Raw genomic sequence first — 287,486 nt, forward strand, 5'->3', positions numbered from 1 at the left:
AAATTAATTGTCCATTTAAGTGTAGGTGTATTTCTAGGTTCCCAGTTCTGTTCCATTGGCCTGGGTGTGTTTTTGTGCCAGTATCATTCTATTTTGATACCTATAGCTTTGTAGAACAGTTTGAAACCAGGGAGTAACCAGCTTGGCTCTTCTTTGTGAAGATTGCTTTGGGTTTTGGGGCTCTCTTGTGCTTCTACAAAAATTTCAGGATTGTCTACTTCTGTGAAGTATGTTACTGGGGTTTTGAGAGGGATTGCACTGAAATCTGTAGATCACTTTGGGTAATACAGGCATTGTAACAATATTAATCTTCCAATCCATGAGCACTGAATATCTTTCCATTTATTTCTGTCTTCTTCAATTTCATTCATTAGTTTTATAGTTTCCAGTGTATGCGTTTTTTACCTCCTTGGTTATATTTATTCTTGGGCACTTTATTCTTCATGATACAGTTGTAAATGGGATTTTTTTCTGGATTTCTTTTGGATAGTTCATTATCAGTGTTTAGCAGTGCAACATATTTTTATATATATTGATTTTGTATCCTGAAACTTTACTGAATTTTTTATTCTAAGTTTTTTTGTGGGGTCTTTGGGGCTTTCTATATATATATCATATCATCTGCAAATAGTGACAGTTTTACTTCTTCCTTTCCAATCTGGGTGACTTTTATATCTTTTTCTTGCCAATTGCTTTGGTTAGGACTTTTAATACCTATGTTGAATAAGTGTTGAAAGTGGGCATCCTTGTCTCATTCCTGATCTTAGAGAAAAAGCTTGCAGTTTTTCCCTATGTTGTTAGCTGTGGGCTTGTCATATATGGCTTATTATGTTGAGGTATATTTCCTCTGTACCCACCACTTTTGAGATTTTTTTATCATAAATGAGTGTTGAATTATGTCAAAGACGTTTTCTCCATTTATGAAGATGATCATGTTTTTATCGTTATTTTTGTTAATGTAATTAATCATATTTATTTACAAATGTTGAACCATCCTTGTATCAGTGGAGTAAATCCCATTTTACCACAGGGTATAACCCTTTTCATGCATTGTTTAATTTGACTTGCTAGTATTTTGTTGAGGATTTTTGAATGTATATTCATCAGGAATATTGGCTTGTAATTTTCTAGTGTCATCCTTGTCTGGTTTTGGTATTAGGGTCATGATGGACTTGTAAAATGAGTTTGGGAATGTTCCCTCCTCTTCCATGTTTTGGGAAGAATTTGATAAGAACTGGTATTAATTCTTCCTTGAATGTCTGGGATAACTCACCAGTGAAGCTGTCTGGTCCTGGGCTTTTGTTTGTTGGGAGATTTTTGATTATTGAGTTTCCTTAGGAGCAATCAGTCTGTTCAGATTTTCTATTTCCTCTTGATTCAGCATTGGTAGGTTTTTTGTATCTAGGAATTTATCTTTCCCAGGTCACCGAATTTGTTGGTGTGTAATTGTTCATAGTAAGTCTCTTACGATTCTCCGTATTTCTGTGGTATCGGTATCATGTCTCCTCTTTCATTTCTGATTTTGAGTCCTCTTCTTTTCTTGGTGAGTCTAGCTAAAGGTTTGTTAGTTTTATCTTATCAAAGAAGCAGCTCTTAGTCATTTATCTCTCTCCTATCTTGGTAGTCTCTATTTTTTATATAAATATATTTGTTTTCTTCCTTCTACTTTTTGGGCTTCATTCCTTTTTTTTTTTTTTTTAAAAGAGCGAGCGTACACATGAGAGGAAGAGAAAAGGGAGAGAATCTTAAGCAGGCTCTACACCCAGCACAGAGCCTGACTTGGGGCTCAATCTCACAACCCTGAAACCATGCATGACCTGAGCTAAAATCTATAGAGTTCACTGCTTAACCAAATGAGTCATCCAGGGACCTGTTTCTTTTCTTCTTTTTTTTTTTTCTTTTTTAGTTATTTTAGCTATAACATTAGACTATGTGTTATTTTTATCTTTTCTTGAGGTAGGCCTGTGCAGTATCCCATAGTTTTGGTATCTCATATTTCTGTTCTCATTTGTCTCTAGGTAATTTTTTTATATCTTCTTTGATTTCTTCAATGACTTATTGACTGTTCAGTGGCATGTTGTTTCATCTCCATATTTTTGTGGTTTTTCCTGTTTTCTTATTATAACTGATTTCTAGGTTCATACCATTGTAGTTGGAGAAGATGCTTGATATGACTTCAATAGTGAATTTATTGAAACTTGTTTTGTGGCCCAGCTCATCTACGGTGGAAATTGTTCCACATGCACTTGATAAGAATATGTATTCTGCTGCTTGATTGAGTCCATCTGGTTGTGGCACGACTGTTGCAAGGAGGGGAGGGTGGACATGGAACATGCCCAGCCCAGATGCAATATACTCACTTGGCCCAGTTGTGGTATGGCTGCTTGCATAGGTTCAGCGGGACAAGAAGGATGCTTACCAGTGCTGGCAGGCTAAAGGGAGGGCCCCAAACATGGTGCCCACCAGCTCTGTTACCAGCTAGTTAGAATGAGATTGCAAAAATGGCACCAGCCAGTGCTTCCGTTCCCAGATAAAGTCACTGCAGTTGAGAAGTGTCCTACAGCCACATTAGGATTAGCAAATGGGTCTCTCCCTCAGTTGTAGTCTAGGTACTTTTCAAATTATTTTTGCAATGGATTTCAGGATGAGTGCATGGGCGTGTGAGCCCTTTACGAGCAGGTTCTTTGTTCTCTACAGTTCTATGGTTCCCCTGAACTTATGGTTCCCCTTGTTGATTTTTTTAAAAACCATGTGTTTTGGGAGCTTGTCTTTCTGGTTCCAGACACAAGGGTCTGGATGCCTGAAGTGCGGGCATATCCACTTCACTCAATAAAAAGCTCTGTATTTATGGGATCCCTTCCTGATAGTGGGTCGTCATACCTCAGGTAGGATCCAGAGGGAGACTGAGTCTCTGCCTCTCCTACCTGTCTCAATGCATCTCTTTTCTCTTTTGTTGTGGAGGTGCTGTTAATCTAGTTCCCAGGTCATCTGCAGAGAAAAATTATTCCTTATATAGCTGTAAATTTGTTTTCTGTGGAGGAGGTGAATTCAAGATCTTCTTACATAGCCATCTTGAACCCCAAAGATGTAGTTTTAATCCTAGTTCCTTCACTAACTAATTAACAGTCTTATGACCTTGGACAAATCCTTAAATGTAGCTGTTTGCCAAACTTATCCGGACCATGGTGTGTGGTATATCTATAGCTATCTCGTGCCTTCCACCCAATTTCCTTCTTGCTGTCTATCACAACATGGAGAAAAAAGGGTTGGCTATTAATATGCAGATAAGGTAGCAAAAGTAAACAATTAGTAAAAGTACTTTATTTTCCTCTTGAATTTGCTTTATATCTTGCTTTACAAAGTTATGAAGTTCACAGCTTTATACCAAAATGTAAGAAGGCTAAGCTATTTGCTTATAAACATTTTTGCAGTCAAATGTCATCTGATTTCATTCATCTAATCCATATTCAATATATAAAAAAATTCAGATACCAAGGGTACTGGAGCAGCTCTAGGGCATATATTTCTTTTAAGCAGGAGAAAAGCTCTTCAACAGCCTTTCCTCCTTGACTTCCTCCCCCACCAATTCAACTGGGCTACTACCTTCAACTGTAAAGCAAATCTAGGAAACTTTAGTTGCCCTATGACCCAGCAGTTGTAGTCTGGAGGTGAGGTTAGAGATTATTGTCTAATAAGCACTATGTCTGGTTTATACAAGGACTTCATATCCACTTACACATGGAACTCAGTATAGCCCAAATCACCTCCACCATAGCTTCTACCCTATCAGTCACTCTGAAATCCTGAAGATCATGATGATTTGGGGCAGGGATGAAACCACAGTTTTCCCAATGTGGCAGGCATGGCCTTCGTAACAGTTCTAGGAGCTCTCCTTTTGGTAGCAGAAACAAAATTTGTAAGTCAGCGTATACAAATTACAGTCGTTTGCACAAACCAGAGGGTATGTGTTGTTTAAATCCCACTTCACAATATACTGTGATCTCCCCTCCAGTGAATTCTCTTCCATAAAATATATCATGCCATTCCACTAAGTGTTGTACACCTACTCCCACCATACCATCCACATACCTAGTCACTAAAGGTGTCTACTATATTATCTACCCCAAAACCAAAACAAAAAAGCCCCTGTTAGGCAAATGATCACTTAAACAGCAATAATATTGCCTATACATTATAGGTAGGTCAGGAGCTAAACACTCAACTGCTAACTTCTGAGGCAGGAAAACAGTTTCCCCCACAAAAGCAGGAGTGTAGTAGCAATGGCATTCCCTCAAATTCAAGTAACATCAGGTGGAGATAATTCTTTGCTCTTATGTGTTTAACTGCTTTATCACTCAGCAGAGGAGTGTGTTAAAACACATTCTGAACCTGATTAAAAACTTTAGGAAAAAACTTGAAGTAACTGATAGTTTGCCGTAAACTGTCATTAAAATACTAGCATATGCACACCAAAGGACGGATACTATGGTTTTCTTGGCTTCCAGCCATTAAAAGTAGACCCAGGCAACTAAAGATAACATTCTCATAATGGCCTCCAACCCCTTATAAGAAACGAGGTGGGTTTTATCAGGTCATGGAACATTTCCCTTCCTTCATTAAGTACTAAACACCAAGTCAACACAAAAAGCTGAGCCACAGCTCTTCTCTAAGGGAAGACAGAAGGCTAGAATCAGTTAAGACATTGTAAAAGACAGAAAGCAGCCTAAGTTCTGTGTAACTTTCAAGACTCTTAAAAGCAATAACACAACCATAAGCAGCCAAGATGCTTATGGTGCCTTTATTTCTAAATAGACAGCTAGAACCGTGCATTTAGGATAACACACCAACCTGGGGTTAGAAGAATTTTACAATTTCTTGAAAGAAGGACGGTATTACCATGGCTTAAAAAAAAAAAAAAGTTTGTGAAATGAGGAAAAGTATTACAAATATAGGTACCCACACCCATACACACATACAAGGAACAGTCACAGCTGCACACACAAAGGCAGAAAGACTGTGCACAATTCTACCAAAATTAAACCCAAATCAGTTGTTACTGATTCTATCAATCTGCTCATACCTTCCCCACGATTGCCCAGCACCTCACATAACCCCTTCCTGCTGTACCAAAGCTCCACCACTCTCCTCTTTTCAGACATGTCCTCGGGCAGGACAGAAGGGCACCCATGCAACAGAGCATGGAAGACTTTCATAGCACACTGCCCAGTCACCATGGAACGCGGCTTCACTACGGACCTGAGTAAAACACCAGGATTAGTAATAAATTCCAATACGCCTTCCTGGGAAATCACCCTTCCCACACCCACACAACAGCCTGACTGCTCTGGTCATCCTTATAAGAAATGGGGAGGAGAGGTAAGAAAGCTTCTGAATCTCATAAAGAAATAGCACAGATACATTTTATGTAAGAGAATCTTCCCTCTGTTCTCTCTCAAGTATCATGCAACTATCAATAGTGTGGTCAAAAAAAAAAAAAAAAGTTTTCCTGTTCATAAGGATAGAAGTAAATAGTCTGTGGGGCCATTCATTATTTGGTAGTACCTCCTAGATTAGTTCTTGTTTATGGTTCCAGTAAGAATCGCTAGAGCCTTCCCTGGAAAAAAAGAACACATACTTAGTCTTGCATTCACTATCATACCCTCCTGAAATCCCTCATGAAGCTGGGTGAAGTCCCCAGCCCCAGAGCCCAGGTGAAGAGCTGTGAGTAGATGTGTGCACACAAACAGGGCTGGAGAAACCTGTGTGCTCGGCAATCCCAGAAAACAGTATGCATCACATCCCCAAGTCTCATATGTGGCACTGGGCTCTTTTCCCTTCTTCTAGCTCTCTGGAGACTTTTTCATGGTTTTGAGAATCCAGAAACAAAAGGCTAGAAAGCAACACTTCTACAGCTTCTCTCAAGAGTCCAGAGAAATTCCAAAAGCAGTCTCACTAGGCTGTGTTAACTTGGCTGCTCTCAGTGGAAAATTGGAGTCTTTACCTTCCTCATACTCTACTCTTCTTTGCCAGCTAGAAGGGAGGTGAAGGCAAGACTCCAGTTTCAGAAATCAGTTTCTAAAAAGTTGCTTGAGATCCTAAAGACTGTATGCAGATGCTTTATCTTAATTCCCCCATCTTGGGTGCTGCAGGTGGGGGATAAACACGCTGGGAGCCTAGAGGAAGTATGTGATGGCTGCCAAGAGTCTAGGCACAGCCAGAGAGCGGAACGGAGAGGGTTTGGCAATGGAGAAAACTAAGAGGTTTCACACCCACAACAGGCCTAGAGTCAGAAACTGGAAAGGGAAATAAAGGCTACACTCCAGTCCAAACAGCCTGACAATACCTACACCGTGTGCGTTCGGGGCCTAACAGCAACATTGCAAGGTAGATGTTAGGTCTGTGTACTTTCCTGAACTGAGCACTCCCAGCCAAATGTGCATAGATGTCTGATAGGAAATGCTGTCAGTGAGGACCTGTCATTATGTGATTTGCTGAATTCCTAAAATATAATCAGCAGAGCAGTCACTCTAGCTGTTGAAAATCTACTGTGTGTCCCTTTGGCATATAAAGCCAGCTCTGTCCATCTACAAGGCAAGAGAATAGTGAAACACACTGCACATAATTGTTAAGAAAGGCAACTAGTTGCTTCTAATTTAAATACCCAGTTATTAGAACTAAAAAAATTAAAAGTGATCCTAAAAATCTAGCATTTGCACAAACTTGTACGTAAAAGCTGGACTACGGTTTAAACCATCATAAGAACATAAACTAAAAATCACAAACTAAAAGCAATAAAAAAATAGATATGATTAGGGTCAGACCGGGCATCGAATTAAGATCTGTATCTTTAATCAACATCTGGAGAATACTAGTAGCATAGATTACTACGTTCCATGCTGTCCCAGAGAAGTATGGTTCCTTAAAATCTGTTTAAATCTGAGAAACCTCCAGTAAGAACTTACAGTGTACCTATCATCCCATAGAGCTGCCCAGACTTACACTAGTGGTAAGCCTGGCTAGTGACCATTTTCTCCCTCCCTGCTTCTCTGGGGAAGGGAAGACTGTGGCCTCTGAGAAGGGCCAAAGTTAAATTAGTTCAAACAATAACTTCCCAACATGGGAGGCAAAAAACTTCACGAATCAATTTTGCTGTCATCCTCAGCATGTCGTTCAATGTGTCCCGCAGCGTCCTAGGAATAAAGGGAAAAGGGCCTGTGAGAGAAAAGCTGGTAGTAAGACAAGAGAAAATTCAAGCCAAGGAGAGCTTCCCGGGTACATTCTAAGATCCATACATGGAAGGCGATTTATATGAAACTGTGCACTTAAAGATCAGTTCTTATCTCACACAAAAATATTGTAATAATCCTCCAGGCCCAGTTATTAGATTTGAAACATTTAAAAACATTCTCTTGGGGCGCCTGGGTGGCTCAGTGGGTTAAGCCGCTGCCTTCGGCTCAGGTCATGATCTCAGGGTCCTGGGATCGAGTCCCGCATCGGGCTCTCTGCTCGGCAGGGAGCCTGCTTCCCTTCCTCTCTCTCTGCCTTCCTCTCTGCCTACTTGTGATCTCTCTCTGTCAAATAAATAAATAAAAATCTTTAAAAAATAAAAATAAAAAAAACATTCTCTTAAGGCTCTTTCTCAAAAACTCTCAAAAGGACTACCTAATTCATCATTTGAAACCTCATTAAGCTATTCCCCAAATCTCTGAATAATAGTAAAAAGGAAAATCCCTAAACTATTTATTCCAATTCTGAACATTCTTTTTTTTTTTTTTTTTTTAAAGATTTTATTTATTTATTTGACAGCGAGAGATCACAAGTAGGCAGAGAGAGAGGAAGGGAAGGAAGCAGGCTCCCTGCCGAGCAGAGAGCCCGATGTGGGACTCGATCCCAGGACCCTGAGATCATGACCTGAGCCGAAGGCAGCGGCTTAACCCACTGAGCCACCCAGGCGCCCCTCAATTCTGAACATTCTAATAAGGCCTAAAGGTCTGCCTGCTCTGAGGAGTCCAATGACCCCAGGTCGGCCTCTGGTCCCACTCACGTACCTGTTTGGATCCTTTCCTTGCAGTGAAGAAAGCATCACAGTTCTTCCAGCGACATTTCAGAGTTTGAAAGTTTGGATTTGTATGGTCAGTGAGCAAATGTTGTTTCAAATGATCCACAACACCAAATATCAGAGAGCAGCCGTGCCACTAGGGAGAAAGGCAATGAAAGGGTTAGCAGAACGAGTACAGGAACCATGCCATCACAATTAGAGCAGTCCTCGCTCGTATCCTGTACGGACTGCAGAAGCAAAAAGCAAGCCCCTTATTCTTTAATTCTTGGCTAGAAAATATAACAAAGCTGGAGGCACCCACATCAATTACCAATATTCTGAGGTGACTGGAAAGTCTCAACACTTTGCTCTACTGAGAAGGTGAGGCACCTAGATAGCCACATTGTTAGAGGAAAAGGTTAGCAAATATTGATGGACATGTTACCATAAAATTCAGTTTAAGCCAGGTTTATTTTTTTATCTTGCCATCATAAAATGAGTTCCTTAGTCCATTTATTATAAAAGGGGGTTGCTGGGTGGCTCAATCAGTTAAGCATCTGACTCTTGATTTCAGCTCAGGTCACAATTTCAGGATCGTGAGATGGAGCCCTGAGTCAGGCTCCATGCTCAGCCGGGAGTCTGCTTGAAATTCTCTCTTTCCTCCCCACCCTCACCTCTCCCCCACTGCTTGCTTTCTACATAAATAAATAAAATCTTAAAAAAAAAAAAAGCGCAAAGAGTTCTCTATAATACTGAAGGGGCTTCAGTTTCACAATTTCTGAGAACTGCTGACTCGTGAACTTGAAAATAAATATGTCTGACAAAGAAAACTACACCCTGGAAGGCTGACTTTACAGAGAATCTTTATCACTTGAATCACAATCTTTGTTTTTTCTTTTTAAAGATTTTATTTATTTATTTATTCATTCATTTATTCATTTATTTAGCATGCAAGTGGGGAGAGGGAGAGAGGAGAGGCAGAGGGAAAGAATCTCAAGCCAACTCCCCACTGAGCATGGTGTCCAACTTGGGGCTCAATCTCACGACCCTGACATCATGACCTGAGCTGAAACCAAGAGCTGGATGCTTAATCAACAGATCCACCCAGGCGCTTCTCTCTTTTTTCTTTTTTTTTTTTTAATTCCTACTTTACTAAAAATGTGGCTCAATTCTCAATTTCACTTGTTAGTCAGAAAGCATCAAGACTCTTTGTCTTGGTTTTTTCCCCTTCAGGCTTGCTTATCTTAAACCCTACAATTCTAACAGGTTCATTTCTATAAAATAATGCAAATTTGATTTTTCCTGCAGCACTATTCCATCCCTCCACCCTTAAAACCAGATGGTATTTTCTCCATTTCTGTAGGTGAATTAACCCTCTGTATTCTAGATCCTGCTGTACTATATTTTGTGTCCTTCACTGAGAAAACCAAAAAGCAAACCAAACCATGAATACATGAGTATAGGACAGTGGGAAGGTCACAAAAATAAGCACTTCCACGTTTTATTTCACATACAGTTGGCCCTTGAACAACATGGTCTCAAAATGCACAGTCCATATACACTATGGAGTATTATGCCTCCATCAGAAAGGATGAATACCCAACTTTTGTAGCAACATGGACGGGACTGGAAGAGATTATGCTGAGTGAAATAAGTCAAGCAGAGAGAGTCAATTATCATATGGTTTCATTTATTTGTGGAGCATAACAAATAGCATGGAGGACAAGGGGTGTTAGAGAGGAGAAGGGAGTTGGGGTAAACTGGAAGGGGAGGTGAACCATGAGAGACTATGGACTCTGAAAAAGTCTGAGGGGATTGAAGTGGCGGGGGTGTGGGAGGTTGGGGTACCAGGTGATGGGTATTATAGAGGGCACGGATTGCATGGAGCACTGGGTGTGGTGAAAAAATAATGAATACTATTTTTCTGAAAATAAATAAATTGAAAAAAATTTAAAAAAAATGCACGGGTCCACTTACATGTGAACTTTTTTCAATAAATATAGTACAGTACTGTAAATGTATCTTCATTCTCTTATGATTTTATTTACTTATTTAAGTAAGCTCCAGGCCCAACATGGAACTCAAACTCAAGACCCCGCAATCAAGTCACATGTCAAGAAGCCAGGCACTGCTTCTTAAATCTTAGTAACATCTTCTTTCCTCTAGCTTACCATAATGTGAGGAAACAGTATATAGGACATATAACATACAAAATATGTGTTATTGGTAAGGCTTCTGATCAAGAGGAGGCTATTAGCAGGTAAGTTTTGGGGAGTCAAAAGTTATATGTGGATTTTCACCTGCACAGGATTTGGTACCCCTAAGCCCCTACACTGTTCAAGGGTCAACTGTACTTCTGTAACAATTGATATTTTTGTAAACATGTACTGATTTATAATAAAACAAGCAAAAATCACCAGAGAGAGGACCTCTGAAGGGATAATATATAGCCATACTTCATATCTAATCTTAGATTATTCATGAAAGAAGTATGGAAACATTTTATGTATAGCTTTAAAAAATAAGTTTCCTTGGGGAATCTGGATGGCGTAGTTGGGTAAGCATCCGACTCATGGTTTTGGCTCAGGTTGTGATCTCAGGGTGGTGAGATCAAGCCACAGGTCAAGCTACATGCTCAGTGTGGAGTCTGCTTGATTCTCTCTCCCTCTCTCTCTCCCTCTCCCATTCATGCTCGCTCTCGTGCTCTCTCTCTCTCTTCCTCCCTCTAAAATAAATAAATCATTTTTAAAAATAAAAAATAAAACAATAGGGACGCCTGGGTGGCTCAGTTGGTTAAGCAGCTGCCTTCGGCTCAGGTCATGATCCCAGCATCCTGGGATCGAGTCCCGCATCGGGCTCCTTGCTCGGCAGGGAGCCTGCTTCTCCCTCTGCCTCTGCCTGCCATTCTGTCTGCCTGTGCTCGCTCTCTCTCCCTCTCTCTCTCTGATAAATAAATAATAAAATCTTTAAAAAATAAATAAATAAATAAATAAATAAAACAATAAAAATAAGCTTCCTTGTCCTCCAGTGGGAGGCAAAAAGTAGATGCTCAAATATAAAAATGCTTAATTGATGCTAATGAAGATCTATAAATTAGCCTAGCATTAAGCAACTCCTAAGTCTTGCTAGGAGAACAATTTCACTCCTTACCCAACAACGGTAATTCTGCATCAGATTCAGCCTCACAGCTTGAATACTGCCATCGTAACAGCCAGTATAAATCTGGAAAAAGTGGTTTCTCGTATTAGACCAAAACAAAACACACAAAAAAATCAATAACTAAACATCCTCAAAATATGTGTCAAAAGCTCTTTGTGCCGGCTGTAAGAAAACACAAACCAAAACCAAGGCCAGCCCTGAGTCCTACCACGGCTAAGTATGTTCTAGCGCGGGTACTGTGAAGCTCTGCTTCTTAGAGAGCCACTGCTGAGAGCCCGGCTGAGAGCAGCAGTGCAGGGCTGGAGGCCCCAGGACCCCAGGCCCCTGAGCACGGCATGCTATACTACGCATTACACGGGAGCCAGCTGCATTCCATCGCTACAAGAGGTGCTACTGCTCAGAATCTGATAAACATCCACTCTGCTTCAACCCCATAATTTAAAAATAAAATAAATCGAGGCTTAGTAGGGTTGAGTGAATTAGCTTCTACTTTTAGGACTGCTTTCATTTCGCCATACTGGCCAGGTCTCCTGACTCCATTCTAATGTTATGTTCGGATCGTAATCGCTCTGGAAAAAGCACCACTCAATTTTTAGGGGACAGGTCTTAAACTTATTTTCTCTTTCATGGGGGTATCAGATTATTATTGTAATTATTTTCACTTATCAATATAGCAAAGAGAATATTCAACAATGTCACTGGGTTACTTCTCAGTGATACTACACCAAAAGATAAAGGATTCAATAATGAGGCATATCAGAAACAGATATCATCTTTGGGAGTGATAGAGAGGAACATTATCATCAGTTTGTAGTTTTTAGTGAACATATTCTAAAGCAATATGTGACATGGCTAATAATACTCACCATACTTTTATGGATGGTCATACACATAATCATGTCTTTGTGTCCTCCATAAACTTGCAGTCGATCATGGGACTTAGGTGGAGGAACAAAACAGAAAGATAATTAAGGTCATTCATACACTGTGTTTAATAAGCATAATCCCCGGAGCCCTCTGGCAGGATTAAAACCATACCCAAGGCACTATGTGGGGCACCGGGAGCATTTTCACAGAAACGTAATTTCTGTGTCGTGTCAAAGTCTCCAACCTGAAACTGCACACGGGGAGCACTAGGCAAGCTTTAGAGACTACCACTGCAGCCTGTAACCCTCCGGTAGGGACCTGAGCCTCACCACAAGCCTCGGAGTATTTTTCTGAAAGTATAGCCCACGGACCATCTACTTCATTATCTAGAGGTCTTCTGAAAAAATGCAGATTTCTGGGCCCACCCTCAACCTTGCTATATTAAAAAAAAAAATTTAACACCTAACCCAGGCAGATCTTCTCCCCAAATTGTTGAAGCAAAAGAGTAGATCTAAATTCTACCTGTAATTCATAGACACGAACAAATTTATCCAGGCAAGCAGTCACCATCACTTTTCCTAGGATATTCACCACAGTCACTGCGTGATTGTGACCTTTATAGATCCGCACGAGCTCACCAGTCTGCATCCAAAAAGAGACAAGTCACTAGACTGATTTTCAAGATTCCTTCCGACTTTTGAGATTTCGGGTTCCATTATTCCCTAAGTCATAATTCCGAAGCTACTTGTACATAAGGGAGCTGAACTAATTTTAACAGCTAAAGTACTCACACAAGCATTTATCACAATACAGGTATACAACATATACGAAATGTACCCTGACGGAGAGAAGCTGGTGTTACAGAAAGGAAAGGCTCACAACTCTATCTGCGTGTATTTTGTAGGTGTTGACGTATTTCGCTGCACTGTCCCCAGGTTTATAGCCAGGCACTGAACTTCACACAGCTGCCTCTAGGACCCGAGCAGAGTCTCTTGGCTGTTTTTATTTGTTCTATTTTAAACTACATAACATACACACTTTCTTGGAGCCTCAGCTGCTCAATTTATCTCAAGTTCAAATGAAACAAACTAAACCTTACATAAACTTTAAATCTGTCCCCCATTAAAAATGTTGATTGGGTCAGAATTTCCAGATTGCTCACTACCTTCCAAGAGCTCATGCAGGTACAGACTGTTATTAAGCTTTTCACTGGAAAAAGGGCTTTCATTTGAACTGCAGGAGGTCTGAGGAATCCTTCAAGCTTTCACCATCATTCCGTTAAAGATTTCTTTACATCAACACAACTTACATGAATGTTATGGGCGTGGACTGACTGATCGCTGGAGCCACTGAACACAAGGTCATTCACCACCTTAAAGAAAAAAATTCATTGAGTTAGATTTGGTATAAGGGTCTGAGCTTTCTCTGTAACCTGTAAAGCACATTGTTGAATTCTAATTTATAACCTACTTTGAAATGAGTATGAACTAGGGACAAAACAGTTCCTCAAATTTTCTAAAGTGAAACTTCTGTCCTACCACCAGGTACTGGGATGAATCGACAACGTATTATTGGGTTTGCTGCCTCCTTAGAATGATTATGAAATAGCCAAGAGGGCTTTGAAGTATATCTACATTCTATAATAAAATACACCTCTCTGTTAATACATTAAAATACAGTACAGTGACCCAAGCACTGTAATCTCTTTGCTCTTTTCAAGATGATGTGCTCTAAACAAGACATTAGACAACAAGGGAATTGCCACTCAAACCCTTCTATGGGTGACAGACAACCCACTCCTCTTCTCTTGCCCTGTACTTGCCTTCATGCAAAGAATGGTTTTGCTGTGGCCCTCCAGAGTTCTGAGGAGGAGTCCATTCCGTGCATCACGAACACTAATGGTACAGTCATAAGACCCAACAACGAGCAGCTTTCGAGCGCCTTCCTGTGCTGTAGCAAGACAGCTAACAGCCCGAGGGCCATGGCATTCGAAGATTTCAAGTCGTTTATTGTTCTGAAAAATAAGCCACCATTATATGAAGTAAAGGAAACTCAGCTGGTAAATGTCAAAATCAACTAACCCAAATCACTACCTTGATACGAACTCTCTAATTCTATTATCTGTACTTAAGTTCTCATACCCCATCCCTGTCTTTAACTTCACAACCTCTGCCATTCTCATTCCAACTCTCTTTGTGTCCAAGGCTCCCTCCTCCCCCAATCCAGTGGGGACACAGCAAACTCTTGCATTATAAACACATTTCTAACTTTAAACTACAGTATCTGATCATAATTAGTACTTGATTCTCTTTTTATGCCTTCTCTCACTTCCCTTACATTAATGATAACAAATGATCAACTTTTTTTTTCCACATTCTAACATATCTACCATGCCTTAGACCCAGAAACTCTTTCCCTGATTTTTTTCTCATCAAAAATTTTGCAATCAATTAGTCACATTTCCAAATTTCTCCACTGAGAATTACTTACTGAGGTCTAATTTTGCTAAGAGTCTCTCATTCTCTACCTTTCTGTTACTCTCAGTTTCTTCTGATTTCTCGTTCTATGTCATCTATCATCACATCATTTAGTGAACTAGAGAAGTCTTTTACATCAGTCAGAGTGGCATGGTCACATCCTAAATTCCCAAACATTCCTTAACCTCAGATCTTTTACTTCTCTCATCCCCATACCATTCTTGCTCCTAAATTCTCCCACTTCTCAAAAACTTCTAAAAAGGATCTTTGGGGGTGAGGGGTGTGCCTGGCTGGCTCAGGAGGTGGAGCATGCTACTCTTGATCTTGGGGTCATGAGTTCAAGCCCTATGTAGAGATTGGGTGGAGAATATGTTTAAAAAAAAAAGAGAGAGTCTATAAATAAATAAATAAATAAAATAAAAAGGAACTTCAGGTGCACACAAGTGGTGAAACTCCCAGAAGCTAAGCACAAAGCAGCAGCTGGGAGTGTCCAGGGCTAAGCAATGACTCCAACCACCTTAGGTGCTCGGGAGACAGGCTGGTGGGAGTTCAGGGCCAGGCACAGAGAACCAACCCTGGCTTTCTTTTGAGATCTCAGAACCACTGCATTCTAGGTGTGTGGCCAAACCAAAAAGGGCCCAGCCCTCATAAGACTTCAAAATTCCCATGTCTGCAGAGATTCTGAAATCTCTCTGTCAAGGTCTATCCTCTCTGGGGCTTATCAACCAGTTAGGGATCATTTCCATTTGAATTTTTTGTTCTCACCCTGCCTCAAACGTCCTGCTCCTAACTTCTATCCTCCTTTGATAATATTACTCTCCCCAAAAAGGAATGAGGTCATTATCAAGTTTTATCCTTTAAAAACTTTTAAATTTATTCTTTCATCTTCATTTCTATTGCCCTAACCAAATCTAATGTAGGCTTTTAACACTTCACATATAAAATGCAACAACTTTCACTAATGATCCTTCTGTGATCTATTCCTATCAAGTGAACCATATAACTTGGTATAAGCTTCTTCTTCTTTTTTTTTTTTTAAAGATTTTATTTATTTATTAGACAGAGATCACAAGTAGGCAGAGAGGCAGGCAGAGAGAGAGGAGGAAGCAGGCTCCCTGCTGAGCAGAGAGCCCGATGTGGGGCTCGATCCCAGGACTCTGGGATCATGACCTGAGCTGAAGGCAGAGGCTTTAACCCACTGAGCCACCCAGGCGTCCCTGATTTTAAGCTTCTTAAAGGCAGAGGCCATGAGATATTTTATTTTATCTCTTATAAGCAGTGGTTCCGGCTCACATGTGGAAGGAGAGTTGGTAGGTATTCCTAACATATGAATAATACTGTAATTGGACATAATACAATAAACACCATAACATGCTGTCAAAAGATGACCATGAGGCACCTGGGTTGCACAGTCGGTGAGGCACCTGACTCTTGATTTCGACTGAGGACATGATCTCAGGGTCGTGAGATAAAGTTCCACGTCCAACTCCATGCATGGAGCCTGTTTAAGATTTTCTCTCTCCCTCTCCCTCTGCCAGCCTACTGCATCAGCACACTCACGTACTCACTTTCAAAAAAAAAAAAAAAAGGAAAAAGATGACCAGATGACCTTGGGATACAGAGCTACAGCTCATTAGTAACCAAACCCATCAACTTGACCTCTTCTATCTTTTATCCATTCTCTTCTCTTCATTCTTAGACTGACCGTTCACATCATCTTCTACGACAGAGCCTCCTAAATGGTTTTCCTGCCTCTACTAGTACCAGTACTTTCCTATCATCAACTACAGGATGACTTTCTCTAAAATACAAATCGAATCCTATCTCTCTTACTTTAAAGCCCGCAAGATGGAAGTCCACCTACATTAATAAAGCACACAGGGCTATCAAGAACTTGTCCCTCCTCGCTTCCTAAGCTTTAACCTGAGGCCTAGCACGTAACAAATGTTCAGTAAAGGTTTGCTCAACAAATGAAATTACATTTGGATTAGGAAAGAATGAGGCCACATGAACAAAAGGCAAACCTATGACTGGATTCACATTACAGAATAGGTTATCCTCATGAAACCCTAAATCAGTTCCAAACCACATCAATGTCATAGTCAAAAGAATTTAAGCTTATTTTTCATGGTGTCATTCTTAAAATGAGATAGACTAGTTTAACCTATGACTCATTATTTGGCCCCAAATCATCAGGCTTGGTTTAATTTAGTAGAGCTACCTTTTGGTCCTGGCACACTTAGGCCTGAGCAGGCAGAATGAAGGATCTTGTTTCACTTACACCAGAAGATAACAGTTTTTGAGTAGCAGCTCATTCTGTTGTTTTCTCACACAATAAAACAGGAAAATGTCTGCCTTCTCCTCCTTTCCACACACACACTACTTTCTAGTGTTCTCCCGCCAGACACTGACCTTGATGTTGAAGGTGACCACGGTGCCATTTGCCAGTCCTGCATAGAGGATTCGCCATCGACTGTGGAGGCAGAGAACCCGGTCTTCCAGCTGTAAATGTTCCACACACTCTCGTGTCTGACAAAAGTAGACAACACCTAATCAGCAGAGGTTAGCAGCAAATAAAATGTGAAAGCAATCCTTACAGCAGAGTGTGAAACGATTTATGAGGAAGAAAATGTAGCACCCTCTATCTTGTAGAAGACTATTTTGGACTTGGCCAAAGACCCTCAAGCTATAAACAAATATCGACTCTAATAATGTCACTCGTGCTCCTAATTTGAAATGTAGAAATTCTAAGAACTGGGCCTTAGGGGCACCTGGGTGGCTCAGTGGGTTAAGCCTTTGCCTTTAGCTCAGGTCATGATCCCAGGGTGCGGGGATCAAGCCCCACATCGGGCTCTCTGCTCAGCAGGCAGTCTGCTTCCTCCACTCTCTGCCTGCCTCTCTGCCTACTTGTGATCTCTGTCTGTCAAAAAAATAAATAAAATTAAGAAAAAAAAAAAAAAAGAACTGGGCCTTAAACTTTTAAATGAAGTAGCCAAAAGTAAAGCTACCTTTGACATCTAAAAAGGAAAATAAAGATTACAGTTGTATATTTGACACTTTTATTAATCATGTATGTGCTTGCCTGTAATTGATTGTCTACTTCAATAGTTCCCACACACCTCCTTCAAACCAGTGCCAGGATGGCTGATCCATAATTAGCTGAGCAGCTTTAAAAATATATAGAACCCCAAGCTTCTTCCTCAATCCATGAGATTCTAATTCAGTAGGCTCTGGAATGTGCATTTAAAAAAAAAGTTTCTTGGGGTGCCTGGGTAGCTCAGGGGGTTAAGCCTCTGCCTTCAGCTCGGGTTGTGGTCTCGGAGTCCTGGGATTGAGCCCGGCGCTGGGCTCACTGCTCAGCAAAGAGTCTGCTTCTCCCTCTCTCTCTGCCTGCCTCTCTACCTACTTGTGATCTCTGTCTGTCAAAAAAATAAATAAAATCTTTTTAAAAATTTTTCTTTACTAATTCTAATGCATATCCAGGTTAAATAAGTACTGTTTGATCTCACTTTCAAGAAATGATTTCCATGAATTTCCTGATCTGGGTTATACTAGCAATTCTAGTTACCTAGGTAATCTGGCCCTGTTGCTAGTAAGATGGTGAGCACTCAAGATTTGTTACTGAATGACACTAACCAATGAAAGGCCCAAGTATAGCTTTTAGACAGGTCTGGAAACAGATGTTAAAATCATGATGGTTCGAAGAATGGACAAGCTGTGGGTAGGGTGATAAAAGCTATAGGCCGGTGATGCATAAATAATGAATCTTGGAACACTGAAAAGTAAAGTTAAAATAAAAAAGAAAAAAAAGCTATAGGCTGTCAAAGCTTTTGACCTCTTTTCCCAACCTTCTTTTATAAAGTGTCAGTCTCCGAAATTACTCAATTTTCTCCCATAAAATTACAAATATAAATGCCACGTATAAAACTGTGAAATAAGGGCGCCTGGGTGGCTCAGTGGGTTAAGCCGCTGCCTTCGGCTCAGGTCATGATCTCAGGGTCCTGGGATCGAGTCCTGTATCGGGCTCTCTGCTCAGCAGGGAGCCTGCTTCCTCCTCTCTCTCTCTCTGCCTGCGTCTCTGCCTACTTGTGATCTCTCTCTGTCAAATAAATAAATAAAATCTTTAAAAAAAAAAAACTGTGAAATAAAGGAAAAAGCCAGTAAATATGCCCAAATGTTAAAATTCATGTTGCCTCTGGTTAACTCACGTGAGATCTTTTCATAGTTTTTATAGGGCAATCAGATATATAATGTAGTAAAAAAAGAAGAGTCCTTTTGAGATATGAGTGGTTGCTGACAAGCATCTAGTCACCCACAAACTCTAACGGAAAGGTACAACAAGATTAATAACAATATTCTGTAAACTCAGTTGATAAAGCAGCGGCAGGGTTTGAGAGGATGGACTCCAATTTTGAAAGAAGTTCTCCTGGGGGCTAAACGCTATCAAACAGCACTACAAGCAATAGAGAAGTGGTTCATGAAAGGAAGAGTTGATTATGGAGGCAAACTTCACTGTGGTCTTATTTTAAGAAATTGCCGCAACCACCCCAACATCTGTCAGGGGCCACCAACACTGAGGCAGGACCTCCCACCAGCAAAAAGACTACAGGTCGCTGAAAACGCAGATGATGGCTAACATTTGTTGAGCAATAAAGTATTCTTTTTCTTCTTTTTTATTTTTCCTTCTTTTCCCCTCTCTGTGGAGGAGAGAAAAAGGTATTTCTTAATTAAGGTACATACATTGTCTTTCCAGATAAAATGCCACTGCACACCTCACAGAATATAGCATCAACGTAACTTTTATGTTCACCGGGAAACCAAAAAAATTCCTTTGACTCGTTTTATTATGATGTTCACAACTCACTGCAGTGGTCTGGAACCCAACCTGCAGTATCTTTGAGTTATGTCTGTGCCAAAATTGGCTCAAAGCATAAGAAAGTGGGCAGAATCAACCATCTGTGTCCACTCTGCCTAGTAAATAACAGCCAAAGCAGCTTAATATGATCATTTATGATTTCTCTGGACTCACTCACCTTGACATTATAGCAGCGAATGGTATGGTCACTGGAACCAGTGTAAAGAGCAGCATTCTTCCCGGAGATCTGGGTAACCAGGAGGCAGTTCACTTTGGAGACGTGCCCCTCAAAGACACCAATGCACTTCCGACTCTAAAGTCAAGCACGTATCAGATCATTACTTGTGGATACATAAGCGTTAGAGAACACGTTTCCTACACAACAGCAAAAATGCCAAAACACACAGTTTGCTGCTGTATCCTTAGTGCCTCGGTTAGTGCCTGGTATACGAAGGGTGCTCCGTAAATACCTGTTTACTAAATGCCCAGTAAACAGTCACATGAACTAAGTACCTGCAACTCTATGTTATCTGAGCCATTCCAAAAATACTTAGAGCGATCTGCTGTAAGAGAGACAGAATTTTAATGAATGCCTGGGGCAAGGTTCTCCAACTTAGGACCAAAGATCTGACAAATCCAAACTGCAGCTGATTTCCCAAATAAGTTCCTGCATTTCATCAGTAAATAATGAATCTTGGAACACTAGAAAGTTCCACAACATTCAGAGATTTGTCCCGTGCCATCACGGGCTGCAGTGGTCCAGGGATGGTTTCACAGGGGAGCATCCTAAATGTTACCTTTGTACAAAGATGGAGACCCACTTAGAATGTGCATACATACATTTATCTTGCAATTTAGAATTAGAGCCAATCCCCCAAATGTTACACTCCTATTTCCTGGTACCACTGCTTCCTTCCTTCTGTCGCCCCTGTTGCCCCTTCCCATCACTAGCTTAATGGAACCTAGACACCTGATGCCTAGAGTGAACACATTTTCATGGTCCATTATCTAACCTTTTGACTTTCAAGACTTCAGCAATTTCAAATACTTTCATGGTGTCTGTTCAGACAATGAAGTATTCCTGAGCCAAAGGCAGAGGCTTTAACCCACTGAGCCATCCAGGCGCCCCCCAATGAAGTATTCCTAAAGCTTCTTGGCTATCACCTTTGATAAACAAAATTAGTTTGACACACACCAAATTCAAAACTCATTCTATGAAAAGTTCATTCTATGAAAACTAAGAAAAACGAGCATCAGATTACACTAAGTGTTGGGTACAAGAACACTGTTGCTCTCCTTAATAACTTGGGACAATTAATCAACTGTGAAAAAAAATGCCTCCTCTAGTACTTCCCTGATACTCATTCTAACCTATTATGTAGCAGCTACATGAAGGACCTCATCGGCAACACCAGGACCAGAACCTGAATGGCCAAGCCCTACTGCTGGCCAATCAGCTGTTCATGGTCAAGCATAGGACCCATTTTTACAGCGATGGGAGAAAAAAGATACCCCAGGGCCTTCTGAAATCTGTCTGTGAGCAGGAGGAGAACTAGCTTTAGAAAGAGGTGACACCAGAGAAAGCAGAATGGACAGACAGGAAGAAGCTAAGTCCCCAGTGACCCTGCTAAGCCATGGCATCAACCTCATCTACAGCTAGTCTAAAACTCACCTCATCTTTGGACAGAAAATGGATTCCCCTACTGTCTAAGAGAGTGTGCCCTGGAGTCCTGCAAAAACATTCCAATTGATTTATCAACTCACCACCAGATTATAAGCTCGGACAGTTTTATCTGCTGAACAGGTGTACAGTAAGTTCCCAAATATCTGAATTGCATTCACTGCGGCTTGGTGCCCCTCAAAGCTCCCTTCTGTGGGCTCATCATCATCTCCTGGCTCGGAAGATATTTCTGGAAAACAAGAGTATGTTTCAGAGACGTGCCTGCTTTTGTCTGAAAAGATACTAAAAAATCAAAACCATTACAGGTTTTAGTGGTCCCTGGATTCTTCTTAAAACTTAGTTCCCCTAGCAAAACACATTTTTCATTAATGATCTTCATTATGAAGACTTTATAACAAGAGAAGGCAGAGAAGGGCTCTCACATAGGAGAAAAGATAGATACTTATTTTTTGAGTGAACCTGGAAGTACAAATCTCTCTCCATATCCTCTCTTCTGCTGCCAAGTTGTTCTGTTGAATAAGGCATTCTTCTTCTTCTTTTTTTTTTTTTTAAAGATTTTATTTATTTGACAGACAGAGATCACAAGTAGGCAGAGAGGCAGGCAGAGAGAGAGGAGGAAGCAGGCTCCCTGCCGAGCAGAGAGCCCGATTCGGGGCTTGATCCCAGGACCCTGAGATCATGACCTGAGCCGAAGGCAGAGGCTTAACCCACTGAGCCACCCAGGCGCCCCAACGCATTATTCTTTATGCAGTTCCTTCTCAAAGCAAAAACCCCAGGGAGGCAATGAAACCTTAATAGTCATTAGCTGAACAGATACAACAGATGGGAATAAGAAACTACAAAGGCCGGATTTAGGATTTACAGATACCATAATTGCTGGTCAAAGCAATCCTCTTGCTGACAATCATCCCCCCAACCCCACTCTATAGGCTTACTTAAACCCTGGCTCTAATATCTACAAGCCTCTTTTTCTGTGGCTAATTTAAATGAAGCTGAATAACCAATACCTGAAGAGTTCTTTGAGCCTTTTATGGAGGAGATCACGGTCTGAGTTTCTGCCACACTACAAAATAAAGCAAACATCTTTTTAGCATCTGTGAATAGGAGGCCGTAAAACTTAAATTTTCCTGACATAAAATGGGCAACACAGCAGTGATAGAAGCGATCAGTTTTTCCATCTGAAATTTCTATATGAAAGGAAATGTAAGTACAGTAAATATTTACAACACAAATGAGAAAGCAGAAAATCTCCACTGGCAAGGTTTGATTCTTCCATACCCAGAATCTCTATTGATTTCCTTTTCATCTAATTCATTTAAACAGTGATTCATAATCAAAAGTTCTATCTTTTAAGAAACGAATAAGGGTAAAAGCTGTTCTGACTGGACCGGCACAACATCCTCACCTTACAGGGATACCATCTTTATAACGAGTGCCAATCTCACTGGTAGAGCTAACTTCATCACAGCCAGAACGAGACGTTTCTAAGGAGTTTTGCTCTGTGGAGTTCCAAAAATCCTTTTTAGATGGGCTGTCTGGTTTCTCTTCTCCAGATTCAGAAGAATCAATGGCCACCACTTCCAACTGAGGGTTAGGAATCTCTAGGACTTCCAGAGACGAGTCACTATCTGGTTCATCCCTGACACTCTCTTGTTCTGGGCCAGTTCTGCTATCTTCCCAGGTGGAGGTTGTCACCTTCCCCCCTTTAGTTGACTTTCCAGTCTTTACTTTCCTTACAGGTTTAGCTGTAAATACATCCTGCTCAGTGTCACTGTTCTCAGGAACATGAGCAGCCCGGAGTGTTTTCTTCTTCCTAAGTTTCTTCTTTTTCTTGTTTCCCCGAGTTTCAGCCAATGTCAAGGTAGACTCTGCCTGTTGCTCAGGCTGGTCAGCTGGAGAGTGGGGCTCCCTCTCTACAGGGGTTTCAGAAACAAACGACAATCTTGGAAAAGAACTGGTACAGGCCTCAGACCCGCTGTTGCCTTTGACTGGCTCTTCATCTTCTTTATTAATGCCTGGAAGATCAGTTGGTTGGGGAGAGGGCACATTTCCTCTGTTCCTGGTATTTCCTTGCTCCGTGGAAAACTTCAGTTCTTGGCTGGGCTCATGGAAACTTTCTGTGACCTCTGACAAGGACAATGTTGCAGTGATAACTGGATAGACTGAACAACTGTCACTGTTCTCGCCTGAATTGAGAAGGAAAAAAAATTATTGCATCTTCTTTTGTGTCTGCTGTTTATCATTATAAACTGCCATTACTTATCAACGATTGAATCTCTACCAAATAATGACCTTTCAGTGATATGTGAACAAAGCTACAATTGTTAAAGCAGTTATCTCACCCCTCAGCTTCCCATAACCTACAGAAACTTCTATGAGAGCACTTACTACACTTGGCCCTGCACTGATCTCACAATTAACATGCATGTCTTATACCACATAAAAACTCTTCATGGAAAAAAAAAAAAAACAACTCTTTATGAGCACAGACTGTTTCTACCAATCTCTTTTCTTTCTTGTTTGACACATTCACATATTTAACATCATGTTTTATTCTTGGTAGACATTTAAATATCTACTCGGGGGGTGCCTGGGTGGCTCAGTGGGTTAAAGCCTCTGCCTTCAGCTCAGGTCATGATCCCGGAGTCCTGGGATCGAGCCCGGCATCAGACTCTCTGCTTGGCAGGGAGCCTGCTTCCACCTCTCTCTCTGCCTACCTCTGCCTACTTGTGATCTCTCTCTCTGTCAAATAAATAAATAAAATATTAAATAAATAAATAAATATCTATTCGGCTAGCCTTAATTTCTCAGATGTTTTCACGATGCTATTTTACCAGTACATCAGCCAGTGTGGCTACATAACAGTAGTTAAAAAGTCCGCTGACTTAAAAATGTCTATCTTCTTTGACTTAGTTATTTCATGTGGAGGAATTTAAACTGATGAAATAATCACAGACATACTCAAGGACATACACAATGTAGTGTTATAAAGAATACTAAAAAAAAAAAAGGGATAAAAAGCAAATATTCAAAGAAGATTATAAATAACTGTATCCATATTATGCAACTCCTCAAGTATTATTCAACTAACAAAATTAAAGTATTTCAGATGAATTATTTTTATGACAGGAAAATGATCATGAGAAATCAAGTAGAAAAAAGGTTATAACAGACTATGATTTTCCTTTTGTATAAAGTCTATGGATAAACACACAAACATTTATAATTTAGGACTGAAAAAATATATAACAAAATAACACCTACTTTTTACTCTTACATCTTTTGTTTTTTTTAAGAATATATTTATTTATTCATGAGAGACAAAGAAAGAGAGAGAGGTAGAGGGAGAAACAGGCTTCCTCTGGAACAGGGAGCCCAATGCGGGACTCGATCCTAGGACCTGGGACCATGACCTCAGCTGAAGGCAGATGCTTAACCATCTGAGACACCCAGGTGCCCAGTCTTCGATCTTTTTTACAGTGAACTTAAATTATTTTGCAGAGGAAGAAATCTAATAAAAGACATTTTAAAAAAATCTTGGCTTAAAAAGTCACTATAATACTTCTTTGCCAATTTTTAAAAAAAAATACTGAATACTACTCACACAACGGCAACAAAATTCCAGATGAAAGATAATATACATTCAAGATAGATACCTAGATTAGTGTTATAACAGGTAGGAAAATCTAGGGTAATTCTTCAGACTTTTTCTGTTCAGATCACACAGTGCCAGTTTATTTTTGAACTGTCAATATAGCACCATTACAATTACACAAACTTGAGGTAATGTTAAGAATAGCTTAGAAGTTGTTCTCAAATGGTGACCAGGCAGGTGCAGTTTATGAAAAGAGTAAAAACTGGCTATTTCTCAAAACCACTCAAGTTCCTGTTCATGATTCCAACTCCAGTGTCCTCTGCCTTTCATCATGAGCACCTTTCTCTCAGGCTTATATTAAACCTGCCTTGCCTTTAAATGGTAAAGATAAGTGCTAAGAAATTCAGAGGATATAGCTTATCTAGGAAGTTGACTGAATAACTTCAACTCCATTCATCTCATGAAAAAAATAATTCTGCACCAATCCTCATTATGGAACTTTTTAGGTGCTAATGCAAAGTAAGTTTAGTAATCCCAGATTAGAGATATTGAGGAAAAATTACTGATGTTTAAATAATCGTCGTAGAAACACCTGGTGGCTCAGTCAGTTGAGTGACAGACTCTTGATTTCAGCTCAGGTACTGATCTCACAGTTATGAGCTCAACCCCCGAGTCAGACTCTGCACTGGACATGGAGCCTGTTTAAGATTCTCTTTCTCTCTCCTTGGGGCACCTGGGTGGTTCAGTGGGTTAAAGCCTCTGCCTTCGGCTCAGGTCATGGTCTCAGAGTCCTGGGATCAAGCCCCGCATGGGGCTCTCTGCTCAGCAGGGAGCCTGCTTCGTCCCTCTCTCTCTGCCTGCCTTTCTGCCTACTTGTGATCTTGTGATCTCTCTGTCAAATAAATAAATAAAATCTTAAAAAAAAAAAAAAAGATTCTCTCTCTCCCTCTACGCCTCCCCCACCACAAGCGCTTTCTCTCTCTCTCTCTCTCTCTCTCTCTCTCTCTCAAAAATAAATAGGCAATCCTCCCTAAATGAAGGAAATCAAGAAAAATTAATTCTAGCAACTTCCGTTTTAATGGGGCAAATATCACTACATCACTGACCTAAAACTGCCCTAGACCCACTTCCGGGTTGCCCTTAACCCACAGAAAAGCTTACATACTATTAGCTTGTGGTAATTCCTTGGACACATTGCCAGCAGAGTCTTGTGACACAGCATTCACACCCTCGTCATGTTCAGGAGACATGGGTTCTTGCTTAATCTGAATTGAAGAGTCTGGAGCAGGAACACTGCCATGGGCTTGGAAAGGAGGAGATGTGGTTACTTGGAGAGGGACTCCGGTGGACGACGGAGACATGTGGGAAGATGGAGGCTCCAGAAAAACTGGGAAAAAGGGAGTAGGCAGCAGTGTGGCATCAGCAGATGTCTGAGATCTACTGTTCCTTTGCTCTCGTGGAAGGCTATAAGGAACCTGGTCTGGGCGCTCAGAAGGTTCAAATGTTTCTAGAACAGGAAACATACATACGTACAAATGCAAAAATGTTTTCTGAAAAATCACTCATTTCAGAGCCAATTTGTATTTCTAAACATTACAAGAGAATTCTGAAGTCCCTGATAATTCTTCGAAATATGTTGTCATAAAATCTATAGGACCAACAAGGACACAGGCAGAACAGGCATTAGTATTCCATTTTTAAATTTTAAGTGACTTACCCAAAGTCATATAGTTACTAATAGAAGAGCCAAGATCTGAACCCAGGTCTTTTGATTCCTAACCCAAGGCTCTTTCTGCGACATACTGCCCCCGCTGCTAAGCATTTTTGGGGTATACAATCACCCCAAAAGCAAGGAGACAGGAGAGAAAACATACGAGCTTTCCATGACTACTTCAATACCCCTGTAGTGACAACGAAGAAATAAGCTACAGAGGATCCAATCCATCAGATGCTCTCCAAATACCTTGTAATCCCTGCAGAATCTGTATTCTATGGGTCCTCAGCGCACTCATCTCCATAGTTATCTAAAAATAAAGTAACTGGTTAAGCATTTTGAAATCCAACTTTAGAGATGATCTGTTCTCATTAAATGTTCCATCAGCTGTTACCTGCTGCTTGAGCATCAGAAGCCTCTGAACTTCAACATATGCCGCCTGCAGGGCTGCCCGGGCTTGCAGAAGGTTGTTATCCATGCACTGCAGTGATCTGCTCAGTTCTTCCTCCCTTAAGGAAATATTCAGCAGCTGGTCAACCTGAGAACGTTCTGCCAAGAGAAACCATAAGGCTCAGTTTAATACTGGAGATTTCTTCTTAGTAAGACAGCTCCTCAGAAGGTAGAACTACAGCAATTCTCTAGGAGAAACTTTTATTTTCTCTCCAATAGGTCACTGGAGACTCATCCAATCTCACATGTCACATAGTCAAGACTGATGTCAGAGCCAACCCAAAAGTGAGAATTGGTAAGATGGAGGTAACTCATAGGTTCAAGTGTGCGGAGACATAGCACCATCTTACCTTATCACCATCTTTCGCCACTTCCCTCCCAAGTGAAATCTTTGCCCCAGGCAAAGCAACTGTTGTACCTTTCATTTCCCATTTTTCCTTTATCTACCATCCACTTCCCTATGGTTTTTGCTTAGGTTACACTCCAGATGTGAATGGCTTCCACTCTCTTTCCAATTCATATTTTTCTCGTCTCTTAGCTAACATAAAATAGTTCGCTTTATTAGAGAAAATGTCCTGAAGAAAATATAGCTTCAAAAGAGTACATTTAGGGGCGCCTGGGTGGCTCAGTGGTTTGGGCTGCTGCCTTCGGCTCGGGTCATGATCTCAGGGTCCTGGGATCGAGCCCCGCATCGGGCTCTCTGCTCCGCAGGAAGCCTGCTTCCCTCTCTCTCTCTCTCTCTGCCTGCCTCTCTGCCTACTTGTGATCTCTGTCAAATAAATAAATAAAATCTTAAAAAAAAAAAAAAAGAGTACATTTAAATTACTTTAAGTAAACTGTCCTACCACGTGTATGTATTTGTCATCTTAATGTTTGTCTTCTTCCCGTTCAAGAAATCAAGACCTCTACCCTAAACTCCAGATCCACATACCCAACTATTACCTTGATATCTTTACTGAGGTGTCTCTAAGATCCTTTCACTCAAAGAATTCAAAAGGGAACTTGTCATCTTCCTCTACCCTCAAGTTGTTCCTCTCATGGACTTTCCTAGCTTTACAAATGATACCAACATCCCCAAAGATGTCTCAGCCAGAAATTGGGGTCATGCTCGAATCTTACCTTATCCATCACATCCAACCACCCAAGGTTCATCCAATTACATTCCACACTAGCCCTTACACCAGAAAGGGTTCAGAGTTAGGAAAAGCAAGTATCATAGAAGTCTATCATGAGAAAGCGACTCTAACAACTTCCCTCAATTCAAGTAAGAGAAGAAACAAATATATCTCAGAAATGGAAATTGAGAGAAATGGCTATAAACTAACAAGCGAAGACAATATCTTTACTAAATGGCCTATTCCTCACCATCACTGAAAAAGACCAATGAGACTTTCTGACTTTATACTGAACTCAACTAGCTTATGGGTCTATGTGGCATCAAATATTTCTCCTATAGCTGTAACTAAATATGGTAGAAAATCAAACTTTTCTATGCCCTTAAGCAGGACAACAAAAATGTCAAAAAATAATAATAAATGGGGGATAAGTGTTTGATAACCACAAGCTATACTCTGTGTCAAGGTATAAAAAGGCTGAATTGCTATAAGAACAATTTCTGTCAGAATATTTCACACTATACCTTTCTTTCCTTTGATTTTCCTTCTTTTGTTTTTTCTTTCAAGACTTGGGAGTTCGGGAGAAGATCCATCCTGAGAAGAGAAAGAAAACTGAGTAATATTAAATGTGTACAGGCCATTACCCAGGAAGGGAAAAAAACAATCAATTCTAAGACCATTATACAATATTCTTCATTATTGCTACCATCTCTAACAGGACACTAGGAATCTCATGCACAAGGTCTGAACTCAAATATTAGCTGAATGTACATGATTTAAAACTAAATAAAACAGGTACCTGGGTGGCACAGTTGGTTAGGCGTCCAACTCCAAGTTTCAGCTCAGGTCATGATCTTGGTGTTGTGAGACTGAGTCCTGCATCAGGCTCTGTGCTGAGCATAGAGCCTGCCCGGGCATTCTCTCTCCCTCTCCTTCTGTCCCTCCTGCTTGTGCGCAAGCTTGAGCTCTCTCCCCCTCCCTCCTTTAAATCAATTAGAATCTTTTTTTAATCTTTTTTTAAAAAAAGATTTTATTTATTTATTTGACAGAGAGAGAGATCACAAGTAGACAGAGATGCAGGCAGAGAGAGGGAGAAGCAGGCTCCCCACTGAGCAGAGAGCCCGATGTGGGGCTCGATCCCAGGACCCTGAGACCATGACCTGAGCGGAAGGTAGAGGCTTTAACCCACTGAGCTACCCAGGTACCCCAAATCAATTAAAATTTTAAAAACAAACAAACAAATAAAAAAAACCCAGAACAGAACCTGAGGTCAAGCACTTTCCTAGCATCCTAGAGGTGGTGAAGCACTGGGGCTAAGGCAACGCATTTCACATTGGTAAAACAAGGTATAGTTAGAAGTATGGACAAAGCCAATAATACATATACCTCATTTCACTGTGGCAGTTCCTACTTTACTAGGAAATCTTCGCAACAGAATCTTTACAACAAAAAGCTACACAGTCTACATGACAAGCCCCTAGATATGAGCTTCGTTACAGTACAAACTTTCATTCAACAATATCACTACAGTGTTCAACTCAAAGGAGCAAAGCAAAGTGGGATTTGAACCCAGGTCTACAAGCCAAGCCCTTAATTACTGTGCTTTACTACCTCAGCCCCTTAATTAAGGAGGGCAGTGATGTAATGAGCACTGGGTATTATGTAAGACCAATGAATCACTGACCTCTACCTCTGAAACCAAAAATACATTACACATTAATTAACCGAAATTAAATTTAAAAATGGAAAAAAATGCAACCATAAAAAATGGAAGGTGAAAAAATACAAATAAAATTTAAAAATAAAAATAAATAAAAAATAAAGGACATAGCCCATTTTCTTCCAGGGTCACATTCCAGACTATATCACTACCAAAAACTTTCTTCTTTTCAGAAAGGGTTAGGCCGTATTAGCGACAGAGACGACAGAAGAGAAGTGGTGTCAGTTAAGGAATGGCTTCTGAAAGGGCCAAGCTGGGTATGTGAGGTACAAAACACTGAGTAACAGAGCCTAAAAATATTTCTAAGACTGTTCACATGGACACACTCTAGTAGTATGAAAACTACCTTAGCGTTGAGCCCGACAGTCCTGGGTCTAACAAGCATTCACGGCCTACGAATGCAACACTAGAGTGCCTTTCTTGAGCAGCAGTTCAGAATGCATGGTGAAAACAGAGTTACAGCTGAAGATGTGGCTTACTCCTTAGTCAGGTGATACAAAGAATCACCGGTTTGGAGACTAGTTTTAGAGATGATTTCATATTTTCCTAGTACTGTACATTCATATTTGATGACATCTCACTTAGTAGAATTACTCAGTGAAAGACACAAACAGGGTAAGAACATGAAAGTAGAAGCCTCACAAACCTATGTCAGAGTAGGAAGCAGAGGGAGCCCAGCTACCCAGAGAAAATTAAACAGTTAAATCTTTCCTATAACAGCCAAGTCACCACATGAAATGCCCTACAACCAGCATGGGCAATCATACTCACGCCAGTGGCTCTTCGCTTCTTCCGCACACTCTGGCCGTCGTTCTGTTCGGCCCCAGAGGTACAGCTACTGTCTGTGGCTGCGTCTGCCAAACTGGAAATTCCGAGGGCTGAGGATGTATTTGATGATAACGAGTTTCCTTCTCCATTACTCTCCTGGGTATTCTGGTTCTCTGAAGATGGCGTAGAACTCTCCTGGCTGTTCAGGTCTTTGGCCAAGTGCATCAAAGGTATCATCCGGTCAGAAGACAACTGCGCACTATGTCGCCTAGGACTCGCAACATTGTCAGCCCTTTCACCTGTTCTGAGCGAGGCAGCCACAGGTGTCACTTCCTGCTTAAGGCCCATGTTTGTTGTCTGACTCTGGGAATCCCTCAATGAGTTACTAGGTGAAAAAATCTGCTGGGGCTCATTTTCTTTACCTGTACCTTCCTCACTGAAGAAGCTATATACAGAAGGAGCTCTGTCCATGATCACGCTGCTCTCAGAGAGGCTTCGCTTCCTGGCCAGGCCAGGAGATGAAGAAATGGAAATGCCTTCCCACTGGAATCCTTCCAGATTGGACAGATCAGGCTCCCCATCCAAATCCAAGACCTCTTGTTCATTTTGAACTAAGGGCACCATTTCTATGCCAAACCTTCAGAAAAAAAAAACAAAGAAAAAGCCCCACAAATCACACATGGTTAGGGGAGAGGGGCACCACTTAATGAGATTACAAATATACATAAGATGGTTTCTGCCCTCAAGAAGCTCACAGTCTAGTAAGTGTTCCAGACACAAAGTAAATAACCATCCGTAAGTACTACCATGTAACCAGTACTAAATTGGAGATTTGTGCCCAGTTATGAGAATACATTTGAGGAAGTAAAAATTCGGAGTTTTATTAGTTTGGAGTTTTTCTGAACCAACAACAAAAAATTTTTAAACAGCCCATAAGTCCAAGCCAAACAAACAAAAATATTTATTGAGCATTCACGAGTGCCAGGCACGAGGCTAAAAACAAGAACTTTAAAATCTCAATATTCGAGTGATGGAAAAGGGTGCACAATAAATATGCTATTTCAACAGGGATAAAAATTGAAGCCTGAAGGGCTGTATAATTATAACACAGCGGGCCGGTTTTCACACAGCAACCCTATGTTGAATGCTGCTTTACTGTTCAGAAAAGTCTAGCTCCTCCACCTAAGAGGAACAGCCAGAATACCACACAAGTATTTAAGAGGAAGTATTTTGTGATCACATATACAACGCCCAGAGTATATACAGAAGGGTAACTGTTTATAGGTAACAAGATAGTGACACTTAAAAACACCGCTCATTAAGAGTGAGAGGTAGAGGGGCACCTGGGTGGCTCAGTGGGTTAAAGTCTCTGCCTTCGGCTCAGGTCATGATCCCAGGATCCTGGGATTGAGCCCCGCATCGGGCTCTCTGCTCCTCGGAAAGCCTGTTTCCCCCTCTTTCTCTGCCTGCTTCTCTGCCTACTTGTGATCTGTCTGTCAAATAAATAAAATCTTTTTAAAAAAAAAAAAAAAGAGAGAGAGAGAGAGAGAGAGAGGTAGCTATGGATCCACAAATACACTCTCTCATGCTGTCACTCTCTGGCCCCTGTAGCTAAAGTGATGGATTTCTGATCAGTTTTTGTACATCCCCATCTCATTCCTTAGAGGCTAATGTGCTTCTTTGCGACCTGAACTCCCTGGCAGGAAACACTCTATTGCTATTGTTACAGAGTAGCAGTTGCTCTTTGATACTCCAACCAGGCATGTACAACATGTATTTCTTACAAACATTTAATTAGTAAGTAGAATTCCCTTGACCAGGGTCAAAGGGTGAGTTTAAAAGAAAGAGAAACGGGATACTAAAAAGAGGTACACACCTGGGCAAGCCTTTGCCAAGCTCTTGCTTCTTCTTGGTTACTTGCTGGATGACCTGTTCCCAGTTGACATTTCTCCGAGATGCATTGAGAATCTGTCGAAGGGTGGGCTTGAGCCCAGATTCCTTCTCCGTCTCACCCTTTCGATGACCACTGATGTTGCGAATGCGGCGAGCACTATTGAGATTTGGCTCGGGCAGGTGTGCTCCAGTTTTGCTCTTCAAACTAATGTGCCGGGTTAGATCTCTCTGGAGAGAGGCAGGAAAGCCAAGCTTACTGAGTTCAGGCAGAAGAGGGCCTGAGGACTGACCTAGATCATTTTTCTGGAGCTCTGCATCCAAGCTAGCGCTCTCAAAACCTTCTGTTTCGTAAGATACGTGAGATTTAATGGGGTCATCCACCTGTGCATCTTCTAGAGACGTCTTCAGGTCTAGCAGTAAGCCAGAGGGTGGACTGGCTGCAGAGGCCATTTGCAACTCAGGTTCTTTCGGATGAGCTGTACATGCATTGGTGGAGAGTTTTTTGCATGTTTTCACGTTTGGGTCATCCCCCTCTTTCTCATCAGCGATGTGAGTGCTGCAGGATAACATTTCTGTAGTGGCAGAGCCCAAGGTTCCAATTTTTGATCCATGCTTTTCTGTGTCAGAGAGCTCCCCATCGCTTTCATCTTCGAGCGTGTGTACTTGAAACTCTATCTTCAAAGATCCTTTTTCAGACTCTTCAACATTCCTACTTGCTTTTGCAAAGTTCCTGGTCCTTTTAGAAGTGCCAAGAAGTGGGTTTTGCAATGACTCATGACACTGTAGCGCCTCTTCGGCTTTCTGTAACGTGTCACTGAAATTTTCGTCAGGTTCCCTCTGAGTGCCGAACGTACCTTTATTCCCTTTTAAGACATGTGGACATGAACTTCGCAGTTTGGTTATGTAAGACCCAGGACTGTCTTCCATAGTGGGTTTGTTCGAGGGATTGGAGTGTTCTCCAGGAAAAAAAGAATTTGTTTTGGTGTTTTTTGAGGGATTCTTTAAATCTGGCTTCTGAGGAACTGACTTGGTGACTGGAATTGGAAGGAGTGCGGATTTTAATGATGGCATCTTACTTAAGTGAGGTTCTTGTTCGTGCTTTTCTGTAATGGGGGAATCCCTCACCGCCTCGTAAGAAGCAGCGCAGTCAGAAGGGGCCTTGTGAGTAAGGGATCCACTCTGTGTATCTTTTTGTATTTTCAGCGCTGGGGAATTCTTTGTTTCATCAGTCTGGGGCTCTGGTGTTCCTGTGGTTGTGAAGCTGAAGTCAAAGAAAGGCTTCTCTATCACTTCTGCCTTGTTACCAGGGACTTCCTTCATTCCTGATTGTAATTCCAGAGTCTTCTGGGAAGGGTAAGGAGTCCAGCGATGGAGCTTGTCCCTCCCTATACTGCCATTCTTCCCACCCATTTTGGAAGCTATGGGATCTGTTTGTTTAGAAGTTTTGCTTTCCAGCTGCTCAAAATTGAAGTTGAGTAAGCCTTCTGAAGGAAACTTATCACTTGTAAATCCTTCCGAAGGACCTCTATATGCGGCAGCCGTACCAACTTTGTCACTTTCTTGCCGCTGCCAACTATATCTCTCTTGACTGTATTTGTTGGACTTAGATTTCTTGTTCCACAGCATAGCGAGGTCTTCCATCTGACAGTTAGGATTTCTGTTTCTGCCTGCTGGAAATTTGTCTCCGGGGCCACTGTAATTCCAACTATTTGTACTACGTACACTGGATTTCCAGTTTCCGTTGCTGCTATTCATATGCCAACTGGAAAAGCCACCTGTTCCTTCAGAATGCCAACCGGAATTCCTTCCTGTACCATTATGACTCCAATCTACCGTTCCGCTATTTGGATGCCAACCACCTCCAGAATTACTATGGTTGTGAAACCAAGCTGAGGAGGCTCCTGCAACACCCTTATGCCACCCGGAGCAGCCTCTTGGTCCACCATTATTCCTCAAAGAATGTGGAAAGTTGTTTTTCCTACTATTATTAAAGCCATCTTTCTCCCACTTCCAGTCTCGCTGAGGAGGTCCACGATGGTGCCATGCTGGCTGACTGTAGCTCTCTCTGTCTTGGTAAGGGATTCGGTCTTCTCGTCTCCATTGGGGTCGCCTGTCGTCAGAGTTTATTTCTTGACTGCTATTAGAAGGTTCATCTTGTCTGGAAGAGAAACAGTTTTCCATTAGCAATGTAAAGAAATGATCATGCTTCCTTTAGAGGCAGAGCACATCAAACTTCCCTACTACCTATCTCCTCAGTTACTTAGAATATATAATAGAGTCTATTTTTATTTCTAACAGTGGTTGCTTTCCTATCTTTAATACAGCTCAACTTTTTTTTCACCATTGATTTAGACATTAAACGTTTCTTGTTTTTGCTATCACCTCAGAAATGTTAAAAATCTAACACATTTATACTATCCACCTCTTCCTGTTCCTATTTTTCTTAGCAGCTTCTGGGACTTTTGTCCCTGTCATCCAATTACTGTTTTTACATTATGCCCCTTTTTCTGAAAAGAAGCACAATTATATGTGTGGCTTTGGCTAGTTATCAGAGTTAATACAATTTAAGTTCAGCTGCTCTTAATACTGTGGATTTTTGCAGTTGTAGGCTCTTTCTCAAAAACCCAGTTTCTTAACCTATTTTAAATGCTAAGATCTCACTTTGCATCATCACCTTCATTAATAAACACTTTACCAGGCACACATCCAATGACTGTTTGGAGCAGAAGAGAACTCTCATGTATAGTTCCCATTCCTGAAAGGCTTACAGCCTAGCTGAGAAAGTGAGATCACAAACAGGAGTAAAATAGCACACACCGAATAAGCAGCGCCCGCAATCAGTGCTATAAGGAGCTCAGTGAGCTGGAGGGCTTTATAAAGCTGCAGCTGTTTCAACTATTCGTGTTAGCCATGGAGTCCACAGACACGTGGGTAATTCTAAGTCACCATCACAGGAATAGATGTAAAACCACTTTCCTCTACAGACTGCCCGTGGTGCGCCTGGTATAGGGCTTAGCGTGTGGTGAGAGCTGGAAGCACAGAGTAATAGCAGCTAAAACGTACTGAGGACCGACCAACTGTCAGGCCTCTGAAGCACTTCATATAGAGAATCTCACTGAGTTTTCATGGCCCTGAAGCCATTCTTCTTATTCCTACCTTTTGGATGAGGAAACCGAGCACTGGAGAGGCTGAGTAGCTTACCCAGAGTAAGACAGCCAGGCAGCAGCACGGTGGAGACATGAACCTGGGCAGTCTGACTCTAGCATCTCATGCTTCTCCGCTGCGGCTCAGAGAGACTGGAAATCCCTAAACTAAGTTTTTGCTGTTAGGCTCCCTCCTCTTAATTGGACTTAAATACAGTACTAACTTGAACTAGTTCTAAAAGCTTCTAGTGTCTCTAAGATTTTGGAAATTTGAAATTTCTTCCTTTTTCACAAGATGGAACTAAATGTTAATTCACCTCAAAGTTCAAACATCTACTGACATGAATCACAACCATTTCTAGACAGGAGACCCTAAGTCCCCAAGTAACAAGCGTTATTACAGACACGTGCAGGATTTTTGTAGCACCATTGACCAAATCATTTTTCTCTTTTGTTTCTAAGCAGTATACAACTTTTGACATCCAAGGAGACTGGATGGCTGACTTGGCTGCACTTATGGGATCCAGAAATGAGAGAATCGAGCAATAAATCTGTCACAAAGTAGAATTCCTAGATGGCCCTGAATTAGCTAGATCAGGGGAACAACAGCATGCAGCCAAATCCATAGCCCAGAAAAAGCAATCTACACCAAAAACCTCAGGAAGGAAAAAAGAAAAAAAAACTTCCTACAGAAATAAGTAGATGACCATATATAAATCACCAAAGAAGGATATCAGAATATTCAAAGAATATTTACTATGATATAAATGTCTAATTTACTGAGAAGCTCTTTTACCTTCTGACTTAATTTTAGTCATCTAAACAGGTAAGCTAATAATGGCACAAGTGTGTAAGGAAAAAATAAATGTTAGTCTCTTAGAGACTTACAACAGCCTTAAAACAAGAGTTAAACTACAGCTATACTGAAAGGAGTAACAATGTCATTTGAAGGACTAAAGCAACTGAAGGGGTTTAAGAACCATGCTGTTATGACATTTTGAGACTAAGAATGTCTCCTTATTCAAAACAGTTATTCAAAAACACCTGCAGCATATATAGTGAAAAACTACTTTTTATGCTAAACCTCTAACTAAAAATGAAGTATATACCAAATAAAACTAGTATTCAAAAAGAATCTTTAAAATTAAAAAAACAAAATTTGATTTTAGAATTTATAATGTTTCTTATTATATTCTAAGACTTTAAAAAATTACCCAACCACTTAACCAGCTCTCTCCTTCACTGAAAAGAAAAAGAAATCTGAAAATTTCTGCTTCGTTAATTAAACTCTTTAGATCACAACTCAGTAATGCAAAAAGACAAAAGCCTAATACCTGAATTATAGATGTAGGTATCAAAGTATACAGTACAAGCTGGAAAACTTACACTGATCTTGACACTGTAAAATACTTAAAATACAAATTTATTCAATAAATATTTCCTGAAGCACTAAATTATAAAGGATAAATCAAATCTGGTAGAAGCACCATGCTAATTCATATTAGGCAAAACATTTTTACCTAATGAATGTAATAAGAAATACTACACTAATACATCTCCACTAGAAATTTTGGATACCAAATAAAACAGCTCACTGGTGTCCAAAAAAAAATTGGAACCAACAAAAAGCTAATTTTTATAGAGAGGCAATACTGAGTTTTTTTTTTTCCCTGAATTTGTTTTTTTAAAAACAGACAGTACAGTAGCTCAAGGAAGGAATCCACTGACCTTTTATGCATAAGACAGCAACCTCAAGCTACCCTTTGCAATGAAGGTAAGTCTGAAAGCTACAGGCTGAAAAGTAGAGAGATGGAAAATGTATTCTCTATTATATCCTATTTCTGACAGCCTTTTTAAAAATCAAAATCATTACTTACCGACTTTGTTCTTTCCTTTGTTTTATTAACTGAACGAGTTCCTTGTCAAAATAATCTTCTTCCTCTTCTTCTCCCTTTCCATCATCTTCTCTTTCCTGGGCATCCACATTATCTTTGTGCAACTGGCTAGAAATGTGCTTTGCATATGCAGAAAGACCCACTTCTGTGACCCCACACACTCGGCACTCATGATTACTGTCCCTAGGGAAAGAGGGAGATGAGGGACATTCAATTCTCCCCACTGGCATGGCACACTCAACAGATCTCTTACGGTTTCCTCTGAAAAACACCACACACTTTGGCACAGTGAAAGATTAGTGCTAATCAATTTCAATGCTCCTTTCATCACTTTTAGTAAGTTTGTTCGTAAGTTATTTTTGAAATGATTGTTAAGATTCTTTTCCAGCAATCAAGAGGCAACACACTTCAGAATACTGCAGTTTAGGAGGAGAAATCTTCTTGAATTGCTGTACTTAAAATCTTGCCAGAGGAAACATGGTGAAAGGGGAGGCAGGGCAGGGGGCTCAGAGCAAACAGAAGTTGCTCTAGAGCACACCCATGATGCCAGCTGCACTCAGGAGCCTGGTGACAGCGCTGACATTTTATCCCAGGCTCAAGAGCTTTCTCCCAGTGACAGTTAAGGGGTGGAGAGAAGGGTAGGCAGCCTAGCCAATCCCAACGTGCAGCTAAATCGGAACAACGGGCGCTCTGCCTGGAATGTGAAGATTCCGGACCCCAGGGCAAATGACAAGAGTCAGCTCAGCAGACTTTTTTGGTCTGTATGATACATGTGACCTACATTCTGCTTCAGAAGGGCTTATTTAAAAGGGAATGGAAAGCATTTCAATTGTAGGAAGTTAACAGCTGTGCTAGGCAAATGGTTTTTCTCAAGTTTCAGAAAATGCAAAAGTTCAGAGAGAAGCAAAACCAGGTTCTAAGTTCAGAAAGAAACTGAGCAGATTTTTTTTTTTCCCTTTTACTTTACACAGTTAATAGTAAATCTCATACTTGGCCAGTTTAAGAAGCCAAAATCTTGAATCAACACCCAGAGCTGAAGAATGACTTAACAGCTTTTTTAGCTTCCTGAAATCCCTTGATTGGTTCAGCCGTCTGTGCAGCCAGGGGGAAACATGTGAACACTGTGGCCATCAGTGTGATGAACAGACAGTAACAGCCATTCAATAATGGCTCAATGGGCTTAACTCTGTTTCACTTCTCTCGGGTTTACACTAGTGTTATTTTTGCATTTCCTATGTCAATATCTATTTTTCATTCATTCACTCATTTATTTATTTTACCAACAGAAGCTAACTACAATGTATATCCCATGGATACTTGAGAGACACCCAGGAAAAACAAGTAACTCTCTAGGTAACCTAAGCCACCAACTTAAATACCATTTTCAGCTAAAGGCAAATTAAAAAAAGAAGAAAAGCAGGAAGGAGGAACAGTTATTGGAGGTAACCAGGAAATGCAAGGAAAACAATGGTAAAGGTAGTTATGTAGAAGATTTAAGTTGATGCTTTCTCCACTGATAAGGTTCTCTCCCCATTACGCTAATCTTAAACACACACACACACACACACACACACACACACACACAAAAAGACATGCTGTCTTTGATAAGACAGATACACATACACACACACACATGCACTACACTGCTCCTTCTTCCCCTCACATATATCTAAAAAGATATAGTGGAATTCACATCAATTAACCAGAAGAGAACCTCAAAACTGAGCACTTAATTTACTAAAAGATAGTTTCTATTATTGACGACCTGATCATTCATTAGAAAAACAAAAACAAAAAAACTTGCTGAATACCTACTAAATTCTGGGCATCACGCTAACTACATGGTTACAGTTGTCTAGCATGACAAAGTAGAAATAATAGCCAGTAAATTAAAACAAAACGTGGATGCCTGGGTGGCTCAGTTAATGGGTTAAGCGTCTGCCTTCCGCTCAGGTCATGATGCCAGAGTCCTGGAATTGAGTCCCGTGAGTCTGCTTCTCCCCCTGCCTCTGCCTTCCTCTCTGTTTCTCATGAAAAAATAAATAAAATCTTTCCAAAAAAAATTAAAAGATTTTCACCTTGTAAGAATCATGGAAAACACCTCAGAAAAATGGAGAAAATTCCTAAGTTTTTAACTTTTTTGAACTTTGTAACCTCAAATGCTCTGGGTACAATACAGTCTCTGATATTAAGATTCATTTAACGAATTCTGATCAGGGACCCTCAAACACCTCATTACCTTATTAACCTGTATATCAATATTCTAGTTCATTCTAATCCTCCAAAAAGCTTAAATCTATTATTTCATTGAGCATTTTCCACTAAAGAATAATCATGAAATTCCTCCAGTTTGCCAAGAATACCCCTACTCTTCCCTCAGAATTATGGTAGTTCATATGAAGTGTTTACTTGTAATAGAAATCAAGCCTTTTCTCAAGGGAACACAAAAAGAAGCTAAAAATCAGTATATATCTGCCCAGCATTGGAAGAGTCTGAAAACTGCAACTAACCCAGAACAGATGGTTTACACTATCATAAAAAACCGAATCATACTTGTGGTGAGCACAGCCTAACGTGCAGGGTATTGTATCATTATGTCTCGCACCTAAAACTAATGTAACAGCGTGTCAACTACACTTCACTTAAAAAAAAAATTATTTTTAATGTAAAACATAAAGTTAAAAAGAAAATTCAAATCAACTGTGTTTTCTGGTTAGAAAATCCTTTTGGCTTTAAGGTCTCTACAACTATGGAAAATGTGTTAGTCCACTTTTCTACATAAAAACTTTGAGAACCCTAAACTATATATTGCAGTCCCAAGGACATCTTTCCTAAAGACATTCTTAAATAAAATTCCTGCTTATACCCTTACTTCTAAAATGCAGAATATTTTTCTTATGTTCAAACCACCAAAATCCCTCTCCCTTTATAGATATAACTAGAAGACCACACTGTTTAAAATATTAAGGAATGCAGTATAGACAATATTTAACTCTGTTAAAAATAAACATCCATAATCATAAACCCACACACTCTGCAATCCCCAAAGCGCAGGCATATGTTGGATATGTAACAAATACCCAAACACAGATTTTTAAAACATATGTGCTTTCCTTGTAAGAAAGGATATTAACCATAGCTCTAAAGGTATATACATACATACATATATACATATATATATATATATATATATATGTATTTTTCTAAAAGATTTTATTTACTTATTTGACAGAGAGAGATCACCAGTAGGCAGAGAGGCAGGTAGAGAGAGAGTTGGAAGCAGGCTCCCCGCCAAGCAGAGGCCCGATTGGGGGCTCAATCCCAGGACCCTGAGATCATGACCCGAGCTGTAAGCAGAGGCTTAACCCTCTGAACCACCCAGGCACCCTCTAAAGTTATATTTAATAGAAAAACACCTAAAGAGATCTGGCGCACAAGAGTAAAGGCAGTAAGTGTAACATAAATGAATTCTAGTTTAAAGAGAGAGAATCTTTACAAGAAATGTCCAAATGAGAAAAGAGAGAACTCACATTTATCCAGGGAAAGAATGGATTATGACAACCACATCTCTTAAAAATAAAATGTGTCCGTTCCTGGAGGAAAGTGTATTACCTGTTCTACATACAATAGGCATTCATGCTTCTATGTATGATGTTAGGGAAACCACATATTTAAAAAGTAAATGGCAAATTAAATAATATTTTAATGATGCTACTTTCTAATTTTCTATCAATAACCAGTTAAAATATTTACTGCTTTGTATAACTATATAAAGTAATTACTGGGGAACACGTACTGCTTTACTTCTTGACTAATAAAGGCAAAAACTGTCCTCAGGACATTTAAAGGAGGGCCCAAATTAACTTCATCCTGTTACCACATAATTTCCTCTCATGTGTGGAAGGCAAAGCCTTAAGATATTCTACCCATAAGCTTTTCTTTATTAAGCTTGCTCTAACTATACCACAACAGCTGGTCGATAAAGAAAGGTTTGTGTCCTTTTAATAGCATTTATCTGTAGAAAGAGGCCACACATCTGAATATGTACACAGGAAAAAAGAGAGAAATGTTCCAGATGTCCAAAATTATGAACCAAATAAGAAAATTTCTTACTGAAATAAAAAAAATAAATTTAATTAAAATAAAAAGGAAGTTTTTCTCAAATTTGTATTCTAAACCTTAAAAATATGCTCTTTAAATTCCTTAACCAGATCACAGCTGAAAATTAGAGTGATACAAATATAAAGAGAAACAGAAAACTTTAACATCAAAAAGCAGTAATTAAACATGAATTCCACAGAAAATAATCACAAACTGATGAGAGGAAGGAAAAATGATGACCAGTAATTATTTGTCCCTATGGTACAAACTAGTGATCACCGTCTGTCACTACAGTAAGTGCTCCAAATAAGTAAATGATTTTTGAGATCTTGTTTTTTATAGTTTTGTCAGTTGTTTTTCCTTGCTACCTGCTTTGCCTTCATGCTTATAATTTATTATAGGCCAGGAAACCACAGAAAACCTGTTCGTACCGGATCTAAACTACAAGTAAGCCAAGTGCTAAGGTGCTCCCCTCTAAATAAAATGAGTTTGGATGCTAAGGTTGACATTTTTATTGTCAGCTCGGAGGCTTCTAAATGCTTTCTCCTTGATCATTTGACTGTGCTCCAAATAACTGAAAATGATACACACAATCTCCAGGGTACAGTTAACCTGAGGGATAGAGAGAGGAAAAAAGTGACTGAACAATAAATATATGGCATGTAGCTCAGTTATGTTAATAAGACAAGACTAAATGTGTCTATATAGAAACAGAAATCTATGTATACACGTACAGAAAGAGTTTGGACCAAACTGCTGACATTCCTGTAAGAATGGAACAGGACTAGGGGTTGGGGCATATAGGACTGAGAGGACTTCTACCTTTTTTACTTTATACAATTAATTCTGTATTCATTATGAACATGAATCTTAAGTAATCAAAACATCTTCTTAACATTTTTAAATAGCTGACTAGTGGATGTATGGAGAAAATAAGGCATTAATCTTGGAATAAAAGTGGCCTGTCTCCTAACAACTAGATTTACTGACCTCATATATTTCGTTTGATTTATAATACACTCAGGTGGCAGGTAAAGAGCCCAGAAAAAGGTGAATTCCAACAGGAAGTCTGCTGGAAATGGGCTAAGTAATTAAGATAATACCCATTTAGAGAATTAAAGGTTGGCTATTTCATAGGTTTCCAATGATAATGAGTTAAAGATCAGATGTATTCAAGGTATTAGACAAGGATTCTCCAAACTAAATCTGAATGAAAGCCTCTTTTATGCTGCTGCTAAGACCTAACCTTCACATAGTAAGGTCCTGAGACCACGGAAAAATTCCACAAATATGCAAAATATTCGCTGAAAGTTTACTAACATATTAATTTGCCCACACAATCTAAAACTGTATTACTTTAAATACAAATAACTTCAAATTAGTTTGGCATCATGATTAAAGCTTGTATCTATTATTCATGCAATAAAGTAAAATTAATATTTCTGTTTCCCAATGTTTCTTTGTTCCATACTATCTCCAAATTCAAATCAAAAACAAAATAAAAAAAAAAAAGACAAGGAAAATACACATATGCTACATTTAATTTTTTTAAAGGTGCTTACTTATTAGACTTTCTTCCTTTAAACATCTCAAGTTTTGCATCACAAAATAGCATTTTTAGATATTCAAAGTCTGTACCCAGATTTTATTTACACTGAGATTCAGTGCTATTCAGCAGACTTGGGACTTCTCAGACTATTCCACAACACTACAGGTTTCTGGCATGTAATAATTTGTAACACTGCTGAGGCAATAACATAGAAATGTCTTTGTTTCAATGCTGGGGTAGAGGAATGAGAAAATGTAATAACTAGAGACCTAGCTCATCCCCAACCACCTTTGTTGCAACCTACTATTAGAGCTGCTGTGAATTCTACACACTTGAGACGCACAAAGATTTATCCTTTTGGAATACCAAACAACTACTGTCGTCGTTAATAATTCTGGAAGATAGTTCTGTGTCATATGACCATGTTCATTCATGAAAGATTACTACAAAATAAGCTAGCAGGCACCCTCAGCACTCAGATCCCCCGACAGTCACAAGTGGATGGAAGAGAGCCGTTCCCATACCTGCCCTTCAGGTTCTCAAGTTCCCTGTGATGCAACATGCTCCGCATGTGTTCGTCCATCTCCTTCAAAATTAAAGAAAGCAGATTAAACTAAGGGGCATTGCTTTGGGAAAAGAAATTCCTCTCTTTCTATTCAATCAACAATCGGGGTTCAAGTTCTTTGTCTCAGAAGTGTTTGTCCTGGTTACCCTTCTCAATTCAGTATTGAAATCAGTTCCTCGTAATTCTTTAGCTATGTTTTTGATATTGTTTCATTCTTAAATAAAGGAATTATTAAGAAAAACCTATTTAAATGGCTTTCCAAAAAGATCAGAAAGTATATTGTCTTTAGGAGGCCAAAGATATAAGAAAAACCTATGTGGGTTTATTAAATTCTATCCCAAATTAAAGAATTTACTAAAGTTATTTTAAAAAAGAACTCTGAGGGGCGCCTGGGTGGCTCAGTGGGTTTGCCTTTGGCTTGGGTCATGATCTCAGGGTCCTGGGATCGAGCCCCACATCAGGCTGTCTGCTCAGCAAGGGGCCTGCTTCCTCTTCTCTCTCTGCCTACTTGTGATCTCTCTCTCTGTGTCAAATAAATAAATAAAATCTTAAAAAAAAAAAAAAAGAACTCTGAAATCACTTAACTTCTCAACTATTTGGTTACTTTTCTCCATACTCTCCCCACTCCACTGAGAGTTTCTCAAAAATAAGCTGCAACTCTTAATCAAATCTTGGTCAGGGCTTGGCATACAGTTGTCAACATTCGCTGAATGAACACATGGATATATTAATTCCAGGTAGAAGTTATGGATATAACAGAACTTCCCTGTGGTTGATCAGCAGTTTTGCTCTGAACACAGCTCGATCATGCCCTCATCTTCACTGCCCACTCTCCCACAACTGATTTGTTTGGTTCTAATGAACTGTTTGAAAATCTGCTAGGGTCTCCTGTACCTCCATCCCATCCTTAGTGAGAGGAAAATGGAATCTGTGGGAAGAGTTTCCACTTAAAAATGTGCACATACATGCACACACAGCTCAAAAAACTAAAAAAGCTGTAAATGTCTATCCCTTTGTCACGGGGACATATATATAGGCAGCATGCCATAATTAGAGAATGGCTGTTCACATATATAATAAAGGGTTACTGTAATTGTTGAGTATTACTATTAACTGTGCCCTGTGTTTAAGTGCCTCAAACATTTCCTCAAATGAACTACAAAACACTGCTGAGGGAATATTACTAATTCCATAAGGATACAAGGATACACAGAAGCTAACTCACTTGTATTTAACATTGCTTGTTAAATACCAAGTACAGAGGTAGGCACTGAAGGGACAGGTGTGAAAATATTCAGTCTTGCCCTTTCAGAGTCATAGATAATCAACTGGTCAAACTAGGACTCAGACCCTGAAATATATGACACCAAAGCCAAGGTTTTAAATACCATGTCATACTGTAACCGTTTAGTGCACTGAGATTTTTCATTATATACAATTCATTTGTCAAAAAGGATACAACAGCCCAGTAACCTATTCTTACTTTAAATTATCTACTACAGTGTGACAAACAGCTTTGTGATTCCAAACATTTCCTTTAAATGACAATTTTACTGAGGAAAACTATCATTTCCTTTTATCTGTATAAATGCTTCACTTGGAGGGGACACCTTTGCCTGTGATGCCTCCCCACCTACAACTGACTGGCCAGTAACCAGAATGAACACATACAGAGCTGAAAGCCAAATCAAATTAGTGACATAATCAAGAATGAAAAAAATCCGTGAACAATAGACAACAGCTACTCAAATCATTATGAATCCTTTTGTTTGATCTTTAGAATCTAATCTTAGATTTACATATGCCAAATCCCCTTTTATTGAGTTAAATTTAAGCTGGTTCTGTTTCTTACAATGAAACCTTTCCGGATGAAGACAGCATTCACTGAAATAAGTTATTCTCTGATATAAAAACCAATTCTGTATCCTACTTCAGTTATAAAAATGTTACTATTCAAAATTTGTTTTAGGGTGATTTCTGATTTAGACACTTCACAAATCTTCTCCTAAATTTACATGCAAAATTCTCTTCCACCCGGCTCTAAGGAATAAATGCAAAAAAGCTCAAGAATACATGACCTGAGCTTTCAAAATAAGCTAGGAAAGATTCATAGGTAAAGAATTAAAGTAATATCTCCAAATGCTCAGTTACCAAGCTTCTATTTAGTTCTTATAATATTGATGAGTAATCCCCTTTTTTAAAGAAAGGAGAGAAAGGAAATTTTTTTTTTAAAGATCTGGCATTTGAACAAATTCATAAAACACTGAATAATACAACAGAATTTTTTTTAGTATTTTTAACTCCAGGGCTTCTCAGTCTTTCATAAATTAATGAGCACCCAGCGGGGAGCCTGCTTCTGCCTCTGCCCCTCCCTGTGTTGGTGCTCTCCCTTTCTCTCAAATAAATAAATAAACAAACTTTTTTTTTTTAAGGTTTTATTTATTTATTTGACAGAGAGAGAGCACAAGCAGGCAGAGAGGCAGGCAGAGGGAGAGGGAGAAGCAGAGAGCCCGATGCGGCGCTTGATCCAAGGACCCTGATATCATGACCTGAGCCGAAGGCAGAGGCTTAACCCACTGAGCCACCCAGGCATCCCTCAAATAAATAAATAAATAAATAAATAAATAATGTTTTAAAAAGTAAAATTGAAATAAAAAAATAAATTAGTGAGTATCAGAATACCCAGGAATGTAGTATACAGCTTCTCCCCACACCTAGAGCACTTTAGATTCTTTTTCTTCTCCACGGTATATTTGGAGAAATCAGGGTTACACTAGTTTGGGAGACTAGCAGAAAGCACTACTTCAACATCAGTTGTTGATAATCAATCTAAAACTCAGTATCAGAGTTTTCCCATTCTGCAAATTCCCCAGACCACATCAACCTTAACACTTAAATCAAGTTGGGAGACTTCCAACTCTTGATTTTTCATTATGATTCATGGAAAAATATGAAGAAATGAAAACATGTTTTAAACCAGAGTGGGGGGGGCGCCTGGGTGGCTCAGTGGATTAAGCCGCTGCCTTCGGCTCAGGTCATGATCTCAGTGTCCTGGGATCGAGCCCCGCATCGGGCTCTTTGCTCAGCGGGAGCCTGCTTCTCTCTCTCTCTCTGCCTGACTCTCCGCCTATTTGTGATTTCTCTCTCTGTCAAATAAATAAATAAAATCTTTAAAAAAATAAAAATAAAAATAAACCAGAGTAGAGGGGGAAAAAAAAAAAAAACAGAGTAGAGGGGCACCTGGGTGGCTCAGTCAGTTAAGCATCTGCCTTCAGCTCAGGTCATGATCCGAGGATCCTGCGATCAAGCCCTGCCTCTGGCTCCCTGCTCAGTGGAGAGCCTGCTTGCTTCTCCCTCTCCCCACTCCCTGTGCCTGTGTTCCCTCCCTTGCTCACACTCTTTCCCCCCAAATAAATAAAATCTTAAAAAAAAAAAAAAAAAGAAGAAGAAGAAGTAAGGATCCTGGGTGATTCTTATTAAATAAATAAACAAACACACAAACCAGAGTAGAAGAAATGCAGCAAAGACTTAAAAATGGCAAAACTATGAGATATCACTAGACAAGGCTGCTACTCCACGAAAATCTGACACCACACCTCTGAATGTCAGGCTATCCTTCTCACATCTTCTTAATTTCCCATTTCCCCCCAATCTGAAAGGAGCCATAAGGAATTTTTACTTATTATAAATCTGCATAAATCCTGGTCAAAATTTTTAAAACTAGAAGAGTATGGGATGCCTGGGTGGCTCAGTGGGTTAAGCCTCTGCCTTCAGCTCAGGTCATGATCTCAGGGTCCTGGGATCAAGCCCCACATCAGGATCTCCACTCAGCAGGGAGCTTGCTGTCCCCTCTCTCTCTGCCTGACTCTCTGCCTACTTGTAATCTTTCTCTCTCTGTCAAATAAATAAATAATTTTTTTTTTTAATATGTGAACAAATCTATTAAAAAAAAAAAAACCTAAAAGAGTTCTTTTACTTTTATAAAAGGCAGCCGGTATATGATTTTAGAATCTCAACTGATTGTTCCATCACTAACAGAAATCCTAAATTGGGGGGAAAAAATTCTCCCCAGCCTACTGGATGGATCATAACTGAACCCCTCAGTCTGACATTCAACACATTTTATGACTGTCTGCATTTAAATTACAAATTCTATTGCAGTCCCACTATCCCCATACAAAACTGTCTTAATCAGATAAGCCTTCGCATGAACTCCTAGATCTCTTAGACTCCACTCTACCTCTGCATCTCTGTACATGTTGTTATCCCACCTACGATATCTCTCTTCTCTTTCTCTGAAACCACCTTACTCCCCAACATTCTTCCAGGTTCACTCAACCCCTGCCCAACCCCCCACCCAACCTTGCTCATGATAATTTTCCCAGTTCTCCGAATTTTCAGTGACAATCCACAGCATCTTAAAAGCTTAGAAAACAATTTCTCAGTAGTAAAGATAGCAGCACTACTTTGAAAGCAAAGGACAAAGGCAAGAAAAAACAAAGTGTGTTTTTCCTAACACGCAGGTAAATTCTTAAAGCGCTTAAAAATGTGGTTTTTCTTTGAGCAACATCCCCACCTTGTGGACATCCAGGGTACTGTTAACACCACTTCTGCTCTGGGGCACTTTTCACAGGCAAAGGCAGAAAACAGAATGCAGGTACAGACAAAAAAATGCTAATATCCTTAGCTCATCAGAAAGTAGTATAATGCCAAATAAACCGAATTTTAAGGTCTTTTCTCTATAACTGGTATAACTAAAAGTAGTTACCATTATCGACTTTTGAGTACCCTCAAATTTTGGGTAGAGATTTAATAATACAGTTACTGGCTTTATGAGGCACTAAAGAGAAAGAAATTGGCAGAATGAGACTCTGACATAGGAAATAAGCATAAATAAGACACCCTTAAAAGCTTTTACCCATCTACAAATTCCACGTCTCTGGGGGGGAAAAAAAAAAAGGATCCATCATACAGCCACAGATTCTCCCTCTTCTATGTATTACCTTTTTTGAGCTGTACACAATGTGGCACAATATGCATTTTCGTTCTCGTACCATAGTGACCAGATCTGAAGCACTCAACGTCACACCTGCAATGAGGAAGTAACATTTAGTAACCTTTTTCCCCGGGGATGACTTCTTAGATTCCCCTTAACAGAGCTAAAAATCCCAGTCTTGCATCTCCCACACCTCCACCCTGTTCCTCCCAGTCTTCCCATCTTGGTGAATGAAAATTCAAGTTTTCTGGGTACCTAGAGCAAAAACTTTGGAAGTCAACCTTGATCCCTCTTTCTCACCCCATATCCACCCTCATCAGCAAATCTCGTCAGTCCCCGGTTGAAATACATCCCAAATCCAACCCCTCCTCACTATTGAGCTCACCTGTCCGCTCACAAGCCACCAGCCTACTGCCTTGCCTCCCTTGTTCCACTCTTGTCCTCTTAGTCTATTCTCAAAACAGTAGCCAAGGATTCTCACAACAGGATTCTATTAAAATTTAAGTCGGGTCATTGTACAAAATCTTCCAACAGAGTCCCATCTTGCTCATACAACATCCAGTCCTTCCTTTGCCATCGGCCTCAAAATCTGTTTCCTCTCCCACTCTCTGATTCCACGCCCCACCTCACTGCCTCTATCACTTCTTTCCTGTCACACTGCCCTCCTTGCTAGTCCTTGATCACAACACGGATTCCCCCACCTTAGGGTTTCTACATTTCCTATTCTCTCCACTTGTAACATGCTTCCTTCCCTAAGATGTCTTTATGGTCCTCACGGCTTATTCCCTCATTTCCATCAGTATCGGAAATGTGGCTTCACCAAGGAGGCCTTTCCTGACCTACACAATACTGTATTTTTTGCTCCCCACTCCTTCTATCCTCCTATTAACTGCTTAATTTTTTAATTTATTTATAAATAAACAAAATAATTTTTTTTGCTGCACAAAGCTTTATTGTTTCCATTTGGTCGTGGCTTGGGAGAGAGCTCCAGGGTGGCTAAAGAGCTGCCTGGTGGCTGCAGGAGGAGGCTCGGGCAGAAGACCTGACACCAGGGAGATACCAAGGGGTCCCTCAGAGGCCACTGGGCTCGAGAGGCTCTTAGGCATGCTTGAGGGTGAGCCTTTGGAAGAGATACTTGCCCAGCCCAGCCCAGCCCAGCCTAGGGGCCAGTCAACCTACAGAGATTAGTCAGTGGTTGGCCATCTTCTAGGTGGGTTTTATCTGCTCATCAAGGAAATGGCTAAGAAGGCACAGAGATTAGGGTCTACAGGGGCAAAACCCAAGGCATGCACATACAAAACGGCCTTGTTCAGGTTCTTCTCCAGGACCACAGTGTCTCCCACAGTGTCCAAGGTTTCACCCCACTCCTCTAGGGACAGATTCTACATGTCCTTTCAGATGGCACAGCTGCTCACGTTCTGCATCGTCAGGAGATACTGGGCACCCTCACACTTCTCAGTCAACTGCAGAAGTGACAGCGTCACAACATCAAGGTCAAAATACAAGCCCAGAGGGAAGGAGGTGTAGGAAGCCTGCAGATACAGGTGGACCGGATGGTTGGCAGCAGCCCCCACCTCAGTGGAATAATTCTGAAGAACTGGGAGCTCAGGTTTGATTGGCAATAAGGAGCTGAGCTCAAAAAACAGTGTTGGCTAGGGGCGCCTGGGTGGCTCAGTGGGTTAAAGCCTTTGCCTTCGGCTCAGGTAATGATCTCAGAGTCCTGGGATCGAGCCCCACATCGGGCTCTCTGCTCAGCAGGGAGCCTGCTTCCTCCTCTCTCTCTGCCTGCCTCTCTGCCTACTTGTAATCTCTGTCTGTCAGATAAATAAATAAAATCTTTTTAAAAATTAAAAAAAAAAAAACAGTGTTGGCTGGTCTTAGAGGCAGGGGACAGCTTAGAAGATGGTTCTGAAGGCTGCGATTGGAAAAAAGGTTGGAGAGTGGTAGGAGACTGGAAAAAGGGGTGTCCCTGGGTGTTTCATCTAAATACTGTTAAAGCAACAGACAGATCCATGGGACCACTGGGCATGCTACCTACTTTTTTTTTTTTTTTTTTAAGATTTTACTTATTTATTTGACAGACAGAGATCACAAGTAGGTAGAGAGGCAGGCAGAGATAGAGGGGTTAGCAGGCTCCCCACCGAGCAGAGAGCCCGATGTGGGGCTCGATCCCAGGACCCTGGGATCATGACCTGAGCTGAAAGCTGAAACTTTCAGCTGAAAGCTGAAACCCACTGAGCCACCCAGGCGCCCCTATTTTTTAAATGCTTTAATAACACTGCAGTAGACTGTTTCTATAAATGGCCACAACACTACTTCCCACCCCATGTGTTCTTTTGCAATATGATCTTGTCACCACCACCCACCAAACAGTGTGGTTCATTTTCCCTTCCTGTTTTGACCAACAGAATGTGGCAGGCCTGGGTGGCTCAGTCAGTTGAGCACCCAACTCTTGATTTAGGCTCAGATCACAATCTTGGGCTGGTGAGATGGGGGCCTACCTCAGGTCACACTCTGCAGGGAGTCTGCTTAAGGTTCTCCCTCTCCCTCTGCCCCTCCCCATGCTTGCTCTCTCTCAAATAAACAAATCTAAAGGGAAAAAAAATGTGATAGAAGCAACAAAGTAATTTCTGAGACTGGGCCTTAAAAACTCTGTAGCTCCTGCTTTTGCACATTTGGAACACTCCCTTTTAGAACCTAGCCACATGCTGTGAGAAGCCCAAGCCACAAGGAGAGGACGAGGGGAAAAGAACAGAGGCCCAGCTGAGCACCCCAACAACAACCAGCACCATCTGAAGCCATGTTGGGTGAGTGAGCCTTGTCAGTATTCCAAGCCCAGCTGCCAATGAGGGTCCCCAAGTGGGAAGACTTAAAAGAACCATGCAGATGAGTCATTTTCAACCCACACAGTATTAAGAAACAATAAAATATTTCTTTAAAATAACCAGTAAATTGGGGGTAGTTAAATATTAAGAGATACCCTGAAGCAAGCATCTTAGTACCTCATATAGTATAAATTTCCTCTTAATTCTTTATTCTAGTTCCAGGGACTTGGTGTATGTTGTTCACTAGTATAAATCTAGCACTTAAAACACTGTCTGACAATACAAGCACCCCATTAGCAATTTGTTGAACTGGCTCAAATGGAACTATCTTGGGTACCCAATGTGAGACAGAGCTGAGTAAATACTGGGGTTTGGACTAAGATCAGAAGGTTTTCTCCTTTACAATCCTCTAGCACTAGCTTATTTTCCTCTTGCGTCGCTGCAAAGATACCCTACATGAGAATTTAATTTCACTTCCCAGGGCGCCTGGGTGGCTCAGTGGGTTAAGCCGCTGCCTTCAGCTCAGGTCATGATCTCAGGGTCCTGGGATCGAGTCCCGCATCGGGCTCTCTGCTCCGTGGGGAGCCTGCTTCCTCCTCTCTCTCTCTCTGCCTGCCTCTCTGCCTACTTGTGATCTCTCTCTGTCAAATAAATAAATAAATTCTTTAAAAAATAATAATAATAATAATTTCACTTCCCAAGCAGCACTTTTCCCTTCTACACACACACCACCAGCCTCTAATGGAGATCTGCTTCCTCGCTGTTCATTCCTTAGGGGACTTAAAATTGTGAGGTAATGGGGGTGCCTGGGTGGCTCAGTGGGTTAAGCCTCTGCCTTTGGCTTGGGTCATGATCTCAGGGTCCTGGGATCGAGCCCCTCATTGGGCTCTCTGCTCTCTGGGGAGCCTGCTTCCCCCTCTCTCTGCCTGCCTCTCTGCCGACTTGTGATCTCTCCCTCTGTCAAATAAATAAATATAAATCTTTTAAAAAATAAAAAAGAGGGGCACCTGGGGGGCTCAGTGGGTTAAAGCCTCTGCTTTCGGCTCAGGTCATGATCCCAGGGTCCTGGGATCAAGCCCCATATCGGGCTCTCTGCTCAGCAGGGAGCCTGCTTCCTCCTCTCTCTCTGCCTGCCTCTTGGCCTGCTTGTGATCTCTGTCTGTCAAATAAATAAATAAAATATTTAAAAAAATAATAAAAATAAATAAAAATAAAAAAGAAATAAATTTTTAAAAATTGTGAGGTAATGAAGTTATTAAACTACCCTAATTTAACTTTAACTCCTAGGAAACATGATGGCAGAACCAGTGAGGAAGAGCCCTATGGTTCTCCACTTCTCCTGGTCACTCAGCAGTAACCCACTTCATATCACTCCTGAATTTCTGAAACAATTTTATTCAGTAACAAAGGACAAACACCAATATAAGATTATAGGGTAAAACTCTGGCCATTTGAGGAAGCTGAATGTCAACTGGCTAATAAAACAAAGAAACAGACCTTTAGAGATAAATACAGTATTATTCATGCTCCCAGTAGTGCTACTATCACCTAAATCTCGAAATTAATAAATCACTCTGGTGCTCAGCGTCACTAAGTAATTATTCTTTTAATTCCCCTATATCTTAATGTTTACTTCAACTTTACTGTTTACATGCAATATTTTATTTCATTTAATAAGCATTTATTGAGCACCAAGCACTGTTCTAAGAGTTGGGGAAACAGTGATAAAGAAGATATGTCCAGAAATGTGTTGTTATTTTTTTCTCTAGTTGGTTCCATGCCCAACGTGGGGCTTGAACTCATGACTGTGAGATCAAGAGCTGCATGCCCCACTGGACTGAAGAAGTCAGGCCCCCCATGTCCAGAAATGCTTGTGTTTGTTTTTTTTAAGATTTTATTTATTTATTTGACAGAGAGAGATCACAAGTAGGCAAAGAGGAAGGCAGAGAGAGAGAAAGAAAGAAGCAGGCTCCCTGCTGAGCAGAGAGCCTGATGTGGGACTCGATCCCAGGACCCTGAGATCATGACCTGAGCTGAAGGCAGTGGCTTAACCCACTGAGCCACCCAGGTGCCCCAGAAGTGTTTTTAATACCGCTTCAAGTTATTAACCACCAAAGCAAAACAGGAACAAAAAAACTTAGAAGCAATAAAGTCAATGAAAAAGTCTGACTTTCTGGTATTAGCAACAGCTACTGTGGTGTTTTCACATAGTTAGTCAACCGAGAACTGAGCTCTAAAATACAAACTGCGGGGCCCCTGGGTGGCTCAGTGGGTTAAGCCTCTGCCTTTAGCTCAGGTCATGATCTCAAGGTCCTGGGATTGAGTCCCACATCAGGCTCTCTGCTCAGCAGGGAGCCTGCTTCCCCCTGCCTCTCTGCCTACTTGGGATCTCTCTCTATCTTTCTGTCAAATAAATAAATAAAATCTTAAAAAAGAAAAATACAAACTGTGTTTCTATTTAGTAAAGCCAAACGCATCAACTCCTAATAAATAAAGTCATATAAAAAATATTCTCTATCAACCTTTGAACCAAAGACTCCCTCTTTTTTTTTTTTTTTTTAAAGATTTTATTTATTTATTTGACAGAGAGAAATCACAAGTAGGCAGAGAGGCAGGCAGAGAGAGAGAGAGGGAAGCAGGCTCCCTGCTGAGCAGAGAGCCCAATGCGGGCCTCCATCCCAGTACCCTGAGATCATGACCTGAGCCGAAGGCAGCGGCTTAACCCACTGAGCCACCCAGGCACCCAAGACTCCCTCTTTTTATTTAGTTTTCCTTTCACAAGCTGTTTTTCTAATCTTCATGAATTAAATAAATTCATTTTCACTTCTGTAAAAAATATCAAGAAATACAACTGCTAGCAGAGCATTTAATCAATAAAGAAGACCTAGTATTTAAGCACTACATTGATGGGATTCCAGCCAAAGACAAAAGAATTTTAACTTCTACATCCTTAGTCTGAGTTAATACATGATTTCCATCAAGTTTTCTGAAATACTCAAATTAGCACACAGCTTTCTAGATGGGAACCACTGCTCTCTTTAAAGGTCTTACTTAACAAGGGGACACCTGGGTGACTCAGTAGGTTAAGTAACTGACTCTTGATTTCCGCTCATATCATGATCTCAGGGTCTTCTGTCAGGTCTTGCTTGGGATTCTCTCTCTCCCCCTCCCCCTGCTCCTCCTGCACTAGCTTGCTCGCTCACATGCTCTCTCCCTCTCTCACTCGCTCTCTTAAAAATCAATAAAAATAAAAAACAAAGGTCTTGGGGCGCCTGAGTGGCTCAATGGGTTAAAGCCTCTGCCTTCGGCTTAGGTCACGATCCTGGAGTCCTGGGATCGAGCTCCATGTCCGGCTTTCTGTTCAGCAGGGAGCCTGCTTCCCCCACCCCACCACCTGCCTCTCTGCCTACTTGTGATCTCTGTTAAATAAATAAAATCTTTTTTTTTTTTTAAATAAAGGTCTTAACAATTATTAGAAGCCAAGGAAATAGAAACCACCCAACTCTGTAATCTCGAAGTGCTTGAGAGGTTACAAGTCAAGTTAGTGTAAATAAAAATTCAACTACTGCTGTCCTTACTTTAACCACCTTGCATTTTCCTCCCATACCACTTAAAAATACCCACTATGAAATCTTTCAAATTTTCTCCAAACAACTATGAGAAAAAGCTGATATTTCTAAGCTATAATAGCCTTAAAAATCCTATAATAAGTACCTTTTCTCAACTTCCTAATTACTATTCTGTCAATACAATTACCACGTTGGTGGGCAAAAACCCTATTATTAATTCTTTTCCTTCAGATTCTTGTATTTAGTCTTCAAGTCCTAACTGATTTCTATTTTTCATTTCTGCTATCTCTTCTTCAATGGGATAAGCCTTCAAGATCTTATATCTATTCTTCCTTCACCCAACTGTTCCACTCATTAAAGATTCCTGCCTTGACTCCTGCCCCCAAAATATAAAGAAGTTCTAAACCCAAGCAGTACAACAGAATCATCCACATATCTTACTAGTAAAAAGAAATACAGTTGTGAAGGCAGAATTATTGCACTGCAATCTCCATTTTTGTACTTCACTATGCTCTCCCCATCCCTATGCAAGGATAGTCACTCAAAAGTGACTTAAATAGGTCAGAAAGACAAACTTCCAAGTAATCACTATCTCATAATACTGTAGCCCATCTCAAATATCAATGTTATAATATTTTTCCAAATATTTATTATGTAACTCAAGGCTGGAAAACACTGTTTAATAGTGTCAGAGAACTTATGTGAAACATTGTCACATTATCTCATTTTACTGTTCAAACACCCAGCAATACAAGTAAGTGCAGGTTGTCTGATGGTAGGTTATATCTGAGCTTCCCGACCTTACCATAAGGAAGGGATCAGTCTTTTTACAAATCTCTTAAAATTCATTATGAAAAAACAAGTAATACTTAAGATATCTAAACCGTGACTTAGTTAAAATCAACTCAGACTCTCCAGGACAATGATATACTGTAAAACTGTGAAGAAGGAAAAAAAGCTTAGAGGTGTCTGGCTGGCTCAGTCAGAGGAGCATGCGACTTTTGATCTTGCGGTCATGGGTTCGAGCCCCATGTTGGGTGAAGAGGTTACTCAAATAAATAAAAACTTTAAAGAAAAAGCTTTAATTAAATAAAGCTTTAATAAAGCTTAATTATTGAGTTGAGGTTGGGGGAGTGGTACTCAAATTAGAATCCCTTCTCTAAATCCCACAGAGAACTTCCGGTGCCTCCACTTCCACCCTGACAAAAAAACTAACAGATTTCTGATGAGCAAAACAGGGCAAGAAAAAGACAGTACTCAGTGACAGAACAAATTTTTGCCACTTCCCCTCGGCTGCCCAGAAGGTTATGGAGCAAAGATATGTCTAGCACTTCTGGGAGGTCCTCACTTTGGTCAGTGGGCCTCCCGACAAAGTTTCAAGGCTTCCAGCTAAAGAAGGAGTAAGCTGGTAACAGAGATCAGAAAGTACTTTCTCTCAGCTTTCAAAGGCTTATTCTGGGTAGCTGTCGTATTTGCTAGTTCTAAGTTCTGGCTGCCTCCTGTTTCCCCAGGCAAGTGATTGGTGATTTCCTGCATTCAGTATCACTGATTGAGCCTAAGCTTATCAGCATTTTACTCACTGGCATTCCTACTTTTTATAGTATCTGCCCTAACACAACACTTACCAAGAGTTCATGTACCAACCACTCTTTTTTAATAAGCACAGGGCTAACACAAAGAGCAGAAGTTAAGGCTGTGACCAGAAAAACACATTAAAAGTTGTGCCCCTCAAAATGAAGCTGTTCACACAGTCCACCACCAGGCAAGGAAATGGACAGGGTGGCCCACTGATCCCTTAACTCAGAACCAGAACTACTACCAGGTTCCAATTCTTTATTGAATTCTGGAACTTAGCAAGCAATGTATCTTACAAGGAGAAGTGACAGAAAGAAACTAGGATAACACCAACCCTAATAAGACAGTAAAATACTAGCAAATGTCGTCATCATATAACTAAGTTTTAAGCCCAAAGATAGCTTGTATAAACACTTTTTAAAAAGTATAACTTGGTAGCTTGTTGCATTTATTTAATAATTTAAAAAGTTTTTATTCCTGTACTCAATATATCTTTCATTGATGTTAAAATTTAAAATTTAAAAAAAAAAACTTAAATTGCATGACATGAAATTTAAAATTCTGTGGCATAGAGATACGTTCATTACTGCTTTCTGCCCATGGACCCTGCCAAGTCTCTCCTCCCACTACTGTCATGTCTAAGTCAGAGTCTCCCAAAAAGCCTGACCAGCTGCAGAAGCTCTTAATCAGAGGGCTGAGCTTTGAAACAACTGATGAGAGTCTGAGCGGACATTCTGAGCAATGGGGAAAGCTTATAGTCTGTGTGGTTAATGAAAGATCCAAACACCAAGCTCTCCAGAGGCTTTGGGTTTGCCAGGTATGCCACTGTGGAGGAAGTGGATGCAGCCATGAACGCAAGCCCACACAAGGTGGATGGAAGAGTTGTGGAACCAAAGAAGGCTGTTCCAAGAGAAGAGTCTCAAAGACCCAGTGCCCACTTTACTGTGAGAAAGATTTTTGCTGGTGGCATTAAAGAAGACACTGAAGAACACCATCTAAGGGATTATTTTAGACAGTATCAGAAAACTGAAGTGACTGAAATCATGACTCACCAAGGCACTGGCAAAAAGAAGGGCTTTGCTTCTGTAACATTTGATGACCATGATTCTGTAGACAAGACTGTCATTCAAAAATTCCATACTGTGAATGGCCCCAACTGTGAACTAAGGAGAGCCCTATCTCAGCAAATGATGGTTAGTGCTTCATTCCAAGAGGCTGAAGTGGTTCTGGAAACTGTGGAGGTGGTTTTGATGGGAATGACAACTTTAGTCGTGGAGGACACTTCAGTGGACAAGGTGGCTTTGGTGGTCGTAGAGGTGGTGGTGGATACGGTTGCAGTGGGGGATGGCTGTGACAGATTTGGTAATGAAAGCAGCAGCTTCAGAGGTGGTGGAAGGTATAATGATTCTGGCAGTTACAACAATCAATCCTCAAATTCTGGAGACAGAAGCTCTGGCCCCCATGGTGGTAGAGGTCAGTACTTTGTGAAACCACAAAACCAAGGTGACTATGGTGGTTTCAGCAGCAGCAGTAGCTACAGCAGTGGCAGGAGGTTTTAATCACTGCCAAGAAACAGAGTTTAGCAGGAGAAAAGAGCCAGAGAAGTGACAGGGAAGCTACAGGTTACAACAGATTTGTGAACTCAGCCAAGCACAGTGGTGGCAGGGCCTACCTGCTGCAAAGAAGCCATGTTTCAGACAATACTCATGTGTACAGGCAAAAAAACCGAGGACTCTAATTGTCACTAATTGTATAACAGGTTATTTTTGTTTCTGTCCTATAGAAAGTGTAAAGCAGTCCACAATGGGTTTTAATGTAGTTTTTTTGTTTTTTGTTTGTTTGTTTGTTTTAATGTAGTTTTTGGTGGTTTGACTGCTAAGTGTAATAGTCTGATCATGATGCTTAATAAATGTGTCTTTAAAAAAAAATTCTAGGGGTGCCTGGGTGGCTCAGTCAGTTGGGTGTCCGGCTCTTGGTTTCAGCTCTGGTCATGATCTTAGGGTTGTGGGATGGAGCCCCATGTAGAACTCCATGCTCAGCAGGGAATGTGCTTGGGATTCTCTCTCTCCCTCTCCCTCTGCCTCTCCTCCCCCAGGTCTGCTCACATGTGCTCTCTCTAAAACAAATAAATCAATCTTAAAAAATAATAAAAAAAAAATTCTGTGAATGAATCATTGCAAGCTAATGAGTGAGTCTAGCTAACTGCTCAACACCTCCTCAAAAAGCTTAGCTGTTTTCCATGCATCTTGTTGGTAACAACACATTCAATAATCTTCAACTACTTTATATAAATAGGACTATAATAGCAATCATCTTCATTATTTCTTCCTTTTATAAAATCGTTAATCATTGACTACAGTCTTGGTGTAATACAGTAAAGCATTTACTTCAGCATTTTGATATGGAGAGCTTCCTAAATGCCTCTGTCATATACTTTAAAAACGTATACTTAAGACAAACCATAAGTGACTCTTAATCTCACAAAACAAACTGAGGGTTGCTGGGGGGAGGGGGTTTGGGAGAAGGGGGTGGGATTATGGACATTGGGGAGGGTATGTGCTTTGGTGAGTGCTGTGAAGTGTGTAAACCTGGTGATTCACAGACCTGTACCCCTGGGGATAAAAATATATGTTTATAAAAAATAAAAAATTAATTTAAAAAAAAAAAAAAACAACGTATACTTAAGTCTCTGAGGGCAACCCCTTTTGGTCCCTTCCCTCCTTGGGAGCTTTATACTAACACTTTGCTGTCACTCAGTAAATCTTGCTTTGCTGCCCACCACCCCGTCTGGTCTACCTTCTCATTCTTCGAAGTGGCGTAACCAAGAACCGTGGGCACCAGAGAAAAAATCCTGCAGCACTAATGGGGGCTCACCCAGGATATCCACCATCGTTAAGGACAACTAACCAATAAAGGACATCAAACTCCAGATGGTAGTGGTTCAGATGGAGCCTCACGTGGAAGTCAAACCAAACATCTACAGGGGACCCCCTGATCTGGACAAGAGGAACCCTGACTGCCACCCCATCCAACGTCACTGTGACCAGCAGGAAGGAGCTAAGATCAGTCGTTGCCCTTCTTCCCTAATGGCAGTTAGGGTTACCTTTCAGCAGGGAGAATGATGACAGGTAACTGGAAGGCAGGCAGGCAGGGACAAGGGTGCCCCTGCCCTAAGAGGAAACCACCCTTGAAAGGATCTTATACCACCCTTTCCCATATGATAGAGAGATAACAAAAACCTGTCTGGATGACAGGCACAGGGAGGGTTAATCAGACAGATTAAAACAGCCGACCACCAAGCCCATAAAAACCCCTAGACTTAGAAACTTGGGTGGCAACCCCTTCAAGTCCCCTCCCTCCTTGGGAGCTTTGTACCATCACTTTGCTATCACTCAATAAATTTTGCTTTGCTGCCCACCAAAACAAGGTTTTAAAACGTCTCTGAAAATGTCACCATATATTTTATCCAATTTTAGAGAGCAATTTATGTGCTGCAAAAGTAGCAGTACTGCAAATTTTGGAATTTGCAAAAAATGCTTATCATCACTCTATAAAATGTCAAAAGTCTAATGTTCATTAAAAGCTCACATGGGGGGGCGCCTGGGTGGCTCAGTGGGTTAAGCCGCTGCCTTCGGCTCAGGTCATGATCTCGGGGTCCTGGGATCGAGTCCCGCATCGGGCTCTCTGCTCAGCGGGGAGCCTGCTTCCCTCTCTCTCTCTCTCTCTGCCTGCCTCTCCGACTACTTGTGATTTCTCTCTGTCAAATAAATAAATAAAATCTTTAAAAAAAAAAAAAAAAAAAAAAGCTCACATGGGGGCAACTGGGGTGGCTCAGTCGCTTAAGTGTCTGACTCCTGCCCTGATCCCATGGGTTGTGGGATGGAGATATGGAGCCATCAAGCCATGGAGTGCAGGCACTCTCTCTCAAATAAACAAAAAAATTTTTTTCTTAAGATTTTGTTTATTTGACAGAGAGAGAGTGAGAGAGCACAAGCAGGGGGAGTGGGAGAGGTGGATGGAGAAGAGGACTCACTGCAGGGACCCTGGTGCAGGGCTCCATACTGGGACCTTGAGATCATGACCTGAGTTGAAGGCAGGCGCCTCACTGACTGAGCCACCCAGATGCCCCGGAAATAAATAAATCTTTTTAAAAAATTTAATGAAAAGAATTAAAACTCTCATGCATACTGTGCATGAGGCAGTGATACAGCCAAACATCTCAGCAGGTAGGTAGTAAAAAAAATTAAGGCTTAGACAAAATTTGGTACTATTCAAAAGTTCAGCATTCCAACAGCTTGGAAATTTTCCCAGGGCACAAATTTACCTTGAAACTGCCAATGTAAAAAGAACAGTCACATAATACACTCCTAAATGGTGCCAGCATCCTCTCTCAAACTATTCTCAGGTAATCCTGTATATTTCTAATCCTTACACTGTAGCAGGAGAAATCTCTTTAAAATACAAATCTGCTCATAATATTCCCTTTTGTTCCTATACCGTAGTTTGGAAAATTTCAAGCACAAAAATGCTGACAGAATCTCATAGTGAATATCCCACACCCAGTTTCCCATATATCCCTGTATCGACCACCTAGATGCTACCATTAGCAATTGACTATATTTGTTTCATCAGACAGATACCTATCCATCCATCCTTAATCACTTCGTCATAATGTACTATGGTTTGTTAATAGTTTGCCCAGAATTATATGGGGTCTCTGTTCATAGGGCACACTTCTGCAATTTTCTTTTAAATCTGTAATGTCTTTATCAGGTTTTAGTTATTGGAGTTATGCTGACCTAGTGAAATGAGTTTTGAGGTGACTCCCCTTTTCTGTAATTTTATGTAAGATTGATGTTATTTTTCCTTTAAATACTTAATAGAATTCATCAATCAAATCATTATGGCCCTGAGTTTTCATTATGAGAAGTTTCTTTTAAATCATTATTCCTTTAATATAAGCTTCTTCAGATCTTGTTTCAACTTGTGACAGCTTTAGTATACAGCTATTTTCAAGAAACTGTCCAGTTATGTTGCCACATTTTTTTGGTATAAGGTTGCCTACAATATCCTCTTATCGTTCCGGTAAATCCCTTTCATTCCTGATACTAGTAATTTGTGTTCTGACCAGCGTATCTATGGATTTAGCAACATTATTGATTTTTTCAAAGCACCAACTTCTGACTTTGTAATTTTGTGTATTGCTTGTCTTTCTCTATCTTACTGATTACTTCTGTTGTCTTCTTTCTTTCCTTCTATATACTTTTGGAGTATCTTGCTCTCTACTAGCATCATAAGGTAGAACTTCAGGCCACTGTCTTTAAACCTTTCTTTTCTAACATAGGTGTTTAAAATTATAAACTTCCCTCTACACATTCCATTAACTACATCCTACAAATTTTTAAAGCACTTTTTAAAAAGGAGAAAGAGAGAGCGCGCGCAGGAACACAAGCAGGGGGAGTGCGAGAGGGAAAGCAGGCTTCCTGCCAAGCAGGGAGCCTGACATGGGGCTCCATCCCAGGACCCTGGGATAATGACCTGAACCAAAGGCAGATGTTTAAAGATTGAGCACCTAAAGCACCCCTTTAAAGCACTAATTAATAAAACTATTTATTCTAGGATAGTTTGACTCATAGAAATTGCAGAAATAGTAAAGCACCCTATACCCCACTCCCAGTTTCCCATATTATTTACATCTTGCATTAGTAAAATGGCCTGTCATAATTAAAAAATGGATATTGATACATTATTATTAATTGAAGTCCTTATTTTATTTCCTCATTTTTTACCAAGTATCCTTTTTCTCTTCCAGGATCTCAACCAGGATATCACATTACATTTGGTTGTGATGTATCCTCAGCCAGGATCCTCTTAGCTGTGACCGTTATCTCACAAATTCTGATTCTATTTTCATCTTCCAGTTCAAATTACTTTCTTTCTTGTCATTTCTTCATTCATACATAGGTTTAGAAGTTTCAGGACTTTTCAAGTCTGTGTGGGTTATTTTAGACATCTTGATTTCTACTTTAATCCCATCTTGACCAAAGAACATATTCTGCATTTTTTCAATCCTTTCAAATTTATTAGGACTTGATTCATGGCCCAGCATTTGGTCTGTAAGTATACTTGGGAAAAGAAGTATATTCTGTGGTAGTCAGGTGGAGATCTATACTTACTTTTTTGTTTGTTTAGTTGTCTATCAGTTGTTGAGAAGAGTGCCAAAATCTCTGATTGTTGTCTATTTCTTTTTTTAATTTTATCCATTTTTGTCTGATGTATTTGAACCTCTGTATTACACACACATTTATGATTATGTCATGAATTGACCTTTTCATCATTACAAATGACTCCCTTAACTCTAGCAACACACTTTCCCTTGAACTCTACTTTATCTGATATGAATATAGCCACTCCAGCCTTCTTATGTTACTGATGAAAACATATATCTTTTTCCATGCATTTACTTTTTAAGATTTTATTTATTTATTTGACAGAGATCACAGAGAAGCAGGCAGAGAGAGAGGAGGAAGCAGGCTCCCTGATGAGCAGAAAGCCCGATGTGGGGCTCAATCCCAGGACCCTGGGATCATGACCTGAGCCGAAGGCAGAGGCTTTAACCCACTGAGTGACCCAGGCGCCCCTCCATGCATTTACTTTTATCCAATCTGTCTGTATGTAGACATTACTGGATAATAATATCTCTGATTCAGAGTATCTATTCCAGATAACTTAATCAGATAATCTGAATCAGATTACCTATTCCATTAAACTAAATGAAATTGATGGTTGGATTAGGCCTACCATTATTTCTGTTCAGCTGTACCTCTATCCTCTTTTGGATTATTTACTTTTTCTGCTAGCTTTTTAGCAACACTTCATCACATTTTTTCCTTAGTGAGTGCTCTAAGAATTAGAAACTACATCCTTCTCATTTTACACTTAATAATTTACCTCTTCACATAATATATAAATCTTGCTCCCATATAGGTTCATTTACCCCCATCTCCCATTCCATGCTTTACCATATAGGTTTTCTTTATTTTTTTAAAGTTTATTTAAAACTTTAAATATACAGAGAGGTCACAAGCAGACAGAGAGGCAGGCAGAGAGGGGGGGGGGGGGAAGCAGGCTCCCTGCTGAGCAGAGAGCCCAATTCTGGGCTCGATCCCAGAACCCTGAGATCATGATCTGAGCAAAGGCAGAGGCTTAACCCACTGAGTCACCCAGGTGCCCCTACCGTATAGATTTTATATCTACATTATGTGATAATCTCCGCAAGATGCTTCTTTAAAATTATTTGAATAGTTGTATATGTTGTTTTAAGAAAAAAGGGAAAGATTAATATCTAGCCACATATTTACCATTTCTGATGTTCTTCATTTCCTTATGATTCAAGTTTCCACCAGGTATCATTTCCCTTCAGACTGAAGAACTTCAGCATTTCTTGTAGTGCAAGCCTGCTAGCTATGAATTCTCTTGGTTTTCTTTTATCTGTTATTTCACTTTCATTCTTGAAGGCTATACTACTGAATCTGGAATTCTGGACTGTCAAATTTTTCTTTCGGCATTTTAATGATTTTCTATTCTCTATGGCCTTTATGATTACCCTGCTGTATGCAACATGGCTTCTTCTGGATTTTTCCTTTGATTTTTGGCTTCCAACAGTTTGATTATGAAGTACCCAGTCATGAGTTTCTTCAGTTTTAAACCTGTGGTTTGTATAGTTTTGTCTTAATCTTTACTGGGATTTGCTGAGGTTATTGATTCTGTCAATTTATGCCTTTCACTAAATTTGGGAAATTTTCAGCCATTATATTTACAAGTATTCTTTCTTTCCCATTATTTCACCTCTCCTTCTGGGACTTTAATTACTTTATGTTGAATTTTTTGATACTGCCCCCAGGTCCTTGAGAATATGCTACTCCTTTTCCCCCTTTTATACTTCTTCTGCTCTTCATACTGAATAATTTTTACTGATCTTTAATTTCATGGATCCTTTCCTCAGTCATCTCTATTCTGCTTTTAGCCCATCCACTTTATTTCCAGTATCATATTTTTCAACTTTAGAATATCCACCTGATTATTTAATATTCACTCTCTGTGAACATATTTTCCTATGCATCACTTTCCTTTTCTTTATTAGTAATAATTACAAAAGTTTCAAATACTTTCCTACTAATTCCAACATTTGAGTATCTTCAGGTCAGTCTCTGTAGACTGTCTTTTAACTCAAAGTTACATTTCCCTGATCCTTTGTATATAAGTAATTTTGGAATATATGCTGCATGTTGTAAATATGTTGTGGAGGCTCTGGATTTCTTTATATTCCTCTGAAGAGTGTTTTTACTTTATTTTTGTTTTAGTAGGTATTTAAATTGGTTGACTCAAACTGCAAACTCTGTGTCTTAAGTAGATGAAATCACAATTTAATTCTTTTATCCTTAGCTGATCTTCTTGGAATCTGCTCTGTACATGCACAGTTCAACAGTCTGCCAAGATTTGGGTAGAGTTCATTCACAGAGTTTGATGCTTCTCTATGTTCCAGGATTCTCCTCTCACTTCCCAACAGCTATCTCTGCCTTGAGCCTTAACTTTTGCTAAGGCCAAAAACACTGCAAGTTTATTTCAGAATTTTAACCGTGGCACAGACTGGGGCCATGAAAACAGGAAATCATGCCTATGTTCTCTTCCTCAAGTGTTAATTCCCTTCCAGAATCTGCTTGCTCTGGGTAACCCCATGATCTTAGTTGTATTACGTACTTCTGATCTAATAACTGTTATCTGCAGGAGGGTCTACCAGAAGGAGCTTACTATGTCATAACCAGAACTGGACTCCTATGCTTGCACTTTGGAAAGCCTTCAGCCTGACTAAATGGCTCCAGGCAATATTCAAGCAGGTGGGGCTGATCAAAAAAGACTTACGTCTCGATCCTGTGATGGAGTAGGAGGCCCTAGGTTTAGTAACAAAGTTGGCTAGGGTCTAGGGTGATTCTTAAATTGCAGTTATCTTTCATTAAATGACTCAACATTCAAGTCTACTTCAATTTCACCTCCACCTAAACATACACTTCTATGATTCCCTCAACCATACTCTGAAAAAAACAAGCCCACACACTCATGTTTTATGCCTCATCCCCTGACTTTTAAAAACCCTTCAATTATTTACATTCAATTATTTAAGATAAAAATCAAAATACTTTTAAAAGCCCCCTTGATAGCATCCTTGCTAATAAGTACTAGGTTTGAGCTACCTTCCCCCAGATCTCCATACACCAGACGAAATGGTATTTCCAGTTCTTTCCATCTACCATGTTCCCTCCCTTTTCATATGTTTGCCCCTCTCCCTGGAATGTTTTTATTCCTTTCCATCTTATTAACTACTCATACTTCAAATCTCAGTCTAAATGTTAATTGCCTGGGGAAGCACTCTCTGATCTCTCAGATTAGGCCATATTCCCTTGTATAGACTTCTTTCCTAAAATCCTGTACTTTCTTCATACCACTTATCACAAGTGTGACTATTTCTGAGGCAGGGAGTAGAGCAGCAGTTCTCAACCATATCAGACCCAATACCCTTCTTTTTTCTAAAACATTATGGGAATTTTCATTCTTTCATAAATATGAGGAATTAATATAATACTCCCCACTGTGCTCATCAACCAGCCTCCTCAATTGTCACTACACAATTTTTCTTTCAAGATATATATATATACCTTCTTTTATCATAAATATTTTGTAGTACCTCCCATTCTTAAGGAAATGAAATTCAGGGCGCCTGGGCAGCTCAGTTGGTCAAGTGTCTGCCTTCACTCAGGCCATGATCCCAGGATCTTGAGACTGAGTCACACATTTGGCTCCCTATTAGGGGGGAAGTCTGCTTCTCCCTCTCTCCCTCCCCCCAACCAGAGTGTGCACTCTCTCACACAAGTGCATGCTCTCAAATAAAAATCTTTAAAAACAGGAAATGAAATTTAGAGCTACTGTAATTTACTTACACAAGTAAAATTTAAAATATCCATATAATGTGCTAACTATTACAAAAAAGTAGTTTATCATAAAATAATTTCAACATGTAAATGCCTGGACATGACTAGATTAGATGATGTAAGACTATGAATGTGACAACTACAAATACAGACTGATGTAGACATGTTCTATTGTTGATGCAAATACCAGGAATAGCAATGCTGTGATATGATTTTTGAAAATAGGGGCCAACTCTTTGTAAACTTTCTAAAATAAAGAAAGCACAATCACTTGATTTACACAGTAACTATGATTTAGGCACACACAAAAAAATGGAGTTTATGTGTAAAACAAATTGGATCTAGGTCATACGATCATAACCAGATTTTTCACCTACATGAACATCTTCTGAAACATTTGAAAGTGATGCAAAATGTGTAATAATTTTTATCATATAGGTTAGGGATGTCCTTTACATTGCAGCTGTCCAACATCCCTGATCTCCATCCACTAAAGTCAGTGTCTTCCTCTCAATGATTCTGAAACCAAAAAAAAACACCCCCCAAAATTTCCAAACCTCCTCAGCAGATGATCTCAAACTCATTAAAAAACACTGCATTAGGATAAAGGAAGACAGTAAGATCTCTACAGCCAGACTGCTTGTGCTTGAAACCTGGCTCTATCACTTACTAGTTCTGTGTGATCTTGACCAAGTAATTTAATCTTTCTGTGCATTCATGAAATAAAAATATTAGTAGTATTAATGTCATAGAGTTGTTATGAGAAATAAATTTAAAAATCCACATAAAGTGTCTGGCACTAAATCTTTGCTAGAGTCATAAATATAATGATTTGCTTAATGACTGCCTCTCCCAATAGAGGATAAGCTCCTTGACAGCTAGCAGAAATGCCTGTTTTGTTCATCATTTTATTGCTATGACTTGCCACACCATCTAGTATAGAATAAGTACTCAATACTGTTGAATGAATGAACACAAGTTAGCAAAGACATTTGGAATATAAACAATAAAAACTGGAGTATAACTCTCAGTAGTATTATTTTAGGTTATGCTACTAAGATACTTCTATATAAGAAGGTCAAAATTCATCCTAGTGGCATATACATAAACATACAGAGTATCTATAATGGAATACCCAAAGAACTGTAAGTTATTGCCTCTGGGAAAAAAGGGAGGGTGTGCAGACTTTCATTAGAGACTCTTTTGTACTTTTCAAAAAATTAAACAATAATACACATATAGTTTTAATTTTTTTTTAATTTTCTTTTACTCATAATATTTTTTTAAACATCAAAGACTTTAGGCACAAGAACCAAGACTGCATAACGCTTCCACATATAGAACTTTTTTTGGAACTCCAGAAAACATCAAGAGTTTTGACTTGTACACATACTTTGAACTTTCAAAATGGCTCATTATAGACTATCACATTACAGAGATCTAAATCATTTACTGATATTCCTAAATGTCTAATATCATTAGATACTGATTACCTGCTGAAAAAGAGAGAAGGGACCAGTAACATAACTAGTGGGAGTAATAACAATTTTACATTTATATACCAGTTTACAAAAGATGGTGGAAAAGTATGACCTTGGAAGTAGATTATACCACTTGGAAGTAGTATAAAATGAGATACTACCACCTACATATCAGGGATTCAGTTTAAATAAGCAGCAGCCTGGGGCACCTGGGTGGCTCAATGAGTTAAGGGTCTGCCTTCAGTTCAGGTCCTGGGATCTAGACCCATGACGGGCCCCCTGCTCAGCAGGGAGCCTGCTTTTCTCTCTCCCTCTGCTGCTCCCCCTGCTTGGGCTCTCTTGCTCACTTTCTCTCTCTCTCAAATAAATAAAATCTTAAAAAAACAAACAAACAAACACTCGAGACAAAAAGAATACTTTTTAAAAAAAAATGCAGCAGCATGGGGCACCTGAGTGGTCCAGTCTATTATGTGTTTGTTATGCATTCAGGGTTCTGAGATCAAGCCCCATGTAGGGGTCTGCACTGAGCACAGAGGGTGCTTAACATCCTCTCACTCCCTCTTCCTCTGCCTCTTCCTCCCCAACCCCATGCTCTCTCTCTCTCTCTCTCTTTAAAAAAAAAAAAAAAGGTACAGCATGAACAGCCTGGGTAGCTCAGTTGGTTAAGCAACTGACTCTTGATTTCAGCTCAGGTCATGATATCAGGGTTGTGGGATGGAGCCCCACCTTGCACTCAGCACAGAGTCTGCTGTAGATTCTCTCTCTCTCTGCCCCTCCCTTGCTCATGCTCTAAATAAATAAATAAATAAAATCTTTATTTTTTTTTTTTTAAAGATTTTATTTATTTGTCAGAGAGAGAGAGAGCAAGAGGAAGAAAAAGCAGGGGGAGGAGCAGGCAGAGGGAGAAACATGCTCCCTACTTAGCAAGGAACCTGATGCGGGACTTGATCCCAGGACCCTAGGATCAAGACCTAAGCCAAAGGCAGTCGCCTAACCAAATGAGCCACCCAGGCATCCCTAGACAAAATCTTTAAAAATAAAATAATAAAAAATGAGCAGCAGCGATTTCTTCCAGTAAGCTCTTTTTTTTTTTTTTTTAAAGATTTTATCTATTAGAGAGAAAGAGAGCACAAGCAGGGGAAGAGACAGAAGGAGAGGGAGAAGCAGACTCCCTGCTGAGCCAGGAGCCCAACTTGGGGCTCAATCCCAGGAGTTAGAGATCATTATCTGAGCCAAAGGCAGATGCTTAACCATCTGAGGCACCCAGGCACCCCAAGCTTTGTCTTTTTAAAGGTAATTATTTATATTTTGAATAGGTAACATATTCAAAACATTAAAAATAGTTTTAAATCTTAAATATACAAAAGACTTACAGCTGGTTTCCAAGGGGTGAAATAATACAATTTTATAATGGAGAACTCAGATTTACCATCTGAACCCACTAATCAATCTCAGCACCATTAACAGAAAAACTACACAGCATAGTGTATGATATCATCCCCAAAATGTTTAATCTGAATCCAATCAAGCATTTACCTGTACCTTCCAGTTTGCAGTAACCAGCTAAGTAAACCACTAGGAATCAGTCAGATAAATCCAGATAATTGACCAAGTCTCTTCAACAAGTCATGACAAAAAAAGAGAAAGGGAGAAAGAAAAAAGGCAACCGTTCTAGATTTAAAAATATTTCAAGAGATGTAATAGCCAAATGCAATGCACAGACTTTGATTGGAAACAGGATCAAAAACAGTGGGGAGAAAAAAGGACAATTTGGGGACATTTTTTAAGTGTGTTTTTTTGTAATCTCTATACCCAACATGGGGCTCCAACTTACAATCCCCAAGATCAAGAATTGCACATTCCGGGGCGCCTGGGTGGCTCAGTGGGTTAAGCCTCTGCCTTCGGCTCAGGTCATGGTCTCAGGGTCCTGGGATCGAGCCCCATATCGGGCTCCATATCGGGCTCTCTGCTCAGTGGGGAGCCTGCTTCCCCCTCTCTCTGCCTGTTCTCTGCCTACTTGTGATCTCTGTCAAATAAATAAATAAAATCTTTAAAAAAAAAAAAAAAAGAATTGCATGTTCCTCTGAGTCAACCAAGTGCCTCCAATTTGGGGAAATTTTAATAAAGATTGGGCATTACATAATATACAAAAATTAGTTGTTCAGTATGATTGTGCTACTGGGTTATGCAGGAAAATGTTCTTTTTCTTAGAGACATGTATTAAAGTGTTTAGAGATTTCAGGAATAAAAGCAAATACAGCAATGTAACAACAGATTTTAAAATGATCAATTTGCACAGATTCATTATAGTATTTTCTCTACTTTTCTGGATATTTTTAAATTTCATTAAAAATTTCTTAAAAACATGATGTGGGAAACAAAGGCATAAGAAAAAATTATTAAATTTCCTTACCATCTACAGCCCATGACTACTATCCTTGAAACAGGCAGAGTGACCTTCCTCTAGGAACTCAGCTGCGTCAATGTTTACACTTTGTTAAGGGCAAAAGGCAATTTTAGCCCACCCTGTAAGTCTACTTTAACATATAATAATTCCTCTGGAAACTTCATTTTTCTACCCCCCACATACAAGCTGGCAATCATCCCCCACACATATACACCTAAAGGGTCTCATAACTGAGTTTTTACTAAAGAGTAACATAAGACTTTTCCTAACAATAGCTAGCCCCCTCAGGATCCTGGAAACCTTGTTTCCAAAATAGCTAGGAGGCTTACACTGTCCCTAACACCCTCCCACCTTGAAAGTATATGATGGGCCTGATGACCCTAGGGCAACTCTTTCTACCCACAGGTCCTGTCCTTGTGCTTTAATAAAACCACCTTTTTTGTGCTGGTGTGCAGACACACACACACACACACACACATCTTAAATACAGAAAATTATTCCCTTCCCATTCCTGTTTCCCAGCCACGTGCACCTCTAATCACTGTTAACAGTTTCTTAAATATACTTGCAGTTATATTCTATAAATACATATGCAAATACATAAACTTTATAAAAAACACACACACAAATGGTTGCGGAATATAAAACCTCTTTTGCACTTTTTTTTCACTTGATATATCCTGGTTATTGCTCAGTATTAGCACACAGAGGACTGGTTCGTTCTAACAAATGCAAAATTGATTTAACCAGTCATCCACTGATCAACACCTAGGAACTCTCATTTCTCCATAGTCTCTTTCAGATAAGATTCTAAGAGGAAAGAAAAACCCCACCGACTGTAAAGTTTCAATTAGAGATTTAGCATGGTTAATGTACAATTGGAGTATTTCTATGCAACTTGTCTGCCTACATGTTCTTATTCAATGGATACACGTTATCAATCCTAAACTTCCCACTAAAATATTCAAATTACATATTACACAATATGCATATTTCTCACAGAGCCATTCCTGGTCCCAGAACGAAATCAGCTAGCATCTACCATTATTCCTTGCTTTCTTTGTACAGAAGCCTCTTCTATAGTACATTACATGTGCTGTGCTCCAACCCAGATTAAAATATTACCATTTGCAGTTCTTCCTTTTTAAATATCATCCTTTTAATCAAAGTAATTGGTTCTGAAATAACTTGATCAGATTCCATCACACCCTCTTACCACCTTCCAAGCCACGCTGAAGTTCTCTTCTGAAGTTCTAGTATCTTTAAAGGTGCCTACCATTTTCTAGACTCAGGAGTTAACTCTAGAAACTAAAACTGTAATGTAGTTGCTTCTCAAAAATGCTTAGATACTTAACTTGGTGTAACGGGAAAATGATGAGCCTTGGCATATGTGAATTTCACCACTTACTTTAGCTAGGTTAGCTTGAGCAAATTACCATCAAACTTTTAATGACCTAATCTGAAATATGCTTCAAAAAGCCACTTTCCATTACAGTATCTCATCAATTTTTGTGACAAACCTGAGTGTATCTGGCACTTATGCAGTAGGTGCTAAATACATCCTAACTGAAGCTAAGTATTATCTTCCATTGTTTCATTCACAACCGAACTGGAGAACAGGGATTTAGACAAATTTTAAGATTTCCCATGGGGTTTAGAATAGTATTGGGCTCTTACTGTTTTAAAAAAAAGTTATTTCGGCTTGAGTAAATTCGATATAAACCATTGTGGTGGATAAAGCATCTATATGTCAGGTAAGAGAACTTCCCTGAACTAGAATGGCATGGAAATCTCAAACTTCCCAATAAAATGGTTTACTCTAACTCTCAAGGATGATTAAATTGAGCAGACTCAACGGGGAGTGGGGTGCAAAGCATTTCCTCCCCCATAATTATGCACCGAGATTCGGACTCAATATTAAACTGACACGTAGTGAACGCTCCATAATTAGTAGCTATTATTAAGACGCATCCCACCGGGAGAGGAGACGGAAGGAGGCAAAAGAACGGAGCCTGTCAGTCACAAGAGGTCGAAAGGTGCCCCTGGCCTGTGACCGTAGGCCTTTAAGCACCTGGGTCTACGAGATCCCTGCGGAATCGGGGGCCGAAAGAGGTCAGCGGCCTCCCCTAAAGGTCAAGGTTCTTGCAGGCGCGTTTCCTGCTGGGGCTAGAAGCCGAGCCGGAACGCCCCCGCGAGAATCTGTACCCCGAAGCCAGAAGCACCGCCTGCCTGTAAACCGCGCGGGCTCTGGGAGAGGAGAGTACCGGGATGCCGCTGCGCCGCAGCCTGCAGGAGCAGAAACCCGGCCGCGTCCTGCAGCCCAAAACCTTAGGAGCAGACCACCAGGACCCCGCCGTTCCGGCATGCCTCAACGCAGCCCGGCCACGCGATACTCACACTCACAGCCGACCCCTCTTACTCCATCAGGCCACCAAGGTCCCAGGGAGGGGGCTCCCCGAGGTCCCCTTCAGTTTTGGGTCCGGCGGCCCACTCCGGACCCCCTCCCCGCCGGGCACCGCCGCCGCCGCCGCCAGCGCGCAGGCGCACACCGCCGCCGTCACGCTCCTTTTTTTTTTTTTCCCTCAGCTGTCCGCCTTTCTCAATAATCTAGCTTTATTTGAACACACGAGAGTGAACAACGGACACAGGGAAAAGAAAGAAAGATCAAAGGCCTGCCGGCTTGCAGAAGTTACTTTGCTACACTGAACGCACCAGTAACCAGCCTCCCTAGTTCCTTTTTCATTCTTTTTGCTCTTTCTGGGCCTCCCTGTTGCTTCTGCTCTCTTCCTAAATCCCCACCATTCCCTTTATGCAGTGCGATTGTTTATGCTGAATTTCCAACCATTCCTGCCTTGTAAAACTTACTGAAGTTTAATGGAAGGTGCAAGAGTTTGAGGACAGACAGACCTGAGTTCAAATATTGACTTAGCTACTACTAGTAATTTATGACTTTGGGCAAATTACAAGTTTTCTTGGAAACTCCCAGTTTCTGCACAGTTAAATTTAGGATAATGGTATCTCGGGGGGGGGGGGGGTGTTGCTGTCTGATTAAATGACATAACACGGGTCAAGTGCCTATCCATGAATGGATGCCCGTCATAGCACAAAAAAACCATGAATACCAATGATAGTATTTTAATACTTAATGTATTTATTAAATGTAGTCCATACTTATTCCCCAGGATCCTACTTTTAGTGACTACAGTTAATCAGATAAACCAAGTTACATTAAGATTAATAATGGTGGGGTGCCTGGGTGGCTCAGTGGGTTAAAGCCTCTGCCTCCGGCTCAGGTCATGATCTCAGGGTCCTGGGATCCAGCCCCGCATTGGGCTCTCTGCTCGTCGGGGAGCCTGCTTCCCCCCCTTTCTCTGCCTGCCTCTCTGCTTACTTGTGATCTCAGTCTGTCAAATAAATAAATAAAATCTTTTTTAAAAAAAGATTAATAATGGTGTGAAGTGTTACTCCTCTTACATTATTGAAGTTCTAATAATGTCTATGTTTAACAAGATCTTCAATTCCTAAAATCAAAGTGAGTACCTCCCTTCATCTATATATAAGTCCAGATTTTCATCTAAAGGACTGAGGAACTATTCCAATTCTGTATTTGTGACATCACAATTTCTTGAAACACTCAAGGTCTGAGCTACACTGCTCATTCCACTCTCCTTCAAAAATGCAATGGAAGGACAACTTTGCCCTATAAGCTCAGGGCCATAGTCCAAGGAAAAGCTTGTAGAAGACCAAGGTCAACCATTGGTGAGCATCAAGGTACTCCTAGATCAGGGTTTCTTTTTTTTTTTTTCTTTTAAGACTTATTTATTCATTTGAGAGACAGAGAGCAGGGAAGGGGGAGCAGCAGAGGGAGAGGGAGAGAAGCAGACTCCCAGATGAGTGCAGAGCCCAGTCTGATACTTGACACCACCACCCTGAGATCATGACCTGGGTGGAAACCAAGAGTAGGATACCCAACCAACTGAGCCACCTAGGCATCTCTAGGTCAGGGTTTCTTAACCTTGGTACTATTGATACTTTGGACATACATTTTTTTTTTTATATAGAGGTGGGGAAGGGCAGAGGGAGAGAGAGAGAATCTCAAGCAGGCTCCACGCCCAGTACAGAGCCCACTGTGGGGCTCCATCTCACAACCCTGAGATCAAGACCTGAGCCGAAATCAAGAGCTAGATGCTTAATGGACTGAGACACCCAGATGCCTCAATTTTGGAGATAATTCTCATGCTCTCTTGTGCATTGTAGGATGTTGCTAAGCATCCTCGGACGCTAGATGTCTGTAGTATCCCCCACATTTACATCCATTACATGCCTTTACATTACATCCTTTATGTTACACCTACATGCCTTTACATCCCCCACCCCAATCCCCATCAACTTGACAATGAAAATGACTCCAGACATTGCCAAATGTTCCTCAAAGGCAAAAATGTCCTTGATTGAGAACTATGGCATTTTACCATGGCAGTAACCCATCCATAAATAAACTCAACAACTTCTGCCCACACAAAGTAATTGCTGCTTGAGAAAGTCACACAGAAGGGTAGAAGCTGAGGAGTTCATTTTTACCAATTTTATACAGGACCTTCACACTGCTTAACAGTCCTACTACTTGTCTGGGGTCAACTTGTTTCACTTTCTGTAACAATTAAAAAACTTTTCCACCTTCCTTAAAACTCCCAACTCCTTTTCTATTAGCAGATGACTTCATCTCCTACTTCACAGAGAAAACTGAGGTCATCAGAAGAGAACTCAACTTCCTGTTACTAAACATAAAACTTACAGGCACATACTTCCTCTTATATTTGAAATATCTTCTCTCTCTTCCAAAACCATTCCCTCTTCTCCTTTGAAATACTATTTATTTATTTATCTAAATTTCCAGAATTGTGATGTATTCTTAGAGGTGCCTGGAAGAGGTCCTGGACCTGTTTAAAGCCCTTCAACGGCTCTCTGTGTTCATAGCACAAAGCGCAGGCTCACTAGTCCACCCTTCCAAGATTTGGCCCATTGCTGACTATTTAAAGCTTATTCCCCACTTCACCCAGAGATAGACGATGAGCTATAAGCCTCTAACCAGGATGAAGTACAAGGAATCTACCAAAGGTGCTATGTTCTTAATGGCATACGCCGTTCCCGCAGGCTGGAAAATTATTTCTCTCCAACTCAGGCTTCTGGCAGAACTCCTACTTAGCCTTCCTGATTGAAAAGTCACTTCCTTTGGGAACCCTTCCAGACATCCCGAAGAATAAGGCGCTGTTTTCATTGTGCGCCAACTCGGCCTCGGACTTTCCAACACTACGCACTGTATTCCACCCACTATAATTTGTTTACATATCGTTTTCCAATCTAGACAGATGGAAAGACCCTAGAGGGCAGGGAAGGCATTCTTTTCTCCTTCTTTTCTTCATCGATCATCTACCAAACGGCTTGCCCTTGACAAATGTTTGTTGCATAAATACTTCCCACCTTTGGGAGACATTCGAATTTTCCGGTTAACGGGTAGTCCCCAGACTCTCCGCCTGCGTGGCAGGGAGATTTAAACCCCTCAGACCGTGATTGGCTCCAGCTCCAGGGGTGTGTCCGCGCTCGCGCTGCGGGGGAAGTGCGCAGGCGCGCGGGTCCGGCGCGCGCAGGCGCTGGGAGGACTCAGCTCCAGGTCCAGTGTGGGGGGTGTCCGAGCGGCTGGGGATCGAGAGGAGTGGCCGGAACTGCTTGGTGAGCCTTCAGGAGTGGGGTTGAGAGAGGTAGCCTGGTTGAAGATTGGGATCAGGTCCCAAGAAGAAAGAGTATTATCATGACGGTTTAAAACTTGGTGGGGTCGGGATTAAGGGGAGGAGTGGCGGTGCTCTGGCCCGGACTGGGCAGGCCGGGCCCAGAGCAAGGACGCTAGCCGCCGAGAAACTACAGTGGGGCCGGCGGAGGAAGGGTGGCGGGATGGTGTGGTTCGTTGAACTCCTCCTCACAACCAAGAAGAGGAAGGGTGGCGGGATCATGGTTCGTTGGACCACTCCTCAAAACCTTCCCCACCCCTACCGTGTTGCTATGATCGGAATTAATTGACTGTATGGTGACCACAGCGATCAGATAACTCTGAACTAGGTGTTTGAAGGTGTCTGAGGTTCGTGTCATTGGAGAGTACATGCTCTCTAGGAAAGTCCATCCTTAATGCCGTGGCTTTACTGTAGGCGCACAAAGGATCCGTGAAACACCGACTTTTACAATTCAGGGCTGCAGTTGGTTGCGGGAGACGGCTTGGGGGCGGGGGGCGGTGGAGAGTAAGTACTGTAAAGTGCTGTTTCATCTCATCCTTTTTTTTCCATCATTAGTCACCACAATGTTAGGAAAGGTAGATGAGGTTAGAGGAAACCGAAAGACATCAGAGTTGGGAAAAGGAGATGAAAAGGGAGTATTATTTTGCCTTTTGCTAGTCATCTTTAGGAAGTAGGGAGACTATTGGAGAGGGGGTGTTTGGATACTGGCAGCTTCTGACAGCGTTCCCTCGGTCATGTGAAAATAACGTAGCTTCACAGTAGCAGATATTTCAAGAACTGAGAGGAATACTACTCCCTCTGCCTCTATGCCCTTAAGACTGGCATTCAGATATGCTAGTAGAAAATACGGCAGATAAGACCAAATAGAAATGATTCTCTAGCGTTCTTGCTTAGCTTGGAAAACCACACTTGAAATTCATAGCACATCATTACCTAGAATACATTGAGATCTAAATTTGAACATTTTCATAGTAAGATTTTTAAAAAATTAATGTTTCTTCCACAGTTGGTTTAAGGCAGTTGATGTTTAAGGTATTCTAATGGTCAGTTGTCATTCATTCCTTTGGCAAGAGGTAATGAGAAAGAACACATTCATATAAATATTAGGAAATATTAGGAGAAACATCTCTGCTCACATTACCATGCTCCTTTGACAGTAAATGTGAAAATAAATAGAATGATCATGTAACAGCTTACAGCTCAGATATTTATCGCATTCTTCGCCTTTTGGGGTTTTTTGTTTGTTTGTTTTGGTTGTTTTTTTTTTTTAGGTGCTTGTGGTATGTGAATATGTACTAGAAAATTCCTGTTATTCCAGTTCCAAGATAGCAAAGTCTTATTGTGCTATTATATTCTTCAGAGTATGGTACTCTTTCCTGTAAAACAGTAGCGTTTCTGTATGCATCTTGGTATTTGCTTCTTTTACTCTAAATGAGCTTAAGCATAGTAATAGGATCACTTAACTAAAGGTCACATCATTTCTAATCATTCAGAACACAACCTTGAACCAAGAAGGAAGCAAAAAACAAAACAAAAACAGACCTTGTTGTTCATGGGACATTTCACTCCTCATGAACCATACCACCATCATAAATTTTGCCTTTTGGAAGATCACCTGTGTTATTTTATTTCATGTTTTTAATAGACTTGTTTTCAACACTACTCTTTTCCAAAGTAATAATTTGTGAAATCATGGTTTTTATGTATACCTTTTTCTAGTACACATTATAATAAATATATAACTTCAGTACATAACTGTTGCTTACATAACAGCTGAAATCGTCTTGTGTTCATGTTCTGCACTCTGGAAAATACTTCCTTGAAACTAACCTCATTTTTAAAATAAAGTGACGTGTCCAGTGGACTTCAAAATTCTGTTAACTCAGTGATGGCATTCATTGTTGTGACACAATTCTAGCACACTTATCTGGTTTCACCAGATGAAAGTAGATTAGAGTAGCAAAAGGGAAAAAGAGGATGTTTGCTCTTTGACATTTTTGTGAAATCAGCTGCCTTTTATTTTCTTCTGAGTTTAGGTGCCATGTCTTAAAACATTCTGAAAGATTGTTTTTTAGTTGTGTTTGTACTCAGTGTTACCCATATTCTAGCATTTATAGTACATGATGTTGCTTGCATTCAAGAGTGCTGAACTTTTTGATTCTAGTGCTATATTTTGTTTCTAGGGTTGTAGATTGAGCTAGGACTAGATGACAAGGAACTGATCTTTTTCTTTGTTGTGGTGAATGGAGACTTGAAACAGATGGATCCAGTGCCTCCAGCAACTAGAGGAAGTGGATTGTAGAGCCAGGAAACAGCATGTACTGTTCATTTTGTAATATTGGTGGTGGAGGTGGTGTTTCATTTGCAGTCATTTAAATGCACAGACATTTTGGTTTTGATTTCAGTTTGGGTTGTACTGCTAATAAAATATTTAAATCACTGATAAGTATTTTTTTCTGGAATCCCCCCATCTGTCTTGATTTTTGTGAGATCCGTAACTTGGATTTAAATTTATTTGAACAATGCTTTGACGATTGAAATTACCTTTAGATGGCATTTTGAGACTTCTAAAATAAAGTTCAAGCTTCTTGGTTAAAATATACAAAGCCCTTTAAAACCTGTTTACTCTTTCTACCTTTTAAAACCACCCTACCCATCCTGTATACACATATAGTATATTCTGACATGACTACTGAGGCCTAACATTGTGACACTTCTTTGATAGTTTGACATCCTAATTTTTTTAGGGTTGATCATGCTTGGATTTCAATTCTCAAATCAAAATCACAAGAGATGTTTAATAATTATGAAAAATTATGATAGCTTTACTGAGCACTGCATACCAGCCAAGGTTTAAATGCTTAGCATGAATTAACTCAATCCTTATAATGCTCAAGATAGCCATTATATTCTCATTTAATGAAAAACACTGAAGCACAGAGAAATAAATTAAGCAATAGTCAGGATTCAAAAACATGCCTCCAGGTATTGGGCACTTAACCACTGTGCTGTTTTGCCCTTTGTATAAATAAGAATGTCACTCTTCTTCTTTTTTAAGATTTTATTTATTTATTTATTTATTTATTTGAGAAAGAGACCAAGAGCGTGAGCAGGGGGAGGGTCAGAGTGGAGGGACTAGCAGACTCCTTGCTGAGGACTGAGCCTCATCTCGGGCTTGATCCCAGGACCCAGAGATCATGATCTTTGGTGAAGTCAGAAGCTTAACCTACTGAGCCACCCAGGTGCCCCAAGAATGCCACTCTTTTAACCTGGTGTGGGAGATACTCTTTTCCAGGGACGTGAGTGCTTAATGTTCTCTATCTCTGGCATCTAATTCCTTGAATCAGAGTATTTGAGAAGCTAACCAGAAAGCTTCTAGGTGAACTTGGAGTCAGAGCCAAAATACTTGGATGACTTGGGTAAATACTTCATACAGGCAAGGTGAAGCCTTGCTAATTGTCCCTACCTCAAACTTGGTGTCTTCCTCTGCAGATACCATAGTTAAGTCTGCCAGATTGTATGTCTCCTACTTGGAGAATGGATGCTGCATTCTTGAGCCTCTTTCTTAACTCTTACAGAGCATCCCTTTTCTGTTTTCCATAGCCTTTCTTTTACACAGTGTTGATACAATTGATTATAATCATATATAGATGTACCTTCCTAGGATTATATTCTGGTCAGTTAGAGTAGAATTGTGGAAGTTCCAGGGTGGAGCAGGACTTGAAACCTAGATGTTGGACTTCAGCAATTAAGTCATAAACAGTACTTCTGTAAAGCTGAAGTGTAATCTTGATCTTTTTGGCTCCTGATTTTTAGTGTTATTTTCTCAGCAGTATGCTTTCTGTCTTGAATCATGTGCTTCAGTGCTCTTTGAAACCAAGATGTTTAATAGATACGATTCAGTGGTATACTTCTTATATTTGCATAGTTTTGAGCTTTATAAGAATGGTTAAAATTGTTCCTGTAGAAGAAAGTAGAAAGGAAACAAGAGAGGAAGTAAAAGGAGGAAACTAACCTTAATATGAATAAAGGTCTCATCTGAATGCCTTTAGAAAGAATTAAATTTCCTAACCAGAGCAGGGGCTCTTTTTGGCGTAACCCGTAGTATTTTGAGTATTTTAGAACACTGTGCACCTGGATTTAGTGTGTGAACATCCTTCCTTCCTTCCTTCTCAGGCAGAACTGAGCCACACAGGCATCCTTAGATCCCATTTTTTATAAGAAACATTAAAAATATTCACACATGGGGCGCCTGGGTGGCTCAGATGGTTAAGCATCTGCCTTCTGTTCAGGTCACGATCCTGGGGTCCTGGGATCAAACCCCCACGGGCTCCCTGCTCAGCGGGGAGTCTGCTTCTCCCACTCATACTCCCTCTGCTTATGTTCTCTCTCTGTCAAATAAATAAGTAAATCTTTTTTAAAATCTTTTTAAAAATGTTTTATTTATTTATTTGACAGACAGAGATCACAAGTAGGTGGAGGGGCAGGCAGAGAGAGAGGAGGAAGCAGGCTCCCTGCTGAGCAGAGAGCCTCATGCAGGGCTCAATCCCAGGACCCTGAGATCATGACCTGAGCTGAAGGCAGAGGCTTTAACCCACTGAGCCATCCAGGTGCTCCAGTAAATCTTTTTTAAAAATGGGACCTAAGAGCAAAACATACATTCCTAAAGAAAAACTAGGTTCTTTTACCCCATAAGTGATGGTCCATGTCTGAATTTCTACTTTGTTCTCTGTAATCCTTTCTTCTATTCTTTCTGTTTATTCTCCATTATTCATCTTTGTATCATCTATTTAGAGTCTTTAAGAAAGAGGTACGTAGATACAGCATGACATGATATACAAGTGTGAGGTGGGGATGGCTGGCAAGGCTCACCCTGCTTGAATAAAATATCCATCCCAACCATCCAGAGTATTTTGGCTCTGATTCTAAGTTCACCTAGTAACTTCTTGATTAGCCTCTCGAATACCACAGATAGAGAACATAAGTAACATGAGCACTGTGCTAAACACTTCACATACATTAATTCATTTCTGAAACAGCATTGGGAAGTAGAACTGTTACCCTTTTTATTTTTTTTTAAGATTTTATTTATTTGACAGACAGAGATCACAAGTAGGCAGAGAGGCAGGCAGAGAGAGGAGGAAGCAGGCTCCCTGCTGAGCAGAGAGCCCAATGTGGGGCTCGATCCCAGGACCCCAGGATCATGACCTGAGCTGAAGGCAGAGGCTTTAACCCACTGAACCACCCAGACGCCCCTAGAACTGTTATCCTAATGAACAAGGAAACTGAGACTTGAATAAGCTAAGTAAATTGCCTGGGTATCAGATCTAGGATGAACTCGGGGTCTGTCTGAGCTCAGACAGACATTACATTATGTACTATATACTACATACTCATAAAAACTACATTATGTTCATTCAGCACAATTTATTAAATTATCTCACCTAATCTAGAAGTAGCAAGTTTAGTCACAGGAGAATTAATAGTAACTGCAGTCATTTTCAGCCCAATTCAGCCTTGACATTTGTTGGGGTAGTCTTAGTCTTAAGCTAAGAAGACTTTAGTCTTGTAGACAGGCAGGATTTGTATACACAAAACAACTAGAAAACTAAAAAAGCTGGAAACTATATATTTAGAGGCAGTGGAGAGGAGTGCTTTATTTTCCATATTCTGACTACAGCGTATCATAAAATACGCATTTAAAAAGAAAGGAGGGTGATTTTCTTGACATCACAGTATGTTGCCTTACCTGATAGCAGATCTTTGAAAAATGTTTGTGGAATGAATTAAGAGGGGTGTATTCTGGGACTAGGATCTCTTTCTGCTAAGCTTTCAGGCTAGCCAGACTGCTGACTCACCATCCATCAGCATAAGGGAACTCTCAACTCTTTGGGGGCAGTCACCATAGCTAGATGTTACCACATTCTCTTCTGACAACCTTCTAGTTTTCCTCTTCAGTTGGGTTTTGGTCTGGGACCTTCTGAGGTCCCAGGCCTCTGCAAACAACTGCCTTCTCCTCCGTTACCATCAGGTCTGTTCCAGGAAGGACCACCCTCCCTCCTCCCTCAGAAGAGATTATGTATTATGCAAAGAGCCTGAGAGCCAGAAGTACTGCTTTTTATTCCCTTAGCATAAAGAAGTTGGACTAGATGGTCTCTGAGGTTTATTTTCAGAGACTGTTCTCTGAGAGAAGAATTGAGCAGAAACTCTGCTCCCAGATAACTGATTAATCAGGCAGAGATTACTGTAGGCTAGTAGTTTCCAAGTCATGCTCCATGGAACCTTGGTTCCCTGGGATTAATAAAAGTATTCTTGGAAGGAAGGATTTTATGGTCATCTGTATTTGACTGGGATAGCCACAGTTAAACAGATTTCTTCACTGCTTGTGATTTCCAGCCAAGAATTTAATTAGCCAGCCAGTCTATAATACAAGGATAAATAAGAAAAATAGAAGATGGAAAGGTTTAAGACCTAAATGTCTTCATTGTAGGTAGGTCATGAATGATATCCAAAATTGGAAAATATCAAGGGGCTCCTGGGTGGCACAGGGGTTAAAGCCTCTGCCTTTGGCTGTGGTCATGATCCTGCCAGGGGAGCCTGCTTCCCCTTCTCTCTCTCTGCCTGCCTCTCTGCCTACTTGTGATCTTTGTCTGTCAAATAAATAAAATCTTAAAAAAAAAAAAAAAAGAAAATATCAAGAAATAACACTATCAGTGTATGATTTAGGAATTTGAGGTTAAACACTGGAACAACTAATACTGTTGAAAATTTTCCCTCTGGGCTCCCGGAAGTAGGAATTGGTTCAGGGCACAAGAGAAGGTAGGGGAATTGCTGTTTATTACTGTTATAGAACTATTTGACATCTCAAACTATATATATTCATATATATATATACGATTAAAATTAAATATGGGGGTGCCTGGGTGGCACAGTCAGTTAAGCAGCTGCCTTTGACTCAGGTCATGATCCCAGGGTCCTGGGATCAAGCCCCAAATCGGGCTCCCTGCTCAGTGGAGAGCGTGCTTCTCCTTTTCCCTCTGCCTGCTGCTCTGCCTACTTATATTCTCTATCTCTGTGTTAAATAAGTAAAACAACAACAACAACAACAACAACAAAACCTTTGAAAAAATTAAATTAAATTAAATATGGAAGAATATAAAATCTTGGGGCGCCTGGGTGGCTCAGTGGGTTAAAGCCTCTGCCTTCGGCTCAGGTCATGATCTTAGGGTCCTGGGATCGAGCCCCGCATCAGGCTCTCTGCTCAGTGGGGAGCTTGCTTCCTCCTCTCTCTCTGCCTGCCTCACTGCCTACTTGTGATCTCTCTCTCTGTCAAATAAATAAATAAAATATTAAAATAAAAAAGAATATAAAACCTCAAAATAATTTTGAATGACTGAATAACATTGCATCATGTAGTTGTACCATAATTATTCAGTCAAATTCCCTGTCATTGGGGATTTAGATTGCTTCATTTTTTAAAATATTTAGATTGCTTCATTTTTTTAATATTATAAATAATACTGAGACCGATATGTGTGTGTATATATATATATTTTTTTAAGATTTTATTTATTTATTTGACACAGAGAGAGAGCACAAGTAGGCAGAGAGAGGGGAGGGAAGCAGGCTCCCCGCTGAGCAGAGAGCCCAATGTGGGGCTTGATTCCAGGACTTAAGGCAGAGGCTTAACCCTCTGAGCCACCCAGGCGCCCCTGAGACCAATATATTTTTGTCTGTATCTGTGATTTTCTTCTAGATTTCTGAAAGAAAGCTGGAGTTGGGGCACCTGGGTGCCTCAGTCCTTAAGCATCTGCCTTCAGCTCAGGTCACGATCCCAGGATCCCGGGATCGAGCTTCCTGCTCCTCCCTCTCCCACTTCCCCTGCTTGTGTTCCCCCTCTCACTGTGTCTCTCTCTCTGTCAAATGAATAAATAAAATCTTTAAAAATAAATGAATAAAGAAAAGAAAAAGAAAAAAGCCAGAGCAAGAAATAACTTAAAATTTTCTTGTCTATATTACATCATCTCTTGAGAGTTTTGGGGTTTTTTTGTTTTGTTTTTAAAGTTTTTTTTATTTGTTTGACAGAGAGCAGGAGAGCACAGGCAAGGGGTGTAGCAGGCAGAGGGAGAGGGAGAAGCAGGCACCCTGCTGAGCCAGGAGTCAGTGGGTGAAAGACAGTTGCTTAACCCACTGAGCCACCAAGGGGCTCCAGAGTTTTGGTTTTTTAAAAATCAGCATTTTACTTTCCTAAACAGTGGTTAAGAAAGCTTTAATTTTATAGGAATGGGAATTGAAATAACCACAGATGTCCTGGGTGCACTATTTCTTGTGTCATTTGGAGCTCATTTTTTGGAGTCATTTTTTATCTGTTAGAGTTTTTCATTATCAAAGGCTTATAGTTATTGCATAGATTTGCTGTTAATGAAGTTATAGAGTATTCTGAAACCTATCTATAAAACCAGTGATTGGGTTTTCTTTTCTTTTCTTTTTAAAGATTTTAAAAAATTTATTTGACAGAGATCACAAGTAGGCAGAGAGGCAGGCAGAGAGAGGGGAGGAGGAGAAGCAGGCTCCCTGCCAAGCAGAGAGCCCGATGCGGGGCTCGATCCCAGGACCCTGGGATCATGACCTGAGCCAAAGGCAGAGGCTTTAACCCACTGAACCACCCAGGCACCCAGGTTTTCTTTTTTATAAGATTTATTTCTTTAAAAATTTGAAAGTCCTGATCTTTGAATTCTTTTTTTTTTTTTTTAAAGATTTTATTTATTAATTTGACAGAGAGAAATCACAAGTAGACGGAGAGGCAGCCAGAGAGAGAGAGAGAGGGAAGCAGGCTCTCTGCTGAGCAGAGAGCCCGATGTGGGACTCGATCCCAGGACTCTGAGATCATGACCCGAGCCGAAGGCAGCGGCTTAACTCACTGAGCCACCCAGGCGCCCCTGATCTTTGAATTCTTTTCTTCCCCGCAAAATTGATTTGTGAGAGAGAGCCAGCATGTGAGTGACAGGAGGGGCAGAGGGAGAGCATTTTCAAGCAGATCTCCCAATGAGCCTGGAGCTGCAGGCAGGGTGGATCACACCCCCAATGAGATCGTGACCTGAGCTGAAACCAAGAGCTGGATGCTCAACCGACAGCGCCACCCAGGCGTCCCAACCAATGTATGTTTATAACATTTCGGGAGTGGGGTGAGGAGTTGGGTTAAATAGGTAATGGGGATTAAGGAGTGCATTTGCTGTGATGAGCACGTGGTGAGGTATTGAATCACTGTGTTGTACACCTGAAACTACTATAACACTGTATGTTAGCTAACTGGAATTAAAATCTTTAAAAAATAAAAAAGTCCTTTTAAAGAAAATTTAGAAAATACATTATTGTATAAGACAAAAATCATCTGTAAATTTTTAAAAAATATTTTCAGTCCATCTCATTTAAGCTGGGTAGACATTTACATTTTTGGAATTTAGTTTTTAAACCGTACATATTTTTTAATGTGGCATTAAGATTTATTGATAGAAAATAGTAGTGTATAACCTGTATAATGACCATTTTAAGTCTCCAAAAACAGCTCAGCATTTTCAGATACATGTTAGTGTATCTGACCTTGATGTTCCCTTATTTAGGTTTCAGTTTCTCTTGCATTAGTTATTAATAATAGCCAGAAGTGCCAGTTAAAAACATTTTTTTTCTCTCATTGCAAGAAAGAAAATTGGACTCTTTCATTTTTAAAGATATGGAATGGCATGTTTTTAGAATTCCAAACACAGACTATGCTTGAATCTTTTTTTTTTTAAGATTTTATTTATTTATTTGACAGAGATCACAAGTAGGCAGAGAGGCAGACAGAGAGGAGGAAACAGGCTCCCCAGAGAGTACAGGGCCCAACGAGGGGCTCGATCCCAGGACCCTAGGATCACAAACCAAGTTGAAGGCAGAGGCTTTAACCCACTGAGCCACCCAGGCACCCCTGTACTTGAATCTTAATAAAAAAGTACATCACGTGTATTTTTTTTCTTTCCTTTTTTTCTTTCTTTCTTTTACTAACATACAATGTATTATTTGTTTCAGGAGTACAGGTCTGTGATTCATCAGTCTTACACAATTCACAGCACTCGCCATAGCACATACCCTCCCCAGTGTCCATCACCCAGCCACCCCGTCCTCCCACCCACCTCCCCTCCAGCAACCCTCAGTTTGTTTCCTAAGATTAAGAGTCTCTTACAGTTTGTTTCCCTCTCTAGTTTCATACTGTTTCATTTTTTCCCTCCCTTCCCCTATGATCTTCTGTCTAGTTTCTCAAATTCCTCATATCAGTAGATCATATGATAATTGTCTTTCGCTGATTGGCTTATTTTGCTTAACAAAATAGCATCTATTTCAATCTGCATCATTGCAAATGGCAAGATGATGTGTTTTTTTGTTTTGATTTGTTTTGTTTTGTTTTGTTTTATTTTTAATATTTTATTTATTTGACACAGAGAGAGAAATCACAAGTAGGCAGAGAGGCAGGCAGAGAGAGGGGAGAAAGCAGGTTCCCTGTGGAGCAGAGAGCCCAACGTGGGGCTCGATCCCAGGACCCTGGGATCATGACCTGAGCTGAAGGCAGAGGCTTTAACCCACTGAGCCACCCAGGTATCCCAAGATGATGTGTTTTTAATGGCTGCATAGTATTCCATTGTGCGTATGTGCGTGTGTGTGTGTGTACACACCACATCTTCTTTATCCATTCATCTGTTGATGGTCATCTAGGCTCTTTCCATAGTTTGGCTATTGTGGACATTGCTGCTATGAACATTCGGGTGCATGTGCCCCTTTGGATCACACATCAGGTGTATTAATATGGTTGTTCTGTCCTGTTTTCCAACCACCATTTTTCTTTTTCTTTTTTTTTTTTTTAAGATTTTATTTATTTCACAGAGAGAGAGAGATCACAAGTAGGCAGAGAGACAGGCAGAGAGAGAGAGGAGGAAGCAGTCTCCCTGCTGAGCAGAGAGCCCGATGCAGGGCTCGATCCCAGGACCCTGGGATCATGACCTGAGCCGAAGGCAGAGGCTTTAACCCACTGAGCCACCCAGGCGCCCTCCATTTTTCTTTTTCAAGAAGAAGGGACATTTCAGTGGTGCGTACTCTATAGCTACTATCATTTATTTTAACTAAATGGGATTTTGTTGCAGAAAATTGTTGGGCATGAGAAAACCTACAAAATTAATGTTTTCCTTTTATCTTCCTTTTCATTCTTACTCATACTGTTTTCTTTTCCTTAACTGTTCTCTCTTTTCAAATATTCTTTCTCCATCCTTAAGTCATTTTTTCCATTTTTAGAAATTGAGACATAATTCGCATAATGTAAAGTTTGCCATTACAGTATACAACTTAGTGGCTCTTGGTATATTCATAATGCTCTGCAACCATGACTACTGATTCCAGAACATTTCCATCACCTCCAAAACAAACCCTATATCTGTTGGTCAGCAGTCCTGTTCTGCCTTTCCCCCATCCTCTGGCAATCACTAATCTACTTTTAAATAGGGTTTACCTATTCTGGACATTTCCAATAAATGACATACAGTATGAGGTCTTTTGTATCCAGTTTAATTAGATTAATGCTTTCTAGCCTCATACATGTTGTAGCATGTAACATTCCCTTTTATGGCTGAATGATAATCCATTGTATGGACATTTGGGCATTTGGGCGTTTGGGTGTTTTCTGCTTTTTGGTTGTTAGCAATAATGCTGCTTTAAACATTTGTGTACAGGTTTTTATGTGGACATGTGTTTTCATTTGTCTCTAATGTACATAGGAATGTAATTGCTGGGTGACATGTAATTCAATGCTTAATCTGTTGAAGCCTAAGTTCTTGTCCTGCATTGTTAAATGGTATGTTTTTCCTCCATTAGGTACCAGAATTATAACAGGGATAGGATATCATCCGTTAGTACCTGGCTATACATTAAAAAAACAAAACAAAACAACTTTCACCTAAAACAGTGGTTTTCGACATTGGCTGCTCATTGGAGTCATCTGGGAATGTTTAAAATCAACTGGCACTAACCCCCATAGTTTTTTATTTAATTAGTCTGGGGTGCAGCTTGGGCCTCCAGGTGATTATGTGTAGCCAAGACTGGGAACCACTGTTCTAACTCTAACTGGAGTTAGACTTGCTACTTGAAAAGGGGAAGGCAAGGACTTCATATATATACTTTTCTTGGCAAAACTGCTACGCATTTGAATGACTTGATATTGTGTCTCTCTGTTCTTCTCTTTTTAATGTGTGTAATAGTGATTGAAAGCACATACTCTGTATCGGTCTACCTACACTGGAACCTGGCTCTACTATATGACCTTGCAAAAGTTGCTTAACCTCACTGTTCCTTAGTTCCTACATCTGTAAAATGTGGAATTAAATAGTATTTGCTATGGTCTGAATGTTTCTTGAAATCCTAATTCCTGGTGTGATGGTATTAAGTGGAACCTTTGGAAGGTGCTTAAACCCTGAAGGTGGAGTCCTCATGGATGGAGTTAGGGCCTTATAAAACAGGCTCCAGGGGCCCCTGGGTGTCTCAGTCAGGTAAGGGTCTGCATTTGGCTCAGGTCATGATCCCACCCCACATCGGGCTTATTGCTCAGTGGGGAGCCTGCTTCTCCCTCTCCCACCCCCCTGGTGCTTATGCTCCCTCTCTCACTCACTGTCTGTCCAATAAATAAATAAAATTTTAAAAGGGGGGTGAGAACTCCCTAGTCCCTTCCACCATATAAGGCATCAGTTTTGTACCAGAAAGAGGGCCATGATGACAACGTGACCAATGCAGGCACCAGACTTCTGCCTCCAGAACTGTAACAAATACATTTCTGTTGTTAATAAACTACCAACTCTATATTTTTTTGTTATAGCAGCTGTATAGACTAAGAGTGTTTTAAGGTTTAAATGAATGTGTGTGTGTGTGTGTGTGTGTGTGTGTGCATGTGTATTTTTTAATTTCTTAGAAAAGTGTCTTGCATGGGGGTGCCTGGGTGACTCAGTTGCTTAAGTGTCCAACTCTTGATTTTAGTTCAGGTCATTATCTCAGGGTTGTGAGATCGAGCCCTGCTTTGGACTCTGTGTGGGTGTGAAGCCTGCTTAAGATTCTCTCCATCTCCATCTGCTCCCCACCCCATCCCCATCCCTGTGCTCACACACTCTCTCTCTCAAAGAAATAAACAAAATCTTAAAAAAAAAAAAAAAAAGTGCTTTGTGCATGTATAGTGTTTCGTAAGTGTTAACTTGTAATTGTTACTGTGATTCTTCTCAGACCTTTACTCACTATCTAGACTTACAAAATGGTGAGTAATGACTATTAAAAAGTTACATGACTTTTTAAAAAAGATTTTTATTTATTTATTTGACAGAGAGAGCGCAAGAGCACAAGCAGAGGGAGTAGTAGCAGAGGGAGAGGGAGAAGCAGGCTCCCAGCTGATCAGGGAGCCTGATGTGGGACTCGATCCCAGGACTCTGGGATCATGACCTGAGCCTAAGGCCACCACTTAACTGACTGAGCCACTCAGGTGTCCCTAAAATGTTACTTGCCCTTTTATTTATTTGCTTGTTTGTTCGTTTATTTAAAAGATTTTATTTATTTATTGGACAAAGAGAGAGAGAGAGATCACAAGTAGGCAGAGCAGCAGGCAGAGGGAGGGGAGAAGCAGGCTCCCTGCTGAACAGATAGCCCGACGCAGGGCTCAATCCCAGGACCCTGAGATCATGACCAAAGCAGGCAGAGGCTTAACCCACTGAGCCACCTCGGCACCCCAGTTACTTGCCATTTTAAAGAACTGTCCTATATGTTGAATTCTTGCATAAGAAAAAAGTTGAGAAAGTAGCATGATGACACTTTCCTGTATTATTCACCAGCTTCATCAGTCGTGGCCAATCTTGTTTCCTCTGTACTCCCACCCATTTACCCACCTTTGAATTATTTTAAAGCACGTCCTACAGGTTACCTTTTATTTTTTTTATTTTTTTTTTTAAGATTTTATTTATTTATTTGACAGAGAGAAATCACAAGTAGATGGAGAGGCAGGCAGAGAGAGAGAGAGGGAAGCAGGCTCCCTGCTGAGCAGAGAGCCCGATGCGGGCCTTGATCCCAGGACCCTGAGATCATGACCCGAGCCGAAGGCAGCGGCTTAACCCACTGAGCCACCCAGGCGCCCCAGGTTACCTTTTAAATAGCTTCTAATTTCATGTGTCTTCTTTGAATCCCTGAGGAGGGCGATGATTGGTAGGAGGCTTGAGAAAGAGAATACACTGAAGGTGAGGGGCCGTGACAGGAGATTGCTTATATTCCAGGATGAAGTTGTAAAGTCTTTATTCCAGCTAAGTTCTCTGCTTCTGTGTGGGGCCCTCTTTTATCTACCTCTTAGTATTTTGCCGTGGAAGTACTAAAGACTTATTCAGAACTCATTAGAACCCATTTCTGTCACCTGATGTGAATGAAATATGGTTCCCAGCAAGGGCCTTTGCTCTAGCCATCTGTTAGCAGAACATGTAGGACAAATTGTTCTGTATTATTTCCATACCTTTGTGCTTTGGAATGGTGATCATCTGTTAATGAATAAATGTGTTTCTGCAAACTTACATTTACTTTGAATATATGCCAACAGAAGATTTCTCTCAAGAGAGGCTAAGAATTCATAATTGTGCTTATGAAATGGGGTCGAAAATTAATTCCTTGTCTTTGTTTTCTCCAGTCTTATAAATCTGCTTTCTTTTTGTCATAAGCTATCATGTTATTTATATTTAATTAATTAATTTATATATAATATATATTTATTTATAAATATATTTATTTATATATTATTATATATTAATATATATTTGTTTTATTATTTATATTTAATTTATATATATTTAAAAGATTTTATTTATTTATTTGACAGGCAGAGAGAGGACACAAGTAGGCAGAGAGGCAGGCAGAGAGAGAGGGGGAAGCAGGCTCCCTGCCAAGCAGAGAGTCTGATGCAGACCTCGATCCCAGGACCCCAAGACCATGACCCAAGCCGAAAGCAGAGGCCCAACCCACTGAGCTACCCAGGCACTCACTATCATATATTTTTAAAGATTTTATTTATTTATTTGAGAGGAAGTGAGAGCAAGGGAGCTAGAGGGAGCATGAGCAGAGGTGGGGGCTGGGCAGGGAGAGAGAGAGAAGCAGACTCCCCACTGAACAAGGAGCCATACCCAGAGCTCAGATTCCAGGATCTGGGATCATGACCTGAGCTGAAGGCAGACATGTGACCAACTGAGCCACCTGGGTGCCCTTAAGCTGTTATATTTTATGATGAAAATAAATGTATGAATTTTATTTTTTTTTATTTTTTTTTTTAAAGATTTTATTTATTTATTTGAGAGAGAGAGACAGTGAGAGAGAGCATGAGTGAGGAGAAGGTCAGAGGGAGAAGCAGACTCCCCATGGAGCTCGGAGCCCGATGCGGGACTCGATCCTGGGACTCCAGGATCGTGACCTGAGCCAAAGGCAGTCGTCCAACCAACTGAGCCACCCAGGCGTCCCAATGTATGAATTTTAAAAGTAGTATAACTACATTGCAAACTATTTCATAAACTGGGAAAAGAAGAAAAATCACTCTTAATTCTACTACCATAGCTATTGGTTATATTTTAATGATTCCCTCCTAGACTTTTTTCTACCTATATTTTTTATAGCAAGTATTTGATTATTTTTAAGTCTTACTTTGTTTACTTCATATACTGACCGTCATCATTTTGTGTGGTTTTGTGTTTGCTAAGCCTTAGCCAGGAAAAAAAACAAACAACATTTTAGGCAGTCTTTAACTTTTTAGACATGCAAAGCTATATATATATTTGTCTAGATAAGTACCAATCAACCGGAAACTTGGTTTAATTGAAAACTGTTTAGTATCTGTCTTGACGTGTACAGACTCATGGCTGGCATGAAAATAGTTCAGGTGTATAGCTCATACAGTATTATCAACTTTAATATTAAAATTTAGCCTTACAGATAGAGGAATTAATATTTAGTAGCATTTACGTTAATGTCACTTACACTTAACATTGTTGTTTTGCTTTTCTTTTGCCTGTTTTTTTCTGCTTCCCTAATAATAAAGTAATGGCTGACTCGAGTATTAGCCATGTATCAGGCACTAATAATAAACGCTTTGTATGGATCATCTTTTTTTAATCCTCACAAAAAGGGCCTATTATCTCTATTTTACAAATGTAGAAACTAAATCTTAGTGGGTTTAGCTAACTTGCCTGAGGTCATACAGCTGATACAGAATGGGTCAGAATTTGAATGCTGGAGTTCCTGCTACTCACCACTATGCTAGCCTGCTGTGAACAGAAATTTGCACTTGCTGTCAATACATTGATTACCATGAAAGTCTAACCAAAATATACCAAAGAGAATCACAAATGTTTATCCTACAGTAAACTACATGGTGTAAGTTGTAGAGCAACTTACATTAGGATTAATTTTAAGAAAAGGAGTAAGTCATGAACTTAGAATATTTTAATGCAAAATCTTTGCTTTCCAGTATAAATTTTTTTTTTTTTTTGACAGAGAGAGATCACAAGTAGGCAGAGAGGCAGGCAGAGAGAGAGAGAGGAGGAAGCAGGCTCCCTGCTGAGCAGAGAGCCCGATGCGGCACTCGATCCCAGGACCCTGAGATCATGACCCGAGCCGAAGGCAGCGGCTTAACCCACTGAGCCACCCAGGCGCCCCTCCAGTATAAAATGTTTTATAAAATCATTCCTATATTGGTCTAGGCAGGACACTGGAATTGAGGGTGATTTAAAGTGCTGTTTCTTTTATTACTTCCTAACATATCCCCATTTTTATCAGTGAAGACATGGATCTCCTGTTGACTTAGTTCTAAGACTTTTTTCTTTGTATTCCTTCTTCCCAGTAGTATTAGTTTCATTTTCTAAATTTAAATAATTTCAGGTTCTACAAGATACTTTTTTTTTTTTGCTTAGTTGCCAAGGAAAGCAATTTCTTTGTTGATTTAAGTAATCACTACACCCAGTGTGGGACTTGAACTCACAACCCTGAGATCTAGAGTCCATTGCTCTACTAACTAAGCCAGCCAGGTGCTCCAGTTCTTCCTTTAATTTAACTAACTGTGACTCTTTTGAAGAGTTCTTATGGTTTTATTATAGAAGACATCTTAGGGGTGCCTGGGTGGCTCAGTCACTTAAGTGTCTGACTCTTGGTTTCAGTTCTGGTCATGATCTCAGGGTTGTGAGATTGAGTCCCACATTGGGATCCACACTCAGCAGAGAGTCTACTTGAGATTCTCTCTCCCTCTCCCTTTGCCCCTACCCTCCAAAATAAATAAATAAATCTTAAAAAAAAAAAAAAAAGAAGGCATCTTAAATTTTGAAATGAACTGTCAGGTAGGGTAGTTAGTATGTTTTCTGATATTCAGCACATCTCATGCTGTTTGTTAAGGGAAGATGCACCCAACAGTTATGGGCCCACCATGCTTACTTTTTTTTTTTTTTTTAAGATTTTATTTATTTATTTGACAGAGATCACTAGCAGGCAGAGAGGCAGGCAAAGGGGGAGGGGCAGGCTCCCTGCTAAGCAGAGAGTCCAATGCGGGGCTCGAAGCCAGGACCCTGAGATCATGACCTGAGCTGAAGACAGAGGCTTAACCCACTGAGCCACCCAGGCACCCCATGCATCCAACAGTTGAGACTAGTTCCTAAACCATGAGCTATCTTTGGTTTCAGAATATCCAAACTTGAGTAATGAATCTGCCCTTTACTGATTCAGTCACCTTGGGCAAATTACTTACTTGAGCCTTAGTTTCCCCATCTGTAAACTGGTATAATAAAGATAATGATGGGGGTGCCTGGGTGGCTCAGTAGGTTAAAGCCTCTGCCTTTGGCTCAGGTCATGGTCCCAGGGTCCTGGGATCGAGACCCGCCTCCAGCTCTCTGCTCAGCAGGGAGCCTGCTTCCCTCTCTCTCTCTCTGCCTGCCTCTCTGCCTACTTGTGATTTCTGTCTGTCAGATAAATAAATAAAATCTTTAAAAAAGTTTTTTAAATAAAAAATAAAAAGATAAAGATAATGATGTATATAGGTACTTAGGTATATGACACATAGTAGGTACTCATTGACTATTTCTTCTTCCCCACCCCCCCAGAGTTTATAAAAAGAAATTAAGTTAAACGGGGAGTCTTCTAGAAAGCCCAAATGAACCATAGTAAGAAAGATATGTTATAAAAGCATTGGGGAAAATCTTGCAGTTTCCTCTCAAAGGGAGCATATACTATTCTCAAATTAACATAGTATATTAGGTTCTGGGAGCATTGAAAAACTGACACAGATATTTAATTATTAGGTTATATCTAAGAACAGTAAGTTTAATGGGATATTTGTGTCAAACGACATTTTGTTTTCCTTCCCCTCTCCCACCTCTAATTGTCTTTACTACAATATCCTGGATAGCCTTTTCCTGACTTCATAAGAAAAACTTCTGAAGATAATCATAAATATCAGTAAAGCTATACAGCTAATTCTAGGTTGCACCCTGCCTGACTCTTCTGAGCAATTTAGTAAAGGCTAAGAAGAGCCTGGGGAATATTGTTGCTTTGTCCTTCCCCCTTACGATTCTGCTTTGTCTCTTACTCCCATTTACTGTAACCATGTGTTCAACACCCTCAAGAATCCAGAGTAGAGGTCTTAGGCAGCTGTGTCCCAATGTCAGCCTGTCAGACATGTGAGAAGTTTACATAAGTCTGTTTCTTGTCTTATGTGCCATCTGCTGAGGAGAAAAAAAAGGAAGTACTAGGCAGCACTTTGAGTTCACCAGTGGGTGTGTCCTTAAAAATGAACCCATAGCCATGCCAGAATTGATTCTTAATATCTATCTCCCAGCTGTATGTATGTATCTTTCTTTCTCTTTCTTGCTCTCTTTCTCTCTCTTTCTTTCTTCCTCTCTCTTTATCATTAGAAGGTAGGACTCTTGGTATCTGCTCATTTGACAGAGGTCAGTTTTATATTCAAGCCTCTCTTTGAACCTATAAGGAGTTTTTGCTCATTTTCACTAGAATGGGAAGATATACTGACCTGTACTTGGCAGGAATCAGGTCCAGGAGTAGAATTATAAAATTATACAATTTGAGAGATCTGAGCATCCTTATGCCCCAAATGTCTTCCTATCCACAGGATACCATATTGGAAAACCTGACTAAGGGTGTCACTTCCAGGCATTGCTTGATTAGCCTGTATTACTTTTCTCACCACTTTCTCCTCTGTTGGGCATTGAAGAGGTATAGACAACTGGAGCATGCTGGGAAGGGCAGGCTTTGATTAGTGTGTTATTAGGGCTCTGAAAGTAATGGAGAAGCATAAAATTACATGGGGTATTACAGAAAGAAAATGTTTACAGAAATCTGTACTCTGTAACTATGAAAGATTAACAAGAGAAACTAGCATGAACAGATCTGTGATAAATCTTATGCCTCAAATTATTAGCAAAGTAATCAAGCATGTGGTTCTATTAATGCTTCTGTCTAATGAATGATCAGTTCTTAATTCAAGAAGGACCTTTATATCTTTATTTTATATCTTAGTATATGAACCTTCTGCTAGAATTAGAGCTCTACACTGGCAAGCAAGATATGAAATTAAATTTGCAATTTTCGTAATAATGCTTTTATTATTAATAATGTTAATTAATAATTTTCTACATGAGCATTAATAACTTTAGTCAATGTTCAAAATCTTAATTAAACCTAAAACAGTTAGCTGTGACTGTAGGGTTAATAAATAGACCTCCAAATGCAATGCCTTTTTGCCTTTTTTTTTTTTTTAAGATTTTATTTATTTAGTTATTTGTCAGAGAGAAGCAGGCTCCCTGCCGAGCCAGGAGCCTGATGTGGGACTCAATCCCAGGACCCAGAGACATTAGCCGAAGGCAGCAGCTTAACCGATTGAGCCACCCAGGCATTCCTGCAATGCCTTTTTGTACTGAGAATCTAATGTTGTTATCAGTGATGATTCTACTAAAAGTGATGGTTAACTATGGATGCGACTAAAAAGATTTGTGGGTGAATAGCAGGCCATTCCAGATTATACATATGTAATGGCAATTTTTGGTTTGTGTTTCTAGTGGATATTTGCAGGCTTTCTGCTAACAGTACCTATAGCTTTGTTTCCAGGATCCACTTAAGTATTTTGAGAGTACATCTTCTTTTTCTGCTATTTGTTCATTCAGCATATATTTGCTGCAGTACCAACTGTCAGATCCTATTAGATGTTAGAGATAAAAAGATAAAACAAAATCTCTGCATTCCAAGGATTTAGTCTAGTATATTACTGGTTAACTAGGTTCTTGCTGGTCAGTGAATTTACTACATGGCAGGGTTTCTCAACCTCAGCACTTTGACGTTTGGGGCCAGGTAAGCATTTGTAGTGAAGGGCTGTCCCAAGGAGAATTATAGTATATTTAGCAGCATCTCTGGCCCCTATCTACTAGATGCCAGTAACACTACCCCTCCCCCTCAAACTCATGACTGTCATTGCCAGACCTTCCCTGAAGGCAAGTTTAGAATGTAAACCAGACTTTATCTGTGTCATTGACAAAGAACTTCGGTAAAATTAGTTTTTAAAATGTAATACAAGAAAAAAAAAAGTAATACAGAGCTAGCAAATGTAATGAAAGAAAGCAACCTAGAGTATTACACAGTACTTACTACTCCCTGTGTCTTTTTCAAAGAGGAGTACACAACAGTAGTACTGAATAACACCTTCTAAATGTGTTGTGTTTTAGTTTGAATGTCTGTGAATCTTCTCTGAGTTAGGAGTTACTATGTATAAGAGTATAATTACTTAGTTTCTTAGGGACTTCACTAAAACAGCAAACAGTATTATAATTGGAAAGAGAAAATCCTCTATGAAATATTTCATGATTTTGGGGATGCCTGGGTGGCGCAGTGGGTTAAGGTCTCAGCCTTCGGCTCAGGTCGTGATCCCAGGTTCCTGGGGTTCTGCTTCCTCCTCTCTCTCTGCCTGCCTCTCTGGCTACTTGTGATCTCTGTCAAATAAATAAAATCTTTTTTAAAAAATTCATGTTTTTTTCTGAGTTCATTGTCAACATTACTCTTTTCTTGTTTAGAATGAAAATACTTCATTTTCTCCAGCTAGCACATGTCTGGAATGTTTCCGGTATTCTTCAGGCACACCACTTTGACTTTTGTTACTTTATTAATGGAATACTACGTAACTTAGACGTCTTCACCTTACTGCTTTTGTGTGTTCAAATAATGTATAAATACATAAAGGCAAATTATTTTTATTAAAAAATAATTTAGGTGATGGGACTTCAGGAAGCAATGTGACGAAAGAATAGAAATGTATCACAAAAAACGATAATGTATGAATAGCATTGTACAACCAAGAATTCACTTTATTAATCTCTTAAGGGAGTGCCTGGGTGGCTCAGTGGGTTAAGCCTCTGCCTTTGGCTCAGGTCATGATCTCAGAGTCCTGGGATCGAGCCCTTCATAGGGCTCTCTGCTCAGCGGGGAGCCTGCTTCCCCTCTCTCTCTGCCTGCCGCTCTACCTACTTGTGATCTCTCTATCAAATAAATAAGTAAAATCTTTAAAAAGTTTTTTAAGGGGCGCCTGGGTGGCTCAGTGGGTAAAAGCCTCTGCCTTCGGCTCTGGTCATGATCCCAGGGTCCTGGGATCGAGCCCCGCATCGGGCTCTCTGCTCAGCGGGGAGCCTGCTTCTCTCTCTCTCTCTCTCTCTCTCTGCCTGCCACTCTGCTTACTTGTGATTTCTGTCAAATAAATAAAATCTTTTAAAAAATTTAAAAATAAAAAGTTTTTAAAAAAATTTAATAATCTCTTAAAGCTTGTCTTCTAGTTTGTGCTCCTCAAAGTAGAGAGACCTCTCTTTGAAACAGGACTTCACAAAAAAAAAAAGAGAGAGAGAGAGAGAAAAGAAAGAAACAGAAGAAACAAAATGATGGGGCGCCTGGGTGGCTCAGTGGGTTAAGCCGCTGCCTTCGGCTCAGGTCATGATCTCAGGGTCCTGGGATTGAGTCCCGCATCGGGCTCTCTGCTCAGCAGGGAGCCTGCTTCCTCCTCTCTCTCTGCCTGCCTCTCTGCCTACTTGTGATCTCTCTCTGTCAAATAAATAAATAAAATCTTTAAAAAAAAAAAAAAAATGAAACAGCACTTCACTAGAGGTCCTGAAACCTGAGTTGAGTTTCAGGTTTACTTCTGGTACTAACTAGCATTTTAACCATCCATTTATCCTTTCCTGGCCTTAATTTCTTCACCTGTGATAGCTAGCTAAAGATATAGATAGGCTTCTTTATTCTGTTTCCCAGATAAGTATCCTGAATTCCATAAATCCACACTCTTTGTTTAAACAAACCCTTTTTGTATCTTTATTCTTACAGAATATCCACATTTCACTTTCCGTGCTTATCAAAAGTTTTAATTCATCATGGATAATCTGTCATCAGAAGAAATTCAGCTGAGAGCCCACCAGGTTACTGATGAGGTAAATGTTATACTTGGAATAAGTAATTCACTTTTCTCAGTGGAAGGTTGAGAGGACCTTCTTAGAAATATCCATGTTGGCCTCCTCCCTGTCCCTTTATGTCCAAGAATCCATTTTCTTCAGAGTGTCATTGCTGGCCCCTTAGTTTTTCAGCTTACCAAAAATTAAACAAGCGAAAGCAGCTTGCATGATTTTCCTTTTTTGTCATTGTTTAACAGTTACTTACAACAAAGATACTCTCAATTTGAGGAATTGGAAACATCTGTGTAATATACCTAGATTTCTGCTTACATTAAACTTTTATGAATGCTGCTAACTTTACCTTCCAAATTTTTTCTTAAGGAGCAACTGGTAGGAAGAAAATAAGTAAAATTACAGTGATCAACTTTCTTATTTGTTTTATTTTGTTTTAAAGGGGGGAGATATGGCTGAACGGGCAGTATTTAAAAATGGAGCAGCATCATGACTATGTGATCAGATTTTTATTTTTATTTATTTATTTATTTTTGCTACATATTTTAGAATACTAAAAGCCTGTGTTTTTCCCTAGTCTCTGGAAAGTACAAGGAGAATCCTGGGTTTAGCCCTTGAGGTAAGTCATTGTTTAATCATTAAGCAGAAAAATTGTATAAGTGGGATCTTGATAGCACAAGCTGGAATTTTTGTTAGGAGTCAGAAGTATATGGTATCAGTAAGCTTTTATTATTTGAAACCAGCAATTGCTGAACTTGTCAAACAATGAAGTGATGGGCCATTTTTGTTTTTCCCATTGACACTATAGACTATGACAGAGAAGATCAAGTCACCATGAATTTTGACTTAATTATATTGGGGGGGGGTTAATATGTTAAAGTTTGTTGCTGTGGGGTATTAGCTTTTTCTCTAGCTCTGATTCTCTGAGAACTTGGGTTTCTAAATGATTCTGTCTTGCTATTAGGCCTTATAGGTTTTGTTTCTGTTGCTTTTATGTTGTGTTGTATTGCTCTAGCTTTTTTCTCTTCTTTTAGTCTCAGGATGCAGGAATTAAGACTATCACTATGCTGGATGAACAAGGGGGTGAGTTGCAGTCATGGCAGAAACTCTTGATTTTACTTATGACACCAGAAAGCCCTTCCAAATCAGCCATGTCTAAAATTAAGCCTTGGGAGTGCCTTCCCTATGTAAGATAAGAGTGATTCATTTACTTCCTTTTTCTGATTTGAATTGTATCCTGTTTGTTGCCTGTTTGAGGTGGGAGCAACAATACCCAATTATATACCAAGTATTTGTCAGGTGGCCGGACTAACTGTGTGTATTTGTCATTCGTACATTAGATACTGTGATATTCTAGCATCATTTTCAGAAGTCAAGTTAAGTACTTAAACAGGTTTAGATTCAGGTAAGTTTGGAATCATTCCGTTTGAGTTGGCCCTGAGCAATCTGGCCTAGATTTGATTAGACTTATGATAGCCTTCAGGTTTTGAACTTACTGAGAGAGAGAAATGCTGGGGATCCAGTCTGGTCAGAGTACACCTAAATCAGTTGCAAGGGTGATCTTGAAATATAAGCCTTCACATGCTCCTATTATACAAATTTCTTTAGAGCATATCTTCCCACAATAAGAAGCCATATGCCTCAGGATCAGTTTGTGAAAGATTGTTCTCATGTTGCATAGTGTGTAGTACCTTCTGGCACTGATAAAGTCACTGGGATGGATTACTGGTGGATTCAAAGTTGAAGTTTGCTGTTCCATATTAATAGTGTCTTCTCATTGTAACTGTGAATATAACACAAAATGTCACTTCTACCACTTATTCTTAGAACAACTAAACCGCATAGAGGAAGGCATGGACCAAATAAATAAAGACATGAGAGAGGCTGAGAAGACTTTAACGGAACTCAACAAGTGCTGTGGCCTTTGCGTCTGCCCATGTAATAGGTGAGTTGAGAAATCAAGACCTTTTTAAAATGAAAGTGAGAACATGCCACCCTCCAGGAAGGTCAGAAGTGTGCCTGGGCCTAAATAAGGAACTTTGTTAGATAAATTTGAGCCATTTTTCCTTCAGGCAGAACAAACTTTTCATGTAAATGGGCACATTCACTGAAAACCGTGGCTTGAATTTAGTCAGTCCTTGAATCAAGTCCCAATTTTGTTTTTTAATAGTACATGAAACATAATATAGGAAATAAACATCTGGCTAATACAGAGGAGGATGGAATTAGTGTCTTTTCCTTTCAAACACAGAATATTAACAAAATACGTACTCTGTGGTAGGCACATGAGGAATGGCCAAGGGAGTAAAGGACTTGGATCCTATCTTCAGAAGACCTACCATGTGATGGGATATATGAAGGAGAATAGCAAAAAAGTAGAAAATATATACATCTAGTGCAAAATCATGTGTCAACTGAGGACACAGAACTAATAAAATTTGGTTTGGAAAAATACTACAAGAGAGTGAGGACTGGCATTGGACTCAGTGATTAGAAGGATCTAATCAGATCCACGTTCTAAGGAACGTGGAAGAACTAGGGAAGGCATTTCCTAATATAAACAGAAATTACAGAGGAGTCTGACTTAACTGAGCTGCATGATTCATATAGATGAGAAGTGAAAATTAAGACGTACGTAGGTGGACTAAGGGGTAGATAGATTGGAGTGGCGTATATAACTGCCCTAGTTAGGAACCTTTTGTAATCTGGGCCTGTGAGGTGAGGCCTTATTAGTGAGATTAGAGAAAAAAGTATAAGTCAAGGGAATATATTTATTTTAAAGCTACTGATTGTATGTCAAACACAAGAAGGGAAAATCAAAGAGGCCTCTAAAAATTTGAAGTTTCTAGTAAAGTAGGAGATGAAAAGTCTTCAAATTTTTTGTGTATAAGTGTTTAAGATTATGATTGACAGAAAGAAATTCATTCTTTTTGGTGACTCCATTTTGAATATTGAAATTCCCTACTTACTCTTTAGTAAACCAAACTCCATATAGTTGACAAATACTCGACCAGGAGGAAGTTTGGGCTGAGGCAGTTAACCATTATCTTCCCTTCTGTCTGTTATTAACAAAACAACAATTTTGAACTTTCCCCTTAGTTGAAATGACAACGTCTGGAAATTGAATGACCATCCTTACTGCTGAGAGCATTCATTTGAGAAGAGCTTCATAAACATTAGTACTTGGTCTAGTTGTCTCAGCTGGTATGGTAAACCACAAGTGGGATACAAAGGTTTACATACTCTCAGCATTTTTACTTCTCAAGGAGTTGGGAAAGGAGGAACTTTTGTTATATTGTCATACTTTTAGATAGGTGTTTTCATGTGACAGCATTCTCTGCCATCTCTTCAAGAGAAAATAGAATTAAGTTGCTTATTGGTCAACTTTAGTGTTTGTTTTGAGCATAAAAAATTAAAATTTGACAGTATTCTTCCTACTGTTGTCCATTGGCCTTCTATTCTAAGACAGATCTGCTGGCCTGTTTAGACCTTGGTTGACTCTCTAAAAATGCATGTTTAAATAATGACTTTAAATTTAAAAATGAACCTGTCCATCAGGGCGTAGCAGATTACCTTAAGCAAACCAGTTAGAAATGCACAAGTTTTTTTCTTTTTTTACCTAAACTCTTACCTATATTTTGCAAACTTGTGCTTTTCTCGTGTGTTCTGTGTACCCTTTCAAAAGTGCAGAGGAGAAAAATCAAATGAATTTCCCTGAGATTACATATTAGGAGAAGAGAAAGGCAGAAATCATCCTCCTGAGAACATAGAGCAAAATCACCTCTGAGTCAGGGGTTGAAAAACAGGAAAAGCAGTGAATCCTAAGATGGTCTTAGAAAGTGGGAAATAGAACTACAGAAGTATTAACTATTAGTATTACTGTTTCACTTTGAATATCCTAGCCAAGCATAGGCAGGATTTTCTGAGACACTGGTGAGAAAGAAGGTGGAATATGGTCCTGAGGCAGTTTGCAGGCTCTCACCTGAGCACAGAACCCTTTCTCAGTAGGTCCAGAGAATGCACTTCTTAGCAGATGGAATGAAGGGGCTCCTATAAGAGAATAGTTGTTCCCTGAAGAGAAGAGAGTGATATTCCAGCTTAAAGATGTCAGATTTTAATTGCCTTCCTTGTGTCTCTCTCTTCTTTATAATATTGACTTTTTGGCCTCTATGATATCCTCGTCCTTAGCTCTGTCTACTATTATTCCTGCCAGTGTCTTATCTTTCTAATTTTATCTGCTAATCCGGGCTTTAGTTAGCCTTATTGTATAAATAGTCATAACATGAGCTTCTTAAAGGTAGATCATATAAGACTAGTATTGATTCTGGTAGTAATAAAATCCCAGGTCCACAATCTCTTATCTGCCACTTAGAAATCTGAAAATCTCTGAAAACCAAGGAGTTAGGCTTAGGTTTTTTTTCCCTATAATGTGCCTCAACTCATTAATTAGGCCATAAAACAACATGAGTTGAAGCTATTTTTAATCTTTATCCCACTTAGTGTAAATGCTAATTTGTTTCACTACAGAAATACTCATATATTTATTGATTATGTGGTACTGTTCAAATGTCTCACATCCAAGGGTTTGGATGAGATTTGTGGGCCTGTATGTTAATTTAGGCTTTTATTATTTTGAGCGCTTTCAGTTTAATCCTAACAATAACCTTAATATGAAATAGACTGTTCTTATCACCATTTTACATATGCAGAAACAGAGGCACAAAGAGGTTACACCAGAAATGGAAGAGTTGAGATCCAAAACCAGGCAGAGTCTCAGCTTTTAACTATATAGCTACATTGCTTGACTTTGGCAGGAAAAGAATGGACCTTTTTGCTGTTGCTGTTAGATGTATTGCTATATAGAAAATGTCTTGAGTAGATTGGTTCTTTGAGATGTTTTTCTATTTGGTAGTTTTCATTGAAGCCAGCTCAGCAAGTGAAACAGACATGGACATAGCTTTGAAAGAGAATTTTAACTTTAGCTAATTCTTTTTAAAGGACTACCAGAATTTAAACAGACTACCAGGATTAAACTTTACAATTGTGAGTTGGTGTCATCATCTTTGATGGTAACTTTGATAAGTTGTCATTCTAATTGTTAAACCAATTAACAAGAATTTAAAAGGAAGCACACTTTAAATGGGAAGTCTCAGGATAGTAAACTTGCTGGTGTCCCGGTTTAACTATTCTCAGGCAAGGTATTCTTCTGTCTGAAGATGCCTCTCTTCACTGTGTACTTACAATGTCAAACACATAGTTTGAAGACAAATTGGTATTTCTGGACCACTTATTAGAGAAATTCACAATTGGTACTACAGATTTTCTACTATTCAAGTCTTATTGATATGTAAAAATTCAGGTCTGATTATTAAAATAAATGTTGAATTATATTTTAGTCAACATTTGAATTTTCTCCTTCCATCCTCCTCACTACAGATACAAAGATGAGTAAAGTATAGCTCTGGCACTGTTTCATTTGTCATTACTCTTTATTTTGGGGAAGCTTGACATGGTACCTGATATATAGTAGGTGTTCAATAAATACTTGTTGATTGAATGTCCTTAAGAAACTTGTTGGCTGATGGGAGAGTTAGACATGTGAAAAGATTTTTTTTTTAAGTTAAATGCACATGAATATATAACAGAAATAATAAGGAGAGATCTGTAATCACCAAGAAAGAATGAAGAAGTCTTAGAACCTCTCCATTAGTTTTCACCTTCTCTTCATAATGATTCTCATAATTTTAGGAAAGAATATCATCATCCAGACATTCTTAAGAAAAATTAAGTGTGCTCTGGTTTAAATTATTTTCCTGTTTTTCTTTTTATCTAGATTCTCAGATGTTCGTTGTTTCTATGAAACCAGGCAGGAATTTAAATGCATTATGTTTTACAATTCTAAACTTGCTTCTGTTCTGTTTGACTGGCATTCACTCTTTTTCTGCGTTTCATTCTCTCACTTGATTAATCTCTTCCTTTCTAATCTGCTTACTAAAAATGAAGACTTAACATCAGGAGCCGAGCTCAGTAACTGGTCAAAGGGAACTTTAAGATGCAGTAAGATGCAGTCTTGTGGCGCAGTTTGGGCTGTTAATCTGCTTTCTAAAGGTGATGCTTCAAATGGTTTTTCTGTGCATGTGCATGGATTTTGTGAATGGTGGAGACTGTCTTTAAAATTGTGCTGTGGTGTGTAAAGTGAATTTGTTCTGGGTGTTGTATGCCAAAAGATGAACTTGACAAAATGTTCTTAATTTCTAATGCCCCCCTTTGATTAATGGTTCTGATAATTAAGTTTTTGCTAAATAACATTTAAGATTATAAAAATAAAAACATCCCTGAAGTTTCTAACAAAGTTTTAATTAAGGTGATGTTTGTAGTGAATTGCTTAATCCTAGTTTTGATCAAAGGTAAGGGAATTCAGGCAGAATCCACCAATGTCCATAGGACTTTGATTTCAGAATCCTATCTTCTTTTACTTCCCTGTGCCTTTCTGGTTCCAGAATCAAGATTTTTCCTATTTAAGAGTTGCTTCTAAATGATTTGGATTCTCCATAACTTAGTCCACTTACCAAATTGGAATTAATTGCCAATCTAGTCATCTTGAATATCATTTGGAACATGGTGGGATATAAACTTAAAATGTCAGTTTGTCTGGTATTTTCTTTCTTTTAAATAAAGATTTTCCCTCTTAATCTGCTCTGTAATTCCTATAATGTCCCTTGTTAGCTTGCTCTGGTTTCTTGCTGAATTAATACAGAGCTAACTAATCTTATTTTTTTTAATTTTTATTTATTTATTTTTAAAGATTTTATTTATTTATTTGACAGAGAGAGACCACAAGTAGACAGAGAGAGAGAGGAGGAAGCAGGCTCCCCGCTGAGCAGAGAGCTCGATGTGGGACTCGATCCCAGGACCCTGAGATCATGACCCGAGCCAAAGGCAGTGGCTTAACTCACTGAGCCACCCAGGCGCCCCCTTATTTTTTTTTAAATGAAAGTTAAACCTAGTCTACCTATTGTTAAGTATAATGTTCGAATCCTTAATTTTGGATCTTATTAGGAGCTGTGAAGACTATGGTTAAATGTTAGAAAATTAGAGCATTTGATCTTTACCCTTTGTTTCTTGCCCTCCTTTTTTTTCCTTCCTGTAGCCTGATCACCCAACACACACACACACACACATACACACACACACACACACGCTCATTACATTTGGTATTTATTTAGTCCCTTTTCTTCCTGATATGAAAGAATTATAGCTAATATTGGGCTTTCTTTTTGCTCTCTTTATTCAGTTAATTTAATGTTGATAACCAAAACTAAATAAATTGTTAATATTACTGTGATCATATCTTTTTTAACTTTTTAAAATTTATTTTTTTAAGATTTTATTTATTTATTTGACAGGCAGAGACCACAAGTAGGCAGAGCAGCAGGCAGAGAGAGGGGAGGAAGCAGGCTTCCTGCTGAGCAGAAAGCCCAATTCGGGGCTCGATCCGAGGACTCTGGGATCATGACCTGAGCTGAAGGCAGAGGCTTTAACCCACTGAGCCACCCAGGCGCCCCTGTTTATTTATTTTTTAAGTAAGCTGGGCATGGAGCTCAACACAGAGCTAGAACTCAAGACCCAGAGATACAGACCTGAGCTGAGATAAGAGTCGGATACTTAACCAACTGAGCCACCCAGATGCCCTGTGATCATATCTTAATACTTGCTTTCTGCTTTTACAACAGCTTCTTGAATTGATTAAGGGCTATTTCAAATTTGCCATCTTGTTTTTTTGTTTCTTTGTTTTTTTAAAGATTTTATTTATCTGAGAGAAAGAGTGCACAAGCATGGGGAGGGGCAGAGGGCTCAACGGGGAGTCCGATGTGGGGCTCCATCCCAGACCCCGGACCCTGGGATCATGACCTGAGCTGAAGGCAGACACTTAACTGACAGAGCCATCCAGATACCCTCAAACTTGCCATTTTTGAATGAGATATTTATATGGGAAAAAATGGTAATGGTTATTAGATTCCTCAGAACTGACAGGGTAAATCGAACTTTCCAGATGGCATTCTTAATAGTTCTATCACAAATTTGCTTAAACATTTTATCATAAAGTCTAATTTTCTTCTCAGGAGGGCTGTAAATTTTATTAAGCAAAATAATTCAGTCGCAGATCAGAATCATTTCTTACTGTAGGCCAAAACGACTTGGGCCTAGTTGTATTTTTTTGTAGCCATATTCTGACTGTATTCAGCTCCTATAGATCTCAAAGCTAGGGAGTATTTATAGGCCAGAATAGTAAACATACCACTTAGTAATCTGTGCACTTAAAGTCATGAACTATTAAGTAAGGATCATGTTGAGATCCAAGCCAAATAATAGAAATATTTGACTAATACTTTTCAAAGCAATTTATATCCATTATCAACAGAATCTTTTCATGGTCCTATGAAGTATTCATATTGGTACAGCATCGTTGTTTTATTGTAGTTTTACATATAAGGATGTATATGGATCCTTCGATCTGAGCCAAAGGCAGATGCTTAACTGACTGAGCTACCCAGGCATCCCCAAAGGGTCTTAAATGCTTTAAAGGTAATATTTCCGAAACCTGACTAGCTTTTTTTTTTTAAGATTTTATTTATTTATTTGACAGAGATCACAAGTAGGCAGAGAGGCAGGCAGGAGGAAGCAGGCTTCCTACTGAGCAGAGAGCCTGAAGCGGGGTTAATCCAAGAACCCCAAGATCATGACCTGAGCCAAAGGCAGAGACTTTAACCCGCTGAGCCACCCAGGCGCCCCAAATAATGGAAGTTTGCTTAAGGTTCTACAGCAGTAGAATGACAGGTCTAGGATTGGAATTCATGTCAGTATATTACAAATCTTGTGGCCTTTTAAAAAAAGAAAAAAATCTTGGTGTTTACTTTTGCTTTGTCCAGATTAATTTCTCAGTGTCTCAATATATAGAAATACTAAGGTAGACTGCTGGAGTAACTAAAATACTCTTTCTACAAGAGAGTGGAAGTCCCTTAGACAGTGTTTCTTTTCCCTGTCTGGGAAGCTAAATGAGCTTTTGAATTTAAATAAAACAATAATAACAATAAAAGATTCTTGGGCTCTACCCCATATGTACAAGAACAAAACTTTTAGCGTGTAACTTACAGACCTGTGTGTTCAAAGGCCTCCATATTGCCCTGTGCTCATTCAGGTTTGGGAAATACTACCTTTCAAGCGTTCAGGATCCTTTGGGGATGCCTGGGTGGCTCAGTCGGTTAAGCATCTGCCTTCAACTCATGTCTTGATCTCAAGGTCCTGGGATGGAGTTCTGCATTGGGATCCTTGCTCAGTGGAGAGCCTTCTTCTCCTTCTGCCTGCCGCTCCCCCTGCTTGTGCTCTCTCGCTCTCCCTTTCTCTCTGTTTTATGATTTTATTTATTTATTTGACAGAGAGATCACAGGTAGGCAGAGAGGCAGACAGAGAGAGAGGGGGAAGCAGTCTCCCTGCTGAGCAGAGAGCCTGATTCAGGGCTCTATCCCAGGACCCTGAGATCATGACCTGCCAAAGGCAGATGCTTAACCCAGGCGCCTCTCCCTTTCTCTCTGACGAATAAGTAAAATATTAAAAAAATAAAAATAATAATGCATTTAAGACCCTTTGAAGGAAGACAAACAAGATTGAAACCATGATCATCATTGCTATTAGATGAGTAGCTGCTTGACAATTCCTTAAGAACAGATAACTTTCAAGGGTATTTCACCTTGGTGGGACAAACTCCAAGGTGATGGCAAGTGGCAGGGTAAAGTGGAAGGCATTATCTAGAGTGCACATGCTAAAAGAGACATGGAGCAGCCATGTGGATGAAGATAGAAAATGAGCACCATTGAAAAATCACCTCTTCACAAACATGCAGAACATGTCATAACTGCATGAGAAAAGAGTTTTTCCCCAACTCATTTGAAACTCATTTGAAAAGCGGACTGGAAAAAAAAAAAAAAAAAAAAGGGCAGACTGAACCCAGGGGCACCTGGGTGGCTCAGTTGGTTAGACAACTGCCTTCGGCTCAGGTCATGATTCTGGAGTCCTGGGATCGAGTACCAAGTAGGGCTTCCTGCTCAGTGGGGAGTCTGCTGCTTCCTCTGACTTTTCCCCTCTCAAGCTCGCTGTCTCTCAAATAAATTAATTAATTAAATTAAATCTTTTTTAAAAAATGACAACCCAGTGCAAAGCTATTAAAAGAAAAATTCAGAGCCACCTTTTTATACCTTTTCCGCTTAATATTGGAACATCTTTTAGGGTCCAGTTCTCTTAAAGCGAGAAGGAATGATAACCATTCAGATTCTTTGTTTAGAACACAAAAGATGCTTTCATTGGAATTCTTCATAATATCATGTTGAAACAATTCATTTGCATCCTGAGCCCCTTGTATCTAATTATGGAAAGAAGAATTCTCAAAAACTTAAAGGAATTTCAAGCTTTGCGCAGTGGCAGTATCCTAGCCAATGAGGTTTATCTGAGGCGCGATTATTACTAATTGAAAAACTTAAAGGAATTTCAAATTCTTTAAGATCCAGAAGGAAGTTGGAGCATGTATGTATTTCTTGATAGACCAGGAGCTGGCAGGCCCTGTCCCAGTCTACTCTTTTTATGTACTGTGACTCTCAGAAACATGATGAATTCCAGCCCTCACTCTTTCACTTCTACAGTCTGACATCCCGATAAAAGCTGCACTTATCTTCTGTTACTTTTTATTGATACATCTGGTTATTAACTTTCTGATAGGGGCGCCTGGGTGGCTCAGTGGGTTAAGCCGCTGCCTTCGGCTCAGGTCATGATCTCAGGGTCCTGGGATCAAGCCCCGCATGGGGCTCTCTGCTCAGCAGGGAGCCTGCTTCCTCCTCTCTCTCTGTCTGCCTCTCTGCCTACTTGTGATCTCTGTCAAATAAATAAATAAATAAAATCTTTTTTTTTTTTTTATTTAAAGCCAATAAATTTTTATTTAAGGAGTTTTTATATGTGATTACTTCCACTGCCAGTCACTGCTCATCACCATAGTTCCTCCAAAGTTAGAATCATAATCTTCAAAACAGCCCTTTTAAAAAGAACTTGATCAATCCACAGTTGTCACTGTCACTCCAGAGTTCTTTCAGCTGGGTTTCTTGCATCTCCATTTGAATACGGACATAATTTAAGAACTCCCCACCTATAATCTTTGGGATCCAATGTCTTTACTTCAGGGCCCTGTTTAGGGTCTGAGTGTGGATCTGTCTGGTTCTCAATTTCAAACACCCTAGAAAAGGAGAAGCATTACTTCCTCTTGAAAATTATCTCAAGCTGAGCAGTATAAAAAACCGTTAAGAACTGTTTCAGTAAAAATACCAGGTTTAACATGCACGAAGCCAAGAAAACCAACGATGCCAGATACTGAGTTTCTATTGCACTGTCCTTTGAACAAATGAATAAAATCTTTAAAAAAAAAAAAAACTTTCTGATAAACTTCCGTGCTGTTTGTTTACTAGGTATTCCTCTGCTTTAGCATTTTGTCTGAAAACTTACCTTATTAACAAAGAATATATGTAAATGGGTTTCACCAAACTAACAGATAATTATTTCTAAATAATCATTTAGAAAAGGTATATCCCACCTTGTTCCAGGACAGATTTAACATGGCTGGTTAATAAATTGATAAATTAATTAAACATAGTAGCACAAGTAGGAAATTGTGAGAACTTAAAGTGGAACCAAGAAAGGCACTTCAATTAGTTCTTCAGTGTTCATAGATATATTTACCTTTTTAGTACCTCTTATAAAATAGGTGATAGTACCCTTTCTATAGCATTAATGACTTAAGGTTTAGATCCGATTCTAGGTTTGCCAAAACTTGGAATGTCTATTATGTCTATTAAGGAAGGAGCTACAAGGGACGCCTGGGTGGCTCAGTTGGTTAAGGAAGGAGCTACAATTTTCATAAAGATTTCTGTTTTTGCAGTTTTGTAACTTCCTTGTTAACATTATGTGGGATAAATCAGAGACCAATATTACAGCTTTATACTACTTTTTGTTTATAGAAAAGTAAAAATTAAAATTAAGAATGAAAAATGTACCTAGCCAAATAATCAGTAAAAAAACTTTTTTTTTAAAGATTTTATTTATTTTTAAAGATTTATTTATTTATTTATGTGACAGAGATCATAAGTAGGCAGAGAGGCAGGCAGAGAGAGAGAGGAAAGGAAGCAGGCTCCCCACTGAGCAGAGAGCCCGATGCGTGGGGCTCAATCCCAAGACCCTGAGACCATAACCTGAGCCGAAAGCAGAGGCTTAACCCACTGAGCCACCCAGGCGCCCCAGTAAAAAAAAACTTTTGTTATTTTTTGTAACATTAAAAGTCACTTTACAAGGCTCTTTTCCTTGTCATTATTACCAGTTCGAGTAGTAAATCCCTAGATAAAGTGCTGGCTTTGACTGTATCAGTTACATCTAAAGTATATTATATACTTTTATTTTTAAGAGACTTGGATTTAGGATTTTTTTTGGTGGGGGGGGGCGGGGAGTAAAATCTTAAATGAAAAAGCCCTAAGTCCGCCTGGGTGGCTTAGTGGGTTAAGCCACTGCCTTCAGCTCAGGTCATGATCTCAGGGTCCTGGGATCAAGTCCCGCATCGGGCTCTCTGCTCGGCAGGGAGCCTGCTTCCCTCTCTCTCTCTGCCTGCCTCTCTGCCTACTTGTGATCTCTGTCTATCAAATAAATAAATAAAATCTTTAAAGAAAAAAAAAAAAAGAAAAAGCCCTATGTCAAAGGATTTGCAACTGGCACCAGTGTGGTCAAGATTGTTATCATTGGCTATTCAATTTGGAAATAATTCATGCCTTTCTTTCATGATGTTTGGTTTTTGTTTTTGTTTTTAATTTAATGCAAAGTTCTAGCTTTAAAAAACAGCTGGATCTACTCTGGTTCAAATAAGTGGGCAGCTGGGGTCTGAGTATTGCCCACTCAGCCACCTTTCTTTTCTCTTCCATCCCTCATCAACGTGGGAGATCCCTCCAAGGAACCTCATAAGGCATTCCAGAACATCTTTCCTACGGAATTTTTTTTCCCTAATATCCATTGTTTTCTTTTCTGAAGACTGTTACAGGCCAGGGAAGCCTGAAAAGCCAAATATTTTGCTACTTGCTAACTTTTTAGTGAACATTTTATGTAAATATTTGAACCTTTAAAAAAATGTTTAATGCCAGTGGCCTTCACAATTCATCTTTTTCATATACCATATTATAATGGAGCATAGCATAGCTAACTTAGATCTAGCTGTAGGTAGCTTTCATGTTAAGGATGCGAGGGTCATCCTGAAAGTAAAAAACACTAATAATTAGAATTCTTCCTCTCCTGCTTTTCCGTATCTCTCTACAATCCTGACTCTTACACAGGACAAAGAACTTTGAGTCTGGTAAGGCCTACAAGGCAACATGGGGAGATGGTGGAGACAACTCTCCTAGCAATGTAGTATCTAAGCAGCCAGGCCGAGTGACAAATGGTCAGCCTCAACAAACAACCACTGGAGCAGCTAGCGGTGGATACATTAAACGGTATGCCAGCTCCTTCTAATTTTTTTTTAACCCCTTTCCTAAATGAATGGCTCACTCAGGGGAATGGGTGTTGTTATACATGAACCCTAACTCATCAATTAGAAATAGTGCTTATTCCATTTGAAAAATGCACTTTAAAATCTGCCTTCTGACAAAATGTTGACTGGTTATTGACTTTCATTGATAGATTGACTTTTCTTTATGTTTTTCAGTATTTTGAAAATTACCCAAGTAAGCATATTTTACTTCTGTAAATGGGAGAATGCGTTTTAAAATGTATCATGCAGGGGCGCGTGGGTGGCTCAGTCAGTTAGGCAACCGACTCTTGATCTCAGCTTAGGTTTTGATCTCAGGGTCATGAGTTCAAGCCCCATGATGGGCTCCATGCTGGGGCGTGGAGCCTGCTTAAAAAAGAAAGAATATATCATCAAGAGTTAGAGGTTGACCAGATCCCTATAAAGATAACTGTAAAGGATCAGATAGTAAATATTTCAGACTTTGCAGCCACTCAGTTCTGTTATTGTAGGGTGAAAGCAGCCATAAACAATATGTAAGCAAGTGAGCGTGGCTATATTTGAACAAAACTTTATTTACACTATCAGGTGGTGTCGTTGTGCACTGAAGTAAAGTTCTCAGACACCAATCTGAGTGGCCGTGTGGGGCTGCCTCTGCAAGGGAGAGCAGTAGCCTCTGAATCCTGCACATAGTTTTTATTTTTTTAATCAGAAGAGCAAGGACACATGCCTCCAAGTGTGGGAAAGGAATATAAAGTGATGGCAAATATCTTGAAGCAGGCTGGCATTTTCCCGTATTTGTAGGCACCCAGGATGTTTGGGCTAGCAGTCGCCAGGTGCAGAAAGGAGACACTGAGGGTTACATTATTTCATAGCTCCCAACTTATACCCTGCCCTTAGGGATCATGGGATGCTGCTCCTGCCAGGCCATTGCATTCAACAATTCCAAGAACAGGAATGCTGCTGATATTTCAGCTGCTTCTGTGCTCACTCCTTAGGGTTTACAATATAGTCTCTTAACCTTGCCCCAGAAGATCATGGGATCCTGCTTCTCCAGAGCCATTGCATTCAGTAGCCTGAGAACAGGAGTGCTGCTGCTTCAGTTGCTTCCACAGTCACTCCTTGGGGTTTATAATATATTTTCTAAGAAATACTTCATAAGATGGCAAGCCAGTTTTGACCTTTGGGCCAGAGTTTTGCAACCTGTTTTACAGCAGTGTTTCTTTAGACTTAATCTGCATGAGTTACCTGGGGGTTTATTAAAACCTAGAATGCTGTGATTCACTTCCAGTTTGATTCAGTGGATCTGTAGTAGAGTGTGAGAATTAGCATGTTTTCATATTTAATAAGTTCCCAGGTGATGCTGTGATCACTCTTTGAGAACCATTGTTCTAGAATTGTTTCTTCTCCTCCATGGCCTTAAGATATTTGTGCTCTCTTTGGTCAGTCTTTCAGTTTTTACTATAGAATGTGTTCTGAGAATGGTAACCTACATTCCCAGGGGTCTAACACTTGCTGAAGTCATTTTGGTTACTTATTTTTATGAAGACTAAACCCAGATTTAGTCCATTTTATAATTCACCAAAAAGCTGAATTAACTGTCTTTTTGGGATAGTATAACTAATGATGCCAGAGAAGATGAGATGGAAGAGAACCTGACTCAAGTGGGCAGTATCCTAGGAAACCTAAAGAACATGGCCCTGGACATGGGCAATGAGATTGAGGCTCAAAACCGACAAATAGACCGGATCACAGAAAAGGTAAATGGTCCTTCAAAATTCCTTCAGGAATTTGAGACACTCAGAGTGTTTTAGTACTGGACATCTGTGCTTGATACTTTGGGGGGAACAATAAGAGAAGATCTTGTCCTCACAGGATATGAGGTGGCAGTTAGAACGTACTGAAAAATTATAGCCAGGTCCTACTATCTCTTGTTCATGGGAGTTGGTTCATTTTGAAACCAAGACCTTAAAATGAGTGGTTTTATTTAAAATTTCACACATGAACCTTAGAGTCTACTCTAACCTTTGGAAGGGCTATATTTTTTCCCCCTGAATGAACGTGTTAGCTTTTGGAGTTTTACTTTGATACTAAAAAATTAGTAAGTTCCTAAATCTTCATCTCATGAGTCAGTAAGTGAAAATCAGTTCTGCAGAATGGTTCTTGTGGAGTGGACACACAAAACGGGGTCCTGTAAGTAAAGAAAAGATGGAATTGCTTTTTTTTTTTTTTTTTAACTTCACGTGATATAAAAGATACTGAAAATGCAGTTGAGTTCAATGTTTGGATGTGCCATGTCTAAAAGCCATTCTTGTTATTGTTATTTCATTAAAAATCTCAGGGTCCCTTAAAGAATGGGGTAAGTTTTGGGGCACCTGGGTGGCTCAGTGGGTTAAGGCCTCTGCCTTCGGCTCAGGTCATGATCTCAGGGTCCTGGGATCAAGCCCTGTATCAGGCTCTCTGCTCGGCAGGGAACCTGCTTCCCCTCCCAACCCCCGTCTCTGCCTGCCTCTCTGCCTATTTGTGATCTCTGTCAAATAAATAAAAGCTTAAAAAAAAAAAAGAATGGGGTGAGTTTTTAAGCTTGGCTTTGTTGAAATCACCTAACTGGATTTCATGGAAGTAAACTGTCGTTCATAAGATGCTTTTAGAGCATCCTGTGGGTTTAACATATTACCCATCTTTTTAATTCAGATGTTGATGTGGATGGTAATAAATCTGTTAAAAATTCTTGGGGAGAGTTCTTTCATTCTTTCTGGGTTAAACCTAGAGTAGTCTCAGATAAGATTCTATGATTCAGTTTAGGGAACTCCCATAATGTCCACATATATAGCAGAAAGCATTTTTAATTTCACTGTATCAAAAAAGCCATTGATTATAAGATGCATCCCAGTTAAACTATGAAAACATACTACAGAATTCATGAAATACTGGCAGGTTCTTCTGTTACACCTTTGTCATGTTTATACTCCGTTTCCCCAAATGAATTTCATGTTCTCTCTTTTCTTGCCGAAAATGAGTTGTTTAAGATTTTATTTATTTATTTGAGAGAGAGAGAGTGAATGAGAGAGAGCAGAAGAGAGGGGAGGATCAGAGGGAGAAGCAGGCTCCCTCCACACTGCAGGGAGCCTGATGCGGGACTCTATGCCAGAATGTCAGGTCTGTGACCCGAGCCAAAGGCAGTCACTTAACCAACTGAACCACCCAGGCACCCCTGAAAATGAGTTTTGTAATGTAACTTCATGCTTCCTGAATTTTCTCAGTGTGTCATTTACTCCAGATTATGAAATTCAACTTTTATTAGAGTAACTTACCTTGTAACATAATGCTGATACCTTTTTTTATTCCCCCTAGGCTGACACCAACAAAGATCGTATTGATGTTGCCAATGCCAGAGCAAAGAAACTCATTGACAGCTAACACTGCTGCTGTACTTCTTTATCGTGTATTCACGTCTCTAGCTCTTCCTTCAAAGTCAATACCTTCCCAGAGTTTAACATTTTGGTTCCATGCTCTTCTCAATCAGGAGATAACGTGCAAGAAGGGCCAGGAGTACAGACCCCCTGTTCTTTTATGATCTCTTTCCCTTGAGGGAATACTACTGCTCAGACTTCCTTCTAGTATTTTTTGTCCCTTGGTTCATAGTCTTAGATTGGTTTTTATACATTATATATAGTATTACTTTTCATCCTTCTCGTGTACTTTAGCAGGTTCTTTTGCTTTCAAGATTTGGAAGCATTGCCAAAGACAGCCATGGAGAAGGAAGCTAGAGGCAGGGGGGTTGAGCACAAGGAGGAGAGGCAAGAGATATGAGGTTGTTACCTCAGCAAAACCTGCAGGCCACAAAGAAAAAGTTGCATAGCCACAGTGAAGATCTAGTTGGGTTTAATTTTTCAGCTTAAGTTGCAGTTATTGCCAGTTTAGGCTACTACTTGGTTTCGGAGCTTTTATACACAATATTTTTGTTACACATTACAACTTGGCAACCTCTGCTCCAAAAAAATAGAATGACTTTTTCAAAGTGGGCTTAGTTTCTGAACGTTTGCTGATTTATGTATATACATAGACAGTGATCCCATTTCACACTGCACCATACAGGAACACTTTGTATAAATGAATGACTTTTTATTTTCACATTAGTAGTATCATGGTCCCATTACATGCCTATTAACCTCATAAATTTGTTATTAGTCTTGGGAGAAAAAAATATATAAATATGTATTGTAACATGAGAATTTCTCTCTAAAGCAGGACTTAAAATTTTTTTGGAAAAGTTTGACAAAATATATTACGTGAATTCAGATTTACCTCAATGTCAAGAATTATGTTTAGATAGGAAAAAAGAAACTTGTTTTGATCTCAGGTAGAAAAATAGTTAGATCGCCTTGAGTTTTTTTATAGCTTTAGACTTTAAAAAAGCTAGACTTTATTCTGTTTAACTAAAAGTGATTTGGAAAATTATGCCTTTGGTTTAATTATTGATGATTGCACTATCATTCAGTTAGCCTTGTAGATTGAATTATGTCTAGAATCACATTTATTTAGATCCTGAACAGTGTTATAAGAATCTGATTGATATTTGTCACCTTTATTTAAGAAGTAGTATCTGCACACTTTGAAGCTATTAATGTGGATCGGTTTGACCAATACCACTGCTTGATCTTTACAATTAAATTTTATAACTAACTGGTGGAATTGTTCTTTCAAATAGGTAATATGTTTCTGTGACTATTTGGTGGGGGCTGGGGGGCAAAAATTTCATCAGCTCTTAACTGAATAAAGCAAAGGTCCTTAAATCAAGAAGCACTCTGATGGAAAGCTGCCTTTATAGCACCTTTCCCATTTTTTAATTGGAAATACTGACAGGACTTTTCTTCCTACGATTTGTCATGAGGGTCATTTTAATTATTATTAGTCTCTTACTTATTTGAGCTTTAATACACTAATGGTTGAAAGGATGTTTATGCACTAGAACTACAACCCACTTAGTGAAGGTACTGTTAACACGAGGACTTCCATAGGCTGAAGAGGAAAATATTTAGAGTGAGATTCAGTCAGGCTCTCTGGAATAGAAATGCTCCATATCAAAAGGAGTAGTTTGGCAGGTGGTGGTAAATGTGTAAAGAGAGAAAGTATAAAACATTAGGGATTGTGATATACCGAAATTAAAAAATGTTTTTCATGTTATGGCTAAAGGCAGTAGTTCTGAGGATACCAAAATGCTGCCCCCACAATATAATTGGTTAGAAATGTAAGATAAGGCACTCAACTATCTGAGTTTATACTCTGCCACTTGCTGAGACTGTAAGCACATTTCTATGCCTCAGTTTCCTTGTCTGTAAATGAGGATTAATAATTCCTTCTCCATAGAGTTGTCATGAAAAGTCAGTGTGGTGATGCCATGTCAAGAACTGAGAGCAGCACCCAATAAATGCAAGAGCTTAATAAATTATAGTTGCTATCCTCTCTTGGGTGGAGCTCTTTTGGGGTCAAGAGTCCATTTGTGAATTTGATGAAAGACAACTTAGCCTGTCTCCTAAGAGAAATAAACATAAACATGAATCACGCATAAGTAAAAATCACTCATCAGTGGGTCTTAAAAGCCTATCTGTGGATCCCAGGTTACAAATGTCTCCAAGAGAAAGAAAGAAAGGGAAAAAGAAGAGGGATGAGGTCATAGAAGTTAGGTCCATAATGCACAAGAAATACAAGCTGTTGACTTAAAGCCTTCTCTGATTTTCTCTTGTAACATTGTGTGGAAACTTGTTTCCAGTACTTTTGAAAGGTAGTAACTGGGGCGCCTGGGTGGCTCAGTGGTTTAAGCCGCTGCCTTCGGCTCAGGTCATGATCTCAGGGTCCTGGGATCGGGTCCCGCATCGGGCTCTCTGCTCGGCAGAGAGCCTGCTTCCCTCTCTCTCTCTCTGCCTGTCTCTCCATCTACTTGTGATTTCTCTCTGTCAAATAAATAAAATCTTTAAAAAAAAAAAAAAAAAAAAAAAAAAAAAAGGTAGTAACTGAAAGTAGTTAACACAAGCTCTAGAGTTTGACTACCTGTTTCAAATTTTGCTTTAGTCATTTACTTGTGTAGTCTTGAGCATAACACTAACCTATAATAAAGGAGTTCAAAATAGTATCACCCAGGGCACCTGGGTGGCTCAGTGGGTTAAGCCTCTGCCTTTGGCTCAGGTCATAATTCCCAGGGTCCTGGGATTGAGCGCTGCATCTGGCTCTCTGCTTAGCAGGGAGTCTGCTTCTCATCCCCCTCCTCTGCCTACTGTGATCTCTGTCAAATAAATAAAAAAAATCTTTTAAAAAAATTGTATTGCCCTCAATTTAATTTTTTAACACTAAGCTCCTTCTTCAAGTTTCCAGTCTTATAATAACAGTGGTATTTATCCCCGATAGTTATGCTTGTTTCTTTCCTCCTTACTTTTTTTTTAAAATATTATTTATTTGTCAGAAGAGAGATAAAGCGCAAGCATGGGGAGCCAGCAGGCAGAATGAGAAGCAGGCTCCCAATGTGGGACTTGATTCCACAACCCTGGGGTCACGACCTGAGCTGAAGGCAGAGGCTTAACCCACTGAGCCACCCAAGTGTCCCTTCCTTTATCCTTGTTACCACACTTCAACTTAGATCTTTTCATGTCATGTGTGAATTATGAATCTCCTCTTAACCCAGACATTCTGTATTCAATTGCACTTAGAATTAGTTTCTTGGGACGCCTGGGGGGCTCAGTTGGTTGGGCGGCTGCCTTCGGCTCAGGTCACGATCCCGGCGTCCTGGGATCGAGTCCCACATCGGGCTCCTTGCTTGGCAGGGAGCCTGCTTCTCCCTCTGCCTCTGCCTGCCACTCTGTCTGCCTGTGCTTGCTCTCGCTTCTCTCTCTATGACAAATAAATAAAATAAAATCTTTAAAAAAAAAAAAAAAGAATTAGTTTCTTTAAATATTATTTTCTCTATTAGGTCACTATCTTATCAAAATTCCAGGTTATCCCAGTTACTTTCCTAATCACATTTGTTTTTTTTTTTTCAGATTTGTATTTCTCAGATTGATAGTCAAGTTCTTTATTCTCTAGTCATTTCTTTTCATCCTTTTTAATGTATTTGCTCTAAGCCTCCTGTTTTTATATGACTCGCTAACTTCTATTTTAATGCCGTACAGGTGAAATAAATGGCACCGTTTATTGATTGCTTACTCTATCATGGGCACTCTTCTAAAATGCCTTTATGTATCTTTTTACTACATCCTTTTAACCTGAATGGTTGGAGGTATTCTCCATATTACAGATGAGCATAAATTGCTCAAATTCACAAAGCTAGTAAATGAGACTGTGTAATCAAACCAGGATCTTTCTGACTCCAAGGCCCATGATCTTAATATACTACACTGACTTCTAACCAGGCTCTAAAAGAATGTGGGTGACTTCAGGTTGGTGGCCAAACAAATATGGGTCTCCAGACCACACACGGGTTAACCAACTTCATTATGTTGGCTCATAGGTGAGTAAATACTTGTGCTTTATAAATCTGGGCATGTTACTTCACATAGTTCAGGCCCACAAGTAGCTCATTCTAGCAAGAGACAGATGAATATAGTGCTATCATAACAGATGGGGGAGCAATTAATTTGGCTTAGACTTAAAATGAGTTTTAGATAGAAGGAGCACATTTAGTGAGACAAGGCATTCCTGACTGAGCAAACAATGTAAAGGCAATTACAGGGGAGGCGCACACTGTGGGTTTAAGGAGCAGAATAATCTGGTATGACTGGGCAGGTAAAATGAGAGTGAAGAAAGGGTATCTGGAAATAAGGCTGGGTTCAAGTTGTGAAAGCTAGCGGTCACTGATTCTCAGAGATGGGAGATATTTTTAACTCCAAATAATAATTAAATGTCTGGGGACATTTAAGTTATTTAGTTTAGAAGTTCTGATTTATTAGATGTTAAGCACTGATTAAAAAAAAAAAAACAAACCTAGAGAAACATTGTTTAGTAGACCAAAAGATTAAGCATTGAAGTTTACAAAAAGCAAAACTCAGTTGCTAAGGATAAACTGGCAGCCCATCCCTCCCCATGGTGAGAAACAGAAAATAACATGGGAAATATGGAATACCCGGATCAGATTTCAAGTCAGAGAGATTTATGCATATAAGCACGAAGCTGTTGTGATCTATTGACTTAATGGTTAAACTAGGTTTATAAAACAAGAACTGACAATACATGCTAAATTGCCCTGGCAAATACAAAATCTCTGAACATTAGAGTGGTAGTTTCCAAAATGTTCATGTCAGTAACAACCAGAAGTCATCTACCTTTGTACTTTTAGTTTCTCTTAATAAGCATGGTTCCAGTACTTGCAAGGTATTTATCAGTCACATGAAGGCATTTCAGTACTCCTGCACTTTAACAAGAACATGAAACATTTCTTTCCAATCAGTTTACTTTCAAAGGGCCACATACAAGTTAAAGTTCTGCCTTCTTCCTTTGAAGGATTAACCCTTTTTCCAGCCGAAGTTCATTAAAAATTCTTTATTTAGTGTATTCTTGCATCCAGAGAATAAACTTTATAAACATAGGTTATTTTAAAATATTGTAGCAGTAGTTTTGATAGGTAATTTGATTAGAATTATAAATACAAAAAGGGAAAAGGATTATCAGAAATAAGATTATTTCTAACAAAGCTTCAGGAAAATCTTGATTATGACAACCCTTTGTATCTTACAAGTTTTGCATATATGATTTTAGCTCTTCAGAGCCCCCTACCAATAAGGCACATGCAATAGTAAAAAATTTGCTACTGCAGCCTTGGGGAACATCTCTTAGTGTTGTGTTGGTGCTTTCTCTGACACAGTACACTTTTAATCGAGACAGTCACATATTTATGTACATTCTAACTTCCAAGTATAAACACTGCATTTGAACTGATGGACTGAAATAAAATCATAAGCCCTTAGATTAACCATGGTAGCCTCTCACAAATTATTTAAATTTCATAAAAATATGAAATGTTAACACAGGTGGAATGGCAACTGACTTTATGAAAGCGCTCATACACCAAAACTAAACATGAAATTTCAAGCTGTGATATGGAGTGGTTCTGTTACCAAGCAGCATCCTTCATTGTGTAAATAGTAATGAGCTACTGATTTTCTTAAAGCCAGACTAATGATGATCAACACTGTCCTTTATCCTACCCATGACTCAAAATGGAGGACTCTCACTGTCCCTTGATTTTTTAGCTTGCTTAAGACGAGCCCTGAAAGGAAAAAGATCACAGAAATATTATCTGCAGGAGCATCATCTCCATACTGCAGATAATCCTTGACAACAGGAGCCTCTGATTCAGCCAGATTGCAAGAGATTCTATGTCAGTGTCCTGAAAGTTTCCCGCGCTCCTGGAGAACATCATGCAAATTTCTTCTTAGTGGCTGTGAATCTCTCCATGTACTAAAAAATTATAAAAGAAGAATATGGTATTTTGGTATATGAAAATATTAGCCTTTTTTTGAAATTGGGATTTTGTGATTTTTTCCATTTAGGATTTTATTGGCTATGGTCTTTTTCATTTCCTACAAAATCGACCTATTCTAAATGCAGATTTAAAGCACACAGCTTTGGGTTTTTCCCTTATATTTTAAGAGGACACCCATCAAAAGACAAAAATGCTTTACAATAAGCTACTTGGAAGAAAAGTTATCTTGGCACAATACCATTTCGCTAATTTTTAGAATCCACCTCCAAAATGGGGAACAAATCCTGCTGACATAAACAGGATTATACATACACCCTGTAGCTATAAACGTTCATGTAGTTTCACCATTGTCCTCTCTGGAACAGTGATGAAGTACACTGATACATACCTTATCATATCCTTCCAGTTCTCGAAGTTTCTTTATTTCAAAAAGGTTGCCTTCCACAGCAAGCAGACAGATCTGGGAATCACTGAGAATGCTCTGTGGAAGCATGCTGAGCTCAAGACAGTTCTCTTCCAGGCGAAGAACTTTAAGGCGAGGACAGCAAGAGATCTTTACTGAGATCTGTGATATCTATTGAACAATAAAAGACTCCTATGAAAAAGCAAAAGCACTACTATATACATATATTTTTTTACTAAATTAAAACAAAAACTTGACCATTTGTCCTAGTTCTTTTACCACCTCCATTTTCTCACCACCTACTCATTCCCAAAGCCTGTGCTATCTAGCTTCTGTTACTCCTCCTCCACTTTTTGGAAAAAAAGATGCTGTTTGAAGGTTACCAGTGGCTTTTTAGAAACAAAAATGTTCTAATAAAAGTACTGTTGATTACAGAAAATTTGAGAGTCAAATAAGTTTAAAGAAAAAAGTTACCTCTAATCTGCCACCATAAACGTTTTGGTGCATTTACATTCACTGCCAGTCTTTTATGTGTACATAGTTGCGGTGCTGCTATACTGCCAAAGTCAAGGATTCACTGTACTCACTCCCTATTGGACTTGACTACCATCTACCACTTCTTTGAAACTCCTTCTTGTACCTAAATAGTGGACTTCTCTTTTGAATTACTCCTGATTTTTGGCTCCCCCACCCCTTGTTCCTATGGACATTTTTTTTTAAAGATGTGAGAGAGAGATCACAAGTAGGCAGAGAGTCAGGCAGAGAGAGGGGAAGCAGGCTTCCCACTGAGCAGAGAGCCCAATGAGGGGCTGAATCCCAGGACCCTGAGATCATGACCTGAGCCGAAGGCAGAGGCTCAACCCACTGAGCCACCCAGGCGCCCCCCCATGGACATTTTCAAGCAGCAGTCTAATACTTAATATTGGATGTTTTTCCTAAACTTCCTCCTTAAAAGCTCATCCTTTCTTAAAGCTATCACTTCTGTTAAGACCTGAAAATCTTTATCTACATTCATATTTGCTCATGTCTATTTTTTCCTGTGTGTCTAATTTTTAGTAAAACATTTCGGTTGGGATGAGTCACCATTATGATCAACTCAGTTGATATCCATTTATCCACTCAGTAGCACCACTCTTCTTTTAGGGCCTTGAACAATTAATCTTTGATTCATTCACCTCTTTTGCTCTTTAAATTCTCCAAGTCATCACATTATATTTACTCTGCCTGGTATCTTAGACCATCACCTGGGAACTTTTTACAAATAAAAATTGTCAGAGGCGCCTGAGTGGCTCAGTCAGTTCAGCATCCAACTTTTGATTCTGGCTCAAGTCATGATCTTAGGGTTGATATGGAGCCCCATGTTGGACTCCACATTCATCTGGGAGTCTTCTAGAGATTCTCTCCCTCGGCCCCTCCCCCTTGCTTGTGTGTACACATGCACGTGTGTTCTCTAAAATAATAAAAATAATAATTGTTTTAAAGATTTTGTCAGAGTGCACATGTGCACAGGAGAACGGTCAGGCTGAGGGAGAAGCAGGCTCCCTGCTGAGCAAAGAGCCTAATTTGGGACTCAGTCCCAGGATGCGGGGATCATGACCTGAGCCAAAGGCCCACACTTAACAAACTGAGCCACCCAAGATTCCCAATAAAAATCTTTTTTAAAAATGTAAATTCTCAGACCCTACTCCAGACCTAATGAATCACAAATGTGGAGGGTGGGGACCCAGTGATGTCTTCACAAGCTCTTCTGGTTAATGTGGTGCACACTAAAATCAGAACCAGTGATAATAGGGCAGCAGCGTAGGTGAATGGGGTGATTGAAATGTTTATCTTTGTGGTTCAATATGGTTGCCATATACAGCTTTTGAGCACTTGAAATATAGCTAGTGGCAAAAACGGATCTTAATTTTTAAATCTAATTTTTTTTAATTTTTTATTTTTTTTATAAACATATGTATTTTTAGCCCCAGGGGTCTGTGAATCACCAGGTTTACACACTTCACAGCTCTCACCATAGCACATTTAAATCTAAATTTGAACACCCATGTGTGGTTGTTGTATTGGACTATGCAAATCTAGAATTGTATGCAGTAAAAAGGCCACTTAGTCTCACTATGTTTAATGTTTCTTCATTTAAGCCTTATGTCTTGACCAAGGATTATTTCTCCAGATACTTATTGACCAAAGAGCTTCCAAAGTAATGGAAACCAATTTCAAATATTTCAATTAAAGCTATCCAACAATGAAATGGGCCAGAAAGCCTGTCAGTTATGAATTTTCAGTAAAATCAGGACATGCTTGAGAAAGAGGTCAATAAAGGGACAATGAATTATCTGTCTTGTCCAACTCCAAGAACTTATGAGTTAAAGCCTCTTTTCCAGGGGCGCCTGGGTGGCTCAGTGGGTTAAAGCCTCTGCCTTCAACTTGGGTCATGATCCCAGGGTCCAGGGATGGAGCCCAGCATTGGGCTCTCTGCTCAGCAGGGAGCCTGTCTCCCCTCCTCTCTCTCTGCCTGCCTCTCTGCCTACTTGTGATCTCAGTCAAATAAATAAAATCTTAAAAAAAAAAAAAAAAAAGCCTCTTTTCCACTCTACCTGACATAGCTCCCTGCAAGATGATTAGGGGCATATTTGAAGAGGCTCTGAATTCTTCAAGATTTGTGATATAGTTTAACTTTTGAAATTATCCTACCCCATTACCCATCCCACTCTCCTGAAAACACCTATGCAACACACACACAGTGTCTCAACTAATTCTATAGCACTTTGAGCTTTGAACTAGTCCAGCCCATAGACTTTACTGCTCATCTAGCCTCTGATACCCAGCTCCATGACTACAGTTTAGAGAAGAACCGATTACAGAAGACTGTAAACCCACATGATGTAAGAAAAAACCCTTAAGCTCTAGACCTGGTTCTGGTTGAGATTGAGTTCGATGACCTGAAGCTCCCCTACTATGTCAGGTATGCTCCGAATCTGATTCTTGGAGAGATCCACCACATCCAAGTGCCGGAGGCTACAGAGTTGTGGTGGTAGTGCTCGAAGCTGGTTCCCAGAGAGGCTCAGGGTCTTGAGGGCTGCCAGTTGCCCAAAGGTAGATGGTAGCTCTCTCAAGTGGTTGTTGTTCAGGCTTAGCATCTCTAATTTTTTCAGATTGCATAACTCCTCAGGAAGAACAGCTGGCAAAGAAAAAAAATTAAAAACCTAAATGATACAGCTGAGACACACTTTAGACAAAGTCTAGAAAAACTACATGGCCACCTTATATGCCTCCTATCAATAAAAATCAATTAAATTCCAACATTTTGTGCCATTTTTAAGTATTGCATTTTACCAACATAGTCTTCAGAAAGTGAGGGTGCCATCAAAATACAGGAAAGCATTTATGTATATATTGGGCTCCTTTTATAAAAGGACCTCTGCAGAATCCGACAGCAATTTTGTGGGATTTGTTAGGCTCCCCCTTCCCACTCCATCCCCTTTTTTAAATTTGCAAAATTAGCTCTGTTTACATTACATCCCAAAGATGGTCTTCCCTTTCAAGTCCAAATTAAGCCAGTACCAATCATTACACACCAGAGGAGGCGTGTAGATGTAATTACGAGATCGCTTCAAGCACTCTGTGTCTTGAGCTCTCAGAGCGGTTTCATAACAACAAAAATCAGCTTGTAAGAGAAAACCACCCTTCTTAACAGCTGATCACTAGCAAATGCTTCCCAGGCGCAAAAGCCGTACTCAGTTTGTTGTTGTTCAAGGAGAGGCTCTTCAGCACAGTGAACTTCCCTATAATCATAGGCGGTAGGCTCTCGATCTTGTTGTTGGACAAGTCGATGGTCCTTAGATTGCTGGTCAGCTTCTGCAGCTCTGAGGGGAACTGGAGAAAGGGGTTCACAGCGCGAAGAATCCCTCACCGATTAACTTCGCCACCCCCGCAGTCCCTCTCCCTTTAATTTCCCTGGTCCGTCCCCTCCCAGTCTCACCTCGGTCAGTCCACGGTCCTTAAGCTGAAAGACACCAGTTTTCTGCGCGGTTTCCACATGAGCGCGGAGGGCACTGTTTCCCATCCTAGGACCGCGGCTCAGGTGCCTGCAGGAAGAAAGCGCAGCTGTCACCGCTCAGTCCAGGCACCCAGCCACCCCATACGCCTCTCGGCTGGGTCTTTTGGCCAAGCTGTCACCTCCTGCCGACTCCTAGATCTTGGGGACCAACTAAAAGTGGCAAGGAAGAAAGGGAAGAACAGCCCGACCACCACGCCCAACAAGTTTTACAGCTGTTCTGAGGCCTGATGCCGCTAGAGCCTACAAATGATCAGGGAGCGCGGGACTCGTCTCCTACCCCTCAGCTCACAGCCGGCTCAGCAAGGGAAGACCCGCGGCCCGCGCTCGCCCGGGATGAGCTCCCCGGGCTTCCACCCGGGCGGAAACGCCCAGTGACGTCATCGATCCGCGCCGCGCGGTCGCTCTGCGTTCCACTCACTCATCGCGGGAGCCGGGGAGGTCGGTCCCAGCCATGGCTGCTGCGAACCCTTGGGATCCCGCGTCCGCTCCGAGTGCTGCCGGGCTACTGCTGGGCCATTTAGTTGCTTCGGGGGTGGTCACTCAGGTGCGTGGACGGCGATGGCGTCATTAAGGGGGTGCCGGCGGTGGAGACAGAAGATGGCTGTGAGGTGGTGGTGCTGGGCGGCGGGCCTATGTGTGAGGGTGCTGGGTGGGGGCTGTGGTGGAGTAGAAGCCAATGGAGGCCCTTCCAGGCAACAGTAGTGACGGTTCTGTAGTGGTTGTGCGAAAGCGGGGCTCCGAGCAGAGGATGTTTCAGGTGTCCGCGGGCGAGATATCCTCGGTCAGTTCTTGAGGGATAATAAAGATCAGTCTTCTCCTGCTTTTTCTCACCCAGTGATAGCGCCTCTGTATAGTAATGGGTGCCGGGGTTAGGAAATACGATTAAGTGTTAAACGCTCCCAAACGCTTGTTTGAGGTATTGAAACATATTTGGGGCGGGAGATGCTGGGTACAGGAGAGCTTCAGGGAAAGCACACAACTTTAAAGGCAAAAAAAGAAAGAAAGAAAGAAACATTTTAAAAATGTTGAGAAGTACCAGGAAGACCTTGGAAGGTGAATGCAGGAGGGGAGTAATTATCAGAGAAGAGGCACATTAGTCCCAGCTTTTTAGTTGTAGTTTTAGGTTCCGCAAGAAGAACATGTTAATATGCCAAAGTGAAAGGAGCCAATAGAGGGAATAATGGAATCCAAGTGGCAGAAGTGACAAGGGAATGGGGAAAGTGAGATTGAGGGAAAGAAATTTTGAGATAACGAGCAAGTTGAGGGTTTTCACTAAAAAGGAAATGGAAAAGTAGAAAGGTAAAATCATCCGCAGACATTAGCTGTATGAACATGATGGAAGATATTTAGAAGAGTCATTAGAGAATTGTACCTTACTCTTGTTCTTTAAAAGATAGATAGATTGATAAAAGAGAGAAAGAGGGTGGGGAGGGGCAGAGGGAAAGAATCTCAAGCCGACTCCTTGCTCAGCTGAGCAAGAGGTTGGGGCTGCATACCACGACCTTGACATTAAGACCTGATCCGAAATCAGGAGTGGGAGGCTTAACGGACGGAGCCACTCAAATGCCCCTACTGTACACTAATTTTTTTTTAAAGATTTTATTTATTTATTTGACAGAGAGATCACAAGTAGGCAGAGACGGAGGCAGAGAGGAGGAAGCAGGCCCCCTGCCGAGCAGAGAGCCCGATGTGGGGCTCGATCCCAGTACCCTGAGATCATGACCTGAGCCGAAGGCAGAGGATTAACCCACTGAGCCACCCAGGCGCCCCTACTGTACACTAATTTTTAAGATGAAGAATGTAAAGCGGCGCCTGGGTGGCTCCATTGGTTAAGCCTCAGACTCTTGACTCTTGATTTTGGCCGAGGGCCTGGGGATGGAGTCCCATGTGGGGCTCCGCGCTCAGCAGGAAGTCTACTTCATTATTTTCTCCTTCTGGCCGTCCTCGCTTGCGCATGCGCGTTCTCCCCCCACCCCCCTCCGCAATAAAGGTTTTTTTGTTTCGTTTTGTTTTGTTAATGAAGAAACTAAGGGGTAAGAAGAGCAAGAAATTTACCCAAGGTCACTCAACCAGTGAAACAGATCACAGTGCTCTCCCTTTTCTGACACATTGTATCATCTCTGGGATGAACTGTGATAGGTGATACTATGACACTATCTTGAAAAAGTTTAAACTTCTGATGAAGAATTCCTGTAGATTAACGGAGGTTCTAGTAACCAGATCTTAAGGATTGGGGGTGGGAGGGGGTACAAATGAATGCATTGGAAAGTAGGCAGAACATAACTACAGAACTCACCAGTTCTCACCTTCTCTTACCTCCTGTTTTCTTCCTACCAAATCGCCTGGTAGTCTCACATTGTTTAGTTCTGTAACAAAGTAATTTGGCAAACATACTGTAAGACATTTGGGACTTACCCTCTAGAGTGTATTGGTAGAAGAAATAAATACCTAAGAGAATTTTGACATTGATAAGTCAGGTATTTGTTGGGGTAGAAGTTGTTGTGAAGAGCATTGTCTAGTGTCCTTTAAGTAGCACTAGCTGGACAGTTACCTGTTTTGCCTACAGGTAAAAATCTCTTTAAGACCATTTTACAATCTTACTACACAACTAGTCCCAATGAGGAAACCTTACAGATTTGTAGTATGATTTTACTTTAAGCAAACTTTACATATGAAGACCTATTTTTATTAGGAGGATTTAGCGTTGGTTCTTTCAAAATGATGTTATATGATCTCTTTAGCCTATCCCTTAAGTGCACATCATCCCATGTACATTAAAAAAATGAAGTGATGCTTGAAATTGTGATAGCGATGCAACTCTTCCAGAAAACATAACATGTTTGTGTTTTGTTTTGGTCTATCCATTGGGGAATGATTTAGTGGAAGAAAGTATAGCTAACTCTCTGTGGGATAAATGGGGTATTTGTTTTTGTTTATGCCCTCGGACTACTTTAGTTGCCTTACATCCTAGCTATTTTTCTGGCAAGCTTTAGTGAGTTATGGTAGGTCGATCGAATACATACACATACACTATATAGAGATCTATGTAGACCTTATTTATATGTATGTTTATACATTTATATGTATAAATTTTCTATATAAATTCTGTATAAATATATACATTTATATATATATTTTTTCTCAGTGTGTCCTGCCCACCTCTGTATCCCCTCCCCCACTTTAAAGCCTCTGCTTTTAATTTCTCTGCTATACTGCCTCCCTTTTAATGTCCCTCAGCTGGAATTCAGTATGAAGTAGAAAGGACAAAAAAGAAGAAAGGATGCCCCCAAACACAAGTTTATACCTATATGTACTTTGTACACAGTGTAATCAGGATTTTTATATTATACATAAAAGTCTTAGATTTCATCTTCTTGTGCCTAGCAACAGAATGAACAGAAATACCTTAAACAGACTCCCTTTATCAGGATCCTTTCATTTTCACTGTCCCTTTACCCTACTGGCATATAAAGTGTATAATATATATTGGCAGTAGTCAACAGTAAAAACTTTTCTGTAGTCCCCAATCCTTGCCTTCTTTTTCCTTTTTTTAAGATACAAGGTTAAGTCACAATCCTCAAATGTTAGAATTAGAGAAATTTGGCTACTCTTTCTTTCCTCTCCTTTTGTCTCTCCCTTGAATGTTCTCACTTTTCCATTGGTTTCTCTTACATGTTCTTGGCTAAGCTCCATTACCATGCTGTTGAACCTAACAGTTTACTCGTTTGCATGTGTTCAGTTAAGATTAGCATATACGCAGGGAGGGATGAAGAGATACCAGACTACAAGTAAGTTACGGTGAGGAATGGGAGATGTTTTACTTTTCGTTGATCTTCTACCTAAGAGCAGAAAGAAGAGTAAAAGAGTTATGCTGATATGATGGGAATTCAGTAGATTAGATTCATCCTCATTTCAGCCATGATACATATTTATAGAATGAAGTTAAACTCGTGCTTTGTTCTCCCAAACCTCGATTTGGCCATCAGTAAAATAACTTGTGTTATCTTCGTCATTTAATGGAATATCTATTGACTTGACTTTATCCCTGGTACCCCATATCAGCCAGGATTTGCCGTTTTTAAAATAGATTTTATTATTTATTTGAGAGAGAGACAGAGTGGGAGAGAGAGAGAGAGCATGAGCAGGGTGAGGAGCAGAGGAAGAAGCAGACTCCCTGTTGAGCAGGGACCCTGATGGGAGGTTCAGTCCAATGTAGGGCTGGATCCCAAGGTAGATGCTTAACTGACTGAGCCACCCAGGTGCCCCAGTCGTGGGTTTTTGCTGGTGAAATACTCATAAAACTTACCATGTTAACCATTCTTAAAGTGTACAATTCAGTGGCATGAAGTACAGTCACAGTGTTGTGCAACTATTTTCATAACATTTTTTTTTAATCAACCCCAGTGAAAACCCCCATATTCATTAGTCACTCCCCATTCCTTACTGCCCCCCAGCCTAATTACTTTTATTTTCCATACCATCCCCATTTAAATTTCTAAGATATATATTATATATCATCATGTTACTTCTTTATTCTTGAATTACTTGAATTTCCTGCATTATAATTGCTTGTCATAGCCATCAAGATCTTCTACACTTATGTAGGAAACTACATATTCAGATTCTTCTTCCCCTTCTTTCCACATATATGTTAGTACTAGAAAGCTTTTCCTTCCCATCCATCCTTCAGTCTTCTACAGCCTAACTCAATGAATGCCTATAAAATCTGTTGTCATTGGTTAGCAAATTTTTGCTATTAAGGACCAGAGGGTAAGTATCTGAGGCTTTTAGGTCAATATGGTTGTATCTTGTCTATTGTAGTGTGAAAGAAGCCAGAGGTAATAAGTAAATGAATGGGTGCAATTGAGTTTATTCTGGATCCTGAAATTTCAATTTCATGTTGGATGTGTGTCACAAAATACTGTTTTTATTTTTTTCTCCCAGCTTTAAAAAATTAAAAAACCATTCTTAGCTTATGGGCTGTACAAAAATCGGCAGTGGGCTGCATTTAGTTCATAGACTATCCTCTCCCACCCTTTTTCCTATAAGATCTCTAAAGATCTCTAAATGTGCTAATATTCTTGAAAAGAAGAAGAGGATACGGAAACTCATGGCTGAAGCCAGGGGATGAACAATATTCTTATTCTGAAGTAACCTGCAATTTAAGGAGGCAATATATGCAAGCAGTATTTTGCATAGAATTAAAGGATAAAAGGAGGGAGTAAGCTTTTCAGAAGAATAATTCCACCTGGACAAAACATTCCTTTAAGAGAGTGAGTATGTGAAAAGAGACAGTATGAATGAATTATAGCCAATAGAGGTCATTTAATGAATCAGATAAATGATTCCATGGTGGGAAAGTATTTGACTTTAGCCCCAGGAAGGTCAGAGGCTAGGTTTTGTTGATTTGTGTATAGGCAATTCTCCATCAACCTCAAGCTCATCCTTCTTAACCTTATCAGTTGTTACTAATGCAGTTGTATTGTGCATAGTACTTGAGGAAATAGGACAAAGGTGATTGAGTCTTGTTTGTTTTCTTATTTTTTAAATATTTGGTCAAAAATTTGTGATAGTGAATATTTAGTGCCTTTTTTTTTTTAAAGATTTTATTTATTTATTTGTCAGAGAGAGAGGAGCAAGAGCGAGCACAGGCAGACAGAGTGACAGGTAGAGGCAGAGGGAGAAGCAGGCTCCCTGCCAAGCAAGGAGCCCAATGTGGGACTCGATCCCAGGACGCTGAGATCATGACTTGGGCTGAAGGCAGCTGCTTAACCAACTGAGCCACCCAGGCGTCCATATTTAGTGCCTTTTGTTTTAAAGAACATAATTCTTTCTTTCTTTTACTCTTTTTTTTTTTAAGATTTATTTAGGGGCACCTGGGTGGCTCATTCAGTTAAGCATCTGCCTTCAGCTGGGGTCATGATCCCAGTGTCCTGGGATCAAGCCCCCTGTTGGGCTCCCTGCTCTCTATTGACAGAGAGACAGATCACAAGTAGGCAGAGAGGCAGGCAGAGAGAGAGAGGGAAGACAGAGAGGGAAGCTCTCTGGCTGCTGAGCAGAGAGCCCGATGCGGGGCTCGATCCCAGGATCCTGAGATCAATGACCTAAGCCGAAGGCAGAGGCTTTAACCCACTGAGCCACCCAGGCGCCCCTAAATAAATAAAATCTTAAAAAAAAAAAAGTATATTTATTTATTTGAGAATGAGAGAGCAGGCACAGACTGAGGTGCAGAGAGGAGGGAGAGGAAGAGGGAAAGAATCCCAGGCAGACTGTACACTGAGCACAGAACATAATGTGGGGCTCAGTCTTAGAACCCCAAGATCACTACCTGAGGCAAAACCTAGAGTCTGCCTGACGCTTAACCCACTTAGCTACTTGGGTGCGCAGATAATGAGTATTTTAAAAAGAGGAATATACATTGCTACTGTTACTCTCTGTACTTCATTTTTCAAGGGCTGTGTTGGACGTAATAAATCCTCATGTTTGGGGCACCTGGGTGGCTCAGTCCTTAAATGTCTGCCTTTGGCTCAGGTCTTGAACCCAGGGTTGTGGGATCGAGCCCCATGCTGGACACCCTGCTCTGCAGGAAGCCTCCTTCTTCTTCTCCACTCTCCCTGCTTATATTTCCTTTCTCGCTGTCTCTGTCTGTGTGTCAAATAAATAAGATCTTAAAAATAAGTAAGTAGGTAAATAAATAAATAAATCCTCATGTTTTAAGCCTATGGGGGTGCTGTTCCAATGCACACAGAAACTTTGTGACACACTGCTACTTTCTGTTCATTTACCAATAGGAGATGTTAAATATATCCAAGAAATCAGCTTCCTACTTTGCAAACTTCTCCAGACTACAGCAGATCACAGATATTCAAGCTGAAATCTACCAGGTATATTATATTGGACTTTGTACTTTCTTTTTTTTTTTTTTTTAAGATTTTATTTATTTATTCGACAGAGAGAGATCACAAGTAGGCAGAGAGGCAGGTGGAGAGAGAGAGGAGGAAGCAGGCTCCCCACCAAGGAGAGAGCCCGATGTGGGGCTCAATCCCAGAACCCTGGGATCATGACCCGAGCCTAAGGCAGAGGCTTTAACCCTCTGAGCCACTCAGGTGCCCCTGGACTTTGTACTTTCTGTTTCTAGTACAGGAAAAAAAAATTAATTGATTCCAGCAGTAGTTCTCTTACACTTGGAACATTGTCGAGCACATAACTGAGTAAGTGTTTACTTCTTTGTAGTAATAGTCATAGTAATAGTTAGTAGTAGTAGCAGTAGCAGCAGTACAGCTTCAACACCAAAATGAAAATCTTCAGTAAATTCCCTGGGCTCATAACAAATCCTCCTCTCCCTGCGCACCCCCCCATATTCATGGGTTAAAGACTATGCCTTTTTTACTAAAGTTTAAGCCTTCAGGCAACATTCTACATGAACTCAATATTGTTTTTCTTCTCAATGTAGAAAAACTTGGAAATTGAACTTTTAAGACTAGAAAAAGATACAGCAGATGTTGTTCATCCTTCCTTTTTGGGTAAGTAATTTGATGAAATGGGTAGTCATTGGAATTTCAGTTTTTTCTTGAATTACCTTGGATATGCACCAGGCAATAAAATTACAATATACCATATTTTTTTTAGGTATTAGCCCAAAGCTAATAAAATCTTATATTCTGTGCTCAAATAGAAGTTCTGTTGGTTCTACTGCAAATAGCATTAAAAGTGACCCAGGTCAGAGCTCTTCAAATTCAGGAAAGCTTGAAAGACAAAGAAAGGCTGAAGAACTTTCCAGATTACGGGAAACTAGAGGGACTCCACAGCCAAAGTACAATGTGGTCATGGATTGAATACTTGATTACGAATTCATTTTGCTATAAGGGACATTATTGAGTTACTTGGTGATATGTCAATATGAACTGTATTAAATACTGGTAGTATTGTTCCAATGTTAAATTTTCTGAATTTGATACTTGAATTTACGTAAGATTATGTTCCTATTTGGGGAAATACATGCTGAAGTTTTAGAGGTGAAAGTTCTTGGTATTGACAACTTACTCTCAAATGAGTCAGCAAAAATACATGTATTGAGTCTGTGAAGAAAGAAAGATGTAGGTAAATGTTAACGGTGGGTGAAGAAAGAAAGATGTAGATAAATGTTAACGGTGGGTCTAGGTGAAATGTATGTGGGAGTTCAATAAAACTTCTCTAAGTTTGAAATTTTTCAAAATAAAAAGAATGATTCAAAAAAAAGAATCAGTTGGAAGCATTAATTGAATTGTGGTCAAAATATTGAAATAATCAGAAATAGCTTGAAGACATGTTCATTTTTTTAATTTCATGTAGAATGTTAGAGGCAGAGATGAGAAAAGATTTTATGTGAAGAATATGGCTCTGGGGGGTGCCTGGGTGGCTCAGTGGGTTAAGCCACTGCCTTCGGCTCAGGTCATGATCTCAGAGTCCTGGGATCGAGCCCCGCATCGGGCTCTCTGCTCGGCAGGGAGCCTGCTTCCTCCTCTCTCTGTGCCTGCCTCTCTGCCTGTTTGTCATCTCTCTCTGTCAAATAAATAAATAAAATCTTAAAAAAAAAAAAAAAAAGAATATGGCTCTGGCTATAAAAACCTGAATAGATACAGAGTTGAATAATGAAGACAAAGAATTTAGCGCTGGATTTGGTTGTCAGCAAGCAAAATAAGAGAAAATCATTGCGGGGCCCCTGGGTGGCTAGTGGGTTAAGCCTCTGCCTTTGGCTCAGGTCGTGATTTCAGGGTCCTGGGATCGAGTCCTACATCGAGCTGTCTGCTCTGGCAGGGAGCCTGCTTCCTCATCTCTCTCTCTCTCTCTCTGCCTGTCTGTCTGCCTACTTGTGATCTCTTGTCAAATAAATAAATAAAATCTTTAAAAAAAAAAAGAAAAATCATTGAAAGTAAACTGGTTTTGATATTAAAGATAGCAAAGGGGAGATACTCAGGGGGAAATGGATTAATTTTTGACATTGGTAGTGTCAAACCAAAGCAAAAAAAATTATTAGTGATTTTAAAACTTGTCATATTGCTAACTGTAATTATGGTTTCTGGTTTGTATAGCTCAGAAGTGTCATACTCTGCAAAGCATGAATAATCATTTGGAAGCGGTGCTAAAAGAGAAGAGGTCCCTCAGGCAAAGACTGTTGAAACCCACGTGCCAGGAAAATTTGCCTATTGAAGCTGTTTATCACAGGTTAAACTAAAGAGTTGAAATTAGTGGTTACACATATTTCTTGAGGGTTTAGTTTTTTGTTGTTGTTGTTGTTTAGTAGTTATTTCATAGCATAATTTATTAATATATAGTGATTATATCTATTATCATTATTTTTAATGCTGAGACATACAATCAGAAAGAAAATCTTCTGCTTTTAAAGAGTTAAGCTGTGGTGAAGAGAAAGGCATTCTTTTTGCCCACTGTATTTTGGGAATGATATAATGAATTCAATGAAAGAAATTAGATCAATAACATCTAGTAAGATGGATAAAAATTATTTTTATCATGTATAGACCATTTTCTATGAAGTAAGCTTATTGTTGTGTTAATCGTACCTATATGTAAAAATTCTCTTAGGGAGTGTAGGCAGAGAGAGATGAAAACCATGTCAGCTAAAAGAAAAAAAACATGAGTTCTGCTCTTATTTCTGCTGTTTGTATGCCTCAAAACCTTGGGCAAATGATTTGTTTTAGCCTCAGTTTCCCAGTCCATAGAGTGGGGATGCTTTCTGTTCCTCTTTTCCTTATACAAGTATCACAAGTATAATAAAAACAACAGTAAAGAAGCAAACATTTGGGAATCTGATTGCTAACTTTCTCCATCAGTGCCTCACTAGCTGACCCTTAGCAAATCAGTACCTCTCTGTTAAATGTCAGATTTGTTATCTTGTAGTAAAAGAATAAATGTAAAAATCCCATTCTTGTGGATATATTCAGTTATCTATTCAGTATAGTAAAATACCATTAATGTATATATTATACATTATATATATCAGAAGAACTGAGTAATGATTTTAAAGCATTTTGCAAATGTGAAGATTCAAAGTGGTTTTAGGTGTAGACACTTTTAGTCAAGTACATTTATCTTTATTATCTTCACCCTTCATGGAGAATGAGTAGATTGAAATGGAATGAGATTTAATCTAGGAAAATTATATGAGAAAATTGCTAACATTAAGTTTTGTCTCATATTAGGTGGGTATCAAATTAGCATTGTCTCTGTTTTTCTGTATGGATGACGAGTTAATTTCTGCTTAAAGTGAAAGAAAATGATATTTTTATCATTGGTATTTCCATGAATGCAGAAAGGTTATTACTGGCTCACTGTGTTGATTGTAGTTCTCTTATATTAAAAGTCCCGATTGAAAAGAAAAAAAAGGAACACAAACTAAAAAAAAATAGTTGACTTTTTTCTCTGTCTTTTAGCTGTATGGTACATTTGCTGGAATTGGCAGTAACTTTCATTGAAAGATTAGAAAACCATCTTGAAACAATTAAAAATATCCCTCATTTAGATGAAAATCTAAAGAAAATGGTGAGTATTATCTCAGCTACTTCACATTACATTTGGCTGTCTTTAGTTCTTTTATACTAGAATCTCAAATATGTGATTGCTTTAACCTTTTTTTTTTTTTTTTTGAGAGGGAGAAGGTGGGGAGGGGCAGAGAGAGAATCTTAAGCAGGCTCCACACCCAGTGCAGAGCCTGATGGCAGGATTTGATCTCACAAACCTGTAATCCTGACCTGAGCCAAAATCAAGAGTTGGACACTTAACCAACTGAGCCACCCAGGCACCCCTTTGTTTAACTCTTTGATAGCTAATATTCTAAATGACTTATTTTTTAAAATTAAAGTGTCTTTTTAGAGCTTTTTTAGAAGTCATTTTACATTGTTTTATTCTAATATTTAATAAATATGTGTTATATTTATTGTTCAAGGGGTTATGCCATAGTTATCAGGAGAGAGAAATAGATATGACAAGTCCCTGCCCTCAAATTCTCAAGGTTTAGTGAGCTCTAAGACGCTATCCGTTTTATAATATTATTTTTGTGCAGTGGATATAGTAGAGAATTACAAAGAAGGTCCTGTATATTAAACAAAGAAAGTGGAGGGATTATTTCTACTTTAGGGAGATAGGGAGTAGAATGGGGGTAAGAATGCTTCAGTAAAGTTTTTATTTTATTTTTTTAAAAGATTTTATTTATTTATTAGAGAGAGAACACAAGCAAGAGGGAGAGGGAGAAGCAGACTCCCCACTGAGCAGGGAGCCCAGTCTGGGGCTCGATCCCAGAACCCTGGGATCATAACCTGAGCTGAAGGCATATGCTATCCAGCTGCCCCTTCAGTAAAGTTTTACATAGTAGTTAGTAGTTAGTAGTGAGCTGAAGCTTGAAAAATCAATGAAATTTGTATCAAAAAGAATAGTTTGGTCCAAAGCAGCAATGTGAGGAAAGACATGAAAATTAGCATTGGCAGTTTGGGGGAAGAGTGGTACTCCACTTTGGCTGATCCTTAAAGGTATTGAAAGGGAGATTAGGGGCGCCTGGGTGGCTCAGTGGGTTAAGCCGCTGCCTTCGGCTCAGGTCATGATCTCAGGGGCCTGGGATCGAGTCCCACATCGGGCTCTCTGCTCAGCAGGGAGCCTGCTTCCCTCTCTCTCTCTGCCTGCCTCTCCATCTACTTGTGATTTCTCTCTGTCAAATAAATAAATAAAATCTTTAAAAAAAAAAAAAAAAAAGAAAAAGAAAGGGAGATTAAATCATGGTTAATTTATGGAATGCCTTGAAAACCAGACTAAGAAGTTGAGACTTTTGAATACTGGGGAACATTCAACAGTTTAAATGGTTGTTTGGTTTGTTTTGTTTTTAGAGAAGGGCACAGACGAGTGATGACTTGATCAGAATTACACTTTAATGGAGACAATATTGGGTAGAAGACACTGAGTCACTCAGAGTATGGGCAGAGAGCTCAGCAGCACCTGGAAGCTTGTTAGAAATGCAGAATTGCAGACTTCATTCACCTTAGACATTCAGATTCTGAATCTATAATTTATTAAGTTCCTCAGGTGATTCCTACACCCATTAAAGTTTGATAAACTGTAGGTTAGAGGACTAGGCAAATGAACCAAAGGCAAAGAAATTTGGAGAATAAATACAAGCATTCAGATAAAAGATTTAAAGCATAGGAAAACAAAAGATTATATAGACTTTGAGATTTGGGACATCAAATTTCTAGAATGTGTCTACTCTTTGAACAAGAGACACATCCAAAGTAATGAAGTAACTAGCCTTGGTGACTTGAGGGTGAGTAGGATCAAGAAATCAAAAAAGTTGGACGCCTGGGTGGCTCAGTTGGTTGGACGACTGCCTTCGGCTCAGGTCATGATCCTGGAGTTCCGGGATCGAGTCCCACATCGGGCTCCCAGCTCCATGGAGAGTCTGCTTCGCTCTCTGACCTTCTCCTCGCTCAGGCTCTCTCTCACTGTCTCTCTCTTAAATAAATAAATAAAATCTTTAAAAAAAAGAAAAAGAAAAGAAAAAGAAATCAAAAAAGCTAATGACCTTGTTTTCTCACACGCCTTCCACAGAAAGTAAATCTTCAATCATTGTTGAATTGCAATAAAATCAAGTTTGTGATACTGAATGTACACTCAGAGATACTCAGTAGACAAATATGGGACTGAATTTTAGGAACGGGGTAGGTTTTACAATACAGATTATGGGTCATCTGCTTTGAGGTGATAATTGAAGACAAGAAGAGGTGAATTTATAAAGAAAAAGCATGTTCTGTAATAAGTGGGGAGGATACAATTTTTTAGGTGAATTTATAAAGAAAAAGCATGTTCTGTAATAAGTAGGGAGGATACAATTTTTTTTTTTAAGATTTTATTTATTTATTTAACAGAAAGAGATCACAAGTAGGCAGAGAGGCAGGCAGAGAGAAGGGAGGGGGAAAAGCAGGCTCCCCACTGAGCAGAGAGCCTGATGTGGGGCTCAATCCCAGGACCCTGGGATCATGACCCGAGCCAAAGGCAGAGGCTTTAACCCACTGAGCCACCAGGCGCCCCGGGAGGACACAATTTTAAGAAGCCTTTGTATTAAGGGGGTAGAAAAGGTCAGGTGTGAACTTTTGGTATCATAACCATTTATGATATAATAATGATATATTGATGACAAATGTAATTTCTCCTCTTTTCCCCTTCTTTCAAACACTACAGAGTATGGCTTTAGCAAAAATGGATATGTTGGTGACTGAGACAGAAGAACTGGCAGAGAATATACTCAAGTGGCGAGAACAACAAAAGGAAGTTTCCTCTTCTATCCCCAAAATACTAGCAGAAGAAAATTATCTGCATAAGCATGATGTTGTAATTCCTTCTTTACCTTTTACTTCTAAAGTTCATGTCCAAACTGTTAATGCCAAGTGACTTGTCAACTTTATTTTTGCCTAATTGTATGTATTATGTGAAGTCTATTTATTTTTTTTTTTTTTTTTTTTTTTTTTTTTTTTTTGTCAGAGAGAGAGAGCGTGAACACAGGCAGACAGAATGGCAGGCAGAGGCAGAGGGAGAAGCAGACTCCCTGCCGAGCAAGGAGCCCGATGTGGGACTCGATCCCAGGACGCTGGGATCATGACCTGAGCCGAAGGCAGCTGCTTAACCAACTGAGCCACCCAGGCGTCCCGTGAAGTCTATTTCTAACCAGTTGTAATATGGGCATGTATAAGCTCTGCTACTAGCAGTACTGAAAGAGCCCTCTTTATATTGAAGCAGTAAGAGTCCAAGTTCATTGAAACCAAATTGAGTTTTCCTTTGTTTTTCATATATTTTCATTATACTTTACAGTAAAACTCTTGAAAATCAAATATAACTATGAGTTTATTAACATGAGTGCATTAGCCATTTCTCAGACAGCAACTCTATTTATGTCTTCTTTTTAAATGCTTGTTTCTGAATTTTGAAGAGTCTTCTTGCAAGTGAAAGTATGTCAGTTTTCCTGTGGGATAGTTACTGAATGTATAGAAAAGAGCAAACATAACAGGCCTAACTGCTGTCCTTTGAAAGGCTTGCTTACAAAGTTGGTCCTTGCCTGGCTTCTGGGAATTTAGATTTCACTAGCGTTCCTTCCACTATCACTGATAAGAGCACTTACCATGACTGAAGTGTTTGTACAGTGTGGCTTGTGCTGAGCACCTTTCCTTCTGGGAGTCTAGAATTTTGGTCCGTGGTAGAAGATAGCTATGTGGCTAGTCCGTGATAATAACCCTCAGTGCTGCATTTCTTTCTTTCTTTTTTTTTTTTTTTAAGAGTTTATTTATTTATTTGACAGACAGAGATTACAAGTAGGCAGAGAGGCAGACAGAGAGCGAGCAAGGGAAGCAGGCTCCCTGCTGAGCAGAGAGCTCATCCCAGGATGCTGGGATCATGACCTGAGCAGAAGGCGGAGGCTTTAATCCCCTGAGCCACCCAGGCACCCCTTGGCACTGCATTTCTTTCTTTCTTTCTTTCTTTTTTTTTAAAGATTCTATTCATCTATCTGACAGACAGAGATCACAAATGGGCAGAGAGGCAGGCAGAGAGAGAGGGGGAAGCAGGCTCCCCGCTGAGCAGGGAGCCCGACCTGGGGCTCGATCCCAGGATGCTGAGACCATGACCTGAATCGAAGGCAGAGGCCTTAACCCACTGAGCCACCCAGATGCCCTGCATTTCTTTCTTTCTTTTTTTTTAAAGTTTTATTTATTTATTTGACAGAGATCACAAGTAGGCAGAGAGGCAGGCAGAGAGAGAGAGGAGGAAGCAGGCTCCCTGCTGAGCAGAGAGCCTGATGCAGGGCTCGATCCCAGGTTTCTGGGATCGTGACCCGAGCTCAAGGCAGAGGCTTTAACCCACTGAGCCACCCAGGCGCCCCTGCCCTGCATTTCTAATGAGATTTCATGAAAGCCATTTCACACATTACACCTTAGTTGCTGTGGGAATTAAGCATATCCTGTGTGACTCCACCAGCAGAGGACTCTGGAAGCTTGTGCTTGGATTCCTCTGGACTTTGTCCCTTGCACCCTTTCCCTTTGCTGTTTTACTTTGCTTTTGTTGTAATAAGTCATAATCATGGATACAGTGATATGCTGAATCCTGTGAATCCTCAAAACATCCGACCTTGGGGGGTGGGGTGGGGGGTGGTCTTCAAAACCCTGAGACATGAAGAAATTCCTGAGGGTGTTCACTGACAGCCTTACAGATAGGCAAAGAAGAAAGGTAGAATGAAGAACAGAAAAAGGCACATTATAGTAAAACTTTTAGATGTTTACCTTACAAATGCTCAGATATTTTACCTGAGATTATTGTATACATAAAAGAGAGCAGTACCTTGGGGCGCCTGGGTGGCTCAGTCACTTAAACTTACAATCTCAGGGTCCTGGGATTGAGCCCTGCATTGGGCTCTGTACTCAGTAAGGAGTCTGCTTGAGATTCTCTCTCCCTCTCTTTCTGCCTCTCCCTTCTGTGCTCTCTTGCACTCTCTCAAATAAATAAATCTTTCTTTTAGAAAAAGTGTTATATTAACAGTATCTAAGACTAAGCCTCAGGATGTATTAATTTGTATCAGTACTGTAACTACCTCTAGTTATTTTCAGACTTGGTGTTTTCTTTTGCTTTAAAAAATGGAAGCATCAGTATTATTATGCTGTTGCATTCTCTGTCACCAGGGTTCACTGATCCTTTTATTCATCACACTCCTTAACACGAGAAGACCTCAACAGAGTGACTAAAGTAGTTATTCACAAGGAAGCAAGATCATTACCAAAAAACCACTAGAACAACTAGAGATCATGTTTTGAAGCCTCCTTTGCTGACTTTTGTAAATTGGGTATAGAAGAGTGGTCAGAATATCTTGAACATTAACTAATATTGTCTAGTCATTTAAACAGTTTAAGTTGTGTTTCATCAGAAATTTTTTCAAACCCAGTCTTGGTTTCAAACATCGTACTGTGTTTTTTCTTCATGTGATTTCCTATATTTGTGTATGTGTGTGTATTTATATTTATATATATATATCATGCCACAAAAATTGATAATCCCTGGTGGTTTTTTGGTCTGGTTATATCTTTGACAATATAAAATGAATAAACCTGTAATTTCTAAATAAAATTGTGTGGCCTTGGTCTGAATCCTATTTGATAGATTCTCTGTGTAGTGTCTGCTGTTCAAGTATAGGTGTGTAGTCCTATAGGCTGTCTGACTCAAAAGCTTAATGTAAGTTAAGACAGGTCTGCTTCGGGGCACTGGGGTGGCCCAGTCGGTTGAGCATCTGATTTGTGATTTCATCTCGGGTCATGATCTCACTGTCATGGGGTTGAGCCCTATGTGGGGCTCCACACTCAGCGGGGAGTCTGCTTCTCTTCCTCCCTCTGCCCTTCTCCCAATCCTCTCTCTCAAATAAATAAATCTTTAAAATTAAAAAAAAAAAAGTCTACTTCAGAGAGAAAAGCTAATTTAGTACTACATTAGTGTGAAAAAGTGCTGATCAACTTTTTTTTTTTTTTTTTTTTTTTAGTTATTACCCAGCTTTTAGATGCAGATACTAAAAGCTCTGGAATGTCTAGATGGGGGAGGTCATTGAGAAGATTTGACTACCAGTTGATCTGTGAGCTGGACCCCAGCAGTTAGAAGTTCCTCACCCCCTTCCCTATCCTTGAAATTTGGGTTCTACTTTCCCTACTCCCCAAAACTGACCAAAGGATATATGCTTGAGATATGTATAAGTAAGTCCTTGCTGTTATTGGGTAAGATAGTGATGTGCTGAGACTATCTGGATGGTATACATGACTGAATCCAGCTAAGGCCTCCGCATATAAACTTCTAAGATTTGCTAGATGGATTTGGAGGTCTAGTCATCTTGTAGCTTCTAAAAGCAACCCTCATAATGTAAGTTCCCTTTTTTATTAAATCTGCCACCTACTAACCTGGAGGAGTTGGCCTCTTTCTTCAGTCTCATCATGCCCAATAAATACAGGGGCCAATTTTAGGTTGCACCTGGAAAACTCCTGAGGAGCGAGATGTGTAAATTCATTTCCAGCATAATAATGATACCACTCAGGCACCTGGGTGACTTCTTCGGTGAAGCTTTCAACTTGATTTTGGCATAGGTCATGATCACGGGGTTGTGAGATGGAGCCCAACATCAGGCTCCGGACTGGGCATGGAAACTGCTTAAGATTCTCTCTCTCCCACTCTCTCTGCCCTTACCCCTACCGTCTTTCAAAAAAAAAAAAAAAAGTCACTGTGAAGAATAGTCCAGAGAAATTGAGATGCTGCCTGGTTTTTCTAGCATTTTTCTTATTTTACTCCTTCCTCTGATCTATGACTATTCTTTCTAATTTTTCCAATATGAGTCTCAATTTCCTTTTCTCTAAATGGAATTAACAGTGCCTACTTTATGGATTCTTGGAAAGATTAAGATAATACACAAAAAACAGTTCTAGTACATAATAATAAGTGAAAGTCCTTTCAGTTATTGATTTTAGCCACAGTAGAGTAGATGACCTTGGTAACTCCCATTTCCCTTTCCAGGCTATTCTTTTTATTATCAGACACTGAATTAAACAAGCAAGAATTGGGTATGGAACTTAGCTAAAGAGGCCTTTCTGGATTCCTTGAAATTTCATTCTTCTTATTCAGTCTCATTTGGATGTGGCTGCCCAGTTTTCCCAACACCATTTATTGAAGATACTATCCTTTTCTCCTTGTAAATTCTTGGCTTCATGTAGTAATAGACTATATATGCATGAATTTATTTCCGGGCTCTTGATACTCATGTGTCTTTTTATGCCAATACCATACTGTTTTGATTAACTTTGTATACAGTTTGAAATTAGGGATTGTGATGCCTCTCCAGCTTTGTTTTTCTTTCTCAAGATTGCTTTGGCTGTTCAGTGCCTTTTGTGGTCCCGTATACATTTTAGAATTGTTTCTTCTTTATCTGTGAAAAATACCATTGGAATTTTAATAGGGATAGCATTGAATCTGTAGATTACTTTGGGCAGTATGGACATTTTGACAATATTAATTCTTCCAATCCATGAACACAATATATTTCCATTTATTTGTGTTTTCTTCAATCTCTTTTATTAATGTCTTATGGTTTGTTTGTTGTATTTGTGTCTTGTAGTTTTCAATGTAGTTTCTAATTTCAGGTCTTTCATTGCTTAAATTTATTCCTAGGCACTTTATTCTTTCTGATGTAATTGTAAATGGGATTGCTTTCTTAATTTCTCTGATAGTTCATTTTTAATGTATAGAAATGCAGGAGCACCTGGGTGGCTCAGTGGGTTAAAGGCTCTGCCTTCGGCTCAGGTCATGATCCCAGGGTCCTGGGATTGAGCCCCACATTGGGCTCTCTGCTTGGCAGGGAGCCTGCTTCCCTTCCCCTCTCTCTGCCTGCCTCTCTGCCTGCCTCTCTGCCTACTCGTGATCTCTGTCTGTCAAATAAATAAATAAAAATCTTTTTAAAAAATGCAACAGATTTTTGTAAATTGATTTTATATCCTGCAACAGTACTGAATTCTTTTATTCTAATAGTTTTGGGGGGGAATCTTTAGGGTTTTCTTTTTCTTCTTTTTTCCTATTCTTTTTTAATTTTGTTCCTTCATTTGACAGGAAGAGAGAGAAAGCACAGGAAGGGCAAGCACCAGCAGGAGAGGGAAAAGCAGTCTCGCCACTGAGCAGAGAGCCCAATGTGGGGCTCGATCATAAGATTCCGGGATCATGACCTGAGCCGAAGGCAGACACTTAATTGAGCCACACAGGCACCCCTCTGTATGGTTTTCTATATATGTCATGTCCAAGTAGTGACAGATTTACTTCTTCCTTTCCAGTTTGGATGCCTTTTACTTCTTTTTCTTTCCTAATTGCCATGGCTAGGACTTCCAAAACTATGTTGAGGGAAAGTGGCAAGAGGGGGCATCCTTGTTCCCTATCTTAGAGGAAAAGTTTTTAGCTTTTTATTATTGAATATGATGTTGTCTGTGGGCTTGTCATTTATGCCCTTAATTATGTTGAGGTGCATTCCTTCTGTAACCAGTCTGTTGAAAGTTTTTATCATAAATGGGTATTGATTTCGTCAAATGTTTTTCCTACATCGGTTGAGATGATCATATGATTTTAATCATTCACTGATTTTAAGATGTTGAACCATCTTTGCATCCCTGGAATAAATCCCATTTGATCATGGGGTATGATCCTTTTAATATATTGTTAAATTTGGTTTGCTAATATTTTGTTGAGGTTTTTTTTTTTTTGAAAGATTTTTTTTTTATTTGTTTGACAGACAGAGATCACAAGTAGGCAGAAGGGCAGGCAGAGAGAGACGGAGAAGCAGGCCCCCTGCTGAGCAGAGACACCCCCCACCCCTTGCGGGACTCGATCCCAGGACCCTGGGATCATGACCTGTGCCGGAGGCAGAGGCTTTAACCCACTGAGCCACCCAGGCACCCTTGTTGAGGGTTTTTGAATGTATATTCATCAGGGACATTGGCTTGTAATTTGGCATTCTTGTCTGGTTTTGGTATTACGATAATGCTGGCTTAGTAAAATGAGTTTGGGATTGTTCCCTTTTCTATTTTTTGGAAGAGTTTGAGAAGTTTTGGTATTAATTCTTTGAATGTTTGGTAGAATTTGCCAGTGAACCTGTTGGGTCCTGAACTTTTGTTTGTTGGAAGGTTTGTTTGTTTGTTTTTAAGTTTTATTTATTTAGGTAATCTCTACACCCCATGTGGGGCTCAAACTCACCACCCCAAGATCAAGAGTCACATCCTCCTCCAACTGAGTCAGCCAGGCATCCCTGGAAGGTTTTTGTTTTTGTTTTTTGTTTTTTAAAGATTTTATTTATTTATATGACAGACAGAGATCACAAGTAGGCAGAGAGTCAGGCAAAGAGAGACAGAGAAGCAGGCTCCCTGCTGAGCAGAGAGGCCGGTGTCGGACTTGATCCCAGGACCCTGGGATCATGACCTGAGCTGAAGGCAGAGGCTTTAACCCACTGAGCCACCCAGGTGCCCTGGAAGATTTTTTATTTACACATTCAATCTCCTTACTATTAATTATTCTGTTCAGATTTTCTATTTCTTCATGATTCAGGCTTAGTAGTTTGTATGTTTCTAGGAATTTATCTTATTTTCAAGGTCATCAAGTTTGTTGGCATGTAATTGTTCATAGTAGTCTCTTTTTTAAAGATTTTATTTATTTATTTGAGAGAGAGGGACAAAGAGTGTGAGCAAAAGCATGAGAGGTGGGGAAGGGTGAGGGAGAAGCAGGCTCCCCACTGAGCAGCGAGCCCAATATAGGGCTTGATCCCAGGACCCTGAGGTCATGACCTGCACTGAAGGCAGACGCTTAACAAGCTGAGTCACCCAGGTGCCCTGTTCATAGTAGTCTATTATGATCCTTTGTATTTTTATGTTATCAGTTGTAATGTCTCTTCTTTCATTTCTGGTTTTGTTTGACTCCTCTCTTTATCTTGGTGGGTCTGGCTAAAGATTTGTCAGTTTTTCATTTTTTTAAAAGTTTTTATTTTTAAGTAATCTCTGTATTCAACATGGGACTTGCACTCACAACCCCAAGATCAAGAGTTGCGTGTTCCACCTATTGAGCCAGCCAGGCACCCTAAGGTTTATCAGTCTTGTTATCTTTTCAAAGAACCAGTTCTTAGTTTTACTGATCTTTACTATTGTCTTTTTAGTCTCTATCTTATTTATTTCTGTTCTGATCTTTGTTACTGCCTTCCTTTTACTAACTTTGGGCTTTGTCCTTTTTTTCTCAGTTCTTTGAGGTAGGAGGTTACATTATTTATTTGAGATTTCTTATGATAGACATTTATTTCTATGAACTTCCCTTTTATGACTGCTTTGCTGCATCCCATAAATTTTGGTATGTTGTGTTTCCATTTTCATTTGTCTCATGGTATTTTTTTCTCCATTGATTTGTTTCTTTGACCTCTGGTCAATGGCATGTCATTTAATCTCCACACACTTGTGAGTTTTCCAGTTTTCTTCTTGTTTGAATTTTAGTTTCAGAATGTTGTGGTTGGAAACATTGCTTGATATCCTCTTAAATTTATTAAGACTTGTTTTGTGGCCTAAGATAAACTAATATATTTTTTAAATTTTTAAATAAAAAATAATAAATAACAGAGACATAAAAGGAACTAGAAATCCTTGAAGAAATGGCTGATATCACATTTGGAATGGGAAATGTTCAAAATGAACCTGGAACTTCTTGTCATATCAGAAATAAATGAAGCTATCAAAGACTACTGGAGCTGAGTCAGAATTCAGTGAGTGGATTCCCACTGGCCAAAGTTGGTATGATTGGGGTATCAATAATAGTAAGTACAATAGGCTGAAGCAAATCAAATACACTTAAATCCATGAATTTATAATAGTATTAAAGACAACAATCATTAACCACCTTTGGGAAGTGCTAGGGAACAAACTTATTTTAAAAACTGGTAATTGAGGGGCGCCTGGGTGGCTCAGAGGGTTAAGCCTCTGCCTTCGGCTCAGGTCATGATCTCAGGGTCCTGGGATCGAGTCCCGCATCGGGCTCTCTGCTCGGCAGGGAGCCTGCTTCCTTCTCTCTCTCTCTGCCTACCTCTCCATCTACTTGTGATTTCTCTCTGTCAAATAAATAAATAAAATCTTTAAAAAAAAAACTGGTAATTGAAATAATCAAGCATTTGTTCTGCCTTTGCAATGTAAACTGTACCTCGGAGTAACCAAATAGTTGATGAGGAAAAGTTTCTCTGTAAAGAAGTATTTCAACTCATAAATGAAAAATGATAGGAGCACCTGGCTGGCTTAGTCAGTAGAGCATGTGAATCTTGACCTCAGGGTTGTGAGTTTGAGCCCCATGTTAGGTGTAGAGATTACTTAAAAATAAAATCTTTAAAAAAAAAAATGAAGAATGATAAAATTAGAGTATCATCACTGCAATCCTATGACATTGTGACTTACAAAAAGGAATATGTATAATGGTCTTCTCCCCATTTCTGGCATAGAACTCCTAAAACCCTTGGAATTTTCTAAGTGATGAGACTGTTAAAGGTGTCACTTGTTTTGGTAATGAGGTGACTTTTTGATCCCACCTACGAATGAGGGCTGGTTGCCAGGAGAAGCAACCATGTGAACTGAGAGTTGGAACTTCCTCACCTCCCTAAACTCTGGGAAGGAAGAAGTCTTGTTAAATTCATTGCCAATAGTCAGTTACTTAATCAGTCATGCCCTTGTAATGAAACCTTCATAAAACCCCAAAAGGATGGTGCTCCAGTAGCTTCCAGAATGGGAAACCAGAACACTTCCATGTGCCACCATTCTGGGTTCTGAACTTAATGAGGAAGAAGTTCCTTTGGGACCTCACCCTGTGTATGTCTTCATCTGGCTGTTGATTTGTATCCTTTAATATTCTCTGTAAAAAAGTAATTATCTAGTAAGTAAATGGGTTTTCTGAATTTTGTGAGCTTCTCTAGCAAATCAGTTGAACCCAACAAGGGGCTCATAGGAATTTCTGGTTTATGCCCAGTTATGTCAGAAATACAGGTAACAACCTAAACATTTTGACTGACATCTGAAGACCACTCTAGGAAATTAATTAAATACAGGACAGGTTTGTCTGTAGCCAGTGTGTCTGAGGCACAGGTAACAACCTGGGTTAGTGACTGGCATTGGAAGTGGAGGGCAATCCAATGGTACTGAACCCTTAACTTTTGGAATCTGATGCTATCTCTGGGTAGATAGTATCAGAATTGAATTGAATTGTAGGACACCCAGCTAGGGTTGGAGAATTGCTTGGTGGTGTGGGGAGCCACCCCCATCCCTTCACACACCTTCAGACACCTAATTAATTGATGACCCACAATGAGTTCAGAGGATAATTATTAGTGGTTGCAAATAGCACAAAAAGAAAGACAAGTGCTGATTGATTTGATCAAGGTTCTGGATTGAACTACCAAATACAGAAAATACAGAGGATGGAAAAATACTTGGAAATCACCACAGAGATTAATTTGCAAAATATAGTCTGTGGGGAATCTACAGGAAAATGGCCTTTGTTTGTTTGTTTGTTTGTTTTCTTAATAAATTAATGCCAGGGAGAGAAAGAAAGAAACAAGGAAGTTACTGAATAAAAGATTAAAAGACATACCAACCCAATTTATTTGGATCCTGATTTAAACAGATTGTAAAAAACAAACGAACAAAAACCAACAGCAGCAGTTTTATGAGACAATAAGGGAAATTTGAACTTTGAATATTTGTGGTATTAAGGAGCTAATATTCTTGGTTGTGATAATGGTATTTAAAAGATAAGGACTTACCCTTTAAAAACCCATACTGAGGGACATCTAGGTGGCTCAGTCAGTTAGGCATCTGCCTCCTGCTTTGGTCATGATCCCAGGTCCCTGACAAGCAGGGAGCCTGCTTCTCCTTCTGCCTGCTACCGCCATTCCCCCTGCTTGTATGCTCTCTCTCTAACAACAATAACAACAACAACAACAAAACCCCCCAAAAACCCATACTGAAATATTTATGAGTACATACAGTTTGAAAATATAGAATATTGTTGTGCCAACCTCTGCAACCTGAAAATAGAAATATATTAACACAGTAATGCTTTTCCCAGCTTTATTGAGATACAGTTCATATTTAACTGTTTAACTTTAAGGTATACAACATGGTTATTTCTTCTTTTTTTTTTTTTTTTTAAAGATTTTATTTATTTGTCAGAGAGTAAGGGGGAGCACAAGCAAGGAAGCTGCAGACAGAAGTAGAGGAAGAAGTAGGCTCTCCACTGAGCAAGGGGCTTGATGTGGGTCTTCATCCCAGGACCCTGGGATTATGACCTAAGCTGAAGGCAGCCACTTAACTGACTGAGCCACTCAGCCATCCCTGATTATATATTGTGAGGTGATTACCACAATAAGATTGGTTAATATATCCATCACCTCATATAATTACTTTTTTTGTATTCCTGGTGGTAAGAACACTTAAGATTTATTCTTCTGGTATTTTTCTTCCTCCCACTCTTTTTCTTTCTTTCTTTCTTAGTAATCTCCACACCCAGCATGGGGCTGGAACTCACAACCCTGAGTTCAAGAGTCACATGCTCTACTGATTGAGCCAGCCAGGGCCCCTCTTAGCAACTTTCAAGTATACAATATGGTATTGTTAACTATACTCACTATTTTGTACATTAGATCCCTAGAACTTACATCTGGAAGTTTGTAGTTCTTGACCAACATATTTAAGGACTGGAACCACAAAATCTAGTCTCTATTTTTAGGAGTTTTATGTTTTTTAAGATTCCACATATAAGTGAGATCATACAGGTTTTATCTTTCTCTGTCTGGAACTTCTTTCACTTAATATATTGCCATCCATGTTGTCACAAATGGCAGGATTTCCTTTCTTTTAATGTCTGACTAATATTCCGTTACACACACACAGACACACATACACACACCACATTTTCTTTATCCATATTTTGATGGACAGATTTTTTTTCCATGTCTTGGCTAATTGTGAATAATGCTGCAATGAATATGGGAATAAAGATATATTTTCTTTTTTTTTTTTTAAGATTTTATTTATTTATTTGACAGAGAGAGACACAGTGAGAGAAGGAACACAAGCAGGAGGAGTGGGATAGGGGAGAAGCCAGCCTCCCGATAAGCAGGGAGCCCTATGCAGAGCTCAATCCCAGGATGCTGGGATCATGACCTGAGCCAAAGGCAGATACCCAACGACTGAGCCACTCAGACACCCCCATTTTCAAGATAGTGATCTCATTTCCTTTGGATACATACCTAGAAGTGGGATTGCTGGATCATAAGGCAATTCTATATTTAATTTTTTGAAGAACCTTCATACTTTTTTCCCTAGTAGTGATTCTTTTCACTGTAAGGCACAGTGAGTAGAGAAGCCATTTGTAAGACTAGGGTTCTAGGTAAATCTGGATAGTAAACCAGCTGTCCTAATACTCCAGATGCACATTAAAGGCACCACCATAAATCTAGCACTGTCACTGGAGTACTAAAATAAGGTCCTGACTGGTCTCTCTTGGGCTTTCATCCTTCCCCATTCCTCAACTTAGCCTCTAAATGGCAGCCAAAGAAATCCTTTAAAGTTATATATCACATAATTTGCTTTCTTCTTAAAACTTTCCAATAGTTTGGGGGCACCTGGGAGGCTCAGTTTTTGGGCATCTGCCTTCTGCTCAGGTCATGATCCCAGGATCCTGGGATCAAGCCCCATATAGGGCTCCCTTGCTTAGCGGGGAGCTAGCTTCTCCTTCTCCAGCTCCCCTGGGCTTGTGTTCCCTCTCTTGCTAATTCCCTCTACCATAAACAAATAAAATCTTAAAAAAAAAAAAAAAGATGTATTCTTTTTTTTTTTTTTTTAAAGATTTTATTTATTTATTTGACAGAGAGAAATCACAAGTAGATGGAGAGGCAGGCAGAGAGAGAGAGAGAGGGAAGCAGGCTCCCTGCCGAGCAGAGAGCCCGATGCGGAACTCGATCCCAGGACCCTGAGATCATGACCCGAGCCGAAGGCAGAGGCTTAACCCTCTGAGCCACCCAGGCGCCCCAAAAGATGTATTCTTAAAAAAAAAAAAAAAAAGCTTACCAGTAGTTTTTCAAGTCACCTAGAATAAAATCCAAAGACTTTATGGTGGCTTCATGTTACCTCCATGACTCCCTCCTCCTCTGTGTTTTCATTCTGTCACTCCTGAATTTATTCTTCTTTTTATTTTCCAGACTCCCTCCCAGTTCAGGGCCCTCACATTGGCCATTCCCTGTGTCTGGAGTTGTCCTTCCAGATTACTGCAGGAATCTTTCTTTCACATCCTTCAGATTTTTCTTGTGTCACTTTCTCAGCAAAGACTAACCTGGCCATATTTAAAATTTCAACACCCTCTCCACTCACTCTCTATCCCCTCTCCTGCTTTATCTTTTTTCTCCTTAGCTTATCTGATATACATATTACTCAAATTGTTTTGCTTATTCTGAATTTCTCTCGCCAAGCTTCACGAGGTCAGAGGTTTGCCTGTTTTCTTCGCTGCTTACGTCCCTCCTGCTTAGAACAAAGCCTGTCATAATAGGTGCTTACTTAGAAAATATTTATTAAATAACTGAATACCTACACAGCTTCCTCCCTCACTTTCTTCAAATCTAGTCAAGCATAACCTTCTCAGTGAGACCTTTCCTAAAGATCCTATATAAAATAAGCACCTTTCCCTTTACACACCCCAAACCATTACTATATGTTATCCTGCTTAAAAAAAAAAAATTGCATTTAGCATCACTTGACAAATTATATATATATATATTTAAAGGTCTTATTTATTTATTTGCCAGAGAGAAAGAAAGCACGAGTGGGGGGAGCCGCAGGCAGAGGCTCCCCGCTGACCAAGGAGCCCAATGCAAGACTGGATCACAGGACCCCAGAATCATGACCTGAGCTGAAGGCAGCCACCCAATCGAGCCACCCAGGCATCCCGACAAATTATATTTATTGCCTCTTTCACTTCCATGTAGATTCTAATTTCCATGAAGACTTGGGCTGTGTAAAACAGCACTTGAGTCTCGGTAGGTACTCAAGTTATTTCTTGGATGAACTAATGAATTATTTCTGACTGACAGCATTCTCTTCACGATCACAAACACTGCTAGAGTGGCCCTGAAGTTCCATCACAATCAAGAGAAGCTTGGAGCACTCTAAACTTCTGCACACTCCAAGTGCCTCTTCAAAGAGACACTTGCTCTTTTCCGGTAACTGCAAAAACACTGGTGTTCCCCGTCTCATTTCTGCCCCTAAAATTTAAGCACAGAATTGACAACTCAGGCCAATGCAGCGAATACAAGTATTTAGCAAATTCCGTTGTAAATTTCGCCTTAACCGAAACTTAAACGTGTTTACTTGACCCTGTTTAGTGTTGTCCGAGAACAAAAGCTAGCTCTTGGTAGGTGGGACTCGGCCGCACCCAGCGGGGACTGGCGCCCTCTCGGCCATAGGGCTCAGGATTGGCTGAGGGACCTCGGGCACCGCCCCCATGGAACGAGGAGCGCATGGGCGGGGCCGACCGGGAGGTGCGTGGGCGGGGCGGGGCGGGGCGGGGCGGGGCGGGGCGGAGAGAGGCGGGCCCGGCTGGCGGGGCCGGGCCGCGGGACTTCCCGCCCATCGGGCTCAGGATTGGCCGAGACACGGCAGGCACCACCCACGCTGGCCCTCGGCGCGCGCATGGGCGGGGCCGTCCCGTGAGGCGCGTGGGGCGGGCGGGGTAGGGTTGGGGTTGGGCTTGGGCTTGGGCTTGGGACCGGGGGTGCTGCCACTGGGCGGACTTGTTGCTTGGGTGGTGGCCGAGGGATGGCGAATGTGCGGGTGGCCGTGAGGGTCCGGCCCCTCAGCAAGAGGTGAGTTGGGGAGGGAGAGGGAGCCTGAGGCGCCAAATGAGCTGAGAGGAGGGCGAGGTCTCCGCCTCCCCCTCAAGTGATTCTGGCGCGGGGAAGTCAGACACAAAGTGGCCCACGGGGCCAGGGTCCGGAAACCTTAAAGGACTACCGGCACAAAGCCTCTGTTGGAGCTTTCAGGTCGTGTCCTGGGGTATAGCGGTTCCTGGATTGCGTCAGGGGTGGGGTGCGCCGTGTCCGTGTTCCTGGAGTCCTGTGAGCAGGGGTTTTGGGGTACAGAGGCTCAAGTCTGGATGCACGAGTTGGGCCTTTCTCAGTGAGTTCCCTGAGTAGGGCTGGGAAAGTACTCGGGGAGAGGGTGATCAGTCTCCTTTCCTTGGTGGCTCTAGAGTACCTGTAGAGACTGAGGCAGAATTCCGGGTGTTCCTGGGCGCGCACGGGTTTCTCTGCAGAGATGTGGAGAGAGCCAGGTTGTAAGGTGTGAGGGGGAAATTGAGGCCCGGGGAGATCGTGGTTTCATCCTACGCTCGACAGCAATACTGTGAAATAGAAGGAAGTTTCCTCAGCGTGGCCAGTGCGCATTTCCTTATGGGTGAATCCCATGCAGCACCTCTCAGGTCTTGAGGCATCCACTGTCCAGCTACATAATTTCTTACCCTTTTCACTGATTTTCCACTCATGTTTGGAAAGTCAGGGAAGAGCTGATGTCTGTATATCCAATGTGGGGCTTGAACTCACCACCCAAGTTCAAGAGTGGAATGCTCTACAACTGAGCCAGCCAGGTGCTCCAGAACAGCTTTTTTTTTTTTTTTTTTTTAAGATTTTATTTATTTATTTGACCGAGAGAGATCACAAGTAGATGGAGAGGCAGGCAGAGAGAAAAGAGAGAGAGAGAGAGAAACAGGCTCCCCGCTGAGCAGAGAGCCCGCCGCCTGACTCAATCCCAGGACCTTGAGATCATGACCCGAGTTGAAGGCAGCGGCTCAACACACTGAGCCACCCAGGCGTCCATCCAGAACAGCTTTTTAAAGAGCTATTATAGTTTGCTGATAGGTGAAGAAGGTGTAGAGAGCACTCTGTAGAAAAGACACTGAAAATAAAGGACTTAAGCTGTTAGAAAAGTTTTGGTGGTTTGGTGAGAAGGTGTATAGGGGGAGGTGAGAGGACACAAAGCTGGCATTGTGTAGCCTGGGATCAGAAGACATACCGTGGAATTATTTGGGAGGTTTAAAAATTTCCAGGACATAAGGTGGCTGGAAAATTGGACAGAAGGATCAAAAAATGCATTGTCTTCCATAACAAAATTTGGTACTAGTAGGGATTATATTTGTCCCTGATATGGTGGTGATTCACTTTGAAAAGTTATGCAACTGACAGTAATGAGGAGAACAATGGGATGAGGAAAGAAACAGAAGAACAGAAAAGAAAGTAGAAAAAAGATGAAAGAGATACATGGAGGAAGAAGGAAAGCAGCACATGCCCGAACTACTGTGTTTAGATTGACAGGTGGCTTATGACATCTGGCTTCTACATTACTGGATGTGGTTACTTGGGGTTGAAAAGTTTTCATAGGAGTATGCTACCTTGGAGGTAGCCACTAAGCAGGTCTTCTTTTTGCAAACCTGTTCTTTTGGGGTTCTCAGGATAATTACCTTGGCCTCTCCTGACAGTAACTTCCCAATTCCTTGAGAGCTAGGAATTTATAATAGTGTGGATTAGGTTAAGAAAATGCTGTTGAAACTGAGTTACTTGGAGTCATAGTAGAGAGTAATTTATCTCATCAAACAAAAGTGAGTGGAAAAGAAGGGCACAAAAGCTTATTTATTTTCAGTCAGGTTAAGAGACTTAAGCATCAAGAGGTAGGATGCCAATGCTGCAGATACCCAGGTGTGAGTAGGTAATATTACCAGGCTGAAGATTCAGGACCAAATATGGATAAACACAGTGTGACCACCAACATCCTCCCTCCCCCAGTTAAGAAGTAGAGACCACTCCTCTCTCCTCAAAGAATCCTGCAGAGATGCAGCTGTACTCCAGGATTTATTAACTTCCACCATCTTTGCTGAAGCTTATCCAAATGTAGGCACTCTGCTAATTACATGGTTTGTTCAACCTTCAAGTAAGTTATTGGCACAGATTCAGTTAATCATTGGATCTGATGTTGTGCTTGGGAAGAAATCTTAGAGATCATCTGGTATAAACTTACATTTTTTGTTTTTCCAGATGAGGAAAATGATGTTGTTTAAGGGTTAAAGTCAGTAAAGCCAAGTTTCTATTCAGTAGACCAAGCTGCTCCTTCCTGAGATTACAGAAAAGTTGTACTGCTTGATCAAATGCCTATTTGCCTAGAAGAACTAGAACTGACCATCAGTAAAATGATAATGTGGGGCATGGTTTTGATTCCCTTCCTACTCCTCATAGTTTCCCATGATTAGAAAGTCGGTAGCTCATTATATGATGCTGTCCCTTGTCTATCCAAAATCATTAATCATTAACAGAACATGTTCTCTTCTTCCAGTATTGTAGACTTTGGAACACTCCCCACTGCCCTGTCAAAATTTACTGTTCAAATTCTATATTCTCTTTATGTGGAGCGTGTATGTGTTGTCTGTGTGTGTGTGTGTTTTGAATCAAATATAGGATAGCTAAATATAGGATAGCTACTTCAGTGGTTTTTTATGAAGATTAAAAGAAATAATACATTAAAAATACTTAGGACTTGGCTCATTTTAAGTGTACAATAAAATGTTAACTGTACAATTTTTAACTTTTTATTACTGCTTATACTTAGCTTTCTAGTGGTCATGTCTTATTTTCCCTTCTAGAACAGTGATTCTCAAATTATAGTATGTGTACAATCCACCTAGAGAGTTTGTTATAATGCAACTTGGTTTTGTTTTGGTTTTTTACACCCCCCCCATAATGCAACCTGTTAACAGGAATTTGAATTAATAAACCCCACCATCTCATGTAATTCTGATAAAGGTAGCCTGTGGACCATGCTTTGAGAAACATTGTTCTAGGAGTAAGTGTATAACTGAGGATTTATCCCTGTGCAAAGGGAAATTCATCTTAAGGAATGAATGCCTGTTCGTAGAATTTAGGACCCAGGGGCAAGTAGTAGTAGTGCCACTCTGCCATGTGTAAGGCTCCATCTCCACAGACTTTCATTGAACTCTCTGTGGCCAGCTCCACAGTTGAGGTTGGTGCCCTTTCTTTCTGTTCTGCTCAATTTTAATTCTCCCTCACTTTGTTTTAGAATAGCTTGGAATCACTAGGTTACCAATGGCAGTGGTCCAGGCCAGGAAGGAGAAACATCTTACCCTTATAGTTTGTATCTTTCTCCCAAGAAGTAAAATTCAGGGGGTGCCTTGGGTGGCTAAGTCATCAAGCGTCTGTCTTCGGCTCAGGTCATGATCCCAGGGTCCTGGGATCGAGCCCTGCGTTGGGCCTTACACTGGGCTCCCTGCTCGGAGGGAAGCTCCCTCTCCCTCTGCTTGTGTTCCCTCTCTCACTGTATCTCTGTCAAATAAATAAATAAAATCTTAAAAAAAAAAAAAAGTCAAATTCAGGACACTTCTTTCTAGGCTGCTTTATGTGAAAGAACCTTAGATGAATCCTCAAGTATCCTTGGGCATACTTTAAAAAAATATTTGATGATAGATTTGGAAAAATTATTGCATCATTTTTTTTAAAAGATTTTATTTATTTATTTGACAGACAGAGATCACAAGTAGGCAGAGAGGCAGGCAGAGAGAGAGGAGGAAGCAGGCTCCCTGCTGAGCAGAGAGCCTGATGTGGAGCTGGATCCCAGGACCCTGGGATCATGACCTGAGCTGAAGGCAGAGGCTTTAACCGACTGAACCACCCAGGTGCCCCAGCATCATTTTTTCTTATTTATTGTCCAAATTTACAACAATCTGTGTATTACTTTTATAAGGGGAGGAGGGTTAAGAAAGTCTACCTTACAATGGAGAAAGGAAAAAAAATGTTACCTTGTAAAATAATAACAGCAAAAATGAAAGATTTTCCTTAGAATTGTGGAGGTTTGTGTGGGGGTGGGGGTGTGGTTTATGATCCTGAAAGCCTAAGAATATCTCTGCTGCCTTAAATACTATGTAGCATGAAATGTGAAATAAAGAGCATTAGGGCCTTGAGGAAGTTTAAGTAACAAATGTTATTACATGGGAGAGGGAAATTTCCTATCCTGGGCTTTATCCCAGACTCACTTAGTGGTGTCTTCCCTTCCCCAGATTCTCAAGATTACATTCTGGGAACCATGAGGAAGGATAAAAATGAGACAGAACATATTTTCTTAACTTTAAGTTCCCAGACTAGGAATAATGTAATTGATTACTTTCACTGTAGTGGAGGAAATGCTGTTGACTTAATTCTTGTCTCAACATCCTGGCTTGAGCATCTTAGCTAAAGGTTTTTATGTATGAGAAAAGATTTCATCTATAGAATGGAGTAATTCTGCTCATTTTGGGCTTCAGGTTTATGGGTCACTTGGATTAAGCCCCTTAAAGTAAATTTAGGGGTTGGTTAGTTGTTAACAGTGTTACTGCATAACTGCAGCATAGGAAAATTCTTGAGAATCTTGGCTCTCATTCCAATTTAGGAAGATGAAAGGATTTGGGAAAAATGTTCTCAGTATGTCAACAGAGAGGACTCCAAAACCTTTTTCATTACTCTCCATGCTCAAAATCCCAGAGCAAGTGAGGGGGATGCCTTGTGCATTGGGCAAAAGATACTCTCCAGAATTTCAAGCCTGATTTCTAAGGATATGGTTAAGAGCCCAGGCTTTGTGGTCAGACAGATCTGGGTTTAAATCTCAGTTCTGCCACTGCTTGATGTGTGACCTTGGACAAGTCATATAATTTCTCTCAGGTTCAGTCTTCCATCTGAAAAAATGAAGATATGGTAGGAAACCATGTCAGGAGAGTGTGTTAGTGGGAAGATTGCATAAGATGAAGTATAATATGTACTGTACTAATACAATGCCTAGCACATGAAGGGTGCTCAGTAGTGGTCATTTGTAGCTGTTTTAGGGCCAAATTCAAATGATCCAGAGAAACATGTCAGCTAGGGACAGCTACTTACCGAGATAGCAGTAGGGAAACATTTTCTCCCAGTAGCACTGATCTCAGCTTCCCTTTTCTCATTTTTTTTTTTTTTTTTAAGAAATGTTTCTTCTTAAATGGGCTTGGGTCTTGTTTCTAGGGAGACCAAAGAAGGAGGAAGAATTATTGTGGAAGTTGATGGAAAAGTGGCAAAAATCAGAAATTTAAAGGTAAGCCTGAAATTGTCTTCCTTTCTCTTTTCATTGAGGAGTTTGTATTATTACAGGGGCTTCTGGGATGAAGATGTGTGTGTGTGAATGGGTTTAAGGTGGGGGTTTGGGAGAAGGGAGAGTTTTATACAAAGCAAGTATAAAAATAAAGCAGGAAAGAATTATAGGGACTGTGGCCACTACAGGCCAAGTTCTGTCAAACAGGGTGCAGCTGTTTGGAAACTGGTCGCTTACTGCTTATGAGCGTCATGGCTAGTGTAAGTCACTTCCATGGGTATATTTAACTCACCAGACCACCAGTTAGACTTTGTCCCAAGCCTCTCATTTGATACCACTTAATCCAGAAGCATTACTAGATTTTAGTATGCATTAGCTCCCCGAAGGGAGTCAGTTGCTGTCCTGAATCGTGCTGTAGATCTTCTTTCACAGATCTAACCTTTGAGTCACAAGTGGACAAACACTGGGAACTTCCTCCTCCACCCATCACCCCCCAGGGCTAATTTCCTCCATCCGTTCCTCCATTTACCAGAGCAGCGGAAGTGGAAGGGGTTCTTTCTGTATGGACTTTGGGGGATGGAGTGAGACAGGGAAACTGACCTCGTACCTGCTGCTGTAGACAGCTTGCAGGTGGTACTCAGCATTCCCAGAGCTAAGGAAGCTGACTTGTAGGAGCAAGGGTTATCTGGACCCCAGGTCTACAAGCCATGCCCACCCCTATGATGTGATATTTCCTTTTGTCAGCAGCTCTCTGCTAAAAGAGAATGGGACCTTCCAAACTTTCAATAGGTGCTCCCCAGGGACAAAAGACCTTTTATTCTCTACTGTCTCCTATTTATATCTCTGTTGCTTACATACTTCAAGGGCTTTGTTCTGAGAGTTGAGAGTTTTGTTTTTTTAAGAATAAATCCTGGCCAAGATCGAACTCTAATCTGTCACCTGCACACCTACTTAGCTGCTTACTTCCTTGAGTTCAGTTATCCCCTAAGAATTTCTTAGTCATTCTGACAGCCTCTTATTTTTTTATAAACATATAATGTATTTTTAGCCCCAGGGGTACAGGTCTGTGAATCGCCCTGTTTACTCACCGTAGCACATACCCTCCCCAATGTCCTAACCCCACCACCCTCTTCTTATCCACCCCACCCCCCTGCAACCCTCAGTTTGTTTTGTGAGATTAAGAGTCTCTTACTGTTTGTCTCCCTCCCGATCCCATCTTGTTTCATTTATTCTTTTCCTACCCCCCAAACTCCCTACATTGCATTTCCACTTCCTCATATCAGGGAGATCATATGATAGTTGACAGCCTCTTTCTACAGTAGTTTATGGCAGCTAGTGCTAGGGTTTGTCTATCCCTGTCTAGAGTCTAAATATTAAAGAATAAGATAAAACATTTGTGGCAGTAATACCATTCTCCCCACTACCTGGATGTCAGTGTGGTTCCAAGCTCTGAATCTATCCTCATCTACCCTGGGCAGTTGGGTTGGTCCTCGTTCTTCTATCCAGTGTGCTTTCTAATGCACTGGGGGTGAGTACCCAGGGACCTCTTTGAAAGCCCTAGATTGCTGGGTCAGAACAACTCATGTACAACTGGTATCCTTTAAGGAAATACTTGGAGAAAGAAATGATAGTGTTAAGAAGATGCTCAGAGAGGGAAAGGCTTTCCCTCCTAAGTTGTTCTATGCTTGGTTCATATGTAGGCAGATAGGTGACAATATGAGAGACAAATTTAATTCTCTGGAGCTTTTATTTGATGATGCAAGGACAGAGTTTACTTTTTTTCTTTTTCAGGTAGATAACATAAAGATTCTCAAGACCGTTCAGGGTCTCCCTAGGTATAGCAGGGAGGAATCAAGTGGCACTGGCTAGATTCTGACATTATGATAGAGAGGACTGTATTCTATGTTTGATTTTAGGTGGACAATCGACCAGATGGCTTTGGAGACTCCCGGGAGAAGGTTGTGGCATTTGGCTTTGATTACTGTTACTGGTCGGTCAACCCAGAGGATCCTCAGTATGCATCTCAGGATGTGGTAATGTCATTTTCCTTCATTCTCCTTAGTGCCCTATAACTGGATAATTATTAGGAATTTGACTTGGAATTGGGGCCTGGCAATTTCTTATTTTAATAGTTTGGTCAGAAATTAATGATGTTTTGGGATACCTGGGCGGCTCAGTGGGTTAAAGCCTCTGCCTTCAGCTCAGATCATGATCCCAGGGTCCTGGGATCCGGCCCCCCATGCATCAGGCTCGCTGCTCAGCGGGGAGCCTGCTTCCCCCTCCTTCTCTGCCTGCCACTCTGCCTACTTGTGATCTCTTTCTGTCAAATAAATAAATAAAATCTTTTAAATTGTGTTTTGATCTGATAAATAATAGTGAGAGGCCATCAATTGCAGAAAGAACAAAGGGGATGAGAAAAGAGTGCTTCTCTAGGGCATAGAAGTTGGCTAGTGTCCATTTAGTCTTGGGCCTCAGCATGATTCAGGAGGGTACAAGTTAGTTCAGTTAGTGATCTTCTCCAATGGCAGGTAAATGGGTTCACCTCAAAGTTGGCCTGTGTTATATACAGCAAAAGGGCCCAGGAATCCTAGAGGCTAGTATCTTTGAGCCTTAGGCTTGTGCTTATGGTCCTAGGCTGAGCATAAAAGGTTTAGTTGGCTAGTCTGGCAGTAGAGGTGAACTCTGTTGATGTGCTGAGGATTGAGAGGACAAGACAAGGCCTTCCTAGCATAGTTGTTATATGTGTCATAGAAGATAGCAGTCTTTATTCGTAGAAAGTGTGAGCAGTCTGATGGCTATTTCAGTCCTCTCTGGCCACAGCATACCTAGGGCTAGTATCTTTTTCTTTTTTAAGATTTCTTTATTTGTTTTAGGGAGAGGGAGGGAGAGAGAGCAGGTATGTGCATGCATGGTGGGAGGGGCAGAGAGAGAATCCTGGAGCAGACACCCTGCTGAGTGGGGAGTCTGATGTGGGGCTCAGTCGCAGGGCCCTGAGATGAGGACCTGAGCTGAAATCACGAGTCTACCGTTTGGGATGCCTGGGTGGCTCAGTTGGTTAAGCATCTGCCTTCTGCTTAGGTCATGATCCCAGGGTCCTGGGATTGAGTCCCATAGGGAGCCTGCTGCTCCCCCACTTGTGTACTCTCTCTCTCCAGAAAATAAATAAATACATTTTTTTAAAAATTCCACCACTTAACCGACTATGAGCTACATAGGCACACTAGGGCTATTCTGGATACAAGAAAAGTTAAAACTCTTTTGTGTAACATTTGATAGATCAATAATCTGGGTCAATAATGTTTGTAAACAAAACTACATATCTATATATATCTCAAAAAATTTGGTATAATTTTGATGTGAGGCTCACATTTTACATTTATATAGCTTAAGTGTATAAAAAATAATGTAGTGGAAAGACCAAAAGTCCATGTGGAGGGGAGTTCATAAATATGATTCTTATGTTGTTGCCTGATTTGGAGTTTAGTGGAAAGATCAAATGGGATTTAAACAGGAAGCCTGTGCAGAGAGATAAAACCACTGTCCCCTGAGGTTTATTCTCACTTGTTTATTAATTGTCTAAGGCCTTCATCAGTCACAAGGGGGTTTAAGATAGGAGACAGCAGGAAAGAAGCCTCTGTCACAAGCTTAAGTAGGGCCAGAGATCCCTGAATGATGGCAGGAGTCATTGCTTTAACACCGAAATTGGAGCCCAGACTTAAACCTGAGGTCACCAGGAACGGAGAGGCAGACTGTAATAAAACCACAGGACGTGGGGTGGAAAGAATTTTTATGTCATCCAGTTCAACCTCTCCTAACAATCTTCTCTGTAGTATTTGTGGTCATATTTGGGGGATGTGGGTAAGAGGGGTCAGTTTTTAAAAAAATTTTATTTATTCATTTAACAGAGAGCATAAGCAGGCAGAGTGCAGACAGAGGGGGAGAGAGAAGCAGGCTCCCCACTGAGCTGAGAGCCTGATGTGGGACCCTAGGATCACAACCCAAGTCAAAAGCAGACACTTTGGGCACCTGGGTGGCTCAGTGGGTTAAAGCCTCTGCTTTTGGCTCAGGTCGTGATCCCAGGGTCCTGGGATCGAGCCCCGCATCGGGCTCTCTGTTCAGCAGGGAGCCTGCTTCCTCCTTTCTCTCTGCCTGCTTCTCTGCCTGCTTGTGATCTCTGTCTATCAAATAAATAAATAAAATCTTTAAAAAAAAAAAAAAAGCAGACACTTTAACAACTGAACCAACCAGGGGCCCCGGGGGCAGTTTTATTGAAGTATAATTTAGATATAGTAGAATTCACATTTTTAGTGTACAGTGTACAGTTTCATGAATTTTGACAGTTTTGTAGCTATAATCAGTATATAAAACAGTGCATCATTCTCCAAATTCTTTCATGTCCCTTTGCAGTCAAATTGTTATCCTTACCCCCAGCACCTGGCGACTGCTAATCTGTTTTCTGTCCCTACAGTTTTGTCTAATTGCAAATATCATGTAAACGTAATAAAATAGCATGTAGCCTTTTGAATCTGGCTTATTTCAGTAAGCATGATGTATTTGAGATTCACATATGCTGTTGTGTGTATTATCTTATTCTGACCTTGATTCAGAGCTACTTAAATCAGCTTCTTGGCCAGAAGGAACTTATGGCTTTGGAAGCATGGATTCTAACTGCAAAGAACAAGGGACAAAGTCCCTGGAGGATTGTGCCCCCTTCATCACTGGGTTTCTTCCTTTTTTAATCAAAATTTTTTTAGAAGATTTTTAAAATTATTTGTTAGAGAGAGAGAGAGCGTGCACAATCAAGAACAGCAGGTGGAAGGAGAAGCAGACCCCCCGCTGAGCAGGGAGCCCAATGCAGGACTCAGTCCCAAGACCCTGGGATCATGGCCTGAGGCTAAGGCAGCTGCTTAGCTGACTGAGCCACCCAGCCATCCAAGAAACCTCTGGGTTTCTTCCGTTGTGGGGAAAGACTGTCCTCACTCTCAAATATATGGCACTGATTTCAGAATAATCACATATTGGAGGGAAAGTTTTCCTCCACTGGCTGTAGGGGGATTTTGAGCAACGTCATAAGCCATTGTTGCTTGATAGATATTAGCAGGAATGTCATTTGTTTGGTGTTGGTTCTGCCTCAGAGTCTCTTAGAATGTTAGAGCTCAAAGGGAACTTAGAGTCACATCCAGGCCAGGGCTTCTCAGCCTATTGATATTTTGATACTGTTATTCATATTTTGACAGGTAATTCTTTGCTGTGGACATCTGTCCTGTGCACTGTAGTGTATTTACCAGCATCTCTGGCCTCTTCCCACTAAATGGCAGTGGCAGTCTGAATCAGGAACATAAAAAAATTTTTCCATCACCCTCAGGTTCCAGGTACCAGATATATAAGCTGTTTGACTTATATGGCATTATATAGGCAGTTAATGCCCAAGCGAGCCTGGACCCATGCTCCCTGTGGTGGTCTTTTCATTGCACTGTACCATTCTACCTCCTTCTTTTTATATTTATTTTACAGCCTCAGAAGATAGGTTCAAGATTAGCATTTCTTAGTGCTTTAACATTTGCCAGTCCTTAGTGGTGACACACTCGATTCATAAATTAGGCATCCACAAACATGGACCTCTGGAGAACAAGTCAGCTACTCTTAGTTCTACTGAGAGGCAGGTTTCTTTGTTAATATATGGTTAAATATATATAGATTCTAAATATTTATTGTTTCATTTGATCATCTCCCAAACCTTTAAGTCCTTACTATTTATTTCATTTTATAGATAAGGAAACTGAGGTACATAAAGGTTGCAAGACTTCCAGATCACTTAGCCAGTAAGTGGTGGAGCAGGGATTCAAATCCAAGACTGTCCAATTCTAAATTGTATGCCAGCAAGCCTCACAGACCCTCAAAGTTAAAAGAAATCTCAGTCTACTAGGAGACCAGGTCATCTCTTCATACATACTGTCTGATTTAATCCCTTCAATAGCCTAAAAGGTAGGAGATTTTACCCTTTTATAGTCAAGAAAATTTAGACTTAGAGAAGCTATGTGATCTGCCCAAAGTCACACAATAAGAAATGAGTTTTAGATTTGAACACAGGTTATCTGAATGTGAAGTTCATATGCTTTGCTTCATTACAGTGTAAAAAGGAAAAAAAAAAAAGGATATAGGAAAAGGAAGAGATGGTAAATTAGGAAAGAGGAGAGAGGATGAAGAGGAAAGACAGAAAAGAATTTAGTGAACAGGGGCTGGTACGGGGTATCCTATCACTTGTCTTGTCCATTACCCTATGACCCTCGTGTTGTTAGCTTCCCATTCTTAAGGCAGCTTGTTCTTCATCTTAATTGTGTTTTTAGTCTTTGTTAATGTTTAGACTTGCACTCAAGCCTTTTCTTGGTATATATAAGCCAAAATTGGCCTATATTTTATCTGGTTATAATCTGTATTAATGTTAATCTACTTCTCCTCTGAGGTTAGGCATGGGTTTCAATTCAGGCATAGCCACTTATTAGCTGACTTACTTAACACAAGTTACTTAGATTCTCTGAGTCCTCATTTCTTGAGCTTGAGTTCCTATGAGGAGGAATTGAAATAATTAAGTTCCCAGCCTAGGATTTGGCAACCAGAGTTGATAAGGGAGATCCAGAATACTGTGGCTTGGTTCCATGTTGTGATTACCCTATCACAGTATGAGAGAAACGAGGCCCATGCTCCTAAGAGCTGAACTAGATTTGAAAATCTCTTCTTGAATCTGGTTGTGATCTCTTCTGGATCATCATGCTCCACTTGGAAAAGTAACTTCCCTCCTTTCCTCCTGATCAGGAATATCTCTTGGAGCTGGAGTTCTTTGCTTAAGTGTATTTATTGTGTTTGGGTAATTTTGTGTTTGTTAAACTTTCCATGAAGAGCATTAGCTCAGCTTTACCTAAGAAGGGCTGTAATTGGCTGTCAAAACAAGTGCAGACTGAGTCAACAGAAAGCACGTCCAGAACAAAAAGCTACCCAGCCCTGTGTGGAAAGCAATTGCTTCTATTCTCCTGGGAATCTTTATTTTTAAATGGCCAGTTATTTGGCTGAAACACAACACCTAAAATACTTGTATTTTTTCCAGATAAAAAGTCAGGTGAGTGTACAAGAGATTTCCTTCTCATAACCACTGAATCCAAAACTGAAATTATAGCAGCAGTGTGGTTGTGCTTTTGTTTTTATAATATTTATTTAGTCTCTACCATGCACTGAACACCGAACACACAGTATATCCATTGTCTACTCTCAAAGAGCCCTGAAGAGGGGTGGGGTGTGTGTGTGTGTGTGTGTTAACACATTCTTTGGTAAATATTCTCTTCAGTTCTAGACTTTAGTTCGAGCATGTTAGGAAACTCCAAGAGTCTTCAGAAAATAATCCCACATAACACTAAAAATGATTGAAGGGCTGACTACAGGAACCAAGAAGAAAGCCACTATCAGAATAGTGTACATCGTGTGCATCTGCATGTGATTCTTTAATAAAGAAATGTTGGTTCAGGGGTGCCTGGGTGGGTCAGTCAGTTTAGCATCTGCCTTCTGCTCAGGTCATGATCTCAGGATCCTGGGATTGAGTCCTGCTTCAGGCTCCCTGCTCAAGAGGGAGTCTGCTTCTCCCTCTGCCTTCCCTCCTGCTCGTGCTCTTTCTCTCTCAAATAAATAAATAAATAAAATTTTTTTTTAAAAGATTTTATTTATTTATTTGACAGAGAGAAATCACAAGTAGATGAAGAGGCAGGCAGAGAGAGAGAGAGAGGGAAGCAGGCTCCCTGCTGAGCAGAGAGCCCGATGCGGGACTCGATCCCAGGACCCTGAGATCATGACCTGAGCCGAAGGCAGCGGCTTAACCCACTGAGCCACCCAGGTGCCCCAATAAATAAAATCTTTTAAAAAGAAGTGTTGGTTCAGAGACAAGAAGACAGGTGATAATAATGCTCAAGTGCAGAACATGATGATTTTAACAGTTTTTGGAGCATTAGAACCGGTTAGACTTTAGTTCCATTGGGATAAAATGGAGGAAATTGCAGATGACTGTATGTAATTAGGACATGAAGAGTAGGTTGTGCAGAATATTTGAATCCTAATATGCGACCAGGCTGTGATTAGATATTGCTGCCAAAGAAGGAGTGTTTCTCTCTGGGGACCCCAACCCATTATAAGATGAAGACAAATGATCTATTACTTCCTCAGTAAGCAGAGTGAAGTAGAGAAACAGACTGAGACCCTCATTTCTTTTTTGTGTTCTGAGCTTAGAGTGTGAATGAAGGCTTTGGGGAAAGAGTAGAGAAGGTGGAAGAGTTACTGCAACTGAGGGAGTGACCTTAGAGGGGTAAGAGGAGGGGGAGCACGAAGAGGAAACTAAGACGAGAAGAAATTTGAGAGTTTACAGAGGGGGAGATGCTGTTAGGGTTATGGCACATTTTACAGTCACCATTATTATCTCCATCTTCAGGATGGAAGCAGGCTCAGGCAGTGTGAGTAGCTTGCTTTAAGGTCAAACAGCCAAGTCAGAGACCCAATATTTAAACCCTTGACCATGTGACTCCAGAGTCTCAGCTTTCAAATGCCGCACCACACACAGCTCTGTTTATTTCTGTATTTCCAGTGTTGCACATTTTATGTTTTTTTTTTTTAAAGATTTTATTTATTTATTTGACAGAGATCACAAGTAGGCAGAGAGGCAGGCGGGGTGGGGGGGGACCAGGCTCTTGCTGAGCAGAGAGCCAGATATGGGCTCGATCCCAGGACCCTGGGATCATGACCTGAGCTGAAGGCAGAGGCCTGACCCACTGAACCACCCAGTGGCGCCACATTTTATGTTTTTTTAAATTTTTTTTTTTTTTTAAGTAATCTCTACACCCAGCGTGGGGCTCAAACTCACAATCCAGAGATCAAGAGTCACAGGCTCCACTGACTGAGCCAGCTAGGCACCCCCAGTGCCATATATTTTAAACAACCAATTAATGGTTATTGGATCAGTTATTCAATTTATAGTTCAATAGATAAAAGATAAGTTAGGACTCTGCCCTCTTGAATCTTGCTGCCTCTTTTCAGAAAGCCTCTCAGTTTACTTCAGTTAGAGAATCACAGTGCCCTATCAGTTTCTCTGTGCATCCCTTTTCCCTAATGCATGAGTGTGTTAAGGGAGCTAGGGAGTGTGTAGGCGACAAAGCATTTTCTCATGAATATTTGCAGAGTTGTGTACATTCCATCACTAGTGCTGTTTCTTCCCAAGCAAGATGGAGACAGACGTAGAAGGGAGAAAAGTTTATAAGAAAAAGCCTTTTTGTGCAATAACTGGATGGGGCTCTTCAGGCACGAGTGGGGGAAGGGAGATTATCATGAGTGTTTCATTTCAGTATGTTCCTTCCCCCTGCCAGCAGCACAGCTGCTCAGCTACATAAGCATGGCCATGGGCTGGATTTTAAGGGAATAAGGTCATTCTTTTGGCTTCATCTAACACATTTTTCCCCTCTTTAGAAACTTGATTATGAATCTTTAAAGAGTAGCTTTCAGACTCATAAAAGTCTAAAGAATTGAGGTCCTTGAAACTTAGTATGCTGCTGGTGCTGGATGCCTATACAAAAATGAACAGCAGAAACTAGAGAACACTTTTAAAATGCAAAAGTTGGTTGAAGGGGTCTTTTGGATTTTTTTTCTCCTTCCCTGTGAGCCAAGGACTAACAGAAATTTCTGTTACGGAGCTGGGTCCTTGAGATCTAGGCCAGTGAGGGAGGTTATCTGTAGAAGAGGCATACCTGAAGCTGCATAGTCAGTTGCAGATGTGGGGCAGCCTAAGTATAAATATAAATAGGGTTCCCAAGACAGTTGTCCTTGACATTGCCCAGAAGTTCTCTTGCTTGCATGTGCAATGCTGACAAGTTGCTTTATACATGCACTCCCTTTATATTTGAATTTGTCCTGGGTTTAAAAGGTTTAAAAGGATTGCCAATTAATTGCTTTAAAAAGAGCAGTATGATGATGGTGATGCTTACTTCAAGAGTCTGGAAAAAGTGATTCAAAAATCATCTAAACAAAGGGATATAAATTGAAGAGCAGCCCTTTGAATAAAAGGTCTATGTGTCTACCGCAGTAGATGTGTGCACAGGCAGACTGATAATGGTAGGCCTCTCCACAGGAGGCCACCTGGTCTGCCTCGCCAGGTGCTAAATTCTCTCCCGCATAGTTGCACAGTAAGTCTGTGTCCAAGCACACTCTCAACACCATGTCAATGGTCCTCTGTCTAGGGGAGCCAGTCCAGCTGACCAACAAAAGGCCCCTTCTATGAACTGTGTTCTAAAAAAGATTCAGAAAGTGTGGAGAAAGAAATGGTACTGGTTTCTCTCTAGTTCTGCACTCAGTGGAAAGCAGATGACTCCATAAAAAATTTCAGCAAATGAATTGGTTTATCAAAATATTTTGCTATAAAGGAAATGCAAGCTAATTATAACATATGCAAATAGTACAGAAGAGTGTAATGTAAAAAGTGGGAAAAAACCTTCTCCTTCCTTACCTCCCCCCAGTCTCATTCTCTAGAGGTAACCACTGTCTACAGTTTCTTTGGTATCCTTTCAGATATTCTCTAAACATAAAAATCATATATTACATATCCTTTAAAAAATCTGGAGGGGTTTACACTGTACATACTATTTTTCAATGTGCTTTTTACTCAGTTTATCCTGGCTCTAATTTATTTGCTATACATATGGTTCTATCTCATTGTTTTAATGCTACATAGAATTCTGGTGTATAAAGGTATTAGAGTTTTACTAGTTTTCTAGTAAAGGACGGCTGGGATATTTCCATGTTTCTGCTATAATACGGAATACTGGAATAAACATCTTTGCATTTTTGCAAGTATAACTGTAGGACAAATTTCTGGAAGTGCTGTTGCATGTTCAGAGAGTTTGTGCATTTTATTTATTTTTAACTTTTTCTTCTAAAATTTTATTCATTTATTCGTGAGAGGGAAAGAGAGAGAGAGGGAGAGAGAGGCAGAGGGAGAAGCAGGCTCCCTGAAGAGCCGGAGGTGGGACTTGATCCCAGGGACCACGACCCAAGGTGAGGGTAGAGGCTTTAACCCACTGAGCCACCCAGGTGCCCCCCGAGTTTGTGCATTTTAAATTTCAATAGAATTGAAAATTTTCAATAGATTTGAAATGTTTGAAATCTATTTTCAAATAGATTTTCAATAAATTTCAAATAGATTTTTGTCTAAAGGCCTTCCAAAAACATTGTACCACTTTATACCCTTAACAGTAATTTATCAGAATACCTTACTGTATCCCTTGTCAATACTAAGTATTACCAAGCTTTTTAATCTTTGCCCATACTATGTAAAAATAGTATCTTACCAGCTTTGATTTTCTTTCATTTATAATTGAAATTGAGCATCTTTTCATGTTTTCTTAGCCATTTGTATCTCTTCTGTGAATTATGTGTTCATATATTTTCCCTATTTTTCTACTGTATTGTACATCTTTTTCTGATTTTTAAGAGCACTTAGTGTATTAAGGAAATTGATCCCCCATTTCATATGTTGAAAACATTTCACATTTTTACTTTTGTTTTGGCTCTGTTTATGGTCATTTTTTTTGTGTGAGTATATCTTTAAATATAGGCAAAATTGGGGTGCCTGGGTGGCTCAGTCAGTTGAGCGTCTGATTCTTGATTTTGGCTCAGGTCATGATCTCAGTGTTGTGAAATCAATCTCCACGTTGGCCTCTGTAGTGGGTGTGGAGTCTATTTAAGATTCTCTCTCTCCCTCTGCTCTTCCCCACCTCTAAAAATCATCATTTTTTTCATGGTATACTAATAGATTTATCTTTTCAATATTTAATATTCTATCATTTGAAATTTTTTAGTGTAAGAAATGAGGTAGAGCTTCAACTTTATTTTTTCCCTCAGCTTAGCCATCTGTCCCATTATCATTTATTGAACACCCAGCCTTTCTTCACTTTCATCATTCTTCACTTTCATCACTAAATTCTTGTCTGTACTTGGGTCTCTTTTAAAACTATTTTGTTTAATTGATCTATTCATATTTTTGTGATAGACTCATATTGTTTGAGAAATTTCAGATATATATAAAATATACACCACAGTTTTTCACTACCTTTTCTAAGGATTTTACTCTTTTCTTTTTTTTTAAGATTTTATTTATTTATATGACAGAGATCACAAGTAGGCAGAGAGGCAGGCGGGGTAGGGGGAAGCAGGCTTCCTGCTGAGCAGAAAGCCTGATGCAGGGCTCGATCCCAGGACCCTGAGACCATGACCTGAGCCAAAGGCAGAGGCTTAACTCATTGAGCCACCTAGTCACCCCAGGACTTTACTTGTTTTTAAGTAATCTACACCCAATGTGGGGCTGAACTCACAACCCTGAGCTCAAGAGTCTTGTGCTCTACCAGCTTCCTCTCACTATTTTTTTAATATTGGACAGGGCTAGTCCTTTCCCCTTTCCTTCTCAGACTATCCTGGTTATTTTGGTTATTGCTCTTCCCCAGAATGTCATGTATTTTCTTGCTTTTGCTCGTGTTGGCTCTTCTTTCTAGAATATATTAAAATATCTCACCTCTCCAGTTCCTGCCATTCAAAATGTTGCTTGTTTTTCAAGACTTGGTTAAAATGGTACTCAGTCCTTGAAGTTGCATTGCTTAGTTCTCATAGTATTTGTTACTCTTTTCTGACACTTCCTGTGTATTACTGTTAATGTTCTTTGGGTAGATGACTTACATATTTTATTTTTTAATTTTTAAGATTTTATTTATTTATTTGACAGAGAGAGAGAGAGAGCAATCATAAGCAGGCAGAGAGGCAGGCAGAGAGAGAAAGAGGGAAATGACTTACATATTTTAATAGACTATGGTCTTTGAAGGCAGACGGGGCCTCTTCCATCTTTTAATACCTTACATTCCCTAGCACACTGACATTTCTTTCATTCATTCAGTGAGCATTTAGGAAGCAACTACCATTTGTAGCATAATGGGGTTGAGTGCTATGCAGAATATGGAATATGGACTTATATGTGATCCCTGCCCTCAGAAAGTTTACAGTCCTATTGGGAATACCAGGCTTTAAATATATAAAAATAACCAACAATACTGAGCTTTCAAGTGTTAAATGGGTGGTACTTAATGATAACTACTTCAGGAATCCAGAGGAATAGCAATAATAATAGATTGCTCTGAGTAAGTTCAAGGGAGGTCATTTCAGTTAGAGGGAAAGGCAAAGATTATAAGGCAAGAATAAGAATATATAAGATGTGTTTGAGTGGATTATGTGGTAGCAGTCCAGGGTGAAGCTAAGAGGATCTCAGAGTGCCCATCTTTCCAAGTGTTCTGGGAGGCCAGACTCCCATATTCCACCTGTTTAGCTACTCCAGATTCCAAGGGATATGGAGACTAATTACATTTTCTTTGGTATAGTGGCAAAGTGGCCTCAAGGATGTCCTGGCTACTCAGCTGAGTCCAGCAGATACAGGCCATGTCATCATTCCCATTACAGAAGCAAAAAAGGGGAGGATAGGTACTTTCACTTCAGATAATTTGGGCACCATGAAGATTTTCAACCTGAGGGAAGGAGGCCAACTATCCTAGGTTCCAGGATGGCAGAAACAGCATTTGCTTACTCAACAAACGTTTATCTACTCTATGTCAGGCATATACTAGGTGCTGGGTAATCAGATTGTGAGTGTGTGTATTTAAGACAGAGTTTTGCTCAGTTTTTTGTTGTTGTTGTTCTTGTTTTTATTCTTTTTAATTTTTAATTTTTATTTATTTATTTATTTTTACCTTACTTTGATACTGCTCCTTTTCTCTAGATTAGATTTTGTGCAAATCTAATGTCTCATTCAAAGCTGCTTTTCCAGAGTTCTAATAGGCTATAGTTCCTGTATCATCTTTCTGTCCACCCCACTGTTACTTGGGAATCACTTCCTTTTTTTTCCCAGATCCTGAGCTTGGAGCCATCATAGCTCCATCTCTACTGATTTTTCAGCATCATACAGATCTGTTCTTGTTCTAAAACAGTAGAAGTGTTCAGATTTTAATTTAAGCTACTTTCTTGTAGAAAAATAGCCTCCCAGGAACACATTGCTGGTTTTTCCTTCTGGATAAGCTTATTAAGCTTTACTGAAGACCATGCATATCCAGATACCTCCTTGCCATGGGAGGAAGAAAACTTGTTTCCTACCCTGGGAACACAGATGTAGAGAGCCTGTGATTATTCTTGCTACTCAAAGTATGGACCTTGGTATTGCCTAGAGCCTATCAGAAATTTATATTTTTGGGGTGCCTGGGTGGCTCGGTTAGTTGAGCATTCCAACTCTTGGTTTCAGCCCAGGTCGTGATCTCAGGGTGGTGAGATTGAGCTCCACATCAGGCTCCTTGTTCAGTGGGGAATCTGCTGGAGATTCTTTCTATCCCTCTCCCTATCCACCCCCCACTTGAGTGCACACACACTTCTCTCTCAAGTATATTTTTATTTATTAAAGACTTTATTTATTTATTTGTCAGAAAGCACAAGGAGGGGGAGCAGCAGGCAGAGGGAGAAGCAGGCTCCCTGCTGAGTACGGAGTGCAATGCGGGACTTAATCCCAGGACCCTGGGATCATGACCTGACTGAGCCACCCAGACATCCCAATAAATAAATCTTAACAAAAAAAAAAAAAAAAAAGAAAAAAAGAAAAAAAAGAAAAAAAAGAAAAAATAGGTATTTTCAGACCCAACCCAAGGGTACTGAATTAAAATCTGCATTTTAGGGGCACCTGGGTGGCTCAGTGGGTTAAAGCCTCTGCCTTCAGCTCAGGTCATGATCCCAGGGTCCTGGGATCGAGCCCCACATTGGGCTCTCTGCTCAGCGGGGAGCCTGCTTCTTCCTCTCTCTCTGTCTGCCTCTCTGCCTACTTGTGGTCTCTGTCTGTCAAATAAATAAATAAAATATTAAAAAAAAAATCTGCATTTTAGAGATCACCAGGTGATACATACGCACCTGAAAGTAATTCAAGTTAGAGAAACAGATTTGGAACCAAGAGGTCTGAGGTGGAGTTAAGATGCTGCGCGCCTGAGGACTACACTTTGAGTAACAAGAGTGTAGAGTATGTGATGCATTCCACGGCAATTTATACAAATCTGAATTGATGACTCCTTTTTTTTTGGCTACAAAATGTGGATTATTTTTAACCCACTGAGCCACCCAGGTGCCCCAAAATGTGGATTATTTTTATTTTATTTTTAAAGATTTTATTTATTAATTTATTTGACAGAGATCACAAGTAGGCAGAGAGGCAGGCAGAGAGAGGAGGGAAGCAGGCTCCCTCTTGAGCAGAGAGCCTGATGTGGGGCTCGATCCCAGCACCCTGAGATCATGACCTGAGCCGAAGGCAGAGGCTTAACCCACTGAGCCAACCAGGTGCCCCTGCTTTTAGTTCTTTAATAAAAATATTTTTCTTCTAAAAATACTGTCTTAATTTTTTAAATAGGTAATATGTGCATATGGCAAAAAAAAAAAAGGTACAACAGGATATATAGTGAAAATTAAGTGTCTCTTTTATCTCCAGCCACCTCCTTCCACTATGCTGAGGCAACCATTGTTAGCAATTTCTCATATATATATTCTCAGAGAATTCTATGCAAATATAAAAACATAACTGTATATTTCTTCTCTTTAAAAATTGGAACACACATATTCTGTGTCTTGCCTGTTCAGTAACAGATCTTGGAGACATTTTCATATCCATTTATATCATTACTTCAATTTTTTTTGATGGCCCCATAGTAACCTTCTGTGTGGGTTAACCATAATGTATTTGTTACTATGAACTTTTTTTTAAAACGATTTAGGTCTTTATATTTACAGTGAATTTCTTATAGGCAGCATATATGTTTTCCTAATCAGATCATCTCTGCATTCTATTTGGGGCTATTTCAGCCATTTACATTTAGTATAATTACCAGTACAGTCATGACAATCATTTTGCTTATTTGTTTCCTATTTGTCATATCTGTTGTTTTTTGTTTTGTATTTTTTAACCTTTTTTGGATGGTATATTTTTGAAAAAAATTTTTTAAAGATTATTTATTTATTTATTTGACAGACCGAGATCACAAGTAGGCAGAGAGGCAGGCAGAGAGAGAGAGAGAGAGAGGAAGAAACAGGCTCCCTGCTAAGCAGAGAGCCTGATACGGGGCTAGATCCCAGGACCCTGGGGTCATGACCTTAGCTGAAGGCAGAGGCTTTAAACCACTGAGCCACTGAGGTACCCCTGGATTGTATATTTTTTATGATTCCATTTTATCCTTGTTGGTTTTTTAGCTATAACTCTTTGTTTGCTTTAAGGTTAATGCTTGCTTTAAGGTTTATAGTATACATTTCTAACTTAATATAGTCTACCTTCAAATGATAAGATACTACTGCCCCCCCTTAGAATACTTCTGTTTCTCCTCTCTCAGGCTTTATCCTATCAAGTCATATACTTTATGTCTACATGTGTTATTAACTCTATTATAAATTAATATTTTTGCTTAGACAGTAAATTATCTTTTAAAGCATTTAAAATCTTTAGATATAAATATAAAAAATCTTATATATTTACCTGTGTAGTTACTAGTTCAGGTACTCTTCTTTTCTTTTTTAGATCCATATTTCCATCTGGTGTCATTTTCCTTATGTCTCTTAGTATATTCTTCAGCTTTATTTCAGCTATCATATTTTGGATACTGCAAAGATGGAGACTGTGTTTGATTTATATCCCCAAAACTAAATAGCATTATGGCTGGTGTCAGCACATGATCCACATTGGTTCGTGATTTGCTGTATGGACTCTAGTAGAGCACATTTTAACTTAGCATTTGTCTCCTAAATCAAAGGCAGCCAGAGCCTTTGTCAGGCACAGTGATAACTATGCTGTGGCTTCTAGAGCATGGACATTTGATAATTTTCTCTGTAACATTTTGGAGCATTTCCAGTTGTAGATCTTGGCTGCCCAACATCCTTGTTGCTACTTGCTTTTCTTTCTGAACTGCATTTTTTGGGATAGTAGTTGGCCTCATATTTCTTTTTCAGGATCCAAAGTTAGGGGTGATCACTACAATATACTGGCTCTAATCTGTTATTTACATACATTTACATAAACTCAGCTTCCAGTAAAAATGGCCTTTTTGGAGTTCTGAGCTGGTGTGAGGATGAAGAGGGAACAATCTGTTTTTATCTTTGTTCTATCATTTCTTCTTGGTTGTCTGCCTTTTCTGTTACCTGTCCCTTAAACCAACATTCAATTTGATGTTTCTTTTATTTGTAAAAGCTCATTAAGGTCATATAATATGCAATTATTTTAACTTGTTCCATGATTTATTCAATGTGTATCTACTAAAAAATATTCCAAGAGTTGTGCAAAGCACTGGAAATAACCAAAAGAATTGGACACTGGAGGGACACCTGGGTGGCTCAGTCAGCTGAGTGTCAGATTCTTGATTTCAGTTTGGGTCATGTTTCAGGGTTGTGAGATGGAGCCCCTTGCTGGTCTCTGCACTGGGAACCTGTTTAAGATTCTCTCTCTTTTTCCTCTGACCCTCTTCCTCTCTAAAAAAAATCATTAGTTAATTTTACTGGAGCTCCCTCCTGGGTTTCTTTCTAGATACCATTTACTCTTATAATAAAATAAGTGTATGAATTAGTTGATTGAAGCTGGCTACTTAGCATACTAACATTATGTATGATCATTATGGAGGGAACTGGATTCAGGAACTGGATTCCTTCTCTGTAGGAAAGGCAGTTGATGGTTTCTCATTTTTCAAGTGTAAGGCATAGCAGCATGAGCTATTTATATAGACTTACTTCCCCCCACAGACTGTACACAATAGAAGCTTGAAATCAAATGATGACCAGATGTGTCCAGGCATCCCTCAGTTTGAATTTAGAAGTTGGAAAAGGCAGAGCCCTTGGGGAGTTGGTCTCCGGGCAGAAGCAGATGGACTCACTCATAAGATCATTTTCTATATACAAAAGCCCCTTACATCTGGTCCCCAGGAGTGAAAGAGGTAAACAAAAGAGTGTGTTAAACTCTTTTTTTCTTGCTTTTCTTCCTAGAAATGGGGGATAGTTCTTTGTCAGTCATTTCATTGCTTGACTGCTATCTCAGTAGTTACACAGTTAGGTAAAGTACAAATGTTTTATGGGGATATGTGCTGAATTGATGTAGGAGGAAGAATTATCACAGCTTCCATACAGCTGGCAGAGATAGTGGTTCTACTCAGGTGAGAAGAGATCTGACAGGAATGGGAACCCCTAATTACTTTTTCCCCCCTTTACTATTCCTCCCCTATTAAACTAATCCCATCTTGTTTGTGGTGGTGGTATGGTTTAAAGCACAAACATGTCATTTCTGGTTGGTATTGCTTTTCCTTTTCTCCCACATCAGAGATTTTAAGAAAATAGAAGCAACTTCCTCCTTCAATAAGCATCTGGAAATATTCTTAGTTAGTTTAGAGATTTGATTTCAGGGTTTGGAAAAGTTGCATTTAATTTTGGAAAACGTTCTCATGACCAACTTGCTTAAGTGGGAAGTGAGAAAAGAAAATACCATTTCTTTTTTTTAATTTTTTAATTTTTTTTAGACTTTTTATTTATTTTTTATTTTTTTAAAGATTTTATTTATTTATTTGACAGAGATCACAAGTAGGCAGAGAGGAGGAAGCAGGCTCCCTACCAAGCAGAGAGCCCGATGTGGGGCTCAATCCCAGGACCCTGAGATCATGACCTGAGCTGAAGGCAGAGGCTTAACCCACTGAGCCACCCAGGCGCCCCCCATTTCTTTTTTTTTAAAGATTTTATTTATTTATTACAGACAGAGATCCAGAGTGTGAACACGAGTGGGGGTAGGGGCAGAGGCAGAGGAGAAGTAGACTCCCCACTGAGTGGGGAGCCTGACGTGGGGCTTGATCCCAGGACCCCAGGATCATGACCTGAGCCAAAGGCAGACTTTTAACAGACTGAGTCACCCAGGTGCCCCAAGAATATAAACATTTCTTGAGAACCTACTCTGTTCTAGGTACTGAACTGAGTTGCCTGACTTATTTTCTCATTTACTATTTGCAAAACCCCTATAAAGTGGGTTGTTAATATCTCTGTGGCAGAGACATGAAAACTGAGGTTCTGAGAGGTTAGGTCACTTGACCGTGGCCACACTACTAAGAGGTGGAGCTCAGATTGAAACCCAGATCACTCCAAATCCCTTGTTCTTTCCACTCCATCCAGCTGCCCACTATGTGAGATAGCTCCTCCTGTGTGCCTGCCTCTCCTATTTGAAATACACTACGAATTAGCTGACAAGTAGAAAAATTTGGGCTGTTAACCTTTGCATTTATTGTAGGAAAGGACCCCAAAGTTATGAATAACGAACTTGTGTCGTCAAGTCTTCCTAATGGTGCCTCTCTCTCAGATACGGAGAACCCCACCTATTTTTAATTTTGTTTCTGAAGCAAGTGCTTGCCTATAGATGCAGTCAGGCTGTTGTGTTCTAAATCCTCTGAGTAGCCATAAATGACCCAACCATGAGACAAAAGAAATAGTTCACACTTCATAACAAAGAGAAGCTTCAGTTCACCTCTTCTAACCAGGGGCCAGTTTTTTAAGTGGATTTTAAAATGGTGAAGTGTAACTGGAAGTGCCCATGAAGGGGACTGGAATCTGTGCACTAACCCTTTCAGCCATTGTGCTCCTTTTCCTTCCTGGTACAACTCAGCGTTTCCTGGTACTTGCTTTTTTTTTTTTTTAAGTAGGTTTCTTTTCTTTTTTTTTTTTTTTAAAGATTTTATTTATTTATTTGACAGACAGATCACAAGTAGGCAGAGAGAGAGAGAGGGAAGCAGGCTCCCTGCTGAGCAGAGAGCCCGATGCGGGACTTGATCCCAGGACCCTGAGATCATGACCTGAGCCGAAGGCAGCGGCTTAACCCACTGAGCCACCCAGGCGCCCCATTTTAAGTAGGTTTCTTATTTGTAAAGATACCCTATGGCATCTACTTTCATATTGGGGAGGGAGGGAAAGAATGAATGCAGGACCTCCAGATTGAATCCAGAAGAAAAAAATCTTAATATGTATATATATTTGAATTAAATGAAATCCTACATTGTTGTCTAGATTTATCCTAAATTCCACCAGCTTTAATTTCCAAGTATTTATTTTTTAGCAGAGATGAATCTCACCTCAGTATTTTTCATATAGAAACATCTATGCAACAGAGAAAATGAATCTCTTAGACATTTTTCAGCTCTGTTAGGATTTTTAAAATCTTATTAACCATGGTTCATTGAAAATCAGTCCCAAGTTCCTGATTGGCCAGGTTTATGTCAGTTCTTCTCTTTGTTGTTACCAGCAGGTAATTGTTGCCTGAGCACTCAAGTTGTCTTCCATCATCTTTTTTGTCTTTTGCCTGTACTTTTATAAGTGGCAGTGATAACCCTGAGATAGTCCCAGGCTGTTGGCTGAGGTTGGAGTCCTGCTTTGTTTATTATTGAGGGACAGCAAATGTCCCATACCAATGGTTGGAGATGGAGATCTTTTGATTTTTTTTGTTTGTTTGTTTTTAAGATTTTATTTATTCATTTGACAGAGAGAGAAAGCGCAAACACAAACAGGGGGAGTGACAGGCAGAGTTAGAAGCAGGCTTCCCACTGAGCAGGGATCCAGATGTGGGACTCAATCCTAGCACCCTGAGATCATGACCTGAGCCCAAAGCTGATGCTTAACAACTGAGCCACCCAGGTGCCCCTGAAATATTGTGATTCTAACATGCAGTTCTCCTCTTTGCAAACTGGTGTTGCAGGAGGGAAGTGTGGCTCCAGGGAGAATGGCCCATGTCAGTGGGATGCATGAGACAGATGCTGTGCAGATCAACACAAATCTAATCTCTTTAACTAGGCCTTGGATTCCTGGGAATGAAATGGGCTTCAGCAGGGCTGGCTGCACCCGACTATGAAACTGGAACTGTCTTAGGGGCCCAGTTCATTTGCTTCCTCAGCATTAAGATTGGTCTCTAGAGACCTATTCAGACTAAACAATACTAAAAACAGGAAATTTGTTCCTAGCAGCATGGTTGCAGGAAAACTTTTTCCACTTAGGCAGGAATGAGAGTTAAAAACAGAAACTCCATCCTCCAGGCTTACTTACTTCTCAGTACTAACAACTCAAACAAGCTGTTTGAAACAGCTTCATCCTACTTGACTGCCTTCAGTGTGCTGGCTGATGGGACCTGTTATGAAAGGTGGTGAAGAGCCTTGTGAACACATTAAAAAGTATGAAAACAGGGGCACCTGGGTGGCTTAGTGTTAAAGCCTCTGCCTTTGGCTCAGGTAATGATCTCAGGGTCCTGGGATAGAGCCCTACATTAGGCTCTCTGCTCAGCAAGGAGCCTGCATCCCCCTCTCTCTACTAGCCTCTCTGCCTACTTGTGATCCCTTCAAATAAATAAATAAAATCCTTTTTTTTTTTAAAGATTTTATTTATTTGTCAGAGAGAGAGAGAGGGAGAGAGCGAGCACAGGCAGATGGAATGGCAGGCAGAGGCAGAGGGAGAAGCAGGCTCCCTGCTGAGCAAGGAGCCCGATGTGGGACTCGATCCCAGGACGCTGGGATCATGACCTGAGCCAAAGGCAGCTGCTCAACCAACTGAGCCAGCCAGGCGTCCCAATAAATAAAATCTTTTAAAAAAATATGAAAACCGGGCGCCTGGGTGGCTCAGTGGTTAAAGCCTCTGCCTTCGGCTTGGGTTATGGTCCCAGGGTCCTGGGATTGAGACCCACACTGGGCTCTCTACTCAGTGGGGAGCCTACCCACCCTCCCCCTGCTCCGCCTCTCTGCCTACTTGTGATCTCTCCCTCTCAATCTGTCAAATAAATAAAATCTTTAAAAAAAAATATGAAAACAGTGCTGTGTGGAAGATAATAACCTGGTGATGTTCATCTTGATTAAAGATCAAATATGCAGAATTAATCAGGCAGGATTTAGAGGAGACCTAGAGAACGGCCATCATTTAATTTTATTCAGCACACATTTTTTTGCGCACATTTTGGATTCAGTCCATAGATAATGTATTCATTTATTCAGCCAGTGTTAACTGAATGTATACTGCGTGTTGTGCATGGGTGCCATGTCCCAGCTGCAGCCTTAAGAAGTGTGATGTTCTCTTCCCTCTTTAGGACCATAGGGCCCACTCAGGTCTCTTTGTCACAGTCAGCTCAGGGCATCCCTAGATCTAGGGATTCAACTTCTGTGACTGCTTCTCTTTTGCATAATTTTCTGTTGGGGTTAGTGGGGGTGGACAAGGGACATTTAAGAAGAGAGTGGAGACAAAGAGGAAGCTAAAAGCTAGGGAGGAAGTGCTCTTTTCTTCCTCCCCTGCTGTGATGCCATTCTTCCTAAATAATCCAGTGTTGAGGAAGGCTTCTGAAGCCCTCTGTGAACACAACCTGAGCTCATTCTGTCACTCCAGCCTCTGTTTGCAGTCCTTACTCTGGCTCAGTAGATGTGTTGTGAACAAGCTTCTTCAGTAGAAGAGATTATGTAGTCAAAAGATTCCTTAGCACATGTATGTCATCACTTTCTGTTGGTGAGAAAACAGAATTACTTTTTTAAACTTTTAATTGAAATATACATAGAGAAGGATGCATGTATTGTAAGTGTACAGCTCAAATTTTCTATCCACTTGAATTTTCATAAGCTGAACATATCTGTATAACCAGCATCCAGATTAAGAAATAGAACCTAACTAGCCCCTTAGAAGTCCCACTTGTGCTCTGTTAAAATACATTTTAAAGCTCTTTCCTGGGGCCTTTTCCAATAAATGCTCTGAAATGTTGAGAGGTGAGCTGTTTGAGGAGAGGTCTTTCATCTTGGTTCAAGTATGACATTCATCGTGCTGCTTCCTAGTAGACTTGTCAGAGGGTCTTATAAATATTAGAACAGTCGCTGCCTTTTTTCAGTCCCTATAAATACTCCAGTGTCACAATGATAGAGTTTGGTTGCAGGGGTTACTCTTACATAGTCTTAGAATTTGCCTGGCAAAAAGAGGATGAAATACCAGCAAGTGGAGACCCTGTGCAAAACAGACCTAGGAGAAATCAGGATGGACTCATAAAGGTGCCTAGGAATACAAGTGGATAGAGAGTTTGGACATAGGTGTAAGCCCTCCTTCTACCATCAGCTTGCTACGTGACCCTGAGCCAAAAATTACTTCTCTCTGTGTATCAGTAAAGTCACTACCTAACCTGCTAATCTGTGAATCTAAAAGATGGCAGTCCAAACACAGCCCTGCCGCCTTCTCAGCCTTCCCTTCTTTCTCTGACTTTCAGGACTGTATGTGGGCTCCTTGAACAAACTTCTGTTGAGACCTAAGGTCCAAGACAATATGCTTTCCCCCAACCTTTCTGTTCTATTTCTCTTTATATTGTGCTTTCTTTATGCGGGGTTTTTATGGAATTAGTCTGAGAGCTGTCAGTATCCTACCAACCTCCTTACATTTAACCTGGGGCTGGTTTCTAGCTATAGAGATGGATTTTACTTTGTTCTTATTTTGTGTTATGTTTATAAAATATACTGAAAACCATAAAGTGCATTTCTTTACCAAATATGTATGTCATGTAGCATGTCTTTAAATAGAGTAGATCCAGGGTGCCTGAGGGAGTCAGTCAGTTAAGTTTCTGACTCTCTATCTTGGCTCAGGTCTTGATCTTAGGGTCATGAATTCAAGCCCTTCATTTGGCTCCCTGCTGGGGCTGGAGCCTACTTTAAAAAATAAAATAAAATTGAGTAGATCAGTGAGGTTTTAGCATATTTGGTGTTCATCATCCCTCCTCATTTTGGTACTGGTCGAGATGAGTACATGTCCTATTTAGTAGCTGCATTATAGCCCAGCATTGTGAGTTATCATGCACATGCTGGCAGTGCAACTGGCAAGCTTCGTGGGAACCAGGCCCATGCTTTGAGGTAGCTCCATGCTTTGTCAAATGGCGACATAGCAATGGAAGGTATACATATATATATATATATATATATATATATATATATATATGAAGGGGAGCCAGTAAGAAGAAAGATCATAGAGTTAGAAGTCTGTAAACAGGGCAGACTTTTAAAAGACCACCCATCATGCAATATTGTTTATAGTTAAGACTGTGGACGCTAGATCCAAACTGCCCAGTTTGATTTTCATCTCTGACATTTACTAGCTGTGTGATTTTGGGCAACTTTCTTGACCTTCAGCTGCCTCATCTATAAAATGAAGATGATAATAGTATCTATTTCATGGGTTATTGTGAGGAGTAAATTACTAATGCATGTAAAGTACTTCAAAACTTCCTGGTACATTTCAATAGTGAATTAACTGTTATTTTTCTTGTTACCTTAACATTGATCATGACACTAGATTGTCAACTATCTGAATCTCTCTCTCTTTTTTTTTTAACTAAATGCAAATCCTTATGGGATTGAGATAGAACATAGAGTTTCCTCTTCAGAAGTATTTATAGGCAACTTTGCTTGCACACGTTTATTTCATAAGATGAGGACATTCATAGCATTGGAAAGAAAATCTCACGAGTTTTTTTTTTTCTTTCAAAGTTTTTTTTTTTTTTTTTAACTGTCTTTCTCTCCTAAAAATTTTCTCGGTAGTAAGGCAGATCCATTGTAAGCTTCTATCAATTCCACTTTGCAGAGAGTGGCTGAAGTTTTTCCTATAACAGTGATTCTTAAAGTGAGGTCTCCAGATCAGCAGCATTAGTATTACCAGGGAATTTGTTAGAAATGCAGCTTCTTGGGGTCTGCCCCATACCTACTGAATCAAAAATCCTAGGGGTGGGGCCTATCAAACTCTTTTTAGCAGTCCTCCTGGTGATTCTCATGCTTGCTAAAATCTGAAAACCACTGCTCTATAAATTTTCTATTAGTAGACAAGTGGGAATATAATCAAAATTACAGGTTGTGGGGGAGGGACTCGAAGTTGGGAAGCAGCTGTCTTAAATGAGTTAACTTCATAAGTGTATTTGCTGGTTTACAAAGTACTTTCACATGTGTTGTCATAGACACATCTATTTGATTATCTCAAAATTGTTTTGGTAGGTGTCATTATTTCTACATTTTGGAAGGGCTGGTAGAGACTTCCATTATCTAATAAGTGGTAGAGCTGGAACTTTGTCATTTGGAGTCTTCTGAGTCCAAATTCTGGCCTCTGTCTATAGCACCAATTAGCCTTTTTTTTTTTAAAGATTTTTATTTATTTATTTTGAGAGAGAGAGAGAGAGACAAAGTGAGAGAGAGAGCATGAGAGGGGAGGTCAGAGGGTGAAGCAGACTCCCCATGGAGCTGGGAGCCCAATGTGGGACTTGATCCCAGGACTCTGGGACCATGACCTGAGCTGAAGGCAGTTGCTTAACCAACTGAGCCACCCAGGTGCCTCCCAATTAGCCTTTTTTTTTTTTTTTTTTTTTTTTTTTATATATATATTTGACAGAGAGAGATCACAAGTAGGCAGAGAGGCAGGCAGAGAGAGAGAGAGGAGGAAGCAGGCTCCCCGCTGAGCAGAGAGCCCGATGCGGGACTCGATCCCAGGACCCTGAGATCATGACCTGAGCCGAAGGCAGCGGCTTAACCCACTGAGCCACCCAGGCGCCCCCCAATTAGCCTTTTTATCCTTAAGCTGTGGGTGGGCTGTTTCCAGGCTGGCTTACTCAGTAACTGACTCTAAGATGGGGAGTTGTATGAAGGTAATTTATTAGGAAGTATTGTCAGGAAAGAAATCATAGGTGGGGTGGGGGAGTGAGACCAATAAGAAACTGAGCAAGTTCATGGGCGGTGCTTTATTTATTTTTTGTAAACATATAATGTATTTTCATCCCCAGGGGTACAGGTCTATGAATCGCCAGGTTTACACACTTCACAGCACTCACCATAGCACATACCCTCCCCAATGTCCATGACCCCACCCCCCTCTTCCAAACCCCCTCCCCCAGCAACCCTCAGTTTGTTTTGTGAGATTAAGAGTCACTTATGGTTTGTCCCCCTCCCAATCCCATCTTGTTTCATTTATTCTTCTCTTACCCCTCTTAACCCCCCATGTTGCATCTCCACTTCCTCATATCAGGGAGATCATATGATAGTTGTCTTTCTCCGATTGACTTATTTCGCTAAGCATGATACCCTCTAGTTCCATCCACGTCATCACAAATGGCAAGATTTCATTTCTTTTGATGGCTGCATAGTATTCCATTGTGTATATATACCACATCTACTTTATCCATTCATCTGTTGATGGACAGCTAGGTTCTTTCCATAGTTTGGCTATTGTAGACATTGCTGCTATAAACATTCGGGTGCACATGCCCCTTCAGATCACTACGTTTGTATCTTTAGGGTAAATACCCAGTAGTGCAATTGCTGAGTCATAGGGTAGTTCTATTTTCAACATTTTGAGGAACCTCCAAGCTGTTTTCCAGAGTGGTTGCACCAGCTTGCATTCCCACCAACAGTGTAGGAGGGTTCCATGGTGGGTGCTTTAAAGACACTGTAGAGTCTTCCTGATCAAGAAATTCCCAATCAAAAAAAAAAAAAAAAAAGAAAGAAAGAAATTCCTAATCAGTTTTCTTGTACCTGTCAGCTGTTGGTTAAGGCTGACTCTTAGGACATCTGGCTTTCAAAAGGAGTTCCAGTAACCTGAGGGCAGTGCTCCAAAAGGAGAGAGAGACACCAGTATTGGTTTTTGGGAATTAAAGCATACAGCTGCCCAACGTGCAGCTTGGAAGGAATCCAAGTGTATATAAATGGAACATTAACAGCATTAACAGCATAACAGCATTAACATTAACAGCACCTGCTATTCCATCAAAATTGATCTAGAAAACTACAGTAGGGAACCAAGGAATTGTGAAATACTGCTTGATCCCAGAGTGGAATATGGCAGCACCCCTTTGTGAATCCTGTCCCCACTATCTCCTGGAGAACTCCGCTTCCCATGCAGTTTCTGGTTGTAGCCCATGGTCGGTGATAACCGCAGAGTCCAGACTTCAAAATTCTTAGACAGGGACGCGTGGGTGGCTCAGTTGGTTGAGCAGCTGCCTTCGGCTCAGGTCATGATCTCGGCATCCTGGGATCGAGTCCCACATCGGGCTCCTTGCTCCGCGGGGAGCCTGCTTCTCCCTCTGACTCTGCCTGCCACTCTGTCTGCCTCTTCTCACTCTCTCTCTCTCTGACAAAATAAATAAAATCTTTAAAAAAAAAATTCTTAGACAGTAAGGAAAAAGATACCAAACAATTAAAAACTTTAATTTAAGTGAAATTGACTGTGGTTTCTGGCTAACCAATTAACCAGAAATATCTTCCATTAAGAATCTCATTTTGTGATCAATTAGGTAAAGTGGTTTAGCTATTGCTATGTGATAGTCAGTCATGCTGCTTACTGAGTATTCATGGTTCTTCATCTCCTTTGTGATAGAATTTTACCTTCTGGAGCACCTGGGTGGCTCAGTGGGTTAAGCCTCTGCCTTCAGCTCGGGTCATGTTCTCAGGGTTCTGGGATCACGTCCCTAATTGGGCTGTCTGTTCAGCAGGGAACTTGCTTCCCCTTCTCTCTCTGCCTGCCTCTCTGCGTACTTGTGATTTCTCTGTGTACATCAAATAAATAAATAAAATCTTAAAAAAAAAAAGAATTTTACCTTCTGGTCCTGTTGTGTGAGATGGGGCCATGTGATTAATTTTGTACAGTGTGTTATGAGCAGAAATTATGTCTGAACATTCAGTTGCTAGAGTATGACCTTTCAAGCTCTCTTTTCTTCTGACACCATGAAACAACATTGGAAATACGTTGTTCTGTAAACTGGGTCTTGGAGAAGCTACAACCCCAAGAGTCCTCTGTTGACCCACATGTAGCATGAGCCAGAAATAATAAAATAAAAATAGTTGTTCTAAGCTCCCATACTTTGGTAGTTTGCTGCAATAATGTTACTTAACCTGTCATGACTGATAAACTATTCAGTGTGGAGTTTATTGAATAATCACTTTAACTTAGCTACAGTATCAGTCATTATAAGAAAATGGACAAGGTGATCTGTACATGTACTTTCTTTTTATGTTTAGTGATAAATAATTTTAACATATTTATAAGGATTAGAAGAACTTTCACATAGGCAGGATTTGCTTTAGTCTTGCTTTGTTCCCTTTTTTCTCTTTAAACCCACAAACCAACTTGTATTTTTTAAGAAGTTGGCTCTAAAAAGGACTTTAGCCCTTTAGTAGGGATTGGCAAACTATGGCCTGTGGACCAAATCTGGCCATCATCTGTTTCAGTCAAGTTTTACTGGAACATGGCCATGCCTATTTATTTATGTAGTATCAGGGGATGCTTTTGTACTATGAAGGCAGTTAAGTAGTTATGACAGAGACCATATGGCCCACTAAGTCTAATTAATATATTTGCTCTCTGGTCCTTAATAGAAAGAGTTTTCTGACCCCTACCCTGTAGGATTTTTAATTGATTTCCAGTTGATTTGCCTCAATTGTTGCAGACATCTTAGTTTTTGGAGTTTTTACCTGTTAGAATAAAGGCTTTCTCCTGGATCTCTACTTTGTATGCTATCCTTAAGTCAGTGATACAGCTTACTATTCTTAGATTTTGCCTATAACTTAGCAAAGACTCCCTCAGCTTTGATAATCAAACTGCTTTCTGTATTGCTACCGGCATTGTTTTTGTCCAGGCCAACTGTCGGACAAACTGCTAATAGGTCCACCTATGTGACTGCTGCTCAGTATTTCTGCTTTGTACTTATTGCTGTTGACGTTGAACTTGCCATTGTGATAGGGCTTTTTCAGGCTGCATGGAAGGAGGTGATCAGATTATCTCAGAGTGGCACTCAGACTCAGAGTGGATCGTGAATGTAAAATTATGTGGGGGAATAGGAAACTGGAAACTGTCTGCAGTTACACAACCAGCCACATGACCCTGGAAGATTATTTGTTATGGCTCAGAATTCAGCTGTAACTGTTAGAGGCTGATGGCAGCTCTGTCTCCCTAACAGAGTTGATAAAGCCAGTTAATCTTTATCCAATTTGGCACACCATATTAGCATTCTTATGTAGGTCACCTAATGTAGTCTCTCTTAGGCCCATGCTGAATGTGCTTGCTTTTGCTTGGGATCCAGTTAGCTGGGGCCTGGAAATGACAGAAAACATGGCAAAATGTGGTCAAGGAGCCACTTGTGGTTGTCCTTTTAGAAGAGGTTGTGGGAATGGAAAGAACTTTGGACTCATTTCCAGTAAAACCATCTTTCATCTTTTCTAACAAGATCCTGTCTAATGAATCTATCTTTTTGCAAGGAAAAGGAAAGCAGTAGAGCTAGCTATCCATCTTTTTATTCCAGGAATTCCTTTTTTATGGAGGGTAGGACAACTGCATATGGGACCTACCAGATCTCACATGCCATTCAGACAGTTGTCCCTGTGAACAGTCTTTAACAAAACAATATTGTTAGAAAATAGCAAAATCTTACATAAACAAAGACGTGTTTGGGTGATCTCAAAGCTCAGTTTTCTTGGTTCCTTCAGGAACCAGGGCTTAGACTGGGAAATATAAATTTGCGTTTCTCCATGTTTCTTTTAAGCTGTTGAGAAACTAGGTGAAATTAAGAAACTTGGGATGCCTGGATGGCTCAATGGGTTAAGTCTCTGCCTTCAGCTCAGGTCATGATCTCAGGGTCCTGGCATTGAGCCCCCCATTGGACTCTGCTCAGCAGGGAGTCTGCTTTCCTCTCTCTCTCTGCCTGCCTCTCTGTCAACTTGTGATCTCTATCAAATAAATAAATAAATAAATTTCAAAAAAAATTAAGAAACTAGTATAATGATTGAATAATGTGGGGCTTTAGACAAAATAGAAGGTCTACAAAACTATGAAAATTAGTCTGTGTATAAAGCTTCATTATACTTCACTGAGAATTATTTCCCTGGAGAGGAAGAATATCAAAATGTGCCAGAAACTACCCTACCAAGTTAAGGATGGCACTTCTGAGGCCTTTAACTTTTAGTTGTACTTCTTTCTGAGGTGTAAAGTCTATGTTTGGTATAAGTTTGTCTTACTGGGTTTTTTTCCTTCAGATTTTAATTTTTTTTTTGAGAGAGAGATCACCAATGGGTGACGGGACAAAGGGAAAGGGAGAGGGAGAAGCAGGTTCACCACTGATCAGGAACCCTGATGTGGGGCTTGTTCCCAGGACCCTGAGATCATGACCTGACCCAAAGTCAGATGCTTAACTGACTAAGCCCCAGTCTTACTGTTTTTCTACTAAGAACCTTTAAAATTTTTGTTTGTGGGGCACCTGAGTGCCTCAGTCAGTTAAGCATCTGCCTTCGGCTCAGGTCATGATCCCAGGGTTCGAGGATTGAGCCCTGTGTCAGGCTCCCTGATCAGCAGGGAACCTGCTTCTCTCTCTCTTTCTCTCTCTTGTGCTTGCTTTCCTTCTTTCTCTCTCAAATAAATAATAAAATATTTAAAATTTTTGTTTGTTATTGTAGCACTTTTTATGACAAAACTATACTTGAATAGTTCCAAACTATTATATTTATATCTTGTATGAAACCTCTCCTATCAATGGGTTTCTTCTTTCTTTTCTTTTCTTTTCTTTTCTTTCTTTCTTTCTTTTTTTAAGATTTTATTTATTTTCTTGAGAGACAGAGAGATAGCATGAGCTGGAGGAGGGGCAGAGGGATGAGAGGTAGAAACAGATTTCCCATTGAGTGCAGAGCCCACATGGGGCTCAATCCCAGGACCCTGAGATCACGACCTGCGCTGAAGGCAAAGGCTTCACAACTGAGCTACCTGGGCACCCCTGGATTTCTTCTATGTGGAATTTTGTGTCTTGCAGTGTCCTATAAATAACAATTAAATTCCACCCTTTTCTTTACCTTAACAAAGGCAGCAGTAGCTATGGGATCAGCTGACATTCAGGGCCTAGAGAGTTCAGAGAAGGCCTCACTCAGGCTTTCTTGCAGTTCTAATACAGAAAGCTGGTACAGGACTTCATATGGAGGTGGGGACAGTTTTGGAATGGAACCCAGAGGTAAAGATTGAAATGCACAGATTCTTGGAGATCATGGTGCAAGATGAGCGGAAAGTTGACTTTGGTTAGTCATGCTGCTTGGTATTTACCCAAAGGATTTGAAAACTTTTGTGCACACAAAAACCTGTGCTTGGAATGTTTCAGCTGCTTTAGTTGTCAAAACTTGAAAGCAACCAGAATTGTCCATCAATATGTAAATGGATTAACTGTGGAATATCCAGACAATGGAATATTCTTCAGTGTTAAAAAAGAAATGAGTTGGGCTGCCTGGATGGCTCAGTGGGTTCAAGCCTCTGCCTTTGGCTCAGGTCATGATCCCAAGGTCCTGGGATTCAGCCCCACATCTGGCTCTCTGCTCAGCAGGGAGCCTGCTTTCTCCTCTCTCTCCCAGCTTGCCTCTCTGCCTACTTGTGATCTCTGTCAAATAAATAAATAAAATCTTTTTTAAAAAATGAGTTATTAAATCATGAAAAGACAGGGAAGAACCCTAAATACATATTACTAAGTGAAAGAAGCTAATCTAAAAAGCTGCATATTATGATTCCAAATTGTATGACACTTTGGGGAGAGGGAGGAAGGAATGACTAGGCAGAATACAGGGCATTTTAAGGCAGTGAAATTGCTCTGTATGATACTGTAATGATGGATACATGTGATTACACATTATACATATGTCTAAATTCATAGAACTCTTCAACACAAAGAAGGAACCCTAATTTGAACTATGGGACTCTAGTTAATATATCATTATTGTCTCATCTATTGTTACAAATGTAGCACAGTAATACAAGACATTATTGGGGGAAACTGAGAAGTGGAGAGAGAGCTGAAGAGATGCATGGGGACTCTACTTTCTGCTAAGTTTTTCTGTAAACCTATAATTAAAAAAATAAGGTCTTTTTGGGCGCCTGGGTGGCTCAGTGGATTAAAGCCTCTGCTTTTGGCTCAGGTCATGATCCCAGGGTCCTGGGATCGAGCCCTGCATCGGGCTCTCTGCTCAGCAGGAAGCCTGCTTTCCTTCCTCTCTCTCTGCGTGCCTCTCTGCCTACCTGTGATCTCTGTCTGTCAAATAAATTTAAAAAATTTTTTTTAAAATATAAGGTCTTTTAACTTAAAAGTCAATAGATTTTGAGGAAAAAAATATTTGCAGTGCATGTGACAGATATAGCACTGCTGTATATAGTATACTAGGAAGTCTTTTATATTGACAAGAAAAAGAAAAACAATCCTGTAGAAAAGTGGGCAAAAGGTATAAATAGGCCCTTTCTAGGAGAGCAAACCCAAATGGGCAAAAAATAAATGATAATTTCAAATTCACTGTTACCGCAATAATGATGAGATATGAGATATGAGTTTACATCGTTCAAACTAAGAGCAGTAAAAAAAAAAAAGGCAGTAGTACTGATTGCTGGTAGTAATAGAAAGAAAAGGGTACTCATACATTGTCAGTGGAAATTTTTGGAAAACAAAATAAGAAATCTATTTGAAAATAAGAAATCTTTGACCCTTTTACCTGGTAGCCCCACTTCTGAAACTTATCCTATAAAAATAAAAACATCAGTACATAAGGATATATGGCCAAGGATATTCATTGAAACACTGTTAGGGAGAAAATACTAGAAACAAAGTGATTTACCCATTCCTACGGGGAATGGTTGAATGACTTTTGGTGCATTTATACTATGGAATATATTGCAGGTGACTTAGAAGAATTTTCATGAGATGATGTTGACGGAGAAAAACAAAGTATATAATAATAACATCCCTTTTTAAAAAATTTTTTATTTTACAGAAAAAAATTTTTTTGAGAGAGACCACACACCTGCGGGGTTGAGGAGGGTTGGGGGAGAGGGAGAGAGAGAATCTTGAGCAGGTTTCATGCCCAGTGCAGAGCCCAATTGCGGGAGGATAGGGCTCCATCTCATGACCCTGAGGTCATGACCTGAGCCAAAATAAGGAGTCCAATGCTTGGGATGCCTGGGTGGCTCAGTCAGTTAAGCATCTGTCGGCTCAGGTCACGATACCAGAGTCCTGGGATTGAGTCTGGCATTGAGCTCCTTTGCTCAGTGGGAAACCTGCTTCTCCCTCAGCCTGCTGCTCCCCCTGCTCATGCTCTCTCTCTCTCTCTCTCACTTTGACAAATAAGTAAAATCTTAAAAAAGAAAAAAGAAAGATGCTTAGCTGACTGAGCCACCCAGGAGCCCCAAAGACATCCCATTTTAAAAATAAGCAACCAAGGACACCTGTGTGACTCAGTTGGTTAAGCGTCTGCCTTCGGCTCTGGTCATGATCTCAGGGTCCTGGGATTGAGTCCTGTATCCAGCTCCCTGCTCAGTATGCAGTTTGCTGTCCCTCTGCTTTTCACCCCTGCTTGTGCTCTCTCTCTCATTCTCTTTCTCTCTCAAATAATTTTTTTAAAAAGGAAAAAAATTTAAAAAAACCAAAACACACAAATATGCAAGTGTGTGTGTGTGTGTGTGTGTGTGTGTGTGTGTGTTAGTGTGTTATGACTGTTGGAAGAACAAGAAATGATGCCAGTTGTTAACATGTTACTCGAAGGTGTGGGGTTAATGTAGAAGGAAAGAAAGAGGAGGGGAGAAAAGGAAAGTCAATAAAAAGGAAATAAAGCATTTCCCCCACAACATGAGTGATATCCCAATTATTTTAAATTGTATTTGGGTAACTATGGCTGTGGCGTGTATGCATGAAAAAAGGAAAAGTTATATATGTGGCAAATAACCTGAATGTTCATGGTATAATATGTGATAAAAAGCAAGTTTGAAGTTGGTGTATATTGTATGTATCTATTTCAGTGAAAACAGACAAAAACAAAGAACTATCTATCCTTCTATATATGGAGAAAGGTGTGGAGGGACATACTTGTTAGATATAGCCTTTTCTGCCTAAGTACCTGAAGGCTACCTGTCAGACACCTGAATGAGTAGGGTGAGGAAAGCAAGGTTAGCATTATTGGATTTTTTTTTTTGATACAAAAAGTGAACATTCTTTATAATTTGAAAAATCACAAAGAAAAAAATATATTTGTGTGTATCTCTAATAAGGCTTTAGATTCTGGTCATTTAATAATGGCAGTGTGGGTGAAATTTGGGGATTAGATTATAATTCTCTTTACACACACTGAAAAGGTTAATGGAGCAGAAAACTCCAAAAGTGATTAACTGCGTTGGTGGTATAGTGGTGAGCATAGCTGCCTTCCAAAAGTGATTAACTAATGGCAGTAGGATCAGAGTTCATTGTTTTTGGCCAAAATATAACAAAATATTACTGAAAATTCTAATCAGAAATACTAAAAATGAGACTTGGTAAAGTTTCTCCCAGTGTAGAGCAAAAACAACAGAAAACAAGGAAGCCATGAAGACAGTTGTAAATTGTAGGGTAATAGCTTAGTGTTCAGCAGGTGAGTTGAAAAGTTACTTGTAACCGGTTGAACCCTTACTGGTAACTCCGAACAGTTACTTTGTTAGCTACAGGTATCACAGTGGTTAAGAGCAACAGCTTTGTTTAGAAATACTTAGTACACGGGGCACCTGGGTGGCTCAGTACTGGGGCGCCTGGGCGGCTCAGTGGATTAAGCCTCTGCCTTCGGTTTAGGTCATGATCTCAGGGTCCTGGGATTGAGTCCTGTATCGGGCTCTCTGCTCAGCAGGGAGCCTGCTTTCCCCACCCACTGCCTGGTGCTTTGCCTACTTGTGATCTCTATCAAACAAATAAATAAAATTTCAAAAAAAAAAAAAGGTTTTAGGAATACTTAGTACCTGTGGGACTTCAGTTTTCTTCTGTGAAATTTAGAGAATGATAATAATAGTAACTACCCCCATAAATGTGTTCTGAGGAGTAATAAACGCTTTAAATGTGCTAAGAAGAGAGCCTAACAAAATAATTGCTTAGTAAATGTTACTGGCTATATGGATCTAAAACCCTGGCTTTGAGTGAAATACTTCTATTTTTTTTTTCAAGATTGTATTTATTTATTTGTCAGAGAGCACAAGCAGGGGAAGCAGCAAGCAGAGTGAGAAATAGGCTTTTTACTGAGCAGGGAGCCCGGTGTAGGGTTCTACCCTAGGACCCCAAGATCATGACCTCAGCTGAAGGCAGACACTTAACTGACTGAGCCATCCAGGTGCCCCTGAATAAAACAGTTCTAATGAAGAAGTTATTGTGCAAAGTAAGGTTAACAGTTATCTTTAAGCAGTGGGAGTGGTGCCTAGCACAGTATTTTGCCTTAGTAGGCACTCTACAAATATTTTTTGAATAAATAATTTTAACTTCTTTCACTTGATATTATTAGAGTCTCTGATTATTTTAACATTATTTCACATATTTCTGTTTTCTGAAAATTAAAAGGAAAAGTATATCTGTAGGGTGATAATTTGGGTGAATCACAGTTAATGGATTCAAGAATGAGAGAGATTCCTTTGTACTTAAATAGATACAGTTTTCAATAGGGAAATATGATACTAATTTGTATTTTCAAGAATCATTATGGAGGGGATAAAAAAAGAATCATTATGGAGGAGAGGAGTTCTGGGTAGTTGGCAGAGTAAGGAAACATCCAGAATCTGTTTCCCCATCTAGACAGGGATTTCACTGGCCAGATCTGTCTGATATAATGATTTTTGGAATTCTGGAGATTACTGAGGGTTTGCAGCTTCCAGAGGAAGATTTGGAGGATAAACTGCAGTTTATTTCCATTAATTTCAGCTCTTAGCACAGTAGCAGCTATCCATTCTTTATCCCTAGCCACATGGCAGGCAGCTGTGCACTGGTCCTAGAGCATCTTGCACAGAGCCTGCAAGAGTCGGGTAGACAAAAAGTACCCTGTCTTCCAAATATCAAGAATCTGTGTTGATTGCTAATTCCTGCTTGGGAGCACAGTGTTGCAGACAGAGTTGGGCAGCCATTGTTGTTGAGGCATTCCTATTGTTTCAAGTCCCTTCCCATCCAGCCAAAGTGGCTTCAGGGGATTTAAAGTGACAGCTGTCCACCACCCCACTCCCACTTCATTTTTCTCTTTTTCCCCATTTGGCAATCATACATTGAAGACCAGGGCATTGAAAAACAACTACATACATGGGGAAGTTTGGGAAGTGAGAATGCGTGCCCAGGGAAAGAGGCTCAGAAAAGACTGTTAAACCTTCGGTTTACATGGCAGGCTGATCCTCAGCACAGGGACAGCCTACAATAATAAAAAGCAAAAACAATAAACAAAAAGAATAACAAGAAATAGCATACCCTGGGGAAAGGAGAGAATCTGATTTCCAGAGTTACTATACTGTTAGATTCAAATGTTCAGTTTTTACTTGCTCTTAGCCAAAAGGCTGAGAAGTGGTGACATGTGTTCAGTTTTCAACATAAAAAGTCATAAGGCATACAAAGAAACAGGAAATTGTGACCCATTCAATGGAAAAAAAAAATCATCAGGGTGCTTGGCTGGCTCGGTGGAGCATGTGTCTTTTGATATTGGGTTGTGAGTTCAAAGCCCCACACATTAGGCATGGAGCCTACTTTAAAAAAAAAAATTTTTTTTTTTTTAAAAATCCATCAATAGGGTGCCTGGGTGGCTTAGTCTTAGGCATTTGCCTTTGGCTCGGGTCATGATGGCTCCTGGGATCGAGTCCCACATGGGGCTCCTCTCTCTGTGGGAAGCCTGCTTCTCCTTCTCTCACTCCCCCTGCTTGTGTTCCCTCTTGCTGTGTCTCTCTCTGTCAAAATAAATAAAATCTTTTAAAAAAAATATTCATCAATAGACACTGTTCCTGAAAAAGACCTAAAGGCAGATATACTAATTAAAAACTATAGACCAGGGGCGCCTGGGTGGCTCAGTGGTTTGGGCTGCTGCCTTTGGCTCGGGTCATGATCTCAGGGTCCTGGGATCGAGCCCCGCATCGGGCTCCCTGCTCCGCAGGAAGCCTGCTTCCCTCTCTCTCTCTCTCTCTCTCTGCCTGCCTCTCTGCCTACTTGTGATCTCTGTCTGTCAAATAAATAAATAAAATCTTAAAAAAAAATAAAAACTATAGACCAATGGTCTTAAAGATGCTCAAAGAACTAAAGGAAGATGTGGAGAAAGTAAAGAAAACAATATATGAACAAAAAGTTATTCTTTATAACTTATAACTTTATAACAGTCATGGATTTTAATGTATTTGATTTATGATATGTTCTTTTCATTGCTTTGTGACTAGTTTATAACATCAGTTTTGATTTCCTCTGATTTGAGGTTTATCTGTGTTTCTTAACTTCTTTCCTATTTGCTTGTCCTTGTGCTGCTGATTTTTCATGGTATAACAATGGCTTATCTGTGATGTTCTTTGAGACTCTGCCATAAATACTGCGGTACATGTTAAGATGAGAGAAAATAAAACCTGATCCTTAGCTTGACCCCAGTACTTTATTTTTTATCTCCCAGCATATCTGATTTTCAAATTCCACCTGAACAGCCATGGATTTTTGTTACTCATAGCTTTGCATGTGTTCTTCATGCCACCTAAAACATCATCTCCATCATGAAAATCCTTGTTTGAGACTTAGTTCAGATGTGTTCTGTTTCATAAAGTCTGGTCAGGTTCTTCTGCCAGGATTCCCTTCCTCTTTTAGGTCCTGTTGAATATCTTCCTTTTGCCCTTCAAGATTAACTCTTAAACCTTTTCCACCTTACTCTCTGCCCCCAAGGATGACCTGTTGGACTAAATAATGGGCTCTCTTGGCCTCTGGCTTGAGGAAAAATGGAAAGCCCTAGCAGGAGAGCTGAGGGATATCCCGTAGGGTTGTCTTGGTCTGGCCTCATGCATTTGTGTTTATGAAGCCTGCCGCCTTCCCCACTGGCCAAAGTCTTTCATATTTTGGAAGTAGAGTTCCATACAATATTTTGTTAGTATCAGATATACAACATAGTGATTTGACAATTATATACATTATGAAATGATGATAATGTATATAATTACTGTAAGTGTAATTACCATTTGTCACCATACAAAGTTGTTGCAATATTACTGACTATATTCCCTGTGCTGTACTTTTCATCCCTGTAAATTATTTTATAACTGGAAGTTTGTGTCTCTTATGCTTCTACACCTATTTTACCCATCTGCTAAACCTCCTTCCTTCTGACAACCACCAGTTTGTTCTCTATTGAGTTTGTTTCTGTTTTTTGTTTGTTTCTTGTTTTATTTCTTAGATTCCACATATGAGTGAAAGCATATGGTTATTGGTCTTTTTCTGTCTGACTTACGTCACTTAGCATAATAACCTCTAGGTTTACTCAAAATGTTGCAAATGTCAAAATTTCATTTCTTAAGGCTGAGTAATATTCCACTGAATAATATATATATATTGATGGACACAGGTTGCTTCCATATCTTGGCTACTGTAAATAATGCTGCAGTGAACTTGGGAGTTCATATATCTTTTCAAATTTGGCATTTTCACTTTCTAATGGAGTTAGAATTTGGAATTTCATTTTCTAATTCCACAGAAGTAGAATTACAGGGTCATATGGTATTTCTATATTTAATTTTTTGAGGAACCTCCGTACCTTTTTCTACAGGGGCTCCACGTACTTATATTCCCACCAGCAGGACACTACATATCCTTTCCTCCATATCCTCACTAAAACTTGTTATTTCTTGTCTTTTTGATACTCGCCATTCTGACAGGTGTGAGGTGATAACTCATTGTGGTTTGATTTGCATTTCCCTGGTGACTTGTGATGTTTTGGCCATCTTTATATTTCCTTTAGAGCAATGTCTGTTTAGGTCCTTGGCCCATTTTTGACTGGGTTCTTTGCCTTTTTGGTGTTGAGTTGTACAAGTTCTTTATGGTTTTTTGGATAACTTCTTACTGGAGATATCATTTGGAAATATCTTCTTCCATTCAGTAGATTGTCTTTTCATTTTGTTGATTTTTTTTTTTCTGTGCGGAAGCCAATTAGTTTGAAGTAGTTGCAATTGTTTATTTACTTTTTTTTTTTTAGAGATTTTATTTATTTGTTTGCCAGAGAGAGAGAGAGAGAGGAAGAGAGAGAGCGCGCGCAAGCGAGCACAGGCAGACAGAGTGGCAGCAGAGGCAGAGGGAGAAGCAGGCTCCCGGCCGAGCAAGGAGCCCGACGTGGGACTCGATCCCAGGACGCCGGGATCATGACCTGAGCCGAAGTTATTTTTGCTTTTGTTTCCTGAATTTGAGAAAACAGATACAGAAAAATATTGCTAAGGCCGATGTCCAAGAGATTACTGCCTATGATTTCTTTTTATCTATTTACTTTTTTTTTCATTTTATTTTATTTTTTTCAGTGTTCCAGAATTCATTGTTTATGTACCACACCCAGTGTTCCATGCAATACGTGCCCTCCATAATACCCACCACTAGGCTCTACTGCCTATGTTTTCTTTTAGAATTTTAATGGTTTCAGGTCTTACAGTTAGGTGTTTAATCCATTTTGAGGTTTTTTTTTGTGTATGGTGTCAGAAAGTGGTCCAGTTTCATTCTTTTGCATGTAGCTGTCCATCTGGTCTAATATGTCATGCAAGGCCATTGTTTTCTTACTGATTTTCTCTCTGTGTGATCTATCTATTCATATAGATGGGGTATTATAGTCCCCTACTATTAGCGTGTTACTCTCAGTATCTCCCTTTATGTCTGTTAATATTTGCATTATGTATTTAGGTGCTCCAGTGCTTAGCTGTTTACATGTGTTATATCCTTTTGTTGGATTGATCCCTTTATCATTATGTAATGGTGTTCTTTGTGTCTCATTACTGTCTTTTGTTTTAAAAGTCTATTTTGAAAAAAAAAAAAGTCTATTTTGTCTGATAAAAGTATTGCTCCCCCAGCTTTTTTTTTTTTCACTTTCCTTTCCATGGAATATCTTTTTCCATTCTGTAACTTCAAGTCTGTGTATGTCTTTAGATCTGAAGTGAGTCTCCTATAGGCAGCATAAAGATGGCTCTTGTTTTTTATTTAGTCACCCTATGTCAGTTGATTGGAGCACTTAGACCATTTACATTTAAAGTGATTATTAATAGATATTTACATATTACTGTTTTGTTAATTCATTTTTTGGTTGTTTTTGTAGTCTACCATTGTTCCTTTCTTCTCTGGTTCTTCCCTTATGATTGATGACTTCATTCATCATTATGCTTTGATTGCTTTCTCTTCATTTTTTGTGTATCTATTAGAAGTTTTGGTTTATGGTTACCATGAGGTTCATATGTAACATAATAAATATATAGCACTCTATATTAAGTTGATGGTTGCATAATTTCTAACACATTCTAAAAGTTCTACATCTTTACTCTTCTATCCCTGTGTTTATGTATATGAAGTCATATTTTACATCTTTTTATAAACTTAAAATTTTTTTGCAATGAGGAAACAGAGAAGATGGAAGTACATTTGAAGATTTTATTTATTTATTTGACAGAGATCACAAGTAGGCTGAGAGGCAGGCAGAGAGAGAGAGAGGAGAAGCAGGCTCCTTGCTGAGCAGAGAGTCCAACGCAGGGCTGGATCCCAGGACCCTGGGATCATGACCTGAGCTGAAGGCAGAGGCGTTAACCCACTGAGCCATCCAGGCACCCCTGTGGAAATACATTTAAAACTTTATTCCTAAACCATCTGAAAGTTGTCATCCTGATGTCCAATTACCCTAAGTAGTTGAGTGTGTATTGTCTTATAGAAAATGACATTCTCTAATACAACCACAATACAACCTTCAGAATTGGGAAGTTAAAGTGTTACATTACTACCATCTCATCTTTAGATCCATTCATGTTTTGTTGATTGTCTTAATAATGTCCTTCATACCAAAAGGATGTGTTTGAGAATCACTTGTTGCAGTTAGTTGTCTTATGTTTAGTTTAATTCAGTCTGGAACAGTTCCTCAGTTTTTCCTTATATTCATAATCTTGACACTTTGGAAGATTACAGGCCAGTTATTTTGTAGAATGTTTCTTAATTTGGTTGTCCAGTGTCTCTTCATGGGTAGATTCTGATTATACTTTTTAATAGGAATATCAGAGTTCACTTTGATTACTTGATTAAGGTGTCATCTGCCGGGCTTCTCCACTCTGAACTTAATTCTTTCCCCCTCTTTGTAATTAATATTTTGTTGAGGGGTACTTACTATGTAAATATCCCACTCCTTGTCAGAGTTTCAAATTATTTATATGTATATTAATTCATGGGTTCCCATTTTATTCAGTGAATTACAATCTGTTATTATCATTGCTTATTATGATGCTAAAATTGTTCCTATTAGTAGAAAATGATATTTAGAAGCTGAGATCTAGGTGGTAGCTACAGTCATTGCTGTTTGGGTATCATTGCTCCCAGATCCTCTTAGTAGAGTTAGACAAAGTGAGAGATGATATATTTACTTACACACACACACACACAGAGAATTACATCATCATATCTATTTTGTATCTTTTTCTGTTGAAACCCATGAGTTCTCACTGATTCTGATCTGATACTGTAAGGCTCAAAGATTAGAGTGGAAGGAGAGAACTTGAGTGCTGGATGGAGTTAAATAAAAATAACCCAACCAATGCAACAAGAGCAGTTCTAAGAGGAAAATCTGTGGTGATATAGGCCTACCTTAAGAAACAAGAAAAAGCTCAAATAAACAATCTCACCCTAAAACCTAAAGGATTTAGAGAAAGAAGAGCCAAGATCCAAGTTGAGTAAAAGGAAGGAAATACTGAAGATCAGAACAGGAATAAAAGAAAAAGATAAACAAAATTGATAAAACCCTTAGCCAGACCCATCAAGAAAAAAAGAACCCGAATAAAATCAGAAAGAGAGAAATGACACCATAGAAATACAAAGGATAGGGGCACCTGGGTGGCTCAGTGAGTTAAGCCGCTGCCTTCGGCTCAGGTCATGATCTCAGGGTCCTGGGATCGAGTCCCGCATCGGGCTCTCTGCTCAGCAGGGAGCCTGCTTCCCTCTATCTCTCTGCCTGCCTCTCCATCTACTTGTGATCTCTCTCTGTCAAATAAATAAATAAAATCTTTAAAAAAAAAAAAAGAAATACAAAGGATTATAAGAGAATAGTATGAAATCTTATATGCCAACAAATTGGACAACCTAGAAGAAATGGATAAATTCCTAGAAACATAGAATCTTCCAAACTTGAATCATGAAGAAATAGAAAATTTGAACAGATTACTAGCAATGAAATTGAATTAGTAATGAAAAAACTACCAAAAAACAGAAGTACAGGACCAGATGGCTTCATAGGTGAATTCTATCAAACATTTAAGGGAGTTAATGCCTATTCTTTTCAAACTGTTTCATAAAAATAGGAGAGAAAGGAAAACTTCCAAATATATTCTATGGGGCCAACATTACCCTAATAGCAAACCAGATAAAAACACTACACACGGGGCGCCTGGGTGGCTCAGTGGGTTAAGCCGCTGCCTTCGGCTCAGGTCATGATCTCAGGGTCCTGGGATCGAGTCCCGCATCGGGCTCTCTGCTGAGTGGAGAGCCTGCTTTCCTCTCTCTCTCTCTCTCTCTGCCTGTCTCTCTGTCTACTTGTGCTCTCTCTCTCTGTCAAATAAATAAATAAATAAATCTTTAAAAAAAAAAAAAAAAAAAAAACACTACACACACACATGCACACATACACACGCACGGACATGCTATAGGCCAGTATCCTGATGAATGCTGATGCAAAAATCCTCAAAAAATATTAGAATCACTCACCATCATCAAGTGGGATTTATTTCAGGGATGCAAGGATAGTTAGTATTTTGCAAATCAGCTTAATATAGCACATCAACAAAATGAAAAATAAAACTCATATGACCATCTCAGTAGATAGGAAAGAAAGCATTTCATAAAATTCAGTATCCATTCATGATAAAAGCTCTCAACAAAGTGGGTTTAGAGGAAACATACTTCAACATAATAAAGGCCACGTATGAAAAGCTGACAATGAGTATCATACTCAGTAGTGAAATACTCAGTAGTGAAAGCTGAAAGCATTTCCTCTAAGATCAGGAATAATAAGACAAGGATATCTACTCTTACCACTTCTACTCAAAAATACTAGAAGTCCTAACCACAGCATTGAGACAAGAAAAGAAATAAGAGGCATTCATATTGGTAAAGAAGTTAAATTGTCATTATATGCAGATGACATGATACTATACATAGAAAATCCTAAAGATGCCACCAAAAAACTACTGGAACTGATAAATGAATTCAGTAGAGTTGCAGGATACAAAATTAATATCCAAAACTGGTAGTATTTCTATACACTAATAACAAAGTAGCAGAAAGGGAAATAAAGGAAACAATTCCATTTACAATTATACCAGAAAGAATAAAATACCTAGGAATAAACCTAACAAAGGAAATGAAAGACCTGTACTCTGATAACTATAAAACACTGATGAAAGAAATTGAAGATGACACAAATGGAAAGATAGTCCATGCTCATGAATGGAATAATTAATATTGTTAAAATGTCTATACTACCAAAAGCAATCTATGGATTCAGTGCAATCCCTATCAAAATACCAATAGCATTTTTCACAAAACTATAACAAACAGTACTAAAATTTGTATGTAACCCACAAAAGACCCCAAATAGCCAAAACAATCTTGAGAAAGAACAATAAAGCCGGAGGAGAGGTATCCTAATGCCATATTTCAAGATACACTGCAAAGCTCTAGTAATCAAAACAGTATGGTACTGGCACAAAAATAGACACATAGATCAATGGAACAGAATAGAGAGCCCAGATGTAAACCCACACTTCCACAGCCCATTACTCTATGACAAAGGATGCAAGAATATACAGTGAGGAAAAGGCATTCTCCTCAATAAATGGTATTGGGAAAACTGGACAGCTACATGTGACATAATGGAAAACTGGGCCACTTTCTAATACCGTACACAAAAATAAATTCAAAATGGATTAAAGATCTAAGTGTGAGATCTGAAACCATAAAAATCTTAGAACACAGTAATTTATATGACGTAAGCTGTAGCAACATTTTTCTAGGTATGTCTCCTCAGATAAGGGAAACAAAAGCAAAAAATAAGCTATTGGAACTACATCAAAATAAAAAGCTTCTGCATGGCAAAGGAAACTAGCAACAAGATGAAAAGGCAACCTATGGAATGGGAGAAGATATTCACAAGTGCTATATCCAGTAAGGGGTTAATATCCAAAATATATGAGGAACTTATACAACTCAACACCAAAAAGCCAAATAACCCAATTTTAAAAAGGGGCAGAAGACCTGTCTGGACATTTTCTCAAAGAAGTCATACAGATGGCCAAGAAAAAAATGAAAGGGTGCTCAATATCACTAATCATCAGGGAAATGCAAATCAAAACCACAATGAGATATTACCTCATACCTGCCAGGATAGCTAAGATAAAAAACACAAGAAACAAGTGTTAGCAAGAATGTGGAGAAAAAGGAACCATCATGTACTCTTAGAATGTAAATTGGTATAGTCACTGTGGAAAACAGTATGGAGGATCCTCAGAAAATTAAAAATAGAGCTACCATGTGATCCAGTTATTCCACTACTGGATATTTACCCAAAAAAAACAAGAACACTAATTCAAAAATATATATGCATCCCTATGAGTTTATTTTTAAACTTTTTAAAAAAATTTCCAGTATAGTTAGCATTCATCTATTGATGGACACTTGGGCTGCTTCCATAATTTGGCTATTGTAAATAATGCTGCAATAAACGTGGGGGGCTGTGTATGTGTGTTGAGTGGAATATTATGCAGCCATTAAAAAAGATGAAGTTGTGCCACTTGCAGTAACATGGATGGACCTAGAAGGGATTATGCTACTTGAAATATGTTGACTGAGAAAGACAAATACCATATAATTTCACTTATATGTGGAACTGAAAAAAAAAAAAACAAATGAAAAACAGCACAATCATATGTGGAAATACAGAGAACTAAATGATGGTTCCCAAAGGGGAAAGGACTGGGGAGATGGGTAAAATAGGTGAGGAGAGGTAGGGGATACAGGCTTCCAGTTACGGAATAAACAAATCACAGGAGTAAGTGAGTAAAAAGTACAGCATAAATAATACAGTCAATGATATTGTAAAACATTGTATGATGACAGATGGTAGCTACACTTGTGTGCATAACTTAATGTATAGATTTGTCTAATTGTATTTTACACTTGAAAGTAATGTAATGTTGTCACCTCTATTCAAATAAAGTAACCACCCAATTCAGCAAATTTATTTCAGGGTAATGGGTACTTGACTAAGGTGAGTTGATATCAAAGAATTTTGAAAATTGAGGGCTTAAAAATTGTGAAATCTGCATTTTTTTCTGTGTTTTCTTACAACTGGGAGTAAGTGATCTTGAATTGCAGTTATAAACTGGTAGCACTAGTTGCTACTAATATTGCTTTTAACAAAATTTTATTTTAAAAAATTATTTTTAAGTAATCTCTACACACAGCATGGGGCTTGAACTCACAAACCCAAGATCAACAACTGCATGCTCTACTGACTGAGCCAAACAGGCACCCCACTACTAGTATTTCTTAATGGGAGTTTAGGGTTTCATTCATCTCATGTTGGAATGAGAATCAGAAAGCAGTCAATTGTTAACTCTTGAGGATAGTTGTGTAAATTATGAATCTATAAAATTATAATTGTGAAAATGAATAACAGAAATGTTTAAAATCCTTAAGTGTTTTAGGAATATAGGAATGAGAAGCAATACACAAGAGCTTATATATTCTGAGTAGCAACCATATAAAACTTACGTATTTGTAGAAAAATGGAGAACTACAGTGAAAATGTATTGTGCACAGCAGTAACATTTGGGTAGGTCTTCCAGTTTTCTTTTGGGATGTTGACTAATCCTGATTTGGAAGTGCTCATATATTGTGATATCAAATTACAGTGTGTACATTATAGAAAATACAGAAGAAAATGAGATAGAAATGCATGTATATTTCACCTTTTATTCTTCCTTCCTTTCTGCTGACTGAAGCAATATACTGAATCCAGTTAGGAAAAGGCTGAATGCTTTGGTCTTTTCCAAATGCCCCCTAGTTCTGTAATGATGACAGTAGCTATAGGGTCTGAGAAATTTTAAGAGGGGCCACTCTGGTCTTTAGTCCTGTGTCATGGTTGAGAAAATTGCAGCCCTTCTGTCTCCTCCTTTTCCTTCTTTAGGAGGGATCTCCTGGATTAGGTACCTTATAGGGCATTGTGAGAAGAATAGTTTACAAAAACCAAGCAGAAACTCCAGAAAGATGCTGTTTTATCTCACCACAAAGTAGTATTCATTTTAGGAAGTGATAGTTACATACCATTAAAGGGTTCCTTAATGTAAATGGGCCACTGCCACTACCAGTGGGACCTTTCCATTGAGGCTAAGAATATGTCGCTCCTGATGTCTATCCTTTTTGTACCGATACCTCCGTGTTCAAATAAAGTAATTTTAATGAAGGAATGGGGTGAGATTTATTTGGCCATTTCTGGGATTACTTTCCTGGATATTTGTTCTTCCTGTGGTGGGAGATCTTGGGTCATAGGCATGAACTTTCCAAGGTTGACAGCCAGGTATTTAGAGATGGCAAATGGTGGTCTAAGGTTTTTCAGAGTAAAGCGACCTTATTGTTTCAGCCAGAACTCTGACTTTCTGAAGGATTAAAATGACAAGGATACATTTTAGATCTTGTCTTGGGGTCCTGGGGACACTGTTGATTCAGAGGAGAGGCCTTTATCTGGGGATATAATTTAAAGAAGGACATCTCTGAAAACATGCCTAAGAAGCAGAAAAAGTGACATCTCTGCTATGAAGATTTCTCTAACTCTCCCAGCCCACAATCATTTTCCCTTCTCAGATATGTTTATATCTACCCTTCTTTCATATTTTGCTATGTACTAGTATTGAACTTTTTACTAACTGCATTGTCTGTCTCTTCAACCATATGGTAAGCTCATTTTGAACCAAGACATTGTTTTAAATGTCTTTCAAGTCTCTCACAGTGCCTCCTGCAATGGTAGGGCCCTTTTGGCATTTTATTTTTTTATTTTTTATTTTTATTTTTTTTTAAGATTTTATTTATTCATTTGACAGACAGAGATCACAAGTAGGCAGAGAGGCAGGCAGAGAGAGAGGAGGAAGCAGGCTCCCTGCTGATCATTTCCCTGGGATCATGACCCGAGCCGAAAGCAGAGGCTTTAACCCACTGAGCCACCCCGATGCCCCCCCTTTTGGCATTTTAATAAATATTTGCTTCCCAAGGTGAAGAGAAATCTGGTTCTGAGACCTGTCCTTGTCAAGACTAGTTTCTTTTAGAATATTGATTCTTCTTTCTCTCATTGGGTATGGCATAGGTTTTAGTTGGCCTCGTTTGTGTTTACTTGCATTTCAGAAATTCTGTGGGCTTTCACTTCGGGTTCCTTGGAGACTGTTTGAAGAACAATTTCCATGGGTATTTAGTGTATGTGTATATTTGCAATATGAATGAATATGGGAAATAAATTTCTCTGTATTTCACCTTATAATATGGAGAAGCCAAGTAAGAAATCTAGTTCCATCTGTCAAAGTTAAATACAGTCTGTTGCCTGTTTCCTTTGGATAAAGCTGCTACAAAAGACAAGGGATAGTATCTGGTCCTTACTTGAACTAGGATCCAAATGATGATCAACTTCTGGCCAGGCTTGAAAGGGAAATGGACCATCTGTAAAAATTTATGCTGGCTAGTGACCCAAGGATGAATGACCTACAGTGGGATTGAGGGACTAGCCCAGAATTTACCTGACATTTATGGAAAGTGGACAGTGTTTCCTGACATTTTGTGGAGTTGTTTTGGCAAATGTGACACAGATGAGGCTTTTTCCCTCCCCTCCTAAATACCTTGTTTGCACTTTGGGTAGCACCTGCCAAGTGGACAGCAGAGTCTGGGCTGTGGCTTAGATATATTTGCATACCTGGTGGGTGGGACTGTAGCATGCCTTCCCACTTGGAAAATTAAAGAGAAATTTTAAAATAAAAAATACTAAATTGTCTAGCCATAAACATAAGGAAAACTATGAGTATCGTAATAATTATAACAAGATAAAAAAAAACACCTAGGTTTAGTTTAGATTCTCATTATATTCAAGTATTCTTAATTACTATATTTGTGTCAGAATTTAAGACCTAGATTGGGACATTCAATATTATCTTGGAATAGAACAAAAGTCGGAAAGAGTAAGCTATATGCCAAAATATTAACAGTGGTTATCTCTAGGTGGTGGAATTATTTTTTATCAGCATTTTTCCCCTATTTTCAATTCCTGACTTTTATCATAAAATTCTCATAGTTGATACTCAGATGTTGTTTCTGTGAGTAAAGATGGTATCTGTTACTGAATTAGATACCAGTTTTACATAATGATGTATTGTATGGTGACTAACGTAACACACACACACACACACACACACACAAAATAGACAGCAGTTTTACTAAAAGGAAAAAAGTTTTCTAGTTGAATCCTTTTATTTTAACAATGAATTTATAGATCAAGAGAAATAAGTAATATTTAATATTAATTTAAACAAAATATATCATAGAATTTAAAGCCATTTTCTCATAAATATTCCTTTTGATAAATTAAAAACTGGTAAGTATTTCTTTATAATAGCAACTTCATTTTATAATAGAACTGTGTGGGTCAAAGCTACACATTTCCAGTTATAAAGCGAATAAGTAATGGTGATGTAATTGACAGCATAGTGACTATAGTTAATAATACTGTATTGCATATTTTTCAAATGATTTTTTAAATTTATTTGTCAGAGAGCAAAAGCAGGGGGAGTAGCTGGCAGAGCAGGCAGAGGGAGAAGCAGGCTTTCCACTGAGCAAGAAGCCCATAGTGAGACTCAATCCCAGGACCCTGGGATCATGACCTGGGCTGAAGGCAGATGCTTAACTGACTGAGCCACCCAGGTGTCCCTGTATTGCATATTTGAAAGCAGCTAGGAGAGTGGTCTTCAAAGTTCTTATCATAATTTTAAAAAAGTTGGTAGGTTTGTATGCTGATCTATGTTAATGACTTGTGATCATTGTGGAATACATATAAATATCAGATTAAATAATATATTGTATACCTGAAACTAATACAGTGTTATGTCAAATATACCTCAATAGAAAACAAAAGAGAAACCAGAAGAAAAAATACATGAAGACTTTCTGTGGAAAAGTATTAAGGGCCAAGAACTTAATATATTTTGTTGGATAGGTAACCTCCAATAAATGACATGATTTTCACACTATAGGTAGGAAATAATAATCCCTAGGCTCTAGCAAAAACCTTCAAGATATGAAGAGTTTTAATGATTAATTACTTTAATGGTTTATGAAAGTGTTTTTTATAATACATTTTTTTAAAGATTTATTTATTTATTTATTTGACAGAGAGATCACAAGTAGAGAGGCAGGCAGAGAGAGAGAGAAGCAGGCTCCCTGCTGAGCAGAGAGCCCGACATGGGACTCGATCCCAGGACCCCGAGATCATGACCTGAGCCGAAGGCAGCGGCTTAACCCACTGAGCCATCCAGGCGCCCCTGTAATACATTTTTAGTAGGATAGAAAATAGAAGTTTTTCAAAAGTTATCTGTGAAGTTGGGAAGTATTAACTATGGTATCTGTATTTAGGTGTCTATTTTTCAAAATAAGTACATAGCTTTTTTAAAAATAGATGAGAGTATCAGAAAGAAAGATGACTGAGTAGTTCTTATACAGAAAAGTGGGAAAAAAGTGTAATAACAAGAAAAAGTTTAATTCGTGCTCACTTTGTTCCAAACATTGTTCTAAATGCTTTCCATATATTAGAACAATTAATCCTCTCAAAAACCCAGTGAGTTTTAGGTGCTTTTTAAAAAACTCCATTTTTTTTTTAACTCTTTTGTTATGTTAGTCACCATATAAGGCATCATTAGTTTTTGAAGTAGTGTCTTCTAGGTGAGGAAACTGAGGTAAGTTTACCTCCCTAAGGAGCCAGGCTTGGAACCTAGAAAGTTCCAAAACATGTTCTTAGTGATTAAACTATAGGTAGCTGTTTAGAGGAAGAGAAATAATCTTAAGCACTTTCCCCAACTCCAGGCACCATTAAGTTATATATTTTATACGAATGCTCTCTTTTTAAATAACAAGCTCCAGCCCTACTTTTCTCATTTCTTTTTAATTTTAGCAAATAATTTTATTTAACAGTGTACTAATGTAACACATTATCAGATAGTTCTCCATTTTTTGTCTATAATGAACATTTTAAATGTTCAAACAGAAAAAAAAATCTCTTTGGATTTCTACATGTTAATGCAGTGCAAAAAACATTTAAGAAATGGTTAATATAGTTAATATAACAAACTATATAAATATATACCTTCTCTGAAAGATTTTAAATGATATAAAAATAATTATAGCAATGTGTTGTTAGATTTTTTAATTAACATATAATGTATTATTTGTTTCAGGGGTGCAGGTCTGTGATTCATCAGTCTTACACAATTCACAGCACTCACCATAGCACATACCCACCCCATCCCTTCCACCCTCCTCTCCTCCAGCAAGATTAAGATTAAGAGTCTCTTATGGTTTGTCTCCCTCTCTGGTTCTCTATACAGATTACCACAGTTTGGAGAGAGGATGGGTCAACAGATCCATAAATGGTATTAACCTTATGTCAACATTGGGAGACAAACCATGAGACTTCTTTTTCTCTCTCTCTTTTTAAAAGATTTTATTTATTTGTTTGAGAGAGAGAGAAGAGAGCATGAGAGCTGAGAGGGTCAGAGAGAGAAGTGGACTCCCCGTGGAGCTGGGAGCCCAATGTGGGACTCGATCCTGGGACTCTGGGATCATGACCTGAGCTGAAGGCAGTCCCTCAACCAACTAGCCATCCAGGTGCCCTGAGACGTCTTTTTTTAAAAAGATTTTATTTATTTGTTTGACAGAGATAGCATGTATGCAAGCAGGGGGAGTGGCAGAAATAGGGAAAGGGAGAAGCAGCCTCCCCACTGAGCTGAGAACCTGACATCGGGCTCAATTCCAGGACTCTGGGATCATGTCCTGAGCTGAAGGCAGATGCTTAACTGACTGAGCCCCCATAAGAGACTCTTGATTATAGGACACAAACTGAGGGTTGCCAGAAGGAAGGCAGGTGGGGGGATGGATTAGCTGGGTGATGGGCATTAAGGATGACATGTGATGTAATGAGCACTGGGTGTTATATGCAACGATGAATCACTGAACTCTACCTCTAAAACTAGTAATACACTATATGTTAATTAATTGAATTTCAATTTAAAATAAAGTGTCAGTACAACTCTGGATTTTTTTTTAAAGTTTTTAATTCCAGTTAGTTGACATACAGTGCTTTATTAGTTTCAGGTGTACAGTATAGTGATTCTTCAATTCCATACATCACTACTCAGGGTTATTTGTTCATTTTTTTAAGTTTTTAAAAATTTTCTTTATTTTAGTTATCTCTATACCCAATGTGGGGCTTGAACTCATGACCCCCAGATCTAGTGTCACATGCTCTTCCAACTAATCCTTGGGTTATTTTTAATCTAAAAATAAAGTGTTTCAAACACAGGTGACTGTAAATTCCCTATAATATTTCAAGAATCAATTCAGTTTTAGAAAAAAGATTGCTAAGGAAAATGTATTCATTCAAATATATTTTAAAATTCTTACTGTATGCTGGGCACAATGCTAGACATTATAAATTTTAAAATGATATGGTTTGTTAATCTGGTATGGGAAGAACTACATTGATATGCTTTCTACTTTTGTTGTGACAGGTTTTCCAGGATTTGGGGACTGAAGTATTGTCTGGAGCTGCTAAAGGCTACAACATCTGCCTTTTTGCCTATGGGCAGACAGGCTCTGGGAAGACATACACCATGCTGGGGACCCCAGTGAGTATTGGTATTGGAATATGATCCCTTCTGTTGCCACAGCAAGCCTGAATCTCACACTGTCTTTGTTACTGAGAGAAAGAGGGCAAATTTAGTAATTATTGAACTTCAGTAAGATTTAATGGGCTTTCTTTTGTATTAAGATTGGGTTTCTAGTCCTTTAATTGAAAGATGAACTTTGAATAATTAGCCCCTCTTTATTAAACTTTGAAGAACCTTAGAATTACATAACTCCCTTTGATGAAGCTGACCTTGTCAGTTGTTTTGCATTTCTCATATCATTTCCAAGTTCATCACTTAAAGCTTTTTAACACAAGCCTCAGACTGAATCTGAAGTGTTGCTTAGGACTATGCAGAAATGGGGCTATGTATGTTAGATCTGAGCATTGGAAAAAAGCATGAGAACTACCTAATGGGTTGGAGACTTAAAAAGTGTGAAGGACTTATGAGAGCCTTACTTTGTCATGGAGAATTGAGAAGGTAGAGGTCCTTAAGCATACCTCTTTGTTTTATGTTTAGAAGTATCTTGGTGATTTGAACTGGTGTGGCAGGTGACAAATAACACTACCCAGGGACATTCTCTGTGATACTTTTCTCCCAAAAGATTATCTGTATTTTGTGCTCAGCTCGTTGCTTACTATGTCCATGTTTAGTGTGCTTTTATATATTTGAAGAAAGAAGAAAATGTCCATTAAACTAGGGGTGTAAAACCTTTAACCTACGTACAAGTTAGCAGTGGACCCAAGATGAAAAAAAAAGCTGCTTTTCCCTAAATGTGTATTTTAAACACCCATGTACTCTAGTTCTCCTGTATATATAGGGATAGAAAGTTTCTGGAAGGGACCACGGTGGTAAATTGGTTTATCCAAGAAGGATGTAACCTTTATTGTGTGAAAGCAGGTACCTGGATTTGTTAGCTTCTCCTCTCTTCCTTCTTACGGTAATAATCTGCCTCTCAGCTGGTACTTGCCTCCCTCCTGAGTATCTCCTGAGAGCCAGACAAATAGTCTTCTACATACCACCAGTGAAACTCCCTCAAGTGAAGAGGCTAGCACAGGAAGCCCATGTGCCCATCGCCTGCCAACCTTGGTTTCTGGGTGTTGGGGGAGAGTTTTTCTGTGAGTGAACAGTAATGCTTTCCTTTCTTCTGTTCGCCAGGCTTCTGTTGGGCTGACGCCACGGATATGTGAGGTATAGACTCTATTTTAACTAGATCCTCTCAAAGTAGACCTTTTTATACACTCACTTCACTCCAATCCTCTGGTTTGTGCAGGGTCTCTTCATCAGGGAGAAGGACTATGCCCCACTGCCTTCCTCTTGTAGGATAAAAATAAGGTAAGAATCTTTCAGGCTCTGGGCCCTAAAATATTTCCATTTCCACTCCAAATTCAAAACCCTTTGCATCAAGAGTCATCCAGAGGAATGGAGAAAAGTCACAGAAGAAATATTTTGTAGTATAGGGAGATGAGAAACATACTTAGATCTTTGGGTTGTAGGAAACTTAATTCCTATCCCTACACTTAACAAACCGGTGTTTCATGTGGATCAGCTTGCCCTGGCTGTTTTCCTTTTCTTTACTTTCCTTACAGTTTACTACTAGCTTTTGGAATTTCTCTTCCAACTCCTGCTGCGTTGTTCTTTGGGTCAGTTGTTCCTAAGCTCTAGTTCCGAGACAGTGCTGGTTACTCCAATGTGAAGTTTTAACCAGTCTATAGTGAAAATGTTAGTGCAAGGTTACCAGCTGCCCAATTACCCTTAATTTTTTCTGTTTTATTTTTTGGGGGATTCAGTGTCCTTTTTAAAAAACATGAAATGTATTGGGTACCTGGGTGGCTCAGTGGGTTAAGCCTCTGCCTTCAGCTCAGGTCATGATCGCAGGGTCCTGGGATCGAGCCCCGCATCGGGCTCTCTGCTCGGCGGGGAGCCTGCTTACCACTCTCTCTCTGCCAGCCTCTCTGCCTACTTGTGATCTCTATCAAATAAATAAATAAACTCTTAAAAAAAAGACATGAAATGTAATTCACATACCATATACTTCATGCTTTTGAAGTGTATATTTTTCAGTGTTTTTCTTTGTATTTACAAGGTTGTTCAATCACCTTACTAATTCCAGAACATTTTCATAATACCAAAATGAATAAATCCCCTTTAAGAAATTAAATGATAGTAAACAGTACCTATACATTTTTTTTAAGTTTGTGAAGTGAAAATTTGTAGGCCTTTGGCCTTTGTGTGTGTGTGTGTGTGTGTGCGCGCGTGCGTGTGTCTGTGTGTGTAAACATGTACCTGTATATTAAATGTTTTATTGTCCCTGAAATCTGGGAATCACTGTTCTGAGAGACATCTGGGCTTCCTGTGTCCAATTCTGAGGAAGAAGGAGAAACAATTTAAAAGCAGAGTGCAAGGCGGCCTGGGTGGTTCAGTGGGTTAAAGCCTCTGCCTTTGGTTCAGGTTGTGATCTTGGGGTCCTGGGACTGAGTCCCGCGTCAGTCTCTCTGCTCAGTGGGGAGCCTCTTTCCTTCTCTCTCTCTCTGCCTGCCTCTCTGTCTACTTATGATCTCTCTCTCTCTGTCAAATAAATAAATAAAATCTTAAAAAAGATTTAATAAAAAAATAAAAAATAAAAGAAGAGTGCATAGAGTTCATCTGAGGTGGAGCCTTTTATTATGTCCGCTGGCTTCACAGGCAAACATCTGTGTTCTGATGAGGAAGACCTTTCTGTGAGAAGTTTGTTTTCTTAACAAAATTTTTGCTGATTGTAATCAAGAATTGTAACTATGTTATTATTTTAAAAAGGAATTAAATACCAGCAGGTACCTATAAGATAGAGCATATCTTAGAATACCATTGTATGAAACAGGTAAAATGAGATCTCTCCTACTTAAATTAAGGGTGGGGACCCAGAATCTTTCTCATTTAGCTTTCCTCATTGCTTAGCAGTGGCTCTCGAGATGCCTTCACAGAGCACTGAGAGGTCATAGATGATGTTTGAAAATCACTTAAGAAATAAGCCTGAAACTCTGTGGTCTGATCAGGGTATAGGCTGGTGGCAGTATACCCCATAACTATGCTGAAATAGCCTCTTGAAGGCTTAATTTGAATCAAGGCTGACTTTGTAAACCTACAACTCTGAAGTGATGACAGCTAATGTGGCAACACACTTGTGCACGCATAGAAAGAGACTCAAGAGCGAACCCTGGCATGGTCAAGGTCTTAGAGTGTCAGAGGTAGAACTAGGTTAAGAATTAGGGCCTTATGATTCTTGGCTTAGTGTTTTGCCCACTTTCTTCCAAATCTAACTATGTTGCCTTCTTTAAAATGTAATTTTGAAAAGATGTCATCATTTTCCAAAATCTGATTTTGTGCCTTGTTCCATGTGTCTCTAGTTTCCTGGAAATCTATAATGAACGAGTACGGGATCTGCTGAAGCAATCTGATCAGAAGAAGTCCTACACTCTGCGGGTCAGAGAGCATCCAGAGATGGGGCCTTATGTACAAGGTGAGCCATTGTGGTTCTGGAGGTCTGAGACCAAATGGAATTCTGGGAAGCTTTCCTAATGGTCATGGATTCATTCAACAAATATATAATGAAACTTGCTATGTGCCACCTATTGTACTAGATGTTGGATAAATAACCATAAATAGAAAAGACAGTCCTGCCCTCATAGGCAGGCTTATAGTCTTGTGGGGATGAGGCAGAAAATAAACACTTAATTTCAAGTTGTGATAAAGACTAATAAAAAAATAGATGTCGTGGTGGAAAAGAACAGTGGGCAGTAGAGTTAGTCCGTCTGCATGGCAGGGTCATGAAATGCTTCTTTGAGAAGATTCAAGAGCCAGTCATGTAAAGAATGGTATTCTGAGGGGAAGGATGATTCTGATTCTGACAGAAGGAGCAGCATGAGCAAGAGTCCTAAGAGAAGGGCTGGGTGGTTTCAAAGAGGCCAGGGGATTAAGGGCATGGAATAAGGTGGAGTCTTTCGTGGCAGGTCCAGAGGGCCTGGACTGATTTTCAGATCAGCTAATCTCCTTTTCAGGGTGGTTTTCTCACTGGTGGAGTTAAGGAGATGAGGAGCTGTCACACATGGCACTGGTCTGAGCTGCTTCCTTATTAAGTACTGATATTTGGTGTATGGTACTATCTATCTTATCCTACTAGACTGGGTCTTACTATGAGGTGGGAACAGTTGTGTTCTTTTGTACAGGAAGTTTTTACCCTTTCGGCCCACTTTACAAAGAGCAAAACATGAATTTTATGCTACTGTTCCTTCAGAAATATACTAATTTAATTCCCAGCAAAGAGATGGACACAAAAGATCAAGAGCTGGTCTCTTTATCAGGGCATGGCTAATGGAGTGTGCCAGTTACAGATTCTGCTACCTGTGTCTTTTCCCAAAGGTTTCATCATGAACAGCAGGCTGGAAACAAACAAAAAATACCATTTACTTTGCTGGGAGCCAGTAGTTTACTTCATAAAACTCTGTGCATATAAATTTTTGTGTAAAGCAGTACTTTGAGGGCAGACCAGAAGTTGATGCAGTGCTGTCAAAGTTTCTTACTTTTGTATTTTATTTTAATATATATGTGTGTGGTAGAGGGAGTAACTAGAGGAGACCCAAAATGTAGTCCAAGTGTCCCCCTTCCACAGAAGCTAAAATGAAGCCGCAAGAAGCTACAGGGTGTTCCCAAAGTCACACAGCTAGTTGGAACAGGGTTGGAACTGGGAACCTTGCCTAGGATAGGGAGAGATCAGTGGGATGGAATCCTGTACATCAAGGAGACCTGTGACTATAGATTCTTTGATCGGCATTGTACTTGAAACCCAGAGAAGGTAGGAACTTATGCAAGGTCATTCAGTTTGGGCGATACACCCAAGGCCAGTGATAGGAACCAGACTGAAGTCTCAGGACTCTTTTGGACCTTCATGGAGCAAACCCTTGTGGGGGTGGGGGATTGTTGGTAGGAAATAATTCTACCCAACAAAAGGTCTTTTGGGTCCTTTGGGTTACATGTTTTTGAAAGTTGGTCTGGACTTTCTTAAATCATGATAAATATAGGTCAGCAGTCCTTGCATTTCTTAGTGAAGGAGCCTTGAGCTCAAGTACCATCCTGGGATGCTAAGACCCTGAATAGGCACATTGAACTATTACTTCCATTACCATCTTCTAATGGCATTGCCGTGAACTTCTTCTTTTAAGATTTTATTTATTTATTTGAAAAAGAGAGCATGCATGCATGCAAGTGGGGGGAGGAACCAGAGGGAGAGGGAAAGAATCTCAAGCAGATTGCCTGCTGATCATGGAGCTTGACATGGGGCTCGATCTCATAACCCTGAGATGATGTCCTGAGCTGAAATCAAGAGTTGGACACTTAACTGACTGAGCCACCCAGCACCCCTACAGCAAACTTTTAGTTCTTTAAATGTTTGCCTTCTCTTTCATTTATTTGTGTTATCTGCCTGCCTCTATCTGTGTCTATGTAGCTCTATCTTCAGGCGCATATATTCTGTGAATATGATTACTAAATGGAAAGTGGTTTCTGCTTTGAAACCAATTCTATGGGAATTTATTAGGTACATGCTAGATACCTATACTATGCAGGGTGTTCCAGGAAATAAATATGAGAACTTACAGTTCTAGTTCAGAATTGTGAGCGAGAGCTTGATAGTTGCCTAAAGCAAAGGAAAGGAAGGGGGTAGCCTATTACTTTCCGTTAGAAAGTTTATTAATTAGATGACTGGTTAAGTTGAAATCTGAAATGTACACAGCCCTACCCAAAGCACATGAGAGGCCAGTGGTTGTAGGGTCTTGGTGTCATTTAAGTGAAGAAAAGATAATATCATGTTTTTTGCCTTGATCTTAATCTTAACATAAAGGGATAGGTACAGAGCAGGTGATGTTGGTGGTAGGTAATTGCTTTGCCCCCAGTTTTTTGTTGTTGTGTGGGTTTTTTGTATTTTCTGTGTGTTCAATCTGCACAAAAGTTTTTTTCTTTTTAATTCTTTTTTTTTTTTTTTTAACTTCTTAAACCTTTTTTCCCCTTGCCTTTCTACACTTACTAAGACCTCTGGTACCATATTAAATAGAAGTGCTAGCAGTATTTAGTCTTGTTTCCAGGGGAAAGCTTCAGTGTTATACCATTAAGTATGATGTTTGCAATAGTGTTTGTTTTTAATAAATACCTTTTTAAAAAAAGATTTTATTTATTTATTTGACAGAGAGAGATCACAAGTAGACAGAGAGGCAGGCAGAGAGAGAGGGGGAAGCAGCTCCCCACTGAGCAGAGAGCCTGGTGCTGGGCTCGATCCCAGGATCCCATGATCATGACCTGAGCCAAAGGCAGAGGCTCAACCCATTGAACCACCCAGGTGCCCCTTTAGTAAATATTCTTTATCACACACTTGTAAAAATGTCTGTAGCAAAGGATCAGGTTTGTTTGTTTGTTTTTTAAAGATGTATTTATTTGAGAGAGAGTGTGTACATGTGTGCAAGTGGGGAACGGGGTAGAGGGAGAGAGAGAATCCTCAAGTACACTCCCTGCTGTGCGTGGAGCCTAATGTGGGGCTTGATCCCAGGACCCTGAGATCATGACCTGAGTGAAATGAAGAGTCAGCCACTTAACTGACTGCCACTTAGGTGCCCTGCAAGGACCAGGTTTCTTTGTTTTGCTTTTTAATTCCAAGCTATGGAAAACTAACACTTTAGCAAAATAAAGATGAGTTACTAGAAAAATGAAAATGACATCTTAATTACAAGCCCCCAATTTTTTTACAGTTTAAAAGATGTAAAATCACTCTCTCACATTGTTATAAAAATTGCTAAATTTCTTTATCTATCTCATTATGTAATAATAATAGTTTGAGAACCGGCCTTAGTCTTTGCATTAGCTTTGAGAAACATTGCCATAGCAGATCAAGGGAATTCTCTTTTTTCCCCCTAGTTTTCTTTTTTAAAAGATTGTATTTATTTATTTGAGAGAGTGAGAGAGAACATAAGCAGAGGGAGATGCAGAGGGAGAGGGAGAAGCAGACTCCCTGCTAAGCAGGGAGCCCAGTGCAGGGCTTTATCCTAGGACCCTGGAATAGAGTTTCCCTGAGTTGAAGGCAGATGCTTAGCTGACTGAGCCACCCATAGGCCCCTTTCCCTAGTTTTCTAAGAGTTTTTGTTTTTTAACATTGAAACAAATTAAACTTCTTAAAAAGCTGCAAGTGCAGTATAAAGAACATTTTTCTTGAGCCATTTGAGAGTGAGTTGTCAATCTAATGGCCCATCTCACCTGATTATTTTAGGGTGTTTTCTCTCCATTCCTTCAAACAAGAATGTTCTCCTGTATCATTACAACACAACCACCCAAATCAGAAAATAAACTTTGGCATGTTACCACCATCTAATCCTTAGAGCCCATTTAAATTTCTCTAATTGTCCCAATAATTGCTCATTTGAGATTCACATGTTGCATGTTGTTAGGGTGTTTCTTTGGTTTGGAAATTTTCCTTGATCTCTCTTTAACTTTCATGAACTTGACAACCATCAAGTGGTATACAATTTTGATATGTCCCATTACTCATGATTTTCAAGATGATATCTTCCAGCCTTCTTCACTCTAGAATTGCTGTTCTCCTTTTGTAATCAACAAGTGTTTGTGGGGCAGTACTATGAAATCATGTATCTATCCCATCTTCATCTTATTTTCAATTTATATATGTCAATATAGATTCATGCTTGTCTATTTTATTCAATGAATTATCTTCTGCTACTGTGATTTTTTATTCTGATGCTCAAATTATTCCAAATTTAGTCAATAGAATCCCTTTCAAGTGTATTTCTGTGACATTTTAACATGTCACTGTTATTCTTTGAGCGCCTCCTTGTTTTCTGGCATAGAGCTATTCCAGACTTACCTTCTACTTTCTTTGCCTCAGTCTTGGTATCAGCCATTTCTTTTTACTTTTATTTATCTTACCTGTTCCTTTTTGCTGGAGAGTAGTATTTGGAAACTAAAGCTAAGATATAGGTACTATGTATGCCTATTACTATTGATGTTGCAACATGTGGTCCTTCTGAGGGGACAGATCTAGGTAGTCTGTGTTCATACCAGTACCTCTAATTGCTGTCCAACACAACAGAGTTCATTCTCAATTTCTCCCTTTTCATATTTGTAATTCCTTAATTTTATTTTTTTAATTTATTTTTCTTAATTTTATTTTTTATTTATTTTTTTAAAAGACATATTTATTTAAGAGAGAACACAAGCAAAGGGAAGGTCAGAGGAAAAGAGAGAATCTCAAGCAGATTCCTCTCTGAGCGCAGAGCCCAGTGTGGATCCCATAAGTGCATCTGAGTGGAAACCAAGAGTAGGACATCCAACTGACTGAGTCACTCAGGCACCTTTGTAATTCCTTTATTTAACAGGGGAAGTACTTCTTTGAACTGCCTTCCTACATGTAATCAGTCTCCTTGCCATTACTCTTCTCTCTCTCACGTGGGTACCCTCCTTGCCTGGCTGTGCTTAGATACCCTCTGCTGGGTCCTGTCTCCACAGTTCCAGCACTCCGTGTGGGGCTGCCTGCCCCTTAGCTCCCACTGTGTAGGTGCATTCTATACCCATCTTGGTCTTTGTATCCCTTTGCTGGTCCACCTCCTCACTCTGACATGGAAGCCCCGCCTCTGACATGGATGCTCCCTTCAGCCCCCTCAGGCTCTGACTTTCTGGGCCAGGCTGCAACATGTGCCGTCACCCTCCTCACCCCACTGTCATGCCAGGCTTTCCCTTTGTGTGGACCCAAACAAACAAGGTTGTGGACAACCCTGCTCAGGCTTGTCTTGGCCATCCGTACCAGGCAACCCTATGTGGACACACTCCACTTCCTTTCAGGCTCTTCACCCTGCTTTGCGTCACTGTAGCCATCACTGCAGCACCTCACCTTCATAGTAGCCTACCCTGCTCTGTTCAGCTTAATAACTTTAGGATTAAATTTGCAGGGAAGGGAAATAGAAGGGGTGCTAAAAATGTTTTAATAAGATTACTGTGTTTTGGGGTGCTTGGGTGGCTCAGATGGTTAAGCCTCTGCCATTGGCTTAGGTCATGAACTCAGGTCCTAGGATCAAGCCCTGCATCAGGCTCTGGTGAGTGGAAGTCTGCTTCTCCTTCTGTGTTCTCTCTCTCAAATAAATAAATAAAATCTTTTTAAAAATTACTGTGTTTTTACAAATGCTTTTCCATAGCATATGACTTTTGTCTTATCCTGCTAATGTGGTTAATTACACTGATTATTATTATTATTATTATTATTATTATTATTATTATTATTTGTTTTTAGTGTTTTTTTTCCTAAAGATCAGGAAATAATTTAAAAATTTTTAAAAATTTAAATTCAATTTAGTTATCATATTGTGTATTAAGGGACACCTGGGTGCTCAGTGGGTTAAAGCCTCTGCCTTCAGCTCAGGTCATGATCCCAGGGTCCTGGGATCGAGCCCCGCATTGGGCTCTCTGCTTAGCGGGTAGCCTGCTTCCCCTTCTCTCTCTGCCTGCCTCTCTGCCTACCTCTCTGTCTACTTGTGATCTCTCTCTGTCAAATAAATAAATAAAATCTTTTTTAAAATTAAAAAAGTTTCAGGGGTAGAATTTAGTCATTTATCAGTTCCATGTAACACCCAGTGCTCATTACATCAAGTGCCCTCTTTAATGCCCATCACCCAATTACCCCATTACTCCACCTACTTCCGCTCCAGCAACCCTCAGTTTGTTTCCTATAGTTAAGAGTCATTTATGATTTGTCTCCCTCTGTTTTTATCTTATTTTATTTTTCCTCCCCTTCCCCATGTTCGTTTGTTCTGTTTCTTAAACTCCATATGTGATTGAAATCACATAGTATTTGTCTTTCTCTGACTGACTTCACTTAACATAATATCCTCTAGTTCCATCCATGTCACTGCAAATGGCAAGATTTCGTTCTTTTTGATGGCTGAATAACATTCAATTGTATATATATCCCACACTTTCTTTATCTTATCATCTATTGATGGGCACTGGGCTGCTTCCATATTTTGGCTATTGTGAATAATGCTGCTATAAACATAAGGGTGCATATATCTTTTCAAATTAGAGTTTTCCTATTCTTTGGGTAAATAGTGGAAATACTGGACCATATGGTAGTTCTGTTTTCTAATTTTTATTTATTTATTTATTTATTTATTTATTTTTAATTTTATTTATTTATTTGACAGAGAGAGATCACAAGCAGGCAGAGAGGCAGGCAGAGAGAGAGAAGGAAGCAGGCTCCCCGCTGAGCAGAGAGCCCGATGCGGGGCTCGATCCCAGGACCCTGAGATCATGACCTGAGCCGAAGGCAGAGGCTTTAACCCACTGAGCCACCCAGGCGCTCCTGTTTTCTAATTTTTAAAGGAATCTCCATACTGTTTTCCACAGTGTCTGCACCAGTTTCCGTTCCCACCAATAGTGCATAAGGGCTTCCTTTTCCCTGCATTCTCACCAACATTTGTTGTTTCTTGTGTTTTTTATTTTAGCTATTCTGACAGGTATGAGGTGATACCTCATTGTGGTTTTAACAATAATTTCTTAATATAAAGAAATCTAGTCAATGTTGAAATTGCTTTGTTAATTTCTAGCATTATTATATTTACCAGTCGAGCCACCAAAGTTAGTCTGTCCTTATATCTCTGATTCAGTTGTGAAGGCACTTTTTGACCTGGTCAGTAACTACCCATAAAGACTTACTTTCATGTCCTTAAGCTCCTTTTCACCTATCTGAAGCTGACCCATTCTTCAGTGACTGAATTCAAGTCTCACTCCCTCCATGAAGCCTGCCCTGGCCACTCCTCTGATCTCCTTACCATTTATTATCTCTTTTACTCCTGTGGCATTTGGCCATATTATGTTGTGTAGTATAAGCTCTCATGATTGTAAACTGCATTTGGGTAGAGACATGTATACTGTATGTTTTGTATGTCAAATTGAGTCTGCCATCTTGTGGGACACATAGTATCTGTTTACCTTAGCAATTTGGTGAGGGCCAAGTGAGATAATATAAGAACTTTTCTTATACCCTATACAGCTCAATTGTAAGGAATTACCTTTTTTTTGTTGTTATTAGCATAACCACTATATGAATTCTGGACTACATTTTCTATGAGAGCAGAGACTTGTGTTTCCAGAGCCTATCATAATGCTTGACAGTAGGCTTCCCATTAAAAAATAAGTAAATAAAAAGATAATTTACCATCTTAAAGAATTTAGTCAAGTTCTCTCATCCTTGTCTATCATATGATTATAAATTAGGATAAAGTTAATGGCCAACAAGAAGTTAAACTTTACCAAAAATTTTATTTTCTTTTTTCCTCCCTCACAAATCTGATAGGTTTATCTCAACATGTAGTTACCAACTATAAGCAAGTAATTCAACTCTTGGAGGAGGGAATAGCAAACAGGTAACAGGTTTATTTGTTGCTGTCCTTCTTTCAGTCTTACTCTTCTTTCCTGTGTGCTCATCCCCCTTTGGAGTATATGATTATACTTCTCCTTGCAGCTTCCCCACATTCACAATCAGGAGGCCTTTCTCAGAACAGTAATGTACTCAGGATAAGGGGCAGTGGCTGAGATTTTGTGCATTTCTCACTAGGTGGAGTTTGTTCTGGATATAATAATATTGGGCAGTAAGCCCAGAGTTACTCTGTGCTTTGTCTTATAATACATAACTTTGACTGAAGAAAATATTCTTGCCTGCATTGTCCTCTCTGAAGGCTTGATAGAAATAAGATCCAATATAGTTTAAAGTGTTTCAGAGAATTGTTTTTCTTCTAGTTTTGCATACTTGTAAATGCTACCCCCGAAAGACTGTTTTGAATCTGCAATGAATAAGCACTGTAAACTTTCCTATAAACTATTGTTAATTGTGATAATATTGCATATTTTTATTACTAGGAAATACCCAGACTGCTATTAGTATATGCCTGAAAGAATAGCCTTTTTTACCTGGAAAAAACGTTGGGATTTAGTCTTCTTTTTACCCTATTAGTAGCAAGTCCAAGTTAATTGACTGTAAAGAAAGACCTTTAAATTTAACATTCCACTCCTTGGGTTTCATAGAACTATCCTGGAGGCACTTGCCTCTGGTCTTCAGGATACCCTGGGTTCCTTGATCTTGAAGTGTCAGGCTTCACCTTCTCTATCCTTGAGACCTGACTTTGGAGTTTGACTCTTCTTAAATTCTCCAGCTCCTCTGAGGACAGAAGTCCATGACATGATCTTAAGCTGAAATATGATTGACTTAGATTTAGATGAAGGGAAGGCTCTTCTGACTTTAAGGATTAATATGATTAGTATTGCAATGAATTTCTGAAGAAGACTTTGAATTTCACCTGGCTTAAGTATGACATTGACATAATTGAAGATCTCATTTCAAATTCCTTTCTGACACTGTAAGACTAATATTTAGTGTTTACTCACATTTTACTTTCTCTTTGATGCTTCTCCAGCAAGCTTTCTACCTCCATTTGTCTGTCCTACTTAACTGGGTCTGTTTTAGGGGTGTTCTTCCATGTTGATGACACTCTAGTATTCCCCTTTTTCAACACTGATTTTTGCTTCTATTGCTTAAAATGTGTTCTAACGTGGTTTAATATGAAGCTACACTGCATTTTATTCTCAGATATCAGTACCTAGAATGATGCTTCTGCCATCTTTGGATCACTCTCCTAACTAAACTGGACTAAATATGGGTGTTTTATGATTCTCACCTGTGAACCTTGGCACTAACATTTCTTTTTTTCCCCATTAAAGATCCGCTGTGGATAAACAATACTTATCCTAATTGTTTTCCTTTATGTACATAGAATCACAGCAGCTACTCATGTTCACGAGGCCAGCAGCAGATCCCATGCCATCTTCACTATCTACTACACACAGGTTGGTTACTCCTTTATTTGCTTAGATTTCTTCCTTTCCTTGTCCCTTTTGACTGCTTTCTTGTGTTCTTATTTCTTTTCCTTTCTTCCTAACTTTCCATTTACAGACCCTCTACTTTGACCTAATGTTATAAGGAGGACCTACATATAATCTACTAAGCTCTAAACCAGAAGGGGTAGAGGCAGTTTCATAAAGATTAATCAAAATATCTTCAACTTATATTTTACTTATAACATTTTAATGTACTTTTATATCTATGTGATCAGTATGAGCATTATAACAAGAAGTAAGATTGAAATGAAAATAAGCATTAAAATAAAAATATAGTAGATTTACTTCTGTTATGACAATTTACTTCTCTTAAAAAGTAGATTTACTTTTACTAGGAATAAGTAGATCAACAAGTCCTTTCCCCCCCACAAACTGTAAACCTGGACAAAATGTCAAAGTAACTACTTCTCTGCTCTAAAAATAGATAAGAGTCATATAATAAACCAAGACATTTATTCAAGAAAACTACTGAATTACAGGTAAGAATAGTGCAAATCTGTGGTGTATTGCCTTGGGCTGTTCCCATCCCTACCTGTCTCTGTAAGTGAGGTAGTTCAATCAGAGAATGGAAGGCAGTGAAAACCAGCAACTTTGTTGCTACCACTGCTAGAGGAGTTCACTTGATTTGGACCATTGTTAGAATGGTGGTCTTGGTGGCAAGCTAACAAGGAAGTCAGTGACTCCATTAGCCTGAGATTGTTAGTCTGTTTCAGGCAAGAAATGAACTGGCAGATTAACTGGGGATTTAATAGGGAGTTCTGGAAAATGATGCAGCCATAGTGGGCTTGATAAGATCTTCACATATCCTATACTGAGCAGAACTTAAACCTAGAACTGAATTTTTGATGCATTCCCCAGCCTGCCCATAGATCCACCAAAAAAGAATAGAGATCTTATTGGCTCAAGGTGTTTGATTATAACTTCTGACCAGTCTTTTGCTGGTCATACACTCACCTATGCAGACAGAGGGTGGCCCCCCAAAGCCCAAGCTTAGAATTAAAAACAAAGGAAAAAACCTAAACAGAGACCTCTTTGGCTACATATTGCTCGAGAAGCAGAATTTAGAAATTTTTAGCCCAGAGAAGTTACCAGAGAAACCAAACAACAACCACTATGACCCTCAAGATGGAAGAATTCAGAATTCAGAGTTGTTACAATATGTTATCTAAAATGTCTAGTTTTCAACCAAAAATTATTAGACGTGCAAAAGGAAATAAGAAAATGCAACCAGTGTCATAAAGGGAGGGGAAACAGTCAGTAGAAACTGATTCTAAGTGCTCCAGATATTTGATTTAGCATACAAAGTCTTCAAAGCAACTGATATAAATATGTTCAAGGAGCTGAAGGAAACCATATTTAATGAATTAAAGGAAAAAGCAATGCCAGTGACTCAACAGAATTTCAATAAAATCATAGAAATTGTTAGATAAAATAGGGTTGGGGTCCTGGAGTTGAAGTGTACAATAACTGAAACAAAAAAGTAGTGGAACTTGAGCAGATAGGAGAATGGCAGAAGAACTACCTAACTTGAATATAGACAAATAGAAATCATCCAATTTGGGGACACCTTGGTGGCTCAGTTGGTTAAACGAATGCCTAGGATGAAGTCTTGTATCGGGCTTCTTGCTCAGCGGGGAGTGTGCTTTTCCCTCAGCCTGCTCTACCTGCCACTCCCCCTGCTTCTGCTCTCTCTCTCCTAAGATAGATAGATAGATAGATAGATAGATCAATCTTTAAAAATAAATAAATAAATCATTCAGTTTGAAGAAGAGAGAGTAAAAAGACTAAAGAAAAATGTAGAGTTGGGTGCCTGGGTGGCTCAGTTGTTAAACATCTGCCTTCGGCTCAGGTCATGATCCCAGAGTTCTGGGATCGAGTCCCACATCTGGCTCCTTGCTTGGCAGGGAGTCTGCTTGTCTCTCTCCCTCTCTCACTCTCCCTGCTTGTGTTCCCTTTCTCTCTGTCTCTTGTCAAGTGAATAAAAATCTTAAAAAAAAATTTTTTACAGAGCCTTACAGACCTGTTAACATACAGCATTTGTGTTAACATAAATGTAATGGGGATCCCAGAAAGAGAAGAGAAAATAGACATAAGAAAAATTCGAAAAATAGTGGCCAAAAAAATTCCAGAGTTGTTGAAAATCATTAGTATACAGATACAAGTATTTTAAGAACTCCAAGTAAAATAAACATAAAAAGATCCATATCTAGATATATCACAGTCAGTTGTTGAAAGACAAAAAGAAAATCTTGAATATAGCTAGAGAAAAATGACTTATGATATATAAGAAAACAGTTACATGATTAATGGTCGTTGAACCCCAGAAGACAGAGTGCTGAAAGGAAATAAAACTGTCAACCAAGGATTGTATATGCAGCAAAACTAACTTTACCAAATGAAGATGAAATAAGAACATTCCTAGATTTAAAAAAATAAGAAGAAGAAAAAAATTCATTGCTTGCAAGTGTAACTTGTGAGAAAATCAAATGAAATCTTTCAGGTTGAGAGAAAGCAGTATCAGTAACTTAAGTCTACAGGAAGGAATGAAAAGTGCTAAGAATAGGAAATATGTGGGTTAATATAAAAAGCTACATAAATATATTCTTCCTTATTTTTCTTCCAATGTTATTAAAAAATAAGATTGTATAAAAGAATAATTATAGGGTGCCTGGGTGGCTCAGTTGGTTGGGCAACTACCTTTGGCTTGGGTCATGATCACAGAGTCCTGGGATCAAGTCCCACATCGGGCTCCCAGCTCCATGGAGAGTCTGTTTCTCCCTCCGACCTTCTCCCCTCTCATGCTCTCTCTCACTGTCTCTCAAGTAAATAAATAAAATCTTTAAAAAAAAGAATAATTATAATGCTGTGTTACATATATCACATATATATACATTGTCATACATAATACACTAAGCACAAAGGAGTGAAGATGAAAAGAAGATATATTGCAGTAAACTTTCTATATTTATAGGAATTAAGTTATTATTATTATTATTTAAGATTTATTTACTTATTTATTTGACAGAGAGAGAGAGAGAGAGAGAGCGAGATCACAAGTAGGCAGAGAGGCAGACAAACGGATGGGTGGAAACAGGTTCCCTGCTGAACAGAGAGCCCGATGCAGGGCTCGATCCCAGGACCCTGAGACCATGACCTGAGCCAAAGGCAGAGGCTTAACCCACTGAGCCACCCAGGTGCTCCTAATATAATGATTTTTAAGGCAAAAATAAAAGGCTAATCAAAATAGTGTGACATTAATGTTAAGATAGGCAAATAGATCCACGGAACTGAAGAGAGTCCAAAATAAACCTATATGTATACAGGCAAGTATTTTTCACAAACTTGCAAAGGCAATTCAGTGCAAAATGTAATCTTTTCAACAAATGCTGGTAGGATAAGTGGATATCCATATATTAAAAGTAAAAACAAACCCCTCCCCCAAATAGAACAACTTTGATCCATACCTTGACTTTATCTAAAAATTAACTCCCAACTAGATCATAGACATAAATGTAAGGCCTGAAACTATTAAACTTGAAGATAACTTGGGAGAATCTTTGTGATACTGGATTAGGCAAAGGTTTTTCTGATGTGGCACTAAAAATACAAATTGAACAAAAGAACAAATTGAAATTTACCATTGATCCAAATTTAAAACGTTTATTTGAAAGACGTTATCAAGAGAACAAAAAGAAAAATCACAGATAGGGAAAATGTATATGTAAAACATCTGATAAAGGAATTGTATCCACAGTATATATAGAACTATATCAATAGTAAGAAAGCAACTCAAAACAGTGGACAAAAGTTTTAAATCAACACTTAAGTAAAGAAAATATACAGATGGCAATTAAGCACTTGAAAAGATGCATAAATCACTAAACATTAAGGGAGTGCAAATTAAATGAGATACCACTATCTGCTTTTTAAAACAGCTAGAATTGAAAAGGGGATTATACTAATTCGTGACCTGACATGTAGGAGCTGGAGTTCTCATCCACTATATTACCAGTTGGAATGTAAAGTGATACAACTTTGGAAGAGAATTTAACAATTTAAACATATATCTACCTTATAATCTAAAACCACACCTAGCTATTTTTCCCCAAGAGAAAAGAAATGGTATGTCCATATAGAGACTTGTACTCAAATATTCATGGCAGCTTTATTTGTAATTGGTCAAAGCTGGAAACAACCCAAATGTCCATGAAGAGGTGAATGGATAAATAAACCTGGTATATTCATACAGTGGAATACAATTCAGTGTTAAAAAAGGAGTGAATTCTTGATACACGCGACACTGTAGATGAATCTCAAAATAATTAAGTAGTGAAAGAAGCTAGACCTTGTGTAATTCCATTTGTATGAGATATCTTGAGAAGACACATTTTATATAGAAAGTTGATGAGTGGTTGCCTAGGCATAGGGATGGGAGTGGAGCTTGATTGCAAACTGACTTGAGGGAATTTAGGGGATTGTTGGAAATGTTTTAAAACTGGATTTTGGTGATGGATGCACAATAAAATGAAACAACAAAACCCCACACTTAATTTCTTTTAAAAAAAGGAAAAATAGTTTTGCTCTTGAGGGCTGGATGCCCATGAGTAGAGAGCATAGGTAGAGTGCTTGCCCTGGTGAGTTAACATGCTGTGACTCCAGTTAAGGAGAGGCAAACCCTGAGAGGGGCCCCACACCTACTGTGGATCTCTACTGATGAGAGTCAGCCCCCAAGAGGGGAGTTGAGCATTTGCCTGCTAAATCGCATTAAAATTTCTGGTACCTCTGAAAATTGTGCTCATAAGACTTTGTGGGGATTTACTGTGTGGAAGTCCTGCTCATATTTTTAATGAAATAAGAACTCATGGCTTACTCATTGAGTTATCAGACTTTGAGAGCTCATCTGGCAGGGCACATTCAAATACAGATTTCTTGAGTGATTTGGCTAAAAGTCCAGAATATCACCTTGTTTAGGAGGGCTTCTAAGGGGGAAAAAAAACCCAAAACACTGTCTTCCAAATGACAAACTTTAAATGTGTTTTCTCCCTTAGGTAATCCTGGAGAACAACCTCCCCTCTGAAATTGCTAGCAAGATCAACCTTGTGGACCTAGCAGGCAGGTAATTAGGATTTCAAAGCCAAGGGGAATTAATCCCTTGGCAATGACCTTGTTCTTGCCCGTTTTACAAGGAATAAACTTGTTCCATCCTTTTTCACATTTCAATCATCCTGAGAAAATGACAAAAGAAAAAATTTTTAATGCTATTTTAAGAAATTATAGTTTTCCAGGGACTAAAAAAAAAAATCTATATCAAGGGTTCTAAATCTTAGCTGCCTATTAAAATCACCTGGGCCTTTAAAAATTCTCTGCCTTAGTTTCACCTCTGATCAAATAACTTGTGTTATTAGTGAGGTCAGAGGCAGTGCAGAGATCAGTAATTTTTGAAGCTCCCCAGGTGATTCCAGTGTATAGCCAAGATCAAAAAACACTGCTCTAAATGGAAGTAACTGAGTTAATACACTTTTTTTCTCTGTCTTAATATTGATTGTGTGCCAGTATGTTACTGGAAAAAAAAAAAAAAAAAGAAAGCTTTTAAAATACTGTTTCATTGAGGAGAAGATATGATCTTCTAAGTATTAGAAGAAAGCATAAATTGTAGTCACATGTATATCCAGAAAGAAGAAAGTCTTGGAGATGTCACAAAAAAAGTGTGAGATGAGATAGAGCAAATTTTCTTATTTTAAAACTACTAAATTATTAATACGGTACATCATTCCCTTAAAAATGAAGTATTGTCTCTGTCAGCTGCAACTCTGGCATTTTGGGGGGGAAAAATGAAGGGCTGTCTGGAAGAAACTGTGTCAGATTCCTGGAAGTATGACTTTTTAATATTTCTCATTGACTTAAAAAAGGAATTTAAGACAGTTGACAGATAATGACACAGATACCATAAGGCTATTAATAGGTGAAATTAAAACAAAGGTTGGGTATATTGATGCTAATATCATTACTGTAAATGAGCATTACAGTTAGCTAAAAGTGCTCTGGCAGCCAAAATTGAAAAAAAATAATGAACTATTTGATTTCCATTGCCCAAGAAGTGGAGGAAATGCCAGTTTATTACAAGATGGTAATACTTTTCCTGGTAGTGAATTCTAAAAAGTATTTATCATGTGGGCTTTTATTTTTTTTATTTTTTTTTTTAAAGATTTTATTTATTTATTTGTCAGAGAGAGAGAGAGAGAGAGCAAGTGAGAGCAAGCACAGGCAGACAGAGTGGAAGGCAGAGGCAGAGGGAGAAGCAGGCTCCCTGCGGAGCAAGGAGCCCGATGTGGGACTCGATCCCAGGACGCTGGGATCATGACCTGAGCCGAAGGCAGCTGCTTAACCAACTGAGCCACCCAGGCGTCCCTCATGTGGGCTTTTAATATAATGTACAGCATAATGGATAGTGTCTTTCAACAGCATTTCAAGGACAGTGTCTTCTTTGCTTTTATTTTTTTTTCATTGACCGTTTCAGTGAAAGAGCAGATCCCAGTTACTGTAAGGACCGCATTACTGAAGGAGCCAATATCAACAAGTCTCTTGTGACTCTGGGAATTGTCATCTCCACCTTAGGTATTTTGCTGATAGATGATTATCAGAGTGGGAGGGAGACTCTGGAAAATAGCTCACATATTTTCATTTTATGAAAATGGGGTAGACATTTACAAGGTTCTTTTTATAAAGTTACCTCCTGACCGAGGCCATAAAAATGGATATTCTTTTGTCTGCACTTGAGACCCCTGTGTGGTCATCATCCCAACCCTCTCATTTCAAGAAGAAGGAAGACTGAAAAATCATGTGGGTCACAGTCTGTGTTCTGAGTCCAAAGGCTAATTCAGGATTGAAATTTGTTCTATTCTGTCATGCAGAGAGGGATTACAAAGTGTGATACTTAAATTTGTGTTCTTCGGCCATTGTTTTAATGCACATGTTTCACAATTCCTTTCTTCTTCCACTTTTATTATTTTGTTGTCTTTAAAGCCCAGAATTCTCAAGCATTCAGCAGCTGCCAGAGCCTCAACAGTGCAGCCAGTGATGGTGGTGACAGTGGGATCCCTAGCTCTCTGTCTGGGACCAGCAGTGGAGTGGGGTCCTCCCGGAGGCAGTCTTATATCCCATACCGGGACTCCGTGTTGACCTGGCTGCTGAAGGACAGTCTTGGGGGCAACTCCAAAACTATCATGGTTGCTAGTGAGTGGGATGCTAGAGCTTGTTGGGACTAGTACTCTGCCTCAGAGAAAGGGCTGTGACCACCCCTTTCATTAAGGGTCTCATGATATAGCATGGACGGTAGCAGTAAGGCATGTGGTTACAGGCTGGGTTGGAAGGGCTTGGCGTGGTTTCTAACTTTCTCCTTCTACCTCAGCTGTGTCTCCTGCACACACTTGCTACAGTGAGACCATGAGCACCCTGAGATATGCATCCAATGCCAAACACATCATCAACAAGCCACGGGTAAATGAGGTGAGACCTTCATTTGAAGTCTTGGTCTGGTACCATTTACACTAACTTCTTTTAGTCTCCCATTTTTAAAATTAATTTCTTCCTTCCTTCCTCTCTCTCTCTTTCTCTCTTTTCTTTCCTTCCTCCCTTCCTTCCCTCCTCTTGTCTTCCTTCTTTCTTTCTTTTTTTTTCTCTCCCTTCACCCTCACCCCAACTTGCCTGACCTTGCCAAATGAAGACAGAGTGGAATTCTTTCTTTCGGTGTCATACCCTTCTCTCATATCTCTACTGACTTCATTCAGTTACCTTTTAAAATTATTTTAGATATTTCTTTGAGACCATTCCTTTTAAGATCTCTGGTGTACCACTGCCACCCTAAGGGAGATCACTTAAAATTTTTTGTGTTTTCTGCTTTTATTTTGAGTTTACGTGGATGCATGGTTGTATTTTATTTATTTCTGTGCAAATTGCAGTGAGTTCTCTGTTTCAGTCTAAAAGGGGCATATAAGGAACTTACTCATTTTGAAAAGTTGAGTAATAGTGAGAAACTTTAAAAAATTCCTTATGTGCTTTGCAATTTCAGCAAAGAGTTTCAGGGAAGGGATCACAAACTGGTGGCCAAGCCTATATAGCCTGTCTGTGGACTGTTTTAAAGGGCCATGTGATTAGGTAGGTACTAATGTGGTTGCACTGCAGGAAGATGAACATCTACTACCCACACGTGCGCTGGCACTGGTGTTACCTGTCACCCTCCTGCTCAAGCGCAGCAGTTCTCATACTTGAGTGTGTATCAGAATCACCTCCTGGAGGGTTGGTTACACCACAGGTGGGCCCGAGCCCTCAAGATTTTCTGGTTAAGTACATTGCGGGTGCAGAATTTGCATTTCTAACAAGTTTGTAGGTGGAGGTGATGTGGTTCTGGGACCATACTTTGAGAAGACTGCCTCAGAAGTTACTCCAAAGTAATAAACCACTTTTTCCAAACTATTTCTGTGTAGCATCTTAGAGCTTTTGGGGGCCTGATATCAGTCTTTGTGAAACCAAGTTCTTTGTGTTTCAGGATGCAAATATAAAACTGATCAGAGAACTCAGGGAGGAGATTGGAAGACTCAAAGCCATGCTGCTGAGCTTCGAACTGGTATTCTGGCACTTAGAACTTTTCTGTTCCCCCAAACCTGCTTTTCTTCTGCATAAAATCTGAGCCCTGCTGCATTCCATGTTTTCAATTAAGGTACACTTGTAGAACAGAGGCAGGAACAAAGACAAGACATGGATGACTCTGATTACCTGAGTAGTTTCAGATGGGGTGGGCATCCCCACTATATCATCTTTGTTTTCCAAAGGGCATTTGCCTAAATGGCCCTCCTTCTGTGTGTAGGTGGATTCAGGGAATGGGGCCCTCCAGAAAAATTTCTTTGAATTTTTTTTCTTTGTACTAATATGATCCCCAGTATTTTAGTTTCTGATTTGTTTCTGATTTTAATGATAAAGTCTTTATCTACCCCTATCTTCCTTCATAAGAATAAGGATGAGACCCACATCGCACATCTCTCTCTTTATGCAGAGAAACTACTGTCCATTGAATGAGGAAAAGGATGAGAATCTGAAGGAGTTGGTTCTCCAGAATGAATTGAAGGTGGGTGAATTGGATGGACTGAATTATGCTTTGCATCACCTTGGTAGTAGATCTCCTCTCCCTCCATTATTCCTGAGTCATGGCTGCTCCCTTGTGAGGACAGAGAGGTTCTATCTAATTTAGAGACAGTTTTGGTATTCACTGAGCTTTGAGTGGAGAATGAGTTTACCTTAGGGGCTGGTAACTGGCTTTCTTTGTTTTGTTCTCTTAGGGGTTCATGATAACTTCCTTTGGATAGGGACAGTAGCCTAGGAAAAAAATTATTTTCCAGTCAGTAAATGAACTGACTGACATGTGTTCACTGAGCACCAAATAGGTGTTCAGCATGATGCTTCAAGAGAGAAAAAGAAGTTCCTTCCTACAGGTGGCTTGCACTCTATTTGGAAACACATTTAGAGAATGGTTAAATGTAATGAACTACATGTGTTATATAAAAAGAGCTTAAGGAAGGAAGAAATCATTATGGCTTGGAATTTTCAGGGCCAGCATCACAGTGATGTGGCTGAAGGCTAGAGAACTTGAACTAGATCTTGAAAGATTGGTAGAGTGTGTTAGATAGGAAGAAAGGGTTAGGCATTTGGGATGAAGGTGGGATAATCTTAGCAAGACCATGGAACTGAAAGAATGAACTGATGTGGGCAGCCATGTGGAAGCCCACAGTGTGAGGAAGACTGAGTGGATGAGAATATATATTCATGGCAGAGAGTGATAGAGGTGAGGTTAGGGCCAGTTTAGGAGGTTTGAACTTGACATTCACAGTATTAATCATGGCTTCTTGAACCAGGTTAGTGACATAATAAAGGTATATCTTGGGAAATTAATATGACAGTTGTGTGTAGGATGAATTGGAAGCACAGAGATCAACTAGGAAAGCGACTAATTTTGTGACTCCATGAAGGTGAGGACAAGACATCTAGGAAGGTCAGATTAAATGGTGATTTCTGGAGGCACTTACAAGGAAGAAGTGGCAGGCATTATTTGGTGACAGGTTACATTTAGATACCACAACCCAAATGTCCCAATTCCCAGTATTCTATTGCACCATCATTATACATTATAAAGTATCCTGGCTATGTCAGTATTTTGTTACCCAAACTAAATGTTAGGACTATATCACATATCCAGACATTTCTCAAAAATTCTATGCTTAAATATACATTCTGATTTTTGGTTCAGAAAAAACAAACAGGGTTTTGGAAGGGAGGGGGTTGGGGGGAATGGATGAACCCGGTGATGGGCATTAAGGAGGGCATGTATTGCATGGAGCACTGAGTGTGGTACATAAACAATGAATCTTGGAACACTGAAAAAATAAATTAAAAAAAAAAGAAAGAAAAAGGAAAATATCACTCCTGTATACATAAAAGATGAAGTACAGAGTCAAAATCATTCCAAGCTCATTAGCAGTTTTACATTATACATTCTGGCAGATCTGGGTTTGAATCTGCCACTTGCTGGCATTTGACCTTAGGCAGTAAGGGAGGTAGGTGATGAAAGCCAGCCAGAAGGGGAGCTGTGTTCAGTGGTACCTCCAGGTAGCTGAGCAGGCAGGCTAAACTGTAAGCCAGAGTGTGTTGCTGCTCACCTCTGCCAGGTCTTCATCCAACTCAGCCCTTCATGGGTACCCTGTAGTCTCATTCTTTGCAAACTTCAACTCAGTGAGTATAACATTAAAAATAACATTTCTGAGGTATGTAAAACACTTGTACCTAAACTTGACATACTTTGTTTTTTCTCAAGTATCCCTTTTACGAGAGAAGTACTTAGTCTTTCAGGTCCTTTTCTTGCTTCCTCAGTTCTTCCATTCCCAGGATAACTCTCCTGCCTGGGCATCCATTTTCACCATTTCCACCAAAAGAAGAGAAAAGCACCTTATGTTCAACATTGTTCATTCATGTTCCCCAGGTGGCCTTATCTTAAGGCCTGTAACTTGCTGTATATATCTACCTATCTATCTGTCTATCTATCTCTATCATCTATTTTTTTAAGGGAGTGGATAGAAGCAGAGGGAGAGAGAGACTCTTAAGCAGGCTCCACACCCACTATGGAGCCTGATGTAGAACTTGATCTCACAGTATGAATCACACAGAAGAGGAATAGGGAAAGGGAAATTATAAACATATAACTAACATCTCAATTAATAAAAAAATTTATGGCATTTTTTTCAAGTTATAGAAACAATACATGCTTGTTGCAGAAAACTTTAAAAATAACATTTACTGAGGGAGTTTCTATTTATAAAAGTAACACTTGCATATTGGAGAAATGTTAGAAAACAGCTCACAGAGGAGGTGCAATGGCCTCTGTGGAGCTTTGAATTGTAACAGTGAGGAAAAGTGAGGAAGGAATGCCACGAGGAATCAAGCGAGGATGGTTTCTGACCTTAAGTCTGCTCCACGGGCGGGGGGGTGGTGCCTAAAACCACCTCCTCCATCTCTGCAGATAGACCAGCTGACTAAAGACTGGACCCAGAAGTGGAACGAGTGGAAGGCCCTCATGGAACATTACAGAGTGGACATCAACAGGAGGAGGGCTGGTGTGGTCATTGACTCCAGCCTGCCCCATCTAATGGCCTTGGAAGACGACGTACTCAGCACAGGTGTCGTGCTCTATCACCTCAAGGTGAGCAGGCTAGTGCATTCCCTCTTTTCCTGAGCCACTGGTCCCAGAGGTCAAAAAGGGAGAAGTCAAGGGCAGCAGCTACACATCTGTTAATTGAGCCAGTTGCCACAAAGCTGCCTTCAGGTTTGCCCTCAGGAAACTGGGCTAGCCAACCAATTATGATTCATTTGCTTTGGTATAATTAGAGCAGAAGACTGGAAATCAGAATAATTATTTGTTTTTCTGTGGCTGCCACTGCTGCTCTTATATAACTTACTTTCATTCTCTGTGATTTAATCTCCTCATTTTTTTAAAGTAAGAAAGATGCTGCTTATATTCCTTTTCTGGCTTCCCGAAGCACAAGAGTGCAGGAATGGAAGTGAAATCCTAACCTCGAAATCCCATCCATGGGCACTCCAGAGCTCTGCACATCCAGGCTGCTCACAGACAGCTTTCAGAGGCTACAGGGGGAATCAAGATCTAAAACAGTTTCCTTCTAACACCTCCCCACTTCTCAACTCTCAAGTCAACAAAAAGTGTACCTCCTGCTTCTCTGTTACTAGGTTTACCAGGAAAAGAAGAGAGGAGAATGAAAGTAGATGCAGAAAGCTTAAAGAAAGCATGAGGGAGAGCCCAAAGAGCTGGTGGGCCACCACGGTGGGGGAGGGCACACCACCAGCCATTTGGAACAAGGGGAGGAAGCTCCTGCCTTCCAAGGCCTGGATCACCTGGTTCTTTGTCACAGAGAGGCAGGTCACCATTTCTAAATGAAGCATTTTGAGAGTCAGTCCCCAGTGGTAGGTACATCATATCCTGTCCTTATCAAAATGTTTGTGTCTCCGTAGAAGGACAATCCCTGTGGTTGGCAGAACATACTTTATGTGGCCAAAATCCCTATGCTCACAGCAAATCGAATCTTCATTCTCCGAATTGCTCCCAGCTGCCAATTGAAAGGAACAGAGTTTATGGGAGATACATAATGCTGCTCTTACCCGTGGAGAACTCAGGCTCCTAACCCTGTAGTATATCTGGTAGTGAGATGTTAAGAGAGCTCATTTTAGGATGAGCCCTCAGGGTCCATATCAGGGACCAAGCCTCTCAAAAAGTTAAAGTAGCTCATTTTCAACACGGTGAATGTAAATTAGCTCAATGAAAATACCTCAGGCAGAAGTGGCTGTTACCTAAAAAACAGATCTAAATACCAAAGGCTATCAATTCTTCTATTAAGCAGAATCAAGGGGATAAATTGGAGGTTAGGAAAAGACCAGGTAGATTAAAATGGTTACTATTTGAGTAGAACTGATCTGTATTGGTTGGATGTGGAGCCAGCAGATGAAACTAGAATTCAAGTGGTAGAGCTCAGGGTGGCATCAGAGGGTTAAAGGACAGGACTGAGATTGAATCAGGCGAGAGATGGGTGCAGGCCTCCTCCGAATGTAGGAGTGCTGGTTTTCATTGCAGAGTCTGTGTGCGCTGGTGGTGGTGACCCCTCCTTGATGCATTTCCAGTGAACCTGAAGGGTGAGGGTTCAGTCTAGTTCTAATCCTGGCATTTCGGCATTTTATGTACCCAGTTTCTCTCTTTTTGTTTGTTTAGATCCTGGTTTGGGCAATGGTATAGCAGTAATTGCTCAAGATTCTCTGTGTGTTTGCATTGCTGTCTTGGTTAAAGACATGGAACTAATCCCTAGCAATGCTCAGGAAGCTCTTTTCCCTTTGGTTACCTTGGGTACTTCCCAAGTACCTTGGGTGGGAAGAGGACAGAGGGAAGGGTGGGTAGAGCACAGGTTAGTGGAATCCTGGACTTCGTTCTCATAACTGCCCTGTGCCATTATTCTTCCTACATAAATAAGCAGAGGGGGCAGCAAGCACAGACATCAACTAAGTCCTTGTAAAATGAGAATGCCGTTGGGATTTGTGATGGTTTCTGCCCTGTAGATGTAGGAGTTGTGATAGGCTGTGACCTTATCTTTTTGTAAGGAATGCATTTCATCATCAGGGCTGACCAGGAACTGGTAGGAGGGGTCTTAACCCCTTTTCCTCAGTTTGGTTTCGTAGTGTTTGTAGAGGCCAATGTCCATTTGATTGTGTGGTCCTCAGTGGCTGAGCAGAAAAGGTGGGGCTCTGATTGTCTGCGTGTGCAAGCCCAGTAAGGTCAGAGTCTTGTTCATTTCTTCGAGGAAACTGCCTTTACACCAGCTATTTTGGGGGAGCTGCAGGGACCGCCCACTTCTGACTACTAATGGTGAAACCTAGTGGGGAACTCTCTGGTTACTTCAAAAACATCAGCTAACAGGGAGGTGGTGGTGCGGTGAGGATAGGCAAACATGGGCTCAGGCCCAGAGAAACATCAATTCTAGCCATGGCTCTCCTATTTAGTATATGGGTTCCATAGGCAACTTTCCCCATCAGCTTCAGATTCTTCATATATAAAAAGGGGGATAATAACTATTTTTGGTTGTTTCAGGATTAAATAAGAGATGTCTATAAAGCATTCAGCGTAATGCCTGGGACATAGTGACTGGTTATTCAGTACATGATAAACATGTATCTAAACTCAGCATTTGTCATGTTGTTGCCTTCCACAAATAGAGGCATGTATTCTTAAAAGAATTGCCATAATCTACGCGCCAGAAGGCCTGTTTTCTACTAACCCAGTGATTCCTTTATGCTAACTCCAGTTTCCCTTCCTCTCGTATACTCTTCCAGTCCTTTTTGATTCTAGATACGCTTTTCTCCTATTTGTGTTTTACCCTTCTTAGAATCTGGTGTCTGTCGAACTTCATCTGTCGACCAAGAAGGTAAAGATCCTGTGCTTCCATACATCTTCATAGAACATGTGCCTCTTTGAGATTAAATGGACTAAACTTAAACCACACCAACCTTAGTCCCTGGAGGAGAGTTCTGCCTGTGTGCCCACTTCCTCAGACTAGAGAATCTCTGACCAACGGTCATGGCTATTCCCTAAGGCTATGGGACAGAAGGGAGTTTGCCAATACTTGTTGACTTTGCAAAGAACTGGTGCTGCTTTTTTATACCACCCCCCCACCACTGCCTTCTCAGAGGCTTCCTGGGCTGCAGTGAGTGGGCAGAGCAGTCAGAACAGCCTGGACCAAAGTTGAGAACTGGTGTGGAAAATGCCAGAGTGGTATGGGAAGACAGTGATAACACTCCAACAAGTGGACTCTGCTTTGGGGGCAGGCTGTGTCCCTTTTGATTCTTGTTTAAAAAGATCTGTTTTTTCCTTTAGGAGGGGACAACAAAAATAGGAAGGATTGACTCAGACCAGGAACAGGACATTGGTAAGTGATAGAACATTTGGGTCTGACTCTGTGGCAGGTACTCATGACTCATGCCTGAACTGTCTCTTTAGAGGAACCTGAGAGGAGGAATCTTTGAAGATCAAGGGGCTGTTCCTGTTTTGCTTCAGTGTTGTGGTTGTGGGTCAGGGACATGATAGAAGGAGACCCACATGGTGGGAGGATCCAGGTCTGGGTGGTTTCAGGTGGTGGCTCTTCCTCTCTTACCATAATGTAAGATCTTCCAGGTGTTGATTCTGATTTCATAGAAGGGGTGTTTCCCTGGGTTTTCTCCCACCCCATTGAACCCCATCTCTTGTATAGTCCTACAGGGGCAATGGATTGAGAGAGACCACTGCACTATCACCAGTGCCTGTGGGGTAGTCATTCTGCGACCTGCCCGGGGGGCCCGCTGCACAGTCAATGGCCGGGAGGTCACTGCCTCCTGTCGTTTGACCCAAGGTAAAACTGCTTATAACTCTATTTATGCCAGGATGAGGGATGGACTCCCACCTTTTTCATGGGCCAAACCAAGAGAGCCCAGGGAAGCAGACTTTAAAGACGGGACACCCAGCCTCTGCACTCAGAGATGTGAAGGTTTCCTAATACCATCTTCTTCCCATAAACAAAGAAGCCTGAATTCCAGGCTGTCAGGGAGGAGAAGGACTGTCTGAAATTTGTAACTGTGTCCTTGGGAAAGTTTTGGAACCTCAGTTTGCTCATCTGTAAAACAGCTGTAAGAGGATTATTGTGAGGATGGAATGAGCTAGTTCATGTGATGTTCTTCACAGTGTTCTTGGCACCCAGTGAATTCTCATTATCATTATTACTATTACTACTATTGTTACTCTATTACTATTGCTACTGTTGTTAATCTAATGTTAAGCATTCCCTCACTATTCCACCAGGAACTCATTTTGCTTTCCGTTGGAGTAGCAGAACTCTTCCTCTTCATTTTGTTAATTCAGTACGTATGCTGTGCAATATCCAGTGACTCTAACTGACTCAGACCTAAGTTATCCACTTGTTGAGGGCAGGATTTTGTCTTCCCAAAGGGCGCCCTACTTGTAATACACACTCAGAATGTGAGCTGTTGGTTAATTCTTACCTGTCTCTGTCACAGGAGCAGTCATAACCCTGGGGAAAGCACAGAAGTTCCGATTCAACCACCCTGCAGAAGCCGCTGTCCTGCGGCAGAGAAGGCAGGTGAGTGTGCTGCGATTTCAAGTTGGCTGCCAGCCTCCCTGCTTCTCCTTTTTGAGGGACAAGGTTGAGCTTTGTCTCATTCTCTTGAGTTGGGGGTGGTGACAGCAGCCTCACTGCTTTCTTCCTTGTTCCCAGGTCGGAGAGGCTCTCGGTGGCAGTGGCTCTTTGGAATGGTTGGACTTGGATGGAGATGTCACCACCTCCCGGTTGGGTCTCTGCCCTTTGCTTTGGAAGAAAAGGTGAGAAACATGTGCTCCTTCCACTGTGGAACCTACTGTTCTTACTTCTTAGTCTCTTACAACATGGAGCTGGATAAGGGAGGTGAGTGTAGTAGCCAAGCTCTGAGTGAGGCCTGCACAAGTGACTGAGGGGAACCGAGCTAGCTGCTCAGCTTGTTTTTGGCAAGGAAGCAGTCTTGGCCCTCATTCATTTCCTGTTCAGTATTGTAACTTTCTTCATCACTGGAAGGAGTATATCATTTGATATTTACTATGGCTGCTTTCTTCTGTCAGGATTTGAATGTGACTTGTTCACACGTATCTTTGAAACTGCTTCTGAACTTACCTCCCTGTGTTCCCCTTTAAATTCTGGACTGCCTGTGAGCTCATAGCGTGTGTCAACTTCCAGGACTATGGCTTCCTCTAGGTGTTTAAAGAGAGTGTGGGACTCAGAATCCTTTTTTTCCCTCAATACCAAGGGTCCCGAACTACACATAAGAGGGTCAGAAACCCCTGGAACAATGTGCAAATATCTCAGGACTCTACCCTCTCAAACCCACTTCGCCTGCATTGTGACCATGGAAGCTTGGAGTCAGAATTTTCTATGTGATTGGTGGCAACCACTTTTCTTCTTCATAGTCATTGATCCATTCTACATAGAATGCCCTTCCCAGATCTACATGTCTCATAAGTCAGATACTGGGAAAAGGGTATCTTTCCTGTAAGTCAAAGTAGTCTCTGACCTGGGGACGTTCTATAGAAAATGCCAGCAGGAGACTCAGTGTCTGTGAGACCACTGTTATCGGGAGGCTGCCCAGCATCATGAACATGGAGCTCTGGGGGGTTCTGATGGCCCTTTCCCCTGGTGCCTTCGAGAGATATAGCTGCTCTGTTCTCAGGCCAGGAGTATTTTCTGGCAGCTAACGACAGTCTTGGGTCTGACGTTGGTGGTGAGGGACATTAGACATAGGAGCAGAAGTGCTGTGATGCAGAGAGCATAAACAGCAGGCAAGTCCTCACATGTGGGCTGCTAAGGACCAAAGGATGAGGCAGAGTTGAAGGCAAGATTGCCCCAGTATTGCATGACAGAGGACTCTGTGGGGTGACAGGGAAGCTGGGAGAGGTGACACAACTGGAGTGTATTAAGGCCAAGGTGGATTAAGGGGCAGCTGGAGCTTTTGTTTTGTCAGAGTACAGTCATGAAAGGAGGCCTTGTCTTAGGTCAGGTTTCTGCTGGGAAGATACACTGGAGCTCTGTCTTTCCCAGAGTTCACAGGTATATAGGGAACAGCTCTGCAAGTTAACGAGCTGTGGTATTGAAAAGTCGTATTGGAGTTGGATAAAGCTGCATCACATCCTGAATTTCTTTCTTTCTTTCTTTCTTTCTTTCTTTTTTTTTTGAAGAAATTTTACTTATTTATATGACAGACAGAGAACACAAACAGGCAGAGTGGCAGGCAGAGGGAGAGGGAGAAGCAGGCTCCCCGCTGAGCATGGAGCCTGACATGGGGTTTGATCCCAGGACCCCGGGATCATGACCTGAGCTGAAGGCAGTCACCCAGCTGACTGAGCCACCCAGGCAGCCTGATGTCCTGATTTTCTGAAATAAAAGCTCTGTGGCTCTGGGCAAGTTACTGAGTCTCCAAGTCTGTTGGCTCACCCTAAGTAAGGATACCACCATCTGTCTCCAAGAGATCTGTGTGATAGGTTTTCAAAGAGCAAGTACACACAGAGTGCTTAGCCTGCTACCTGGTGCTGCCAGCCCTATGGCTAGAGGCCCCTGTGTAGAGCTGCCCAGGTACACAGCCTCCCTTTCATTTTCATGCCTCCCACCTTGTCCCAACTGACCCATCCACTCTAGAGAACACTGCCTTTTTAAAGTCTTTTCAGCTCTATAGCCCATGGGCACTGACATGACCTTTCAGCAATACCAAGAATGCACCCTTTCATTTGGAGAGGACAGAGAGAGATTGGAGAATTCAGGCCTCTCCCACTCGCTGCCTCCAGTCTTTAGCATCAGCTCCAGGAGCCTGCGGTCCTACGCAGCTCCAGTAGCTAGCATCTGTGTGTCAAGCCCTGGTGGAAGTGAGGTGGAATGGGACCTGGTGGAGAGAACCCAGGAGAGAGGAGAAAACTGTATGTTGTCAGCTGGGCTCCCAGACTCGGTTCGTGACTGTGTCTTCATGAGAGTCTCATCTGTTCCGGTGGGGTGGGCTCTAAAGCCTCTCTTTGTCCTAGAATTTTCTTCCCTTGTTTTTCTCTCTGGAGGAGCACTCATGGAGAGCCTGCAAAGCTGGAGCCAACTCCAGAGCCAGAGGAGATTGGCCAGCCTGCCTCTTTTTTCCCTTTGCAGTAGTGATGTAGACCAGAGAGGAGTTTGTCCTTGAAAACTGTTGCATTTTCCCCTTTGGAATTTGGGGGGCTTGACGATAAGTGCTTAGAGCCTGGGAGACCCTGTTGCTACTGCCACTGCCACCTCAGTGAGTACACACTGCTGCAGAAGCTGTCAGGCCTTGAAGCAGCTGGGAGGGCTGGGAGAGAAGGTTCGGGAGGATGTGGTGGAGTCCAGCAAGCAGCAGGGAGATGCTGGAGACACCCAAGATGAAGGGCAGTCATCTGATAGAGGTCCTTGGCTGGCAGGTAACTAAAGACTCGCCAGTAATAATCTACCCAGATGTGTAACATGAGGTTGGTATTTTTTTTTTTCCACCTGTTTTCTGGGTGGAAAAGCACATCTGACTGATGTGCTTAGCTGAGGAGCCATTTTTCAGTCTATTGGCGTGTGGCATCTCGGGTGAATGTGCTGTGTCTCTGGTGCTCATTCCAAACAGCTTCCCCTTGCAGGTCTTGTTGGTGCTGGGAAGCAAGCTGCACTGGGCCTGCAGAAGGTGACTGGCTAGCTGCTGGGGGAGGGGTAGAGGGAGTTGTCTACTCTGGAGAAGCAAATTGTGAATATGAGGATTTGGGAGACAGGGAGAGGAGGAAGTTGTGAATACCATCTGGGAATTAAAAATAAAGATGCCCTTCCTGCTCTTTGCATCTGATGTTCTGAGCTTTAGCTGGGTTCTTTTTTTTTTTTTTTTTTTTTTTTAGCTGGGTTCTTCTAAGAGTCTTTAATGGTCATGTTTGTAATTCAACCATATCTGTGGTCAGACAAAATTTGGAGCAGTAATGCATGTACAAAATGTTTCCCATCAGCAGCTTTTTCTAACTGTTTGGTGTTAACTGGTTTTCGTCCTAATTGCTGTCCCTAGTCTTTTGCCTCACATGTGACAAAGGGTGCCTTTCCTCTTTTCTGTACATTCCAGTGTGTGTATTTGGCCTTTTGGCCACAGCAGTCAGCACCAGTTTTCCCCAGAGCATACTCAATATCTGGGCCTGTCCCACGTCCTTGGACCCATTGTAGATTGAGTCACCTCATAGCCTCCTTCCCAGGGAAGAGATTGCTACGTTCTACCCATACTCTGCCCCTCCCCCATTCATCCTTCACTCTCCTCTGAAGGCTGTATTAAAAAATCACAATCTCTTCTACGACAGAGGCAGCAAACTTTCTGTAAAGGGCTAGATAGTATTTTAGTATTTGTGGGCCATAAATTTGTGTGCAGCTACTCAAGCAGCCTAGATAGCACATAAGTGAATGAATTTTCCAGTAACAGTTTATTTACAAAAACAGGCAGTGGACCACATTTGGCTCACAGGCTATTGTTTATGGACCTCTGCTTTGATACACCTCTGTGATTTCATTCTGTTCTACAAAGTAGTAAGTGTAAGCCAGGTAAACGAACCCCCTAGAGTACTACTGCTCAGACTATCTAGTGTCAAGTCATTAAGTGGGCCTTGAAGAGGCTTGGCATCCTGGGACTGGAATGAAGGCTAAGGGCTGGTGAAAGGAGAGCAGATTGGGGCTTTTTTGTTAGCCCACGACACACCCTACTCCTACAACCCAATCCCTCCCAGTCACACCCTATTTCTACAACCCAGAAGGCCCATGCAGTTGACTCCTTTAGAAACCCAAATGACAGAGATGGAGAGACCCTGCTGTGAGGTCCTTGCAAAAGAGGCCATGTGTGACCAAGGGAAAAGCCATACAGGTAGAAGCTGTCAGTCTTCAGAGGAAGACTGTATCTCATCCATGGCCACACAGGAACCTGCAGTATAAAGCATGACTGCAATCTAGAATTCTTTCCAAACTTTGTATTCTGGACAATTCCAAATACACAACCAGTCATCAAAGCATGGCTAATCTTGTTTCATTTATATCCTCACTCACTCCCTTTCCACTCTCCCCTGTTCTCCCCCAGCTGGGTCTAAATAAATCCCAGACTGTTTCACCAGTAAGTGTTTCAGTGTGTATCTCTGAAAGTCATGATAGAAGTCTAAAACACTTGAAGCCTATTCTTGGGCTCATTCACTGAGAACTGCCCTCGCGTGAAGACCAGCTCTCCTCCAGGTCTCCAGCCACACACACAGGTGTGGTGTACATATAAATTCTCTCTTCTCTGTATTGGCTGTCTCCTACTCCCAGCTCACAGAGGGTTTCTGTTTCATAAAATGGAGATAGAGTCACAATCTCTGAACATGTAGGAGACTTTGTGTTCCCACAGTGTTTGTTGGAGCTTCTGTTCTACTCTGTTTCCAGCAGGTTTTAAGTTTTTAATTCTTTTATTAAAGGACAAAGATTCTTGATTTAATTAAAATGTTTGTGTTTTTTAAAGCTGCTTTACTTTCCTGGTCATTTTCCTTAACCAGAATGAACCTGTGTTTCTGGTCAACTCACAGTCTAAGAATATGCTAGTCTAAGGACCATTCTCACCTCCTGCACTGTGACATCATGAACTGCCTGTGACAGCATGCCTGTGTGTCCCAAGTTGCCAGAAGTTCAAAGCCCTCTCTGCTCTGTTGAATTCAGGGCTCTCAGGAAGGCTTAGACTGCCAATGGTTTGTCCTGAACTGGGTTTGCATTTCACTTGGGTAACCCCGGCCCCTCTGTGATAGGAGAGTGCTGGAAGAGCAGAGTGACGAGGACCACCAGCCACTGAGGGCTGGAGAGGCGCCCCGCAGGGCCCAGATTCAGCAGCAGCACTACGTGGGGGATTTGAGGCAGCGAATCCTAGCAGGACAGATTAGAGCCAAGCAGGATCTGGAGTTGGACCAGGCGCACATCAGCCGGCAAATTAAAGACAGTAGGTGCCCACTGCTCACCATGTCTGCTTCACCTTCTCATCTCTTCATTTTCATGCTTCCACATCCTTCTGTATTCTCTCCTTTGTTTTCTTTGTGATATGATGGAATCTTTGGTATTAGGTGTTCTCTCCCCTCTTTTAGAAACCAGAGGCTCTTATGAGGGGCTAGAAGCAAGAATAAGGAAGCTAGCTTCCTTACTGCCCCTCAGAGTGATGGGCCCCCTGCTGTCTCCTCACATGCACATTTATCTATGCTTTGCTGCCTGCGCCAGCATGTGCTAAGGCCTGGGGGCTTCCGTCCCTAGCCCTGTGGTAAGGGGGCTGGGTAGCTCTCAAGTGCTGGGTGCCTGGCCAGCATTTTGCCTCCATTAATGTCCAGCCACAGCCAGAGTTGTCTGAGTCTAGGCTGCACAGGCAGGGAGGGAGGTGCTGACTTTCTCTCACAGGTGTCTTTGGTTCCCAGAGCAGGAGTGGCTCTTCAGAGAAGAAACTTGGCTAGCTGGCTTGCAGCAGCAGCAAGACCACGTGGCAGAGAAAGAACTCGAGGCCTGTGTGCCACCTGGTGCTTGGCTTCAGGCAGATCCTGAGACTCCACTATCCCCACTGGTCCGAAGCCGGAAGAGGGAGGTGCGACTGCAATTTGGGTGCCGGAAAGTACTTCGGGCAGCACGGCGGGACATCCGGCGAAGAAAGGCCTTCTTCCAGCTAGAGAGAATCATCAGCAAGCAGAGGCTGCTGGAGGCCCGGAAGGGACTGGAGCGGCCCACGGCATTGTGCTGGATCCAGGATGACTGCACCCAAAAGCCCCCACACCGGGTACCCAGCACTGATGCCATGGTACCAGGGCCTCAATGTGGAAGCAGACGGAGAGGTTGCAGTTCTTTGAGCCTCCGAAGGCTCTGCAGCCTGTACTTTCCCCACCTACACAGGTACAGCCAACAGTGGTCTCCTGAGATCACTGACCGAGGTTTACAGCCTTGTTGCTCAGGAGGTGTTCTCTACTTCCCAGGGCCTCAGTTTCTCAGTCTGAAATGGAAAGATTTGCCTACTCCTCTCTTCCCCACCACTTTTCCCACCTCTTTTTTTTTTTTTTTTCCCTACCTTTTCCCTCTTTTGACTACTCTTCTTTCTCTTAGGTGAGATCTAAGACTCAGGCTTTTACCTTCTCCTAATCTGAGTGGCAACTCTTGCTGCTTTGGTGATATCTTCCAAGTAAGAATCTCAGCCTCGTTTTTCACCTGCTCTTTAGACCCTGGCTATCCACGTACATCTCTTTGTGTTTGTTCTGCCACACCCTTCATCTCATGTCTCCTCACACCAGACTCGGTTCCTACACGCTTCCTCCTTCTCCCTCCCACCCGTCCTGCCACCCAAAGTGAGCTTCCTGACCCTACCTTCCAACTGGTAAGCAAGTGGAAGGCTATCTTGCTGACTCTTGGGTCCAATTTGGGATCTTCCTTTTTTTTCTCGTTTACTCCTTGCATTCGGTCAAGGTGACGATGGAGCAGGGGACTGTGTCTACTTCTTTATATCCTCCAGGCCCAGCTGGGGTCTTGCCCATAGTATGTTTATAGTTCATGTCTGTTGGTTCTGTTTGCTCACCTTTCTGGTCTTCAGAGTACTAGGCAAGTACTAGGCAGGTTTTATGGGTTTTTTTCCTGCCTTTTTATTAAAATTTTTCAAACATAAACTAAGTTGAGAGGATAGTATGCCTGTCTCCCACATTCAGCAATTAGCAAGATTTACCATGCTTGCATTAATTTCCTTTCCTTTCTTTTTCTGATGAAGTATTTTTTCTAAAGATTTTATTTATTTGACACACATAGAGAGAGAGAACACAAGTAGGCAGAGAGGCAAGGAGAGAGGGAGGGAAGCAGGCTCCTTGCTGAACAGAGAGCCTGATACAGGGCTCGATCCCAGGACCCTGAGATCATGACCCGAGCTGAGACTTAACCCAATGAGCCACCCAGGTGCCCCTGATGAAGTATTTTTAAAGCAACTTGTAGACATCGTGTGATTTCTAAAAAACAAGGACTTTTCTTATAATCACATTGTCATTGTTCACCTAACAAATTAAGATCAGTTATTCAATATAATCTAAAACCTGGGCCATATCCAATTTCTCTGATTTCCTCAAAAATATTTACAGTTGTTCAAATTAAGATACAAGTAGGGTTCGTATACTGCATGTGACCTTTTAAGTTCCTTATAATTCTTTTGGTTTCATTTTTATTTCTTCATATCATTGCTTTGTTAAAAGTGGATCAGTTCTGTAGAATATGCCACTTCATAGATTTGCCTGTTTGATTCCTTGCAGTATCATTTAGATTGTTCCTCTGTTCCTCATATTGCCTATTAATGGAAGTTTTCCCTAAAGGCATGATTAGATTCAGATTTGGTTCAGTCCTTTTATAAGATAAAGAATTTGAGTGACAGAGTATAGCTGGGCCTCTTTGAAGCCAAGACTGTAGTCCACAGGTGCTTTTTGTACCTGTAGAGCTTTTCTCTGACCTCAAAGGCTAGAGGGGACAGTGACATTGGCCTAGTCGTTAACTCTTGTAGAGCAAACTAAATGGGACTTTATATTCCCTCTGTGAGCAGGAAATAGGGACCTTTTATTTTCTGAACTGGCTTTCCTTTCTCCACAGTATTTTCCTGAATCGGGATCCCTCCACCGTGTTACCTCCTATGCCTGATCCTACTGACCAAATATCAGAAAAAATTCCATCAGAAGAGTATTTGCCCCAGGCTGCTTCTTACCCTCCAAGGACAGGATACTTCAGTAAGAATGCCCTCTATTCCTCAGGCAAGGGGCATCTCTGCATTGCTAAAGGGGCCTTGGCAAGGAAAGGAACCTCAGCGTCAGGCACCGCCCTCACTGTGAGTTCTGAATCTACCAGCATCCAGGAAATGGAAAGAGTGGGTAAGCAGCCCTGTTGGATGGTGTCCCAGAGCCTAACATCTCTGGATCATTCAGCCTACAAGCTAAAGCCAAGGGATGAGCCAGATGCACTCACCCATTACACCTGTACCAGGAGGGGTAGGGAACCAGCAGACCCTGACCACACACAAGCAGGGTGGCGAAAAGAAGGGAACCTTGGGACCCACAAGACTTATAAGGGAGCCTGTTGCATTTCCTCATGTCCCCGTGGACCCAAACAGGCATCTGGGCATGGAAAGGCAGCCAAGACTTTCTGGGTGGAATCCAAACCACCACCTCCAACCAGGGCATCCAAAAAGCAGCAGAGGGTTATGGTCAAAGACATTGCCAAAAAGTCCTCCTTTTTGCTTCCTGGCAGCCCTTTGAGGGGGCAACACATTGTGGGAGATCCAGACTCCACATCCTCACTCACAGATTTCAGCCCAAGCGTGGACCACATAAGAGAGAAAGATGGTGATTTATCTGATGCAGATAGCAGTTACTCTGTGGATTCTCTCTCTTGTGTCTACACCAAAGCCCTAATGAAACCGCTAAAGCCAGAGGACCCCCAGGAGAAAGAACAGGATCTCCCAGAGCCAGAGAACTCCGAAAGTGAGGATGGCCAAATATCTGAGGACTCACTGGCTGAGAAGGGGTATGAGAGCCCACCAGACAGCCCAAGGAGTAGTTATCTTCCCAATGGCCATGGCCACCGTAGGGTCAGAGTGAGAGCCTCTGTGAGGGGCTTCACCGCATCCTCAAACAGTGGACTATTCACCCAAACTCAAAGGAGCTTTTCCCTGGATAGCCTGCTTGATGCCCAGGAGGAACTGAGGGAAGATCAGCAAGAGGAGCCTTTCTTCAGTTCAGCGGATGAGATGCCCACAGAGACTTTTTGGCACCTACAGACCTCCAGTGTGCCCACAGCAGACCAGGAGGCAATGTACAACCTTGGTCCCATCCACCATGGAACAGAAGCCAGGCTGGATGCCATCCTGCCAGCGAGCAGTTCATTTTACCTTGGGCCCCCGCCCCAGCCCCGCTGTGAGCAACCTGAGTCAGAGATGGAGGCAAGCTCCCCTGAACAGGCAAATGTACTCCAAGGCCTGCAGCTTTCAAGAGGGAGCCCTCTGTTGTCCATGGATTCCTGGTTTTCCTGTGACTCTAAGATCAATTCCAGCAGCCCCTCAGGAATAGTGGGTTCTTTATGTCCAAGTCCTGAGGTCCAGGAATCTCAGCCCTGTGGATGGGAGAAGCCTGGACATTGGCAAAATATGGAAGAACTAAAGCCACCAGGGGCAGAAACACTCCTGCCCTACAGCTCCAAACTGCCCCGAGGTGGTGCTGAGCTGCCCGGCCATGTAAGCAGCATGTACGCAATCCCTGCTTCTGATACTTCTAGGCTGTCACTCTGGGGGTCTTACAGGATTCTTCAGCCACGAGTTGCTGGCATCTTTCGGACCAAAGGTATCTCTGACACAGCCCAGGAGGCCAACCCTGAAGTATCCAACAAGTCCAGTGTGCCAAGCGTTTTGGCTGCCTCTGTGGCCTCATTCACTCATGTAGGCAGCGCCCAGGAGAGGGACTGGGCTGCCCTTCAGCAAAAGTACCTCCTTGAACTGTCCCATCCTGTGTTGGAGGCTGTTAGAGAATCCAGGACAGCTTTCTCCTCCCTCGAAGAAGACTCTGTCTCCTTGACCCAAGCTTCTGGCAAAGAAACAGATACTCTATTGCCAGTTGGTTCTGGGGTATCAAGTAGTCTGGATTTCAACAACCTTCCTATCCATTTATCCAAAATTAGATGTTTGAGAGCAGAGAAAGAACAGGACAGTTTGAGTGCTGAGTTAAAAGGGACTTCAGATTCCTTTATAACTAGAGAGAAAGAGGTGAGTCATAGTGGAACTTACTCAGCCGATATAGAATCATTGACTTCTGGAACTACAAATGCACCAGTCTTTGCAGCAAACAAGATAGCAAACTCTATGACTGACGCATGTGAAGCCAAGCAGAACAGCTTGGAAGAGTCTTCTCACAGTAGTGGGAAACCTCAACTGATCACTTCCTCTGATGAATACTTTTTCCAGAGGAGCCCTTGTCATGGTCATGTCTCCATAGCCACTAAAAACCACTCGCCCCAGGGCTGGGGTTCTCTTAGGGAGAATAGTGCAGGCCAGGAGGGGCAGTTCAGTCCCAGTGGCTACCCATGCCTTCAGGAAGAGAAGGTAGACTATCAGGAGAGCTCCAGGGAAGTGGTTGGAAGACACCCAAGCATTTCATTTGCGTCAGGTCCAAAGCGGTACCCTCACTCTGCCACCTGGAATCCATTCCTGTCTTCCTTAAAGCCACCTCCCTTGGAGACATTCTATGTGACCAAAAGCCGGGATGCCCTGACGGAAACTGCCTTAGAGATCCCGGCTTGCAGAGAATCAAGAGTGCCTTCCCCACCCCCAAGAGAAGCCTGGGGCTTTGGTCATGACCATCAGGTTCTCCAAAATATTTATTTGAAGAATAATTGGCCAGTGCTATTACAAAACCAGAATTCCAAGATTGCCTCATCTCAGCAGGTTACAACAGGGAGGCCATTTGATCTGAACACCAAGGAAGTTAGCAGAGAAAGAGGGCAGGGCCCTGGAAATATTGAAGAAGAAAGCCATAATTCAGTTTATTTTTTTGTTGCTCAGAACAGACATTTTCTTTCATCTACTAGCACAGGAGTATGTGAATTTGAAAATCAAGTTGAAATTTTAAATGAGCACAGCCTTTCAGAGCACAAGGAGGGAGAAAAGGCCACTGTACAGTCCTACTGCAATGTTTGCTCAAGCCGTTCTAGGTCTAGGAAGCCTCTCCTTATTTGTGAGTCTGAGGCAGATGAGGAAGAAGAGCAGGATCACGATGTAGTCCTAAGGCAGACTCAGGCCTTTGATATGAACAGACAGTTTCCTTCTGGGGCCAGGTCCGATTTCATCTATGAAACCATCAATTTAGCCCTTGACAAGGACATGCTGGGGGAAACTGCTATTTCTTTGCAGTCCAGATCAGTACATCATAGAGTAAGTAGCCCAAACATGATGGCCCCGGATGAGAGTCTAGCTCACAAGGCTGAGAGGAAGAATGAATCTGGGCTTCTTGGGAAAGCTCTCTATTCCAAAGGCCACTCAAAAGAGTTTAAGCTTCCACAGACAGAGTCTACATATGAAAGATTCCAGTCAGTTACATGCTCTCAGGAAAAAAACCTGAGTGAATGTAAGGGCCCTGGAAGGTCACAAGTAATGTTAAGCCCTAAAGAAGAACCATCTGGAAAGAAACAAAATAAAAGAGTCAACAATGCTGATGAAATGGCCAGGCTAATCAGGAGTGTAATGCAGCTGGAAAGTGGCATCTTGGAAATTGAATCCAAGCAGAATAACAAGCCAAATGCTTCTCACTCACCGGGAGTCAAAAAAGAGTTTGTGTTCCAGGACCGGAGGGACCAGGAGATGGCTGACTATGTCCTGAGGCCAGGCAGCTTTGGAAACCACATGTTTTTGAAGGATCAACCATCTCCAAAACAGAGAGATGATGTTACCTTTAGGAATAACACAGCTGGAGAAATGGAGGTTAACAGTAGCATTGGGAAAGGTCCCTGGGTCGAGAAAACCACCTTGTACCCCTTCAAGTCAAGAGAATGTGTAGAAGACAAGTTTGCGAAAGAGCACACTCTCCTAACTGTATTAGACACACCCTCCCAGGACACATTTGGTGATGTAGGGACATGTACAGCTGGTAGAGTGTTCGCAGGCATTTGTGCTGATCCAAGAACCAAGGCATTGGCTGGTGCTCTGCCATTGCAGCTGAGCCCCAAGATGTCTTCTAAGAAGGAGGCCAAAGCAGGGGATGCATCTGCAAGCTCCAGAGGACAGCCCTGTGGCTTGGGAAGTCTTGAGGAACTGGAAGCTGTGGAAAGTTTTTGGGAAAGCCAAGTTGCCAAATGTATAAGTAGTTGTAAGCAAGAGGAACCCAAAGTTCAAGGCAGAGTTGAGGAGATGGCTGTGCGAAGTGGAGGGAGCCTACAGGAGGAAAACACAGTGATCTTGTCAACTCAGAAACTTTGTAGCCCAAGCTGGCATTGTATGGGTATATCTTCCAGCCAGGAGATTGGCCCATTGCTGAGTCGGCAAGACTCCTCTGCAGTTCCTCATGGAGACCTGAGCAGTACCTTGTCCTTGAATTGTCCAAGGCTGCCAAGAGACTGTCTTCATGCACGTGATACTGTAGGCATCTCTTCAGTTGACTATGTGCTGGATCCCACAATGTTGAAAATGCCTGACAGTGCCTTGGTAACTGGAGCAGGGTGTCAGAATCTGAGTGGAGAGCTCCAAAGCCACAGTCCCCAGGGAGATGTTAGAGGGGGCTCCTCCTTGGCACACTCTGCTTGGTGTGGGTCTGTGACATCCACAGCCATGGAATCTCATGGTCAATCCCATGTATCAGAGAGCATTCCCCTGCTGGCAGAGGGCCACAGATCAGCAATTACCCAAGACCAAGGAGAGGACCTCAGAAGCATCTCAATGGGCTTGAGTCCCAGAGAGGGTTTTGTTTCTGAAGCTGAGGCAGCTGTACAAAGAGGAACAGAAAGAACCAGTTCCCTGAATAGGGTCTCTAGCCCACTTGAACAGAAGGCCCACTGCGTCTTAGAAGAGGGTAACAGGCAAGGCCAGCAGGTGAGGCAGAAGGCAGAGAAGGAGGCTGAAGACCTCAGTTCTCCTAGTGGCCCTTTCTCAGCACCTGTGTCCCTGCCAAGGGTGCCTCACCCACAGCACTGTGCTCATACTTCCACGGGCCATGCTATGTTGGAGATCAGACAAGCAAAGGCCCAGGGAAAGCAGCTTCATGACTTTGGGGCTGAGGACAAAATTCTTTCTTACTATCAGACTTCATTAGGACCTGAATGTTCTTCAGGGCCCCCAGGTGGGTCTCAGTGTCCACAAAGGGACCAGTTAGTGTCAGACAGGACCGGGAATGAGGCTGAAGCACAAGGATTTCATGTGGCATCTCTCTCTGCTACATCAGGACATCTGTTGACTAATGAGAGGGAAGTTCCTCAGGCCACACCCCTCCCTGCAGACAGCTTTCAACATCCACCCAACATGGAGACTAAAACAGGGCCCTGGCGTCCCTCACAGACTTCTTCCCATGCAGCCCCAACTCTAGGCAAAAGCCATTGTGCTGGAGAACTGAGACATTTTCTGGGAACTGGTGAACGGTTTCTGTGTCACTCTTGTTCTGAAATCACAGAGAAAAAGAAGAAAGCACCCCGAACACCTTCCTCTTCTGATCCTGTGGGCTCAGGCAGCTTTCCGTCAACAGTTATGGAGGACAGGAGGGAAATATCAGAGGAAGTAGTGGCTCCCTTTTCTTGGGCCCCTAATGACGACCCTGGCATGATTTCGCACGGGGGAAACCAGTTAGCTCCGTGGGAGACTGCAGGGGCCGTGCGCCCTGGTGGTCAGGAGTGCAGCTCAGTGCATCAAGATCCTAGAATTCTAGATACCACTTGTGGAGGAGGTTCAGGTAATTTTTTAGTGGCTGCACAGGGAGGAAAAACAACCTATTTTGAAAGTCAGCTTGTGACCTGTGATGTTCAGAATTCTGTCAGCCTCTCAGTGCATACCCTGGACCACTCCCAATGCCTTGAGGCTTCCACTGACTTAGAAGAAGGGGGGTCAAATCCCAGACAGGCTACCATCCTGTCTAGAGTCCTGAGGAGTGTTGCACCAGAAGCTGCCTCGCAGCAGTGTGTGAAGTGGAAGGAGAATGTTGGTTGTGGGCTGCCAGAAGCCCACAGTGCTGGCAGCGAGCATCCCAGACTGACTCCATTGCCAGATCAAAGACCTAGTTTGGGTCCTGGGGGAGTTCAGGAGCAGGCCCAGTGCAGGTGCCCACAGCAGACTTCCTTTTGTGTTGTCTTCTTAGGGAACACTGAAAGCAGCAGGACTCTTAGTGCATCTGGGGGACAGGAAGACAGCAGAACAACTCCTTGCAATCCTCAACCTGTCACTTCTCTTGCCTGTTTCTCACTACCCTCCACTTTACCATGTCATAGGGATGGTGACCTGGGAAAGGAGAGTTCCAAGGCTGCCCCACAAACTCTCCAGCCACCCTGCATAGTGCCTTCCAGAGCCTGTGGAATGGATGAGAGAGGAGAGAGCTATGCTGGGGAACTTGAAGTGCTCTTGGCACCTGGTCTTGAGCCCAAAGGCATTCATAGAGAAATAGGGCCAACAGACAGCAGCACTCTGGAGCCTTCTACTTCTGCTGCTGTCCTATCTATGGCTCAAGGGGACAGCTCCCCTTCTGTATCTCATGTTGGGGCAAATTCACTGAGCCACTCAGTGGCTGATGGAAGCTCAAGGTTGGTAGAGTATCCTGAGAAAAAGGATGCCGAGAAGAAAGCCAGCACAGAGCTTGAGGCTACCTTTTCCTCTGCAGGCACATGGTCTGAGCCCCTGAGGATGTTTCTGGACAGCTCTGGAGGTGACCAGAGTAAACAAGAGTCTCAAACCAAACCAGAACCACCTTTAACGACTGAGAGACCACACACCCTGGATTTAAGTGAAGGGTCTGTTGAGAGTGAGCTTCTGGGGGAACCACAGCATGGATATTTAGGAAATGCAATCCAATGCCTTCCAGAAAAGCCACAACTTTCCACTAAGTCCAGAGATCACAGTGGCTTGGATCCCCAAGCCACGTTTGTAGCAAAGTTAAAACACATCTGCAGGCAGCAAGCTGATGGGCCCTGGGAGGAGGAAGAGCAGCAGAGAGATCAGGCTTCAGGTTGTGGTAAAGAGCCTGTCCAGGGCAGGAATTCTCAGCCTTCTCATGAAGTTGGCTTAGACAGCTGTCAGATTAGAGATGCAGGCAGAGAGGAGGCATGTGTAGCCAAGGCCTCTGTGTCTAAGCTCTCATCGGGCTTCAATGACTCAACTAGCATGCCTTTGGAGCAAAGTGAAGCCCCACAGCCCACACCCCCGAGCCCTGGCCTGCCTGCCTCTGGCACAGAGCAGCCGGCTCCCCCCAGCAGGGGCTCACTTCCTGTGATTGCAGTCGTCTCTGGCCCCAAACACTCTAGGTCCTCCCTCAGACCACAGTTCTCTGTGGTCAGCTCTTCCCGGTCTCTTCTGGAGCTGAACATGAGTGTGGAGCCTCCTTCCCCCACAGATGAATATACACAGGAGCCTAACAGATTGTGGTTTCCACATACCAGGGACTATTTCTCAGGTAATTCAGCAGTGAGAACATCTCTGAAAGCTGAGGGCTGTGGTCAGAGAGCCCCATCTAACTTGGACAATAGCACTGCTGACCACGGGCCCCCCAAACCTGCCACCCCTCCTTACCCAAGGTCATCAGCTCTCTCTTGCATGCCAACCCCTGATTTCATGACCAGTTGGACATCTAGTACCCTGGAAGAGACCTGGCAGGAAAGTCCAGAGAGACTGGGTAGCCAGGCCAGGCCAGAAAAGTGGCACTCTAAGGCAGACAAAGGAATGTTACACTTTGACTCCAGTGACATCCATCCCTACATCCTATCCTATCCAGAGGGGCCTGTGCAGATCGGCTGGAAGCAGTATGTATTTGGCAATGCAGTGGATGTCTCCTCTGGCCAGACACCCCAGAGCCTGATACCATCAAACATGGCCCATTGTTCAAGCATGGACAATGGTCTAGAACACCAGAACTCTCCACTCTCCTCCCACCTCAGCACCTCTGCCAATGCCCGGGACCTGTCGAGCCCACACAGTGTGGGAAATGCCCAGGGTTCACGTGAGGCCTGGGAAGTATGGGGCTCCTCATTTGCTTTGGGGAACCTCCACATTCTGAAGAGCCCTGAGGAAGCAACCGCCAGTAAGGGTCCTGACAAGAGAGCGCAGTTCCTGGGAACCCCTGATGAAGCAGGCTGGCTGAGGAGGGAGCCTCTCTTGGCTGAAGGGAGTGCTGCAGGTTCAGTAGATGAGATTACGCTGCTGTGTCCATCAGAGGCAGGTGGTCCTGTGGGACCGTCCAGGATGGGCACCTTGGAGCAGGGCACACAGACCATGGGGTGCAGTCTCCGCTGGAGCTCCACCGACCTCTCTGCTCAGCCAGAAGCCAATGCAGTGCCAGGCTCTGGTCTGGTCTCCTGGACCAGCATGCATAATCTGTCTCTCCACCTCTCACAACTGCTGCACAGCACCTCAGAGCTGTTGGGAAGTCTTTCCCAGCCAGGTGTGGCTGAAAAGGAACAGAACATCAAGAGGGAGATCCCAGATGAGGTGACACAGGCCCTTATGATAGACGGCTGTACTCAGACCACCATGGACAAGGGCATCCAAACTGACCTGGCCTTACCACCTCTGCACCTTCAGGCCCCAGAGGCCAACCCTCAGGAGGTCAACGTGGTCCTCGAAGTGCTGGGCTCAGATATTCCCACCATGTCTCAAGAGCAGGGCTGTGTCACAGGGATACTTCAGAAGACAAAGGCAGAGGAAACGACATGGAAAATGGCAGCGCCTTCAGAACTTCAGGAAGAAAGCACTCACTGCAGGCCCCAGAGCCTTCCGGCACCCCCGTTATCCCACTTGAGGTTTCAGAAAGCTCACTTTGGGCAGAACCTCCCTTCTGTGAGCCCTCAGGCTTCTCCTGATGACTCCCTACCTCCCAGTTCCCAGCCAGAGGATCCCTCCTGCCTGGCTATTGGTAGCCTGAGCCTCAGTGGCTCCCAATCCCCAGAGCCCTGCCCCAGTGCTGTGGAGTCTGTCAGGGATCCTAAGGTCAAGAAGGAGCTGGGCACCATGGGAATGTTGTTGGTGGACAGGGCCTCCTCCCCAATCCTCACGCTTAGTGCCAGCACCCAGGGGTTAGGGCTCCCCGCAGACTCTTTGTCACTCACAGCCCCCTCAGCATGTCCTTTTGAAGGCCACCAGGAGCTTGTCTCCAGCCCAGACCTCCTTGACACCTCCAGGCCTCTAGTGGATAATCATTCTCAAAGCACTGATGAGGCAGGTGGCTCCCAGCAAGTGGGGATTCCATGTGGGGAAGGCAAGAATCCCTTAGAAAGGAGCGATGGCAGGTCATTCCTTGAGATGAGCCCCCCAGGCAGCCCACCGCAGAGCCCAAAACTCCCAGTGTGTTTCTTAGGGCAACTGCCTCAGCAGCTTCAGCCCAGGACCACCACCTTGGTCCAAAGAGAACTGCCAACACCCTCACTGAGGAGCACAAGTCAGAGGCTGGCTGATGGCTTTGTGCCAGAGGACCTGGCTTCCTTAGAGGACAGCCTAGTGAGCAGTAGGGGGCCAAGTCAATGGGAGAGCAAGACAGAAAATGGAGGTGAGGGTCCAGCATTACCAGTGGAGCCACAGCCCAGTCTGGACTTTCCATCTTCAAGGGGAGGCCTCCAGCCCCTCAGCCCCTGCCCTGTCTCCGAGTTTACTGATAGAACAGGGCTCCAGGCTTCCACTTTGGGCCCAACTGAGGTCTGCCAATCTGAGGTGCTGCTGTGCCCTACTTCCCAGGTGTGCAGGGCCCCTGACCCCCAGCATCATGGCCCGAAGGACTTCCCAGTGCATAACAAATTTCCTCGTTGGTGTGGGGTTCAGAATGGCTCTCCTGGGGAGCTAGGTGTGATGGAGTCACTGGAGATCAGATGTGATCTGAGCTCTGGAGAGCAGGGACAGAAGCCCCTACAGCCTCCTGATGACCAGAGCCGGGATCCTCAGTTGTCCCAGCGGGATCGGATCCCCCTGCAATCTGGGGCCCAGAACCTCTCACTCAGCATGGAACTCACAGAAGCAAAACTGCACCGCGGCTTTGGGGAGGCAGATGCCCTGCTGCAGGTGCTGCAGAGTGGGACAGGGGAGGCGCTCACTGCTGAAGAGCCTGTGCGGTCCACCTGGGAGGAGCTCTATGCCCGGTAAGGGCCCCCAGCCTGGCGGGCAATGGCGAGAGGTGGGCTGGAGGAGAATCAGAAAAGGCTAATAGCTGGCTATACCGTTTTCCCCCGCTAAGCTCTGGGATCTTCTGGGGATCAGAGGTAGATCTTAAGATGGAGAAGGGCATTCAGGGCCAGCTTCAGTGAATCAGTCACATTTCGTCTCAGGCAAAAACAAACGATTGAGACCCTCCGGAGAGAAAGGGCTGAACGACTTCAGAACTTCCACTGGACACGGAGCCTCCAGCCCAACAGGGATCTCCCCACCCGGGACCCCGACCTACCCAGCAGGCGCCGAGAATACCTGCAGCAACTGAGGAAGGATGTTGTGGAGACCACCAGGTGAGGGTGGACCCAGAACCCCACAGAGAGCAGGTTGTGTGTAGGGTGAGAGGGCTGTGGGGAGCAGGGCTTGGAGAGAGGAGGATACAGCTTTCTTGGACGGGAGTGATTCCAGGAGTGGGTGGAGGTGACTGTGGGAGAATGGGACAAGGGAAAGAGGAGGATGTGGGAGGGCATAGGGTGAGGACAGGGGACAGGTCATGGGAGAGGGTGGGCAGAGTGGCTGTAACCTACCATGTAAGACAGTAGGCCTGAGCCTCAAAATGCGTTGTAAAACCAAACTGTAGGCAAAGAGAGGATGGTGTTGAATAGGTCTGGGATGAGCAGGCCAAGGCTGTCACCCACCTGCCCATAATGTTAGAGGGCATCTCTCCACCCTATGGTTTTCCTCAGGAGCCCAGGGTCGGCATCACGGTCTGCTCACCCCGCCTCTGACATAGCACTGATGCTGCAAGAATACCAGCGTGCTCGCGAGGAGGCCAAGGTGGAGATTGCCCGGGCCCGGGCCCGGCTACGGGAACGGACTGAGCAGGAGAAGCTGAGAATCCGCCAGCAGATCATCTCCCAGCTGCTGAGGGTGGGAAGTGGGACAGGCCGGTGATGTTGGGGTAGTCCTAGAGCAGATGTCAGACTGGGTCAGCCTTCACTGGAGCTGCCTCTGAGTCAGGATGTGGTACATGGAGGAAGGTGTCAGACTCCTAGTACCAGCTCAAAGCTGTGCTCACTCTTTTTCCATGTCATCCTGCTCTGACCAGCTCCTGTCCCAAGGCCAGAAGCTGGGAGGAAGCAGCTTTGGTTTTTAGTTGGGGTAAGCTTGTGGGGAGGCCTGAGGGTTTCAGGTTGAGGTGGGAGGTGCTGGGTGCTGGGGAGGTTTCGGGTGGAGTGGGGGTAGTGGGTAGGTTACACCAGAAGCTGGTTGACATCCCCCTGTCCTCAGGAAGAAGAAAAGCTGCATACCCTGGCCACGTCCAACTCCCTGTGTACCAGCTCCAATGGAAGCCTCTCCTCTGGTGTTACTTCTGGCTACAATAGCAGCACAGCCTTGCCAGACCAGCTCCAGTCCCCAGACAGTGTGGTGAGTAGGCAGATGCTAACAGTGAGCCAGGGGCCAGAACGGAGGCAAGAGTTGGGGCAGGAAATTCTTCCTCCTGGAGGCCGCTGCTGACATGAGCCCTTCTTGTGGATGAGAGGTAGCCTTTGGTTTTAGTTTTGTCTCTTACTTCCTGTTTGTTCATCCAACAAGTGTTTATTTTGTAGGTAGTATTTTAGGCCCTAGGGATATAGCAGTGAGGAAAACCATGTACAGCTTATTTAGTGACTATTTAATCACCATCGCAGTAAGTTATATGAAGAAGGGGTACTAAGCCAATATAAAACGGGATCTGATCTAGTCTGGTAGGTCAACAAAGGTAGTCTGAAGAGGGTGCCTTTTAAACTGAGATCAGGAGGGGTGAAAGGCAGTTAACAGAAGAGGTTAGTGCTGGGGGGTCAGGTGTCAGGAGAGATGGGGGTGGGAGCGCAGTCTTCCAGGCAGAGGGCTTGGCAAGTGAGGCCATGAGGGAGGAAGAGTTGGAGGAACTAATAGAAGGCTGGTGTGGCTGGAGAATAGTGAGACAGGAAAGGGAAGATCACATAGACTGTTATGAATTCTGGCCCTTTTTGGATCCATGTGATCATGTTACTTCCCAGAAGCTGCTGTAAAGCTTTGAAGCAGGGGAGCAGGATGATGAGATTATAGGAGAAGGGGGCAGAGCAGCTGTGGGTAGAGCCCAGTGAGAGTTGCCCATCGCCTTGTCAGGAGCCCTGGCAGTGAAGCCGAGCACAGAGAGTGCTGTGGACAGAGAGCATCCCCAGGATACAGAAGCCGGTTGCCTGTGAGAGGAGGGGACATGGTGGAGCTGGGAACAACACACACTTCTGGCTGGAGCAGCTGAGGGGACCGTGATGGCGACAGTACCTTGGAGCATTGGAGGAGGACAGGTTTTGTGGGAAGGATCATCAATCTGGTTTTCCTGGGTTTAGAGTGCCTGTGAGAAAGGCGAGGAGAGCAGTTGGGAATATAGATATGGAGCTTAGGGGTAAGATCTGGTTGGGATATAAAATTTGAAATTTGTTTTATATTAAACTTCACACAGTAAAAATAGTATTCAGACGGTAGCAAAGGACATATGATATCAAGTTCATCTTTCAGTCTCCTGTTTTCCCTCCCCCGAGCAGTCACACACCAGTGTGGGGTATATTTCCAGAGGCATTCTGGACGACATTCTATGTTTTAATATCTGTAAGAGTATGCATATCTTTTTCTGTAAATTTTCTTGTTTTTTAGATATATTTTTCTTTCTCTTTAAAATTTTGTTATTTTTTGTTATATATTTTATTTATTTTTGAGAATGTGTGTATATTTCTAAAGTACATGAATGACAGCATACTGTATATACCTGCTTTGTCCCTTTTCATCCTGAGGAATGTCTTTCAGATAGCACTGCACACTGGCAAATCTGCTGCTGACTCATCCTTCTTAACGGCTGATACAGTGTTTCCTTTTCCTCTTTGCATGTTAATAAATGTCATGTTTTTGCATAGATAATCTATCATATGGTATTTCTACCATTCATGTGGTAGAAAAGACAAAAAATATGGACATCTGTAAAGATATATAGGGCAGTACCTGTTCCCGTTGCCTGAGAACCTGGTCCTCCTCCTTCACTGACACCTATGTCCCCTGGCCCCGAGGCAACAGTGCTGTTGCACAAGGGGGCTTGAATTCAGTCTTCTGCTGTTATGAACAGTGCTGCCATCCATAACTTTGTGCGTGTGTCATCCTGTACATGTGCCAATATACCTAGAAGTGGACTCAAAGAGTATATGTATTTGAGATCTTAATATTGACAAGTTTTCCCTCACACAGATGTACCAATTTATACTCCCACCAGCAACAGAAGAGAGACATGTTACCCCCATGCTCTCACCAAGTTGTTATCAAATGTTTGATTTTTGCTGAGCTATCTGTTCATATCTGTAACTCATTTCTCTATTTTTTTCTTACCAATCTCTGGAGTTCTTTTGGCAAGCTAGCCCTTTGTCTGATAGGAGTTACATTTGTCTCTGTTCTTGGTTCTCTTCTGACTTTGCTTATTGTGTTTGGAGCCATTCAGAAGTTTTTGTCAGTTTTTCTCTTAATTGTCTATGTTCTGATCATAATTAGAAACACATTCTTCATTTGAAAGTTCCAAAGAATTGCTCCTGTGATTTCTTCTGGAAATTACATGGCTTTATTTTTCATGTTTAAATCTTTGATTAAAAAAAATAAAATAAATCTTTGTTCATTTTGAATGAATATATATATATATATATATATCTAGATATCTAGATATCTAGATATATCTAGATATATAGATATCAAGTTGTCCCTTTAACATTTGATAGTTCCTCTGGGCAGCTCATCTCTACTTTACCAGCTTAGGATGCCAACTTTTCTTATATAAGGTTTAAAATGTGTTTTACTCCCTGTTCTTCTTTTTCTGAGCTTTTTCCCCTTAAATTTGTGTACTTGAAAGAGAGCAGAGCGAGTGAGAGAGAACTCGAGTGAGGGGAGCAGGCAGAGAGAGAGGGAGAAGTGACTCCCCACTGAGCAGGGAGCCCGATGCGGGGCTTTGTCCCCGGACTCTGGGACCATGACCTGGACTGAAGGTAGACACTTAACTGGCTGAGCCACACAGGTGCCCTTTTCTAGAGTATTTTTTCTTGTTTACTTTTTATATGAGATTTAGAATTAGCTTAACTAGTTCATTTATAAAAACTCGTTCATATTTTTAATGGGACTTTGTTAAATTTATAAACTGATTTATATTTATATTTATAAACTGAGATTTAGGGAGAAATCTCATCTTATGCAATAGAATTTCCTAACCAAGGACATAGTAAGTTCCAGCCACCTTTGTGTGTTTAAAATTTCCTTGACATTTCTCACAATTTCTTGTCAGATTTATTCCTAAGTGTTTTATTTTTTGTTGTTACTGTTGTAACTGTACGTGTTTTATGTTATTTTTGTTACTGTTGTTTTGCCTTTGTATCTTTTGTATGGTTGTTCATTTGTATGTATGAAAGGCATTGATGTTTATTTTGTGTGTCCATATTGTTTTTTGGTCTGTTCTCTAGATCTGTCTGTACTAATACAGTAGCCACCATCATAGGTAAGCTATCTTATTTTAAATTTAATTAAAATCGAATCATAGCTTTTGCTCTTAAGTCACACAAGCCACATTTCACATGCTCAATAACCACATGTGGCTAGTGGCTACCATACTGTAGAGCCCTGCTTTCGATTTTTTTTTTTAGGCATGAAACCACATAATCTGCAAGTAGAGATGGCTTCCCCATTTCCTTTCTAATTTTTGTACCAGTATTTTCTTTTTCTTTTCTAAGTGCATTACCTAGTATTTCCAGCATAAATAAAATCGTAGTGATGACAGTGACCATCCTTGTCTTCTTCCAGGCTTTAGTAGGAATGCTTCTAGTGTTTCCCTATGTAAGCTGGGTGCTAGTTTTTGAGCTGAGCTAGATCTCTTTGGCAGTACTAAGTAAGTGTCCATCTATTCCTATTTTACAGAGCATTCTTACATGGAATGGTTATTTCAGTCTTTGGAGATGATCATCTGATGGGATAATATTGAGCCATTCTTGCAGTCTGGAATCAATCCTCTAATACATTGTGTACTTGTGCATATGCTCTATTATTTTAATGTGGTGTCAGAGTCTATTTGCCATGTCTTCAGGATTTTGCATCAGTATTTATGACTTTTTCCCCTGTAGTTTATGTTTTTGTAATAAGTTTCAGGTTTTGTTACCAGTGTTATATTTCTTTTTAGGAATAAAATGTTCCGGAATAGTTAAAAAGTAATGAAACTTTATACCTATTAAATTGTCAAAAATTAGAAAGTCAGATGTTGGCAGGACTTTTGGGAAATAGGAGTCTTATAAGACTTATAAATTTCTTATGATCCAGCAATGCTTGCATAGTTTATGAGGGTACATGTATGAAATTATTTATTAAAGCATTGTTTGAAGTGATAAAGAGTTGGAAACCATTTGAGAATCCATCATTGGGCGAATGGATAGATAAAATGTGGTTGATATGGGGCGCTGGTGTCTCAGTTCGTTAACCATCCAACTCTTAATTTGACCTTCATTCATGATTGCAGGGTTATGAGATCCACTCCACACTGGGCTTGGAACTTGCTTGAGATTCTCTCTCTCTCCCTCTGCTTTTCCCCGCCCCTGCCCCAGTATACGCATGCTCTCTCTCTGAAAAAAAGAAAGTGGTCTGATGAGATCAGGAGTTGATAAACAAGGCTCTTTGGCCAGACCAGGCCCTCTGCCTGATCTGATTTTGGTAAATGAAGTTTTACTGGAATATAGCCTTGCCTATTTATTTATATGTTGTCTGTGGTTATGTTTATGTTCTAATAGCAGAACTCTGAGTGGATGAAACCTACTCAAATGGTCCACAAAGCCTCAAATACTATCTAGACCTTTGCAGAAAAAGTGTGCCAATCCCTGGTTGAGATTTTTTTTTTATTTCTTTTGGAGTTTTTATCCTAATTTGTTAATTTCTGCTTTAAAAAAATTAATTCATTTTTCTTGTGATAATTTCTAAGTCTTGTCTTGTGGTCAGTAGTTTTGTGGAATGTGTTTGCTATTTTCTCATGATTAGATTGAAGTTATGCATTTTGGCAAGAATACCACAGTAACGATGTGCCCTTCTCATTTGGGGTTGCTAGATAAAGCAAAGAAAAACACAGGACATCCCTTAGAGTTTTAGACCAATGACAGATGATACTGTTGTGTAAGACTGTCTCCTGCAAATGCCTTATCCTTAGTACATTATAGCAGAGGGTGCTTGATGTCAATATGTCCTGTTGGTGGTGTTAACCTTGAGGTTACAGTGATGTCTAGGAGCTGTCCACTCAAAGTTACTATTTTTCTCTTTATAATTAGTAAACATTTGGCAGAGATACTTTTTTTTAAAATTTAAATTTATTTATTTATAAGATAAACATATAATGTATTTTTATCCCCAGGGGTACAGGTCTGTGAATCTCCAGGTTTACACACTTCATAGCACTCACCATAGCACATACCCTCCCCAATGTCCATAACCCCAGCCCCCTCACCCAACCCTCCTCTCCCCAGCAACCCTCAGTTTGTTTTGTGTGATTAAGAGTCACTTATGGTTGGTCTCCCTCCCAATCCCATCTTGGCAGAGATACTTTTAAACTATGCAAGTATCCTGCTTTTCCTCAAGCTTTTGCCTACTAATTTGAGCATCCATCAGGGTATTTTGTTTGAAAAAAATTATTACTGTGGTTTTCTTTTAAGATTTAATTTTTTATTTGACAGAGAGAGATCATAAGGAGGCAGAGAGGCAGGCAGAGAGAGGAGAAAGCAGGCCCCCACTGAGCAGAGAGCCCAATGTAGGGCTCGATTTCAGGAACCCGATATCATGACCTGTGCTGAAGGCAGAGGCTTAACCAACTGAGCCACCCAGGTGTTTTAATGGCAATTAAAATGGTAATTGTTTTAATGGCAATTTTGTATTTCCCTCATTTCTTCTACATTTATTTATTTATTTTTTAAAAGATTTTATTTATTTAACAGAGAGAGAGATCACAAGTAGGCAGAGAGGCAGGCAGAGAGAGAGGGGGAAGCAGGCTCCCCGCTGAGCAGAGAGCCCGATGTGGGGCTCGATCCCAGAACCCTGAGATCATGACCCAAGCCGAAGGCCGAGGCTCAACCCACTGAGCCACCCAGGTGCCCCTCTTCTTCATTTGTTAATTAGAATTTTTCTGTAAGGAAGTATTCTTCTCTCCTATTTATTCAGTTATTTAAGTTGTTCAGTTTTTTTTTTTTTTTTTTTTTTTTTTTTTTTTTTAGTTGTTCAGTTTTTGACTCATATATATTTTATTCTGTGGGTTATAATCTAATAGTAGCATTTTTTAAAAAGGTTTTATTTATCTGACAGAGCGAGCAAGCACAAGCAGGGGGAGGGTCAGAGGGAGAAGGAGGCTCTCTGCTGAGCAGGGAGACCGACGTGGGGTTTGATCCTAGGACCATGGGATCGTGACCGGGCTGAAGGTAGATGCTTAACAGCTGAGCCACCCAGGCGCCCCTCTAATATTATTATTTATTTCATTTCTCAGGTTGTTCCAGCTTTCCTTATTTGTAGTTCTTTCACATTGAGTCTTGTGCCCTTATCTCTCTCCTTTTTTTGAGCACTTTAATTCATTTATTTTTTGTTGTTGTTATAATTCATTGTCTTTTAGTACATTCACAGAGTTATGTATCCATCACTACAATCAGTTTCAGAATATTCTCATTACCTTAGAAAGAATCCCCGTGGCCATTAGTCATCACTCCCCAAACTCATCATCCCTAGCCCTAGGTAAGCACTGCTTTCCATCTCTACGGGTTTGCTTGTTCTGGACATTTTGGTCCCTTGTGACTGGCTTCTTTCACTTCGCACAATGTTTTCAGGGTTGTGTTAATTTCCTACAGTTTCTGTAACAAATTACCATAAACATGGTGGCTTAAAACAACAGAAATTTATTTTCTTGGAGTTCTTAAGGCTAGGAGTCTGAAATGATGGCATCGACATGGCCATGCTTCCTTTGAAAGCTGTGGGGAAAATTCTGTTTTATGCTTTTCTCTGGGGTTCTGGCCGCTGCAGGCAATCCTTGCCTTACAACTGTACACTCCTACCTCTGCCCCTGCCCTTAAATGGCATTCTCTCTGTATGTCTCAGTTGTCTTCACTGCTTTTCTTAGAGGACACGAGTCATTGGATTTGGGGCCCACTCTAATCCTGTATGACCTCATTATAACTTGATTACATCCAGTGTAATCCAAACAGGGTCACACTCACAAAGAGTGGTTAGGACTTTTGGAAGAGAGTAACTCAACCCACCAGGGTTCTTATGCATTGTAGCATGTATCAGACTATCATTCCAGTATAATCAATAGTAACACATTGTGTGAATAGGTCACATTTTACTCATTCATCAGTTGATGGACATTTAGATTGTTTTTACTTTTTGCCTATTCTGAATAATGCTGAATAATGCTATTCTAATAATGAACATTCACATTAAGTTTTGGTGTGGTAGCTGTGTGTTAGGTCTGTGGGAAAGAACTGCAAGACGTCTCTCTGCTGTAAAACTATGTGAAAGACCTAATAGATTTTTAAAATCTTGGGTATGGGTGTATCCCAATAATCTGTGCAATTCTAGGGTGTGATAGTTTAGGAGTGAATAGGGTTTGAACTCATTCATGTTTAGAGGGTGTCTGAAATTGAGAACCACGCAGATCCATCTACACTGACCCTGAACATGGCTGTAGAGAAATTGGATCTCGAAGTACAGGTGGGGGATTTTTGAAGTATGTCCATATTCAAGTGGAGGTCAAAGAAGCCCAACTGAAGGAACTCCGGACTCACAGCAACAACTGTGGATTGAACAAAAGTTTTTTTTAAAGGGGCTGTTTTGAAGATTATGATTCTGACTTTGGAGGAGCTATGGTGATTGGCACTAGGAGGAATCACATGTAAAATTCCTTAAATAAAGACTTATTGACTTAAAAAAAAAGTTTTGGGGGGTGCATGGGTGGCTCAGTCAGTTAAGCATCTACCTTCTGCTCAGGTCATGATCCCAGCCAGGGTCCTGGGATCGAGCTGTCAGGCTTCCTGCTCAGCAGCGAGCCTGCTTCTCCCACTGCCTGCTCCCTCCCCTGCTCATGCACCTGCATGCACCCACACGATCTCTCTCTCTCTGACCAATATCTTGAAAAGGAAAAAGGTTTGTATGGACATAGTTTTTCATGATTTGGGGGTATATGCCTAGGAGTTAATGGGTCATAGAGTAACTGCGTGTTTCAACATTTTTAACAACTACCAAACTATTTTTCACAGAGGCTACACTATTCTAAAGTCCCACCAGCAGTCTTATGAGCATTGCATTTCTCCACATCCCAGCCAACACCTTTCTCTTTATTTAGAGTAATCCTAGTGGATGTGATAGGGCACCTCATTGTGGTTTTGATTTGCATTATCCTGATGTTTAAAGGCTTTGAGCATCTTTTCATGTGCTTACTAGCCAATTGTATGTTTTCTTTGGATAAATGTCTATTAAGATCTTTTGTCCATTTTATAACTGGGTTGTCTTTTTGTTAAGTTTAAGAATTCTTTATATATTCTAGTACCAGTCCCTTATCAATTACATGATTTGTAAAAATTATATCCCATTCTGTGTATTGTCTTTGCACTTTCTGGTAATGTCCTTTGAAGCACAAATATTTTGATGATGCTCATTTTATCTACTTATTCTTTTATTTCCTATGCTTTTGGTTTCATATCTAAGTAATTGTTGCCCAGTCCAAGGTTACAAAGATTATGCCTATATAGGCATACATGCCTCATTTTATTGTGCTTCACAGATAATGTGTTTTTTACAAATTGAAAGCTTGTGGCAGTCCTGCATTAAGCAAGTCTCTCAGTGCTATTTTTCTAACTGCATTTGTTCACTTCATTTTGGTGATTCTTGAAATATTGCCAACTTTTTCATTATTATTATATTTTTTATGGTGACCTGTAGTCAGTGATTATGACTCACTGAAAGCTCCAATGATGGTTAGCATTTTTAAGCAGTAAAGTGTTTTTTAATTAAGGTTTACGTATATATTTTTAGACATAATGATAATGCACACTTAGTAGACTACAGTATAGTGTAAACATCACTTTTTTATGCACTGGGAAACAAGCTAAAATCATTTGATTCACTTTATTCCGGTGGTCTGGAACCAGACCTGCAATATTTCCACAGTATGCCTGTATTTTCTTTTAATAGTTGTATAGTTTTAGTTTCTACATTTAGGTTTTGGATCCATTTCCAATTAAGATTTGTATATAGTGAGCCAAAATTAGGGGTCAGATTTCATTCTTTTGCATGTGAATATCTAGCTGTCCCAGAACCATTTGTTCAAACAACTATTGTTTCCACTCATTGAATTGTCTTGGCACCCTTGTTGAAGATGAACTGACCATCAGTGTAGGGATTTATTTCTGGACTCTGAATTTTATCCCATTGATTTATATGTCTGTTCTTAGGCCAGTTCCACTGTCTTGATTACTGTAACTTTGTAGTAAAGTTTGAGGTCAGAAAGTGTGCAACTTGGTTCCTTTGCAAGATTGTTTGGCTATTCTGTGTTCCTTGAATTTTCATGTGAATTTTAGGAATCAGCTTATCAATTTCTGCAAAGAAGTCAGGTAAGATTTGGGTTTGGATTGCACTGATTCTGTATGTCAATTTGGGATATATTAAACACCTTAACAGTAATGTCTTTTGATCCATGAACACGGCCTAGCTTTCCTTCTATTCAGGTCTTTGCTTTTGGCAGTGTTTTATAGTTTTCAGAGTAGGAGTTTTGAATTTTTTTTGTTAAATTTATTCTTAAGCATTTTATTCCCTTGATGCTATTATAAATGGAATTTCAAAAAAGATTTATTTATGTATTTGAGAGAGAGGGAAAGGGAAGGAGAGAGGGAGGGAGGGAAGGGAGGAACAGAGTCCCCAGCAGACTCCCCACTGAGCTCGAGCCCAATGCAGGGCTCCATCTCAGGACTCTGAGATCATGACCAGAGCCAAAATCAGCAGTTGGACACAGGCAAATAAGCCATCCAGGCATTTTTTTCTTAAATTTTTTTTTCTTAATTTCATTTTCAGTTTGTTCATTGCTACTCTACAGAAATACAGTTGATTTTTGTATATTCATCTTGTCTCCTGTACACTTGCTGAACTAGTTCTAATAGTTTTCTAGCAGATTCCTTAGGTTGTTCTGTACCAGCTCATAGCATCTGCCTTTGTTGTTTTTTTCTTGCCCAATTGCCTCAGTAGAATCTCCAGTTCAATGCTGAATAGAAGTGCTCTGAGAGCATACATCCTTGTTTCTGACTTTAGGAGAAAACCATCCAGTCTTTCACCATTAAGTATGTTGTTAACTGTGTGTTTTTTGTGGATAATCTTTATCAGGTAGAGGTAATTCCTTTCCAGTCCTAGTTTGTTGAGTGCTTTTTTTTTTTTTTTTTTGTAAAGATTTTATTTATTTGACAGAAATTACAGATAGGCAGAGAAGAAGCAGGCAGGGGGTAGGGGGGTGGGAAGCAGGCTTCCCGCTGAGCAGACAGCCTGATATGGGACTTGATCCCAGGACCCTGAGACCATGACCTGAGTCGAAGGCAGAGGCTTTAACCCACTGAGCCACCCAGGTGCCTTGTTTAATATTTTTATCACAAAAAGGTGTTGAATTTAGTGAGATGCTTTTTCTGCATCTATTGAGATGATAGTGTGGATTTTTTCCTTTATTAACATGTTGTATTGCATGATTGATTTTTGTATGTTGAACTAACTATATCCCAGGAATGTTGTATACTTGGTCATGTGTATATTTCTCTTTCTGTGATGCTAGATTCAGTCTCCTAATTTTTGTTGGCAATTTTGTGTCTCTATGCAAAAGGGATATTTATCTGTAATTTACCTCTGATGTCTTTGGTTTTGTGTCAGGGACTTACAGAATGACTTATGAAGTATACCCTCTTCTGTTTTTGGGAAGGATTTGTGAAGCATTGGTGTTAATTCTTTAAATGTTTGGTAGATTTGAAGCTAATGAAGCTGATCTTGTGAAATTTCCTTTATGGGAATTTTTTTGTTTACTAATTTAGTATCTCATTAAATGTTCAAATATTCTATTTCTTCTTGAGTCAGGTTTGTTAGTTCCTGTCTTTCTAGTGATTTGTCCATTTCATCTAAGTTATCTAATTTATTGGTGTATAATTGTTATAGCATTCATTTATCATTTTTTCATTGTTGTGAATATTTAAAGCTAAAAATTTCTACTCAAGCCCTGCTTTAGTTATATCCCATAAATTATTTTTATCGATTTTTAAATAATTTTGCAATTTCAGTTTGTAATTCTTCCTTGATCCAGTTGTTGTTAAGAGGTTTGTGGTGGTTTTTTTTTTTTTTTTTAAGATTATTTATTTATTTATTTGACAGAGAGATCCCAAGTAGGCAGAGAGGCAGGCAGAGAGGAGGTGGGGGAAGCAGGCTCCCTGCCCAGCAGAGAGCCCGATGGATGCAGAGCCCGATCCCAGGACCCTGAGACCATGACCTGAGCTGAAGGCAGAGGCTTAACCCACTGAGCCACCCAGGCGCCCCAGCTGTTAAGAGTTTTTAAAAACTTTTGGTAGAAAGGCTCTTGTGTTTTCTGATTTTGCTAAGCATTTTTGTTGTGTGTTTGAGTATGTATGATTTCAGACAAATGTGATTTCTATTTTTTTAATTTGTTGAGGTTTTTTTTGTTATGAATATTCCCATGGACATCTAAAAAAATTTTTTTTATTATCGTGTGGTTTACATGTTCTCTGCATTGAGGGTGAATATGTGTGTCTTTTTTCTGATAGTCTGGAAGTTTTGAAAAAAATTCTTTTCACGATCACTTTTGTATCTTTATATAATCTTTATTACTAGATTTAGCAGTTTTCTTTTCACCCTGGTGATAAAACATGAGGAAACCAGTGTATTTCCACCTTGTCTTTTTTTTTTTTTTTTACAGTATTTCTACATTGTTTATAATGTTTGCATGCATAGAGATGTTCTTATGCTAGATTAAATGGACTCTGCTCACCTCTAGTGATTAGCCCAGCATTCTGTAGTCCACTATGGCAGTCCCTCCCCTGTAATTTCTTCAGAAAGGCTCACGGGCACCTTTTCTAGGGTCTCTGAGTTCATATTTGAAAGTGTTTGTTTATTGCTTTTATACTTACATGAAAGAACATCTGTTCTTTGCTAGGTCAAAGGATATGTACATTTTTAATTTAAAATACATGGTAAATATTTCCACAGTATGCCAGTTTACACTCCTAAGTAATACCTGCCCACTGTGCTAAAGGTTATTTTCTTTAGTCTTTGCCAGGGTGAGAGGCATAGAATACACCCTTCATTTTAGTCTTGGCTTGCAGTTTGGTTCCGCCCTTGTGTCAGAGATCGCACGTCTTGTAAGGTACTTCAGACCCTTTGTCTTTGTTCTCGAAACTACTGGATTATGTCCCCCTCTCAACCCCGCCATTAGTCTTTTTGGTTTTGGAGGCCCTTGTTATATAAAGGAAATTACCCGTTTGTGTCATACGAGATACCAGTGGTTTTTTTCCTAGATGAGTCGTGTGTTTGTTTTTATTTTGTTAATGACATTTATTACTACTAGGAAAATGTTAATTTTATGTTGCCTAGTGTTCGTCAGTCTTTAGTTTCATGGCTTCTGTTTAGTTTCATGCCGTTTAGGAAGGCATAGCCCCACTATGAGATAATTTTTTTAATTTTTATTGTTCTGTAGTAATAATAAGTTGTCCTCCACTCCATATATTTTTGAGCCACAAATCCTGAAGAGTGTGTATTGGCATGATGTATGAAATGGGTCTCTGCTATAACCTTTTTTTCACATGGCACCCAGTTGACTCAGCAATATTTATTGATCCATGGATCAATGTTTATTGATCCATTTATTGGTCCATAGGTATTTATTTTTTGAAGTCATCAGCGTAGCAGTGGGAGAAGACAGAATTCCCCAGGAGTATATTATTGAGGGAGAAAAGAGGGCCTACGCCTGAGTCTTGAAAGAATCCTAGAGTATCAGTTTTGTTTGTGGAGGGTGAGCCAACCCAGGAAATTGGGAAGGAGCACCGCAGAGATAGGGAGCCAGGAAGGAGCCAGGGCACTCTGGAATGGAGTATCTCAAGTGGAAGGGAGAGGCTGGCTGAGTGGAAGTTCTCTGAGGGAACTTCCTGAGAGAACTCTGAGTAAGATGGGCCTGGAACTGTGGATCAGATCTAGCCACATGGACGTCACAGGGACCTGGGTGATTTACTGTTTGGCGGAGTGGTGAGGCAGGTGCTAGGTTTAAGCGGGTTCAGAAGGGAGTGAAAGGTGGGAGATGGCAAATGGTGACAGTTGTTTCAAGAAGCGTATCTGTGGGTGGGAGAGCAAAGACCCCTGTGAGGAAGGTTTTTAATGGGTTTGCATACTTAAATGCTTATAGGAAGCATTCAGCGAAGCGGGTGAGGCAGAGGCAACAGGTGAAGGAGGAGACGATCAGCAGTGGGAAGTTCCCAAGAAGAGGGCACAAAACCTCAGTCTGAGACAGAGGGACCCGCCTAAAGTAGGAGAGACCACTTGGAATGTTGCAGCAGGAGGAATGGAGGCAAGGATGGAGGTGGAACTGTCGGTGTTCACCTCTTCTTGTCTTAGAGTAGCAACAGGTTAAGAACTGATGATAGAGGTTGGTGCCTCTAGATGGATGATGCCTGTTAGGTCCAGCAGGAGTCAAGGTCATGTCCTTGAGTTGCTGGCTGAGATAAAGGTGGAAGGAACATATTGCAGATCCAGAGGATCATCCCCATCTGGTTCCAAATTAGGACCTTTGGTTTAGCCGCTGTATGGGGCGTGGCGGGGCGTGGCGGAGCGCGTGTGGAGGCGCCAGGGTCAGGCTTCTCATAGCGTGTTGCTTTTCCTCCCCCTCTCCTGCTTTCTGCTTGGGCTTTGTTTGCTATCCCACTGATCCCAGCTCTAGCCACGGCCACAATGGTAGAAAGCCCTCCCACTCCCACACCCACTGATGCTCTCTGCTGGGTCTTCTGAGCTCCGCGTCTGTTCTGGTTCCTTTTGGGAACTCTCCTACAAGCCATCTTTGAGCCTATGCCTTGAAGCATAAGGGGAGATCATCCAGGGACAGGTTTCTATTGCTCTCAACTTCTTGGCGGGGGGCATCCAGCCTTCTGTAATCCCAGCGGGGAAGATCTTTTACGATTGAGCCTTTATGTTGGAAACTGTTGGCACAGTTCAGAGTTGGAGGAGATAATTCTGCATGGGCTTTCTGGTGCTCTGCTTTTCTCTTTATCTGCCTTTGCTCTGATCCTGAGCATTTTCTTTTTTGCAGGGGGACATAAACTTGCCTGATTCCAGTGACTCCTGGATAGGGGATGTTCGGGGCAGTTCCACAGTGAGGAACAGTCACCTGAGTCTGGCTGGGTCCACCTGGAAGAGCTTAGCTTACAGTGAGTGGAGGGGGCTGAGGGCACATAGCTACCTGCCTGGTTTGGGGACTTTGGGGGCTGAGGTCTCCTAGATCCTAGGGAGTCACTGGCCTGAGGTTATCAGCCCCCAGTCACTGTCCCTCAGGAGGCTGTTGCTGCCCTGATGCCTGGATAATCATGCTGTCTCACAGCCTCTGCCCATTCATCGTAGGCCACAGAACCTCCCTGGGCAGCTGCTGCTGTTCTCCATCCAGCCTCTCCAGCCTGGGGACCTGCTTCTCCTCCTCCTATCAGGACTTGGCCAAGCACATCATAGACCTCTCTGTTGCTGATGTGAGGAACTGTTCCACTTTTCCCCGTGGTTCCTTTATCAGACCTGTGCTGGGTGGGGAGGAAGGGAAAAGAGGGAAAGAGCGGGGCACTTGAGGGCCGCATGGCTGCTAGTGGCTCTCCTTGACAGAAGGGGTATTGGGTGCATGCTGGCTGGAGTGACTGGCTAATCCAAGGGTCTGGTTTGTCCTGTGCCTGCTAATGTGGGTGTGATCGCTGTGTCTCCAGGTGATGGCTGCTTGCTCAGATAATCTGCACAACCTTTTCAGCGGCCAGGCAGCAGCTGGCTGGAAGTAAGTGCCTTTGCCCAGCATCTTGTCCTAGCCTGCTGGTTGTCCTTTTGGTCCTCTCTCTTTTCCCTTCTCTGCCCTGGCTTCCTTGAGTCCCTCTCCCCAAGCTGCGACTCTCTGACCCTGGAGCCCAGTTTTTACCTCTTCTTCCTCTTCCTTACCCTTGGTGTTCCCCAGCTATCAGGGTGAGGAGCAGGAGGTCCAGCTTTACTACAAGATGTTTTCTTCTACTCGGCATGGCTTCCTGGGGGCAAGCGTGGTGTCCCAGCCACTGTCTCATGTGTGGGCAGCTGTGAGTGATCCGACCCTGTGGCCACTGTACCACAAGCCCATCCAGACAGCAAGGCTGCATCAGCGTGTGACCAACAGCATCAACCTGGGTGAGCCTGGGGAAGGCTTCCCGTGGGCTGTGGCCAGGGACAGAGGGAGCAGGGCTGGAGGCAGCCCTCTTGGGAGGCCAGATGCTCAGATGACCTTTGGATCACTCAGGCTGCAGAACGATGGGATATCGGGGGTGCTTCTGGGCTGGGAAGTCTGTCCACACACCTCCTGACTCTCTGCATTCCTGACCCTCCAGTATACTTGGTGTGCAATACCACCCTGTGTGGCCTGAAGCAGCCCCGGGATTTCTGCTGCGTCTGCGTGGAAGCCAAAGAGGTGCCTGTCTTGCTGATGGTAAAGATATTATGGGCAGAACTTGGGCTGGGGTGCTGTGAGAGGCCATCATCGTGGGCATCAGGACCTCTGAACAAAGGAAGTTTGGGTAGGCATGACGATAGCTTAGAGGCTGGCTTCACTGGAACCTGTCCCTGTCTGACCCTTGTCACTCTCTGTCCCCAGGGGCACCTGTCTGTCATGGCAGCTCAGTCTGTTTATGATACATCCATGCCGAGACCCAGGAGGGAGATGGTCCGAGGGGAGATCCTGCCTAGTGCCTGGGTTCTACAGCCTGTCACTGTGGAAGGAAAGGAGATCACCAGAGTCATCTACTTGGCCCAGGTGATCCTCCCTGCGTGGCTGGCTACGTGGAATGCCTTGGTTTGACCCTGGTACCCCATGGGAGTTTGCTCTTTAGCTGCTTGTCACCCTTCAGTGCCCATGCCCTATGTCCCAAGAGCCAGAGACGTGGGCTTCTTGGGTCACAGTAAGGGGGTGGTCTCTGGGGAATTAAGGCAGGAGGGGGCAAAGTTGCTCAGTCACCAAAGAGCTCAGCAGCCTTCAGCCTCTCTGTTGCCAATGTCCTCAGGAAATAGTCGTGGCAAGGGAAGAGCAGCAGCCTCAGCAGAGCAGAGTGAGCATGACCTGGGCTGTTTCTTTCCTCTCTACTCCCAGTTCCCCACCATGACCTTCAGTAGCGGGAGGGGAAGCCCATGCCAAGATCTGAATAGCAGAGCACAGAGGCCTGTAAACTCTGGAACTGCAGGCAGTCGGAGGAGATTTTCCCATCACGACAGCCCCGGGTGGCTCCTTGTGCCCGTCAGGAATGGAACATCTGCATCTGTTCACACCTTTAACTCTCCTCTCTGCTTAATTTCAGGTAGAACTTGGCGCACCAGGCTTTCCCCATCAGCTCCTGAGCTCCTTCATCAAACAGCAGCCGCTGGTGATAGCCAGACTGGCTTCCTTCCTTGGTAGTTAGCATCATACCGTCAAGATGGTGCTGCAGAGCCGCAGGCCCAGGATGCGCCAGTGACACTAGGGTGGCTCTCATCACTCTGTCCTGGGATGCAAGGAGAGGCAAGGCTACCAGCTGTGGCTGACCAAGCAGATAGCACTCAGAGTGGCCAGCAAAGCCCCAGCAGTACTTGGGTCACAGCTGCGTCCTCTGCAGAGCGAGGGGACCTGAGCTTTTGGCCCTGGCTGGCCAGAGTGAATGAAGCTCAACTCACTGTTTTGGACTCCTTACCTTTCTTTCCTGCCCCTGGGACCCGGTGGCAGACAAGTTGCTTGAAGACCAGGATTGGACGCAGCCAGCAGAACTGGGGAAGGGCGGGTCTCTGGCACCATGCTTCCTGGCTCTGGCCCAGCCCTCGGGCAGGGAGGGAAGCAAGCAGCCATTGGCCAGGACTGCTCGGAATCTGCCTCCAGTGTTCAACTCCACTGCGGGATGGAGTGTTAGAAAATAGCAAACCAGAAAAAGGGTTTAAAAAAACAGCTGCACAAACCACAACAGTGTTTCAGAATTGTTTCTCCTTTGGTTTTTTACAAAATGCCTTATTATTAATTTTTGTATTTTCCCCCCTTTCCTTTCCCTCACAGGAGAGGACATTTGGGTCTTTGCCTCATTCAAAGTATTGAGCAATGCTCAGTCTTGGAGCCATCACTCCAGAGCTCAAATGGGAAGACCACTGTAGAAGCAGGTTGGACAGATTTGGAGTCATGAAGGGGAATCTAGGTCTTTGAGGAGGGGTAGGGATGAGCAGCTAGTTGTTGGCTGCTATCCACACAAGAGGAATTTTAAAAAGCTGAAAAGTTGCTTTTTGAAGACTGGAGAGAAGATACTAGAACTCCTAGAGGAAGTACATGACTTGTTAGGAGGAAACTCAGTTCCATTCCTCACCTCCCTCAGGGCCTTGGTGCCAGCCTTCAGTGGTCTCTTGGGCATCCTGCTACTGGGGTAGGATGGGCTATTCTAGGAGGGGCTGGGAATGGGCTTGGTTTTCTTGTACCTCAGCCTGGCTGAACTTGAGCTTTGAGTTTGCCATATGGTGATGTGGAAGTGGTTGGGGTGGGAGAGAGTCCCACCTTCCATTCTGGTGCCCAGAGTCTTTGGTGGAAGAGGGCGACCATATGGGGTTGGAAAAGATGTGGTGAAAAGTTTCCTGTATGGTACAGTGCAGAGATTTCTTTAGAAGTGTTCGCAGGATTTTCTTTTTCTTTTACCTCAGATTGTTATTTATGTAAAACTGAAGGCTTTTTAAATTGCCTTTAAGTGTATTTTTCTGGTTAATTTTTTTTTGTATATTTAACACCCTATTTATGTACTCCCATCTCTGTTCATTGATTGAAAGAGTATACTTGTAAATTAGAAGTCCTTGGTGTCCTTTCATTTAGTGAAGACTCCTGTATCATTTGAGTTCAGAATTTAGCCTGGAGATGATGACAGCAACACCTCCTCATGGCCCAGTCTGAAGATATATGGTTCATACAAATACACTGAGCTCTTCCCATGAGCTCAGCACAACTCTGCTCGAACAGCAACCTGATCAGTTGCCCAACTGTAGCCAGCTGTAGCCCAGATATACAAATGAGAGAGGATACCAGAGCAGTTACTCACGCAACAGCGACCACAACCCCCTGGAAAGAAGCTCTTTAACAGGTGAGCACCTCTGGGCTTCTGGGCAGAGCTGGCAATGGGAATCCGATCATATGGGTCGCTAAGAGGCGACAGACACTATTCCCCTTACCGTTAGAGCCACATACCTGGCCTGAGTCAGCAATCTCAGGAATATCAACTGAGGCTGATGTTGGATTCAAGGTAGTCCAGGGCCCCAGCTCTAAATGATGATGAGGAAGTCATATTTTGGTTTCGATGCGGGGGTGAGGGGGGGCTCTCAGGCTCTTCAGAATCACCTGGAGAACTTGTTACACCCCAGAGTTTCTGACTGAGTGGGCCTGGACAGGGGCCAACACGTTTGTATTTCTAGGAAGTCCGAGGTGATCCTGAGGCTGCTGGTCTGGGGACCACACTTTGAAAACCACTGTTTTAGACAGTTCGCAACCAGCAGATACATAGAAAAGGACCTAATTCGTTCACTAGTTTACGAGCTGCCTGTGATTCCTAAGTTTATCTTATTGCCTAGAGAGTGGGCCTTTAAGGTTCACACAGGCCCGGGCGCCTGGGTGGCTCAGTGGGTTAGGGCCACTGCCTTCGGCTCGGGTCATGGTCTCAGGGTCCTGGGATCGAGTCCCACATCAGGTTCTCTGCTTAGCGGGGAGCCTGCTTCCCTCTCTCTCTCTCTCTCTGCCTGTGATCTCTCTCCATCTACTTGTGATCTCTGTCAAATAAATAAATAAAATCTTTAAAAAAAAAAAAAAGTTCACATAGGCCCATGATAAGTTTCCTGAATTGGGCCCATGCTGCATTGAACTGAGCTTAAACTGGGCTTGAACCCAGCACCTGCGGCTTTGGGCTTGTCTCCCACCTGTCCCATCCATGGGGAACTGCCCCAGGTCAAGTGGCAGCTTCTTACCTCGGGGGTCGGATTCCGAGGACAGTGCTTATGTTCAGCCACATCTAGTAGGCACACAAAGATAAAACCCTTAAAACTCTTTTGGTTCCCAGGCATTTGGCACTTCCTGAATTTGCTATAGTATAAAATGGATTTAAAGAACAACGATAAAGGCCTTTAAAAAGAGATTATGGAAGGAAGGTTCAGCTGCCAAAACCTGTGAAAGGAGCAACTGGGAAGAGAAGAGGGAGGGAATGCACCCAGAAAAGGTGTGACCGCGAGATCTTTCTGTGCAGCTGGCCGCCAGGAAGGACTTCCCACCAGCTTTCCTAAGGTGCCACCGCAGGCCCCCTCTGCCCAGAGAACCTGACACTTCCTTGGGTCGCCTCTTTGACAGCTGTGTGCTTTTCCCCAGGAAACACACATGGATGCGCAGGCAGGAGTTTTTGCAAGACATTAATAGGGTTCACGGAGTCTTCTTCCTCCAACACAGCCTGAACCTCTCTATGCTGCTGATGCAGAAAGACCATGAATTTCATACAAGCGAACTTCATGCACATTACCAAGGTAGTGCTTGTCAAAATCAATGGATCAATTAGACACACAAAATACTCCTGAGCCAAATCACAATCTACCCCCACCCCAACAAAACAAGCGTGACAAGAGCTGCCTCGCCATCTAGTTTGTTAGGGAGTGGCTGTTGAGTGGAGACTTTGCATATTAACTTAACCTTATAGGGAGATATATGGAAGTCGCTACTGTTGGCAAGAAGGTAACAGGGCCCCAGGCTCCAACAGGATGGAACATTTAGGCACTGCTACGTGGCCAGGCCATTAGTACAGCTCTACTCTGTTGTGCCCACCTTCAAGCCCACCTGGGACTTTGCAGCCTGCTAAAGGGAAGAGTCAGGTGAGAATAACTAGACAGGAACCCTTTGATAAAGAAAACTGTTTATTTTAAAAAGCTCTAATGTTCTGCCCTGTGCTTGGCCCCTGGATGGAGCTATGGTTGAGAGTTAGTACCTGTACAGGGCTGAAGGCAGAGAAGGTGCAGGGCAAAAGCCGGGTTTCTGGCGGGTCAGCCCCACCTCCCGTGTTGTGCATTTTTAAGAAGATGGCAGCAGTCCAGCTCCTGGTGGTAAGAAAATGTCGACTCCCAAGATTCATGTTTTAACCTTCCCCACAAGTTAAGCAGAAGTCATCTGCCTCTGTCATGATTTCCAAACCACAAAGTTTTAAGGGACGCTGGGGTAGCAGCAAATGGGGCTCAAGTCCTGGGTCATCAAGCCCACACATGTCATTTAATAATCCAAGTAATAAATGCCAACTCTTCAGCTCCAGGACTGGAGTCTCTAGGCTTTGCCTTCATAATCCTCAATCAGGCGAACCCTCCTCCTTCCTCTAGGACTCGGGTGGTGAGCCTGCAGTCGGTGGGATGCCAGGCAGCCCCACACTTCCTTCACACGTGAGCAGGAGGCCTGACTACAGACTCAGCTACTCCTTCCTCAGCAAGGGTCAGCAGTGAGCACACGGAGGCGGGCACGGGGCCTCCTCCTGAGGCATAGTCAGCCGGGATTCCAGGGTTCTGGTCAGACACCCAAGACATGGCTGCTTCTGAGCCCTAGCTCTGGGCCAGCACCGTTCCCCGGTTTGTTTGCACCAACTCACAAGCTCTTAGCTGGGGTTCTGGCCTATGAGGCTCAGCTAGAAACAGGTGGAACAGTGTCGCTAATTCTTCAGAGAAGTCCTGGAATAAGCAGAAAGATGACAGACAACACTGACTGACACATAATTCTGGATGGTACAATCTTTCTACTAAAAGGCAATATCCAATAATCTTTCTACTAAAAGGCAATATCCAATATCAAGCCCGGCTAAGCAGTGAATAGACAACCTTATTTTTTCCCACCTGCCTTCTACACTGAAATGGACGTGACCCCTTTTCCCAGGAGTACTCTGGGACATTCAAGTTACACCAGGGAAAGTGAAATCTGACAGCAGACTCCACCACGGAGTACTTCACACCAACATGTTTCATCTTGACAAACCGTAGGAGGTATAAATCATTCTGCCCTAGATCACAATAACATTAAGTACCAGCTGAGATTAAAATCTAGGTTATTCTGATTTTAAAAACTCCTACTCACGGTACCACGCTGCTTTCCAACTACCTACCTGCCTTCCCTCTTCCCTCCCCCCACATCATCTCAGGGCGGTCCTGAAGGTACCTGACAAAATCCACCGAGCTTTCGGAAGATCTGAAGAATGCCTGGGCCCCATCACTTGCCTCATTTCAGGATAAAAGGGCATAGGACACCCGTTCTCTGTCCAGGTATGAGGAGATGAGAACAACTTACCTTTGGCCACTGGGCGTCACGGAGGCTGCCCAGGCAGGCCTCTATCTCCGTCCGTCCCATGAGCCCTTTCTCTACCAGCTCCCGGAGCAAGAAGAGGAGCAGGTCCCACTGCAACACATACGGAGAAGGTCAGGGTGGCTAGGAACACACAGCGACCTTGACTGATCCAGAGGACAGAAAACTGCCAAAGAAGCTGCCTGGCGCCCACGATAGGGTGTCAAAGAAACTGAGCACCACTGCCAGAAAAGGGGAGTAAAGGAACCCCGGCCACGGCGGTGGGGTTAGAACAGGACTGCAGAGGGCTAAGGAGCCTGACTGCCCCCGGTCTGCCAGCTCACCTCCCTTGGCCGAGTATCTGCCAGAAGCCCCACATTTCTTGGGCTCAGCAGCAGTTGCAGTGGAACTGGCACCTGAAAGTCATCCTTCCACAAGGAGAGCAGCACGTGCAGGAGCCTTCGCGCCTGCCCTCTCTCTAGCCCGCGGGGTGATGGGGGCCCGAGGACAGGGATGTGGTCTGCCACTATGGGAAGAGAAGAAAGCCCAGCTTTAAGAGACGGAGGTAGGGTCCCCTAGCTGGCCCCTGGGAGGAAGAAGAAAACAAAGCTCCATGTGTGTCTAATCTTGCTTGTACCCAGCCCCGAGATCTGGGGGATCTGGCAGAGTGAGAGAGAAGTCACGGAAAGGAGTCATACCAAGGAGGGATGCTAGATCCACAGAGCACTTTGCCAGATGCTGCTCGGCAGGTGGGCACAGGAACTATGGGGAAGAGGCAGGGAAAACCCCAGGTGTTAGCACCATCCTTACAGCTGCAGCCCCAAGCCACTGCAGCTCCGGTTCATGGGCGCTGGACAAAGACACTCAGCGGAGCGCTATGCTGTGGCTCACCTGGCGGCACTGCAGTGTCTGGCCCAGCTGGCCCAGGAGCTGCTCCAGATGGTCCGGAGAAACTCCTTCCTCAGGGTCCCGGGGGCCCACAGCCAAAGACAGCACATCCTGGAGACAGCAGGGGTGGAAGCAGAGTGAGACTGCATACCGGGCTGGCACCTGGGAGGCCACAGAGAACGCGGCCTGGGGCAGGGATCAGCCAGTGGAAAGAGGCAGAAGGAAAAGGAAGACGGCCCCTGGATGAAGTGGCGGGGTCAAGGTGCCTTAGACCTGGGGCTCAGCCGGGACCGCACAGCTGGGAGAAGCAACCACGTGGACACCAACAGATGAGGAGTGGGAGCAGGTCAGCCGAGGAACAACATGCTGCCTGAGCTTGAGATGTCCCTCGTCTTCAGAGAAAGGCAAACCTAGCCAATTCCCAGAGAGTGCCTGACTTGGCAAGCACTTAGGGGAGCCGTCCTGCTCCATACATGGTGGATTTTCTCTCTCTCAGGCTTCTCTGTTCATCTTCTCGGGAAAGTCCGGTTTCAGTAGAGAAAACCAGTAGCTAATGGTCATTTAGCCTTTTCTTCTCCCTCCTGGATACTCTCCATCTTTAGCTATTCCTCCTTAGCCCTAGTCCTAATCTTTGGCCCTACCAATAAGTAAAGAGTTGAGGCTCTGCCCCACTGCTCAACTCTGCTGCTGTAGCACAAGAACAGCCTTAGGCAATTCATAACTGAACAAGTGTGGCTGTGTCCTGACCCCTACTCTAGACAGGCTCTAAATTTTTCAGGTTGAGAGCAACGATAGTTTATTCTTACCATCAGTAACTAAATAAGCATCACCTCCCATAGAGGAGAACTACTGAAATCCGATCTCAAAAGCAGGTAACTGCCCCTTAGAGACTTTCCTACCTGTAAGTACCAGACAGGCCCTCGTGACCTGGCTCCCATCGGCACCTGTGTAATATGCAGCCCCTCCCAAACTTTCCCATCTGACTTCTTCCCCTTTCGGTGACTCAAGTACCAGAAGTCCGAGAAGAGCAATGAGGACAACCGTTCAGTTCAGCTCTGCCCCACCGAACCCCATTGTCATGATGGACACCGGACTAGCTGCACAACACAGAAAGCAGCTACACGAAACACTGCAGCGGACGCGAGGAAGGAGGGAGACCAGGAAAAAAGCGGGGAAAGGGCAGAGGGGAGGGGCGCAGGGAGGAGGGGAGCTGTGTACTTTGATCTCGGAGATGAGGTGGGAGGGGAGGGGAGCGTGGTGCTCACAGGCTCGGGAGCAGCCCCTCCGCTCCCCCCGGGCAGCTGCTTCAGGACCCTGGGCTCGAAGTGTGCGACTCACTGCCGCCTTCACCTCTCTCCTGATCAGTGCTGCAGGTCAAAGGGAGAACAGAAAGGGGTCACACCACGCCAACGCATGCCCAGCACTGTTTCCAGCTGCCTGGTGTTCCATCTCCCCAAGGGCCTCACACTTTCTGCCAGTCCACTTAGGAAGAACCTGGCCAGCCCTCCCCTAGCCCAGACCTTACCTGTGATGTTGGCTGACAACCAAGTACAGGCTTTCTCTGTTGCAAGCCCCACAGCAATGTTCTCTGCGCTGCTTAGAACCTGTGACCCAGAAGAAGTGCAGCGTCAGGGGCCCAGGGAAGCTTGTGGATGACATGAACATGCAAGGCGCCCCCAAGGCTGGGACCAACCCACAGGCCCACCCGCCACCAGCAGCCTCATGCACGCACAGCCCACAGCACACTCTCCCACCACCAGACACTAGTGTGCAGGCTCTCGGCCTCGTCCCTACTTACAGCTGCTGGGGTCTCCTCGGGAAGCAGTGCCCGTACAGCCCCAGGGCTTTTCTTCTGACAGAACCTGAAAAGAAACAGAAGCTTTCAAGTGATGGCTAGAGATTTCAGCCTGGCTCACAGAAGGAAAGGCCAAGGGCACCCATCATCTGAACCAGGGTGGCCCTGCCTTGTGGAGGGTATAGTGGGGTGGGGTGGGGGGAAGAGAAGCACTGTCAGTCCTGAGCCCACCCCTGATCCCTGATGCGGGGAGGGATGGGACACCCAAACCCTCTCTTCCACATTCAACTTCAGACGTTGGGTCCTAAAGCCCAAGAAACGAGCCTACAGAGGAAGCAAAAGAACAAGGTGTGGTGTGGGGGGGTGGTTTGGAGAGTACATGGAATAAAAGTGTGTGTGAAAAAGTCAGAAAAAGAAAAGCTGAGAGCAGGGACGAGGGTCCGAGTAGACCGGTATCTCTTACTCCCGCCCCAGGGTCAATGCCTGGGCCCCATGGGGGCACAGCTGGGAACACAAGATCTCCAACAGCTGGGCTGGATCTCCTCCGTCCTGTCCCTGGGTCACCAGCTGCTCCTGAAGAAGGGACTCGGCCTGGCGCACCAGATCTGCCACCAGCGTGGCCCTGCAGCAGGGACAGAGAGGCTTGGAGATAGCTGAGGGAGCTGAATCAGAAAGGGGCTAGAAATTCAAAGAAATCTGGTCAGAACTAACTTCAAAGAACATTAGCAGTTTGAGAGTCCCCACCACATCCTTCCCCTCAAGCTAACTTGCCTCAGACTGGCAACACGTTAGGAGATTTAAAAGGGGGAGCACGTGAGGGAATGAGCCCGCACCCCTCCATGGATCTGCCTTCCCAACCCTCTCAACCCTCGCTCACTTGATGTGTTTGACACAGTTAGAGCCAATTCTCTCTGCCACAAACTCCACAGTCCTGCGCAGGGAGGGCGGCTGGTTGTGGAAAAAGGCTTGGGCCAGCTGTGCCTACGGGGAGGTGGGAAGAGTGGGTCGTTTCCTTTTTCTTTCCCTCCCGGAGCTCCCTGCCTCCACCCAGCCCCTCACCTGCAGCCCCTGGCTGGTCCGGGGAGGCTGGGCTCCAAGGCCGGTGGTGGTGGTGGGAGTGATCTTCCTCACAAAGCCCCCACTCCTCCCACTGCTGCCCGACACCCAGGATGCGAGCAGTTTTCGGAGCTCTCCTGCATCAGGGAAGCCCGAGTGCTTAGTTCCAGAGCCACCCCTACCCTCCCAGGCATATTGGGCTTTAAGTATTTGTGGAGTAAAGTGGCTGAGGCACCCGGGGAACGCCTAAGGAGAACAACGTGTTCAGGTGTGAGGCCTACAGGATGCCTGCTGGGTACTCAAAAAGGGACAGGCCGAGGACCGAGGACCCTGGGCGGCAGAGCATCAATGTCCTCACCAATATAGGGGCAGCAGGTGTAGAGCAGGTGCTGGTCCACCACGGGCATGCCATCCTTGGGGAGAGAACAGAACAGAGCTAAGGAGGCAGGTTTCTCTTCCTTCCCACTGTGCCAGAGATGGGACAGTCGGGGAAGAAAGTTACTCTAGGAACTCCCAGCCTGCCTGCCTCCTTTATTCCCACCCCTATGGCTCTGGCTGGACCCCAACACTCACCAACCCAAGCTCTGAAGCTACTGTATCCACCTCCAAGGCATCCAACTGACCCTCTTCCAGAAAGAATAGGTCCTCAGGGACTGTGGGAATCTGACAAAAGATCAGGGCAGTGCAAGCTGCAGTCTGCACTACAGACCTCGTGGCTCCAGGAGCAAAGCCACCTTCCTCTAAAACCATGGGATTCCCACCTCCCCTTCACCTCCTATCTTCTAAGTCTGACCTCAGTCAGACTCAGATATCCTCCCACTCCCCAGCTCCCGCCACACTGGCTGCCTCCCTTCCCCAATCTGGATCTTCCCTCACTCCACTAACCTGGAACAGCCAGCCCAGGACAGCTAGCAGCAGCAACTTGTTCAGGAAACACATCTCCCCTTCACTTTCCTTTGACAAGACCAAGCTCCTAACAGGAACATTAGGGCCAAGAAAGAAATGGAAGGGAGTAAAAGAAAGCTATCATAGGGAAGGTAACTCTCAAAAGCAGCCCAAAAGGAGACAGCTGTCATGCAGGCGAGCACGATCTACCCACTGCCCTTTCCCAGATCTGTATTCCCTCTTAGCTGGGCCACAGGAGGAGTCGAAAAGGCACAATCGAAGTGCAAGGAACCTCCCCGGTTCTGCCATGGACCCAAGCCTGCATCTTCCCTGGGGATCAGCCTTGGCCTGGGCTATGTGGCCTCCTCCCTGACAGTGCCCTCAGCTCTAGCCCTGCCCTCACTGCACTCACCGGTGTAGGTGCAGCAGGACAGTGAAGATGCTGCGGTAATAGTCCAGCAGGGGCACGATGTGGTCAGCGAGGGAAAGGAATTCCACCAGCCAGGGCACGGTGAGCACGGCTCGGCGGGCCCGCAGCCCCTGCTGCAGCAGAGCCCGCACGTCCAGGGCTGGGGGCACCTGGCAGGGCAGGGCTCGATCAGTGGATGAGGCTGGGGGCCAGACATGCCCTCCAACTCCAGGGCTCTGGGGCCCCTCTCAGCCCTCCTTACCAGAGCCCCCATTCACCTGGCTCCTCAGGGCCAGAATGGAGTCCTGGAGCTCACGGGTTGGGGGTGGCTCAGGCCCCCGGTATGGCAGGAAAGCCACAAAGCCCAGGAATTTAGCCAGAAGCCTCAGGCTGAGCAGCACCATGGCAAACTGCCTCCGTTCCCCCTGCAAGGGATCAGGGAAGTAAAAGGTCCTAAGCATAGGGCTTCTAGAATAATTATGAATCTCTCATAAATTCTTGAAAATAGCCCCTCCCTCCTAGGTCAGAACCCTGTATTCTTCCTCATTCTGCTTTCTAACCTGCCAGTCCACGTCTGATTCCCCATCTTCATCGCTAGGCTCAGGTTGGGGCAAGGCAAGGCTGTTGAGCTCCCGGATCTTCAAACTCAGACTGTCCATGAGATGCTGATTAAACTGGAAGCTAGGAAGGAAGGGGGAAAAAAAAAACAAAGAGAGAGACTGGCAGAGGAGTAGAAAGACCCAGAATAGAGAAGAGGTGCTGCAGACAGAAAGGCACAGTGGGGTAGAGAGGCGAGGCAAAGGAACAGTGAGGTTACCTACGTGGGTAAAAGAATGACAAGGGAAACAGAGGCAGAAGTGTGAGCTGCAAGGAGCCTGGCCATTGCCCAGGCCCACCCTGTTAGATTCCAGGCAAAGAGAGAGACAACTGTTGCCCTTCTCAACAACTGTTACCCTTCTCAAAAGACAAACCTCTCCTGGTCCTAGCCCCACTCCCTGCAAGACACAGGGGACCTTTACCTGCTGGCACTCAGGATGAAGTCCCTGAAAAAGCCCTGACAGCCTGGGAAGGTGGGGGGTGGGCAGGGTCCCCCGCTGCTCTGAGGGGCCACAAGCCTCTCCTGCAGGCGCCGCAACCGCCCCAGCTTGTCCGCTCCAAGCATACTTAATACATCCGGAGCCTCCCCCAAGACAGTGCCTCCAGTGCCACCAGGACTCTGACACATCTGAGGCAGAGGAAAGAGGAGACAAAATAAAAAGGAGGACTGAACAAAATAGGGCAGAAGTAATGAACATTTAGGGAATGCCAACCCCGTATCAGGTGCAACAGAT

The 287,486-nt window shown here is 41.2% G+C and overlaps 6 protein-coding genes, 1 non-coding gene and 2 pseudogenes across 24 annotated transcripts in view; 5 read left to right on the top strand and 4 right to left on the bottom strand.

Moving 5' to 3' along the window:
* Positions 1 to 3,299: 3,299 nt before the first annotated feature.
* ZNF106 (zinc finger protein 106) lies at positions 3,300 to 72,990 on the bottom strand. Its single transcript, XM_032343436.1, has 22 exons — positions 72,822 to 72,990; positions 48,589 to 48,674; positions 43,545 to 43,606; positions 37,353 to 37,553; positions 32,316 to 34,490; positions 30,443 to 31,076; positions 28,476 to 28,545; positions 26,781 to 26,935; positions 26,636 to 26,696; positions 25,838 to 26,179; positions 22,483 to 23,263; positions 22,085 to 22,140; positions 21,161 to 21,306; positions 19,575 to 19,709; positions 16,954 to 17,070; positions 13,887 to 14,078; positions 13,374 to 13,436; positions 12,587 to 12,706; positions 12,064 to 12,135; positions 11,189 to 11,260; positions 8,049 to 8,195; positions 3,300 to 7,190 (listed from the first exon to the last, which is right to left on the bottom strand). The coding sequence occupies exons 2-22, from the start codon at positions 48,640 to 48,642 to the stop codon at positions 7,134 to 7,136; spliced, it is 5,712 nt and encodes a 1,903-aa protein (XP_032199327.1). The 5' UTR covers positions 48,643 to 48,674; positions 72,822 to 72,990; the 3' UTR covers positions 3,300 to 7,133.
* On the top strand, positions 57,185 to 57,904 carry LOC116590153 (annotated as a pseudogene).
* Positions 72,991 to 74,090: 1,100 nt separating the features above from the next.
* SNAP23 (synaptosome associated protein 23) lies at positions 74,091 to 116,989 on the top strand. Of its 3 annotated transcripts, none has more exons than XM_032343438.1 (8): positions 74,091 to 74,183; positions 98,645 to 98,748; positions 99,299 to 99,340; positions 99,756 to 99,804; positions 100,549 to 100,666; positions 112,131 to 112,289; positions 113,919 to 114,063; positions 115,658 to 116,989. In XM_032343438.1, the coding sequence occupies exons 2-8, from the start codon at positions 98,692 to 98,694 to the stop codon at positions 115,721 to 115,723; spliced, it is 636 nt and encodes a 211-aa protein (XP_032199329.1). In that variant the 5' UTR covers positions 74,091 to 74,183; positions 98,645 to 98,691; the 3' UTR covers positions 115,724 to 116,989. The 3 variants fall into 3 exon arrangements, with proteins under 3 accessions (XP_032199329.1, XP_032199330.1, XP_032199328.1); XM_032343439.1 differs by having other exon boundaries at positions 74,122 to 74,195; XM_032343437.1 differs by lacking the exon at positions 74,091 to 74,183 and adding an exon at positions 76,040 to 76,154.
* On the top strand, positions 109,183 to 109,318 carry LOC116592073. The gene has a single exon (XR_004286288.1). It is a non-coding gene; the product is annotated as a U4 spliceosomal RNA (small nuclear RNA).
* Positions 110,069 to 110,215, bottom strand: LOC116592252 (annotated as a pseudogene).
* A 3,232-nt stretch (positions 116,990 to 120,221) lies between the features above and the next one.
* Positions 120,222 to 126,624, bottom strand: LRRC57 (leucine rich repeat containing 57). Its single transcript, XM_032343440.1, has 6 exons — positions 126,513 to 126,624; positions 126,158 to 126,263; positions 125,913 to 126,051; positions 125,088 to 125,356; positions 122,164 to 122,349; positions 120,222 to 121,750 (listed from the first exon to the last, which is right to left on the bottom strand). Exons 2-6 carry the CDS (start codon positions 126,239 to 126,241, stop codon positions 121,709 to 121,711), a joined length of 720 nt encoding a protein of 239 aa, XP_032199331.1. The 5' UTR covers positions 126,242 to 126,263; positions 126,513 to 126,624; the 3' UTR covers positions 120,222 to 121,708.
* Positions 126,625 to 126,663: 39 nt separating this feature from the next.
* Positions 126,664 to 140,465, top strand: HAUS2 (HAUS augmin like complex subunit 2). Of its 6 annotated transcripts, none has more exons than XM_032343443.1 (7): positions 126,664 to 126,779; positions 133,027 to 133,119; positions 133,689 to 133,758; positions 135,307 to 135,439; positions 136,666 to 136,774; positions 139,457 to 139,708; positions 139,928 to 140,465. In XM_032343443.1, the coding sequence occupies exons 1-6, from the start codon at positions 126,687 to 126,689 to the stop codon at positions 139,664 to 139,666; spliced, it is 708 nt and encodes a 235-aa protein (XP_032199334.1). In that variant the 5' UTR covers positions 126,664 to 126,686; the 3' UTR covers positions 139,667 to 139,708; positions 139,928 to 140,465. The 6 variants fall into 6 exon arrangements, with proteins under 6 accessions (XP_032199334.1, XP_032199335.1, XP_032199336.1 ...); XM_032343442.1 differs by lacking the exon at positions 126,664 to 126,779 and adding an exon at positions 126,810 to 127,016 and having other exon boundaries at positions 139,457 to 139,714; positions 139,934 to 140,465; XM_032343441.1 differs by lacking the exon at positions 126,664 to 126,779 and adding an exon at positions 126,811 to 127,016.
* A 13,079-nt stretch (positions 140,466 to 153,544) lies between these two features.
* Positions 153,545 to 277,628, top strand: STARD9 (StAR related lipid transfer domain containing 9). 7 transcript variants are annotated; one of them, XM_032343447.1, is made up of 34 exons: positions 153,546 to 153,695; positions 158,916 to 158,985; positions 160,899 to 161,015; positions 210,922 to 211,038; positions 212,197 to 212,229; positions 212,312 to 212,373; positions 214,425 to 214,537; positions 222,419 to 222,488; positions 223,893 to 223,965; positions 229,065 to 229,132; positions 230,534 to 230,631; positions 231,040 to 231,249; positions 231,425 to 231,522; positions 232,562 to 232,639; positions 233,066 to 233,137; positions 235,580 to 235,759; positions 238,500 to 238,538; positions 238,988 to 239,039; positions 239,361 to 239,498; positions 240,160 to 240,242; positions 240,378 to 240,481; positions 245,456 to 245,643; positions 246,107 to 246,572; positions 248,292 to 258,488; positions 258,675 to 258,848; positions 259,242 to 259,425; positions 259,786 to 259,923; positions 273,884 to 274,001; positions 274,192 to 274,313; positions 274,539 to 274,603; positions 274,778 to 274,980; positions 275,178 to 275,275; positions 275,441 to 275,599; positions 276,138 to 277,628. In XM_032343447.1, the coding sequence occupies exons 1-34, from the start codon at positions 153,649 to 153,651 to the stop codon at positions 276,237 to 276,239; spliced, it is 14,136 nt and encodes a 4,711-aa protein (XP_032199338.1). In that variant the 5' UTR covers positions 153,546 to 153,648; the 3' UTR covers positions 276,240 to 277,628. The 7 variants fall into 7 exon arrangements, with proteins under 7 accessions (XP_032199341.1, XP_032199343.1, XP_032199338.1 ...); XM_032343448.1 differs by lacking the exon at positions 238,500 to 238,538; XM_032343449.1 differs by lacking the exons at positions 153,546 to 153,695; positions 212,197 to 212,229; positions 212,312 to 212,373 and having other exon boundaries at positions 158,914 to 158,985.
* A 2,077-nt stretch (positions 277,629 to 279,705) lies between these two features.
* Positions 279,706 to 287,486, bottom strand: part of CDAN1 (codanin 1) — a 12,352-nt gene continuing 4,571 nt past the window's right edge. For 3 of the 5 annotated variants that reach the window (XM_032343458.1, XM_032343460.1, XM_032343457.1), the window contains exons 11-28: positions 287,175 to 287,380; positions 286,716 to 286,836; positions 286,434 to 286,580; positions 286,159 to 286,325; positions 285,747 to 285,834; positions 285,435 to 285,524; positions 285,220 to 285,274; positions 284,865 to 284,998; positions 284,683 to 284,786; positions 284,269 to 284,427; positions 283,809 to 283,872; positions 283,536 to 283,614; positions 283,229 to 283,377; positions 282,014 to 282,121; positions 281,821 to 281,884; positions 281,467 to 281,648; positions 281,129 to 281,236; positions 279,706 to 280,518 (exon numbers count right to left, since the gene is read on the bottom strand). In XM_032343458.1, the coding sequence (XP_032199349.1) occupies positions 280,393 to 280,518; positions 281,129 to 281,236; positions 281,467 to 281,648; positions 281,821 to 281,884; positions 282,014 to 282,121; positions 283,229 to 283,377; positions 283,536 to 283,614; positions 283,809 to 283,872; positions 284,269 to 284,427; positions 284,683 to 284,786; positions 284,865 to 284,998; positions 285,220 to 285,274; positions 285,435 to 285,524; positions 285,747 to 285,834; positions 286,159 to 286,325; positions 286,434 to 286,580; positions 286,716 to 286,836; positions 287,175 to 287,380 (2,151 nt within the window). In that variant the 3' untranslated portion in view covers positions 279,706 to 280,392. Of the gene's footprint in view, positions 280,519 to 281,128; positions 281,237 to 281,466; positions 281,649 to 281,820; positions 281,885 to 282,013; positions 282,122 to 283,228; positions 283,378 to 283,535; positions 283,615 to 283,808; positions 283,873 to 284,268; positions 284,428 to 284,682; positions 284,787 to 284,864; positions 284,999 to 285,219; positions 285,275 to 285,434; positions 285,525 to 285,746; positions 285,835 to 286,158; positions 286,326 to 286,433; positions 286,581 to 286,715; positions 286,837 to 287,174; positions 287,381 to 287,486 lie in introns of those variants that run through there. The other 2 variants (XM_032343461.1, XM_032343462.1) reach the window with 2 other exon arrangements.

Source organism: Mustela erminea, chromosome 5 (genome assembly GCF_009829155.1).
Source record: "Mustela erminea isolate mMusErm1 chromosome 5, mMusErm1.Pri, whole genome shotgun sequence".
NCBI lineage: Eukaryota > Metazoa > Chordata > Mammalia > Carnivora > Mustelidae > Mustela > Mustela erminea.

Bases quoted from the DNA above. Each gene is read 5' to 3' on its own strand.
- ZNF106 (XM_032343436.1), bottom strand. From the start codon at position 48,642: ATGGTACGAGAACGAAAATGCATATTGTGCCACATTGTGTACAGCTCA. The intron at 43,607-48,588 runs GTAATACATAGA...TTAATTTTGAAG, and splicing joins TTGTGTACAGCTCAAAAAAG to GAGATGGACGAACACATGCG. The intron at 21,307-22,084 runs GTATTGGTTATT...CTTGTTTTCCAG, and splicing joins AGGCTCAAAGAACTCTTCAG to AAATATCTTCCGAGCCAGGA.
- SNAP23 (XM_032343438.1), top strand. From the start codon at position 98,692: ATGGATAATCTGTCATCAGAAGAAATTCAGCTGAGAGCCCACCAGGTT. The intron at 98,749-99,298 runs GTAAATGTTATA...GTTTTTCCCTAG, and splicing joins CCCACCAGGTTACTGATGAG to TCTCTGGAAAGTACAAGGAG. The intron at 100,667-112,130 runs GTGAGTTGAGAA...ACTCTTACACAG, and splicing joins TGCGTCTGCCCATGTAATAG to GACAAAGAACTTTGAGTCTG.
- LRRC57 (XM_032343440.1), bottom strand. From the start codon at position 126,241: ATGGGAAACAGTGCCCTCCGCGCTCATGTGGAAACCGCGCAGAAAACT. The intron at 125,357-125,912 runs GTACGGCTTTTG...TTTCTTTGCCAG, and splicing joins CTTGAACAACAACAAACTGA to CTGTTCTTCCTGAGGAGTTA. The intron at 122,350-125,087 runs GTCTAGAGCTTA...ATTGTTCAATAG, and splicing joins TCAATCTCAACCAGAACCAG to ATATCACAGATCTCAGTAAA.
- HAUS2 (XM_032343442.1), top strand. From the start codon at position 126,912: ATGGAGGCCCTTCCAGGCAACAGTAGTGACGGTTCTGTAGTGGTTGTG. The intron at 127,017-133,026 runs GTCAGTTCTTGA...ATTTACCAATAG, and splicing joins CCGCGGGCGAGATATCCTCG to GAGATGTTAAATATATCCAA. The intron at 133,120-133,688 runs GTATATTATATT...TTCTCAATGTAG, and splicing joins TTCAAGCTGAAATCTACCAG to AAAAACTTGGAAATTGAACT.
- STARD9 (XM_032343447.1), top strand. From the start codon at position 153,649: ATGGCGAATGTGCGGGTGGCCGTGAGGGTCCGGCCCCTCAGCAAGAG. The intron at 153,696-158,915 runs GTGAGTTGGGGA...TCTTGTTTCTAG, and splicing joins GTCCGGCCCCTCAGCAAGAG to GGAGACCAAAGAAGGAGGAA. The intron at 231,523-232,561 runs GTGAGACCTTCA...TTTGTGTTTCAG, and splicing joins ACAAGCCACGGGTAAATGAG to GATGCAAATATAAAACTGAT.